This window comes from Panthera leo, chromosome A2 (assembly GCF_018350215.1).
Source record: "Panthera leo isolate Ple1 chromosome A2, P.leo_Ple1_pat1.1, whole genome shotgun sequence".
NCBI classification, from domain to species: domain Eukaryota; kingdom Metazoa; phylum Chordata; class Mammalia; order Carnivora; family Felidae; genus Panthera; species Panthera leo.
Genome location: NC_056680.1, coordinates 31042609 through 31286401, shown reverse-complemented (window position 1 = coordinate 31286401; position 243793 = coordinate 31042609). Strand labels below are relative to the sequence as shown.

Here is a 243793-nt window from a genome sequence, read left to right as displayed (position 1 = left end):
GGAAAGCTCTTACTAAGACCTGACTGTGAGAACAGAGACCATAAAGGAAAAGATTGATAAATTTAACTATATAAACATGGTAAACTTTTATGTTGAGAAGATTCCAGAAAAATGTAAAACAATAGGGAAATTTGGAACACTTGACAGTTAAGATCCTTAAGATATGAAGAGTGCTTACAAATTAATAAGAAAATTCCATAGAAGAATTGACAAAGCAAAAGAGGCATTTCATAAGAGGAAATACATAGGAAATACATATAGTAGTAGAAATGTGAAAAGAATTCAACCTTATGATAATAAAATAAATGTAAATGGAAAGCAACATTGCTATTGTTGCCAAAGCTTAAAATGGTTGACAAAAGTGTACTGATAAAGAGGGAGATGGGTCCTCTGTTTAATACTGGTGGGACCGTAAATTGCTCTGTCATTTTTCTGAAAACTAATTTATATAATTCTTACACAGTATGTCGAAATATAAAATGCTTAGACTCTCTTATTCAGAAATTACACTTTTAGGGATTTGGATTAAGGAATAATTGTATAAATATGTAAATTTATACACATACATGATCAGTAGTATGGTATTTATAAGACTGAGGAAATAAAAATTATCCAAATTGATAGCAATTAAGGATTGATGGAATAAAAGTTGGTACATGAAAACAATGAAATCTAAAACAAAAAATTTTTTTAAATGGGTACCTGGATGACTCAGTCACTTGATTGTCTGACTCTTGATTTTGGCTCAGGTCATGATCCCACTGTCATGGGATCAACCCCTGAATTGGGAGCAGACTGAGTGTGGAGCCTGCTTGGGATTCCCTCTCCCTCTCTCTCTCTTTCTCCTTCTCTCTCTCTCTCTCTCTCTCTGTTCATAGCACCTGGTACTTTGCAACCATGCAATAATATTTGTTGAATGAGTGAATGAATGAAAGATGGTTTAGAAAGTTCTTCACTGAAAGCTTAACATGATGGAGTGCTAGTAATTTTTTTCTGTGTTCTTTATATTTTCTCTGTCATCTGAGGGGTCCTCAAAATGCTTATTTTTACCAAAACAAGTAAATAATTTAAAAATGTGTGGTATGATGCCTACTGCTGTCCCAAATTTTCACTGCCTGTATAAACTGGCTCAACTCCTCTGGAAAACCATGTGACATTACATTTTTAAAACTCATAGAACGTTCTTTCCCTTTGTCTGTTAATCCTGCATGGGAATGCATGCTAAGGGAAATAACCGCAAAATATCAAATGATGTACGCACCCAAGGATGTTCATCCCAGTTGTTTTTTTCATTTTTTTTTAATATTTATTTTTGAGAGAGAGAGAGGGAGACACAGAATCCAAAGCAGGCTCCCGGCTCTGAGCTGTCAGCACAGAGCCTGATGTCGGGCTCGAACTCATGGACCGTGAGATCATTACCTGAGCCAAAAGCTTAACCCACGGAGCCACCCAGGTGCCTCATCTCAGTTTTTATAGTAGGAAAACAATAACCATGGCCGACCTAAAGGTACCTCTCACGGAGGGAAGAGTAAAAGTAAATTATGGCAAATTCACCAGATGGAATTTCATGTAACTAGTACCGAGTCTGAAGACCCTATAGCAACATGAACAAAAAGGCTGAAAATGCGGGCGTGCAATGGTTTAAATGATGCATAAACAAAATGTTAATGTTGTTGTATTAAGGCTGGAATTCGGGGTGCCATTTCCTTAGACTAGAGGAAAGAACGTGGGTTTTGCAGCTGTGGACAGAGGTTTTTCCCCTGGCATTGCTGAATAGCTGATACACGGCCTTGCTCGGGCAGAGTACGGATGCCACAAATTTTGGTGCCTGTTTTTATTGTTGCTGTTATTGACGATGATGATGGTGGTGGTGGTGGTGATATTTTCAAAAACTTTGCCAGCTCCTGTCACTTAGGAACGGAATGAAAAGTACACTAGCTAAAAAGCGAGGGAGGGAGACTTTTGGAAAATCGAACTTGGGAGTTGGGCCTCTAGCATACAGGGACTCTAGGGGGCCTAGAGCGAGGGAAAGCCGTTTGGGACCACACGGGGGCGCCGGCGCTCATGCCGGGCGAGGTGTTCCGTAGCGCGTCCAGCAGAGGACGCCGCTGGCGGAGGCTGACCCGGGACCGGAAGCCGGGCCGGAGGCTGCCGGGCGCGCTCGCCGACTCCTCCCGCTTCCGCTGCCGTAGCCGCCGCGGATCAGCGTCGAGTTGCCGTTCGCCCTCAGCCGCTACCGCTGCCGCCGCCGCCGCCGCCGCCGAGATGCCGCTGGAGAACCTCGAGGAGGAGGGTCTGCCCAAGAACCCCGACCTGCGCATCGCGCAGCTGCGTTTCCTGCTCAGCCTGCCCGAGCACCGCGGAGACGCGGCCGTGCGCGACGAGCTGATGGCGGCCGTCCGGGATAATAGTGAGGCCCGCGCGAGCGCCGAGTCAGCGGCCTAGGCCCGGGCTGGCCCCGCGTCCCGGAGCCCGCGGGCATTTTCCCCGCAGGGGCTCGGGGCGCCCCGTGACGGGCCCCCGGAGACCAGGCTCGCCTTCTCGGGCTCTCAGGACCTTTCCTCCCTTAGGGGTGCCCTCGGGGCCCTGGCGCCGTGCCGTCAGAGGGGTCTGCGTGTGTGGCGGCCCTTCCCCTCTGAAGGCGGCTTGGGCGGGAGTGCCGAGGTGCCGAGCTGCGTGCCCGGCACAGAAGAAAGGCTCGGGACCTGCCGTCCTCAGCGGCTAGGCCTGGGCGGGGGCGGTCCTGTAAGAGGGGCCAGCTGTCCGCACGGAGGGCAAGTCTGGGGTCGCGGAGTCGTGCGTCGCAGGCACTGGCCCTGGGCTCTGTATCCTTGAACAGGCCTGGCGGCGCGTGTGCACAAACTGGCTTCTTTCCGCTGCTTGAAGGCTTTTTTGGAACAGAAGCCGGCCGGAGGCAAACAGGATTGCCCTGTCCCCAGCCAGGACTGGCTTCGATGCCAACCTCCCAGCAGCAGGCGTTTACGTTTCGCCAGGCCCTTCGCCGGGCTCTGTCCCGTTCCTTCCCGGTGACGGGGAGGACAGCGGCTCGTGCGAGACGAAGAGGGGGGTGGGCACGGACCTGAGGGTACCAGGGGCGCCCGCTCGTAAGTCACGGCCCTCTCTTTGGCTCGCAGACATGGCTCCTTATTACGAAGCCCTGTGCAAATCTCTCGACTGGCAGATGGATACAGACCTGCTCAGTAAGATGAAGAAGGCGAATGAGGAAGAGTTGAAACGTTTGGACGAGGAGCTGGAAGATGCAGAGAAGAATCTGGGAGAGAGCGAAATCCGGGATGCCATGATGGCGAAGGCCGAGTACCTGTGCCGGATAGGTGACAAGGTGAGCCGAGGTGGTCCCCCCGCCCCCCCCCCCCCCCCACCTTGTATAGCCGCAGATAAGCACTTTTCTAGGTTAATAACGTCTCACGTAAAAAATTAACATCCTTCTTAAAAGACAAGGGTAATGTGCTTACCTGGCCTCGTGAATGAGCACAAAAGTGAGTAAAGAGAAAGTTCTGTTGCTCTACTCTGTCAGGAGTGCCATTAAACACGGAAGTGCAGGTGCAGACGTTGTTGTGTACGGCTTCGACAACCACGGGATCATTCCCAGTAGTGCACCTTTCTTTCTCACCTTGCTTGGAAAGCATCGGCTCTTTTGGTGGAGTTAAAAAATTACTCTTTATGGAAGTAAGAGTCGCCTTCTAAGACACCGAACGTGACAGTTAATGCTGAAGTTCTATTTGATTTTTCTTTGTTCCCTGCCTCCTGAAAGGTAACCTTTTTACTTCTTTTATTACAGGCATGTAAATGTACCTGTAGAAACTAGGTAGGATAGTGTTTCAAAAAAAAAAAAAAACTTTTTAGGGGCTTCTGGCTGGCTCCGTGGAGCATGTTGACCCTTGGTCTCAGGGTGGTGAGTTTGAGCCCCCGTAGAGACTACTTAAAAAAATTGTTGTAAATAAGTGGGACGTTAGGGCACCCATGTTGTTTGTTTACTTTTTCATTCAGCATTACGTCATGATCTTTCCATGTTAACGTACATAACTCTCGCTCATTCTGGGTAATTCCTAGCTAGTAGTCCACTGTAGGGCTGTTTCCTTGGCCCTTCAGCCAATAGTGGACGTGTATGTTCTTTTCAGCTGTTTGTGCTGGTTGCTTCAGTGGGCTTCCTTGTGTATGTATGCTCATGTTCTCTCGAGAGTATTCTGGGAAATGACTTTGCTGGGACAGGGAAGGATTTTTGTAACTTCATATATATGGCCGGTTCTTCCACATATCAGGCAACCTGGTTTCTTTCCCGTCAGTGCACGAGAGGAAATACCTACAGGTGTTAGATCTTTTGAATTTTTAATTTAGCAGCTGTGTTAATAGTGGGTAAGAGGATGGGCTTTGAATGTCATTAATTTTAAGTTGTGCCTCCTGAAGTATTTAGATGACAGATGTCGTGGCATCAGTATAAAAAAGTGTAATAGTGTGGATTCTTGGATCAGATGGGCCGGGTTAGAGTTCTGGTTTCAGTAATTATGATTTACTGGACCCTCCATTTCCTCATCTGTAAAATGGGGATAATGACAGTTCGTACTTAGGGTTAAAGATGGGGGCAGAGAGCTTAGCTTCGTACCCGGCAAAGAGTGCTTAAATGTTAATGACAAGAGTTATTGTTATTTTAGGCTTAAAACAAGTTTTTTCTTCTTGTACATGTAATATGTGGTCACTAAAAATTTGGAAAAATCAGAAGAGTGTAAAAATAGCTGATAGTTTGTGTGGTTTTCCCAGTTGTGTAATGTGCTTTGGTTTTAAAGAGCGTACGTTATTACGCGTGAGTGAGCAACTTAAAGCTGTTGATTCTGGATTTGAGTTTCAACAAGGACACGGTTGAGTCAACATCAGGGGTTATCCCTTGGTGATGTGCTCCTATCATTTTCCATGCTTATTAAGTAACTTTTCATTTTTTCCCTCCCATTTACTCTGATTTTTAAAAAATGTGTTTTTGCTTATTTTGGGGGGGGGGGGAGCGTGAGCAGGGGAGGGGCAAAGAGAGAGGGAGAGAGAATCCTAAGCAGGCTCTGCACTGCCAGCATAGAGCCCGACTCGGGCCTTGAACTCAGGAACCTTGAGGTCATGACCTGAGCCGAAATCATGAGTCGGTCACTTAACTGAGCCACCTAGGCGCCCCTACTCTCATTTTTAATATGTTATTTACTCTTACTTAATGGATTTTTATTATTCACTGTGTTACCATTGACTACAGTCCTTATTCTTCATGGTGCTCATTTTGTTACAGACGGGTTAGTGGAAACTCCTTCAAGAAGGTTTTTTTTGTTTGACATCTCATTGGTCATCCTTATTTTCTCATATGAGAGGATGTTACAGGCTCACCTGTTATTTTTACTCTCCAAACCTGGAATCATCTGTTTCTCAGGGTGGGAAGGGAGTTGTACTTAGAAACCAAGATCTGATGGTTTCTATGGCTGTGCCCATTGTCTTGCTAGCCCCTATTATTAATTTAAGAGGTGTAATTTATAATCACATAAAACAAGGCCAGACACATACTAAGAAGTACCAAGTATAGGGGTGTCTGGGTGGCTCAATGGGTTAAGCCCCTGTCTTCGGTTGAGGTCATGATCTCAGGGTTCATGAGTTTGAGCCCCACATCGGACTCTGCTGTCAGCGCAGAGCCTCATTGGGATCCCTCCCCGTCTTGTGCACATGCTCATGCTCTCTCTCTCTCAAAAATAAACACTAGAAAAAAAAGAAGTACCAAGTATAGACAAATGATTGTATTTACGTTGGTATTTTTAAAGCAGTAGAAACATCTTAGGGGCACCTGTATGGATCAGTCAGTTAAGTCTCTGGCCCTAGATTTCAGTTCAGGTCGTGATCGCACGGTGAGTGAATTTGAGCCTTGCGTTGGGTTTCCAGCTGGCAGTGGAGCCTGCTTGGGATATTCATTCATTCATTCTCTGTCTTTCCCTCTCTCCCCCCCCCCCTTCCCCTCTCTCCCCCTCTCCCCCTCTCCCCCTCTCCCCCTCTCCCCCTCTCCCCCTCTCCCCCTCTCCCCCCTTCTCCCTCCACTCCCCCATCCTTCCCCAGCTCATGCTTTCTCTCAAAGTACATAAACTTAAAAAAAAAAATCTCATCCCACAGTGCTTTAACATAAAATTAAATAAACATTCCTTTGTACTTTCATAGACAATGATTTAGGGAAAGTTTCTATTAACCTTTTAAGTAGTGTGATCATTTACAATAAAGTATAGTATAATTAAGAGGAAAAGTACTGAAAATGTGGAGCAAAGAATATTGAAATAATTGTGAATAAATTGTGAATATTTTTCTTACATTATTTTTTAGAATGTTGAATATATGTTTAGGCATATTTGATGTATTTTTTGTACAAGTGGAGAGAAAAGTACAATGAACCTTCATGTAGTTATCACCCACTTTCGACAATTATCAGTTTATGCCTAAGTTATTTTATCCCTGCTCCTACCTGTTCCTTCTACCCATTGTTAAGAAAATTCCAGACAGCTGATAGTTTTTGAAACTTTCAACTTTTCTCACCTGTTGCCTTGCTTTTCTTGACAGGAGGGTGCTCTGACAGCCTTTCGCAAGACATATGACAAAACCGTGGCCTTGGGTCACCGACTGGATATTGTGTTTTATCTTCTTAGGATTGGCTTATTTTATATGGATAATGATCTCATCACACGAAACACAGAGAAGGCCAAAAGGTACTCTTTAATGCTGGGGATATATTCTCTCTCAATTATGCTATAAATAAGAAACCGATGTGAGAAATTTGCCTCTTTTATTTACAACTAATAAATTGGTCAAATAATTCAAGTACTTATTTAGTAAAATATCTTCTTTAAATATTTTTTGATTCAAGTTGTTGTTTTCTCTTTGAAAATAACACAAAATTGATAAAAAGTGGCCTTGTCTATTTCCAGATTGTGACCTTACTATTTTTTATTTATAGCTTAATAGAGGAAGGAGGAGATTGGGACAGGAGAAACCGCCTAAAAGTATATCAAGGTCTTTACTGTGTGGCTATTCGTGATTTCAAACAGGCAGCTGAACTCTTCCTTGACACAGTTTCAACATTTACATCCTATGAACTTATGGATTATAAAACCTTTGTGACTTACACTGTCTATGTCAGCATGATTGCCTTAGAAAGACCTGATCTCCGGGAAAAGGTAACGACTACATCTTTAATACTCCTATTTAAAAACTACTCACTGCTTTTCTAACTTAAGTACTCACGAAAGCACACATTTGTGTTTGTTTCTTTTTAATTTGTAGGTGATTAAAGGAGCAGAGATCCTGGAGGTGTTGCACAGCCTTCCGGCAGTTCGGCAGTATCTGTTTTCCCTCTATGAATGTCGTTACTCGGTTTTCTTCCAGTCGTTAGGTAAGGATAGAGTTCAGTTGCTCGTGTTGGTTGTCTGTCTTCGTCTTAATCCTGATTCGGTGTGCAGATAACTAAGGTGACTTTTTATATATGTGAAAAACACTGCGCAGGTAGCTGCTGGTCTTTGATCGGTGCGGCTAATGTTTTGCCCCTTTTGTTTAGGGAGTGGGGTGAGCAGGCTGTGACCTGTTTTTGTATAGCCCAGTAGGCAAGATTGATGTTCACACCGTTAAAGGTTTGTTTGAAAAAAGCTTTTTTTTTAAGTTCATTTATCTTGAGAGAGTGCCCATGTGCAAGCAGGAGGGGGAGAGAGAATACCAAGCAGCCTTGGTATCAGCTCAGCACAGAGCCTGATGCGGGTCTCCATCTCTGTGAGATCATGACCCGAGCCAAAGTTGAATCATGTGCTTAACCAACTGAGCAACCCAGATACCCGTTTAAAATTTTTTTTAAAGAACTAAAAAAATAACAAAATGTTGTTTTTTTTTTAAAGAACTGAGAAGAATATGTGACAGAGGGCTTTGTGCCTGTCAGTGGCTTCAAAATGTTTACCGTCTGGCCCTCTGATGAGGAAGTTTGGTAGACTCCCTGATTGAGAGTCTTACGGGGGTAGAAGTCAGAAGTGAGCACATAGTCAGTTACAAGTATTGAGTTTTATGGGGAAAGATGTGAGGGAATCCTTCATTTCCTGTTGGGTTAATGTTAATTGAGCCTTGAATTCAACTGTGAGTCATTCTTTATGCAGTATGTAAATCTTTGGCTGATTTGCAAATCATTTTCAAGGGCTGTGAGTTGAGAAAATAATTTCGTGAAAGTACTTGTGGTATCCCTCCAAAAGTAGTTAAATGATCCTACCCAAATCTGCTGGATTTTCCTGTCGTCCCCATTCCTTTGTGGTCATTTGGTTTTCTGTTGTTGAGCACAAATACTAAGATGATAAAAAAATTGCCTTGCATCAAGTCAACCCAAAGGTCCTTCCTAAATGATCTTCCTGAAACTTGAAGAACTTGGCATTGATACATTTTCTTGCTTATGCAGCAAATTCCAGAAAGTATTTGCTTCAATAGATAGCTTTCACGAGAATTGTTAAGGGTGGGGATGGGACTCTAATGCTTGTTCGATTTTTGAAGTGGGTTTTGGCCTGATGTTTGTGGAGTGCTTTCTCTATGCACTAAAAGTTAGGCTGCTTTTTGAGAATTGATGTCACTTACCTAATGTGACGTGGGAACAGGGCCGTTACCATGATGCGTTTCCTGCTTGGCTTCATCTTCTCATGCATACTCAGATGTGTTTGCACACAGGATTGTATTGCAGAATTATCGTTCTTCCTTTTTTATGCTTGTGGGTCTCCTGGTCATTACTGCGCTCAAATGTGGGGCCTTTCCCCTCTTCAGAATGAATCCCTCCCCTGCATTCCTGAGGAGCTCTTATTTCATGCCCCTTCCTCTTTTTTTACTGAGAAATAAATTACATACCATAAAGTTCACCTGTTTCAAGTGTAAAATTTGGTGGCCTTATTGGACAAAGTTGTGCAGTTGTCATGAATTCCTAAATATCTTCACCCTGAAAGGAAATCTGGAAGCATTGAGCTGTCACTTCCCATTCTTCCCCCAGCTACCACTAATCTTTCTATCTCCATGGATTTGCATATTTTTACTCTGACATTTCCTATAAATGGCGTCACATACATGTGGCACTTTGTGCCTGGTTTCTGTTGCCCATTTCATCGGTCATCTTGTTGTGACATCTACCAGTGCTGCATTTAGTTTTATGGCTGAATGATCCTCCATTGTATGGATATACTACACTTTTAAAACCCCTTCATCAGTTGATGAACATTGGGTTGTCTCTCCTTTTTGGCTGTGATGGGCATTTGTGTGTGTTTCGTGCAGACCTTTGTTTTCATTTCTCTCGTGTGTATATGTACTTAGTAGTGAAACTCCTGGATCATGTGGTAATTCTTTGATTAATATTTCAGGAACTGCTAAGCTGTTTTCCAAAGCAGCTGTATCATTTCAAGTCTCCACCAGCCGCGTGTGCAAGTTTGTTTCCTCACGTCCAGTACTTGTTACTGTCTTTGTGATTATAGACATCTTAGTGGGTGTGAAGTGCTATCTGGTGGTTTTGACATTTCTCTGACTCTGATCTGTCTGATGTTGAACCTCTTGTGTGCTTATTGGTCATACGACCCATTTTTACAAGAGCACATGACTTTGTGGTTCTTTCTTAGTTTGTCTCTTCCAACTAGAATTGTTGGGAGTTTTTTTTTTTTTTTAATCTTTGTAATGAACTTGACTACCAGTACATTGCCTGTATATTAGTAAGTGCTCTGTACAAATGTCTGTTGCGTTAATTAAATCAATAACTTAAGAGAAAAGTGAGGAAAAAATACTATCGTATATGAAATTGATGGCTTTGGAAACTGGTTAAGGTATTAACCTCCTCCTACGCTCCCCATCCCTAATCAGTCTTTTATTTAAACATTGTGGATAACAGTTTTTATCTGTACCAGATTAATATGTTGCCCAGATACTTTAGATGCAGAAGACAGAATGGTTAAATTTTTTTGATGACAAAGTCATTATTTGTATCATTTCTTCTCTAGTATAGTGAGACATGTAGGGTTTATTGGGTTTTATGAGCCTTTTTTGCTTCTCCAGATGGTTATAGAGTGTGCTTTAAAATATTTCATTTGAAAAAGGAAACTGCATCTTTTTCTAGGTAATATGTGATTGTTTTTAAAATTAAAAATAGAGAAAATCCTATTCCCACATCCATAACTGTGTTCACTCATCAAATTCTTCCAGAGAGAACCATTTTATAGATCTTTCCAAATCTTTTATTCATTCAACATACTTGAAGAAATGGAAAACAACATAACAAAAAACCCAAGGTTGTACGTACGCATGGAGAAATTTCAAAGAATGTTATTTAAAGAAGAAAATGGGTCTCCCTAACTGATGCTTGCCAGGGTCCTTTCTCTAGAGGTGTTTACTGCTCTCAAGTTTCAAATGTGTCCTTCAGGGACATTTGTGTCCACAGATACAAGCATGTAACACCATCGTTAAACATATGTGGGTGTATTTTACATGCTGTTTCCTAAGTCGCTTTTTTTTCTCTTCTCAGTATACGTGAATATCTTTTCATGTCTCTATAAAAATAGTTGGTCATTGAGTTAGTATTTGTAAGCAGCTGTCACGTATCAGACACTGCATATGTGGTGGCAAATCAAACACGCGGAGCTGCTTGGACGTTCTGGTTACCCTCTTTTTTTTTTTTTTTAATTTTTTTTTTTTTTTTAAGGTTTTATTTATTTTTGAGACAGAGAGAGACAGAGCATGAACGGGGGAGGGGCAGAGAGAGAGGGAGACACAGAATCGGAAGCAAGCTTCAGGCTCTGAGCTGTCAGCACAGAGCCCGACGCGGGGCTCGAACTCGCGGACCGCAAGATCGTGACCTGAGCTGAAGTCGGACGCTTAACCGACTGAGCCACCCAGGCGCCCCTCTGGTTACCCTCTTAAAAGACCTTCTGTTTCAGCGTGTTGGATGTGCCATAATCCATCCTCTACTGATGAAAAATTACGCTGTTTACAGTTTTCTCCTATTGTGAACAACTTTGTTTTGAACATTCTCTTATAATTCATTTTTTCTATTTCCACTTATTTCCTTAGGAAGAAACCCAAGAAAGTGAATTTTACAAAGTATAAACACAATACATCTTGATCACTGTTGCCCTCCAGAAATACTCTGCCAATTTACATTTACACTTTTTTATTGAAGTATAACTGAAATGCAATGTCGGTTTCAGGTGGACAACATGGTGATTTGATGTTTATATACATTGTGAAATGATCACCATATAAATCTTGTTACCATCTGTCACCATACAAAGTTAATACATTATTGACTATATTCTGTGTCCCCATGGATTTATTTTATGTATAAACCATTTCTACTCTCAAATCATTTTAAGAGAGCCTGGCCCCTTGCCCCCGTACTGCTAACCAGTCTGAGAGGAGGAAAATAATTATGTTGATATTTTATTCATTTCTTGTTTCCAGGGATGGTTTATATTTAACTCTTCAGTGTTCTTTTAAATGGCACATAAATGACAGAAGATGTTTTATGTTAGGCTTATGGATATGACCCATCCTGACCAACAGTTAGATTCCCTGTCTCCTCCCTGGGTTTTCTTGCTGTATTTTCCAGTTTTATGGAGATAGGACATATTGTGTAAGTTTAAGCTATACAACATAATGACTTGATATTTATGCATTTATTTTATTCATGTGAATAAGCATTATCTTGTTATAGGGCCATTGGTTTCCATGTTGCTAAACCACGCATTGCTTCACTCAGCCTTCTCTCCTTTGATGTTGACCAAAGGACATGATGTTCTCCTTTGCATCATGCCCGCATCTTTGTTCTCTTGAACGATAACACACCTTTGTTTTCCCCAGACCTACCACCTTATCCTTTGTCAGACCTCTTAGTGACTGCCTCAGACTTGGTCATTGCTCTTGTCCCCGTCTTCATTCTGTCAAGTACATCTGGATGGCAGTGATTTCCAAATTCATGTCTCCAGCCTCAAACTTTCCAGTGAGCGCCAGACCCATGCCTGAATGTCTCCTTAATATCTTCACTTGGATGTCTAAAAGGGGAATCCACATGAACACTGTGAATCTCCCTTTCCCTGCCTCCAAAAAACCTCCCAAACCAAGAAACAAAACAAAACAGTTCTCCTTCTCCAGGGATTTGCATCTTGTTAAAGCCAGAAACATAAGTATATTTTTTATTTTTTTGGTCTTGGTTACCTTCCTTCTCCCCATATCTGTCTCTGTGTTGCTGTGTTTTGAATCTGTCCTCCTTTCTATTCTGGGCCGAGCTGGGCTCTTCCTGCCTTGGGACTTCTGCATTATTTGCATTGCTCTGTGCCTCCTGCTGTTTGGCCACTTCCTCAGAGGGGTTCCCTGTCCACCCCAAACCACAGGAAGGCCTCCTAGTCACTGTTACGTCGCTCTTCTGTTTTCTACACAGAATTTATTACTAAGAATGTCTTGTATATTCATTTATCTCTTTTCTTTGAAAACTTAGTTTCTGTGGTAGCAGGGTCTTGGCTTTTTGGTTTACTGCCGTGTCCTTACTCTTCAGAGCAGTGATGCATAGTAGTTATGTAGTAAAATAATTTGTGTGGATTGTTCGTTAATATCCCATATATATATTTTAACCACTTTTAGTGACTTCTAAGAGCTCCTTAGAACCAAAGCTATTAATTCTTATGTTATAAACATGGTCTCTGATTTCTCTCTTACAATTTGTCATCTTATTTGTTGCAGCTGTTGTGGAACAGGAAATGAAAAAGGACTGGCTTTTTGCTCCTCATTATCGATACTATGTAAGAGAAATGAGAATTCATGCATACAGCCAGCTGCTGGAATCCTATAGGTCATTAACTCTTGGCTATATGGCAGAAGCCTTTGGTGTTGGTGTGGAATTCATTGATCAGTAAGTTTAACAATTATGTTAATGTAGATCCCTTGAAGTTATGTGTCAACTTGTACATTTTCTCAATGGAAGTTGCTTCCCTCAATTGTAAAAAAAAAAAGTGAGTTTTTCTCTAAATATTATCAAAACAGTCATCTGTCATTTCTGCCTTCATGACATGCCCCTTTTAGTAACAGATGGGGATATCAAGTTGTGGAGAGGTTAAGTGATTTTGCGAAAAGGTTGTTAGGACCAGTTACTACTACGATAGTATCGTGTTCCTTCTCTGTGGACTACATTGCTGCTATAGTAATGACTCTGATGCCTTTCTTAGACCTCACATTAAGATCCTACTGTCTCTGGTAATGCCTCAGGTTTTTTGGCTACTGCTGCTATTCCGGTCACATTAGTTGTTAAAAATGGGACTTTTAGCCCTTGAATCAGTGATTCATCAAATACTTGCTAAGCCTTTATGCTGTGGTTGGCGCTGTTCCAGGTCCTTGTCGTTATGGGCTTTAATACTCTTTATATGGGGAGAGTTAGCTGGTAGGCAAATCAATACATAAGGTAAATTGAGATAGAAATGAATCTGTGGAGACAATGGAACAGAAAGATGTGTTTGGCTGCAGTGTATTGGTAGTGTTGGGGGGGGGGGTGGGGAGCTGTGGGAGAGTCAGGCAGATACGTGTTTGTTTGTGCAGGGCCTGGTAGGCCATGGTATGGAGCTTTGGTTTTAATCTAGGCCCTGTGGAAAGCCCCTGGAGGATGTTACGCATGAAGAGTGATACGTTTTCATGCTGTGTCTTAGACTGCAAGGGGACAGGGAGACTAGTTGAGCTGGCCGTTCAGTACAGTAGCTCATGGAGGAAATAGGTGGTGCCCTGGACAAGGGTGTGGGAGGAGTACACATTCAGAATATGTGCTGTCCTTAGAGTATCTGGATCAGTGCTTCCCAAATACAGGTCTTATAAACGTTGGTGATAGTTTTCAGTGGCCCACAATGAACAAGATGGTAAAGTTAAATCATGCTATATTTCATTTAAAAAAAGAACATTCTCATTTTAGGGGTTGGATTTTTCTGGTTTATTATGAAAAATTTCAAATCTGTAGGAAATGCTAAGGGGTTACGGTGTTGATTGTATCGTTAACATTTTGTTGTATCTGGTTTACTCTGTATCTGTATATCCTAGGTTTCAAACATTTCAAAGTAAAGTTTAGCCACCCGTACATTCCATCCCTACTTGCTTCAGCATGCATATTTGCTTATAGGCTTGTTTGGAGGTAATGTTTACATCTGGGTGAGAGACACAGATCTTCAGTAGGACCTGAGCTCCTCTATTGAGCTGTCACTATCAGAAATCCCCTTATACTCTTCCTTTGAAAGAAAAAAGGCAGTGATTGTTTTGTTTGCATTTTAAAAATTATTGTTACCAAAATAGAAGGCTGGTATGCCTAGGTTGGTTTTCTGAATTGAACTAGTCTGTGAAATTCCAATCTGGTAACTACTGCCCAGCAGAGTTGGTTCCTGGAATGGGGGGTGTCCGTTAAGAATGTGATTGTTCAGGACTCACTGGAAGGGGTGGCTTACTGTGGTGAGTAGTGCATGCAAAACCAGGGCTGGCCTGGCTGCTTCTAGCTTTCTCACTGAATAGCTATGTGGCCTTGGTCTGATTCCGTCCCTTCCTCAGTTTCTTAACTGTGCCACGGAGGTGATCCAGCCTTCGCTACTTGGGGGCTATTTGAGGCTCAAAATGACATTGTGGATAAGGTGCAGAACAGCAGGAATGTGCCATTAGACATACTGCAGTGTTCAACTTCCTATGATGACCTGAGTTCTGGATGGTGTATTTCAGATGGTATGTGACTTTTTTTCCTTCATGGTTGCAGGCCGGCTCTAAAGGCAAAAGTTGTATGTACACACAGAGCTCTAGTTGTTACCTAGAAATAAATTTCTGACACCCAATTCACATCTGGGTTTTTCCTGGATCCCTTTTTTTTTTTTAATGTTTATTTTTAAGAGAGAGGGAGAGACCGAGTACAAGCGGGGGAGGGGCAGAGAGAGCGGGAGACACAGAATCTGAAGCAGGCTTCAGGCTCTGAGGTGTCAGCACAGAGCTGGAGGTGGGGCTTGAACCCACAAGCCGCGAGATGACGACCTGAGCCGAAGTCGGAGGTTTGACGGACTGAGCCACCCAGGCACCCCTTCCTGGATCCTTTTTATTCCTCCCTTTAAGAAGGGTCTGAATTAGTAATTTTGAACATAATTCTCCATCACTCTTCCACTTCCTTAGATATTGTTGGAGAATGGGAAGGAGCCATTACTTGAGTAAACACTACTCTCTTGACAGGTTTAAGGTTACCCGTGATCTGCATTACACCATTTTGTGTTGGTAGGTCTTCTGCTTGAAACCTGGGATGCAAATCTGGTTTTTAGGTTATTTGTTCAGTAAGTACTCCGTTCATCCTTGCTGCATACTTTCTGTGTGTGTGGCACCATGCTGCAGGCTTGGGAAAATACTCCCTGCTGGCAGGACGAGCAAACGTGGGATGTGTTCGGTTGGCACAGAGGAGAGGACAGGTGGTTTGGATCTAAAGCAGGGAAATGGGACCTGCATGCAAACCTGGGGACTTACCAGTTAAGTTTTGTTGTAAACAGCAGGGAAGCTGCGCCCAGATTATTCTTGGGGTGTAGAGTTCAGAATGAGCATACCTGGGAGTCAGTATGTGTAATTCAAGTGCCTGAGAAACGGACACAGATGGCTCCTTGTGCACCTTTAGACTTGAGGTCATTGCATTTTTAAGATTTCCCTAAGAAGGTAAGGAATAGGGGGCTTTCTCGGTGGAAGCAGCAGCACAAAAAATGTAGGAGGGTGTGGTGTGTTAGGAGGGTGTGTCTGTTCAGAAACAGACAAGCAGGGTTCTGAATGCCAGACTGAGGAGTCTGCCCCACCAGTCCAGGCACAGGTAAGTGAGGCTCTGAAATCTGGGGGTGCTGGGAGTGACAAGCACCTTGGGCATCCACGGTCAGGCTCTGGGGTTGAGCAGTCTGTCCTAACCTCAGCAGAGGGCATTCTGGAGTTTGTGTCTAGAGCTTGTGTGTAAGTCAGAGCTGCTTTCAGAGGTTCCCGGATCTGGGTGCAACCATTAAGGCTGCCGGTGGTTACATTTGGTGTAATTTTCTGTGTGAACCTCAGTGCCAGAGTAGTAGTTGTAAATGGGTTAGCAGCTGCCTCTGGAAATGGAACTATTTCAGTCTTTGCAAAACGAACACAAGTGAGTTTAGACAACCCAAAAAAGTTGAAAAAGACCAGTGGTTGGATCAGATAGATTTTTGAGGGAGAGTAAGTGTGCCACCTGTGTATCTGTCTGTACCTATCTCCCAATAGCATAGCTTTTTCAGCTTTCAAGCTCTTTGAAGCTCATAACCAGATTTTCCGAAATTATACATTTCCTTATTAAAAATGCTAATTCTTTCTCACTCTTAATACCAAGATTCAATAATAACGTTTAGTTCCTTTGCATCTTATTATATCACTCGCTCTTCTGTAAGTGGGAGACATTACTTTCTTCTCCCCAGTATGATGGCATTACAGCTTTGATTTGCATTTTTAATGAGTAAAATGGATCTTCCTTGTGTATATAACTTTGCCCACATTTTCATGAGCCATTTGATCTGTGGGTTGTTTTTTTGGTTTTTCTTTTTTGTAATTTACACTGCCAACATCTTCTGTCCATGTTGTCATTTAGTTTGTGACTTGGTTTTGGTGATGGTATCCTATGTAGAAATTCTCTTTACATAACCAGGTTTATCAGGGGGTTTTTAAATAGAGTTTCTGGGATTTGTCACAATTAGTTGCCTTAATACCATTCTCAGCACTTTTGTCAGAGATTTGTTAAGATTCAGTCTCTTTTTTGTTGGTGTTCATATGCTAGGATCAGGATGTTTTAGCGTCTGGGAAAGTAATATGTCATATACTTTGTATTTAAATTGAGCTGTTCTATTACAAGTAGATTATTTTAAAGAAGTCATCTTTCCATTTATTCTCTTGGGTAGCATTGCAAAGTCTTCAGCTTTTGTACATCTGTAAGCATTTACTTTTCCCTCTGTGTTGGTAGACGATCTCTGGTAATGCTAGTCCCGTCTGACCATGTTCTAGATAGCTTCAGTTTGAGGTTTGGGGTCATGACTGTATAGGTATTCCGAAAGACCTTTTTCACAACAGACTAATATCATCTGTTCATTCCTGATCCTAATTTAGCCTGGCATCTTCTTAGGTCTTAAAAATAATTTGCCAGCTTTTTTTTTTCCACCTCCATGCTCAGAAGGGATTTTGAAAATCCAGAGCATGATCTGCTCTTGTTGTATCACGTGCCCCTGCCCCACTTGTTTCTGTCCCTCCAGGCTTTTCTTTGGAGCTTTAAAGATGTGCTTACAAATAATTTCATTCACTAAATAGGAAATTTCGTACTCAGCAGAGGAGCCTGCAGTATGCCAAGATCTTCTCAGCTACTGCGTATTCAATAGCTCAGCCTGGAAGCAAACTAAATGTCCCCTTGAGAGAGAGTGGAAACATGTATTTAGGGCAGTTTATGTTTTTTAAGAATTCTGTATAAGGCTAACACTAATGCCTTTCCCCCCCCCCGCCCCCCCTCTTGATTACAGGGAACTCTCCAGATTTATTGCTGCAGGGAGACTACACTGCAAAATAGATAAAGTAAATGAAATAGTGGAAACCAACAGGTACTGTTAAGTTTGTGTATCACTGTGTATCAGAATAAGGGGCATTCTTTTAAAAGCAGGCCGACTACTGTTGTGGAGTAATGTGACTGGTAAATAATGCCATCTTTTTCTTGAATTTATTTATAGACCTGATAGCAAGAACTGGCAGTACCAAGAAACTATCAAGAAAGGAGATCTGCTACTAAACAGAGTTCAGAAACTTTCCAGAGTAATTAATATGTAAAACCATGTAAACCAAGGATTTCCTTTAGAGATAACTATTTGGAATTTTTATAGCTTACTTTACTATGTGCCCAGTTCAACTGTATAAAATAAACACTGCATTGTTGTTTCTTTCGATTTACTTTTTTCTTATTAATACCTACTTTTAAAGAATGGAGGCTGGTGATATTAAAATAATGCCACTTTGATAATCAGAGACGATAGAGCTGGAGTTCAAATCTGAGCTTTATACAAAAGTCTCCTGAATTTTAGAAGAAGAGTACATACTTGGGACGCCTGGGTGGCTCGGTTGGTTAACCAACCGACTCTTGGTTTCGGCTCAGGTCATGATCTTGCGGTTTTGTCAAGTCGAGCCCCAGCATTGGGCTCTGCACGGGCTGCTTGGGAGTCATCTCTATCAAAATAAGAATACATTCCATATGGTCCATAAGTAAACACCGCGTGTCCCATGTAGTACACCAAAGACAGCAGATAAATGCATCTCAAGCTTTCCCTCACAGAAGACATGGTAGTCTCCTCCAAAGGAGTAACTGCCTAACCCTCGAGTCCAGAATATACCACTCTCATCGAACACTGATCAAAAAAACCCAACAACCTATGTCGATATTGGCAATGGGATCTGTTTTTCCCCCAACAAACCACCACAGTAAGGAAAACAAAGATGTTCTATTTTTTTTTCTTAATTAGACTATAAACCCTGTGAGTCAGATGGGGAGAAGTGCTAGGAAAAACGAAATCTAAAACCCGATGAAAACGAAATCTAAAACCAGATAAACGAGACCGTGAATTAGGGCGTGAAGAGCTCTCCTAGGGGGTGTCACAGAAGGCCTCTAAGGTGACATTTAAAGAAAGAGGAAGAACCTGCAAATATCTAGGAGAAAGATGGAAAGTCACTGGAGGTTTTAAGCAGCGAATGACCCCATTTGACTTAACCTTCTAAGTGTCACGGTCCATAGCGGGAGCCGAATTTGCTGAAAGATGAGAAATGTGGGGAGAGAGTGAGTCTGGGTTGATCTGAAGCTTTTTTAAATTCTGAGTTTGACAACAGCCGTTTGAGTTGAAGTAGCATTTTACTGTAAACGGGGAGAGAAGTATGCTTTTTTAGTTTGCACGGTGGTGTTTTGTGATCAGAATGATTCAGTGACAGAGGAGAAAACATCTCAATTGATGGTAACTGACACAAATCAACATTCATGATAAACGTGCAAGGAAACTACAGATAATAAAGGGGGCCGGTGACGTGACCAGAGCTGTGCTCCGACAGAAGTCTACTTCCTGCAGGCGCTGTATGGTGGGTGGCAGGCTAGTAAATTGCTGGACACGCCTCACGCATTTGAGAATATCCACTTAACGGATTCCCAAAAACGCTTACTTACAAAACCTTAATGATCACTATAATTTCTTGAAGAAAACGTGAATAGAAGTACTGTACTCTTAACCCAGGATCCTGAAAATCCAGGCAATTTGTGAAATCCAACATCTTGTAGCCCACTGAGAACTTACTGTGTTCCTTGTGTCCATTTAAAGAGAATTCTGTTCATAGCAAACTGACTCACTGCAGTGCACGCTAAAGGAAAAAAAAAAAAAGGATTGAAATGTCAGTTTCTTAAAATAGCCCTTTTCCTCCGCTCCCACCTCTAAGATCGCCATGCCTGACGTGATCACAGAGTGGTTCTGGCTTTTCATTCAAGGCTTAGACTTACCCCTGGTCTAGAGAGGGAGTTCCCAAAACACTTTTCTTTTTCCCCACTTGGTTTCAATGTACTTGATTTTATTTTTTATTTTTTCACTATTTTAGCCCAACTGCATAAAATGAGGTGAGGATGACTTACAAGCTAAGCTAAAAGAAACATGCCATCTAGTTCAGGATAGGGAGAGTCACAACTCTAGTAGCTGATAACTGTCTAGTAGAATACCTTACCTTACAGATGAAGGAAACAATACAGTTTTGAGGTGAAGAGTCCATTTTTTCCTTTTTCTAAAAGGTAATATATGCTCACTGCAAAAAAAATTCAAGATACCAAGGTGGGGCGGGGGGGCACCTTCCTGGGTGGCTTGGTTGTGTCTGCCGACTCTTGATTTCAGCTCAGGTCATGATCTTGCAGTTGGTGGGTTCCAACCCCGACCTGGGCTCTGAGCTGATAGCACGAAGTCTGCTTGGAATCCTCTCTCCCTCTCTGTTTCTCCCCCACTCATGCACACGTGCTCTCTCTCAAAATAAACTTGAAAAAAAAAAAAGGAGATACTAAAGCAGATTGCCTTGTCATTCCACACCCTAGAGAGGCAGCTCCGGTCACCATTTTGATGCTCTCCATTTCTAATCCCCTGTATGTGTAGTTTTTAATAGAAAATTGGACCCTTTGTTACATAATGTTCACAAGTTATTCTATGTAATTACAAATCCCAGTGGAATAAATACTATTATACCTCAAAGTAATCTGGAGGTGAAAATAAAGTTGGCATCCAACCCGTCTCTTTCTAAGAGGCCATAGGCTGTGGGAGAAACAGGACTGACACTAAAGCTAGAAAACGCCAATTCTGGTCCCAGCTGCCCTCACACTGGCCACCTGATGTTGGGAGAAATAACCTCCTTCATCTCTCCTAGCCTATTCCCCCTCATTTGTAAAGTGCAGGAGAAATCAGGCTTATGTGGCTCATCTACGTGAAAACACCACTACAGCACTAAACACAACAGCAACTTACTAAAATGCATTTCTCAGTAATCTGAGTGTTTAGTAGAAAGTTATCATGTAAGATGAATAAATTGAGGTACCTCAGCCAACTTTTGTAGGATAGACAGTTGGCGAGATTTTTGTATTTGATCTCACCAAACATGTTTTTTTAACATTTATTCACTTTTGAGAAAGACAGTGTGAGCGGGGGAGGGGCAGAGAGAAAGGAGGAGACATAGAATCCAAAGCAGGCTCCAGGCTCTGAGCTGTCAGCACAGAGCCCAAAGTGGGGCTCGAACTCTTGAACCGTGAGATCATGACCCGAGCTGAAGTCAGACGCTTAACAGAGACTGAGCCACCCAGGCGCCCCGAAACTTATGTTTTTAACACACTTCCGTCTGTTACCAAATAGGACTGTGGATTGCTAGTGTCTGCTTTATTGACAGAGTATTTTAAATCTGATAAAAAGCTTGCCGAGGAAATTTTAGGTCCAAGTTCATGTTTCCCACAGGTGGGGATCAAAAAGTTCAAAAACACCAAAGCCAATCAGGATGGCAAAAGATGCCTCCTGATGATACAAACTTGCATACTGGTCACCTACAAACTGCGATGCTACCGCTGTCCCCCCCCCACCCCCAAGTTTTCAAGAAAAAATAATAATTTATGGTCACCATCTAAAAATTGAAAACATAATTCAGAAATCACCTATCTAGCTTCTCTGGAAGAATGGACACATTAGGCTAACTCCAGTCTCATATTGCCAGTCAAGCTAAATGGTTAGCACATACTCTCCATCATGGCCTGGTTCACTTGGCCTTCCCTGTTGCCTTCTGCTTGCCGGCCCTGGTGGCATGTGAATTTGTTTTTCCTGCATTACCCTCCCCCCCACCATACTGTACACACTTTATGATTGAACGCATTTAGTCTTTAATAACCTGACCAAGCATTAACGGATCAGGTTACTGATCATTAGCAAACCAACTGTATAATTTTCAATTAATCCTTGGTGCTGTTTTTAACCGAGCTCTCAAAAATTTTTTTTTAATGTTTGAGAGAGAGAGAGACAGAGCGCGAGTGGGGGAGGGACAGAGATAGAGAGGGAGACACAGAATCCGAAGCACGCTCCAGGCTCGGAGTTGCCAGCACCGAGCCCAATGTGGGGCTCGAACTCACGAACCATGAGATCATGACCTGAGCCGAAGTCGGATGCTTAACCGACTGAGCCACAACTGAGCGACCCAGGTGACACCAACCTATCTTTTAAAGAGGATTAATGGCTGATGCTTGAAATATTAGCTTCCTCCATGATGGGGGTCGGGGGGAGAGGGGGATAAGGTAATCTCTCACATTCCTCATGCTGTACAAACTATAAGTTGTAGGAGACCCACCACCTCCACAATGGCCATGGGGGAATGAAGTTAAATCCCTATTTGGAAAACATGAAAAGCTTAGATAACCACTAGCCTGGGTTCCAAAGGCACAGACAGAACACGGGTTTGCATTACTGTGTTTCTGAAGACCTACAAAGGATACCAAGAATTGTAGAAGTTTGGTCCAGCTCACTGTAACCTGGAAGTACACGGTCAAGGGGGAGGATTACCTCCTGTCACTCAGAAAGCTCTGCCATAAACCTCCCAGTACACACTGCATGTGAAAAGTCAAGGGCGGGCAATGGGCCACTCCGTGATCAGTCTCGGTCCAGCAGTTCTAAATCCTGAGACCGCCTCAGGGAAGTGACCACGTCGTCAGGACTGCCACTACGTGGCATCCTGGCAACTTTGCCAACCCCCTTAAGAGTTCACCAGAGGCCCGCTTTTCCAGGGTCTCTGCAATTAGTGTAACATCGAGGCTGATAAAACTCTGCGTTTGGTTTCTGAGGACTCTGCTTCTCTTGAAGTCCTCTGTTAAGGGCTGTTCCCTCATATATACCGCAGAACTTGGGGCCAACACGCAGCCCACTGTTTGCTAGACTGTTGCTCTCTCCTGGCCCTAGGATTTCCACCCTCATTCAAAATGGCTTCTCTTTGAAGCTGTTCACCACCTACAATGCCACCGACTCACTTGTGCTCACTGCCTTTAGACCTCCAAGCTCTCCAGCCTATTTACGCCAGACCGAGCAGCTGGCTCTGTCTTCCTCTCAACCCTGACGACTTTGAAACTGGCAACCTATGCAGTGAGAGCCTCGCCTCACGGTTCCTCCAGGGCTCTCTCCCCTGCCACTTCTGTCCTCTGCCATAGTCTCTCTCTCCCAGGACGCAGGAATCACAAGCACCTCTGAACAGCTCTGTTGTTAAAACCGAAACCTGCTATTCGACTCTGACCCTACCATCTGACCCGTCTGTTCCCTGACCTGTCCTTAAGGTGCTGTGCCACCCTCCTAACTCTTTAATCCGGATCCGCTTTGGTTAGCCCCTCTTCCGTTAACGGCCACACTAAATTAAACGTGGACTTGGCTTTGTGACTTTGAACAAATCACTTAACTTGTCTCATCACAGACAAGTTACTTGGAAGGGGGATCAGGAGACTTTACCGGGAGGGTGATTACAAATACGGTTCCGGTTCTATCCCTTGAATACCCAATCAAGCCCATCATCATGGACTGAGCCAGACCCTCACTCACAGGCCTTAAATTCCTTGCTCCCTGCTTGAGCGCCCTGCTCAAGTTCTACCTTTTCCACTCAACCAGTACCTGTTGTTCCAATTATCCTGGAGAAAGAGGGAGGAGGAAATGCAAACCTTACCTGAGTGGGTTGACTACGGGGTTGTTAATGACAAAGGGGTTAATGACGATGGGGTGTCAACTGTCTGTCTAAACTTCTAACGAAACCATTTCCACCTCATCCCCTGCCTTCCCTGAGCTGCTTACTTCACTCTTTACCGATCTGTCTTCACCAAAATACACTCTTTCTCCCAAGTTTCATCGTGGGCTTTCTTCTATCCCTGGGCTGTGGAGGACGGCCTTCAGGTTTGTGAAGTTCTGGAAGTGGAACATAAAATGCGATGCGTCTGTGCCTCTGGCAGAGAGAATCCATAACTCCTTTCATGCGATTCTTGTAATCTGTGAAAGAAAGAAAAAGATTAAGAACCCACAATCTGATAGGCCTGAATTCACAGCCTGGCGACGTCACCAGGAGTTGTGGAACCGTAGGCAAGACACTTAACTTCGTAGATGTTTCACATCCATATGAACAGGATCAAAATTCCTACTCTAGAGAGGCTTTGTGAGTGATACTGTTTGCAACATGCTTTGATGGGCATTTCAGGCATTCAACTAGGTGGGCATTATTTTTTTTAATTTTTTTTTTTTTAACGTTTATTTATTTTTGAGACAGAGAGAGACAGAGCATGAACGGGGAGGGTCAGAGAGAGAGGGAGACACAGAATCTGAAAGAGGCTCCAGGCTCTGAGCTGTCAGCACAGAGCCCAACGCGGGGCTTGAACTCACGGACCGCGAGATCATGACCTGAGCCAAAGTCGGACGCTTAACCGACTGAGCCACCCAGGTGCCCCTAGATGGGCATTATTTTAATATAATAATGAGCCAAATCTAATAGCTGCCTATTTTTCTTAGGTAAACTCATATACTCCCGTGACCTCATTTACCATCTGAGAAAAAAATCACAGCCTTCTAAGGTGAAAGACAAGTTTAAAGAACTCCCATTAGCAACGGAAGCAAGAGTTTCTTTCTTGAAGGAAAGGACTGACAGAGTAGCCAGTGGGGTAAGGTGGGGAAGACTGTAGGTTTGGCTGAAAGGAGAATTCTTTGATTAGGATGAGGAGGGGGGCCCAAAGAAGACATCCAGATGGCCAAGAGGCACATGAAAAGAGACTCAAAGTTGCTCCTCATCAGGGAAATACAAGTCAAAACCACACTCAGATATCACCTCACGCCAGTCAGAGTGGCCAAAATGAACAAATCAGGAGATGATAGACGCTGGCGAGGATGTGGAGAAACGGGAACCCTCTTGCACTGTTGGTGGGAATGCAAACTGGTGCAGCCGCTCTGGAAAACGGGGTGGAGGTTCCTCAAAACATTAAAAATAGATCTACCCTATGACCCAGCAATAGCACTGCTAGGAATTTATCCAAGGGACACAGGAGTGCTGACGCACAGGGGCACATGTACCCCAATGTTTATAACAGCACTTTCAACAACAGTCAAATTATGTAAAGAGCCTAAATGTCCATCAATGGATGAATGGATAAAGGAATTGTGGTTTATATACCCAATGGAATACTACTTGGCAATGAGAAGGAATGAAATATGGCCTTTTGTAGCAACGTGGATGGAACTGGAGAGTATTATGCCAAGTGAAATAAGTCATACAGAGAAAGACAGATGCCGTATGTTTTCACTCACATGTGAATCCTGAGAAACTTAACAGAAGGCCATGGGGGAGGGGAAGGGGGAAAACAAAATAACAGAGAGGGAGGGAGCCAAACCATAAGAGACTCTTAAACACTGAGAACAATCTGAGGGTTGATGGGGGTCAGGGAGAGGGAAAAGTGGGTGACGGGCATTGAGGAGGGCACCTGTTGGGATGAGCACTGGGTGTTGTATGGAAACCAATTTGCCAATAAATTTTATATATATATATATATATATATATATATATATATATATATATATATATATATATATAGGCAGAGGCAGAGAGGAGGAGACAAGGCAGAGACGTGTAAAGGAGGTGGTGTGTAAGGCAAAAGAGAGGGAAGTGCAAGAAAAAGGGATTTTCAGCAAAGATCGAAATGGCTTTGACTTTTGGCACTTGCACCACACCGGCTCTGGGCCCTGACAATCTCGGGGCGCTGACAGCTACATTTGGTTAAACGGTATGTCCCTGAGAATGAAGGCCCCATGACATTTAAGGTCCTTGACAATGTGGTACCGACTTCTGCAACCCTTCAGCCCCTCCTTTCCAGAAGCTTCACCTAGAATGGATCTCTCTTCCACATTTCTTCCCACCTATGCTTGCCCAGTTTGCTCCCTCTGCCGAGAATGACCTTACCCTGCCTTCCTGCCAACCCCCCTTCCTTGCATTGGGAGCATCACCTGCTATTCACGGCCAGGTTACCTGCAAGGGAAGGGAAGTAAAAAAGCGTTAAGAAATTGAGTGAACCAGGACACCTGGCTGGCTCAGTTGGTTAAGTGTCCGACTCTTGATTTCAGCTCGGGTCATAATCTTGTGGTTCACCAATTCGAGCCCTGCGTCGGGTTCTGCACTGACCTCGCAGAGCCTCCTTGAGATCCTCCTCCCACTCCCCGAAGTGAATAAACTTAAAAAAAAAAAAAAAAAAATTGAGTGAACCTCCTCCCAGAAAGTTGAAGAAGGACGCCCAAGGCAAAAGGAGCTTCTTAGGGATGATTTAGGAGTTGGTTGATCTAAGGAGGGAATGGGAAGTCCATGGTGTGGTGGGGGTTGAAACTACCCTCACTCCATTTAGTATCTGGACATTTTCTTCAACACACAAATCAGTTGCTTCCTTTGTTACCTTAAGCAACAAAAATAATTTTTAATTTTTTAGAATGATTTGTAAATTGTCAAACTTGTCCAATTTCTAGAGACAAAAAGTTTATGTTGTGCGCTGAATAATACCAAAATGTACCTGCACTGCCGGTGAAGGAAGAAGTACGTAAAAGCAAGGAAGAGATCGGACTAGCCATGGATACAAAACTTACCTCAGGATACAAACGGAAAACCGGCCACACGCCATCACATTTACACAAAAGCAAGCACAAAGAGAACGAGTTTCCCAATCTATCGACTTTCCTTTGTTGACAAACCTGCAGGGCAAGAATGCAGTAGTGTTCACAGTTTACCCAGTCATCAATTGCTCCGAAGCAAAGCTTTGTGCCCAAGAATGAAACATCCTCAGCCCTCACAAGTACTCAGCTTATACAGAAGGGAAGGTAAACATAGGTGCTTCACAAGGGGGTCTGATGCCAAAAATGAATGCAAGTCAGACGGGATTGAAAGGGGTTTAGGATCACGAGGCAGAAACATGTAAAATATTTCATGCAGCCAGCCTTATTTATTGAGAAGTCCTAATTTTATTGCCCATTTAGTAACATGTTTGTTCCACAAACTAATTTCTCATAAAGCAAAGCACAACCTTTTCTTATAAATAGTATAAATTATTTTATTTACAGAAACTTGTTACAAAACAAATAGACTATATATTTCTTCTCTTTTAAATATCCAAAGTAATTTTCTATCCCTTGACATTTGTTCATGTTTCTATACAGCAGCCAACACGAAGTCCAGCTGAGATGCTCTTGATTATGTGTACAAATTATCACACTATTCACACATTTCAACACAGGAGATTGCTTTTATAACCAAGCTCAAAAAAAACAGCAAAATGCTTTTCAAGGCCCTACATTCACACTGACAGTATGTAGTGCTCATTTAAATGATCTGAAAATGTAAAATGTTTTGCACAAAATGTAAAAATGATTATTTTCTGTTAAACAATGAAACTTTTCACAATCATTTCCAAAGCCCCCCACCCTCCCACCCCCCCTTCCCCACCCCGGACATAATGAGACAGTAAGAAATTCCTTGGCAACAGAACTCTCGCAGGAAGACAGCTGCCTTTATAAGTTACATTTTTCAAATTATACATTTTGCAATGTTTTCAGAGGTACTTTGTATTATATTTTTGGAATAGAAAATATTTTAAATATTCTATTTTAAACTCTGTATTTCATGAGTGAATAACAAAACAGATATATCATCTAAGTTGCTGGCTGACAAAACAGATTTGTAACCCTTGCTGCCACCGGGCAATACGTCACCAGTTGAATTACTGTGAACCAAAAGGCCTTAATTTTAAAATACCTTATAAAATTACCAGCATCGGTGGTTTTCAACCCCTCCCCTAAAATTTTAGAAACAATATTTAGGTGGAAAAAGCAAACTCCAAAGGTTTCAACTGAACATTCAAGTCTTTTTAAAGAATCTGTCGAAGCTTAAAACTAGGTTCAGGCACTTTTTCCGTTAGTTTGAAACCACATCACAGACTAACACACATGTGCTCAGAGCGTACACATACACACACACAGGCACGCACGCACGCACACGCACACACACACACAAAACACTAACGAAAGAAAAGCAGTGTGTCACTTAGTTACATGTAGTCTATCGGGAAATCAGGCAACTAGAGAGAAGCAATGCCCACTTCGTCTGTACGAATCCACTCCCGAGACATGAAAAGGGACAACAAGACTTTCACAGAACAGAGGCATCCCTTAAACTGTAAAGGAGGCAGGTTCTAGAACTATTGGCTTGGCAGTGAACCACTTCAAATTATAAAAAGGTATTTACTTTTATTAATTAATAAATAAATACTAGATGATCTCAATTGTACCAAAACAGGATATCAGAAAAAAAGACCTGTGCAAAAATACATATTTAAATATGTACAATTCATTTTTAACAAAATATGTCTTCTGAAATAGGGATACTTCCATATTTATAATAGAACAAGAAATTCCAAAATAAAGATACAAAAGTAGGTTTTGTAGAATTCTTTGTTCATCATTGCAGCACATTTTTTTTTTTTTTTGTAGGTTAAGAAAACTGCAGGAGTTGTCATGAAATTCTATTGGAAAGAATATAAAAATTATCTTGGTTTTAAATTGATACCAAAGTCTGTCTAGAAACAACCCAACCACTGCAAATTTGGTTTTTCCAAGTTAATTTAATTCAAAAAAATACTTGTACTCCCGTGTTTTAAATGGTCTTAATTGTTCATTATAATAAAAAGTAGTTGTAGGAGAAAATAAAATATTTGAACAGTCTAAAATTTAATAGCACTGTTTAGAATAGGTCTGTTTGTGGCAGGCAGAATCCAAAATGGCTAATTTCCTAATCCCGATCATCTGTGTACTACCGGGAGACATAATGAAATTCAATTAAAACCTCAGTCTAAGAAATCAAATGATCAACACTCGCTTATCTAAATATCTACATAATTCTGAATCAACTTGCTATCATGGGTCCTATTCACATCTTTCGGAACAACATGATCTGTCTATAAATTCCATTGCTAAAAGCAACTTTATTTATATCCATCAAGTCCCCTTGGCTCTGAAAATAAATTCTACCCATACCCCATTGCACTTGTTACCCAGGAATCAACTAAAGACGTTTTGATTCCCCCTTACCTCCGTTCTCTCCCTCCACTGGGACGGAACAACCAGACTGATTTCTCCTAACTGCACCAAACTGGCCCATCCACGCACTCTCCTTAATAAGCTCTCCTATAGTATCATTTTTAAAAAATATTTACTGATTGCATAATAAGTGAACAAGATACTCCTCTCCCTTTCCTTTAAAAAAAAAAATCAATAGTTTACATCAATTTATAGCTAAAGTATCTGCATAAAGTTTTTGTTGTCTTACATAATAAGAGTAATTCTGTAGCAATTCACATTATTAGGCTGGTAACCAAGTATTTATTCATTCTACGTGTTGTTGACTTGAAATTCCCTGAAACTGAAGTTTGTAACCCAAAAACTGTAGGGAAAAAAAGGATGCATTGATTTGCTCTGTCCAGGCTCTGCCCAGAACAATGATCAGAGCCTTGGGAAATTTACCCTGTGGTGTTCGGCAACTTTGTGTGTTCTTCTAAGTACAAGTGCCTGGGTTATTTATTGTTTCAGGAGCTGTGAGAGTGGAATCACCAGTTAAAATGCCCCAGCTCATCCCCCAAATTCAATGATACCTTCTTAAGCAATGACGTTTTAACATATTAAGCTCTGTCTTTTGGGATGGGGTATTCAAAAAAAATAAACGAATAACCACGAAGGTCTCCAAATCTCTCTCAGGAAGATGGCTGGCATTAATCCCCAGAAAGGAGGGTCTGTCGGGGAGACACTATTATATGCGTCACAGCATCTGTGCATGGGCACACGTACACCTCTGCCTACTCCCCTCCCTGGGTGCCTGCTCCCCACCCACTGGCATCCAAATGAACACGTGGACAGGAAGGGGAGTGCAGATACACACACAATATGGGGAGCACTCGACACAGAAATTTACAGAGTCCCAGGACAGTATCCACAGAGACTGAGGGTAATGCACAGAGTGCCCTGGAAACATTAAGTATATTAATGACTTAGTGAATGACAGTTTCTGCTGCATCCTAATAATTTCACTTTACAAAGGCAATTTTTTAAAAATGGGAGACTGAGCAGGACAGCCAGCCCAATCTACCATACTGTTTAACATGAAAACTTGAAGGATAAAAAATTCCATCTCTTTGGAAATCTTGGAAAAACATTCCCCCCATAGTGATTTCATCCACCCCCCCCCTTCCCCAACCAAAATTTGGCTTTCCATTATCAAAACTAGTTTGCATTTGCATTTTCTTAAAAAAAAATCACATAGAATTGCTTTTGTACCATGAAAAGTAAGCCTCTAAAATGTCATATACTCGCTTTCTGGGCATCAATGGCTTTAAACCAGTTTGTAAGTTAGAAACTCTTGACAGCTTCTATCCCAAATCACCTGCAAAAGGCTGGGGGAAAACACAGGCTATTTTGTCCCGGTGCCTCACGCTAACGTCCGTATTCCAATCCTGGAGCGTTGCTGTAAGAACCTAACGACCGAGCCCTTCTGTGAAGGGCTGCGCAGGGGGCAGCTCTGCCCTCCTCCGGAAGGCATCTCCAGCTGGGGTACCTAACTGCTGGAGAGGGACCCACAGAAGACAGTGTAAGAAAAACACCTGGGACGGGGAGAGGAGGAAAGGAGAAAGTCTACAGTAATGCTTTTGCCAAGACATGCTCTCCCCCAGCCAATCTACTCAAAGAGCGGCTCCATGATGTGCTGCAAGTTAAAAAACAAAGCAAAAACTTCTCACAGATTGGTAGCAAGCAGTCCAGACCACTTTAACACTGATAAAAGCAATTTCGGTGGCTGAACTTGATCCAGTGTCCTTTACGAGTACTCACTGCTACTGACATAGCTTCAGGGAAATCCTCGTTACAACAACAGCCCGGCAGATTTCTACCCTCGAGGCCCACAGGAGGTTGGGAAAACAGACTCAAAGGCATCGTGGAGTCCATAGTGCTGAGTGGAGGTGTAACTTGTCGTCAAAAGTGTCCAGATTATTCCTCCCCGTGCCATGTTCAGCTGTCAGGGACGTGCCTTTGGCTTTCAAAGAAGAGGGGGTGGGGAAACAATGAAAAGGTAAGTAAGCAGCTGTACGCGGCACTGCCCCGATGCTCAACACGAATATTCCAAAGGCCACGCGCCACTAAAATCTCCAGATGTCAGGGGCAGTCAGCTATAGAACTGGGCCTGAGCTTTCAAAAGCCTTCATCACCCTTGGGCACAATCATTCTAGAAGACTAAGTTTTAGAAAATCGTCTAGAAGAGATGCAGGCCAGGTTTCTAGCTGAGAGAAAAGGCTCTCATGTTTGCCTTTTGGTTTTATCTACTGATTTCATTTCCTTGAAGGTATTCCAGGTTGTCGGCTGAGAACTGAACAAGGTCACGTGGGCTAGCACACACAGGTGTGCAAACTCATACCCAACGCAGTGCCCTTGCCCGGGGAGCGGGAACTCAGATCCCCACTCTCCCACCGTAAGCCCTTGGCTGCAGAAACCGTGAGCACACTAAGGGCTCAGGGGAAGCTGCCAGGCCCCACCTGCCAGGCTTCCCAGTATGTCCCCCGGCATTCCCTGGCATAGAGGGCTTCAACCAGCTCAGTTACCCATTTTAAAATCAGCTCCACAATAAACAGATTTGAGGTTCCTACTTTTCTGAGAGGAGTATTCTTTAAAGCATTTTGGAGTCATGGGTACCTTTAAGATTCTGATGGAAGCTATAGGATCCCTTCTGCAGATAAATGAGCACAGACATAAAAATCATGCAACACGTTTCTGGGGTTTTACCGATCCTCCGATCTCTAGTCATGGGCCACCCGAAGCTTTGTGCAGCGTAATAAAAAAGTTTTCCACTACACAGAGGAAATCTTTCTCAAATACAAACTTAAGTTGAAACAAATTTTGATACCCCAAACTCAGCCTGTCCTAGTGGGACAGAGCCCTCACAGATGGTGGACATCAGAGGCGGCAAACCGCTAAGAGCCGTACTTGGGCAGATGTGTGGGCTATACCAGGTTAAAAAACAAAAGAAAAGTATTGCATAACTTGTAAAAGTGGTCAAACTTCTCATGCAAGTCCAAATCTGCAGTTTCTTTGAAATCAGTAACCAGTTTCTGGGAGCTTCTGCTCTGTGTGGATGGGAGTCCTACTTCCTCATTTTCCACAGGCACTGCTGTGCCCACCAGTCTCTTCCCCTCCTGTCACCTGTGGGGTACTGAGGCCACAGCGATGTCTATGTGAAGACAGACGCACTCAGTAACGTAATGTACTGGGCATCACAGCAAAACGGGACATCCCTCCTCCAGGTTCACACAGAATCAGGAAACTACACTCGGAAGGGGGTTTTTAAAAGATGGCTATACTACTTCCTGCAGTGTTCGCGCTGAATTTTTATGCTCACAAACTATGATGAGTAACTACAAACCAAGAAGTAAAAGCCCATTTTCACATGTCCAGGGACCCCTTGCTCAAAGAGCCAAGCAACATACCAACAACCCCTATAGACTTGAGGCTCATAGAGAAAAATTTAAGCAGTTGCTATTTAAATTCACCGATAATTATGTTCCCTGTACCTTTGGTGCTGGGTATTAATTCACGCAGATATTGGAGGGAAATCTATCACAGAAAGAAGCTTCCCAGTATATTCTGGAGAAGTCCTAACCTGCCATTTGAGTTAAGTTCTGAAGATGAAAAACGAAACAAATCAAAGCAGCCCCCACACTGCAAATCAGGGCTCCGGGGTGATGTTGCTGAAATTCCTGCTCGACAGCAAGGAGAGGAGATCTGCTGATGAGTGAAGAAATGAGAGGAGAGATTGGGACTCAGAGCCAAGGACGCTGGAGGAAGGGGCTCCAGGGGGAAGAGGGTCAGGGGAAACCAGCAACAGGTAGGAGAGTGGGAACAAAGAACACACGAGAGAAAGTCACAGTTCCATATGAACCTGACACCCAGGGAGCCACTGCTGTACAAATGGGCCACGTTCATGTCTCTTTTTAAGCTCTTATATTTGAGATTTTAGTCTTTGTCTCTACCCACACTTACTGTTTTCCTGCCTCCCTGGAAAACCGTGAGGGAACATAAGGACAGAGTCAACCAGAGAATGAGAAATTCTTTGATGGGAAAATTATTAAAAGGTCTTTAAAATTTAAACCATCCCTTTCTAGACCAGTGTGACTGCAGGCCAGCTTTCTCCAGAGGAACAAACTAGAGACGCACTCTCCAGGAAGACACGGCCTGCCTTCCTCCCCAGGCAGTGGCACGGGACGTGCCCCCCAGGGCTGCGCTCACCGGCCGCGGAGGGGACGCTGCCGTCCTGCAGGCTGGGCAGCTTCTGCAGCCCTATCTGCTAAAACACACTTCGTGGTTTCCTTACCCAGGAGCATCTTCCAAGTCATGAGAAATTCTGGTAGATACACTGTTTTACCTTCACATGGCCGTGAACACTTCCTTTTTGAAAGGAGACCACAAAGCTGGACACGTGTTTACAGGCAAACTAACCAACCCTGCCACGCACGTCCGAGCTGGTGCAAGAGTTCAAGGGAGAGGAAACGGGGGCGTCCCCACGGGGCTCACAGTCCATGTCCTACCTGATGAAGGAGGGAACTGTTCGTCAGTCCTTGTGCCCCTGGGCTGGCGCCCGCGTGTTTCATGTGCACGTTGTTCATGGCTGGCAATTTGGCAACCTTAGTGGGTTTGCTGCTGCCGTTGTTGACGCTGCTTGAGCTGGGCGAGCACTTTCTTTTCTTTCCTATGAGTCTGTCTAGAGGAGTGTGAGAGTGTGAGTAACTGCCGTGGGAGTTGACGGGCAACTCGCTGGACTGGTGAATGAACGGGCCAAGAGAAAGCGTGGAGTCACTGCTGTTCACCATCACACTCATCCTCTTGATGGACTCAGCGGGGCTCCCACCGGGGGGGCCCCTCCCTGACTGGTCGTGCCGGACACTCACCGAGTTCGCTTTAGTAACCACACAGTTGAGGCCGATGCCGTGGGAAGATGTGACCGTTGAGGGGTAGGGAGGCCCAGAGTGTGCCATACAGTTTTTCCTAAAAGACTCCATGGAATGAGAAGAAGAGGAGGAGGAGGAAGAGGAGGAGGAAGAGGAGGAGGAGGAGTGGACTGACAGTGGGGAGCTATTTTTGCGCTTCTTTCCTGAGCCGCCGCTGGTACTGCTACTGGCATTGTGACAGTTAGTGCTGTTACCAGAAGGCTCCTTGGGCCTCAAAGACTTGCTGGATTTCAACTTCTGAGGTTTTCTGGACATAGGGGAGGAGGGGACTGAGGAAAGGCCGGAGGGTGTGGAGGGGGAGGAGGACGAAGAGGACACTTGTCTGGATTGCATACTGCACACAGGATCCATTGCCCCGGAAGCGGCGGGCTGTGCGTTCAGTGTGGTTCCATGAGCTGGTGCCGCTCTGCTGTTTGGGGAGATGCAGGTGGACGAGAGCAGGACTGGGGACGTAGACACAGTGGCCGCTGCCAGATAGCTGACCCCACACTGCGATGTGGGCACAGAGTTTGTCCGGTGAGGAACACGTGTGGAGACGGGTGTTGTGGTGCTGGGCACTGGTGGGATTTTCCTGCAAAAAGAGGGGGCAGTGAGTAATCATCAGCAGAGCCCTTCACGGAAACGCGCAGAGGGGTGACCCTTCACCTCTGGCACTGAGCAGCACACACCCGTCAGAGGATCAACCTGAAACGCATAGCCGATCCTGCCGCTTCTCTGCTTCAAATTTTGCAAGGCCTTGCCGGGGCTCTCAGAACAATGGCGTGGAAAGCCCTGTGTGCCTCACCTACCACCGGTCCCCAGCCTCACACTGCCTCCTAGATTCCACCCAGCGACCCTTCTTACATCGCAACAACAGGCCTGGACGTGAGGCCCTGTCCATCTTCCGCCTACAATACTCTGACCCCAACTTCTGCTCAGCTCGTACTTTCGGCCCACCATCACTTTCTTAGGAAATCTGTCCTGACCACCCGGACTCGCTTGGTTTTCCAGAGACTCACTCTGCCAGTTCCCAGACTTGGGGGAACTCAAGGCAGCTTCCACACGTAACTGTGGATCACTAACTTCTCTAGAGAGCAGGGCACACCTTATTTAAAACTGTGCCCACAGCGCCTGCAGTACAGAAGGTGCACTAATGTTGAGAGAATTCACGAACAAAGAGGAGAAAGGAAGGGCAGAACAATTTCATAGCAACTGCTAGGTCCTAACTTCAGGCCTGAAGCACATCTCAGGGTTTCCAGCCACAATGATGGCACAGTGTATTTTGTTACTAATGTCCGGGCAAGGGACCAACCTGGGGATTAGAGAGTCATTCAGATGGCAAACCAGGGAGGCCTCTTTCCATTTTTGCTACGATTCTAACATGTGACAGCACCAAAATTTCAAAAACCCCTATGGCAGAACCAACAGCGAGGTAGCAACACAGACAATGGCCTGAATGGAAGGCAAGTGCCAAGACCGGCCTGGTCCTGACTTCACAGGGCAAGCAACGGCTGAACCAGTCGCTGCACCAGCTAGGGTTCCGGCTTCTCATCTTCCAAGTGAGACTTGTCCTAAACTGCTGCCAAAGTGCTTTCCAGATGCTTTTTAAGGCCTGTAACTATTAATAAAAAGAACTATTTACTGTATTTGTCCCAGCTATAACCCCCCCAATCAGGAGTGTAGCTCTGGCCCTAGAGATCCGTCCATCCAGACCGACCACACCCAAGTCCCTGTGGGGTGGGGTCCAGATGAAAGAAGTTTCTCAGTCTCTCTGGGAGATTCCAACAAGAAGCAAAGACCGAGAAGCTGGGCTCTATCCCCATACTACTCACAGAGGACAACCACGGACAGTACCTGAAAGGCTTATGAGAAACGATGAGTCCCTGCGCCCCACCCAGACCTACTTCATCAGAATCTGGATCTCAACAAGATCCCCAGGCAATCCGTGGGCACTGGCACCTCTGAGAAGCCCTGCTCTAAATGGAGGCGTGTAGCACTGCTCGGGCTCACTGGGAGCACTGACTTCGCACGGCCACCAGGTGGCTTAGGGAAACGAAGCCTAAATATCAGGCAGCTAGAACTAAATCCTGGGAAAAGGAAAAGCTTCCATACAGGGAGATATGTGGATCTCTCTGCACAACATATTGGTCCCTGGTAAAAAAGCTCTCTTAGGTCATTCATTACCTTTTGCGTAAGGATGAGACAAATAAAGAATATGTAGTTGTACTGATCTACGTCCATACAAATCAACTCTGCAAAGATATACAAGCAATTAATAAAAATGCTTCTGTCTGGGGGTAGTGGTGGCGGGGAGGGTGGGCAACAGGAATGTGGGGGCCAGGGGGACTAAAACCTTGAACTGTATACCTCTTCATATTCATTTTTTCTTTTTTTTTTTACCCAAGTGAATTTATTACCAATCTGACAAATTCTGTAACCTCGACATTGCCCCCTATTCCACGCCCCACCAAAGAAAAAACCTTTTGCTGATGATCCCATCCCTTCCTTAAGGAATGTGGAATCATGGTCCCCAGTCAAGGAATCATGGTCCCCAGTCAAAAGTGGACAAGCACTTGACAGAAATCACAGAGTTTGGAACTGGCCTTTGCGGTCCTGGGCATGCTCCAGAGGAAGTGCTAGTCCAATTTGACCACTGTCCAGATTCCTATATTGAAGATGACTTATTTCACTGTCATACTCAAATCCCACTTCCACATATCCTTAGCTGCAATAGGTAACTGAGCAGTAAGGAACTAAGGAGGGTGGCACCCAAACCAGGGGTCCTCCTGGAAGAGAGGACTTTTGGCTGAGCCAGCAGGATGGAACTTGGACCACTTTGGGAGTTCTGTCGAGTGCATCAAAGATGCCACCTGAGGACTGTTCTCCTGCAGTTGAGAAGTGCTCAGCTCCTCCCACCAAATCTCAGGGGCTGCCCGAGAAGCTTGCCTGCAGTGGCCAGCCTCACTCGCGGCACCTCACTCCAAGCTACTGTCTGCCCCAGGCCTGTGTGCCAGCTCATCACTGAGCAAAACATCTGTCTCTGCTGTACTGGCCTTTTTTTAAAACCCAAGTTCATGTTAGCGGAAAGGCACGATTTCCTCTTTGCTAGGAACAAGTGATTGATAAGGTCGTCGGCCTCTGACAGAACAAAGAGAGAGACGGTGGAGGCAACCTCATGATCTTGTGTCTTCCCAGGTTCACTGCAGAAAGAGGACAACCCCCCCCCCCCACAAGCCACTAGGAACTGAATCCATATGCACCCCAACTGCTGGCCATGAACCACTTCTCAGGATAATGGGAAAAAGTCATTCTGAGGACACTTCTAAACTCTTAGGAATGCACTAAATCCACATTTCAGGGTGCTCAATGAGCTCCCCAAGTCCTGGTGGGCAATCTCAAGAAATACGAAGCTGAGATTTCACGTATTTGGGGGTTTTCAGATGTTGACAGACTCCTAGAATCCCAACAAACCAGTGCCCCGTTTTTCCTGAGCAAGGGCAATGTTCCTTCATAAAGAAGAAAGAGGAGCCTCTTATCTAGTAAAACCCAGGAAGAAATGTGAAATTGAAAAGTAGAGCACCACTGCTCTGTGTCTGATTTTCTAAGTGAATAAACTCAAGTCCTGTTCATGATCACGGAGGCGGTTCTTCAGATTGCGGACTATCCAAGGCCTCTGACCAGCTTCCTTTGACTTTATCAGGAAACCAAGGCAGCAAGGCAAGTGGATGTACTGGCAGAGTCTGTTCAGGGAGGCTCTAGTAAATGATGCCCAAATGGAGAATATGGAATGACATGTGAATTAGTGGACAGCCCCTTGGTTTAACAAAACTCAGTATTTCCAAAAGTAGGTTCCACCAAACGTTAAGTTCCCAAAGATACTCCCCTAAAAGATGTTCCCAGGTCAAAAGAGCTTGGGAGATGTTCCACATTATAAATAATATCTCCTGCTTTGAGAGGTATAATGAACAGTGTGCCCCCTAAAGACTCTGAGAAGTCCCGCAGTAATGAAAACTATGTCACTTGAGAAAAAGCTGACCCTTCTGGCCATGGAACTCTTCTTCCACTTAAAATCCCATGTAGGAAATACCAGCCCACATACAGACACACAAGATGACCATCTTACACTGTAAATCAGAACACATGGCTCCACTTCCTGAGGCCCTCAGCAGCTCCCCACTGTACTCAGAATCAATTTCAGGGTCATCTGGCCCCTGCCAGCTTCTTAGGTCTCATCTTGCACCATGATCGCTTTCTTGCTTTTTTCAGACAAGTATGATCTTTTCTGACTCAAGACCTTTGCACACATGGTTCTTTCTGCCTGCCCCACCATCCCCTGGCTGCCTTTTCTCACCCTTCTCTCCATCTCTGCTCTAGGATCACTTCTTCACCGAGGTTTGCCCTGAATCTCTCCAGCTTGTTGTTTTTCCATCTTAGCTCTTTGTTTGCAACCAAACTGCCTCTGGGTCTAAACCCTGGCCCTACCACCAACTTGCTGTGTGACTTCTCAGTTTCAGTATCTGTAAAGTAGGGATAATCGAGGTCACCAGAGGCAGCGCCTTGTGAAAATTAGATGCAAGTTGCCTGGCACACAGTAAGGTCTCAGTAAGTCTCAGTGATTGTTAGAGCTTCCATGATCTCCCTTATGACGAGCTATAACCCCTACTGATTCGCTGTTTGGTGGTTTTTGTGCCCCCCTCCCCCGAATGCAAACCCCACACAGGTGGAAACTCCCTCACTGCCTGGAACCCCAGCATCCAGAGCAATACATATTTGCTGAAAAGACTGAATGAATAAATGATGAGGGGCCTTCTCAGGGATAGTCAAAGGCCACGTTTTCATTTCAGATAAGCTTATCTTCATTAGACCAGTCCCTTAAGACATAAAGAGGATGCGGCCCCAGGTGAGGTCAGCCCCCTTTTCCCACCCCAGAGGCGCTGGGACAGGCACTCACTTCCACAGCTGCGCGTTCAGATGCTTCTCCACCATGAGGTTGAGGGCGCAGCGAAGCCGGTTCCACCTGGAGTCAAACACGTAATAGCCTCTTCCAATCTGCCGGCTCCCGAATGTGCAAAACTGCAAGAGAGGACACACCATGCGTGCTTGCTAATCCCGGCAGCGGCACGGCCTGTCTGTGATCTCTCTCCTTCAGGAGAGAAGACAACCACAGAAGAACTTGCACTCTGTGTATCACAGGCTGCGAAGCACAAAAGTGACGATGCCCAGCCCTGAGTTCCACGGAAGACAAAGGCAAAAGCCAGAGGTGTCCCAGGACTGAGTGCGTGCCGCCTCTGGGACACCCTGTTCTGAGCTGCTCTCACACCCTGACCACGTCTCACACACACACGCACTCACACCAAGATCCCTGGCAACCACCCCCCCCCCCCCCGCCCTCAGTGCCCTGTCTCCGCTGTGTGGGGAGGGTCAAGTCGGGGGTGCATGTGGAACTTACAGATGCTGGCTGAGGATGATGACCTGAATAATGACAGTCCAGTTTTTCAACAGACTCTTCTTTGTCATCGCCTTCTCCCTCCTCACTGGATAACCGAGAAGCTGGCTCAGTGGCAGACAGGGGAGGGTGCGGAGATTCATGGACTGGAGGAGGGTCAATGGGGGCACTCCCGCCTTGCTGTGCAGGGCAGCCTGGAGGCCTTGGTGAGTAGAAAGTGCAGCACCGATCAGATCACACGTCCGGCAACCAGCCACCTCAACCCAGATATAACAACGTGCCCAAGACCGCCTAGGGAGGCCTGGGGTCCCCCACTAGCACTGGGGCAACAGATGTTGATCAGGTGGCGTGGGAGCGAAGAATCCACTCTCCCAAACCGCATGGTGTCACATGAAGTTGTATGCCAGATCTACCCAAAGGAACTTATAAAGGGTTCTCCCTTCTACAGCCACCTGGGTGGCTCAGGGCCTCTTGTATTCTCCCCAAAGAAGGGGAAATAGAATTTAAGAGAATTCTTTCTTTGATTCCTCCTCAAATTTCACCTGGATGACGGTTACGGAGGCAATAAACTCAATAGCTGGCAATGTGCTCCGCACCCGAGAGGGACAGGAGGCGCTCAGAGGAGGACACAGCATCACTGCTTTACGTGGACCATCTACGGCCTACCGCCAAGAGCGGCACGGAGTGCTTCCTACAGGGATACATGCCCGATGATTCTAGAATTAGGCTGACTTTTGCATCGACGGAAAAATTTCAATGAGAAGATGGACGAAGGAAGGCTGTGCCAAGGAACTGACAGCCCGGGCTCGGCCACATTCTCGGGAGCTACCTCCAAGGGTGCCCCCCCGGGCTGCTCACACCCAGGGCTCACATCGGGGCAGGCCCGCGAGCGGGGAGGTGAGGCACAGCAACCAAGAGTTGGCACGTTCCTAGGCCGAAGTTCTTGCTGCCGGTGGCCGACAGTGAAGGCCCTCATTCTTGACACTTTTCTCTTCCCTTTCTCTCTGGAAATTTGGTACAGGGTCCGTGACTTTAACTTCGTTAAATACACAAGCGCAAATGCACATGTACCACCTTCACTGTCCCTGAGGTATGGAGGGAAGTTCTCATAAGACATTCTGGTCCACTACTTATTAAATAGCTAAAATGCCTAATATGTGCTTAGGCCAAGGTCCCAAATGAATGAATGAAAACATAGGTTGATAAAGGGATGCTATAAAAACTCAGGCTGAATGCCTATCCCCAGCAAGGCCTCCCACTGCCGTATTTTTGCAACAAGTGAGACAAATGAATGGGAAACTACTGCCAAAGCCATGTGAAATATTCCAGTCACTAACCTGCGGTCAGCACCCGCTTTTGGGCCCTGCTCAGGGGGGTTAAGAATAGACACCTGACACTGAGCAGAGGTGGAGATCACTCTTGCTTCATCGTGCTGCTTGCATTTGGCCCAGAAGAGCCCTGGTTGGAAGTTACTGATGAACTCGACAATATTTTTTCCCTCAAAACCCAATTAGAAAAATCTCTCATCTTCTTAGAGTGAGCCTGATGTACACTCCTCGATCTCATAACTGCACTGGGGGTTCACAGTGTCTGCCAGTCTGTTCTTTAAAGGAAGGACAGAGCTGGAGGGTTTGACTTACCTTGGAAGACTGGGGGTGTGAGGTTTAGGTTTACTAGCTACGAAAGGCTTTGATTCAGAAGGAATCACTCCGTGAGAGTTTTGGTGTGGCTCCTGTGGAGGTCTAGGAGGGGCGGGATGCGGGTCCCTGAGAGGCTGCGTTGGTTGCTGACAGTCCGGATGGCGAATCGATTCCTTTTCCCTGGTTTTGTTTTTGTGCTCGGCTAATAACACATCAAATCGTTTTCTTCTACCCTGGACAGCCCTCCGCTGAGTTAAGGAATGTGTCTACAGACCAAAAAAATAGAAAAACTGAGGAATCTCAGTAATAATTTTTCTCTATCATATATCCAAAAACACCATTACCAATTAAAAAAAAAAAAAAACAAAACAACAAGAAATCTGGACCATCAGCATAAAGGCTGTTCACTATCTGATAAGCTAAAAATCATAGGACGGTGACCTTTTTTCTTTAGCTAGAGTAGAAGCACATATCTGGTGAGGCTATTTCCACAGAAGAAAAAAGGAATGTTAGTTGTGCCACCGGGTATATAAGTGAATGGCAAACAGTGGAAACGAACAGGTGACATTGCCATTGTAACAGTTTACTTATTGGGGCTCTTACCAGCTCAAACAGAAAAATCCTTTTCTGGGCCATTTACATTTTAAGTATTAAAAGGGAAGAAACGGTTATGCCCTAAAATGTACTGGCTCAGTCAGTAGAGCATGTGACTCTTGCTCGTGGAGTTGTGAGTTCAAGCCCCACGTTGCCCATAGAGCTTCCTTTAAAAAAAAAAAAAAAAAAAAGTGTCCTTTTCCAGTAACAGCTAGAAAGTAAAAATTAGACAAGTGTTTCTCTCTATTCCAGGGAAAATGCCATGTCAAGAGAAAATGGCTCAAAGCATCTTGCAAGCAGGGAAGTATCCTGCTTTGGTTGAGGAAGCCTGGGGAGACACAGAGACTACAAAGCCACGAGGAGAAAGGCTGTGAACACGAAGGGGCAATGAAGCAGAGTGAATCCCTATAAACAGACACTCACTATGGAAATCAAGAAGATGGAGAGACAGCACTTCTACAGCTAAGACATCCATTTCAGAGTTGGGAGATGGGCACATCGAGGAAAAGAAAAATCATGCCAACAGGGTAACTAACATAACCCCCTGCTTGAGGCACATAAACCAAATGCATTTGATAATTCCTGTTTTTGTTTGTTTGCCTTTTCAGGCTCCCTTGGGACTAACACTATTCCTAGAAGAAGATAAAATCAAGTTAACCTGACTATTCCTTACTGCTGGGGTCTTAAGTCTGTCAAAAATGTAAGTAGACAGTGACCCCAAATCACATACCGTAAATACAAGTTAATTCATCTATAGATTTCCTTCACTCTTTTATGTTACAAAAGTAACACAAATTGTACTCTGTGTGTGTTTATGGTCCTACACATTATACAAATGTATTGCTGCTCTATAAGCTTTTATGTTTGATATAATTTAGGGGTTGGAGGGGAATTAGGCTTTAACTGTCCTTCTGCAATTCAGTAACAACCTACCTCCTGACTGGACACACTGAACATGAGGTCTGCTCAAAATTTAACCTGCCAGAGATAGTTACATCAGTGACTTTAGTTTCTTTTTAAACTTTCACTTTATTTCCTTTAATAGGAAATATATCCATAAGAAAGTAACCTAAATGAAGATAAGGAACTTTGTTTTGTTCAGTGCTGTACTAGCTACCTACTAGTGCTCTGGGCACTCAGCAAATGCTTCAGACAAAAAGTATATAAAAATAATGGCCCTCTAATATGTGTTGAATGAATGAATGAACATATAACATCACTGGTCCACCTGCCTATCTCTCTGGACAGATGTCGAAGCATCTGACTCTGAACGTCCCTTAGTACTTAACATAGCAAAGTCAAGCCAAGAAAGGAGGCAGAGATGACCAATATTTTCCCAGCTTGGTTTGAAGACTAAATTGGAAGGATTTCCGCTGAGCCCCTCACTCCTGTCAGAACTCTTCAGGGCTACCCAAGTACCACGCAGCCACGACTGGGTACGTAACGGGGTCCTCTATTCCTCGTGGCTCACTGCCGCCCACTCCTTTCATACAAAGTGCCTCTTCCTCTTGCTCTTCAACCTCCTGGCTGGCCTTTCAGGTCCTAACGTGTCTGTTCTGCCCCATCACAGAATATTTACACATGCTGCTTAATGGGCTTCTAACACCCCTCTTCACCCAGATAAATCATGTTCGTTTCAGCCCAGCTCTGCTACGGCAAAGGACACTTCCCTGGCTCAGTCCCCCTACTGATGGCTGTCATAACACAGGCCTCCTTCCTTTCTATTACTCAGCAGTGGTCACTTCACACATACATGAGTGATCATGAAGTTAACCTCCATCTCGTTCACTGGACTGTAAGCCCCTCAAGGCTAGGGACGGTGTCTGGATTCTGTCAAAGCGTGTGTCCACTGAGACCCAGAATGAGGCCTGTGCTCGAGATATATGCAGAACTTTCTACAATGACTGAATGGGCAAGAATACCAGAGCCAGAATCTATTTGTATGGAAGACAGAGAGGACAGGACACAGGACATCAGACAGACAAGGAAGCGAGGAGATGACAGCGAGGGTGGCAGGCAGACAAGAGGGAACGAGTGACAGGGGCAGGCAGCACCAAGTCCCCTGACACTGAAGAGGAAGGACTACATTGTCGGTCTGAGGCAGGAGAGACCTGGGCAGCATGGTGGGAGACACTCAGCAGAGGCACTCAGGCATGGGCAGCCCTCCACAGCTTAACAGGTTCAGGCCAAAACAGAGGCAGGGAAAGGAAGAAGCAGGGACAAACAGAACACAGGAGGAAAGGAAGGGCAACCTGTGCAAGGCCAGGCTTGCCAGTTCTATGCCGAACTCACGACACACCAGGGCTGCAGATACATGCTCACACAGAGACGACACCCGAAACAGAATACAAGGAGAGCACGCACGACTTGGAAAGGGAGATAGGAGAACACCGCAGGATCCACATGAAGCCTGTTTACCCGTCAATAAAGGTTCGGGAGGAAGGCTGGTCAGTCTTGCACATTATGTATTGATAAAGCTTTTGGCTCACCAGCATGCCCCACCAGAGCTGACTGAAGGAAGGCATCTTGGATAAACTAAGCATCCTTCATTGACCTCAGGCACCCTAATATCGGGAAACCCATGTACTGAGAGCCAGGCAGGCGGGAAGACGGCCGAGAGCAGTCGGCAAGCTGTGATCGTAGCGTGGCACAGGGCTGAGGCCTGCCCTCACAAACTCCCTCAGGGGCAGCTACACTGGGGCATCTAGTTCCACAGAGCTCGAGCGGTTACCTTCAAACAAGAGACCACTACAGGTGCTCAATAAATATAAAAGCAATCTGTCCTGAGATAGGAGTTTTTAGCCTAGAGATTCAAGGGTGGGAGGTTTGGGGTAAGGATATCTGTGAACCCTGAGACGGAATGCCAATTTCAGAACATCTGTGTGTATGTATTTTCTCCTTGGGGAAGGTGGTCTGTAATTTTTTTTTAATTAGATATTTAAAGGAGCTCTTAGCCAGCGCCTTTCCTCTAAAGATTCAGAACCACTGTTGTAAGATAAAATCTACATGCTAAAATTAAATTTGACATTTAAACTAAAATAAGAACCACTTAGGGGCACCTGGATGGCTCGGTTGGTTGGGCCTCCAACTTTGGCTCAGGTCATGATCTCGCAGTTCATGAGTTCAAGCCCCGCGTCAGGCTCTGTGCTGACAGCTCAGAGCCTGGAGCCTGTTTCGGATTCTGTGTCTCCCTCCCTCTTTCTCTCTGCCCCTCCCCTGCTCATGCACACTGGCCCGCTCTCTCTCAAAAATAAATATTAAAAAAAAATTTTTTTTTAAATAAGAACTACCTAGAAACAACATTTCTGGAGCACTCAGTCTGTTAAGTGTCTGACTGGCTCATGTCACCATCTCGCAGGTCATGAGTTCAAGCCCCGCATCAGACTATCTGCTATCTGCACAGAGCCCACTTTGGATCCTCTGTCCCCCTCCCACTCTGCCCCTGCCGTGTCTCGCTCTCTCTAAACAAACACTAAAAAAAAACAAGAAACAACACTTCCACTTTCTGAAGATTTTAACATTCCTCCGTTAGGGGGTGGAATGGGGCCTGAAGTCCTTCATCCAAACATAATCTTCGGTAAAATTTAAAATAATACACCAAAAATTTTATTAATTTTTAGAAAACACAATTTTTTACAGTTTTCACCCCCTCCATCAAACAAGGGTTTTCAAGTTATTTTAAAGCACTGATTCTCAATAGTTTTTGGACTCTTCTGAAGGATAGCTGGGGATACTCTCCAGAGAAACGTATGTAAGCATATGTGCTCATTTATGTAGGGGTTCCACTGACGCCAGCCCATTTCAACTCTTATTTTGCAGCAAATATACCACCTTATTAGCATACTGGCATTTTAAAGGAAAACTCAGGACAGAAAGGAGGATGGTAACATTTTCGTAGTTTATACGTAAGTTAGACTGTATGTTACATAGTATTTTTCTGGAACTGGAAAAATAAGTATCTCAAAATCAGATTATTTTAAAGTGGCTCTTTAAAATTTAAGAGCCACCGATTGCACAAGCATTTTTATTTTAATGTTTGTTTTTGAGAGAGAGAGACAGAGCGTGAGCAAGGGAGATACAGAGAGAGGGAAACACAGAATCCGAAGCAGATTCCAGGCCCCAAGCCGTCAGCGCAAAGCTCGACGCTGGGCTCGAACTCAAGAACTATGAGATCATGACCTGAGCTGAAGTCGGACACTTAACTGACTGAGCCACCCACGTGCCCCTACATGAGCATTTTAAGAGTATTCACACATATACCAAGGAAACTTCTGGACTTATTTTCAATCCACACAATTTAAACCACAGTAAAGGGTAGGCTCTCATTTTAAATCTCTCTGAAGAAATACTTTCAGTCTTCAAAAATAACAGACTGATTAGGAAACAACACTATTCCCCTGGAGAGGACACTGGAAGCAAAACGTCTCTTACAGTGGCAGTTTGTAACAAAAGGCTCCACGTTTCCTGAACGCGAGGCGTACTTCGTCCCTTCATCTACAATACCCACAACGCTCCACGGATCAGATCCCCTCTTGGGGCAATGCCATCGATCCCAGCTCCTTGCACTCACTCACCAGTGCGCCCAGCCCTGTTGAGGAGCCCACCTACCTTGCATGTCAAAGACCGGGTGCAGGGCTTCTTGGTGTCGAGATCAATGACCCCACAGTGTATGTCAGGATCAAACTCTCTTTCTGCCAAAAGCACACAGACATTACAATGGGCTCATCGATGGGCTCATCCTTCATTAGTTTTGACAACAGTAGAACGATTCTCAAAACAGGCACATTCTAACTTGAATAAAATCTACGACATCATCAATAAATATAAAATAGACAACGTGCGAGTGCTGCCAAGCCGCAGCAAGAGACGCCACAAAGAGCGCGGGGGACTACTGCCATCGCTTGACAGGAAAGGAAGTGTGCGTGTCAGCGTTCCTGCCGCGCTCCATTCAGAAAGACACCGCTCGAAAGCTATTTTTACATCACCCACAGACAAGTGTACTTTAAAAGCAAGAGTGAAGAGCAAAGGCAGAGCACCTAAGGAACTTCCACGTAAAGCTGAAGCTGACCAGTTTTGAAAAAGCGGACCTGCAGACAGCAGTCCATTTGCTTCCTCGTGAATAGCCAATTACATACAGAGAAACACGAAGAGAAAAAATGTGAAGTTACCTGATAATCTCTTATTTAAAAATTTCCTGTTACTGGAATTATCTTCAGACTTTTTTTCCAGAGTGGATGGTGCGGGAAGCCCTTTGCCATTCAGAATCTGTCCAGGTGAAGGCAAGGTTGGCTTTGGTATCGAGGGGCAGTTAAGGCCAGGCTTGACTGAGGAACTCACAGTAGCAGGACAGGTCGGCCCCACCGTAGATTTCAGTAGTGTGCCGTCCATCTTCGGATGAATCTTCTCCACTTTGACAGAGGGCGTCATGCTGTCACAGGGGGAAGCGGAACATCAGCACCCGAGTGCGCCAGCAGCCCCAGGTAAAGGGTGAGCTAGAGGGCTGAAGTCAGAGCCCGGATCTACCCACGCCCTGCACAGGGCTAGGCTCCCAAAGGCGACTTCTGAAAATGTGTCAGGACTACCCAGTAAACTCAGTACAATTCACGTTCATTCAATCTAGAAGCCCTTCTGGTGAGGCAAAAAAACTCCAGCGGACCATCGGATTGACGTGGTCTTTCATCATCCAGGACAATCTTACGCATGAGTCCACAGGGGAACTAAGCCTGATACCCAACTCAATTCCTGCAAGACGCAAAACGGCAAAGGGTCTAAAAGGACCAGAGACTATCTGTAAAACCTTTAGAGAATATCTTCAGAGAACTATCATTTTAAAGAAAGGATCCATCAAAACAAATCAAACTGAGTGAACAGGGGCAAGAATAACTGGAGTTAGATAGTATGTCCAAGAAATGTCACTAAAGACATACATGAATTCAAATGAGCCTAACCAGATCTCTGAGAAGAGGCTCTCTGCCCATCAGTGAGGGACACCCATGTTTAGTTATGTAATGTGTCACTGAAGTGATAATTCTCTAGTCTCTGAAAAAAGTTTCTATAATAAGAGTTCATAATATAAGTGTCTGGCACACAGCTGGTGAGCACTGAATACCTGTGCCACTAAGAAAGAATTAATTTTTCTGGGAATCTTACTGACACTAGCATTTGGATGGCAAATGTTGGTATGGAGCTACCAGTTGGCCTGGTCCCCCTCTTAAACCCAGCTCCAAATAAAGAAGATTCAGACTGATGAGGTTTTCTAAACTTTGTTCAGTAGAGTCCGTGCTCAAACAGCTGTTAAGCTGGCGAGTGACTTACACATAGCACTGGCATTTTCTTTGGCTTTCGGAAAGGTCCAGGAACAAAAGCCAAGCTTGCTGTACTTGTACTTCTGACAAATGAGCAGAGGCTGGGGGGGGGGGGGGGGGGGGCGGGGCTTAGCAACCAGGACAAACAGCACCAAACAGCTGTACCTGGAACAGCCCGACAGCAAGAGACGCACTGCAAGAAGCGATGGCCTCTCCCAGCTGGCAAGGTCCGTGAGCGGCAGCAGGTGCTAGATACTGCCCTGAGATTAGCCAGGTTAGCAGACCTTGGGACGGAGATGTGGGGCATACCCTCCAAAGGGAGGCAGGCCAGGGAAAAGCCACCCGCCACCAGGGCTGAGGGCTACCATGACGAGGCAAGATAGGTTTCTGTGGAGTACGTGGCTGAGCCCTCACGTGACCGCACGGCGCCTGGCAGCCTACAAATCCACTGTGCAAACGTGCCAAAGCCTTGCCTTGTGGTGTGAACTTCCTCTGGTCTTCCCTCATCACTATTGTGATGTGAACCCAAGACTGGCGGGGGGTGGGGTGAGGAGGGGATGGGAGGAAGGCATTGTTTCCCTGTCTGCTTTGCAGGCTCCAGAAAATCCCAGAACAGCATCTGGGATTCACCTCACTTTTTTATTCCTACCGTTATCAATGGTAGCAGCAGAAGCACCAGTGTCCATTCATTTACTGTCTCCTATGGGTCAGACACGACGCCAGGCGCTTGAGACTGCTGTATTAATTCTACTTCTCCCAATAACTGCACACTGGCTGTTACTCTCCAACTGTGAGAGCAACGGGGCCTTGTTCAAAGCCCTGCAGTTAGAAAGTGATAGAAAGGGCGTGTGAACCCAGGCCTGTCTGCCTGCAGAGTCTGGCTAAAGCTCCTCGACCGCATTACGTGTCCTTCATCCTTATCTGCAAAATGGGCATAACAACCAGACCTGTTTCATAAGGTTGTTGTGATAATGAAATGACAGCCCACAAAAAGAGCCAAGTTTCCACAGCTGGCGCACAAGAAAGAGTCAATCAGTAAGTACCGCTGACCTTATTACTGCTGTTGCTGTTTTGCGAAGTCTCCCAAAATACGACAGGGAAACAAAAGGAAACAACACACACTTGACTTTCCCCAAAGCAGGAGCTCTTTCACATGATTCACAACACTTTCAGGTGCTACTGGTGTGCCCAGTTCCACAACAGGCAGGGAAGCTCGAAGAACCCTCTGGGCCATACTCACATTCTACCATGGGGGGCTCTACTTTGCTGAATGGGATGCATTGGCCTGGTGTTCCCCCTGAGGTGCAATTTCTCTTTGGGTGATTTCAGCAACTTGGAACTTAATGAGGATGCGCCTAGAACACCTCCACTGGAAGAACGGTTGCTTCCACTTCCGCTGCCTCCTTTGCTTTTGGACAGAGAAGGGAAGAAGGGAAATACTGAAGTGGGAGGAGCGGCCCAAGAAGGCTTGCTGGACGAGCTGTGTCTTCTTTCTGAAAAGAAAAACAGGAAAAAAAAAAAAAAAAAAAAAAAGACACTGTTTCAGGCAAGTCTCCAATGGAATCCTGGAAGAGTCCCCTGAAATCAACACATTTAGGTTCAAATATGCGTCACTAAGTGAAAATATATTTCACTCAGCAGCTTTCAGAAACGGCTTATCTAGGCCTCACAGACTTATTTAGGATTCTAGGAACTGGTCCTTCTGCTTCGGAAACATCTCAGCATAAAGCGGTTTATCACACGCAGATAGCCATTAGGAAATTAAAGAGCCATTCTAAACCTGAGAATATTTGGTTTTGTATACTAGAAATGAACCTCACTCGCTCCAACAAGGAGTCAGAGAGGCAAATTATTCGTTCATCCACGCAGCTATACGAGCTGACACCACACCGATTCCTTTCTTCCTTTCTAGCACAGCATCTTTCCAATTTTTTGAATCGCAAATGTCAAAAAACGAGTTGTACCTTAATTTTTTTTCTGTCACTACCCACTAGCATGTGACGCCAAATAAGAATGTTTCTAGGGTTATTTTATCATCCTCTGAACCTGTGCTGAAATTTTCCAGTGAATCACTTTACTCCCTCTTTTGTAATAATCTCACTTGGGTACAGATGGCATAGCTTTGGTTCACACTGCTAAGATGCCAAAGGCAGAAGACAAAAATACCACGAGGAGCTACGCTGGTTTTTTAAACCCGGAAGTAATTCATAGTTAAGTACAGACTACACAGGTTTACCTGAAAATAAGTCTACCCACTGGAGAATCAGGTTTTCTGGTCATAAAGCAATCCATACTAAATAAATTGAGAGCTGCTGAGGAATGGTACTATCTGAAACAAGTCAATTATTTAGGAACTTTATCTACTTAAGAACCTTGTGATGACTGCCTTTGATTAAACCTGTGATTTAAAATGACACATGGCAAAATAAATAAATTAAATTAAAATAAAATGACACATGGCTTAGCTTTAAGTTTTAAAATGTACGTGATCCAACATTTACTTACCACTTCACAGAAGCTATATGAATATTTAAAAAATTAAGCAAACTGGAATCAGTGACTATCAGCACCGCACAAACGGTTTATTTCTAAAGTCTTTTTTTTTTTTTTTTTAACCAGTCCTGAGGCTCTCTGGGAAGCTGAGATGACTTATTCCCAGAAGGCCATTAGTTCAACAATGCTTTATGAGGTATTTAAGAACCTTCCACAACAGGACAAAATTATAATGCTAATCTACAGACAAAATTCCAATTGTCCAACCAGACCGTACAAAGGCCACAAGCAAGTTAGGATGGCTAAAATGATAGTGATTTTTTTTTAGGTTTATGTATTTATTTTGACAGAGGGAGTGCAAGCGGGGAAGAGCAGAGAGAGAAGATGAGAGACAGAATCCCAAGAAAGCTCTGGATTGTAAGCGAGGAGCCCAATGCAGGGCTCATACCCATGAACCATAAGATCATGACCTGAGCTGAAATCAAGAGTCAGACAGTCAACTAACTGAGCCACCCAGGCACCCCTAAATTGACAGTGATTTTAAGCACCTGTTGCTTTTGTGTTTTGGTTTTGTTTTGTTTTGTTTTGTTTTTTACTCTGATGAAAGCTGTGTGCATGGAAAGGAAAACTAAAATAACTTAAGTTTAGTAACTTTCCAAATTTGGCATCTGAGGTTTTGGGTTTTTTTCTTCTTTTCTAATTTAGTTTCTCTCCCCTCTGTGATCCCCAAACACTATCTGAATATCCTTCCAAAGCACCAGCACTTGTCAGGCAGGACCATAAAAATCTGTTTCCAGTTCTGCCGCCTTCCTTGGATGGTGAAACTTCCTGTCTGGGTCATCTCTGCCTCTGTGAGACCTGGATTGGAGCAGACCTTCGCTTAACATGTGCACCATCAGTGCAGCTTGTCTTGTGAGGAGGAGTGATTTCAAACAGCCGTGGACCAGTAGTTCTCAACCCTGGCTACCCAGTGGCATAACCTATGAGCTTAAAAAATACTGATGCCTGAGTCCCACCCAGAGAGATTCTGATTTAACTGGTTTGGGGTGTGGTCTGGGTATGCAGGCTCTTATAAGTGCCCCTGTGTGATTCCACTGTGCAGTCAAGGTTGAGAGCAGCCTTATACTAGGCTAATGCTCCAGAACCATTAGCCACGGCTGAGTAAGTTAACACTTGTAGGGCAATGAGAACACTGCCTGGCACATGGTGCTTTCTATCAGGGTCTATTAAATAAAGCTCACTGCTGCTACCTGTCCTCAACTACTGCTTTCCGGACTTCCATCAACTGCAAATTATTTCCATCATTCTTACCAAAGCCACATAAAATAGTATTTTTTACTTAATATCTTTATTTAAATTATCAGCTCTACTGTTCTCTCCTCCTCCTCAGTCATTAGCCAGTCTCTCTCTGGGGGTATCACTGGTATTTTGGACAGGACAATTCTTGTATAGGATTTCAGGATGATCAGAGGTCCTGTCCCCTGCCCCTTAATCAGCACAGTGGTGCCCCTCTGCCAGGGGCAGCCTGAACCTACCCTCCAATCCATTCTCATATCACCCAATGTGACGCAGGGTACTACCCTCAACTGGGAACTATCTCTCCAAACAACAGTGTCTATGAAACAGTAGGTCTGATGAGCTTGTTATGTACTTTTTCTATATACATTCAAATAAATATTAAAATACTCTTCCATGGTCACCCACAGAAGTCATCCTGTTTCTCATGGAGGACAAGTGTGTGCTGCAGGAGTAATAATACCATGTTTGTGGTATGAACAGGGAGAAATCTCCCAACTAAAACTTACTTTTATGAAGTACACCCCTTTTACTATTCTCTGGGGGATCAGAATTCTCAAGCAAGTGTCTTAGAGTAAATGTGATTTTAAAGTATTGGAAAAGTATTTTCTCTTGATATCAAGTGATATAAATAAGATTCTCAATCTAATGAAATACAGTTTTGCTCGTAAAGCTTATTTTCAGAAAGTAAATCTATTCTGAAGCCACTGATACACTAAGGCACAATTTGAACATAATGAAATACTGCATCTGCTTTCACAAGATTTCATCTGCAGAAAGTACTGTGCCAACGCAGAAAATGACACCTGGCTGCACCGAGTCACATGGGCATACACAAAACACAGCCCTCCCCCAAGCATCCACCATGCATCCCAGTTCACCCTGGATGTGAGGAGCCACGCCCACCCACAACTGGTGCTACAACTTTCCCTTGATCTCAGATAACCTCCGTCGACTACTTCAGAGTAACTCACAGGCTGCAGCTCTTCCAACACCTGCTTCCAGAAGCAAATATCGGTTCGTTTTCTAGTATTCACCTATTTTTAACCATTTAATCTATGGAAAACTGTGCTACTGTTTCTGTTAGGTTCCTATCTTTTTTGTGTGAGTCACTAATGAAGTTTTGAGTGCTGTGCCCGTAACCCCATTCCCCTAATGAGTCTCATGTGGATTCTATTACACAATGTTGCACAGTGCAGTAATTTCTTAGGAATGTGTGCTGTAGGACAGCAGAACTTTCTTCAAGTCTGTCCTTGTAATTCTATATTCCCATCATAGTCCATTCCCGCCATTTTCTTCAGCTGATGCTTCTTTTCTAGTCTATTAACACTCGTTTCGGGGATTTTGCACTAGAAAAATCAAGGATCAAAGCTTTCTAGCATTAAAAATCAGCTGGTGTATCGATAACATTTATATTTTCTACTTCAGTAATAAAAGACATTTAAAAACTAAGAATGGCAATCTATTACATGAATTTCTTTCATTCATTAAAACTTGAAACAGATTGCGTCTGTGTGTGTGTGTGTGTGTGTGTGTTGCACACGCACGTGTGTGCTCATGTATGTTAACGGATTCTGGCTGAAAAGTGCCAGCTCAAATCCTTGTCATGCTGCTGAATAAAGTTGTTCCTTCACATCATGGTCTGGTAACTTATTCTCTGGAAAGGGCGGCATCTGGCTTACTCTCTGAGAGAAAGCAAAGAGGAAAAAACATTTAATTACAGCTCAGTTGGAATCTCCCCATCCTTTCACTGTGGGCCTTTATTTTTCATAAGATTTTAAACTGGGCTTCCAGCTTAAAAAAAAAAAAAAAGTGTTTGTTCCTAGATCAAAAGAGAAATGGGCAAGTTATGGGTAGGGTTAGGGACCTTTTATTAAGTGGGCAAACTGGTGGCCAGGCGCTAAGCATAACTGCAGTGTGGCTTGGTGAGGAGTCCAAGTTGAGTTTTCAAAGCACTCCTCTCTACAGGGTCTGGCACCAGCTCAGAGAAGGCATACTCTGTTGTCCCTGGATGAGAGGGGCACTTTGAATGGCTCTAGCAAAGGGAGAGATAGTTAGGCAGCCCAAAAGACAGACAGTACAGACAGGGAAAGAGCACAGAGAGGCAGACATGGATGAGTGTGTGTGTTGTTGGGGGGGGGGGGGGGGGCGCTGGGGGTTTGGAGTAAACAGGGCAGACAGACGTGAAGAAAGAGGTAGAGGTGAAAGGTGGAAGAGAGGGAGAGAAAAAGAGATTGCGTGCAAGTGTATAAGAGATGGATGCGTCGGACTTTCTTCCCCCTTGTGGCTCGAACATGTGATGGCACTGAAGGGAGCGGCAGGGTATCGGGGAGGGTAAGGTAGAGGATAGCTGTCTTTATGTCTTCCAAAATGGAAAGCAACCAAGAATACTGAGCTTGCAATCTGGGATTCACGCTGAGGTTTAAAAATATACATATGTACGTGTTGATACCCAGGTACAAACCAAAAAGGAGTTCAAAGCAAATAATTAGATCTCCTTAAGTCATAAATAAATATTGCTTTGAAAATAACGAAAAATAATTCTGATGCACAAGTGTAAAAGTTAGGGCACAAACCTAAAAAGCTGTCAAAGCAAATTTTAACTTCAAACAATTCATTCTTGAAAAAAATCTATAAGGAAATACATCAAATTTTAAGCGGTTATCCCTGGGATTAGGGTGTGTGTGTGTGTGTGTGTGTATACATTTTTTTTTTTTTTTTGAGAGAGAAAGCGCAAGCAGGGGAGGGGCAGAGAGAGAGTCCCAAGCAGGCTCCACGAGGGGCTTAATCTCATGACCCTGAGATATGACCTGAGCCAAAATCAAGAGTTGGACACTTAACCGACTGAGCCACCAAGGTGCCCTGGGTCTATTTTTAAAAACTTCTGTATGTTGGGGCACCTGGGTGGCTCAGTCAGTTGAGTGTTCAACTTCAGCTCAGGTCATGATCTCATGGTTTGTGAGTTCGAGCCCCGCATCAGGCTCTGGGCTGATAGCTCGGAGCCTGGAGCCTGCTTTGGATTCTGTGTCTCCCTCTCTCTCTCTGCCCCTTCCCTGCTTGTGCTCTCTCTTTCTCTCAAAAGTAAATAAACATAAAAAAAATTTAAAAAAAACCTCTGTATGTTAATTTTTCTATAATGAATTATGATTTACTTGATTATACTTTAAAAGGGGGGAAATATTCATTTGGTGTTCTAGCCTCAATTTCACACATGCCAAAATAAAGGCGTATTATCATTTGTGAGCACAGAATCAATCTGTCCCATTCTCAATGGTTATCAGGTAAGAGCAGGCAAGAGCATCTCACAGCAATTAAGACCACTTCACAAACTTGTTTTTGCTCAGGGCTCTTTTCACTAATGTTTTATATTTCAAACAACTGACTGGTTAGAAGTCTCACCTTCAACAACATTAACAACAGCTGTCACTGTCTATTGGGCATAAACCATGTGTCAGGCACCACAATGTGTAACTTACAGACGTTATCTCATTCAGTTTTGGCCATCCTTCTACAAAGCAGATACTGTTATGATCCCCTCTTCCAGATGAGCAAGCTAAGGCTTTAAAGGACTCATGTTGGTTGCCCAACACCACCCAGTTAGTTAAAAGGCATAGCTGGGATGCAATCCCAGGCAGGCTGACTCTCGTACCCAGGCTGGGCCACACTATATTCCACCTGTCCTTGTGTGGTGTTATTAGCAAGCCATAATACATGGTCCAAAGGCAGGCAGAAGGGAAAGGGAAAGGGGAAGGGGGAAGGGGGGAGGGGGGAGGGGGGAGGGGGGAGGGGGGAGGGGGGAGGGGGGAGGGGGAAGGGGAAGGGGAAAGGGGAAAGGGGAAAGGGGAAAGGGGAAAGGGGAAAGGGGAAAGGGGAAAGGGGAAAGGGGAAAGGGGAAGGGGAAAGGGGAAAGGGGAAAGGGGAAGGGGAAAGGGGAAGGGGAAGGGGAAGGGGAAAGGGGAAGGGGAAGGGGAAGGGGAAGGGGAAGGGGAAGGGGAAAGGGGAAGGGGAAGGGGAAAGGGGAAGGGGAAGGGGAAAGGGGAAAGGGGAAGGGGAAGGGGAAAGGGGAAGGGGAAGGGGAAAGGGGAAGGGGAAGGGGAAGGGGAAGGGGAAGGGGAAGGGGAAGGGGAAGGGGAAGGGAAAGGGGAAGGGAAAGGGAAAGGTGAGGGTTGGGGCATATATCAGTAAGAGGCCCATCCATCTTCCCAAGGGCTCAGCAAAATAGGCTAACCGCCAGCACAAAAGACTGCAAAGGTTCAGCACACAAGGTTGAGACAGAATATTAGTAAATTCAGGATGGGGATCCAGAATCTGTTTAAGGGAAACCCAGGTTGTTGTTGAGATTTTATCTTTCCCTTTTGCAAGCTATCTATCCTAAAGATAAGCTATGCATGTCAGCCAGGATAGCTTTTTTCTTTTTTTCCTTTTTTTGCTCAGGAGGGTTTTTAAACCATCAAAGATGGTTTGCAGAGTGAATTCTGGTAGAAAAGTACCCGTCAGGGCTGTCTTTCTTGCTAAAAAGCATCATTTTACAAAGTTCCCAGATGGGTCTGTTTTACTAAGAACAGCGAATACCTATTCTATAGGATTAGGCTGGCCCCCTCTGGACCAACACAATGCATGTTTCTGGTCATTCTCTGGTCTCTGGCCAGTCATGGCTGCCTTTCCAGTAAGGGATCAGAGCTGTCAGGCACAGTGTTGATGTGAGCTAAGTAATTAACTAGCCTGAACAGAATCCAAATTAAATAAAAAAAAATACTTTTGCGGGGGGGGGGGGGGGGGCGCAACTCGGTTAAGGGTCCGACTCTTGACTTTGGCTCAAATCATGGTCTCACAGTTTGTGAGACCAAGCTCTGAGCCTGCTTGGAATTCTCTCTCTCTGCCCCTTCCCCACTTGCTCTTGCTCTCTCTCACAAAATAAATAAATACACATTAAAATATACATAAATTAAAAGTACTTTTTAAATAGATTACCTAAAAGAGCAAGAACTTTGGAATCAGAGACAGACGGGTTCAAAGCCGTGCTCTGCAACCTACTAGCTGGTAACACTGGGCAATAACCTGATTCCACCCACTTTGGCAGCCTCTTCATCTGTCGTCAAACCTACCCTGCAGGGCAGGGCTATTGGGGATTAGCTAAAGGAGAGTTTTAGAGCCCAAAGCTCAGGGCCGACTACAGACCAGGCACTGGGAACTCAGCAGGCACTAAGACACATGCCCCCTGTTAATTCAGCTAATGCCAATTACAGACTCCTGTGAGAAAGGCATGCTGATTATCAAAGCAGGCAGAAATCACTTACAAACAAACCTAACCCACTTTATCTTCTCCCGTGGAGTACAGGTGGAAGCTACATATTTAGTTTCTGTGTCAATCCAAGCTCTTCTCATAAAAGCTCAGAGGAATAACTTTTAGAATTCATTCACAAATGATTACATTCACACCAAACAAAAAAGGAATGCTCATTTGAGCTAAAGTTATTTTGAAAATAAAAATTTGGTTCATTTTCCTGATGGAAACGAGTCATATTCAGGAGGAAATGCAGGTGATGGAACGGAATGAAGGGAAGGTCTCAAATTCAGCTTATGGATCCAAAGGCGGATATTTTAGGCAGATTATTGAAGAAATGATTCCTAAAACTCACCAACTTATCTCTAAATGAAACTCACCCTTTTGGACAGATCTGGTCAGGTAAGGTTAAAAAGAGTGTGTACTCTGTATGCAATGGCCTTATGAAAAATATCAATCCACACTTTAAGGAATGTATGATTTCATGGGGTCTTTGACAGTCCCATCCCACTAATACTCTAGAATTGCTCCCTTTTAAAATAAGGGGTTTGTCTGTTTGTTTTAAATAATCAAGCTCACACATGGCTATAAAACGTTAAATGCACGCATATGGATTATTTGGCCAGGCATAGCAAGTAATCCCTGCATGTAACAAAAGGTTCAGTTTAGAAAGTTAGGGTCATTCATTTAAGCAGGCCCTTCACAGAATTTATTAAATTGCTTATTTTGATATCCAGATTGAAAAATAACTGAATGTTATACTGCCAGCTCCCAATTAACCCAAACTGTCATAAGTGCACTTTCGGGCTGCCAACACAACTCCTGAAGGGTCAGCTGGCATTAGCGGTCTTTCTTAAAGATGACCCCTATAAAAACATCTAAGGTCAGGAAACTATAAAGGAAGACTACATATATATTTTTCAACTCTCAGAGCGTCTTCCTTCCACATCTACTTTGCACATCAGTGTTTTCCCTAAGACTTTTGACCTTCAAAGCTGAATCCCATTCCAGATCTTTCGTCGTTTCTGCACCTTACCTAGACTATTATTTACTTAATATATTCTTCAAAATTCAGTGACTGACTAGGCATATCTAATTTAGCATTACCCTCAGCAATTTCTGTGAAGCCGTGACTTCGGTTTGACAAAGTACTTCTGTTTTTTTCCTAATAATTATTAAAAAACAAAACAAAACTGGCATACCATGTAAATTCACACCATGGACATGAAGCATTAATGATGTGCTCACTACTTCCACTGTCAGCTTTTCCCTGTAAACTTCCTTCTTCTTATGTAAAGGCACCCGCGTGTGTCTGACCAGCAAACGTGTTCCTACCCTACTCCCTGTCCTCACAGTTTCTCTTTAACCCAGATCTGCTTTTTCTTTGATCCAACTTCTTTAGGGTCCCTGGACACTTGATTAGACTACTCCAGAGAGAGCCTGGTGTAGTCTAATGCTAAAAAACACCCAACGGACGAAGACTGTCTCTGTAACATTCAAATATCACATTGGGGAATCCCAAACTGACCTCTGACAGGCAGTGCCTCAAAGGACAATTAGCCAAAATTGGAGCTGGGAGGCAGCCTCAGAAAAGCATGCTTAGGTGGGTTACAAACAGCAATGAAAAACAGTGAGGAAGAAAAACTCTTTACCACAAAGCACTCAGCATCATTTCCACTAGAGAGATTTAATTGAAAAGGATGATTTCAACACTGGCTGCCCTAACAAATTAGTCTCCAACTGCGACTTCTGCCAAATGCATTTCTCCTCCCCCTAATGCAGAGGTGCTTTTAAATTAAAACATAAGGGGAAAGTGCAGAAAAGAGAGTCATTTACAGCACTTGGGCTACTTGAAACAACTTTTCACCAAAGGTCTATAATCAAATTATCAAGCTCTTCAAGCCAGTGCTTTATGATGAAAATAAAAGCCCCACGAAAAGTATTCCGGGTCTCCTGGCACTTCCACGTCTCTGGGCAGGGTGCGCCCTGCAGCATCCCCATTCACACTAGCGGCATGAAAGAGAACAGATCACAAAGGGCAGATTACAAGGGAGAACGACTCGGACTCCAGTGGGGGAAGGGACAGGCGTGAATGGATTGTAAATAATGTTGCTAAGAAGGGAGCAGAAATATGGCAACTTCAAATAATCCTCTTGCCAGGAATTCTTCCCGTGGGGACTGTTCTTTCCGTACTTTGCTTTCAAGTGAGAAATATGAAAAACTTACTGAATATCTGGGGGTCCTCCTCCCCTGCCATCTTAACTTGTGGCTTTTGCAAACACTGCTAAAATGGCTTTTTAAAAATCCAAGTTTTTTTTATTAAAGTAGATGAAATGATAGAGAAAAAAGAAGAGGTGCTGAAGGGTAGGTACACCAGAGATCACCTTGGTCGTGAGTGTGAAGCATCATTTCTTCATAATCACCGTCATAAGAAAGCTTGTTTTAAGGAAGAGTGAATGGTCGGAATGATCAGTTCATTTCCTTAATGGGGCCCTTCCTATGCTCTCGCAACCCTGTTCAAGGTACAGACTCTGAACTGCGGGTTATCATCATGATCTCAAACAGGCACACAAAGATGTTTTCAGTGAAAGCACCTTTGGGGAAAAGGCAGCTTCTACCTTGAGCGAAACGCAGCCACCAAACTCTAATTTTCTGCCACCATTTCTGACTATGGGCTATCATGCAACGAATGGCATGCTGGCTGACACTTCTACTTTGCTAACAGCCCTAAGGACCTCTCTCTGCTGTGCTCAGGAAGCACAGTGTTACCCAAAGGATGCTGGCAGAGTATAGCAAGCAACCACCCTGCCTGAAACAAACATGATCTCACCGAGTGATGTGCACAACACTGTCGCCGAATTCATTCCCGTCTCCCTCCCACTCCATCAATGACTTGAAATGTTTGTGTTTCTCCGGTATCGGCATGTGAAAAGAAAAAAGAGCCAAAACCAAAAATCGACCAGTCTCTAGTTACTTCTGATTTAATCCTCCACTGGTTAGGGAATGAAGCATCCTACAGTTCAGTGATCTAACATTAGAAGTTTAATCTCCCAAAATTTGTTATAGAGCATGTGTGGTTCAGGCATCAATATACTCAGTCCTTCCACAAACTTCTCTCTAGTCACATGTTGGGCCTTGGTCACAGTTTTACCCAAATGAAAGACACAAAGCTATATCAAAATGCAAAAAGGAATTAAAAAAAAAAAAAAAAAAGGATGCCTTTACCACTGCAATCCAAATTTTACACACACACTCACACATACACACGTAGGAAAGACAGAATTAAAGGAAACCGGTAAAAGTCAAATTCGAGTTCTCTTTTTCATTGTTTTTGTTTGGTGTGTTTTTAAAAATGAAAACTGCTGTGCAGGAACCCCCACAGGGAACATGGTCTTCCCAGGCCAAAAAAGAGTAGCAAGTCCAAGGTGCAAAGGAACGACGGCATCACCTACTGCAAAGTGCTGCATCGAGTCGAAGTCACATTCTTATCGCTAGTCCCTGCTAATTCGGTATCCTTTTAATTTCACTTTATTTTGGATGGGGGAGGGAAGGAGACAGTGAACACAGGAACACCAAAAACCTCAAACTCAGAACGCAGTCCAAAATGCCTTCTTCATTAAGCACCCTGTTTAATAAGGAACGGATGATTCATTACCTAACAATGCCAATGTTTTCAATGAGTTTGTAGCATAGGTTTGTTCCCCCCCACCCCCACCTCTGCCCGCAATGCTCCCCAAAAAGAGAAACACAGTATCTGCCCCACCTATAGGTTGGGGCTGTCAACTAATGAACATCAAAAGCAATATTCAAAAAAAAAAAACAAAAAAAACAAAAAAAACCCAATATTCAAAAACGAAACTACAAAGAGCAAAACTAAAACTGCCTGACAAAAGAGAGTTTAAAAAAGATAAATTCTAGGGAATTAACAGCAATTTGGTTAAAGGTTTAAGATCTGTTTACAGTCCTTCAAACTGGTAAATTTTAACCTCAATTAAAACTATCCGGTCAAGCTCATTACTGCAGAAGCCATGAAATGTGAATCCAGTGAAAAGTAAAGAACTCAACTGTCACCTCACTCCCTGCTTACCGACAGAAGCACGAGACAGGGCAACTTGGAGAAGAGCCTCCCAACAGAGCTCAAAACAATCAGCTTGGCTGTACCGGCTACCTTGATAACACAACTGAAAAAAGTCGTCCTTTCTGGCAGTCAGTCTGTAATTAAATTTTTATACACTCAATTTAAGTAACTGAATGACTTTCCAGGGCTACTGTTTGTATCTTGAAGTTGTTCTTCCTCTTGACACAGTGTTCTGCTGGAACCTTTGCTATGGATTTGAAGTATCTGACCAAACAGCTTTCAAACACATTCGACAGGAAACACTATGAACTGCTTGTCATAAAACCTCACTTACCACAAGTGAGATAAAAAACAAACAGTTAAAGCGTGTTACAACGTTCCTCCATTTTTAGAGAGCGGCGTAACTAATGCTTTCCCTGTTTTGAGATACGGGAACCGTGCGGTGCAAACCTCAGCATTTTGTTGGAGTTAATAACAAACTAGACTCCTGTCTGCGTTTGAACTTTGTCCAGATCACTCAAATGACATTTCAGAATGGCTCCTGTGGACGGCTTGCAGCAGCTAATCCCCCTTGTTGTGATTACCCGCTCGGACCCACCAGCTCTGCAGAGCTCACTCCCTCTGCCACTCCAGCAACAGACAGCCTAGGGCCTGCTGGCAGGGGAGGCCAAACGCCAGAAGGAAAGAGGCCTGCGCGAACTCCTCCCGCTCTGCTTGCTTCCATGTAATGTTAGCAAAGACCTAACCCACCTCCCGCAAGCTCATCCCCAACCGGGCCCCGGGCCAAGCCCAGCCTCTGAAAACTGCCTCGGAAAACTTACCCAGTGGAGCTTTCAGCCCTCGTGCGGAGGAAGGGCTGTTCTGGAAAGGCTTCTTGTCACCTTCCATTCACATAATCTGGTTGTGCTTCATTGCACACTTGCTACTGCAAGCTTGCATCATGACTTGGGTCTGCCCACCAACTCCAAATATGCTCCATGTTTGGTCTTATGTAACATTTGCTACTACTGTAAAAAGCACTTGAATTACAAAGGTCCTGGCAGATCAACAGAAAACAAGGGGTGGAGTCTAATTTCAACTAATATGGTCATACAAGGCGTCCTGGCTGGTGTAAATTAATCCTTCTATTTGAAAGGCAACTTGCCCAAACGGGGGAAGATGGAATTTATAAATTTAACCTCCTAAAATGCGAATTTACTCACACCCTGATTTTTCTGAATACCTTTAAAATGGACACTGCTGCTTCCAGGTATATTGGAAAATTTATATGATTCATTATACAGCCTACATTTTAAGCCTCGATAAACTGGAAAGTTTTAAAGTCAATGCATTTCTACAAAGAGTCGCAGTCTTTTTCGACATTTTATTTCCCCGTGATCTATACTTAAAAATAACTAAAATTTGTCACTCTGAAGTCTACTTTCCTTTCTTAAATCTAGTAACAAAAATCTTAACTAATTTTCTATGCATATTTGTAAAATACATCTTATTTCAGAACAATTTACACCTGACTGTCTGAAGCCTGGTGCTCAATCATTAGATGACTGACTAAAGCTAGGACCTTTTATACTTTTAATCCAAAAACTTGTCTCCCTAATGACTCTTTATAAAAAACAGTGTCTTCCTGGTCTGTTTCTCTATGTCAACCCTATTATACTCCCCATAAAACTATTCTCCTACTCTCAATCCCCAAATCTTACTGTCAAATAGACATGGAAAAAATGGCCAACTGATCTGAGTTTTATGATGATAAAGGCTGCACACATAAATAGACTCAGATGTCTGATAGTTCAGAATGAACACTTTTAAATGTCAAAAGGAGGGGGGAAATTCCTCTACAGAATCCCATCACCCCATAGAGAATATTTGGCAAGAAGTCATGAATTACATGTGTGGAAAAGATTTGGCCTGGAAGGGGTGGGAAAGAGTTGTGAGGCGTAGGAAATGGTTTCTATTAGAGCAGACACAAATTCTAAATTTATTCTAAAACAAAAGAGTAATAGCCACACTGCTTTATTTTCATGGCAAGCAATCAGATCCTGACCATGGCAACAATATTAAGATCCAGAGGGTTTTCTCAAACCTACTCCCCTCCCCCCTCCAGGCTTCTTATAATCACATTCACACAATGCAAAGCTATAGTGGTCTTTAAAAGACTCCAGGAGGACACCAGGTAAGGGGCATCAGCAGATCAAGCACAGGATGAAAACATCTTTCAAAATTACTTAGCAAAAATAAGTTTAGATTAATTCACTGAAGGTCTTAAGCTAGAAGAAAAAACTCCATTGCTATCCTACTTGATTGCAACAGGTCTGCACCCACCCACCCTTCCCAAGGGGCAGCTGAGGAATCTCCTTGATGTCATTGGTCACAGGACAAAACAGATAAGGGGCCTTTTCTCAGACGAAGCCGCCGTTCCACATCACTGCACCTGTCAGGCCAGACCCCAGAGTCCTAGCTCTTCTCCCAGCACAAATACGTGCCTTTCTAATGTTCGCTTTTGTGGGGAAAAAATATCATTACACAACCCAGCCAATCCACGAGTTCTGATAATCAAATCTTTCTATAATCCTGGTGAAAACTAGGGTGAATTGCAACAAACCTTGTTCTTTTTTTTTTTTTTTTTTTAAGTTTATTTTATTTATTTTGTGAGAGAGCAAGCACAGGGAGGGGCAGAGAGGCGGGGAGAGAGAGAGAATCCCAAGCAGGGTCCGCACTGTCAGCGTGGAGCCAGATACAGGGCTCAAACTCACAAATCGTGAGATCATGACCTGAGCCACCCCGGTGTCCCTCAGCAAACATCCTTAATGGCTACAAATACATATCTATATTTTAATTTTACATATGGTTCACCATTAAACAATGTCGGGGTTAGGGGCACTGACTGCTGCCCCCCCCCACCAGGTGAAAAAATCTGTTAAATTTTTGACTCCCCAAAATCTTAAGTACTAAAATTCTACAGTTGGTGAGAAGCCTTACCACTGACATAAAACTACTTAATATTTTCAATGTTATATGTATTAAATACTGTATTCTTAAAATGAGCTAGAGAAGACATTATTTAGAAAGCCATAAGGAAAAGAAAAGTACATTTACGGTACTGTACTACATTTATTGAAAAAAAATCTGCGGATAAATGGGTAAAATCTGCACAGCTCAAATCCATGTTGTTCAACAGTCAATTGCATAAACAAGAGAGAAACAATTTAAACTTAAATTTTTAAGACCTATATCCAAAAAGGGATGACTGATAGTGTAAGCCAGGAAAATATAACTTTGTACAATAAGAATATATAAAAATACACAAAAGCTTGTCTTTTTCAAACACACACATTCTTCTCTCTGAATGCCCTGAGTAAAATGGTTAAGCAAATGCTTAATTAAATACTACTTTGTTCTGCTTGAACAGCATTAGTACTATTTTCATTTTTTCTTTTTCTTTTTTTTAAGTAGGCTTCACACCCAGCGTGGAGGCCAAAGTGGGATTTGAACTCACGACCCTGAGATCAAGAGTTAGATGCTTAATCGACTGAGTCACCCAGGAGCTCTGCATGATTACTATTTTCTACAAACCATCTCCCAATATCCTATCCAAATGAAGCTTATTTGGTATTAAGTTTCCCAATGATGGCTCATGTTTAAATGTCTAGGTATGGGGACATGGTCACATTTCTTTCTTCTTATGAAAAAAAAAAAAAAAAATGAAAGACTATAGACTAAAAAAAGCCTGAGACTAAAATACCATTTTAGTAGAATAATATCCATGCCTTACAGACTAAAAATTATAGGTATCGGAGGTGTTGCGGATGGCGTGCAGGCATCACATTTATTCTGGTGCACAAAGGGAGTCCTGAACTGACAAAACTCTTCCGTGAATTAGTCTGCGCACAGCAAACACACACACCAGCAGTAGCCAGGGAGGGCAGCGCCTCAAAGGCTTGGGTTCAGGGGGCAGCTAGCCCGCAGTCTCATCACTTCCAGTTGTGCGGCCTTGGCCAAGATACTTGTGTCCCTCAGGGTCGGTGTCCTCTCTGGGGACGTGCTAAGACTGCCTCCTCCTATTGGGCCGTGGTGAGGGGTCAGAGGTGACGTACATGATACAGGGACTGGCACATCTTCAGTGCTCAATAAATGTTAGCTTTTATGATTGGAATCAAGGAGAAACTGGATGGTGGGCATCATGTGAAGGAACGGGAGAAAGAGATTGCTGCTACAGAAATTAGTGATGTCCCCAGCAAATCTTGGGATTTCCTAAATCAAATCCCTGAGAGGCCGGCAGGTGTCATGTGGTGTTCAGCACAGCAACCAACAAGTTGTTGGCAGTTGGTAAAGGCTGTGCTCCTGTCACTGGTGGTAGCCAGTTCTCCAGTTTACAGGAGCCACAAGGCTCCACTGACTTCACTTCAGTGTCTCAGCAGGCCGGGCAAGTTATAATTGGCCTTAATTGGCACTTACAGGAGCTTTAACATTCCTTACCTGCTGCCAAGGAACACTTGAAAGGGGGAGAAAGTATTTTCAAACTTGGAAATACCAAGCGATTCATTCAGCTGTGGGCTTGGAAGCCTGCTATCCAGAATCAGATTAGCTTCACCAAGAAATGTTGCTATGTTATTATCCAGTGCTCATTAGGTACTCATGCCGGATTAGGAGAGGTGGGAGATGAAGTTTAAATGGGGATAATTCACCTTGGGGGTTAATACCATGCAGCAGCCTTCCTCTGGCTGCCATCATCTGATCTTTCGGTGGACGGCTCTTCAGGGCTCCGCCACACTTCATGCGTGTATCCCTTTTCAACTGTTCAAATTGTTCAAAGGCAGGGAAATAAAGTAAGTATAACCTCATGGCCTGATTTACATAGGCTTTGTGTTAACCACAGTCTGACCTCAGTCCAGTCATTATCTGATACACAAAGTGAACACTGTTAGAAGGTGACCAATCATGCCAAATGCAAGGAGGATAATGATATCAGAAATAAAACAAACAGATTCTTAAAATCATCAGTCCTGCAATTAAATTCACCCCAAAATGTTATCTTCTAGGAGCCTATACATTTTGCAGAAAGGGATCTCAGCCTAGCTGACCTAGATTTCTCCCAAAGGTAAATTCCAAGCAGGATGAATAGAAATTTCCCACAGATGCCAGGAAAATTGCCTGTGATTGCTTAAATCAATATATTTTTTTAAAATCATCACTTGTTTTGAAAGATCTCTTGAAATCCTATCGTTACATATTACTCAAACTCAGAACATCCATGCTAACACTGATAGTAAAAAAGTTTGCACTTGTTTCAGAAACTTAGTTCAGAGTTAGATCACAATCAATTACATTTGTTTGTGTGTCTGAAACACTTTAAGACACTTTAGAAAAAGAAACTGAATTTTAGAAACTGAATACTCCTGGTGGTGATATTCTCAAGCACACCTAATAGATATAAAGGATGATAGCCTTTGGGGAAAACAATCTAGTAGCAGCTATTAACAATGCATAGAAGTACGCTTTCTGACCCAGGAATCCCTTCCTGAGACTAATCCCACAGAAACAAAACCACAAATAGGTAAGGACATATGTAGGAGGATGGTTACTGCTCTTTTGTTCATGGAGGCAAAAAGGAGGAAATACGTGTATGTCCACAGAGGACTTCAATGAGGAAGCTACTGTACAGCCACAACTTAGAATAGTGAGCAACCATTAAAATGGGGCGAATAGTGTTATCCTGGCCTGTGAATAAATTCCCACGTGGTATTGCTGAGTAGAAAAGAAGCAGAAGTGTGCATCATAGAATCCATTTTCTGTAAAACTATGACCACAAGTCCTTACGAAGAAAGGATTAGATGGGCCTGAATAAATTTATTAGCATGAGAAAAATATAGAAGCATGTATATACTAAGTTATGTACTAATAATGTACCAAGTTACATAGATGGTTTAACAGTAGACAGAAGACTATTACAGCTGGAAAAGGTGGGTAGGCAGAAAGCCAATGAAACAAGAAAAAAGTAGGCTGAACTGAAAATAGCATATTTGAGATTAATACATTTGTCTATGTAAAAATACATAATGTTTATATATTTAATATATTCATGCATTATTCAAAAACTCCATAAGGAACAAATTTTTGTTCTTAAAAAATGCACTGTGAGAGGAAGAAAAATTTAGACAATGTGAAATTCTGCGATTACATCAAACAAGCATATTCTGATTAGGGCTCCCATTTCATTTGTTTGGCTAAACAGACTGAGATTCAAGTAGCACAACTAAGCACAGTAAGGATCACATAGAAAAAAGGCCAGTTAGTCACTCTGGTGAAACAATATTTTAACTTTCTTTTTCTTTTTTTTAATTTATTTTGAGAGAGACAGAGACAGCATGAGTGGGGGAGGGGCAGCAAGAGAGGGAGAGAGAGAATCCCAAGCAGGCTCTGCACTGCTACAGAGCCCGACGAGGGGCCAGAACCCACAAAGCCTTGAGATGATGACCTGAGCCAAAACCAAGAGCCGGATGCTTAACCGGCTGAGCCACCCTGGTGCCCCATCAATATTTTAACTTTCTAAAGCTCACTACAAATCTCCAGTATTACCAATTCTAACAATCTTTTAAAAACATCAAGCATAAGAAGCAATAAACAAATTTCATTCCAGAGTTTATTTTTGACTCTAGGAGATTCCAAATCAAGAGCTCTATCATGTGTGATTAGGGGCTTATTGACTGTATTTTAACTTTTAAAACTGAGATAGTTACCTTCCCTGATCTTTCCCTTTTTTTTTTTTTTTAACATTTTTATTTATTTTTTTAGAGACAGAGACAGAGCACGAGTGGGGGAGAGGCAGAGGAAGAGGGAGAGGAAGACACAGAATCTGAAGCAGGCTCCAGGCTCCGAGCTGTCAGCACAGAGCCCGAGGCAGAGCTCGAACCCACAAACCATGAGATCAGGACCTGAGCCCAAGTCGGAGGCTTAACCGACTGAGCCACCCAGGCGCCCCTTTCTCTTTATTTTTAAACTTCAAAACACACAAGAGGAAAAGGTATAAAATTTCTTTGAAGTTCAGAGAACTGCTGCCTTAATAGCAAAATGCAGAAGTAAACCCAAAGACTGGGATTTCTATATATACAATGTGAAATGAGGACGGAAAGAACTAAATTTAGCCACTGCTCCCTTGCCTCAAACCAGTTTGTTTTATGGGCTTGGACTAGCCCGTGCCTGGGAGGAAGTGTCCCAGCCAGGGACACCCAGCCAGGTGTTACAGCATCACGAAGTGATAAAAACTCCCTCTTCTGGTCACATGTAAGACCACAGTTAAACAGGGTGGAAAAAGCAGGTGTGTGTGTATCTTAACTACTAACCATACAAATTAAGTCTCGTGAAATGACTCAGGATAAACATCTTTTAGCAAATATAACTAAAATGTGGCTTTATATCCTGAAATATCAGCTTTAAAATCTGAAGCACAGCCAACCTAATGATTTCTATGTATAGTAGACAAGTCAAGAATAGCACGGGTAAATAGCCAATTTTTATTGATTGATTGATTGATGCTGCTAGAAACTCACATTTTCACTGTCTTATTCTGGTGACACAAATCAGATCTGTTGAAGTAGTTCATGAAATCACCATAATACTAACCTGGAGGGCAGCTCTGACCAGCCTCTGTGTGGAGAATCAATACAGTGAAATAACTGTCAGGCATTCCCAAAGAATGTTCTTGAAAGCACTGCCCGTCCTAATGCAACACTGAAAAACCACATGTCTATCAATAGAGAACTGGTGGCATTAGTTTAAATACACTAGCGAATGGAATAATAGGCAGTCTTTAAAAAGAAAGAAATAATGTAATATGAATTAACATGAAAAAATAAGATTATTAGGTTAAAAAAGTAAATCTGTAACAAATCTAATGTGGCTGTGTCTGAGGGAAAACAAGAAACATGCAGCCACATAAGTCTAGGAACTAGAAACCTTCCCAGGGTGTATGCCAGACTGCAGCCCTGAAAATATGGAGGAGCTTTATTCATTCTGATTTCATGTTTATCCTCCTCTTTCATACTTATTTTTTTTTTTTTACAAGGTATGTTACTACCCTAGTAATGAAAACAAACCCAAATGCATGTGTTTTTGTTTGTTAATCAGTATGTTTTTGTTACCCAAATGAGAACTTGAGAACTCCCCTCCCAGGAAAGTGTACACATCCCCTTCTGTTTCCTGGCCCCTATGCCTAGGTAACTGTTCTATCAAAACAACAACAACAAAGGAAAATAAATGACCCCAAAGCTTGGTATCTTTGCAATAATTATCTTCAACCCCTACAATATTTAGAAAATGCCTAAAGACTTGAATATGATACATCAAGGTTCTTCATTCAGGTCAGCACACCTCATTAAAAAAGAAAGAAAAAGAAAGCCCACGTACAAACTGAAAGAACAAGCCCCTGCTCCGTAAACTAGGTAAATTCATCCAGCCGCCTGAGCCAAAATTGCCATGAGTCATCCGTCGTCCTGCTTCCCCCATGTTGCTAATCCCCAGACCATGGGCAGGCCCCGCTGGCTTTCTACTTCCACACAGACTGCAATTCCAGCGACAGCTTGAAGCCTTTGCCACAGTCTTAATCTGAGCTTTTCCTCCCGACCCAGCTCTCAACTGGACTAGGGCAGAACAGCCCAGCCTACCAACTGGGCTCCCTTCTTCCACTCCTGCCCGTGTCCCACAGAGCAACCATAAATGAGATCAAGTCACTTTCCTGCTCAAAACCCTCCAGCAACTTCGAATCGCCTGCATTGTCCAGTCCTGAGCCTCTGAGCCCAGGACGACCTGGCCCCAGTCCCCCCTTTATGGAACCTCAACCCAGACCCCTCATTTCCTGACACACTGCTTCTCCACCTCCTCACTGGTCTTCCTGTCATGCCCATCTCAGCATATCTACACTTGCTGTTTTCTCTGTGGTCAACAATGGTCCTCCACATCTTCAAATGGCTGGCTCTTCTTCTCAGTGAGCTTCAATATCAACAACTCGAGCAGCTTTCTTTGACTAGCCTTATCTAAAGGGTCTTGCCCAGGGGTCATCATTCTCTGTCACATTATTCCCAGCATTTATCACCACATGAAGTAATCTTAGGTTACTTGATTTTGTCTCCACCCTCCCTAACCAGAATATAAGCTGCATGAGAGACACTGTTTTCTTCGTTCAGGGGGAGCAACGCCTACAACAGACATTAGGTAGTCTATAAGTATTTGTTAAATGCATGAATAATATCACAGCCAACTTATTTATTTTTTTAAAGTAACTGGAAAGGCACATTAATAAAGACAGAGATTTCATTAAGAGGAAAAATCAATACATTTTTGTAAGTATAAGTTTAAATGCTGCTCCTACAAATGGCATAAATACTACTCTTAAAGATACTACTTATTACATAACTGAGGGAAAAAGATAAAATTTATTACCTAGGGACAAACTGGTCCTTTATTTGATGCTACTGAAGTTATATGAAAAGATTAATTAGCACTATTTGGCTTGTGGCAAAGAAAAACTGAATTCACTGCATTTATTTTTTATCACATTATTTTCCGTGACATGAAGTTTAGGTCAAATGGTCAACTTCGAATTTCCACGGAGAGTTAAATTAACGTCCACCTTGACATCATTCACATTGTGACGTGCCTGCTCTGGTTAGCTCCCTTCCCTGACTCAGCTCTGACTGCAGGACAAAGGCCTGGCATATGTCTCCCAAGCAAAAGAGTCAAGTATTTTTGGCTCGGCAACAACTTTCAATCTTTATACTGACTACAGAAATAAATATGCCAACCAACTCTCTTTAAAGAAACTACAGAATGTTAGGGGCTGGAACAAAAAGAGGAGGCGCTTGGCTCTGGATAGGTACTACGGATTTAGGATTAAAAAAGTAGAACAGGCCAAAGAGAAATCCAACAACTATGCTAAATCAATTATCTACCTACTACCATTATGTCTTCAAATTACTGAATGCTCTGAGGTAATGAGTTTATGATGCTGACCCAGCTACTCTACGCCACCTTTAAAGTTCTACCTGAGCTAGGACATCTGTCACTAATGATAGCTTTGTGACATGTGGAATTCATTACACCTTCCCTAGATTTTCTTTTAACTCTATACATCCTTATTACAAGCAAGAGAAATAGATAGGAGTAGCCAGAAAACCTGGCCTGGTACATTTTATCCATGTGAAAGAAATTTAATTTAGGAGTTTTACTTGTAAACTGGGAATAGAACTATGCACTTGATGGGCCTCAAAGAACAGGAAATGAGACAATACATGTAAAAATGCTTACTGAATCATCAAAGTGCTATTAAAAATCATCATTAATCTGTGGACTTTTAGGTGAATGGCAATCCTAAAAAGATTCACTATCACTAAAAGTTTCAAAGTAGAAACAGGCCCAGATTATAAAAATGCAGTGACCAAATTTAGCTGGCACACTGGAGTGAACAGGGAAACATTTTTTCTTCATACAAAAACAAAGTTACTCAACAGCCAAATAAAACAACTCACTGAAAATACCCGAAACTGTTACTTTCCATCAGATGGCAAAAGGGGAGGGGTGTTCTTTATGAAACAGCAAAACCTCTGCTTTGTGATGTAGATCCATTGAATTACACGACAGCAATCACTGGTCACAACTATTTTAAGTGGTGTCAACAACGGGAATCAGCATTTATGCCAGAACCAGCCCATCAGATCTCATAGACTAAGACTCATTTTGCTCTTATACTAACATTCTTTGAAATCAATTAGCTCAAAAATGCAGGAGTCATTTCAACTTACTGATCTTCTGATGAAAATGACATTTTTGAAAAATATAATTTATGCTGGCATCTAAAAGAATCCAAACCACCTCAGTGCACTTCAAGGAACATTAAATCCAAGCAATGTGTGGGGCTGTTAATTTTGCAGGATCGTAATATCTGCAAGTAGAGAGGGCTGCAAGATCACCGCAGTGTTTCTGCTAGCTCTGCTTACACCAAGTTCTGAAAAACCCAGACGGATGATATGCCACCCACTCTCCCTGCCCCCACGCCCATCTATGAACAGAGGTCTGGGACGGACAGATGTTTCACACTGAGGACCAGACTCACGTTCCACTCACAGTGACTGGCAGGGGTTCAGTACGTTATCAACACATAAAAGACCAAGGGTATTTGTCCTCTGTGATCCTTCTGCAGATCAAAATGTGACTGGAGAATTCTGCTTCCTAGGCATGATAAATCCTACCGCTAGGGTTGGTTGGCCTCAGTGGACAGCTCCTTAAGCACCAGAGGAAATCAAATCCAATAGCTTGAGCTGGTGTTTCCTAAAACATGGAGCAGGTATCACTCCCCAACATTCACAACCTTAAAGCTCAAGTGACAACTTACTCCTTTCTCCATATCTCTTTCAGTTCTTCTGATAACATCACAACTACTGTGTGGATAACACTTGCCTAAACCGTGCTAGTCTTAGTCTCCCCTTCCACAAAGGGAGCAGGCCTCAGAGCCGGCATCGGCAAGAACAGTAACAAAGAATTTAATCATCTCTTCCCTGTATTTATTTTTACGCCTTGCGTGTATGGCAAACAACACTAGTCTTCCTGTTGATGATTGTGGTAAGGTTTTGTTTGCAACGGACTGACTTTAAATAGAAATGGTTTGATTTAAAGAAAAATACTAAATGGAATTATGTAAGCGAATCATAAACTTTGAACCCGGTTGATTAAAATCAAAGGAAGGTGGCAGAGGCACATGTGACTATGAGGCCTTGCTCAGGGACTGAGCTGAGCCAAAAGGTGAACAAACGGGTCAACGTAACTAACCTGGGGCAAAATACTTCAACAGCTGACAATGCAAGCAGGGTTTCAACTTATTACAGATTCTAACTGTGGCATCTGCCCAAGCCGAATGAACAGCACTCGTTTACTTCACCTAGGTAAGATCAGCTCATGTCTGCTTTACAAAAGACAGGTTGGGAGGAACCGAGGTATTCATTGGAAGCAAACTCCAAGAGGAGCAGCAGAGAAGCCCAAGCACACAGCGTGTCACAATCACATGGGACGTTCTTCCAACACAGAACCCCAAAGGCACCCCAAAAGTCATCAGCTGATCCTATCTGTTCAGACCCATAGCCAATGGATGTAAACAGGACTACACATTTTATGCTATTCAGTAGCCAGCTTAGGACCAACACACTGATTATGGAGACTCCCGACTTGGTAAACAAGCTCAAAAGAAGGGTGCTTCTGGCCACAGGGAACATCACCATCTCAGCCCTCCTTCTTAGTTAAAGTTTTGGAGGCAATTAACAGGACGTTTCCAGCATGTAATACAAAGTTAAAAACCAGTTTTAAAAAACCAGGGGCCTCCTTTCTTGCCATCCTTGCTAGACTCAACAAACTTTGGAGTTCCCGTCTGTGTCAGTCACTGTGCCAGGCACCAGGAATACACAGCCACAACTCCTGACAGTGGGGAGGGATCTGCCGTTATCCCAATGCACCCCAGCCAGCCTGTGGGTCAGACTCAGGTCTCAGGAGTGGTTTAGAATGCGGATTCCTAAGTCCTATCCCTGAGATTCCCATCTAGCTGGGCAGAATGGTTCTCAGGAAGCTGCCCTTTTAGAAAGCTCCCCTTTGATTTGGATGCACAGCAGGTTTGGGATCCAAGGATTCAAATTATACTTTTAAATCTGAAATTAACAGTAAGGAACATCTTGCTCTCAAAAATAATGAGTAACTTAAGAAAAATATGAAGTATCTTGGACTACTTCAAAACATTAAAACATCAAGAAAGTATATGGTATTACTACGCAGCTTCCAAGAAAGAAAGCAATGTATACTACGAAAGCAAACAGACCTGCAAGAAACTGGAAATGCCAAAATGACACTACCATCATTCACCATCACTGTTCACATGGAAATCCTGGTTAACCGTTAGCTCCAAAAAAGGCAGTTCGGCTAGCAAGAAAGTAAACTGTCTCTTACTACTATGGATAAATAAGCTTCTCACCAGTTCCCAAGAACATTACCACCAACAGGAACTGATTTACAAGCCTTGTTGCTATTGTAGCTTTCTTCTCTCCCCTGGCAGCCATGCTCTTAAAGGAAATGCCTGTTTGATTTTGCAGCAACTGCTCACTTGTTCATACAAGTCACAGATGACTACTACTAACACCTTAATTCACAGAAGACTGCCCACACATTTTCATCAACTTCACTAAAAGATAAGAAAACAGAATCCCTCCATTGGCAGCTATGGATTCTTCCAAATACCTAATAAACAGACTACAATGCCACAGGGAAGGATCTTGAATTTGAAAACTATTTTTGGTGTTAACACATAAGAATGGGCCTTTTAGAATTCTAACAAAAGACCACACGGGTTCCAAAAAACCCTTTTTCCTGTTACAACCCTTGTGCCCAAAGATAGAAGAAGACACTGGCCGCAGTGAAAATGCTTCTTGGTACTAGGGCACTGCCCACCTCTCCTTCTCTCCAGGTGAGTGGGGGTGTCAGTCCCAAACTACTCCAGGGTCATCACATGGTGCCTCCCTCAACTTCATGCAGTTGCTCCCAACCCTACACACCCACGCAGGGCCAAACCTCCCGTTTATTCTCCATTAGCCTTCTCCCTGGTGCTGTCTCAGAACTCCTTCAACATTTCCCAGCTGAATCCCTCTCTCAGAACACTTGGGTCCCATCTTTTTGCCAGGGACTCTTCTCTCTTACAGTTTTAATATTTCCCTTGCCACTAGACGGACCAAGGTCCACCACCCAGTGGCTTTATCAGTCCCACCCCTTGCCTGTCCACATAAGACTTTTGAGTCTATGAACCTTGCATTCGTATTTTCTCATTTACATGTTTGAAATGACCACCCTTCCTTTCTCCTTCAACAAGTATCTTATCAAAAGATACTTGGTATACTAGACGCTGTTACAGAAAAAGGGTAGAAATATGATTTTATGACACTCCTTCATGCCCTGTCCCCAAAACATTGACATTTAAAAAAAATTTTTTTTAACATTTTATTTATTGTCGAGACAGAGAGAGACAGAGCGTGAGCAGGGGACGGGCAGGGCAGAGAGCGAGACACAGAATCCAAAGGAGGCTCCAGGCTCTGAGCTGTCAGCACGGAGCCCAATGCAGGGCTTGAACTCACAAACCGTGAGATCACGACCTGAGCCGAAGTCAGATGCTTAACTGACTGAGCCACCCAGGCGCCCCAATATATTGACGTTCATTTTTTTTTTAATTTTTTTTTTTAACGTTTATTTATTCTTGAGACAGAGACAGAGCATGAACAGGGGAGGGTCAGAGAGAAGGAGACACAGAATCTGAAACAGGCCCCAGGCTCCAAGCTGTCAGCCCAGAGACCGACGCGGGGCTCGAACTCACGGACTGCAAGATCATGATCTGAGTCGAAGTAGGCCGCCCAACTGACTGAGCTACCCAGGCGCCCCTCAATATATTGACATTCTTAAAGAGAGAGTGAGATCAAGGATATCATCTCCAGGCAGGGCGCCTGGGTGGCTCAGTCGGTTAAGTGTCCGACTTCAGCTCAGGTCACAATCTCACAAGTCGTGGGTTCGAGCCCCACATGGGGCTCTGTGCCGACAGCTCGGAGCCTGGAGCCTGCTTTGGGTTCTGTCTCTCCCTCTTTCTGCCCCTCCCCCACACGCGTGCTCACTCGCTCTCTCTCTCTCTCAAAAACAAACATTAAAAAAAGAAAAAGAGGGGCGCCTGGGTGGCTCAGTCGGTTAAGCGTCCGACTTTAGCTCAGGTCATGATCTCGCGGTCCGTGAGTTCGAGCCCCGCGTCGGGCTCTGTGCTGACCACCCAGGGCCTGGAGCCTGTTTCGGATTCTGTGTCTCCTCTCTCTCTGATCCTCCCCCATTCATGCTCTGTCTCTCTCTGTCTCAAAAATAAATAAACGTTAAAAAAAAATTTTTTTTTAAAGAAAAAAGAAAAAAAAAAGAAAAAGAAAAAGAAAAAGAAAAAGAAAATCATCTCCATAAGATGTGCTGGAACAACTGTGTGCAGTGCCTCTGGAAGAGGGGACCAAGAGGGACCCTTTCTAGCTAAGGAAGTCCTGGCAGAGGTAACACCTTTATTTTATTTATTTTTTTTTTTAAATTTTTAAATTTTTTTTTCAACATTTATTTATTTTTGGGACAGAGAGAGACAGAGCATGAACGGGGGAGGGGCAGAGAGAGAGGGAGACACAGAATCGGAAACAGGCTCCAGGCTCTGAGCCATCAGCCCAGAGCCTGACGCGGGGCTCGAACTCACGGACCGCGAGATCGTGACCTGGCTGAAGTCGGACGCCCAACCGACTGCGCCACCCAGGCGCCCCAGAGGTAACACCTTTAAGTGGGCCTTGAGCCAAGCCAGCTGTTTTCATACTCCCATTTCCTCTCTCACTCCCTTTCAATCCACTCTGCCCACCAATCCTCCCTGGAGGATCATGAAGTCACATCACTCTGGTGCTAGAAAAACCTGCAGCAGGTCTGCACTGAGGCCAGGGGTGTCTAATGGGCGGGCACTGGGGCTCTCTGAGCGCGTCCCAGCCTGTCTCTGCACACTGCTCACCCACAAGTGGCTCCATCAGCCCCGGCTGATGGAGACTCCTTGCAGTACATCCCAGACAGCGGGCAATCTCCTGGCTCTGCGCCTGCTCACATCACGGCTACTGCCAACCTGGGGCCACCAAGTATGGCCGTTTAGCGTATAGACTGTGAAGTTGTATGTGGCAGCCCTATCTATCCCCATCGAAACACTTCCCATTTTAGGGGATTATAGGTGATTTTTTAAAAACGATTTTCTGCATCTTCCACAACGGACATGTATCACACACCTAAAAACTGAGGAAAAACATTTGTGCACATGTGACAACAGATCCACTCTACTCTTCAGAATACCCTAACCAGAAGGCAATTTTCTCTAAGAAGCTTTCTCATTGAGAAGCAATCTGTGTTCCTCCTTATTCTTAAGACCCTGCACCGTTTTTTTGACTTCAGACACAAACATTTCTAAATCCACAGCTGTACTTTTATCTCTCTCTCGTACCTATTATGTGTCAGGCGCTGTATGAGGGGCTTTACCTATGTTGTTTCATTTAATCAATCCCGAGAACCTATGAGGTTGCTATTACCATTCCGACACAACAAAGGAAGCTGAGGTTGGAAAATCTGCACAAGGCAAAACAACCAACTTAGGCTTCTTCCAAGTGTACATTTTAATTTTTTTTTAACGTTTATTCAGTTTTTGAGAGAAAGAGCCCGAGCAGGGGGAGGGGCAGAGAGAGAGGGAGACACAGAATCCGAAGCAGGCTCCAGGCTTCAAGCTGTCAGCACAGAGCCCAACGCGGGGCTCGAACTCACAAACCGTGAGGTCGTGACCTGAGCCAAAGTTGGACGCTCAACCGAGCCACCCAGGCACCCCCCAAGTTTAAATTTAAATCCAGTCTAGTTTGGCTTCAAAATCCTTAACTCCAAAATACGTGGCAATTGACTAACTGCCTTTTCTAATACTAACCTCCACAAGTCTTCATCAGGAAGATAATATCTTATTCATCTTTGTACTCACTCTAGTGCTCACCCCGGGGCTTCTACTCAGAATCAGAAATTCAAAAAAACCTTTGTGTGACTGCATAAAAAATTTATTCCTTGGGGGGAAAAATGGTGGGATGTGGATATGATGGTGTGACTCTTATAACAACGACTGTCCCAACAGCAAGCCATGTAGGTGCTAGCTTTAAAATGCCTTTCAATGCTATGCTGTCTTCCCCAGCTCTATTTCCACACCTTAGTCTTAGTCTATTATCATGTCTTACCTTTGAACTATTTTCCCTGCTTCTCCCCTTCTACAATTTATTCACACCAAATTAACCCGTGTGGTGGGCCTGTGTTACTTCCTTATACAGGAAAGCCCTAGAGTGCCCCCCAAGGGTCTTCGGACTCTGGCCTCCAAGGCTGTGCACGATCAGGGTCCCTGCCCACAAGGGCACACTTCTCTAGTGTGTACTTACCTTCACTGACCTCCCTCCACCTACAGTGAGCTTCTTTCAGTCTGTACTTCAGCTCGTCCCTCTGTATAAGAATGCTTTAATTCCCAAATGCCACGCTGGTGGCTCTGTCCCATCACTTAAAGCTCAAGTCACCAGGGTCACCTCCCCAGAAGCTTTACTTAAACACTATCTACAGGGGATCTCATTATTATTGTGTCTCAAGCTCATATCTGTAGTAATAAGGACAATGAGGAAACAACTTAAAGTTATTTAAAAAGTATGTCTAGCTAATTTTGCTGGTCTCATAAGCTAAATTATAAACTCCATGGACGTAAGAATCATATTATACATCAAAGTGCCTGAAACAAGGTGGTCATTCAAATACTTCTGAGCTGTTATTGAATCCAACTGGGTAAAAAACTACATCTTCTCATTAAATTTTTTTCTACTGTAAGCACTTTAGGTGGCATTATGACAAAGCAAAACCATCTTATCTGGATTGTTCCATGATTAAACACCCAGACAGCAGGCATGGAGTCTTGAAGCCCAGGGATGGCTCAGGGGTTCATGAAATCCCTAAAGTCGCAATGCTTCATTTCATTCTAAGTACGTGTGCATTTTAATGGATAAGATGTGATAGCTTCCTCACATTCACAGATTAGAACACGAGGTCAAGCTGTATTTAAAATTATTGAACTTGGAAGTTTCAAAATCACATTTCATTTTAAAAAGGCATGTATCTATACTATGTATATATATATCAAATTTTACCAGCCACTGAATTCACAACCATGAGGTGAGGTCTAGAAGGAAATAAACCTTTCACTATACGGACTCAATATTTCAAAAGAGTTTTCATAAAATACATTATTCCTTGTCCAATTTCAATAAAATTCAGAAAATACCCAACATCTGAGAGACATTAACCCATTCGATGAATTAGAAAGCCTACTTCTTGACAGAGGGAGGGATATTATACTCTATCCATGCTGTCACTGGCCTTCAGCTTAATCCTGCTTTACCTTTTACCCTCTCATAATGATTTTTAAATGGTTAAGCACTTACCATAATGTGATTGAAATGCCTGCGGTTTGACAACCTGATTACAGTCGTTACACACCACCAAGTAGAAATCATCGTGGGCTGGACAGAGACCAAATATTGGCATGTCTGCAACAAAGAAGAGAGCATCACTCACTCATCTGGTTCTGATTAATAGGAATCCATTTGGGGCGGCAATACATTCTAAAGGAGCTGCCTTAAGATGAAGTGTAGCAGTACAAGCGTTACTGCAGTAACATTTAAAAATACCTGATGTGGCACCGTGACTAGTAAGAGAGAAATCAAATCAGACTTACAGAAACACTGTCCAGAGAGCTCAAATAAAAGGCACCAAAAATCATCAGTCTGAGGCGAAAGAGACAAATCTACTAAAATGCAAACAATTAATACATTCATAAAATAAAGCAACTTTACGTGAACTCGACCAAGGATTATGGGGAAGAATCTGCAACCACATAAAATGCTTAACGATTCACAAAGCTCTATCATCTAATCGTTTTATTTGTTTAACTATGCATTCTATTCCAGCCATCTGGCCTCTGAGTTCCATGGAACAGTTAAGAAAGGAAGCAGAGGCTTCGCTGAAGAGTAAAACTGCTGGTTTGGTCAGAGTATAATACAAAGAAAATTATTTTTATACTCTTTTTTCAGGTCACAAGAACCTCTAGTCCTTTCGCTTACATACTGATGCTCCTGGACACATGGAACTTGTGTACAAACACAGCATTTCATATATTAATCTCAGTTCATTTACTAGAATAAGGCAAGATACAAGTTGGATTTTTTTTTTTTACAGTTAAGAACTTAATTAAAACACAAACGTGAAACTAAATTATCTGCATAAACACAAAAACTGAAAGTGACTTGATATCTGATAATTTATATATATATGTGTGTGTGTGTGTATGTACATACACATATATACACATATATACACCTATATATACATACACATACCTATATGTACATATACACACATATACATATATACACATATATATGTATATACTTATTTTTTAGTTATTTTTGAGAGAGAGCGAGCAAGCGAGCACGCAAGTAGGGGAAGGGCAGAGAGAGAATCCCAAGCAGGTTCCACACTATCAGTACAGAGCCCGATGTAGGGCTCAAACTCACGAACCATGAGATCATGGCCTGAGCAGAAGTCAGATGCTTAACTGACTGAGCCACCCAGGTGCCCCAGACATCTGGTAATACATGGCTAACTAAAGTGTCATAACCATGAATCGTTACTTATTAACAACAATCTAGGTAGGGAATAGCGCTAACATTTCAGATCGAGAATCTAATCTCTTAAGTATTTCAAAATTGGCAATTTTAGGGGTGCCTGGCTGGCTCAGTCAGTAGAACGTGGGCCTCTTGATCTCAGAGTTGTGAGTTTGAGCCCCATGTTGGCCAAAGAGATTACTTAAAAGAAGACAACTGGTGATTTTAAACAGGTTTTTTACACTATTTAGAATATTTGCAATGAATGGATTAACTAGCACATTTCAAAATTAGGCAAATAGTTTAGGAGACCAAATACCAAGTTTAAAGGGGGGAAAAAGATCCATTATCTAATTAGCATCTGTTTTCCTTCCTGTAAGATTGAACTTCACACTTTCTCCAGCTTGGGTGATCTTGGTAGCTTTACAGGAAAATGCCCTGAGGAGATGTAAAGTGATCACAGTCTCACAAGTATCAAATTACTGACCTAATATCTACGTAAGGATATAGCTCAGATTTTCTTAGACAGTTTCTATTACACTAAACTGCACAGACAGCTATAAATCTGAAATATACCAGGGACCAACAAGATTCTGGGATGCGGTGGCAGCACTGAGCAGTTTCTAGGTGCTATTATCTCATTCTTTTCTCACAACTGCCTAGGTAGATACCATTACAACCCCACTCTAAAAAACGAGGAAACTGATTCACAGGGAGATGAAGTACTTTGTCTACGTCAATAGCTGGGATTCCATTCTGACTCATAACAATGGCTTGGATTTAGTCCCTTGAAGATCAGAGGAACGTGATTTCTAGAAATTCCTTCCAGTTTCCACCTCCAATAAGTTGGAATGTCAGAGCTGAACACCTTTGATAGACTGATAATGTAAGAAGCTTCTAGTAGACTACTGACTTCTGTGACTAAGCTTAATAATTTAATGAAAAATAAAAACCAAACAATGTGCTATTTTCCTTGAAAGCATGCCCACATTGAGTTAAAAATAGTACATGTGGGAGAAAAGGAAAGGTTATATCCATGCAATGATCAACATATAATAAGCCATTTTCCATGGCTACAATTTCTTGACATGACATTTCATTTAAAAATAAAATTATGTATTTTAAGTACTTTCCTTAAGTTCCATGTACCCCTGTGCTACATGCCTCCAATACAGGACAAATTAAAGAAAATCTGAATTACAGAACTAATATGGCATTCGTAATTTATAGTGTGAAATGTCTATAAATATCAAATCAACAGTTTCATTAATGAAATTCGCTCATTTAGTTTTATTAATTAAAACAGTAGTTAAAACAGCATTAAGTTAAATGGTCTCAGTTTAGAGTTAGGCCTCTGCGTGCTGGTTTGTGTGGCTTCCCACAGCACTCAATGTCAAGCAATGCTGTTTCAAATATATCACTTTGCCAGACACCAGATACTTCTGGGGACTAGCCCCCCTACCCCTTTATAAATAAAGCCATTTTTACAAATTAAAACCTGTGCCAATCTTTTCAAGTAGTAACAATTCGACTGGCCACAATAGTGTTTATATAGGAAACTGTTTTTACTCTGATTCCTTTGATCCTTTTGTGAGACTTGGAAACACTAGTAAAATTAAGAAGGTAGGGGTCATTTCTGTAAGGGACCAGGAATCTGTACTTGTGTAAAAACTTTAATTTCCTCAATAACTTAAGATCATTTGCAATCGATGATGACAGTAATCATGATCAACAGTTGGCCTTTACTGAGAGACTGCTATTTGACAAGCCCTGGCACATGTAAGCACTTATTACATGGTTTATCCTACAATACAATCCTCACTTTACTGAAGGCGATATCAACTTGTCTATTGTCACCCAGCAAAAAAGCGCAAGCAGGACTCAAACTCAAGTGTACTCTCTCTGTGAGCTCAGAATATCTCACCAGCTACCTCATCACACTCCCTAAAATTTGCACTCGTGTGTGCACGTGTGCCATGAGCGCATGCACACACATGCACACATAATCCCCATGGAAAGAAACATGGTATACTTAAGTCCAGTTCATGCTACCCTAAGAAATCAAATTCCTGTTACGAAAATCTAAAGCAACTTTAATTTTAGCTTTCTAAATTCTTTACTTTCAGATATCCATATTTGGAAAGTAAGCCAGAAGACACAAAAAAATTTAAATAAAATGTCTCCAGGAGTAAAAAAAAAAAAAAAAAAAAAAAGAGTTCTATATCCCTTTTCTGCACTGGAACATTCCAGAGGCCTTAGCAACAGGAACAGAATGTGGAATGTTGTGGCAACAGAGAAAATGAAATAATTTTTGTGAGAGACAGTATGTATGTTTCTGAATTTTTTTAAAGCATAAATTTATAATGAGCCCATCTACAAATTAACATATAAAACTTGCCCAAATGCAGAAAGGTAAAAGATTGATTTATATCAAAATATGAAAAAGAATTGATAAGCTACTATCAACTACTTAGCTACTATTGAGTTGTTTTGTTTTTTTTTTTTAAGTTTATCTTTATATTAAGAGAGAGAGAGAGAGAGAGAGAGAGAGAAAGAGAGAGAGAGAACAGGGGAGGAGGAGAGAGGAACACAAGAGAGAACCCCAAGCAGGCTCTTCAGTGTCAACGCGGAGCCCGACACAGGACTCGAACCCAGGGACTGTGAAATCATGATCTGAGCCAAAATCAAGAGCTGAATGTTCAACTAACTACGCCACCCGGGTGCCCCACCACTGAGTTTTTTTTAAAGTTTGTAAAATACACTGCAAACATACAACTTATACCATTATATACTTCAAAATAACGTAGTTTTAAAATCATACCTGGCTCCATGCACTCTGACTAGTTTGAAAGAATAGATTTTTTGTGTGTAGGCCCTAAATCTTTCTCAGGATTCAGATCACTCCAATCTCCCAATTAGCACGTAGACCAATACCCACATCTAGGCCATTATGTACTTTGGAGACCCCAGGCCAGCATACTAGGAAGGACTGGGTTTAAGTACATGGACACATGGGCACGTGTGCAGATCTCCACAGGCAAATGTAGAATGAAGGCTCTCTGCCTGAAACCAGACCCTAAACAGGAGGGAATGTGTTCAGTTACTTTCCTGCTACTCTCCCCATTTTGAGGACTGAGTCCGACAGCAAAACTCGTGTACTGTGACAAAGTGTTTCACCTTCACAGTACCCTGGGTGTCTCCCTTCTCCCATGCTCCCCAACTTCTACATACCAATGACTTCCACATTTCCATCTCTAACCCAGATGGCTCCTGAGCTCTGTCTAGACTCATATATCCAACTGCTACTAGACGCCACCATCTGGATGGCTTATACACATCTCAAATGGAATAAGCATGGTCAAGAGAACTCCACTTTCCACCCTGCCCTTTACCCACCCCCAAAACCTTCCCTCTCTTCGGTAAATGACACCATTTATCTCCCTGAGTGCTCCAACTGAAAACCCAGATGTCATCTCTGACTCCTCCTTTCCTCATCACATCCAGGCCACCAGCCTGTCTGGTTGGCTCTACTCTAAAACCTCCATCCACTTCCCTCCATTATCTAAGACCACTGCTACAGAGCCTACCACCAGCACCTTTCTGACAGACTGTGGAAAAAGTCTTATCTACTAGGTGGTCTACAGTTACTTCCACACGGCTGCCAAAGCGGTTCTGTGAAGTCCTCCAACAGATCACATCACTACCATTAACATGTCTCCAGGGGCCTCCCACTCCTTTAGGAATAAAATCTCAGCCCTTACCACAGCCTCCAGGGCCCTGCCGGATGTTCCTCCACCTCCCTCTCACTTTCTGTTCCCTTATTCCTCCTTGCTCCTCTCTCCTTAACTCACTCTGCTTCGAGCACACGGTCTTCCTTTTTCTCCTTAGACCCAGAAAGCTATTCTCAGCTAGGTTTTGCCCTTCGTCTTCATAAGATGCCTAGTACATTCATTCACACACTAGCAGGTCTGGCTCAAAGCTCTTCTCTTCAAAGGGCTTCCCCTTCCCCAATTAGTTACGCTCTATCACAGGTATTGTATGTAAGCAGAGTGGCAAACACAGAAGACCACTCCCTATCATTCTGGGCAAGTTCTATAACTTCTTTGAACTTCAGTTCCTTCTTGTGTCATACATATGGTAATGATAAACAGTACCTAATTCACTGGTCACTAGGCACTTCACAGGGTTGGAAGATTAAGAGAACATAGGGAAAACCCTAGAATGCCACAGAAAGTGCTCACACAACAACCTCCGCCCAAGCCTGTGAGACAGCGGTCATGCACCCACACTATTGCTCAGGAAACTAAGACACACAGACATTAAGATCTTACAAGCTAGTAAGTGGCAGAGTTGACATTTGTTTTGGTTTTTGTTTGTGTGTTTGTTTAAGAAGGCTTCACACCCAATGCAGAGTCCAACCTGGGGCTTGAACTCACAACCCTGAGATGGAGACCTGAGCTGAGATCAAGAATGGTTTGTTTAACCAACTGAGCCACCCAGGTGCCCCAAACCAGCTCTGCAGGGCTCACAAGCCCAGGAAACTCCCAACATTCTTCTAGAAACACTGCCTAAATCTGCCTCCCCCATGCCACCCCACTGCCCCTGCCCCTGGTAGTGGCCTCCACACACCAGGACAGACTTCCTACCAAACCCAGCGTTTCTTCCCTTTTCAGGCTCCTCCAACCTACTGCCAAAGTCACAGGCCTATAAAGAAATAACACCACTCCTCTCCTTGAAGACCTCTGCTGGCTCCAAAGCGGGGCTCAGATCCCTGACCCACCTCTTTGCAAGCAAGGCCCCTATCACTCTGGTTTTCCCATCTCTCTGGTGTGAGTCAACCTGCTCCAGTCTCAAGACTGCTTGGCCTTCTCAGAGCCTGCCTTATACTCCCACAATCCTATCTTTTGGCCAGAACAGTTCCGGTAGCGTGGAAAACTTTCCCCTCTTCTTCCTGGAACTCCCGCCTTTTCATAAGAACCCGTTCCACCGCTCTCTCTGCTGTGCTCTTCCTCATACCACTCATTTTCCCATCGCAGTCCTTCACTCAATGATTGATGAATGGTCATTTATAGGCAGGCACCTCTGTAGCCCTGCCTGACAGCTGACTCCTTGCCTTCCCTAGCACAGATCCTGAGAAGCAAGCTCTCGCTGTGTGTTTGTGAAGTCATGACTGGCACTTGGAACTCTTCCGCAGCTTCCAGTTGCTCTTAGAATAAAAACTGGCCCATGCGGCCTTGAACAGCCTTGACCTGCGTCTCTCCCTACTGGCTGTTTGCATCTGGCCCTTCTGGCCTTTCTTTTGTTCCTGGAGCACATCATGCTCTCTCCTGTCACAGCACCCAGGCACTTGCTATTCTGTCTGCCTGCAATCACCACCTTCTCCACACCTTTACCTGCCTTGTTGTTTTAGGACATTCAGTCTTGGCCTCAAGGTCACTTTCTTGGAGACTTGGTTAGACAGGCCCTGTTTGTTACATGTTCCCAGAGCACTGACTTAGTTACTAGCCTTGCCACAATGTACCATGCCCAATTTATAACAATCCATCTAGTTGTGTGAACCTCAATTTCCTCCCACTAGAAAAAGTTCTGTATTTATCCAGCTTCCTGCTCTAGTGACAGTGCCTGACAATGTCTAACTTGACCGACAGGAAGCAGCAAATAAATATGTGTTATATATCACTTGATGAATAATAAGTAAAGTATTAAAGTCCCTGTGGTACCATCATAAGTCAAGGTTATAATTGTGTCTTGTGTCATTTAATGACATAGAGTCATCCACTAGAATTGGGTGATACATTTAGTGATACAAACATTGAAGGGTGAGAACGGTTCCCTTGAACACATGATCAATCCCATTCCTGGAGGCCGCTTCTGGCAAAAAACTCATGTTTCAGGGCCTGATTCTCATCAGCAAATTCTCTTTCGCTAGTGGTGCAGTACAGTAACAAAGAGCAGTTGTGGAGTCAGAGTACCTGGGTTCAAGTCCCTATTCTTCCTCTTACTAGCTAGGTGATCACGGTTACATTATTTGATGTCTTTGAACTTCAGTTTCCTCCTCTGTGAAATATATTTCAGTGTTATTTTGAGGATTAAATGAACTAATCCATGGGGAGCACTCAGTGCTGAGCATGCAGTAAATACTCAATACCTGTGAGCAAAAGAAACAAAAACACAAAATATATACACACCAGAAATGTCTGCAAGGGCCCAGCTCTCACTAATTAAACTCAAAGAAGACTGCCATACACACAAGAGTGACTATTTTACAATGTGAGCTAAACTCTCAAGCGGTCTCGTGCTCCTACTGCTGGTCACACACTCCTTCCTGTAAACAATGAAAGGGAGGGAGGGTGCAGCAGAGGAGGCTTGCTGGCACCCCTCTCACTGTAGAGGGTCAGAGCCCAGGCTTCGGAGTTTAGGCTTTACCCTGCAACACAGGGAGAATCCAGTAAGCGAGGAAGCCACATGATACAAAAGGTCACTCTGGCAGGAGTATGGATCAACTTAGGTAATGGGGGGCAGGGAGCAGCACAGATTTGAGGACAGTGGTCCCTAAGGGCTGATGAAAAAGTCACAGTGAGACACGAAGTGCCTTTGCGATGAAAATGGGGGAAACCCGACTGAAGACAAGCTCTGGAGGAACTTGACAGGTCAAGACCCAGGAGACTGTAGGTGGAGGGTGAGGCCAAGGGAGGAAGCCAAAGATGGAAAAACTTTTGTAAAGGCAAGAGAGCCTAGTGGTTAAAAGCACAACCTCTGAAACTAGATTGGCTGCATTCAGATCCCATTTTTGCCACCTACTAGCCTTTATTCAGTATCCTCATCTATAAATGGGTAAAGTGACTGTACCTATCTCATAAGTTGTTGAAGGAACTAATGAATATAAAATGCTTAGAACAGTGCAAAGTCCTTTAAAATGTGAGCCTTTTTTTTTTTTTTTTTAAATCATCTTCCCTATCATGGTTCTCTGGTCTTTGATCTAAACAGTAGCTATGTTCCCTTCTACCCATGCCAAGCCCAAATTCCCCCCCCCCCCCCAACCCCAAGAGTAACCAGTGATGTTTTTAAGTCAAACATCACCTAGTCTAACTTAACCTCTTAGTGGTTCTCCAATGTAGTCAGAATGAAAAACAATGTTTAGAAGGCCCTGCCTGACCTCTGCAACCTGAAGACATGGCACTCACCCCCTAATTTCCATTCCAGAATTCTAGTCTCCTTGAAAATTACCAACATGCCAATCACTTTCCCACCTCAGGACCCTTGCTAATTCTGGTTCCTCTGTATGGAATCCTCTGCCTGTCTGGCTCCAGGTCTCAGCTTATATTCCAAGAAAAGGACCTTTCCTGACCACCCCATTTAAAGATAGAGAAGATAAAAGATAAAGATAGAGATAGCAGACCCCCATCTCTTCAGCTAATTCCCTTTCTTCACTCATTAGTTATTTGTGTTTTGGCTCTGTCCCTAAGATGTAAGCTCCATGAGGGTGGGTGCACAATGCCCAACACACAGTAGGTTCTCAAAAAAAGAATCTGAGGAAGGCCTGCCTCTGCATCAGACTTCCTGAGTTCAAATCCCAATGCCATCATCACTCACCAGGAGTATGACCTTGGGCAAGTTCCCTTCGGTATTCTCATCCATAAAACGAGATGATGCTAGCAGTTACCTTAATGGGTACTTACGAGGACAAAGTAATTTACTATACGTAAAGATCTTAGAACTGTGTCTGACATGTAAAAGGTCTGCCGTACCTATTATGATTATAATTATTTCTACTTTTACTGTCAATGAGTTACACTGACAATCCCCCAATTTCTGCCATCTATAGACAGCACCTCTTACAACAGTATGTATTAAGTACTTACTGTGTGTGAAGTATCCTGGCAAATACTCTCTATACACCATTCATTCATTCATGTATTGGATCCTTACTATACCTAGCCACTATTCTGAGCACTGGGTATCTATCAGTGAACGAAAATCACAACAAGAAACTCTAAGAGGTATTAACACATAAAACAAAAATAGTAAAACTTTACAATTACTAAATAAATCCTAAGTTTCAGGTAGAGTGCCTAAAGCATTAAGTCATCTGATCTTCATAATACTACCTGCACATTTCAAGGTCACCATCCCCACACTTCACAGAAAATGCAAGAGATGCACCAAGGAGGTTACGTGCTTTAAGTGACAGAGCCAGTAGGTGGAGGACCTGGGATCTGAAGGTTGAAGGTAGGCTTTCAAAAGTACATGTTCTCCACTTCAGTGCACAAGCCTCTCCACTGCTCTGTGCCTTCCCTGCCTCTCTCAGGACATCTCTGCTCTTCTGCCTTGTTTAATCAAAGTCAACCAAAGCATCCTATCAGACAGCAGATTGTTTAGGCTACTTCTGGATGGTCTGCTCTCATTGTTCCTCTAAGCTGTGCTTAGATACTAGGACTCTCAGCCCCATTAGTGTCTGAAACACTTCTAAGTAACCTGATAGACTTGGAAGGCTGGTCTCTGCACATACTAAGCTTTTACTGCAGTCAGTCCCAAATTTATTTCAAATTTATTTCAAACTCTCAATTCTGGATAGTCAAAAGTAATTATCAGTAACATAAAAGCTTTTAATTGCTATTAAATGAAGTTTAATGTCGCGACTGGGAAAGGATAAAATAGAATTTTATTTCTACCTTGCACAGTTTTCCCAAATTCATATCCTCTGCTCCAATAATTAAAGGAAATCAGACTTTCCTTTGACCATAAGATGTTAAACAATAGAACCAACCAGGGACAAAACTGGCCAATCAACAGTGTTCTAAAATATACATGGTTTAAGGCCCTGTCTAAACTAATATAGTCAATAAAGACTGGATTAAAAAAAAGAAAAGAAAAAGAAAAATGAGATGTTTTAGGTCAAAAAGCAATTAACCAAACAGCAGGAGACCAAAGAATGAGATCAAAGAAAATAGTTCTAATATTTATGAATCAGTAACTGTGAGTAGCCAGTCTTACAGTCATCCTCCCTAGATAAAAGTCACAAGTGCTAATGTTGTCACTGCTTGTACTGAAACTGAGATACGGGGCCTGGGACAGAAGAGAGAAGGCAAGTACCAAAGTGCTACGGAATTTGCATTAGGGAAGGCACGTCTGGCTACAAAGGTGACCAACATGGCAGTACACATGGCAGGCTGTCACATGTGTACCTTAAGCTACGCCAAACACTGTCAGTAAATTCTGACCTTTCAAATCAGAAACCAAGCCTAAAATGCCACGTGTCCTAAATCTGGAAGTGCTGCCACAATCACTTTGCAACACTACCATTCAGCTAAGCTTGCAGCCAATGGGTAAGCTGAGAGCTAAAAAAGAGTGTTACCACTCTGCTGGTACCGTAAGCAGAGCGTATATAAGGACTCGATAAAGAGTGCTCTTAATTTTATCTTTATTATTGTTATGGTTACATAACATAACACTATAACTACAGTTACAATTTCACGACCCAATTAAGAATATCATTTCTTCTTTTGCTCAAAAGGCAGTCAATATGCAACCCCACATCTCCCAGTATCCTTTATGCAGAAAATCCATGGCTCTCATATAACTAAGTACAGCATTAACTATAAAATGGCATTGACTACTAAGCCATTTTTGCTGTTAAATGGTTAGCTTTATATAGATCATACCTTGGTCCATAAAACAAACCTCATCAATTTTTTTTTTTAACATTAATTTTTGAGAGAGAGAGGGAGAGAAGGAAGGAGGGAGGGAAGGACAGGAGGAGAGGCAGAGAAAGAGGGAGACACAGAATCCAAAGCAGGCTCCAGGCACCAAGCTGTCAGCACAGAGCCTGATGCGGGGCTTGAACCCACGAACCGTGAGATCATGACCTGAGCTGAAGTCAGACGCCTAACCGAATGAACCACTCAGGTGCCCCACAAACCTCATCAAGTTTAAAAGAAATGAAATCATACCAAGTATGTTCTCTGTCCACAGTGGAATCAAATTAAAAATCAGACAAACATAACAAGAAACTTCTAAACACTCGGAAACTAAACAGACATTTCAAATAACTCATAATCACACAATGTAATCACATTAAGAGATTAAGGAAGAAAAATCATACTATTATAAATGATGCAGAAAAAGTATTTAGGATAAAGAACCACCTCCACATAACCAGGAATAAAGAGGACTTCCTTAACTTGATAAAGAGCATTTACCAAAAAACCTGCAACTAATATCATACTTAATGAACAAAGACTATATGGCTCAGAAACAAAGCAAGGATATCCACTTCTATTCGGCATAATAGTGGAAGCTCTAGCCAGAGAAATAAGGCAAGAAAAGGAATTAAAAGGCATACAGATTGGAAAAGAAGAAATAAAAATACTATCTCTATTTGCAAATGATCTGATGGTCTATGCGGAAAATCAAAAGCAATCTAAAGAAAACCTCCCAGAATCAACCAGGTTAGCAAGAAGGATAACAGGATACAAAATTGCCTTGGTCTGTCTGGGCTGCTATAACAAAATACCATAGACTAGGTGAATTATAAAGAACAAATATTTCTCACAGTTCCAGAGACTGCAAAGTCCAAGATTAAGGTGCCAGCTGGGGCACCTGGCTGGCACAGCCAGTTAAGCGTTCAACTCTTGATGTCGGGCTCAGGTCATGATCTGATCTCACTGTTCAGTTGCTAAGTTCGAGCCCTGCATCAGGCTCTGGGCTGATGGTGCAGAGCCTGCTTGGGATTGTCTCTCCTTCTCTCTGCCCCTCCCCTTCTTGTGTTCTGTCTCAAAACAAAAACAACATTATTTTTATAATTCAGCTTATTCTGTGTCTGGTGAGAGCCTGCTTCCTGGATCACCGACTCCTTTTCCCTGTGTACTCCACATGAAGAAAGTGAGAAAGCTCTCTGGAGCCTCTCTTATGAGGACACTAATCCCATGAGGTCTCCAACCTCACGCCCTAATCACTTCCTAAAGGCCTCACTCCAAAAATCATTTATACTGGGGATGTTTCAACATATGAATTTGGGGGGGAATCACAAACATTCAGCCTATGCACAAAATCAACACACAAAAATCAGCCTTTCTACATACTACTCATAAACACGTGAAAGCTGAAATTCAATGGCTAGCCTTCAGCTAGCATGTTATGCATGCTACTTGCTTTACGGTATAGCTGAGTATTGTTCAGCAGCCATGTGGCTGTGAAGAATGTAGCAAACCAGAGATCTGTATCTTTCATTAAGTACCTTAAGGGAATGTTATAAAATGTAATTAGCTCATATTCATAAAGTCTTTAAATATCTTACCAAAAACATGCCCCAGAAGGTTGACTTTTAATAGATAATGAAAACATAGTAAGTGTCCTGAGTTTGGCTGAGATTCATCACATCAGAGACAAAAACGATCTGTAGATGTTCTTTTCTTTTTAATTAAAAAATTTTTTTAATGTTTATTTTTGAGAGAGAGAGAGAGAGAGAGAGAACAGACAGACACAGAATCCAAAGCAGGTGCCAGACTCAGAGCTGCCAGCACAGAGCCCAACGCAGGGCTCGAACTCATGAACTGTGCACGAGATCATGACCTGAGTCGAAGTCAGACACTTAACCAACTGACCCACCCAGGCGCCCCTGTAGATCTTCTATCTTAATGATCACAATGAAAAAAAAAGCACACACAACTCTATGTTCATCCTCAAAGCTCTGCTGCTTGAAGTATAGCCCATGGACCATACCCTACATATCACCAAGAACCTGCTTAGAACTACAGAATTTCAGACCTTGACTCAGACCAAGTAAACTAAAATTTGGATTTTAACAAAATTCCCAGATGGTTTACATCATTGTTTGAGAAGCGCTGAAAATAGATCATACAATTTGTACTGAAAGTTGAATAATGTTACCAATATTAGAGAAATTAATTCATATCATAATCCAGACTTTTTTCAGTCTGACCATCTAGCAAACCCATCTTGAGCATATTTGCTCAAATGTATATTGCCCCAGTGTATACTTAGTACGCTGTACTTTGTAGAATATCTTATGTATAATGTGTATCGAATATATTAGTCTGTAGTTTTCAGTCTTGGGTTTTGTTGATCAGAGTACTGGTCTCATAGAAAGAGTTGAGAAGCGTTCCCTCCTTCTCTACCTTTTAGACAAGTTTGTGTAGCATGGGTTATAATCCTTTATACAGTTAGTAAAATTCACCAGTGAAGCCATCTGGGTCTGGGCTTTTCTTTGTGAGAAGTTTTAAAGTTACGTATTCGGATCTAGGTCTATTTGGATCTTCTAATTCTTCTTGAGTGAATTTTGGTGGTTTGGTAGTATCTTTCTAGGAATTTGTCCATTTCATGTAAGTTATCTAATGTGTTGGAATACAGTTGCTCACAGGACTCCTATACAATCCCTTTCTATTCCATAAGGCCAGTATTGATGCCATCTAATTCCTGATTTTAATAGTATGAGTAATGGGAAATCTAGCTAAAGGTTTGCCAGTTTTATCAAAATCAAAGCCCTCAGATCTTGTCAAAGTACCAGCTTTTGGCGTCACTGATTTTATCTATGTTTTTTTCTGTTCTCTAGGTCATCTATTTACACTCTAATCTTTGTTATTTTCTTCCTTCTGCTTGCTTCATGCTGTTTACTCCTTTCACTAGTTTCTTAAGGTGGAAGGTTAGATGACTGATTTGAGATCATTCTTCCTTTTTAATAGAGCTGTTTACAGCTTTAAATTTTCCCTTTAGTACTGCTTTAGCTGCAGTGTAACAGTTTCAGTATGTTGTATTTCATTTTCATTAACTTTGAAGTATTTTTAATTTCTCCTGTGATTTCTTCTGTGACCCACTGCTTATTTAGGAGTATATTATTTAATTGTCAATTTCCCAAATTTCCTTCTGTTGTTAATTTCTAATCTTACTCCACTGTGTTTAAAAATCATACTTGGTACTTGTATGATTTCAGTCCTTTTACATTTACCAAGGCTTATGTTGTTACGACCTAACATATGATCCTGGAGAATATCCCATGTACATTTGAGAAGAGTATATATTCTGTTGTTGGTTAGTCTAGTTGGTTTATGTTTTTTAAGTCTTCCTTGTTGATTTCCTGCCTACCTATTGCATCTATTCTTTCAAGTGAGTTATTAAAATCTCCAACTATTATTTTTTAATTGTCCATTTCTCCTTTTGGTGTTAGTTGTTTGTTTTTTGCTTTTTGTATTTTGAGGCTCTGTTGCTAGGTGCATGTGCCTTTGTAATTGTTACTTCTTCCTGATGGATTGACTTATTCATGATTATAATATGTCTTCCTTTATCTCTAATGACATTTTTTTCAAATCTATTTTGTCTGATATTTGTATAGCCAATCTAAGTCTCTCTCCCTCCCTCCCTTTCCTTCTTCCTTTCTCTTTTTCTCTTAATAATCTCTACACCCAATGTGGGACTCAAACAACCCCAAGATCAAGAACCACATAAGCTTCTGAGCCAGCCAGGTGTCTCTGGTCTAGTTTTCTTTTGACTACTATTTGAATTTTTATTAACTTTCAACACATTTCTGACTTTGAACTTGAAGTAGGTCTCCTGTTGACAGCATAGTGTTAGGTGATTTTTAAAACTTCATTCTGCCCATTTCCTCCTGTTGAGTAGTACTTACTCTTACATTTAATGTAATTACTGGTAAGATTTAGGTCTGTGATTTTGTTACTTGTTTTCTATACATATTGTGTCTTTTTTTGTTGTTGTTCCTCTATTACTACCTCCTTTGTTGTTAAATTGATATAGTCTAATAGGCCTTTTTAATTCTTTTCTTAAGTTAATTTATTTTGAGAGCGAGTAAAAGCGAGGGAGGAGCCAAGAGAGAGGGAGGGAGAGAATCCCAAACAGGCTCTCCATGCTGTCAGTGCACAGCCTGACTCCGGGTTCTATCTCATGAACGGTGAGATCATGACCCAGGCCAAAATCAAGAGTTGAACACTTAACCTATCAGCCACCCAGGTGCCCCATTCCTTTTTTATCTCCACCCCCCCCCCCAAGTTATTTTCTTAGTAGTTATCCTGGGGATTATAATTAACAACTTCAAACAATCCAGTCTGAATAAAACCAACTTAATTTTAATATATAAAAAAAGCTTCGTTTTGACATGGCTCTAATCTGTGTTTTCCCCTTGCATGTGGGCCATACTTTGCCGTTTCTTTGTTGTCCTTTTAATTTTTTGGTGAAGGTTGGACAATTTAAATAATGTAATGTGGCAACTCTGGAAATCACACCCACCTGTCCTTGTTTGTTAAGTGACTTACCCACTCTAATTGTTTTAAAGCCTATATTCTCTGTTATGTGTGGTTAGGTCAGAAGTTTCTGTGTGGTTAGCTAATTATTAGGCAGGGATTTCCTAAAATATCTTGAACCAGTGTGTCTCCCAACCCTTGCTGAGCGGCTCTACGTGTGTGTTGGAGCATGCCGTCTGTGTGCTAGCAAGCAGTTTACAACTCTGCTTTAGCCTTCACTTCCATTTGCTTACAGCCTCAAGGTCAGCCAAAGGTAAGCAATGAGGGCTTTCTCAGGTCCCCCAATTGATGTCTTTTCCCCACTGTTTGCCTTTTAGTTTGATGGTCAGACTGTAACCACCTCAGACCATTGTAATGTTCAATAATTGCCACAGTTTTGTTGTTGTTGTTGTTTTTAATAAACACCGGAGGGACAGGACACATAGTGAACTCTGAGTCAGCTCAAGTAAAGCCAAGTTCTGAGAATGGAACTTTTTAGGGAGCTACCAGGCAGTTCAGAGAGTGACAAATGCTTGGAAATAGGACTTTGGGGGAGCTCCAAACCCCTTCTGTCCCTTCTGGTGGCTTCTAGGCTTCTGGTTCTCACAGGTACCATAGTTGTTGGTTTTCAAAGTTACTATAGAGCTGGTGGGGGGGTTTGCAATAGGGTGAGTTAAAAACCTCCCAGAGTTTGCTGTAGTTACAGAAATTCAGCCTTCTTTCTTGTATCAGTTTTCAACAGATCCTACCAGTCTTCATTTTCAGAATGCCGAAAAAGTTAATTTTGACAATTCAGAACAGTGGTCTCACTGCTTTTAGGGAGGAGATTTTCAGAGGTCCTTACTCTGCCGTTTGGAAGTGCTTACTTCAAGTATCTTAATGGAAGATAGCATCATCAGACTGCTTATTACTATTTTCAACATTGCTCAGACTGCATTGCAGACAAGGGAGGTTCATGGTTCCAAAGCCTAAGTGAGAAAACCAGACAAGAGCTGTTTGTAACAGAACAGGTGGGAGACAGGGAGTAGTATGGACATGGGGATGGCAGTGTGATGGCACAGGTATGATTCTGAGACACTGAGAAGGCACTATCGGCACAACTTGGTAATGGCCTGGATACAAGAGTGATGCAGAGAATGACGCCAAGTCTCCGGTCCTGCAGAACAGGATGGATGGGTGGTACCAGTCTCTGAAAAGGAATTCTGGAAGAATGCCAGGTCTGAGAACGAGGAGCATACGCTTGGGACGTTTGAAACCTCGGTGCCTCTGAGACTTCCAAGAAGATACCAACGAAGCCTTCATCCTGAAGACTCCCGACCTTTAGAGAAATGCTTTACAAATCAAGTCCTAAAACAGTGTTCCCCCCATATGGGAAAAACAAAAACAACAGGCAAGGAATAAATACTAAGTTTCAATAATTCAAAGTCACCCAGGAATTTAAAATATGGTTCCAAGAATGATGAGACCCAGGCACAAAGGCCTGAAACTACTTGCTACTTACACTCAAACGATTTAAAGCTTTCCCCAAAGGCAGTTTTATTTAACGAGAAATTACAATAAAAAATAAAGATAGATCTTCACTGTGTCTAAAAAGATGCGGTTGCACTCATACACGTCAATTTAATGTTCTCATCGATGCCTGTGAAAATAGCTTAAATCAATCAGATTCGTTCATGCCTCCACTCATTCCATAAATACTAGATGCTTCCTGGTTGAGAGCAGTTGGTCTGACCTAGGAGGCAGCTGGGTCAGAGTAGATCACTGAAGTGCAAATTGTTCTTTTGGTCCTAACGCCAACTTTTCTCAACATCACATGTTTTTAGTTCTATATAATCATTTCTGGTAGTCTTCCCTTTGTGCAGGAAACTCACTTGTCTAACTGCTGTCTTGGGTGGATATGGGGGAGGGGAGAGACTTGTAAGAACACTAAGGGGAGAAAGAAAGGGGAGTGTTGACTTCTGGTTAATTAGTTCTACTCCTAATCTCTCTTAATGTTACGAAGGCTTCTTCTGTTTAAACAGATTAGGTGTAGTTTATTACTACTGGGAAATATTTAAGTATTCCAAGTTTGTTTTGCCTGTTTGCTCATTTCTGTTTCAAAAACTCTGAGTTAATGGGCAATACTTTCACGAGAAAACTTCACGCATTCTCTTATCTCAGTTTTACTTCTTCAGAGTGTGTAGTTTCACTCCTTGTCCTTCCGGGGCAAGCTGGAACGAGGTACTCAAAGCTCAGTTAGCACAACTGCACGCACACACCTAAACAAGGTACTCAAAGCTCAGTTAGCACAACTGCACGCACACACCTGAACAAGGTACTCAAAGCTCAGTTAGCACAACGGTACGCAAACAGATGTGACTAGCAGATAACACCCTGCATAGTCACAATTCACAGCAATGCCTCAAGTAAAACACTCATTTCTCCTCAGCTGTTTGTCTGAGTGTTCATCAAGTAAAATGTCAGACCAATGTTTAAAATACAATGGAATAACACTAGTCACTGTGTCAACCATTTATTAGGCATTCACTGGGCCAGACAGGTGCTAAGTACTTTACAAGCTTTATGTTGTTTAATCCTCAAAACAACCCTGTGGTATAGGTACTATTATTAGCCCAAGTTTACAAATGAGGAAACAGACATGGAATGATTAAGTAACTCACCCAAGACTGCACAGCTGGCAAGAGGTGGGGCTGGGGTTAAAGGTGAAATCTAGTTGACTCCAGATCTAGTCCCTAACCAGCATGTAAGAACATGTCACCGTTCACAGAGCTCCTCCACTCCCTCCTTCAACAAGTATTTACTAAGGGTCCTACTAGGTCACCTCAGGGGAAGGGTAAACAAGAAATACAAAGATTCAACCCTTACAGAATGGACATAGCTTCTGACATTATGAAATCTGTTTACTTTAAGGCAGTTGTGTGGGTAAAACTATTCACATACATTACTTTACACGTAGTAGGTAAAATTCACCATTGGCCTAATAAATCCCAATTACCTTAAAAATTACATGGGAAATGATTTCAGTGGATGGGGATGGGATCTAAATATGTTCCATTGAAGAACAAAGCATTCAGCTATACTCTTACAAGACTAACATGACAATCCACGCTTTCTCCCCTCATTCAACACATCACGAAGCACTTAAGACAACAGGGAAGAACTTTATGTACTAATAAATGGAAACTAACAAAGTAAGCCTCTTCACTCCAGTAAGCCTTTGGTCTATTTTATTTTAGTTAACATATTTCTGTCCTCCCTCGTTTCAAAAACACAGCCGACATGCTGCCTTATTTACGTCTGTGCTTATCGGTAATGACATGGCCATATCTCTGCAAACAGTTGGTTAATTAATTTGTACCCCTATCTTCTGGCAGCCTGCCTATGCAACCGAACAGCAAAAATAATTACACCATGCTAAAGTGGGAACATTTTCACTCTTCTTTTTGAGATTTCTTATCGTGGGGCTTGTTGCCTTTCTTTAAATGGATTTGAGTTGTAGAAGGCTTGCAAATCAGATTAAAGTCATTAGAAGACTATAATGTTTCCATTCTTCACTATAACATGAATATGCAATCAGGAAGAAAAGGGACTGACTGAAAACTGACCAACAAGTCAAAGGCACAAAACATGGGCTGAGTAGAATTATGAAGAAAAATCAAGCTCTATTCCAGGCAAGACCTTCATCTCTTTCATGGTATTATAATCTCAGATTAATCGATCAACACATATTTACCTAGAACCTACCATAGGCAATCTCCTATTTTCTTACACAAAACCGTTTGCATCAAGAGGTATCAAACAAGAGGTTACTGGGATTCTGTACTCAACACACAAATCACAGAATTTCTTCTAATTAGAGATCACTTTTGAAACAGTCTCCAGGGATATAGGTCTAGTAGTTCAAGGTAAATACAACAGTCCCCTGAACCCAGCTCAAGTCCACCAAACATATAAATGATGTTATATAGCTTTCTGCATGCCTAATGATTTTCATCCGTCTTGATTTTTAACACTGGAGTTCCATTTTAAGAGAGGAATTGGTTGGTTAGTTTCTTACGTCAGTTGAAATCATCCTTGAAAATTTCTCAAATGCTGTGTGGAGGCCAACCAGTAAGTCCCACATAGCCAGTTGTGTCACTGATGTTAGAACAGATGGCTGTTCCTACCAAATGAAATGGTTGGCTTATATTTAGGGGCCTCACTGTACAAAAAAAATCCATGTAATTCAACTCCAGAAGCACAGGACAATGAGATGCTTGCACTTTGAGATGCTTGTGAGAACAGAGTCCAAATAAAGGAAAAGCAATCAATATTTCATAAGATTTGTGTGCTTACTATGCTCAAAACACTTTTCCAAGATGCTGAAAATACACCTGTGAGCAAAATCCTGCCCTCGTGGAACTTACATCTTAGTTGATTCACACCTCCCTTTCAAGCTCATTTCAGAGCAATATGCACTGATTGACTACTGAAATTAGCCACACTGGTTTTTCTCTTTTGTACCCTCATATGGTATAATCTAAGTTACAAGCACATACGACGCAACCCTCCTGTAAAAGTTTGAGACCTCGGTTTCTTACCAGCAGTGTCAGAAAACTAGTTTGTACTGTATACTCTTTTCCGTGAGCAAAATGCAGTAGAACGGTCAAATAACCACTCATACATACTGCTGAAAGAGCAAAATAAGGACTATGGAAGAAAACACTGTTGGTACCGACGTAATGTGAGAGGCTGCACTGTTTTTTGTCCTGAGCTGTGTGAAGGTCCAAAACCATACGAAAAGCAGAGTAAGGGCATCATCACAGAACAGTGAAAAGTGCAGGCTGTTCAAATGTTCGAGACTGTATGTTTGTAGCATTGTGCTGAGTACGAGGGAAAAAACAGCATGGTAAAACAGCCTTTGCCCATAAAGAGCTTCCAATCCAGTTGCAAAGCCAAGACATCCCCAGAAATACCACATCCCTTCATTTCAAAGCTGCTACCAAGAGTGTGTCAATATCCACCTCTGAGGAAGAATGAATAATACACCTTTCAACTTTATAATCAACTCTGATTTCAGAAATATTAAAAACAAAAAGAGGCATCTTGGAATCAAGGATATGCAATTAGAGTTACTCTGGTACCTCTCGGGTGCAGCTGTGCTACATCAGTGAAACTCAGGAGAAGGAAGGGGGTGCTCCTCTTGGTAGTCACCCAAAAGAATTTAGTTAATGCAATGCCACAAGAGTCTCAGCAAGGAATCTCCCCCACAATACAAGTTCTTTTATTTATTTTTGAGGGAGGGAGGGAGGGAGGGCGCGCGAGAGCACAAGTGGGAGGGAGCAGAGAGAGCAGGAGACAGAGAAAACCCAAGCAGGCTCCACAATGTCAGCACAGAGCCTGATGCAGGGCTCGAATTGATGAACCATGAGATCATCACCTGGGCCAAAATCAAGAGTCAGATGCTGAACCGACTGAGCCACCCAGGCGCCCCCATACAATGTCTAAGCAAAGAGCTAGCAGTCTTTTATAGCATAACACCATCAACATTCATCCATCCATCCATCCAAACATTTATCAAGTACCTCATAGGCATCAAACACTGAAGGACATTCCTTTATGCCAGGAACTGAGTGAGGGGCTTCTTATGATTAAAACAGCAGTTCTCAACTAGGGGCAATTTTGCCCCTAGAGGGATGGTGCCAATGTCTGGAGACATTTTTGGTTGTCACATCTGGAGCAGGTGGTGCTACCAGCACCTAGTGTAGAGACCAGAGATGCTGCCAAATATCCTACAATGCACAGGACGTTCTCCCACAACAAAGAATTATCTGGCCCCAAATTTCATTAACAGTGAGGTTGAGAAACCCTCCATTAATTAAAGCACCCTCAAAACCCCTATGGGGGAAACTCTACTCTAACCGATGCCCACTTGGGAGGAAACTGAGGCTAAGAGGTATTAAATAACCAGGTCAGCGGGGAAGTGATGGAGCAGGGATTGTAACCCAGGAAATGCGAAGCGCTGTGCAACAAGCATTAACACCCTGCAAAACTCTTGGTGTGATTACAGGAACCCAGAGAGGAAGTATTTAAAAACAACTGAGTCACCAGGATATAACACTCCTCATTTCACCCTCTCTTCCCTCAGTTACCATCCAAAAGTATTCCCTTTCTGCTTCTCACAAAGGCCGTCTCTTTCCCAGCACTCCTCCATCCCATCTTGATCTCTGGAAAGAAGTGTGTAGAAGGATGACTGTCTCATTTCTGATCTCTCCATTCATCGTTCCAAGAGTGGTTCCCATCAACATCAACAAAAACATCCCCTGCCCCCAAGGACTCAGAGAAACAGGCAATTCAATTCTTTCTGTGAATTTTCTTCCCAGAAGTGGCAGAATTTCGCACACGGTGTGCCCGAGAGGCCAGACGCAATCATAACCTCCGAGTAGGCAGGGTGGAAGAGGCAGTGGGAGGTGGGAGAGGCTGCCAGCTGGCAGGCAGATAGGAGAGGACAGGACACACGGGGGTGGTTTTCAGACTTCCCCAGCTCCTAGAGGAATTAGTCTTTGGCTTCTCAGTACAAATGCAGTGTTGGCCATTAGCTGCAAAGGGAGTTAGGGCAACTGATGATTCTGAAAGTTAGGATGAACATCCATAGCTTTTCAAGTGCAAAATCTGTGAATCAATCACCCAACTTCCAATTACCTTAAAAAAAAAAGGGGGGGTTCCATCTTAAATATGATACAAACTAACAACAACAACAAAAATCAACTAGCCATTTGGTCCAATAGGTATCTGTGAGGTATCAATTTCATTATTCCTTCAGCAGGAACAAATACCGCCCCCCCCCCCCCCCGAAAGATTATCTAACAAACTACTCTGCAAAGGTTTTTTTCAGGACCCAAGGAAGAATACCATTTTATCAGGAGGGAAAACAAGGGAGATTACCGCAGTCACAGGGAAATTCTATTTCCTCTTTTTTTTTTAAAAAAGAAAAGTAGCTGAGAGGACAGTCACTTAACAGTCTGTTCCTTATTCAACCCCAAATCCTGTTATGAGATGTACAGTTCAGTCATCGTAGACTATCTTCAGGAAGGTAGAAAACAGCTTTTGCCTTTGAGACTGTGGAGGCTGAGGCTTACAGAGTAGGTGAAGAAAGTCAACAGTAAGTTGGCAAAAATGGTACCCCAGATTTTGTGTGGATTAAAGAGGGAACACTCCAGTAGTCTGCGATTCTCAGATGAAGCAAATCATTGTAACCAGGAAGCATAAAATTAATTCTTCTGTTAACAACAACACTTTGAAGGTCAGACTACACCTTCAAATCACAGGGCTCTAAGGTTCTACAGGATAGAAGACTGCAATTTCAACAGCCCAGTACTTGGGGAGTAGGAGATCAGGGGAAAAAAAGCTGACCCTGCCAGTTCCTTACGGAGAGGCAGACTCCAAGAGAAAGGAACTGCACTCCCAGGCATCAACATACTTTTCTGTCATCTCAATGGACCTCTGACACCAGAAAAGTCTTTCTGGAGGGCGCTTTGGCATTATCTACTTAAATATACCTTCCATTTGTCTGCTCATTTACAAAACCAGCAAATAAAAATTTCACTGGTGCTAAGAAGCTTGTAAAAGCACTTGAACTGTACCACTGTCGATAAAAGCAGCAAAACTACCAAGAGCCTAAATGCCCATCCACTGAGGTCGAGTTTTAAACAACCACAGTGTATTCATATTACAAACCACTACGCAGTTTAAAAAAAGAAAGAAAAACAAAAGCAAAGCTCTATGCAATGACATGGGAAGCTCTCCTTATGGCTGAACACAAAAAGGATGCTGCAGACATAAAGCTGGACCAGAGGCCCAAGAAAGGCTGCCTGGAAGAACTAAGGTCAAAGCGGGGACCTAAGAAATGAAGGTTAATTTTTTGTGGCAGGGGAGGGGATTAGACGAAAGAAGGGAGCAGGGCAGGGAAGGGTGTCTGGGGTAAGGGGGTAGTGACCCTGCACATAGGGACAGATAGACATACATAACCCAGAGGGAAAGGCTAAGGGGCTGAGAGGCTATGGTGGCCTCAGGCAAACAGAACTTTGTCCATCAGCCACATTAGGTAGTTTTAGTTTTACCCAAAGGGCAATGGGAATCCGTGAAGTCAGTTAAGCAATAATAAACAATATTCGATGTGAGTTTCACAAAAATTACCCTGGCGGCCACCTCATGTCCTAAAGCCTGTCCCTTGTTTGCCCTGAATTTATAAACAGGTTCATTTCAAAATGTCAGGTGGGACTGAGCTTTTTATCTATCTGCCTGTCTATCTGCAATGATGCAGATCCCCAAGACACCACTATGACAAAAAATGGGTATCTTCTCAAGCTGGCCAACTTAGGATTCTTACAACCTTTAATGTAGCCAGAATACCACTAGGCTTCTAATGAAAATTACAGAAAATAATACTGCTGTGAGAACATTAAGTAAGCAAACCACAAGATTTAGAAAGTGAATAGGAGATTTTTAAAATTATCTAGAATATGGACCCCAAAACCTACTTTAACTACAAACAAAGTAACAGTGGAGACTTGCTGTAAGCTTACAAAGTGGAGACTTGCTGTAAGCTTGCAAAAAAGTCTTTGGGTATTTTTATTGGTGGTGCCAAACCCTACTGGGTTTTAAAAGGCTTTTGAGTATCTGTTCAAGAGCATATTCTCTCTTTTTAGATAACTGTACTTAGGCAAACACAGCCAGTATTTCGTATATATCTACAAAGGGGTTCGAGGACCTCCCCCTGCTCAAATAAATCCAGTTTAAGAACCACTTGTTTCAAAACCCTTGTGTGTGTTAGTTCTTCATGGTCTACTTCCACCTATACTTAAAGGACTCCCTGTCCTGACACAGGTGTGTCACAGTCCCAATTTGCATTGGTCACCCACATCAGAATACCAGCTAGGAAACACTGAATGGGAGCAGGATTTCATGTGAGCTCTTCCTAAGTAAGAGTAGAGGGGTTGGGGGCAATTTACGGTGTGGGTGTACAATGGACACCACCTAATCCAGAAAAAATACAGCCAAGAACAAAGAAAACCAAAGAACAGCCACAACAGATGGCAATGATGCACCTTTCTTCCTAAAAGAAGGCAAAGGCTGTAAGGAAAGGGGAACACTGATCTGACCCTCGGTGGCCTCACAGGCCAGGGATTTGGCTTGTTTTCTGCAGGAAGAGCAAGTCCATGAACACCGTCTCTGGTCTTAGGGGCTCTTCCTTCCTGACACCATAGTCAAGGCTAGGCACCCTATATGCACAGACTCCACACGTGGGTATCTACAGCTAGTGCTTGCAAACCCTTGATCAGAACTCAGTTACGATTCCGAGTAATTAAACTTCATGTATCCCCTCCACTTTCTGGGGGGCGAGTGGGGAGGGAGTGCTCACAAGTAAATACGAGGATAAGCAGTAGAAACAAGAAGTTGGAACTTCCAGTATACACTCCATTGACTCCAGCTTTAAGGGCTGACCTCTTCTCGACCCCTGTTTCATTTTAATCCCTTAGTGGTTCTTTGAAAGAGACTGCTCCACTCTCCCATGCCCCATATGGTCCTCTTGCAGCCATATTTAACAAAATCAGTGCACACACTCTTGGTATGTCTCCACAGAAGGAGCTACCTGCTCAGTGCCTTCAACGCTGGTACAAAAACCCTTAAGCAATAGGAGTCTGTTAGAAGCCACCTCAAGTTTTAAACTGTGAGATTTGCAAAAGGTCAGGGTGGCCGTTCTTCTACTCTGGCTCCTCTCGTCATTTGACAGGACCCAGATATAGACATAATTATGGCCAAGGCCTTCCAGGGAACTGCAGAGGGGCTGCACACAAAGGGATCTTATTACGAGATAGTTTCATCAGGCAAATAAGAACTTGAGGGAAGATGCCAAACCAACCGCTTGCAAGACATATTCCCTACTCGCTCCCTAATTACCTTTTCATAAAACTGACAGCACTGAAAATTTCCTGGGGATTTGGGAATAAAAATAAAAACTTGTTATCTTGTAAAATGGAAGAAAAGCTGTCTCTTAACAGGGCCTGCTAAATTCTACCAAAGCCAAACATGAAAGTCTGACCTCTCAAAGTAATCAGCACTGTTTGAAAACCATTAAAATATACATTAAGATCTATTTTTCCTGTAGAAAGAAAAGAGAGAGATAGAGAGAGAAAGAAAGGAGAGAATGAAAGAAAGAACAAAAAGAAAGAAAAATTATGTCCAGTTTAGTCATAACTATTTCAAAACCGTAGATTCCTATCAAAGGCAACTGAACAGGTAATTCCCAGTTCTCAATCATCTCTGCACTGACAACGGGCAGTGCGAACCCACTGTGTGCAGAGCAGAGACAGAAAGCTGGGGGTGGCTCTGCGGCCAGCAAGAGGAGGCCGGCCTGGTCTTCAAGAAAACTCCCACATGCCTGTGCCAGTCGTGCTGCACGTAGACAAGACCACAGTAATGCGACATGACCAAAGCAGAGAGAAATATTTGATGGAAAGTTTTGTTGTTATTGTAACCTATTTCTCTTTTGGAAGCACTACCAACAAGACCAGCAGAGATGGGAAAACAAGAAAGAGATCGATCGATCAATTCAGCTACTTAATACCAACCAGAAAATGGTTTGGCAAGTAAGGTAGTAAAATTTAGTGAGTCTAATTTTTGAAAGAAAGACTCCTGGAGAATCTCTGGATTATAAGTATCTTTGTGCATTATTTTTTTGTTTGTTTTTTATTTTATTTTATTTTTTAAATTTACATCCAAGTTAGTTAGCATATTTATGCATTATTATAAAAGACTGTATTAGCTGTGTTTATTTATCTGCCCAGATAAAGACACTGTTTTGGGGCGCCTGGGTGGCTCAGTCAGTTAAGCATCTGACTTCAGCTCAGGTCAGGATCTCATATTTCATGGGTTCTGGCCCCACATTGGGCTCTCAGCTCATGATCTCACAGTTCATGGCTTTGAGCCCCACATCAGCACAAAGCCCACTTCGAATCCTCTGTCTCTCTCTCTGCCCCTCCCCCATTCACGCTCATACATGTGCACACATGCTCTCTCTCAAAAATAAACATTAAAAAAAACAGATACTGTCCTAAAAGGTTAGTATGCATAGTATGCATGCCACTTCCCTGTTCTATCAAGAAATGTCTAAATTATTTTTTCCTGTCTCAACTAACAAACTATTAGGATTTATTTTCAGAGAGTTAACCATTTGTCCACTGTGCACTTTAGAAATTATGTTTACTATGAATTTTAAGTGAATCCCTGCATGGCCTAACACACACACACACGCACACACACACACACACACACGCACACACACACACACACTCTCTAACCCACCAGTCCCAACATTTTAAGTCCAAAGTTCTCAGACAGTACACCCACTCTCCCACCAGAACTTCACTGCTGCTGCTAGTCCCTAAAACACTGAGTTCCTTGATTTTAAACAGCTCTCTGGTGGGTGCATGGACACTCTGTTTGCCAATAAGTTAAAGCCAATTCCTAGTGCCTCCTCATAAAGGAGTGTTCAACACGCAGAAATTAGCCACTGCTAAAAACAGATCAGGGAAACATCTGGCTTTGGAGTCAGCCAGACCAGAAATCCCAGCATTGCCACTTAGAAGCTATGTAATTTGGGGCAAGTCAATTTTCCTGAGCTGAGCCTCAGTTTTTTCATCCTTAAAATGGGGATGATGGAAATAGCTGCTTTGCAGTACTTTGTAAGGACTAACTGAGGCAATCCGTGTGTGGTGCCTGGCTCACAGAAGTGGTCAAACAATGACAGCCATTAATACTGCTAATAGTCACTACAAGGTATTGGCTAAGATGCTTAATTTTTCAAGTTGTAAATAAAATTCCTCTTTTTAAATTAAAAAAAATTGTTTCATGTTTATTTTTTTAATTTTTTAAAATGTTTCTATTTATTTTTGAGACAGAGAGAGACAGAGCATGAGCAGGGGAGGTGCAGAGAGAGAGGGAGACACGGAAACTGAAGCAGACTTCAGGCTCTGAGCTATTAGCACAGAGCCCAATGCGGGGCTTAAACTCACAAACCGCGAGATCATGACCTGAGCTGAAGTTGGATGCTTAACCAACCGAGCCACCCAGGCACCCCTGGGAATCTGCATGTAAAAAAAAAAATTGTTTATTTTTTGAGAGAGAGAGTGTAAGCACAAGTGGGGCAGAGAGAGAGGAAGACACAGAATCTGAAGCAGGCTCCAGGCTCTCAGCTGCCCACACAGAGCCCTACGTGGGGTCAAACTTGTCAACCACGACATCATGACCTGATGCTCAAGCCACCCAGGTGCCCCTCATGTTTATCTATTTTTGAGAAAAGAGATAGACCATGAGTGGAGGAGGGGGGCAGAAAGGGGAAACACAGAATCCAAAAGAGGCTCCAGGCTCTGAGCTGTCAGCACAGAGCCCAACACAGAGCTTGAACTCACAAACCTCAAGATCATGATCTCAGCTGAAGTCAGGCACTTAACCGATTGTGCCACCCAAGTGCCCCTAATTTTTTTTTTCTCCAATATACAGATTTTAAAGTTTATTTTGAAAGAGAGAGTGTGAGCAAGGGAGGGGCAGAGAGAGAGGTAGAGAGAGAATCCCAAGCAGGCTCTCTGCACTGTCAGCCCAAAGCCTGACGCTGGGCTCAAACTCATGAACCATGAGATCATAACCTGACCCGAAATCAAGAGTTGGGCACTTAACCGACTGAGCCACCCAGGTGCCCCACCCCCCTAAAATTCTTCTTAAAGGCATTTTCCCAGTGTTAAGTAAAGCATATAGCTATCAGGATTTCATAATTCTTAAATGTCATTTATTGAAATCCTGTATTTAAGAAGCTGTTCTTATTTCAGAATTACTAGTGAGGAAAAAAAGATCTTTGTGAAATTTCTACAGACCCTTACATGACACTTGATGAATACTAGTGCTTACCAACTTGAGTAATCTAGCTGGATGGTTTGGTTTTTAAAGTTTAAAAAAAATTAGTTGTTTTATTTGTTACCCTCGCATAACTATCTCCTTAATGAGAAAACTATGATTCATGGAGAGATTGTAAACTCACACAACAGATTATTTTCAGTAACAGCCAACAGCTTTTAGGAAAACATCTACCCAACACACAAGATCTTTTAAAGACACAGTCACTGCAGCTGCCAGTTAACAATGGAAAGCTCCTCAGACATGAGGCTGAGATAAGGAGAGAAAGTGTAGTACCTAAAATCTGCTGTAAACTCCGAGCCTGTCCCTAGTACAGTGGTTCATCAGAGGAGACAGAAAAAGGCCTAGAAATAGGAATAAAGGGAAGGAAGAAAATAAATTTCCTATGTAGAGGTCGAAAAAAGCACAAAGTTTATCTTGGGAAAGAAACCCCTGATGATGTAATAGAGGGATTCAGGCACACTGTCATTTATTCCTACAAAACCAGTTATTCCAAAACCAAAACCATTTCTCTTTTCACAGCACACTGTTACTCGACCAAAAAGAGGGTGCTAGAACACTGGAAGCAGAGAGGAACAAGGGTCTACCAAGCTTTATCACCAATAAGGAAATGAAATGTTATTGCAGTGAACACTACCACGCCTCCCCAACAAGAGGCCAAAGATTATTATTACCAGGTGGTCTATACTGTTTTCCCCTCCAGGCAGACAGCAATTTTGCAAATTTAGCCAACTTGTGTAAAAATGTGTCATGTTAATTCCTTGTACCCAGTATTCAGATCCCAATCTAACAGTAATGTCATGTTTTAGTAAGAGTGATAGCTTGCTCTCCGTCATCACAAGATACTAATGGACAGTTTTTGATAAGGGCTCTAAAGGGATAGCGACATGAAGGACTCAATTTGAGGAGGGTGACCCCTAAGCTAAGGAAGGTGTGGGGCCAGAAGGAGAAGCAGTAGTAGCCCAGGCAGTGGCAACGGAACAGGCAAGGGTTCAGAGGTGGGAAACAGCCCAGAGCATGTGAAGAATTGGAAGGAGGCCAGCAGGCCTGAGGCACTATAGGCAAAGGGGAAAATGGAAGATGGGGAGGGTGAACAGCCTGGCAGAAGCCAGACCAAGCAGGGCCTGTAGGCCATAGTAAAAGGATTTGAATTTTCACTGGGCTACAAAGCCCTGTGGCGTCTGCCTCTCCAGCTTACCCCCAAGCCCTCAGCAAGTGACTTCTACACTCCTACTCATCTTCCCAGACACCTTGGTCCCCTGCCTTTCTGTCAACACCCTATGATCCTCTCCCATCAGGGCCTTTGGATTTGCTGTTCTTTCGGCCTAAAGCTCATCCATGACATCCAGATGGCTCGTGCCTTCATATCCTCTAAGCCTTGGTTCAGAAAATTCCTCACCCTATTTTAAACTGCACGCTTCCATGCTTTATCTTTCTCCAGAACACTCATCACCACCTAACATAGATGTTCCAATTTGTTGTTGTTACCGGTCTCCTTCACTAGATAGAAGCTCTATAAGGGCAGTTCTGGAACATTTCCTGTTTTTTTCTGAAAATGAGAACAGTATCTAGCACAAAATAGGTGTTCAGTAAATACAGGCTGACTGAATTAACGAACGAACACCAACAAAAAGACACATGAGAGGGTTTTACCAGACAGAAACAATCCACTTTAGACTGTAAAATTGTATTTTAAAACCCCACTTCCTCAGTTTTTCGTTACCTTTAAATAAACACTTGAGGATTTCACATGAAGAAGGCAGGCTCCATGCCCCACTGGCCTCCAACCTCCACTTCTGCCCCTGCCAGTTCAATCTGCACATAGCTACCATGCTGGTCTCCCGACGCCCACCCCCTGGGGTGACCTGTCTCCTGCCGCACCTCTGTCTCCTACCCTCCAGTGCTCCAGCCAAGCTCAGGGCTCCGACGCAGAGATGTCCCCACCTCAGAAGTTGCTTCCACACCAGACTGGCTAACTCCTCCTTCAAGGATTAACAACAGCGCCAACTTCCCCATTCATCTCCTCCAGGAAGCCTTCCTTAACTAACCCCTGCTTTCCCACCAACTCACCCTGTCCTCCCTGCCAAGTTATGGTGATTCCTGATTTTCTGGGCTTACCTTCTCACCACCCAAGGCCTCGCAGGGTTGCTAGGAAGTTTGGATTCCTTCTAAGTGCACTGGGAAGCCTCCAAGGGATATGTAACTGCCAGTTTACTTGGCTATCCACCCTCCTCCACCCAGCTGCATTCTCTGGAAAACTGGCAGACAAAATTCTTCCTATCCACTCTCAACTAACTGATGACCTCCTAACTTCTCTCTTACTTCACAGGAAAGAACTAATTACCTTATGCTTCCCCAATTCCATGTTTCTACCTGCAATGCATCTACAGGCTCTTCCTCTCAGAATACCAGAATAAAGTCCCATTCTATCCAAAGCTGACCAGTCTACTTGGGCACTGATCCCATCCCCTTTTCTCATCTCAGAGCATAATCCTTGTAGTTTTATCTATTTTCTCACATGCAATCAATTATCCCCCACTCCTGGATATTTCCAGTGGCAAATATGACCTAGTATTATCCAAAACAAAACAAAACGGAATAAAATAAACCTTCCCTATTCCCCTTTATCCATACTCTTGTCCTGCTACTGCCACATTTCCCCATTTTCTTTCAGAGCAAAACCCTTTGGAGACCTGCCCACATCTGTCGTCTCCATTTCCTCAGTGCTGGTCCTCACAGTACCCCCAGTCCCTCCCTCAGCCCCCTCCACTGAGGCATTTCATCCACTGATGAAGGTCGTTAATCACCTCCACACTTCCAGAGCCAAAGATCAGTTCCCTGGCCTGGCTTTACTTCACACAGCATCTGACACAGGCAATCACGCCTCACTTCAAGTGTTTCTCCTTTTGAATTCTATACCAACCACACTCAGCTGGATTCCCTTCCCATCTCCTAGCGATTCCTCCCCCCTCCCACAGCTTCCTCCTCAACCCCACCCCCTCAAGGAGGACCGCTGGCCCGCTTCTACTCTCTGTCCACACTCGCACCTTGGAGGAACTCACCCTGTCCCGTAGTTTTCCAGGTTCTGTACGCAGGTGACATGGATGCGCACAACGCCGCCAGCCCAGGCTGCCCCACCAGGCGTGGCTGTATACTCCACAGCTGCAGGCCAACGCTAAGTACCTCACACACACTGTGGCCGAAACCCGAGCCCCTTGACCAAGTCTCCACTGTCTCCGCCACTCCTCACCACTCGGCTGCTCAATCCTTACCTTTCTCCCCCACCCACATCCAAGTCTTCACGAAATCACGTCAAATCCACCTCCAAACCATACCCTCCACAGGATACCCTGCCACTGCCATCACCACCTCTCACCTAATTGCCTGGTCTCCACACCCTTCCCTCGAAACACTTAGCATACAAGAGCTGGTGGTTTTCACACTTCACAGATCAGGCCATTCCCCTGCAGTAGGCTCCCTTTACGCGTAGGATAAACCCAAATCCTAACCTTGGCCTTTGTGGTCTGACCTTCATAAGCTTCATTTTTCCTCCACTCCTCTCCGTTCCTATCACAGAGGCTGTGTAATTGTTTTTTCCATCCGCATGGAATATTCCTTCCCCCATCCCAGATGACCCAGTGACAGCTTCTTTCACACCATTTAGATCTCAGCTCCAATGCTAAATTCCCAGAAAAGCCTTCCTTGATCATGTTAGCTAGAGCTACCACCCCCCCTCCCAACATCATTAGCTTACTTTACAGCACTCTATGTCCTTGAAAAATGTTTGTGTATTTACTGTGTCTCCCTTTGGCAGAGGGCAGGGGCTCCTTCTGACTTGTGTCACTCTATCCCCAGCATCCATCAGAGAACCTGGCACTTAGTGGGTAAGTCTGCAAATATCTGCTGACCAACTGCCTTACTGAGGGTTAGGGTTGTGCCTTCCTACCTTGTTTGCAGTTGTACCCTCAGACTCCAGACCAGCAAAAGGCACAGATAAAGGGTCTACCAAATGTCTGTGGGAGAAAAGCTAAATGAACAAAGGCAAAACAGCCAGAGGATTCTCAAAGCAGGAATCATGCTGGACAAAATACTCTGGGGCCTGCCGAGAGACAAGGCCTGGACCTCGTCAGGAAATAAAATCACCAGGCTAGCAAGTTCAAATCCTGCCTGTCGTTAAGTGCCCAAAGCAGTAACATGGGTGTCCTTGATCAAGTATAAACGTCCCTAAATACAAACCCTGTAATTAAAGATTTAAAATTGGCTAGAATGGGGTTACAAAGAATGATGGTTTTCATGTTCCATATTTCATTAGTAAAATCTTTACAATGAGTATGTATTAACTTCTATCATAATGATGATTTTTTTCCCATTAAAACCTATCTGTCCATATAGTTTCCAAGGAGAACAAGGTAACTTAAATGAAGAACTGCTTCCAGTTAGAATGGAAATTTACAAGAATTGACCAGGCAATTTTCTAAATTCCCTCACCAGGCAGAAAACCCCTTGTGACTACCATCCCCTGTCCTCAGCACCTCCCCTCCAACACACACCATCATACAAATAGGAGCCTCGGTTATCCCATCCCTTTCACAATTTAGTGAAGACAACTTACTCTACTGGCTACAATTTACCTTTCTTGCTCAGAAAAAGAAGTTTGTGGAACATTCTAAGAAGCTATCTAAAAGACAAACTTCAGGCTTCCAGAAGAGGAGCTGTACCACTCTGTACAAGCAGGAGAGAGTAAATAACCACACGGGGCTTCTCTCTGCAAGTCAAAAGGAGAGGTCTAAAGGAGGAAACAAGAAATGTCAATTCCCACTTCTCATTTTCACTGGAGTCTTAAGACAACTCGAAACTTGGGTTCATTTCCTACACTCTGCCCTCCCGAGCACACTGAGGTTTCCTCTGACCACCAACATACTGCCTGCTCAAGGAAACCGGCCATCTCCCTCCTGCTGCTTGCTCCCCTATACGTCCTGCAGGAGCACCTGATCAGAAGCACGCTCAGGACACCCCGTTTTCATTACTGATAAAATGAACAGAATCAGCAATTAACATATGTTGAACAGTTACTCTGCAAGCCACTGCACAAAGTGCTGAAACAGCACTACAACATTTAATCCTTCCAACCGCTATGGGGCACTACCACTATTCCCACTTTACAGTCAGTCAACTGAGGCTTAGCAAAGCTATTTAATTTTCCTCAAGTTAACTCACCAGCCACAGCTGAGATTTGAGCCTAAGTCTGTTTAACTCCAGAATCAGTAGTTCCCACCACTGCCTTGCAAGTTGTCTTTTTTAAACCTACCGCATGGAACCCCTTTCCTGCCTAACTCCTAAGAATAGCACACAGAAGCAAGGTTGCATGATAGACATTTTAGGAAGCTGATTTAAAGCAGTGCTTCTCAAATGGCAAAATACATAATGATCTCCAATAAGTCCACAAAGAAATGAGAAAAATAAGGATAACGCATTGTGTCTTTTTAAAACTTTCTTCCAATTTAAAAAACTGTCCTTTATTCCAAAACAGTGGCCCTCATACTTTTATAATGGTAGTAACTATATGTGTGTCTAATTATCTATATTTCAAAATGCTAGCAACCCTATCATTGATCCCCAATTTATTTAGGAAACTTTCTGGTATAAAATAGAAAAGCCTGGAACCACTGGTTAAAAACATTCGTTTTGGGGGGTTGTCTCCCCCCCCCCCCCCCCCCCCCCCCCGCCTGCATTACTGGAGTTCAAGATTGTGGAAAACATCAGTGTAACCTGGGAGGGAAATATTTTTTGTTTTAAGATTGTGGATGTAATTGATAATAACCTATGACTTTTGCCTGCCATAAGCTTACACGGAACAGAAAAGCATTTCATGTTAGCAGGGTCTTTATTACAAAAAGGAACAAGAACACTTAATCTAGTTTTATGTTGAGTGCCTGAAATGTAAAAATCATTCTTTTCCTTCTTTTGCTCATTTATAATAATCCCTGCTGTACAAGATGAATATAAATGTAATCCTCTGCCTTTCTCTCAAAAGTACAGTAACTCCAACTGTTAAGTCTACTAACAGGCTTCTTTTTCTCCTTAGAACTTCAATCAAAAAATACTTTAATAATCAGAGGGGCACATTTATTAAAAATACTGCCATAAACTTTGAATATCAATGTGATTAAAAGCAATCTTGCACTGAAATGCTATTTAAATAGTGAAATTTCACTTCTTTTTTAAAAGATTTTTTTCCTAATGGCACAAATCCCAGATGATTGTGTTTCCTATCTGCTACAACCTTAGCTTTCATTTCATCTTTTTTTAAAGTCAATTACTTCTAATGCAAACCGCACACATGTCCCCTCCCCCTCCAAGAAAAGATCTGTATAAAGGAACTGCTAAACACAACATATAGACTGTTCTAAGGCACAGCAAGGAAAAGGCTCTGGTATCTTTAGAATAAATGTGGGGGCAGGGGTAGTAAAGTTCAGTTTTTCTAGCTGAGGAAAAGAAAACAAAGGTCATAGCAACCTGCTCAAGCTCATGAAAAGCAGGCGAGCGTTCTGGAATGGGCTCAGCACGGCAGTGGGTCAAGCATGTGGACTGTGGAGTCAGGCAGATCTGGGTTAGTGTCTCTTACATGCTTCATGATCTTACTGAGGTACCTCATTTCTCTGAGCCTCAGTTTCCTCATCTGTAAAAGGGGGAAATGGGAATGCTGAGATCACAGGAGTGCTGACAAGATGACATAAGGTAAAGCATATGTTGGCACAGAATAAACGTTCTCACCAAGCTTAAGCTGTCCACATATACACAGGTATGCTGTGAGATGTGGCATTGAGAAAGCAGGATATCCTTATAAGAAATGAGGCCATAGAACATGTAGGTCACACTCAGTAACGATGCACAAATTTCTCCCAAAGTTAGAGTTCACAAGAAACAAAACTGTAACTTGAGTAAAGCTTGGGAACCCCACGCCATCACAGGTAATGCACATGGTCTCCATTAACAACAAAGCCTAGAGGGTGGAGAAATTCAGCATGGATTGTGCCAGGTGTTAACTCTTCAGCAAGTACAAAATCTTAAAAGTGTGAGATACAAGGATGCTCTATACCCTCTTCATCAATCAAAATGCAGATCTGGTTCCTGGTGAAGCAGCCTCCTAATTCCCAAAATGACCTCCAATGGGGCTCCAAACTAGTTTCTCCAAACTACAAGGGCAGAAACTCTGAAGAATTTGAGTCAGGTACCCTTTTTAAAATCCCATGAAAGTTTGCTTCTTTCTCCAGTGGGGCTTAACAGAAGCTGATCACCATCCTCACAGTTTAAGGCTCTTAAAAGCTGAGACAATGACAGCTCTGTTGATGCTCTGTATTTGAACTGCCCTCAAACAGACATATACCCTAGAGAAGTGGCAGTGAATGACAAAAGAGGACGAGGACGGGATCCTTCTTACACAAAACCTCACATACATTCTTTCATCTTCCTTCTAACCCAACATACTTCTTCAATACTGGATAAATTTTTGGTTTAAGAATAATAACTTTTACTATTTTAAAGATTCTCCCCTTCAAAACAAGTTTGAGGAGTACCAAAATCACATTCTGCAGAATGAGTTTTCCTTCATTAACCAAGGAACCCATTAGAACAAGAACTGGCAAACTTTGTCTGTCAAGAGCCAAACAGTAAATTGTGGGCTTGGCAGACTGTATGGCTTCGGTTGCACCTACTCAACTCTGCTGTTCCTTGTATGGAGAAAGCCGCCACAGACCATCAGTAAAGTAAATGAATGGCTGTGGCTATGTTCCAATGAAACTTTACTATGGACTCTAATATCTGAATCTCATATTTTTTCACATATCATCAAACAATCATTTTCTTCTGAGTTTTTACTTCAATGATTCAACAATGTAGAAACCATTCTTAGCTAGGCTGCAGGCAGGATTTGGTCCACGGGCTGTCATCTACATTAAAAGAGCTAAGGAACCAGAACTAAGAGGAAGGAATCCCTGCTCTGTGGGAGTGTCTCACTAGGTCTCCAGGGGCTCTTTCACTCTGGAGTTCGTGCAGACTTTAGAGAGTTTCATACATCAACTGTCAGACAACTGCCCATTGTCAGTGCAGCCCTAGCTCTCATCCGTGAGGCATCAAGTGCGGGTGACCTGCAATCGAATCACCTGAGTGCTCCTTAAATGTATGAACCTGATTCAGATACAGTGAACTTGGATCTCATGGATTCCTAAGGCTCAGTTTCGATCTCCACTTGAAATGTAGGCAGAATGCAAACACTGCCACCTGCAGAACACTCATACACCTATGAAAGATATCAGAAAGGGCAGCCGGGCTTGCCTCAAAAGAAGGTACAGCACACATAAAGACTCCATTCGGCAGGAGACAAGGTGAAGTCCATGTAAGCAGAAAAGAAGAAAACCTAAAGAAATGATACGCTGTCTGGGACATGCTTCGAAATAATTCAGTGTGGGGAGTGGGGTAGGGATGAAACGAGATTGGGCCATGACTCATTAGGTGTTTAAGCTGTATGAAGGATACAAGGAGGCTCATTAAAATTTTTTCTGTATCTTTTGTAGATTTCAAATTGTTCATAAGAAAAAGCTGGGGGGGAAAAACGTGAAAGAAACCCAACAGAAAAACAGAAATGTTCTTCACTTCAGGAAGAGGGTTTTATGCTTATAATGCAGTTACTTTAACAGTATTTCACACAAATACCTATTTGTTTTCAGTTAACTAACTATGACCATTTTCTTCTCTAGGCAAGAAAAATTTAGTATTGATACGGTGACTCAGTTACTGTTGACTGAGGCTGCCCATGCCGAGTCAGTCTTTTATTTTCTTTTAATCTTGCTGCTTATAGATGCCAACCAACCTCTTTTTCATCTTGCCCTAGGCTCAATTATGTCATTGTTATTATGACAGGGAAATCACCTGTCATCAAGTGTGGCTAACACTCTGGGTCGCCATTCCACTCCCTTGCCTAAATATCACAGATAAGAGAGGTGGTGTCCTGTCTGCACTTTCTGGAAAGTGTAAATGGAGTGCTAAACTCAGGACAAATCAACAGGAAGTGCTGAAAGACAGCCTCTGGCCTTCCGAGGGCCATAAAGCATACCTCCCACAGAATAGGTACCTTTGGGGGAGGAGGGCATGGAGACAATGGAAAATTGGATGATTCGACCTCTTCATCCTTGAGAGACTCAGCTCAATCTTTCTAAGTAGCCCAATTAATACATTTTTGGCAGCAAATATTTACTGAGCACAAATGGTGAAGATGACTATACCTCCATCAACAATGCTCCTGTCCTCTGGGAGTTGACATTCTAATGAAAGAGCCACCACATAATATATACTTTCAAATGGTGACAGAATAAGTTGCTTTTTTTTTTTTTTTAATCTGCCAAGAAATCAAGGCATTTGTTTTTCTTTTTTTAAGGCTCCCTATATATGTTCAGTCACTAATATGGAAATTTTAATCAGTTACTCATATCAATCAATTTCATCTAAAAATAATTTTGTTAGATATAGAATTTCACAAGTTACCTTTGGAAAATAGGGTAATTTATCTTCTAAGTTTAATCATTTGAAAACAGCCAAAATGTATTATCCATCTGTTTCCACTCAGATCACCTGTGTTATCAACTACAATTACAAATTACAAGAAACCAAAGGCAATAAGAATGTGAGGGTGCAAATGGAAACAGGATGACCTCTAAAAGATAACTGAAATTTTATCCTAACATTTGCCTACCTGTGCTAATTAGGAAAAAAAGGGATGATACATTAGCTAAACCACAACTAACCTCACTTCCATCTAAATCAATAGTTCTAACCTCTCCCATAGCCTTAACCCTTGGGCAGTCTTACCATGAGAGAACTGGCCAAACTAAGCTACAGGAGAAAAAAAAGACAAAAATCATGGCTTACCAGTTTTGAATTTTGGGGGTCAAGATAAATGAAGGATCTCTGAGAATTCAAGAGAAGCTGTAGACATTACTAGGAAGTAGACATACAGGGGTGCCTGGATGGCTCAGTCGGTTAGGCTTGGAACTTCGGCTCAGGCCACGATCTCATGGCTCATGAGTTCAAGCCCTGCATCGGGCTCTGTGCTGACAGCTCAGAGCATGGATCCTGTTTCTGATTCTGTGTGTGTGTGTGTGTGTGTGTGTGTGTGTGTGTGTGTCTCTCTGTCTGCCCCTCCCTGGCTCTATCTCTCTCTCAAAAATAATCATTTAAAAAAAAAAAAACCTTAAAAAAACAGATGTACACAGTTTAGCCTACAATTTCAAGGAAACTATGACTGCACTACAGCCCATTCAAGTCCCAGATATTAACCCCCTGACCCAAATAAATACTAAATTCAGAAATAAAGTCTAAGATTATCAGCAGTTTAAAGGGTTGAAGAAATTAATATGCACGGAGTCATTTTCGGTATGTTATCTAATTTAATTTCCACTCCTACAACCTTGGGAAGCAGGTATTATCACGTTTTACAAAGAGGGAAAGCCAGATTCTGAGAGGTAAAAAACAAGTACAAGGTTAAGCAACTTGCTCTCATACCCAGGCTTTTACCCCTAAGTCCACAATCATAAAGTAACTGGATGAGAACTCAACAAGTCTGGTTCATATTCCCAAACATCTTCCAAGATGGGCAGTTTCTGATTCTTAGTGCTTCAATCATGTGGTCGATTTATCTACATTTAACCTCCTTGCCAAGAGGAATTAGTACAGATTTAGTTCCACAACACCTTTTCTTGGTAGGAAATAATCGTCACTAAAGACAAAAGATAACTAATAATTTTTGCTGATTTTAAAACGTATTTTCATTTCTTAAGCAGCCCAACATGAGCTGTTTGTTAGACAAACAAAGCCTACTGCATGAGTGCTGAATATCCTCATGCTTGAATTTTTCAACTGTTTCAGAAAATCCATAAAATCACAAATGAATCAAGAAGTGACTGAATTAAAAACTTCAGTCTCTAAGCCAAACAGCCAGGCAGAATTTCAGCCATCCTGGCCCCTTCAGCATCCTCTGAATGGTGAGAGCAACTTTTAAAAAACAGCACCTCTAATAATCATTAGTAATTTGGTAGGTCAGAAACACACACAACCAAATCTCTGAGCCCTTTTTGCCTCAAGAAGGTAGTTAAGAGGTCTTAGATCCTCATGGTAAATAAAACCTGTTGATGAATAGGTCCCAGCAGAAAATAATAAATATGGCAATAACTGCATTCTAGCCACTAAATGTGGTTGGGTCTCAGTCTAGACCAAGTTGCCCAGTAAAACACTAATACCCTTACTCATCCTCTATTGGGGAATTACCAATAATTACTAGCATGCTGTTTTCACACAGATTTAGAAACCCCTTATGGGAAATGTATCCATATCCAAAGAATAAAAACTAAGAACAGGAGTGGGTCAGGTCCTCTAATGCTCTACTCCAACTACTTCATATGAGAGTTGCCACCTAGTGATTTTAATTTTTTAAGCCCAGGCGGACTGCCAACTCAACACTAAAACCGGACTAACAACTGATTTTTCCTATTGCAACATCGCCAGCAAGTCCTGTGCTTTCCCTCTCTTTCCTTTGCTCTCAAACAGCGATTCTCATTTTCAAAATCAACTAATTTGCTCTATAATCTGTTCCAATTGGAAGCTCTCACAGAGCTGCCACTGGTATTACTCTTCTTCTCAGCGCCAAGAGGCCAACAAGAGGCCAGTTCAAAAAACCAAAACAGCAAACGTGAAAAAAAGAGAGGCTCTAAAAACAAGAAGTAAATATGGAGACAGAGTAACAATGGGCCAACTCTGGACTTTAAAACATTCAGCTCGCCAAGGTTCTACCTATTCTTGGGCCATGGACAATAACTATGCCAAAGTAAACGGCTATATATAAGCAATGAAATTGCATTAGGGAATATAAACTCAGGATTTTGGACACCAAACCTCATGTAAGGCCTTGTCCTTACCACCACTGAAAGAGCAACTTAAACTAACCTAAAGTTCACTGGCCTCCAGAAGTCCTTTCTGACTGCAGTGTGTCCAAGCCTGGCACAGGCATTAGATAGCAAAGTTGACTATTCAAAGAAAAATAAAATCTAGGAGGATTTTAGGAGGAAAAAAGAAAAGAAAAAAAAAAAAAGTCTGACAGTTTCTAGATACCTGACCTTTCATTTCATTTGGAGACACACCTTTAGCTACAAATATTTCCCTAAATATCCTTCTCTAAGGATCAGTTTTATTAAAAACTGACCAATAATTAGACACTGGTTTCACTAACTATGGACGCTAAAGGCTTGTTTCACGATACCGAATTCTGGCCTTTTTCGCACCCTGATCTTGGCAACTCACACACACAGTCTGGCCAATTGCTCCTCAGCTGTGGTGATCCTTCTGTAGCATCCTAAACTTTGCAGTTTGAATCTCACAGAAATAAGGATGCACAGATAAACTGTTATCTTTTCTAAAGTTTGAAATCAATTTTGATTGCCAGCAGAAAATTCCTGGTGGCAAGATTTCCTTCCCAGAGCCGCCTAAAGCATTCGTGGAAATGCTTTCCAAGCTAGTAATTCCCGTCTCCACTTATGTTTTTCAGTAAGAGAGACCAGAAGGGATTTGGGTTCAACTCACTGCTAGTCCCCAAAGCTTATCACTGAGCAACGCAGCTCAGACTGCACCACACCAGGCCTCCACCAATGGGTTCTAGGACGCTCCCCATTACAGGAAGACCCGGAAACCAGATTTTCCAATCGTTCTGCTCTCCCCCTTCTTCCTCCTCAAGCAGCAGCATCCTCGCGCGTGGGTAAGGAGTGAGTAAGGTAGGGTCAAGTTCCCCACCCTAACGAAGCGGGCAAGCAAACTTCCTCGGGGCTTGCACAAACTCCAACGGGGGGCTGGACTCACCTTCGCGACAGAGCCCCATGACTTCGCGGTTTTTCCCAAACTCCTTGAAACTTTCGTCCAATTCCGTCCCTAGGAGATACACACACACAGGAGGAGGGGAGAGGCAGATCAGTGGCCGGGAGTGTGACGCACGCTCACGCACGCAAGGAGTAGTTGCGGGCACCTCTGCGTACCCCAACAGAGCGATAGCATCTCTGACCCCCGAGGGGGCGGGTCACAGGGTGGGGGCGGGGAGGCGAGGAGGGTCAGAGGATGGGGGACGGAGGGACCTGGGGAAAAGGAGGGCGTGAACACTCACCGTCCTTCCCAGGAAGTTTGGAAGCCTCGACCCACAGATTCCACGACTGTCCCAGCATCGCTTCTGGACTGGGCAGGGGCCTGCGCTCCCCGACGGTCGCCATTGCGGCGGCGGCCGATGTGGAGGCGGCGCCCGGGCCGCCGTCCTCCGGCCGGAGGCGCCGCGGCGGCGGCGGCGGCGGCGGCGGCTGCTGCCGCTGGGGCTGCGGAGGCTGCTGCTGCTGCTGCGGCTGCTGCTGCTGCTGCCGGGCGGCCGCCGCCGCTGCTCCGCCCGCTGCCGCCGCCACTCGGCGCGGCTCCCCCCTGACGTCATCCACGGCCCGCTCCGACATTCTTTCCGCTCCTACAATGTAACAAAAAAGGGGGAAAAGAGTCGCGCGGGGGCCGCTTTTAAGGAGGCGCCGGGGAGTTCCGGCGGCGTGCGCGGCCCGCAGGCCGGGTGGGGCTCGCTGACAGCGCCCCCCGGCCGCCCAGCCCTCCCAACCCGCCTCCTCCCGTGCCACCCCCCGCCCCGGGCGCAAAGTCCGCGGCCCGGGCTCGCTTTCGCTTTCGACTCCCGCGGCCCCTCGGGGGAGGGGACGAGCCGCCGGCGGCCCGCCACCGCGGCGCAGGGTCCCCTGGTTGCCTCTGCCGCCGAGACCCGCACGGAGGCCGGCGCCCGGAGCCGCCCCCGCCCCAGCCACGGCTGCCCACGGCGGGGAGGCCCGAAGACGCACCCCCGGCCCTCCAGCTGCCCACCCTGAGGCCGTTCGCATCCCCGGGCCGGGCCCGGCGGCCCCGCTCCTTCCTTCCGTCCGCGCGTCCGTCCGAGCCGCGGCGCCCGGCCGGCTCCCTTAAGCAGAGGCGCCTCCCGCCGCCTCCTCCCCCACGCCGGTCCCTCCCTCTCAGCTCGCTCCGGCGAAGTTTGCACGTCAAGCCCCCGGAGTGGAGCCAGGGCGAAGTCGGAAACGCAGCCACCTATGGAGGAACAGGCTGGCCGGCCCCGGGGCACCATCGAATGTGGTCGCCGTCGGGCCCTCCCGCCCGAGGTTTCGGACCAGGGGCCCAGAGGCTGGTGCAGGGAGCACTTCGCTTTCCGCTCGCGGGCGGCCACGCAGCTGTCAAAAGCATGAATGGCAAGCCGCCGCCTAATGTGTAGGAAACCACCAGCCGGCAAGGAAATGCGGCCCAGGTGCCGTCCCAGGTGTCAGCCCGAAGCCCCGGTGTTCGCCGGATGCCCACCACTAGAGGTCACAGCGTGCGCCCTGCGAACTTGAACTTCTCGTCTAGCAAAGAGAGATCATGAAACCAGTTTAAGATGGAGAGACAGGCGGCGGTGATTCTGTATACAGGTTTTGGAGACACTACCCGAAATTTCTCTATTTCCCCTTTCATTGCTCCTAGAAGTGATTCGTTCGCCCCGAAAATTTTTTTTAAAAAATCTTGCCATTTTAAAATCGGGTTCATTTTCAGATGGAGTTGTTAGTCCCTCCCTCTTTATGGTTGTCTTTGCTTCGGCAGGGGCGGGACCCAGGGCTTAGGAGAATATACAGCACCCCTCCTCAACAGACACACACAAACACGCGCGCGCCCTGCAAAGCTTTTGCTTAAGTGATAGGTAAAGATAGCAAAATAAAAGACTACTTAATAACTAAAGCGTGTGAAGTACTTGAAACAGTAGCAGACCACACCAACCACTCTCAGTAAGTGCTCTGTTATTTCAAACTGACGTGAGAATCTGAAGCCTGTGACAGAAACAAGGATTTTGATCATCATGTTTCACGTGGCAATAATAGCACTCTTGTGGCACGTCTGTCATAGTTGTTTGCTTACAGGTGCTTTCTCTAGGTGGGGAGAAAGAAGGTTTCATGTTTTTTATCTGGAACATCTGGCATGATAGAGGTGGCCAACTTCTCTGCTAAAGAAACAAAGTCCAACAAAAATGTTTAAATAAGAGTAAAAATTAATAAGGAAATATTATTGCAATCTAAACTTAACGCAGGGCTCTTATAAGAAAGGGTTTAAGTTGAAAATTTACAAGCGTTAAAAATACACACACACACACACACACGATTTTTTTATTTTAAAAAGATTTAGAAATAACTCTGTAAAATTTTCCTGGATTGCATGCTAACATAAGTTTCAAAAAGTGAAATGATGCATGCTTTCTGTCTTTATCTAAGAAGTAGTAGAAACAAAACAACCCCAAAAATGGTGGAAATTATTGGAAGGATTAAAAAAACAAATCATTTCTAAGGCTTTAACTTCCTTTTCTCACTGATACTCAGTGAGAAAAATGTGGGGGCAAAGCATATAATTCGTTTGGTACTAATAGGGTTCCTAACTCTTAATATAGGCCCTCAGGAACACTTGAGTGGCTCAGTCAGTTAAGCATCAGACTCTTGATTTCTGCTCGTGTCATGATCTCAGGCTTCCTGAGATCAAGCCCCACGTGGGGCTCTGTGATGACAGTGTGGAGCCTGCTTGGTATTCTCTCTCTTCCCTCTTCCTCTGCCCCTCCCCACCCTCAAAATAAATAAATAAACACTAAAAAAAATAGGCCCTCAATATTGGAAGCCCCAGCATACTTTGAATTTTTAATTCATCCCAAATTACTGAAAAATCTGTAAAATTATATTAAAATATCCACCTTCTCAGTTTTCCTAGATTAAAGTACACAGTTTATTAATAACTTTGAATTTTATAGTTCTACCTTTAAGATAAATGAAAATTTAGGGGCACCTGTTGGCTCAGTAGTCAAGCATCCAACTTCAGCTCAGGTCATGATCTCATTGTTCGTGGGTTCCAGCCCCATGTCAGGCTCTGACAGCTTGGAGCCCGGAGCCTGCCTCAGAGTCTATGTTTATCTCTTTCTCTTCCCCTCCCCTCCTTGCACGCTCTTTCTCAAAAATAAATAAACATTAAAAAAATTTTTGAGACAAATGAAAATTTGTGAATTTGAATGTCATTTGGAGCTGCCATTTTTTAAAAAAGCTTAGAACAACCCAGCTATATAGATAGCAAAGGGAGCTTGCCAGTTGAATACAGCCCTTCTCATCTCTGAGTACAGTGTGAGAATGAAAATAAGGGGAAAGCACAGACCCACTTCCTCAAGACACTGCTTGATTTCCCTCTTTTTACATGTGAAAATCCTTCAAGATTCACTAATATAACCTCTGGCCAATGGGCTCAATGTGGCACTTTATAATACTTCACTTCTGTCCTTACTGTTGCTCAACACATCTTTCTCTTTTCTTTACAGTTTTTGAGTCGTTTAATAAAGAAAATACAACAGAATATAAAGTGAAATGTAATAAGTATCCTCTCAGCATTATGAACTTTATTAAGAGAAGTTGTTACTAATAGTAACTCTCAGTTGTTGAGCTCCTACTAGGTGCCAAGATTGCCAGAGGTACTGTTCACGTTATCTCAACTAACATGCAAAACTGTGTAAGGGGGAAGGTGTATTACTTCCAACTTACAAATAAGGACCATCGGGCGCCTGGATGGCTCAGTCGGTTGAGCATCCAACTTCAGCTCAGGTCATGATCTCACGGCTCATGAATTCGGGCCCCACATCGGGTTCAGTGCTGAAAGCTCAGAGCCTGGAGCCTGCTTCAGATTCTGTGTGTGTGTGTGTGTGTCTCTCTCTGCCCCTCCCCCGCTCATGCTCTGTCTCTGTCTCTCTCTAAAATAAACATTAAAAAAATTTTAAAAACAAAAACAAAACAAAAAAACAAATAACGACCATTAAGGAGGGCTCTGGACCTAGGTGCTAGGAATTCTTTCTGGGTCCATGTACTTGCTCTTCCACTTAAAAGTTGTGTAACCAGAGCAAATTACCTAACCTGTCTGCACCTCAGTGTCCTAATAGGTAAAATGGAGATAAAGCTAGGTTTCTTCTGAGGAATATGTGAAAAGATCCACGGAAAGTTGGTACAAAGCTTAACACAAAGTGAACAGTATACATAAGCGTCTTATATCAAACTAAGCAATCCAGATCAATTCTTATCTGTGAAATGTATTTAACTTTGAAGCTGAAGGATAACAGGCAACTCCATGACATCTCCCCACCAATCTTCTTCTGCTGAAGCCAATGCATTTACCACACTCTCTTCACCCATAAGAAAGTCCTAAACCCTTCCAGATTAGGCAGTTTCTGATATCCATAGTTGGTTTGGGTTTCCCACAGTTCAAATGAGTCACCAACAAAAGTCAAAACTGTTAGCTGAGAAAGTCCAGTGTTCTGATACACAAATTGGGGCAATGTTTCCAAAGTATTCCTTATACAAAGGGCACAGTCTGTAAACAAGAGTACAGCAGAAACTCAAATACTTATTTTACCTACCAGGCCATAATAAAAAACCCTAAGGACTTCTTACCTAAATACCTGTCCTCTATACCCCCCAAAATATAAAAAAAAAATTGCTAATACAATTTATATTCATTTAATGTAATTATTTTAATATAGTAGTGTGCCTTGTATGCTATCAGTGTTCCTGCCAGCATACTGATTATGTCTCACAGCTATGAGGATCTTCAATATCTATCTGCATAGATAAATGCTATGTTTTATAAGGTTTGACTAATGAGGACTCAATTGATCAAACATTTCCTTATTGCCTAACACATTGTACCTGGTAGGCACAAGGTAAACACAACATAGCGATTTTGCTGACGACATGAGAAGAATAAGAAGTACTGGAAATAATTTAATTCATCAAAATGCTCTTATGCAAAAGGCTGTCACCACCAATTAGACTGTATGTGGCTTAAGAACTAGGCCGTCAGAGGCGAAATGCTGCCAAATTCTGAACATTTCATCTCTTCCAGGGATGCATTTAAAATATGGCCTGACTTCACCATCCAAATTTAGGGACGTTCCCAGTAGGTGCCAAGGGTAACAAGGTCTCTCTTTACAAAAAGTATTCTTCGCACAGCAGATCCACTTGTAAAATGCTTTGTTCAAAGGCCAAAGGCATCACTAAGTGGCAAAAATAAAAGTTGATCTTTTCCACTCTTTAAATCTGGTTTAATGTAAAATGGCTGAAACTGTCCAAAACCTCTAAGATGCAAGAGCCCACACAACCTCCTTTTTATTTGGAAAAAAACCCCACTGGTCCCACTACAACATTTTAATAAACTTGAAAACCAGGAACCACGGTATATTTATCTGTGCAAATTACAGGGTTGGTAACAGAGATTCTCCATTATCAACCCCAAAGGACTGCAGTCATTTGAGAAACAAGAAACTCAGATCCCCTGAATTAGGAATATTTTGGTTTTGGTTTATTTCTCTTAAAATTGGCTGAGCCTTAATTCATATCCTCTCTCCCTCCTCTGACCACACCTCTCTCTCTCCCTCTTTCTTCTCCAGAGCCAGGGCTCTCTTCTGCATGTGAGGTTGGCAGGCAAGAACCCTTTAACTGTGCTCCCTCTAGTGAAATCCTTAAAGCCTGTCATGAATACCTCTATTCCAGCAGGGGGAGAACAGTGGAAGGAGGAAATTGAATTCAGCTCAGTGGCTGGCATTCCTGACAATCAAGTGCAAAATCAGAAATAATAAGGATGGTTGCAAAGGTGGAAATTTAAAGATGAGGGCAATTATCTTTTTAAAGACTTAACCCGTACACGTATTCATTCTACAAGCTGTGTCATTTGCCAAGACGCGCAAAATTTTGAATACTGAGTTTGTTTTCTTAATCACATGTGTGTAGCTACGGATGAATTCTCCCAAAGAAACATTCACCACTAATACCAGACTGTTTGAAGGAAGAGAAAGATTTAAAAATACAAAGTAATAAGTTTTAACTGTAAATTGAATACAGATCAAGTGTTTCTAGGGATTTAATACTGGCCTGCAAATTTAAACTACTAACAAACTTGATTTAAAATCTTCACTTAAAGCCTTTAAGTAGCTTTAAAAACAAAAAAAGAAAAAAGAAAAAAGAAAAACAAGAATACAGGGGGAAAAAGTTATGGGAAAAAAATGGAAAAAGTCAGACCAGCGTTTAGCTATAAAGAGAGGCTGACTATATAAAGTTCTGGTGCACTGCCTCAGATGCAATAAAATGCAAAGATTAAACACACTGTTAAAAATAATTTCCTATGTCTTCTTTGTACTGTTGCAGTGTTCAGTGTTTCACTGAAGTGACTGTAAGTGTTACCACCTTATAGGGCCCCCAGTTAAGAACAGGAGTTCTAGAGCTGACCTGCCCAGGCTGAATCCCCGTTCTACCACATACTAGCTATGTAACTCTGGGGAGTTACATATTTAACCTCTCTGTACCAGTTTCATCATCTATAAAATTAGTCAAACAGGAGTTATCTGCTTCATGAGGAGTATTAGGAGAGCTCATAGTACAAAAGCACTGTTAGCCATTTTTATGCTGTCACATGGAAAGCCCCAATTTTAACCTACCCATGCTATACTATCACACCAGTCTTGCAGAATGAAGAATGGCTTTAGTTTTATGTCCGTTCTTGCTCTAACAGTTTTAGGGGCTCCCCCCTGACCACTGAATTCAGTAAAAACTTCTCTCCTAGCACTCAGGGTCCTCTAGAGTTGGTCCCACGCCACCACGCCCACAGAGTTCCCTCCAGCAGGTACTCTACAATTCAGCCAAAATGACCAACTGATAGCTTCAAACACGCTCCCCACTCCAGACCGCAGCCCCCAAGCTCTGTTCATAAAGGTCACTCTATTTATAATACTTTCCCTCCCTTGGCTTAAATCCTACTGTTTAGCCAAGTCCTTCCTCAAATCCCTTTTCTTTAACAAAAGCTTTCCTGATCCCTCACACTAAGCCCATGAGAACTCATCCCCACCTCTAAATCACAGGACTTCATGGACTGGGGTTAAGAGTATGGGTTCTGAAAGCAAGGTAGCAATGAGATATATGCTTACTTTTCCCAGGGATCGACTGTCTGCATTCCCAACCTAAGCGTGTCATTGGGAACTTGGAATCTACCTACCATAAGATGTGTGGTGGCCAGGTCCCAAAGCTCGTCAGCAAAATGCCTTAAGGCTACACTCCAGGACTAACAGTGCAGGTGTGTTAGTACAAGAGGGAAGGAACAACACAACTTTCTTCCCCCTTCCCCCAGCAAAGTTCCAGTTCTGAGCAAAGTCCTAGACCTCACCAACATGACCCCCTTGCTTTTCCCCATTGTTGTGTACACCCTGATCCTATAGCCATCGGGGTTTGTACTGCTTCTTTCCCAAAGGACAGACTATTCCACAGAAGCTTTAATCCCCCATCCACCTCCAAAATAAAATGTTCCTCTCCTTGGTAGAGATAAATGGCATGCAGACTTAACTATCTTCCACTAAACATGTGAGTGAATGAATGAATGTAGTTTTCTGTCTTCAAATCCTACCCCAAACACATATTTTCTCATATAAAAGGGGAGACCTTAACCCAAATGACCCTCTAGATGTGACAGTCCCTAAACCTTTCTTCCTAGAAACACACAATTACTACATCCCATGGACATTCTGATTTTAAATGCTACAATCTAGGACAGAAGGCAAAGTTTCTGACATTTTAACCTACTTAACCTAGTTTAGCCTCTATTTTGATCAATGTAAAACCTGCAGGACCCAGAGACTTTGATCACAGCCTCCTCCCCACCACACTGGTCCAAGTGAAGGAACTTCAGGAGCAGGAAAAAATCGAACTGAAACAAAATTGCTACTGGTGAGAAATCTACCCTCCCTACTCTCCAGAGCTCTCTGCCTCTCTCCACTTCAGAAAACAGGTATTTGCACAAAGCATTAGCATTTTTCCAAATGGTTTCTGGGGGGAGTGGCAGCAGAGAGCAGCAATCCTAAATCAGTGGTTAATAAACTAGAGTCTAGAATCTGACTTACCAAGTATTTCTTAAAAACAGAGCCAAAGAGATAAGCTGGACTTCACCAAAACCATTAAACCTTTGTGCTTCAAAGGACACTCTCAAAAAGTAAAAAGACTCCACAGGGAGAAAAAATTTGCAAATCACATATTTGATAACGAACTTGTATTTAGAATGTATAAAGAAATCTTACAACTCAAAAAAAAAAAAAAAAAAAAAAGGAGGCAAATAATCCAATTTTCAAAATTGGCAAAGGATCTCAACAGACATTTGTCCAAAGAAGACAACACAAATAACCAAGAAGCAAATGAAAAGATATTCAGCATCATTTGTCATTAGAGAAATACTAGAAAATCCACAGTAAGATACCAATTCCCAACCAAAAGAATGTCCATTATCAAAGCAAAACAGAAAAAAACAATCTTGGCAAAGATGTGAGAGAAAAATGGAATTCTTGTACATTGCTGGTGGGAATGCAAAATGGTACAACCCCTGTGGATAACAATTTGGCAGTCCCTCAAAAGGTTAAACACAGATTTACAATAAGATCCTCTAATTCCATTTCTAGATGTATATATTCAAAAGAATTGAAAGCAGGGACTCAAACAGATATTTGTACACCAATGTTCATAATGGCATTACTTACAATAAATAGCCAAAAGGTGGGAGCAACCCAAAGGCCCATCAACTGATCAATGTATACACACAATGGAGTATTATTCAGCAATTAAAAGGAGTAAAGTTCTGGTACATGCTACAACACAGAGGATCCTCAAACACAAGCCACGTAAAAGAAGCCAGACACAAAAGGCCACGTACTGTATGATTTCATGTATGTAAAATATCCAGAATAGGAAAATGTACAGAGACAGAGAATAGACGGGTGGCTTTCAGGGCCTGAGGGGAGGGGAAAATGAGGAGTTACTGTTTAATGGAAACAGGACCGTCCTTTGGGAGTGATGAGAATGTTTAGACCTACAAAGAGGTGATGGTGGGAGACGACCATCAGTGGGAGGTAAAACTTGTCCCGGAGCCCATTTCTGCCACTGCCTAACTCTGGGCCTGAACAGGACACATTTTGCCTCTCCCTTAGTTAGCTTCTCTGTAAAAGGAGGACCACAAGGGTATGTACCCCTCATCTATACAGTATCCCAACAGTATTCTAACTTACAAGGTTGTTACCAGGAGTCAATTATGTAATATGTTCAGAACAGCACTTGTCACATAGTCAGTACTCATTAAGTGTTAGCTATTCTTATATTTTATGATACCTCATCCTCTTTGTAATAGAGGTCTTTGCTTTTCTTCTTTTTTAAAATAAATTCATTTATTTATTTTGAAAAAGAGTGATAGAGAGTGCATGCACATGAGCAAGCAGGGGAAGGGCAGAGAAACAGGGAGAGAAAGAATCCCAAAGAGGCTCTATGCTGTCAGCGCAGAGCCTGATACGGGGGCTCGATCTCACAAACCTGTAAGATCATGACCTGAGCCAAAATCAGGATGCTTAAGTGACTGAGCCACCCAGGTGCCCCACTTTTGCTTCTCACATTTTTTTTTTTTTTTTTTTTTACAAATGGAAGTACAGCATATAATGTAGCAGCCCAAAAGAAACAAGCGGAAAGGCAGCCAAAGTATAATTTTTTTTAAAGCAACATGCAAAATACTACAGACTATGTGCCTATTTTTGTGAAACCGTAATAATCATAATGACAAATCTATGCATAGAAAACAGTTGAGGTAACTCTGGACTTAGGGAGAACAGGAAGTGAAAGAATATAATTAAAGAGACTTCTTATTAACATACAATTTGTATAATGTTTCCATTTTTCCAGCTTTACTGGAATATAATTGACATTTAACATTATGTAAGTTTAAGATATGCAAGTATTTTGGGGCATCTGGGTGAGTCGGTTAAGTGTCTGACTTTGGCTCAGGTCATGATCTCTCAGTTATGGGCTCGATCCCCTCATCAGGCTCTGTGCTGACAGCTCAGAGCCTGGAGCCTGCTTCAGATTCTATGTCTACCTCTCTCTCTGCTCCTCCCCTGCTCCTCCCCTGCTCCTCCCCTGCTCCTCCCCTGCTCTGCCCCTCTGTCAAAAATAAACAAACATCAAAAAAAAAAAAAAAACAAACAAGTCTACCCTGATCACCTTTATTTAACACTGCAGCGCCAGCCCTCATCAGCACACCTGATTCTCATTATCCTAAGCTGCTTTTCCCAACCAACTATCACCATCTAGTACAATATATTCACTTACTATATTTTATCTATTATCTATTTATTTCCATTAAAAAAGAAGTGCTACAGTGGCAGAGATTTTTGTCCCTCTGATCCCCAATGCCCAGAGAGTACAGCATGACACAAGAAGGTACTCAAGAAACATTTGTTGAATAGGTACTGGGCCTATAATCAGCTGACACTAAAAAGGGGCTGCCCTTTTACATTGGCCATGAATTTGACAGTTTCTCACGGTTCTCCTGGCGCATTTCATGCTTCTACCTGTCTGGACGTGACTTTGTCACACTTCTTCCGGCAGACTTGAGTTTGTTATACTTCTTCCTTCCCTGCCCTTTGTCATTGACTTCCTGGTATCATATTAGTCTTTTCATCTGAACACTATTCAAAAAAGAGGAAGTCATACTTGTAGTCTGTGAAAACCACCTCCTATTCTCTTTTCCTCCTCAAGAACAATCCCTCTGCTCAGAGTGGACGCTCAATGAAAATCACAGGCTGAACAGCTCCTTTGGCATTTTGGTCAAATGTGTTTTCTCTCTACCTCCCCCGGAACCCCCACATCCCACCACTGCCAGGTGCTCACTACCATCTAGGAAAACCCTGCTCCTCTCTTCTCTGGCACTTTTCAGACATTCCTCAATGAACGCCATCCTTTGTGATGAGTCTGCCTTTTCAGCTTCAGGTCAGAAAATTTTAAAGGCCCATTTTGAAGGCAGAGACTTCAGAAAAGCCCAGTCACTTATTCTAAACACATAGCTACATCCTAGGGCGCCTGCGTGGCTCAGATGGCTAAGCATCCGACTCTTGACTTTGGCTTGGGCCATGATCTCACGGTTCCTGGGATCGAGCCCCACATCAGGCTCTGCACCTAATGTGAGGCCTGCTTGGGATTGTTCCTTCCCTCTCTGTCTCTCTCAAAATAAACATAAAAAAAAAAAAAAAGCTACATCCTTCCTGAAATTCCTGTTTCTGTTTGTTTTGTTCAAAATGTTATCTTTGAAGGTGAATGTTCGTGTTGTTTACAGTGTTTGCTTCCATCTTTGCTATAGTTGCCTAAACTTCACTGAAGCTTTGCATTTGTCTGTTGCCTAAATATACAAGCTGATCAATTTCAGAAGCTGAAACTCTGGTCTTCCCTGTTGGGATCGTGTTCAATTTTATCCCTAAATGACTCATCTTAAACTGCATCTTAAGCCCCCTCAGTCCTTTCAGGAGTAGATAGGAAGATGGATTTTCTTGTTTTGTTTTAATAAAAATTCCTCCCTAGGAAGCCTGGGTGGCTTAGTGAGTGAAATGTTTGACTCTACTTTGGCCCAGCTCATGATCTGTGGGTTTGTGAGTTCAAGCCCCATGTCAGCCTCTGAGCTGACCACGTGGATCCTGCCTGGGATTCTCTCTCCCTCTCTCTCTGCCTCTCCCTCACTCATGCATGTGCTGTCTCTCTCTCTCGCTCTCTCTCTCAAAATAAACAAATAAACTTAAAAAAAAATTTCCTCCAGGAACTTTTCTTCTTTTTCACATTATGTGAAACTTACCACCTTCTTCCCCAAATAGTAAATGCACAATGGCAAATACATAGTGAGAAACTCAATTAATAGTGGCTGCTATTTTTGTACTGACCTGGGCAAAGGCACTGGGCCCAGAAAGTGTGCCTGAAGAACTCCTGCCTATTTTACACTTTGCTTAGGATCTTCCCTGCTCTGAGCAGCTGGCTCTATATTGCTTGTGGAGAAAAGAAAAGAGAAGCTAGGTAAAGTGGAACTGGACAGAAACATAAGAGCATGTCTTTGGACAAATTCCTAGCAAAAAGTAGACATGTATGGGGGACAGGGAATGCTCCTATCTCCAAAGTTCTCCTATAAGTTGCAGATGGTTATTTAGCACTTTTTCTTTTGACAAACACATACCTAATAATATTGTACTCTTAAATTCACAGTCAAGTCATATTAGTAAGATCATATTCAGGGTTATACTGGAGATCTTACACAGGTACCCTGAACTTTAAAAACTATCATCCTTTGGTAAAATTCAAACTCTATTATAATCAGAAGCACTGCATTCATTCACCTGAGCTATGTTGAGACAGCTAATTACCTTTTCCTTGGCAGGCAGGCCAAAATTTCTGATTGATTTACCAGTGGATCTTCATCTGCTATGATTGTGGAAGTTCTTTCTTCTTAATTCTGTTCAGATCTACAAAAAGAGAAAGGGGGAAAAGGATGAAACAAAGAATAAAGCTAATCAGAAATCTACAATCTCATTAGTTGCCAGATGTTCCAAAATTATTATATGTGCTTTGAAATGTCAAAGTGTTAAAATTCAAGCACTTTACCAATTTTACAACAAATGCAATTCAGGTTGTTGTTTTGTTTTTGTTTTGTTTTTTGTTTTTTGTTTTTTTTTTTACAGTGAATTTAATTGGCTATATTTACAACAAACTAAGAATAAATGACTATTCAATGTGTACACAGAGTTAGTCTCCTGAGGCTTAAAATCATTGTGTGTAATTTGCCACTAATGACTTTTCACTTAATTTTTGAAATGGTTATTCAGAAAGCCTACCCTTATGAAACCTGTCAGTATCAGAAATTTAAAACACACACACACACACACACACACACACACACACCCCGAATGAGATTATTATTTAGAGAGCTCACTCCATCCTTTATCACTCAGCAATTTATATAAACAATTCATAATAGTACAAACAGAAAACAAAAACTCAATTAAGCCATCTTTCTAAAAAGCACAAAGGAATTATGCACTCCATCATCTACATATTTTCATACATATGTGTATATATAAATTTCAAGTAGAATGTGGCTACTATTAAAATTAATTTGTAGAGTAGCACTGAGTTAAGGAGTCGAGGGATTGAAGGTTAATAATCTAGAATTACAAAATTAGGCTGGTTTTCAAGTTTGACATGCAGCAGAAGAGAAACAACAGCAAATACAGGTAATGACACAGCTTTGGAACAGATGCTGTCAAGGTATAAAGCACAAGGCAGGCTACTTTCAGATGAAAAATTCACTATTAACACACATCTCTTCCTAAAATTCTCACAAGCTACATACCAAAGTTGGATGGCAAGAAGGTTGCTTTGCTTAATTTTTATTTATTTTCATATAATCTAGGAGAGTAAGCTAAAAATTTCTATGGTCTGAGACACTAATAAAGCATCTTTGAAAAGTCAGCGGCTGAAATTCTATGCCATGTTTTGAACATTTATTCATAATTATCTTTATTGGCTTTTAAGTTATTCCTGGATCATATCCTTTCCCTCTTCCTTTTAAAAACAGTTTGTTTCATTCACCCACAAAATGTTACCCAGTAATGTAATCATTCAGTAACCATTCCTACAATCTTTATAAGCCAGATGTTCCCTTCCCTGGATTCCTAATTCCTTCTTAGTCTCCTATCTTTTAAATTTTTTCTCTGATTTCCATTTTAGTGTTCTTTTTCTGCCTTATTTCCAATAAAAGCCAACATTCATTTCTTTACATCCTAAACACTTTACAGCTATGCAAAATCACCCAAAGGAAGCTACAAATTACCAGGATAGAGACAGCCAATAAAGATGTTTTGTCAGAAGTAACCACTCAGCCTGGTGACTGATTGCTTCAGAGCTGACCAGGTGGAGGTTGAACAGCACTGGCCTCAGGTTAAACTCTGTGCTTGACAGGATGTTGTTAGGTCAACTATTTTCCCATTTTCCCTCAGGAAATCTAGCCAGATCGCCAGCCAAAGTACCCAAGCAAGTCACCAGATTTGGGGGACTCCACGAAATCGCCCCCAAGATAGTTTCTACCTTTAAAAGAATTCACCACTTATTGGCCTGCATACCTTAAAAATGCTTTAAGGGAGACTCTAAGAGATAAAAAGGTAGTGGCAGCGACTAAAAATAAGCTTTTAAAAATAGTAACTTCTCTCGGGATAGGGGGAAGAAAACTATCCTTTGTTTGTATATGTCCTCCTTTTTTATCTTCACAAGACCACTGTGCTCAAAAGAGCTGTTGTTATGATCTCCATTTTACTAGTAAGGAAACAGACGGAGAGAGGTCATAATTTGCTCAAGATTACCCAGCAAATAAATGGTTTGGACTTGGAACTAGAATGGAGGCCTTTGGTATTCTTTTAGTTCCCCTGCCAGTACACCAATCTGCCTAAACAGCAACTTAATTTTGTTTTGCAAAGACAAAGAGAAATTGTTTAAAAGGTAGACTGGAAAGCATTTGCTAAGAATAGAAACATAGAACTTGACAGCTTTCATTCATTCACCACCTGCTATGTAACATTCAATAAATAGAATTTTTAACAAGGCTTTTTCTTTTTATTTTTTTAAAGTTTATTTATTTTGAGGGGGGAGGGGCAGAGAGAGAAGGAGAGAGAGAATCCCAAGCAGACTCTGCACTGTCAGTGCAAAGCTTGATGTGGGGCTCAGACACATGAACCATTAGATCATGACCCGAGCTGAAGTCGAGCGCTTAACAGACAGAGCTACCCAGGTGCTCCAGATTTTTCTTTTAAATGACAGCCAGTTAAAGATGGGAGAAAAGGAAATAAAAAAGACATAACTTGAATTCCTCTAAAGTCCTGAGAAGCATAAATTTATTTACTCTTTTTTGGGGGAGGGGGAGGGCAGGTACAAGACTATAGCAGATGCCTTTCTTCTAGAGGAGCTGCCTAGCCTATGGTGACCCTTTTTTCTAAGTACTTCTCAAGCCCATGCCAGTCATATTTGTATTATGCTACTCCAAACTCCTCTGTTTTGGCCAAAGTTGGACACAAGACCCAAACTGAGACATTCTATTTGTCCTCCTTGGAACTAGAGTTTAGAATGAGGAGGGTCTACTCTGGTCTAGGCTGCAAGCCACTCCCATGTACTCTCAGTCTATAGGAAAAAGCCTGTCAGCAAAGAGAAGAATGGAAGTGCTGCTCAGAGCAAATCTGACCCAGGAGCCCACGAAGTTCCAGAGCAAAGAAAGGGAAAAAGCTGGTCTGCGGGGAGGTGGGTGGAAGGGGTTCTAGGACTTTCCTGTCCCAGGTATGGTCCACCAGAGGCCCAAAGCATTTCCTTCCCTAAGTGTTTAAGAATCCCCTGGACCTACAGAGTAAATGGCTCCCCTGGTCTGAGCCTGAAAGTTTAAGTGATTCTTGATTAAGTGCAACAAAAATAATCTTGTTCAAGACAGTAGAAAGTTTTGGTGTTGTTTTTTTTGTTTGTTTGTTTTTAATTTTTTTATTATTGGGGCCCTGGGTGGCTCAGATGGTTAAGCATCTGACTTTGGCTCATGTCATGATCTCACAGTTCGTGAGTTTAAGCCCCACGTTGGGCTCTGTGCTGACAGCTCAGAGCCTGGAGCCTGCTTCAGATTCTGTGTCTCCTTCTCCTTCTCTGCCCCTCCCTCTCTCTCTCTCTCAAAAATAAAGATCAAAAAATTTTTTTTATTATTTACAATAAATTTTATTTTCATTGATATTCCATTTGACATAATTTCAAATAGGGTCTGTGTTCTAATATGAGCCAAAGAACAGAAACTCTAAAGCTCAGAAGAGATTTTTTTCACACTGTTCTGATTGGGCATGGGGTTTTGGGGTCCCCAAAGTTGATACCTAACATTTTACCCCTTGAGGCTTTACCTACAGTCACAGAGAGAAGAGAGAACATCAACACACAAGAATCAAACTGTAATAAGGAGCTCTTGGGTTACAAACCACTGTCTCTTTAAGGCTATAATGATAGTGAATGTTTTCTTCTGGAAAGTTCAATGTTATTTTTTTTTTTTTTAAGTAAAATGTCAGAATATGTGAAAATGCTGCATTTGTTTCTCTTAATACACTAAAAAATAATGGAAGTTTTTAAAATCTTCATGAGTCCATGCTCGGACATGACCACTACTGATGGGGTCTACTCAACACACAAGTTTGGCGACCATCAGGAAACTGGCACCCGAGATTAGGCCCGCAGGCAGAAATTTCCCAGAGTGGTAGAATCTCATCCATCCCCATAATGCCAGCTAAGGTTCCAGATGTAGCTAGGAAAACCCAATGTTCCTTGGATCCTGAGACAGCTGAGAAGCACCCAGGCCTATTACACTTCCAAAAACAAGCCCAGCAGCCCGTGACTGGACGTTACCTGCTTTTTGCAAAGCCAATGATCCCGCCAGAAGCAACCAGTGCAGCATAGCCAAAGCCAATCCAGTGTAAAGGCACTAGTGGGCCAGAGTCCTTCTGCGTTCTCTTTCCCTCCGACCAGACAGAAGAGTATACCAGGCCTGCACTTCCTTCCCCTAAGACTGCACCCATGGCGCACAAGCCATGAGGTGTGGAGTCCAGGCCCGCAGGAAACCAAAAGTTTTGTTTTTTAAAGGGCAGATACCACCAGCATTTGTTATACAAGAAGATTCTGCGGAATGTCCAAGGGTTTAGAAAAATCCTCTCATTACCTTTATTTTTTTTAAGTTTATTTAGAGAGAGAGAGAGAGAGAGAGAGAGCGAGCGAGCACATGCACATGAACAGGGGAGGGGCAGAGCAAGTGGGGGAGAGAGAGTATCCCAAGCAGGCACCATGCTGTCAGTGCAGAGCCTGATACGGGGCTTGGAACTCCTGAACCACGAGATCATGGCCTGAGCCAAAACCAAGAGTGGGACACTTAACTCACTGAGCCACCCAAGTGCGCCTCATTACCTTTAAACAGAGACCAGCCCACACTGTTACATGAACAATATCAACCTTTACAGGGAAAATGACTTATTTTCCAGAACATTTTTATGTACTTTTAAGACTCTGAGAGCCTCACTGTAATTTAAGGCATAATCTAGATCACTTATTATACTGCCAAGTCTGTCAAAATTAAACAAAAATGCACTAACCATGATAGAGGAAAGAAAAACACACTAAACTCAGTTGGCCCCGTACTGAAGCAGAACAGCATAAACTTCTTTTTATGTCTTAAACCTTCTTAAATGTAGGAGCTTGAATAGCTACTTGAAGGTGCCTCTTCAAGGGCATGAAAGGGAAGTGAAGAGGGTAGAGAGGGCCCTACAAGGGCGGCAACGCAAGTTCTGACTCGATTCTCTAAGTTAGAGCTAAGGGGAGGCCAGCTCCGGTCTCTCCATTCTGCCCACAGAAAGAATGACAACGAACAGAGGTTTGCTCCATTTATTTACTCAATAAAAACGTACTGAGCATGTGCTCCAGGCCAGGTACCGTGCCTGGCACTGGAGTTGACCATGTGTTCAGCTGAAAGGCCTAACACCTGGGCTACATATTTTTCTTTCCGCTCTTTGACCCTCGCTGCAGAGTCCACAGGCCTAAAACAGTTCACCTTATTGTCTGTTTCTTTGGCGATCTTAGGGGGAAAGAGGAATTTGCTGCTAATACTTAAAAGGTGGGAAGGTTTACATAAAATTCCGTATTCCCTTTTGCTTTTGGAAAGTTAATAAATGTGGCCCCTGGGGCCAGCTCTCCTGCGTGGGGATAACTGGCTGATGCTGTCACAGGCTGCCCCTTGTCACTGGGCACGTTCTTTTCAAAGTTCCCTCCTAGCTGTGTCACTTGTTCCCCTTATACACCTGTCTCTTTTGTGTGACCCTGAGCTCATGTTGTTATCCTAAGGCTCTTCTAAGATCTCCCATATGAAACACCACAGACTAAACATTTTAAAAACAGATGACATGTCACCTGTAATTCTCCAGAAATATGGATTAATGTGGTTTACTCATTCTCTTCCTTGCTTTCACCCTGACAGGCTTTCTCCCTGGCAAAACAAATTTAAGAATGAAACTCTATACTCCCCACAGCCTGACTTTCAATGGTGCTACTGGGTATCCACCCCTTCAAAGGTCAGCTGGAGTTTTCCACCTACTGAGCTTCAGGGTCTGCCCCAAGTCACTCCATTCAACACCAAATGAGAATAGGAAAACATAACTGCTAAAAAGGGAGCTGAGAGAGCGCCTGAGTGGCTCAGTCAATTGAGTGTCAGACTTCCTCTCTGGTCATGATCTCATGATTCGTGAGTTCGAGCCCCGCACTGGGCTCACGGGCTGTCAGCCTATCAGCACAGAGCTTGTTTCAGGTCCTCTGTCCCCCTCTCTCTGTCCCTGCCCTACTTCCACTCTCCAAAAAATAAATATTAAAAAATAAAAAGGAAGCTGAAATCACTTACTAGTAAGGACTCCCAACACCTCTGGCATCGGTTTCACGGGTATATTTTAGTCTCTGCAGTCAGCCACTAGGGCTTTCTCGATTCTCTGTGAATCTGCACATGGAATCTCAGCACTTCTAAAACAGCCTCCATTTTCTGACAATGCCTGGCACTAGAAGGTTTCCATCCACATTCAGCCCCTCCCTTCTCACGAAAGGTTTCCATATAACTATCCCTCACTTCCCTTGCCATTTCAGGTCGCGTGGCTCTCCCATCTCAAGCCCCAATTTCCCCAGGCTTCGCTGAGGTTAACTGGGCTTACTCTCTTTTTAGCTGAGGGGTAAGCCATTTTCCATCAACTGGAACTATGGTACACTATTTCACCATGAGCCTAAAGGAGAAACAAAAATATAATAAAATTGTCAATAATTCTCCACTTTGCGCAAAATACTTGCTCAAGTCAGTAGATCTGTACGTCAATTACAAAAGCACATGACAATAACAGTTGTAGCTGACAATTACTAAACACTTGCTATGTGCCCATTTTCAACACACAGTAAATCCTTTAAATGCATTCTCTCACGTAATCCTCCCCGTTCTATGATGTAGGAACTTTCACTGCACTCCTTTAGTAGAGAAAAAATGGAGACTTGTGAGATGAGGCCCTAAAGGGGTAACAGTGAGGCAGCTGCATACTAAAGTGGAGCTTAAAACCATTCCTTCTACTGCCACCCAGCGCAGCAATTCCTACCTCTGTTCCTGCCACCGGAAACTTCTCCTTCCCACCTTCCAAGCAACTCATATCAAGCCTTCAAAACAAACCCCAATAAACCTCTTCAGGTCATCACACCTAAGTCCCTCAATGGGCTTCTTAGAGGCAGGGTCTGCAACATTTCACCCTTGTATCCCCAGGGCCTGATATTTTAAGTGTTAATAAATGCCTGCTGAACAGAATTGAATTCAGTGGAACCACAGGCTCTGACAGCTACCCAACCACTCAAGATAATGTGGGCCTGGGGTGGGATGCTCCTGCCTTGCTAAGAACTTGCAATTATGCCTGAGCAATATGTAGCTGTTCTGGCATCCACCCTCACTCTTCCAGGCCAAATCCACCTATAGAGGAAAGAAGGGAAGGAGGGATGAGAAGTCAAGGCCACAACTCCTACTGTCCTCTTGATAGAGGAATAAAAATTCTGTGGTGTTGACAGGGAGGAGGGGAGCCTCAGAGGGACAGAAAGGGTTTCTCCCCCAATATTCTGCCAGGGGGACATTAACCTCCTATCACTGGAGTAGGGTTATCAAATTCTAAAATCCACATAAATATACTTAGTCAAATCATTCTTTGCTACTCTAGCACTGTCCTTTAGGAACGATGTCAAATAAATGAACAGCTAGCCAGTATTTAACACTGGAGGCATACTTATTAACACTACCAATAATAGTAACAACTTTTACTGAGTGTTTATTCTGGGCCAGCCCCTGTGCTAAATACTTTACATGTACTACCCTTTGTAATCTTCACCACAGCACTATGAAGAACATTTATAAATGAGGAAATGAAAGTCTAAAATAGTTAAATGGCTTGCCTGAGGTCACTACCAACTGGCTCACAGTCAAAGCAGTGGCTAGTGTGATAAATATGTAATTTTTATTAATAATGCTTGCAGGGTTTTTTAATTCCCCTACCCTTCCTCTTTATTTTAACTTTATTTATTTATTTTGAGAGGGAGAGAGTACATGTGTGTGCACATGAGCAGAGTAGGGGCAGAGAGAGAGGAGGGAAAGGGAGAGAGAGGGAGAGAGGGAGAGAGGGAGAGAGGGAGAGAGGGAGAGAGGGAGAGAGGGAGAGAGGGAGAGAGGGAGAGAGGGAGAGAGGGAGAGAGGGAGAGAGAGAGAGAAAATCCCAAATCCCAAGCAGGTTTCTTGGTATCAGAGCAGAGACCAACTCAGGGGCATGACCTCACGACCCATGAAATCATGACCTGAGCCAAAATCAAGGGTTCATGCTTACTTAACTGACTGAGCCACCCAGGCGCCCTCTACCCTTCCTTTTTAAATTTGTTTTTTTTTTTTTTTTAATGTTTATTTATTTTTGAGACAGAGAGAGACACAGCATGAGCAGGGAAGGGGCAGAGAGAGAGGGAGACACAGAATGTGAAGCAGGCTCCAGGCTCTGAGCTGTCAGCACAGAGCCCGACGTGGGGCTTGAACTCACGAACTGTGAGATCATGACCTGAGCCGAAGTCGGATGCTTAACTGACTGAGCCACCCAGGCATCCCATACCCTTCCTTTTTAAATACCACCTCAAATAAAGGCCGGCTGGGCAATCTACTACAACTTTTACTTTCTTCTTTCTACCTACTTTAAGTCCCTCCTCTTCTATTAAGCCCTTCTAAGTATTATTTGTGATAAGGATGGCCAATGCTAATCTATATCCACATTCTCATCTTGCTGAACACACAATTAGGCTAAATTTCCCAATATTCATTGCAGTAAGGTGTAGCTATGTGAGTCCTAAAACATGAAGACAAACATTGGGTTCCACTTCTAGAATTGACCCACATAAACTTTGTTTTGGGGCACCTGGGTGGCTAAGTCGATTAACTGTCCAACTTTGGCTCAGGCCATGATATCATGGTTTGGGAGTTTGAGCCCTGCATCAGACTCCGTGAAAACAGTTCAGAGTCTGGAGCCTGCTTCAGATTCTGTATCTCCCTCTCTCTCTGACCCTCCCCTGCTCTTGCTCTGTCTCATTCTCTCTCTCAAAAAATAAATGAACATTAAAAAAGTTTTTAAATATGTAAACAAATAAACAAACCCCTGTTTTGATGCTATCTCTCATACCCTCCACTGCTGGTACAATGGAGAGAGCTCCCAGCACCTAGAGGTGGGCAGAACCACAAAACTTAACCCCTTAGTGACTGGATAAATCAAGAGCCTCCTTGCCAAACCCACACTGAGCAGTGACTTGAATGAGAAATAAACATGTATTTTATTAACCTACTGAGGCATTGGGTAGCAAAATATTTTTTTTTTTAATTTTTGTTATTAACAGTTCAGATATAATTTATTGAAGGTGTACTAACAGGCAATATAGATACTAAGTCTTCTACGTACATATTCATTTCTCACTATGAGTAAGTATCAACTGCATTTTACAGGGGACACAACCAAGGGTCAGAGATCAATAATCTTTCCCTTCTCCAAACTACAGCATTTATAATCTGAAGGATCTATTTGGTAATTAATTATGGATTACCTTATTATATATGTTGCATTGATAGGTTAAGCAGTTTTCACTCCTGGAGTTTAACTGGTTTTCCTCATCTGGATAGAGAGCTCCTAATAGGAAGTGTAGGTCTTACATCTCTAGATTTCATACATTGCTTCATGAATATAAAAATCAACTTATGTATATGTATAAGGTTACCAACTTATACATATAAATTATATAAAATACATCAAATTACACATATAACATATATGACATAAATGACATATATGTGTGACATATTTTATATATATATATATATATATATATGTATATGTTTGTTTATTTATTTATGACATACACATTCTGTTTGGGCAGCAGGCCTCTTAACTAAATCTGACCAAGAAAATTCGCTCATTCGCAATGAAGAGTTACTTAATACATTTTGTACAGTGCCTGGTATACATTTGATGTTTGATAAATGATTGCTTCCCCTCTCCTCTATCCCAACAGCTACTTCAAGTACAATCCTATGTTGCGAGAAGAAAACAAAGATGATCAGAAGATAATGTTAAAATGGTAAGTAGAGGTTGACTTTAATTACAAAGAGTATTTTCCTATCAGGGAGGAAGACCGCCTAAAATGTTAGGAGCTAGAGCCAAATGAAGATCAATTGCCAGTTACAAGAGTATCTCATTTATGAAAATCTGTTCTAGGTGCCTGGGTGGCTCAATCAGTTAAGCATCAGACTCTTGATTTCGGCTCAGGTCATGATCTCACAGTTTGGGAATTCGAGCCTGCATCGGGCTCCATTATGACAGTACACAGCCTGCTTGAGATTCTCTCTCCCTCTCTGTCTGCCCTGCCCCGGTGCACACGAGTTCGTTCTATCAAAATAAATAACTTAAAAAAAAAAATCTGCTCGGGCACAACCTTCAGGCACACAAATTCTGGGCAAGCCAAGGAGCAGTGCTCACAACCCCATTTCATTGCTTAGTGAGCTGCAGAATGGTGCCTGGGGACTCACCTTCTATTTGTTCAGTTACACAGGTCTGGCCACATGGGATTCCCTAGAGACATGATATCATTATTTGCAGCAAAACACTAATGTGCCCTCCTACAGCTCCTACCGAATTTTTCATATTTTGTTAGAAAACAATATACAGTCATCTGAGGAAGATTTGTTCCTTCTGAAGCTGTTTGTTCCCATCCCTCATCTACCCACAGGACTCCATTTCCTACATAAGATATTATTAACATGATGCAGACACTAGCCTTCATATGGTGACATTGCACACTAACCACATATAGAAGGTCCCTGACTTAACAATGTTTTGATTTAACGATTTTTCAACTTTACCGTGGTGCAAAAGTAATACAAATTCAGTAAAAAGCATACTTAGAATTTTGGAGTTGGATCTCTTCCCAGGCTGGCTATCTGTAGTGTGGCACTCTCTCGTGATGTCAGGCAGCAGCGGGGCCACAGCTCCTAGTCAGCCACGCGACCATGAGGGTCAACCACCTGCCCACCCATACACTTAAAACCATCGCATACCCATAGAGTCATTCTGGTTTTCACTATCAGCATGGTAATCAATGAATTACATGAGATATTCATCATATTCTTATAAAACAGGCTACGTGTTAGAGGACTTTGTGCAACTGTAGGCTCTCATAAGCACGTTTAAGGTAGGCCAGGCTAAGCTATGATGTTAGGGAGGTTAGGTAGGTTTTTAAGTAATCTCTACGCCCAACTTGGGGCTCAAACTTACAACCTGGAGATCAAGAATCACACGCTCTACTGAATGAGACAGCCAGGTGTCCCCAGGTTAGGTGTTTTAAATGTATTTTTGACTTACAATATTGTCAACTTATGATGGGTTTATTGGGATATAACTCCGTTAATTAGTTGAGGAAGATCTGTATAGCAATTCTCTGATCTTTACATTCGCTGATTAATGTAAATATTTAAACCTTTCACTTAAATATCATGTTCCAAAACATCTCTCTTTGAAAAGTTCTTTTGAGAAGAAATGAACACAAATGTGGGTCAGTTACTTCATTTGGTATAACTAAAGTATACATTTGGTTTCCTTACTCCTGCTCGGTAAATAGCTGTAGTATTCAATTTTTGATGGGATGGATTTTCCCTGGGTAGTTTTCCCTTTAACTTTGTAGTATCATCTTTAACAGTACGCAATAAGGTTAATGCTATAATCAGCTATTACGTCGGCACATACAACTTTAGCTGTTGTTCAAATATAGCAACAGAGTATAGAACACCCAAGCTAGAAAAGTACAGGTCTGAAAATTAAACTCTGGGCAACAACTTCTTTTGAAAATAAATATGTTTTTTAAAAGTTTATCATTAATGCTGTTTTTAAAATAAAATTCTTTTTTTAAATGCTGAATGAAAAAAGCCAATCTCAAAAAATCACATTTATGTAACATTCCCAAAATGACAAAATTATAGAGTTGGAGAACAGATTAGCGGTTGCCAGGAGTTAGGCATTGTGAGGCTAACGGAAATGACTATAACCATAAAAGGGTAGCATGACAGGGATTTCTGTGGTGATGGAATAGTTCTGTATCTTGATTACTGTAATGGTCATACAAATCTACACATGATATAAAATGACACAGAACTACACACATACTTTATACCAACATCATTTTTCTGGTTTTGATATTGTTAGGTAACATGTAATTGATGGGAAAAACTGGGTGAAGAGTAACCAGGACCTCTCTGAACTGTCTTCCCAACCTGTGAATCTTTAATTATTTCAAAATAAAAAAATCAAAAAAAAACAAACACCAAAACTAAACTAAGTATGTTAGATTATAAACATATTTCACAGAATCATTTATGAAACCTGTAAAATTAAATACAACTCAAGCCTATGCAATTATTTTTTTATCATCTGATTTTCCATTTTGTATACAAACTACCCATGATCTTGATAAAAGCAAGGAAAGAGTAGAAATGGAATAGGTTTTATAATGGGTCTTGCTGTCAGGATGCTTGCTGTTCATGAGAACATGAGTAACATAGACCACTTAGGCAGCAACTATCTGCATGTCTTACAAAGGGCAGGTAATATATGATGTGCAAAAAATAAAAACATGCACTTAAAGGCTTATCTTAAAATCCGTAAGACTTTGCCACTAAAAACAAAATAGAAAGCCAAAAAAAAAAAAAAAAGAAAGAAAAGAAAAAGGTAGAAAGCCATGGAACAGCACACCTGAAGCCTTAAAAATAAAAAACAAATGTTATGATTTCTGTATGCTAATGAAGATCCCACTGTGCATATGATTATGTGTAATTTGCAAAATACATTATTAGACTTATATGATTACCAAACAAGAGATTTTTTTCCTTTTTTTTTTAGGTATACATGGCAATAGTTTCTACAATTCAAACATCTCTCTGGCTAAATTAATATAAATTGCTGCCACATACCAGTAATAAATAAGAGACAAAAAGAATTCCAGAAGGTGGGATGCAAATTAAACACAGCCAGTATAAGTTCTTCTCACTTGAGCTTTAGACAGAAATCTTTTTATCACTGATTAAATGTAACATTCTGGGACAACATCAAAAACATGACTCCCCGATTCCATGTATCTCACACCTAAGCTGGCTCAACACTGGCTCATCATAACTCGGAATCTAAAGAGAGGTTGGCAGCACTTCATAAATACCTTCCTGTTCGCTCCTTTCTAGTGATGCAATCTGACCTACATTTCCAGTGCCCATTGAAACTTCATAGGAGGGGGAAGAGGAGAGTTTTTCATTTCTCCTACCCTCTGATTAACTAGGACAGCAAATGCCACTCAAGGGACTGCTACTGGGCAGAAGCAAAGGGGGGAAAAAGTCATGCCAGTAGGAAATTCCACAAGAGAACATTTAAAAATCCTGCATTCTCTGATTCTGCAAACAAACTGTCATGGCTTTACAAGATGACAGCAAAGAAGAGTTGCCCCACTTTACACCATAATCAGCCTAGAACACCAAGGGCTTTTATTTACTTCAGGCTCCCAGTGTGATGAAAATTAAACTTGAACTACAGACTCTGGTCCGTGCAACTGTCTTTTTGTAAAAATAAGCTTTTAATTTTACAATGATGTTAAGTTTACAAATAGGGTGTAAAGACCATACAGAGTTCCTATATGCCCCACATCCTGTTTCCCCTATTGTTAACCTCTCCCATTAGTATGCTACATTTGCCACAACTAATGAACCGATACTGACATATCATTCTTAGCGGAGGTCCACATTTTATTCCAATTCCCTTAGTTTTTGCCTAATATCCATTTTCTGCTCCAGAATCCCATCCAGAATATCACATTACATTTACTTGTCATATCTCTTTACTCCTCTTCGAAACCGGCAGTTTCTCAGACTCCTTTTCTGATGATCTTGACAGCAGTTTTGAGGAGTACTAGTTAGAAATTTTATAGACAGTCTCGACTGTCCAATGGCTTTCTCATGGATTATAGTGGGATTATCAGACTTGGGGAGGAAGACCACAGTAAAGTGCCATTTTAATTGCATCATATCAAGTGTACATTTATCATTGTTCATGTTACCTTGATCATCTGGCTGAGGTAGTGTTTGTCACGTTTCTCCACTGTAAAGGTTTATTTCCTCCCTTTCCCTATTATATGCTTCAGAAGGATGTCACTAAGTACAGCCCACATTTAGGGGATGGACAGTTATATTTCACCTCCTTTTGGGAGATTATTGCTAGAAATCATTGGAAATTCTTCTACATGGAAGATTATCTATTCTTTCCTATCTGCATACTTGGCCAATCATTTATTTACATCAGTATGGACACACAGATATTCCTTTTATATTAATATTTTATTTTTACTTGTTTATATGTTTATTAGCACCATTACATTAGATATGTATATTGTATATTTCATTTATATTTATTTTACATCTTGGGTTATAATTTAAAGTTATATTATTTAGTTGTTTAAATTGTCCTAGCTTCGACCCACTGGGAGCTCTTTTAGGCTCCTGTGTCCCTTTGACACACCCCATCAGGTACGTTGTGTGGTGTTTTTGTTTTTAATTGGTGTGTTTTGTTTTAGCACTTTCTTGCTTTCTGGCATCAGAAGATGCTCCAGGCTCATCTTGTTTATTCCCTGCCCCAGCCGTGGAATTAAGTCATGTCTGGTTCCTTTTATTGCAGAATGGATTTAGAAACCAAGGTCTGGGCAACTGGGTCTTATCATAGTCTTTTAATGTTTGACACTTTAAAATTTCTACGTAAACTACTTCTATAGTAAATCAACAATTATCTTTTAAGTATCTTCCTTTTGTGGTATAATATGATAAATCATGACGATGCTCAGTAATCAAACTACCATCTGACTAGCCACCTTTCAGGTTTGATATGGACAACAAATGCCTTATGATAATCAAATTCCTCCAAAAAAATTTTTTTTTCTGTTGTTAAGGGGGAAGAGAGAGGAAATCTAGATTTATTTTTTTTATTTTTTATTTTTTAATTTTTTTTTTCAACGTTTTTTATTTATTTTTGGGACAGAGAGAGACAGAGCATGAACAGGGGAGGGGCAGAGAGAGAGGGAGACACAGAATCGGAAACAGGCTCCAGGCTCCGAGCCATCAGCCCAGAGCCTGACGCGGGGCTCGAACTCACAGACCGCGAGATCGTGACCTGGCTGAAGTCGGACGCTTAACCGACTGCGCCACCCAGGCGCCCCGAGGAAATCTAGATTTAAATGCAGCATGCTTGCTGTTCTAATCAAGAAGGTCTCCTCCTTTCTCCCCTCATTAACATTAAACAGTATATCAACTCTTAATTACCTGAGCTAAAGGAAAATACAAATATCAGTTGGGTCTGGCTTTGAAATATATTAGTGAGGAGTTATGGCAAGCAGCTCCACCTTCCTATTTATGGTTTGTTTATTTTAATGTTACACAGTTTTTCTTCTTTGAAACTAAACTGATGAGCCCAACACAAGGACAGAACCAGGAGCTTCTGCAGCAGTGGGGGCACCTAGTGGGAAGCAAACAGATTTCTGTAGATAACTGTTGATAACTCTACAGACTGGAGTTAATCCCCTGCAACACACACAGGAAAATTCAACCTCAGACTCCGTTTGTCTGTGTAAACAGGCAATGCTAATAAAATCTTTGGTGACCTCGGATTTGTTTTTTGTTTTTTTAGAAGAAAATAGGCTGGAGCCAGCCCCTAATACTGCTTTTCTCTGTCATCTTTTTCTCACTCATCTAACATTTATACTCAATAAACATTTCTTGAGCCTCTACTATGTACTAGGCAGCACATTATGCCTGGTGCTTCCAATTAATCCAATAGATTAGACAAACAATCAAGAGCCCTGTTCCCATTTTTACCTCCCAGCAGAGCTGCTGAAATTGTTGGGAGATAAGTCAGGACTTTACAACGCTAAAGGTACAAAATGGTTTGAAGAAGCACATGGTTTAATGTCTACTTATAATGTTGATATCAACACCTTAGAAAGATCATAACTTCCTTATTCGTAAAACAGATCTAAGCAAACCTACTTCACAGGGATATTGAATGGAAAGCACAGGCCTGGCATACGCAATGGGTTCTGTAAGTATTAGTTCATGTTCACATTTTGCATTTCATCATAAACATACCCAGGAAACACTAGGACTGCCCCAGTAAGGTGACTGGTTCACTGTCTTTTTTTTTTTTTTTTTTTTTTTGGCAATTTTATTATCTTTGTAAACACTAAAATCACGATCTTTTAAAAATAAAAAATGTCTTGGGGTGCCTGGGTGGCTCAGTCGGTTAAGCGGCCAACTTCGGCTCAGGTCATGATCTCACGGTCCGTGAGTTCAAGCCCCGCGTCGGGCTCTGTGCTGACAGCTCAGAGCCTGGAGCCTGTTTCAGATTCTGTGTCTCCCTCTCTCTGACCCTCCCCCATTCACGCTCTGTCTCTCTCTGTCTCAAAAATAAATAAACGTTAAAAAAAAAAAATTTTTTTAAATAAAAATAAAAAATGTCTGTTCCTATGTCCAAGTCAACCTGTGTTTGATAAATAATGCACATTCATCGAGGAGGCATGGGCCAGAACGGACAGGAAACATGTATTAACAACAGCAGCTAACATTGCCTGAAAGCTTATTTTTGTGCCTGGCACTGTGTGGATGTTACACCAAAAGCCCATGAGGCAGACATTTTAATGAGCCCTAATTTCTGAATGAGAAACTGAGGCTATAGAGGTAAAGTAACCTGCGTGAGGTTGCCAGGCACTCTACCCTCACAGAAAAACAGCAACAAACAACAGAATTCTACCAAACAACTGAACATAAACATCCGTTCCTTACCTCACGCTGCTAATTCCTTTTCAAACACTAGTGCTGGGTGCTACAGTGGAATGAAACCTTCAGCTAAAATGCTTCCTTTGCTACAGAGATGCAAACCGGGAGAAGGGCTATAGACACTTTGGCCCCCAAAGGGGACTGCAAAGTGGGACTTCCCACTTCCAAAAGATTTTCAATACATAAAACTCATCAAGGTCTCCCTACAGCGTTTTACAGAGAGTAGCAACTCCCTGGCCTAGCCTGCAAGACTCTTCCCCCTGTGACCCCAGTTCTTGCCTTGGGACATTTGTACTACATTCTACTTCTGGATGGAGCTAACTTTTTTTTTTAATGTTTATTTATTTTGAGAGAGAGAGAGAGAGAGAGCGCACTCCAGAGTGAGTGAAAGAATCCCAAGCAGGCACAGAGCCGGATAGGGGGTTTAATTCCACAAACCCTGAGATCATGACCTGAGCCAAAATCAACAGTCAGATGCTCAACTGGTGAGCTACCCAGGTGCCCCTGGACCCAGCTAACTTCTTCAGGACTCAGTTTAGAAGTCATGTACCCCTTCATATAAATGGAGTTAATCCCATACTCTGATTCCGTAAAACTGGTTTCAGTCCACTTCTTCATGAATGTCAATATCCTCAGAATGAGCATCCATACTACCCTGTATCAAAGACCTCCCTACAGGTGTTACCCCTAGGACAATCACATAAAGGTGTGGAGAAGAGCAATCAGTTTTTGTAATTAAACAGATCAGGATTTAAATCCTGTTTTCTATTTACAGTGACCTTAAGCAAGTCATTTCACCTCTATGATAAAGTTTAATTGAGATAACACAAGCACAGTGCATAGCACATACTAAGTGCCATACTACAGATAAGAAATGGAAGTCTCAATTAGCAAGATACCACAAGTCACAGAGCTGATGAGTGGCAGCGGTCAAGGCTTAAAGACAGTTCTTTTTCCTTCTTTCTACAATTCTTTATTGAGCACCATTATTAAACACCATGCTTGGACTGAAGCCATTGCTGTGAAAGAGACATGTAACCTGCTCTCAACGTACTTACATTCTGGTAATGAAGACAGCCATCATTTACACTGATAAATTTGAAAGTGCTTGAGGAAGAAGAGCAAAGTGCCTGATTATATATGGGTTTTAGAACAAGTAATAAGATCCCTGAATTTTGTCTGGAAGGTCAGGTAAGACTTTGGTAAAGAGGCAGCATTTCAACTAGGACAAGGAGGCAGAAGAGACGTTCTTAGATGAGGGTGGAGCAGGCAACCTTGAAGCCAAGGGAATCTCAAGAGAAAAGACTGTCATAGTATGGTGTGTCTGAAGAACTAAAAGGCCAGAGCACCTGAGGCTAGAGATACAGGAGGAGCCAGATCAGAGGACTACAGAGGGACATGGTAAGGGTTTTCAACACCATCCATCCTTGAAGCAATGGGAAACCACCAAAAGATTGGCTGCCTGTGATGAAACAGTATTAAAAGACTCACTCTGATCCCAGCTCCTTGAGCTCAGGGCCTTTTGGTATCTTTTTGTCATCTCTATTTCTAAAACATAGGAAGGTGTAAACTTTTGGTAAGTTATTGTGAGCCATAGGAAAGATTCTCTGGTAAAGACCAGACTAAACCACTTCTCCCTCATTAATCCCACAGCTGATGCTTCTATTAAAGGATCTCTCACTGATTACTACAGTTGGGTGTGGACCTCTTTTCACTGGTCTTAAATTCTGGAAAGCAAAGTAGGTATCTTATTTATCTTTTCATCTCTCAAAGCCACGTGCTCAATAAAGTCAAGGATCGAAACAGACCCTCTTTTAATAGCTTAAAATCCTTATTATATTTCTAAATCAGCTGAGTAAGAATTTTGTTGCCAATTCATCTATGGTAAATAGATCTGAAGGGATAAAATGCAAGGATAAAAAAAAGTTCCACTTTTACAGCTTAACTTGTTTTTATAAAGATTTTATTTTTAAGGGTGCCTAGGTGGCTCAATCATTTAAGCAACCCACTCTTGGTTTCAACTCAGGTCATGATCTCATGGTTCATGGGTCTGAGTCCCACATCAGGCTGCGTGCGGGTAGCACAGGGCCTGCTTGGGATTTTCTCTCTCTCCCTCCCTCTCTCTCTGCCCCTCCCCTGCTTGTGCATGTTCTCTCCCTCTCTCTCAAAATAAACTCAAAAAAGAATTAAAGAAATATTTTATTTTATTTATTTTTTAAACATTTATTTATTTTTGAGACAGAGAGAGACAGAGCATGAACAGGGGAGGGTCAGAGAGAGGGAGACACAGAATCTGAAACAGGCTCCAGGCTCTGAGCTGTCAGCACAGAGCCCAACGCGGGGCTCGAACTCACAGCCCTCACGGACCGCGAGATCATGACCTGAGCTGAAGTCGGCCGCTTAACCAACTGAGCCACCCAGGCGCCCCGAAATATTTTATTTTTAAGTGAACTCTACACCCATGGGGTCTTGAACCCACAACCCCAAGATCAAGAGTTGCGTGCTCTGAGTGAGCCAGCTAGGCACCCCCGCAGCTTAACTTTAACAATAAAAACCCATTTCACCAATGTGTGACCAAAAGTATACTTTTCATATTTTAGGATAAATCACTTGTACAGTTCACATGCATTATTTTTTTTAATCTTAGTTTAATTTTAACCAAAACCAAAATGCCCCAGGAGAAGGTCTTTCAGTGATTTTCCAATTCTTATGAGAATTGTTCAGATTAGAATATTTAATTACTCTGATAAGAGTAGGGTAACTGTTTGGACTCTATTAAAAGATAGAACTTAGTCATAATCAATAGTTCATATGCTTCATGGTTTATTTGGGGATTTCAGGAGGTGAGAATGGTGAGCCAGCAGGATGAAATCATGAGTATGAATATGCCTAGGGTGTGCTAGTAACTCTCTATTGGCCACCACTCTGGCCCAGCTCAATGCACCAAAGACTTGACGTCTATGGGTAGCATCACTGGGTTAATACAGGTAGGCCTTGGGCGCCCGGGTGGCTCAGTCGGTTGAGCGTCCGACTTTGGCTCAGGTCGTGATCTCACAGTTTGTGAGTTCGAGCCCCGCATCAGGCTCTGTGCTGACCGCTTGCTCAGAGACTGGAAACTGCTTCAGATTCTGTGTCTCCTTCTCCCTCTGCCCCTCCCCCGCTCACGCTTTGTCTCACTCTGTTTCTCAAAAATAAATCAATGTAAAAAAAACTTTAAAAAAAATACAGGCAGGCCTCCAGGTGAGTTTGGCCAATAGAAGGCACTGAAAGAAGATCAAAGAGGGAGGAAAGAAAGTGGAGGGGAGCATTGCTTTCTTATTCCCTCTCCGCTCTGGGCTACAGATTCAGGCAGTGGCTGAAACCCTCCAGGCTATAGCTCCTGCCAGACAGCGTCCCCCCCCCCCCCCCCCCCCCCCTGCGGCTCCAGGTCTCTCGCCGGACTTCAGTAAAGCTACCTCTTCTCTTTGCTCCTTTGGATCTAATAGTGATAATGGTTTTCTGTTGCTATTAGTTCCTGGGTGACAGGAACCGCATGTTACCCTTAACATTCCTCTGAAAATAATCCTTTCATTAGTCTTCAGAACCATCTGAATGGGCTCAGTTTCCTGCCAGACCTAAGAATTCAAACTATAGACTTGCAAAACCAGCAATCTCCCTCCTTAGCATATAGCAGTTATCATCACAATGGTTATTCATCTCCCAAAGCAACACCTTCAGACCTAGCCTTGCTTGTAAGCTCTTACAATGCTCCAGCAGAAATGACACCTTTTAGGGGCGCCTGGGTGGCTCAGTCAGTTGCGCATCTGACTTCGGCTCAGGTCCTGATCTCATAGCTCGTGAGTTCGAGCCCCACGTCGGTCTCTAAGCTGACAGCTCAGAGCCTGGAGCCTGCTTTGGATGCTGTGCCCTCTGCCCCTCCCCCCACTTTCTCTCTTTGTCTCAAAAATAAACAAACATTAAAAAAAAAGAAATGACACCTTTTAAACTGGCCAGTACTGGAGGGTGCTCTTGAAAGACAGCTGGCAGAATGGAGAGCCCAACGCAATTCTCTAGGCAGGAGTCTGTTACGTGTCAAGAAGAAAACGTTTGACGAAGAGATGCTACTTCCTCCTACTTCTCCCTGGGTTTCCTCTCACTAAGGGCGTGGAGTCAAAGTCAGCATTGTATTTTCACACAGAACACCAAGAAGTTGTATCACTGCCTGGGGAAGTCATCCTGCGTGGTACCTCACTTTGCTGGTTTCTCAGACCTGAGGATCTGCTTACCACTAGGCCAAGGCACACAGAAAGAGAGCCAACCATCTTGTATTACTAGCCACTTGCCCATGAGCTTTCCTTCTTTCGCTCTTTCATCCCAGGATAAATCTTTCTTCTACACTAAGGCAAAAGATGAGCAAGTTGAGAAAATTCTAATTGTTCAGCCTTGCCTGTCTCTTTAACAGATCTGACCAGATTAGCACTTTTCTTTTCCACAGGAGAGGACTGGCATATGCTTATACCATAATCTGCTCTGAGCTCCTTCGGATTCTTCTTTTATCAAGGCAACCGGATTTGAGGTTAGATGTTAATTGAAATCACCTGGGAATATCTAAACAAAGTTTTTTGTTTTTTTTTTTTTAAGTTTATTTATTTTGAGAGAGAGAGAGAAAAGTGCAAGCAGGGTAGGGGCAGAGAGAGAGGGAGAATCCCAAACAGGCTCCGCGCTGCCAGCACAGAGCCTGATGTGGGGCTCCAACTCACAAACCGTTGAGATCATGACCTGAGCTGAACTCAAGAGTAGGACGCTTAACCGGCTGAGCCACACAGATGCCCCTCACCTGGTAGTATCTAAACACTCCACCTTGTTTTCACTTAGTACAAGTAACCTGAAGATGACTATATTTCTGAATATTGGGACATTTTTTTGAACAAGAGTTGATTTAAAGAATTCTTCTAGGGGGCTGATAAGAATTGATGTGGCTTCTTTAACAAGCTACCCCACCAAGAACTCCAAATGTCTCCCGCTGCAACCAGTAGACATTCAGAGTTAACATAGAAGAGTTGCTAAGATAAAGACACAGGCAGACAGACAGTAGTCTGCAGAAAAGATGCTCTGCCTCACTTCAGCCAAGCCTAGTCAAGCCTAGTCAAGCGGCAAGATAGCTCTCTTCTCCCACCTTGGGGTGCAGGGGAAAAGCCTCTCTCTCCTGCCTTGGGCAACACCTAAGAGGCAGTGAGATTAACAAAACTTGATTCCCACTACATATCCATTCCTATCACTCATTAATTACCCTTACTTATAAACATTCATTCCAAAGGATATTTAATTGGGAAACTCTATAACCAGCTGGGTGGATCTACATCAAATATTAATAGTGGTATCTTTGGGTAGTGGAACTATGAGTAACTGTTATTTCCTTCTGTGTCTGTGAAGTTTTCTAATTTTTCTACAAATACCTATTTTTTCTTAGTTGTTCTAAGAGGGGGTTAACTCAAACACTTGATTTTTGCAATCAGGAAAAAGTTATTAACCAAAAACCCTGCAAACATTCAAATATTTCAGTTTTCCACGAGAACCAGATTTATATAATTTTTTTACGGAATTCTTAAAACTCAAAATCAAAATCATATTTTTTAGCTTGTGTGTATTTTAAGATTTTCAATACTATACTTTATAACTTTTGTTTTAAAATAAGAAACCAGGGGGGCTTCGGTGGCTTAGTCAGTTGACTGTCCCACTCTTGATTTCAGCTCGGTCATGATCCCAGGGTCGTGGGATTGAGCCCCACATTGTGCTCTGCCCTGGAGTGTGGTGCCTGCTTGGGATTCTCTCCCTCTCCCTCTCCTCCTCTCCCCCTCTCCCCCTCTCGCGCTCCCTCTCCCTCAATAAAATAAAACCATTCAAAATGTGAAAAACAAATGCTAAACTGGATTTAGCATGTAATTTTTATCCAGGACATATCACAACCTTAACTGAGATCATGTAGGCTCTTTTCATACTCTAAAGTACTAACACAGATTAAAAAAAAAAAGGGGGGGGGGGACTGTTTCTCTCTGTAAATACACCACTCAGATAATATCACATGTAGTTATATGGTTAAGAGACTACAGATACAAAGAGTAGCGTTTCTTCCACTACAAATGCTAGCCAATAAAAATTTTCCAGTCTACAGCTGATTAATACTTGATACCTGGTCTATGGAAAGGAAAGCTAATCATTGCTGGCTGTTAGCTAAATCAACAGACACACTAAGAAACCTGTGTCCTATCACATCATGACTGCTGTTTACTATGCAAACGGATTTTTCAGTTTAGCTCCATCATTGTTCTAAACAGAAAACTGCAATACTATCTTTTCTAGGAGCTACTGTTCTCATAATCTATAATAACTAAACACATATTACTCACTGTCTTGTAGTGATGAAATATATTCACACGGAATCTCAAAAACCATAAACATTTTTACTAGCTTCAGGAAGCTAGTAAATTTGAACAAGTGATTCCTTTTAAACTGTCCTAATGTAATGGCAAATGGTCTCTTTTCTAACTTCGATTTCCAAATGATTTATAGTTATAAGTACCAGAACAATAATAATCAACAGGATGGGTAGTGGAGGGAGTAGCAAATGGAGTCTTAAATATCTCCTTTCAAAGCAGCTAAGAAGAGCTATGTTCCAAAACACTAAAAATGTCTTTGTGTTCAGAATGTTAAAACTTAAACACAGCAGTGAACAAAATATAAAGAGATGAAAAGTATGCATTTTTCAATGAAGAACTTTGTAGGCACTCTTTTCAGGATTAAGTTCAAGGATTCTAAAGGTTCAAAATACCTGCAAAAATGAGGCAAACTAGAAATGCACGAGAAAAAAAGGCAGTCTCTGACTAGTGTTAACATGTTTAGAAGCTGTAGAAATCAGCACCTGAAACAAATCAGGAGAAGAGCATTTAAAAACTAGTGTTAAGTGTCAGGACAAGGTTCTAGAAGCTATGGAGAAAGTCTTAAGATGTGTCTATTTACAAAAAGTTCTGGCCAAATAAGAACCACCACATTACCACTATGACCGTGTTAATGGTGAAAACTACAGTGACACCTTACCAGCAAGGGGAAAGGGCCTAACATACAACCCTATTGTTAACAGAACACTGTCTAGAGACCCTAATTAAACAAAAGTGGCAAGTACTCCTCTCAAAATCACTCGTAGTGGTGGGCCTGAACAGCAGAAAACAGAGCAGACCGTTTAAAAGAAGAGTCCAGGGGCTGGGAAGACAAGTGACTACACCACAAGGTGGTAATTACACCGTGGTAAAATAAAAAAGGCCAGACTGAAGGGCTCCAAGAGGTACTTCAAAACCAGCTAATCTAATCGTGGCAAGAAGAGGTGGGACAAATCAGCTTCTCAACGGACTGTGGGGAAATAAAACACACTGGTCCTCCATGTCAAGAATAAACGAAAGGGAACTACCTGCATCACACACCAATGTCCCCACAGTAATAAAGGCCAAACATATATTCACCTAGCTCCAATTTATCCCCAAAACTTGAGAAACCACAAGAGAGGCTTCTTGAACAGTCCTCAGCAAAGGCATGAGTAGTCACACCTCGGTTTTCCTGCCAACAGTCCTTTGTTGCAGGGGAAATGGCTCAACTTTCCTAAAACCATATGCTTAGATGAAAAATAGGGAAAATACGTTTTTCTGACTTCAAATGGTTATTAAACAAAATAGGAATATATATGTATATATATTTGATACATGTATATTTGATACATATGAGTGTATATATATATATATGTGTGTGTGTGTGTGTGTGTGTAAAAACGCTCTGAATAAAAAATCACACTGCATTTGCACATTTTACTGCTAGAAACATAGTTTAACTTCTACGCTAAAGGCTATACAGATGTAGGTTGTTCCTTCAGCCCATAAGACCTAAATGTTTATTTGTAAGACCTAAAATGTTTATTTGTGGGGCACCTGGCTGGCTGAGTCGGTTGAGCATCTGACTTCCGCTCAGGTCATGATCTTGTGATTCGTGAGTACAATCCCCAACTCAGGCTAGCTGCTGTCAATGCAGAGCCTGCTTCAGATCCTCTGTCCCTCTCTATCTGCCCCTCCCCCGCTTGTGCTCTCTCAAAAATAAATAAAACATTAAAAAAAATAGTTTAAATAACAAAAAAATAAAACACTTATTTTTAAGTAGCAAGGTTACAATGACAGCCAGTAGACACCTGGAGAAGACAGAAAAAGAAAAGCAGGGCAGTATGGGGAACATTTAGCACAGGAGCCAATAATGACATTTATCTGTATCCTAAGGGGATCACTATGCACTAGGTAAAAATGTTCCTAACAAGAACCCTGTAACCAATAAATGGTCAAATTACAGTTCATATGATTTTCTTTTAAAAATCAGGGAAATGATAGAAAAGATGACTATGCAAAAAATGGATAAATTTGTTATTGCTCTTAGAATGATAAGCACTTATTACTAGCAGAAATGGAAATCGATGGTGAAGAGTCACAAAAGTACTTCTCAAACTGGGGTTTAAGAACCTTTAGAGGCAGGTGGGGTTGGGAGGGAAAGGGGTGAACCAGAGGTCATGAAGGGGTTGCAAATAGATGTGTTTAATAATGCACAAAGCAGCTCGTACAAATGTTCAGACAGTAGACATCTGTGGGTTCTATCAACTTTGCATTCACTCCCCTGCTGGGGAACACCGCCACGCCCCCCAAAAGCACCACCACCAGCAGGTAGTTTCTTGGTGAAGCAGGAACCAAGGCACCTTCCAGGATCCAGTCTGATCTCTCCGTAGAGAATGTAGTTAAAAAGAGTTAGACACGTTAATAAGTCCAGCACCCTGAGAAGACTGTCCACTGAGGCCTGCTGGTTCTCTATGGTCAATTAGAAGAGCTACACCACATCCTTCGAATAGCCTCCTTTTTTGCTTCTAGTAGCCCGATTTTGTTTCTACTACTTACGATGGAAGACCTTTAACCGATCAGCCATGATTTTCTGTCTAGGAGAGTCTATTTTCTCAAAGATTTGGGGGGTAAAATGTAATTTGACAAGTAATTTTAAACTGTTAGTTTTATGACAAAAACAAAGGGATGTTACCATGGAGTAGGCTACAGACTTCATGTAAAATTTTGAGATATTGGATTTTGCTTTTGAGATTTTTAAAGATATGCTTCTTCCCCCCCTCCTCCCTCTCCCTCTCTCCCAGGAAAGTTTCTTTAGCAATGGATTTAAGAAGCACTGATCCAGGGAAAACCTTCCTTAACTTTTAGGATCTGCCTCTAACTTCTTAAAGATCTAGGACAAGTTACTTAACCTCCCTAAGGCTCACTTATCACAACTTTAAAATGGAAGTAGTAATAGTACCTATCTCATAGAGGCGTTAGTTATCCTAAGAGATAACACAGGGAAGCACTTAACACTGTGCTTCACAGCAGAGTTTGTCAGTCATGGCAAACAAGGACTAATGTACAAAAGCCAAGTGCATACTGTTTGCAAAGATGGCCACAACAATACCCCCACCCCACTCCTGCAGTCAGCATGACCTGTCATATGTACTCTGCAGCATCTCCCATCAAAAGGTGGTGCCTACTTTCAACTCTTGGATCCGGACTGGGCTTGTGGCTTTCCTTGATCAACAGAATGTGGCAGAGTGACCCTGTGGGACTTCTAAGCCTAGGCCTCAAGTAGCGTTGCAGCTCTCACCTTCTTGAAACGTAACATCTGCACATGACGGTATTTACCTGGTCTTAGCTGCTAGGTCACGTGGTGGTCAGATGAGCTGTCCCAGCTAGATGCCTAGACCTAGAGATTCCCTAGACTAGCTCTGACTGGAGGCTTCAGAGGGCAGCAGCCACATTAGTGACCTCAGGCCCAAGAAGAGCAGCAGCAGAACTGCCCTACCCTAATTCTGTGTAAATAGTCATTATTTTAAGCCACAAAGTTTTGGAGTGGATTCTTCTTAGTCTATAATACATAACTGATATGTACACTTAGTGAATTACCATAGTATTTCTAGATTTTTTTATTCTACTCATTTCCTAAAATTCCCTACAAACAAACCCAAAGCCCCTATCTTTGCAAATAAGTATGTCACAGCCTGCTGTGGTTGTACTTCTCATTCTTCATCACCAGGTCAATGTTTCTAATTTCATAGAAACATTGAAATATATCTCAGAACTTGGGGGTTTAGGGTGGAAAGTAAAACATACCCCCAAACCAAAATAACTTAAGTGAAAATAAAGTGAAAATTTTCTAAAATTATCACAGGTACACCACAAAGATGCAGGTGCAAACACAGTTGAGCTAAAAATGAAGTAACTGGCTGAAAGAAAAAAAAAATGAAACAAAATTGCTCTGATTCATTCAATAATAGAAATCAAAACAGACTCTCCCTTCTAACAGTTTTTGTGCCTGGCATTTTCTTCAATATGCTTTATTATTACTATTTTAATGTTTATTTTTGAGAGGGGGAGCATGAGTGGGGGAGGGGGAGAGAGAGAGAGGGAGGCAGAGAATCAGAAGCAGGTTCGCGCTGTCAGTGCAAAGCCTAATGCGGGGCTCCAACTCAGGATCCATGACATCATGACCTGAGCCAAAGCTGACGCTCAACTGACTAAGCCACCCAGGTGCTCCTCCTTCCATATACTTTAAAGATGACCAAAACCTTCTTTTATTTATTTTTTTAAACGTTTATTTATTTTTGGGACAGAGAGAGACATAGTATGAATAGGGGAGGGTCAGAGAGAGAGGGAGACACAGAAATCGAAGCAGGCTCCAGGCTCTGAGCTGTCAGCACAGAGCCCGACGTGGGGCTTGAACTCATGGACTGTGAGATCATGACCTGAGCCAAACTCAGACGCTTGACCGACTGAGCCACACAGGCGCCCCCCAAAACCTTCTTTTAAAGGTTTGTCACTATGCATTGTCAACAGGAAGGAAATGCTTACTTTAGGTCACTATCCATTCACCAAATATTTATGGAGTACCACGTCTAAGCTAGTGAGCTGTTAGCCCCTGAACAACTTGATAGTGGACAGAGACAGCACGGGTAAAGGGAGCATGACATGACTAGGCTGAACCTCGATCACACTCCTGTCTTGGTCAAGGTACCCGCTCTGGTTAGAGGGTTTAGGCTGGTGAATGTGGCAAACAAGGCTCTGCCCTCATGCAAGCATGCCTCTAGAAGGAAAGAAATATTAGCAGCTGACATTATCATCACCGATACTATCACTATCATTACCACTGTTACCATGTACCTTTACCCGTCCCACCACTTCTTCCTCCTTAATGACTGCTAAGTATCTGGCACTCTACTAACCACTTGCTGCCTTCAATCTTCACAACAACTTACCAAGGTATTGCCTGCATTTCCATTCATTCATCCGTTCATTTGTTCATTCATTCAGTAAGCTCTACATCCAACGGGCTTGAACTCGTGACCCTGAGATCAAGAGTTGCATGTGTGCTCTACCGAGGGAGCCAGCCAGGCGCCCCTGTATTGCCAACATCTTACATATGAGGAGACTGAGGCCCTAAATGGAGAAAAGTAACACAGATAGTAAGTAGTGAAGCTCAGGTTTTAAATGCTACACTATACTGCCTCCGTACACACAAATTACTTATGATATTACAGGAATTTCAACAGGGGGAGAATCTTTCACAAGAAATGAGGCACAATGTACTATCATGCAAATGCGTTCAGTATGTTTCTTCTGAAAACTGTTATTTAATTCTGTATGGATTTTTTTCTGTCCTATTAGAAAGGTCTGGAAAATATTCTTATTAGCAAAATAGAAAGTATTTTTTTAAAAAAAACCAGAAAACATTTTTAAGATATATGAGAAAGCATATTTCACATCTAATACAACACAATGAAGGGAAGTAGTCAAGACAGTTCAATTAGCCACAAATAGATATTTTCATTGCTATATTTATTCTTCAGTATCTTTATTATTTTTCCTGATTATAAAAGCAAATGCTACATGAGAAAAATGTATTTTTTTAAAACACCCACAATCTTATTACCTAGAGATAACAAATTCCCATTATTTGGGATATATCCTTTCAGATACTTCCTTTCAAGTTTCTATACATGGGGTTTTGTCCACCTTAAGAAATCATACGTTAATAACAAAAAAATTCACGCGTTACACATATTCTCATACTACCCTCTTCTTCCTAAACATCATTCTATGTCAATGAATATCGGCCTGCATCATCTTTTTTCTTTTAAGATTTTATTTTTAAGTAATCTCTACCCCAACATGGGGGCTCAAACTCACGCCGAGATCAAGAGTTGCACACTCTACTGAGTAAAACAGCCAGACACCCCTTGCATCATCCCTTTTAATTTTTTTTTTTAACGTTTATTTATTTTTGAGACAGAGACAGAGACAGAGCATGAATGGGGGAGGGACAGAGAGAGAGAAAGACACAGAATTGGAAGCAGGCTCCAGGCTCTGAGCCATCAGCCCAGAGCCCGACGCGGGGCTCGAACTCACAGACCGCGAGATCGTGACCTAGCTGAAGTCAGACGCTTAACCGACTGAGCCACCCAGGTGCCCCGCATCATCCCTTTTAAAGACTGCACAATATTTCACTGCATGGTTAGGTCCTGATAGACTTAATCAGTCCTTTCACAAGCATTTGGATTACTTTCTAAGTTTTGCTATTATTACTATTTTTTTAATTTTCTAATGTTTATTTTTTTTTTAATTTTTTTTTTTTTTAACGTTTATTCATTTTTGAGACAGAGAGAGACAGAGCATGAATGGGGGAAGGCCAGAGAGAAAGGGAGACACAGAATCTGAAACAGGCTCCAGGCTCTGAGCTGTCAGCACAGATCCTGACGCGGGGCTCGAACTCACAGACCGTGAGATCATGACCTGAGCCGAAGTCGGACGCTTAACCGACTGAGCCACCCAGGCGCCCCTCTAATGTTTATTTTTTGAGAGAGAGAAAGAGAGAAAGAGCATGAGCAGGGAGGGGCAGGGAGAGAGGGAGACACAAAATCTGAAGCAGGTTGAGCCGTCAGCAGAGAGCCCAACGCGGGGCTCCAACCCAGGAACTGAAAGATCATGACCTGAGCGGAAGTCCGACGCTTAACCTAGTGAGCCACCCAGGCGCCCCCTACGTTTTGCTATTATTAAAAAATGGGGCAATGAGCAGTCTAGCACACACACCTATGTACATTTGACCGTTTCTTTAAGATAAATTTCTAGATGTGGACTTGCCATTTTATGACTTTGAATGCATATTGCCTAAATTGTCATCCAAAAAATATGTACCAAATTTGCCTTTAAAAAAAAAAAAAAAAAAAAGGAGGGGCGCCTGGGTGGCTCAGTTGGTTAAGCTTCTGACTTCGGCTCAGGTCATGATCTCATGGTTCGTGGGTTCGAGCCCCGCATCAGGCTCTGTGCTGGCAGCTCAGAGCCTGGAGACTGCTTCGGATTCTGTGTCTCCCTCTCTCCTCCCCTCCCCTGCTCATGCTCTGTCTCTCTCTCAAAAATAAATAAACATTAAAAAAAAAATTTATAAAAAAAAAGGAAACCCTTGGGCACCTGGGTGGTTCCGTCGGTTGAGCATCTGACTTCGGCTCAGGTCATGATCTCATGGTTCATGAGTTCAGGCCCCTAGTCGGGCTCTGTGCTGACAGCTCAGAGCCTGGAGCCTGCTTCAGCTTCTGTCTCCCTTTCTCTGCCCCCCACCCCCACTTACACTCTGACTCTCTCTCAAAAATAAACATTTTTTTGAAAACTAAAAAAAGAAGCCCTTAAATTCTAAGAGTAATATATTTTACTACTATCGAGATTAAATGGCAAAATATTTTAAAAACTGCATCTTATCTTTAAATATCTAAAATATTGGTGCATAACTGATATTACATTAAATTTATATTTGGAGGGGGGAATTCTAAATTGCCCAGTAACCTCTAGTGGTTTTATTTTTAGCATAATGTTGTTGTTTTGAAAAGTTAAACTCCAGAAAAAAAACATAGTTGGGGCAAAACAAGCAAATTAGTGGAGAATATTAAAAGGCAGAAAGGGAGGCAAAATATAAATGAATTAGTTACAGCAATTACCAGGTCACCAAATCTGCATCCCATACAATGACCAAGAGAGAAGGGTCAAGAGAGAGAAACAGGGAAACTAAAAGCAGCAGCCCTCAGCGTTGCAGCGATGGCCGGATGAAATTACACACAGACATATACATCTACATGGTCTGTACACATCAATCCTGGAGCTAGTCTCCAGAGGTTAGAGCACAAGAGGAATCTTTGTGTGCTTTAGTTAACCAAACATCATGCAGAAAGGAGGTGGGGGAGTCCACATACAGATTTCCTTAAGGTAAGAGCATCTAGTCAGCAGATTGATGGCCTAGTATATTGGTTACATCCGTCAGGACAATGGGACAACAGGAACTTGAAGCATAAGAAAGCTCCAAAGGCACTGATTCCTCTCAAAACCATCACACAGGACAGGGGTCAAACATCAAGCCCTATGGAAAGCTTGGCAAGGTAAGAACATTTTTAGCAATAAACAAAATTTACTGGTGATATAGTAATATACTGCTAAGAAGGGATAGGGCGCCTGGGTGGCTCAGTCGGTTAAGCGTCTGACTTCAGCTCAAGTCATGAGCTCACACTCCGTGAGTTTGAGCCCCGCGTCAGGCTCTGTGCGGACAGCTCGGAGCCTGGAGCCTGCTTCAGATTCTGTGTCTCCCTCTCTCTCTGCCCATCCCCTGCTCATGCTCTGTCTCTCTCTGTCTCAAAAGTAAATAAAAACATTAAAATTTTTTTTTTTAAAAAAAAGGGAAAGCCACACCCTATAACTGAGAACAACTAACCGGACGGAGTTTCATCCTGATAGAGGAAGACAGGGCCCTTAGGTAATGCTGCCATACCAAAAGCATAGAATACTTAAGGCAAATGACACTGTGTGCAGGCAGGGGTGTGGGGGCAGGGGGTAGCTTGATGATGCCACAAACCTATAGGACTTAGGAGTCTAACATTCTTCTAGGCAAGGGGTCAGCGAACCATGGGCTATAGGTCAAATCTACCCGCTGTCTGTACACACCATGAGCCCAGAATGGCTTTTACGTTTTTAAATGATTAAAAAAATAAAAACATATTTCATGGCACATAAAAATTATATGAAATTCAAATGTCAGTGTCCATAAAGTTTTGGTGGAACACAGCCACGGCCATTTGCTTATGTCTCTGGCTGCTTTCTAGATACACTGATAGAGTTGAGCAGGTATGACAGAGAGGATGGGGGTAGGAGAGGTGGCTGACAAACTGGAAAATGGCCTTTACAGAAAGTTTGCTGACCTCTGTTCTAGGCCATAAAACCATGTAGTTTTTTAATGGATCACAGCTCCAAACCTGTGCATGCTTGTTGGCTTGGCCCCTAAAATACCCAGGATTTAGACATAACCTGCCAGCCTAACAGAGAATGCAACCCCACTGTTAAGAACAGCAGACAGGTCCTGTAGATGCTGGGGCACCTACAGAAAGATTTCTGGCCGTGGTAACCAGAAAGATTTGAAAGGCTTTAATGAGTTGGAATTAGGATGGTCCCTTAAAGGTTTACATGGGAATATTTTGAAAAACCATATTAGCTTTTCCTTTGAAAGACAAGAATGAAATCAGCCTCAAGATGCCTAGTACCTTTAAGATTTATACTAGGGGCCTAGGGCTGAGCAAAGCCTTTTGCTTTTATTATCTCATTTAATGGTCACCTCCTCCTGACTCAAAGAGGCTGGATGGCTCAAGCTGAACACAGCCAGAAAGCTTAGGAAATGGGAGTCAAACCCCATCACAGCTTGTGTCCATACCACTACCCTCACTTGACAGCAGGAGGCATGAAGGCTCACCACGAATAAATGAAAGGAAAAGACCACAGAAACAGTGGAAGCAAGTATGCTCTTATAGCCATGAGCATTATAAGTATTTTAATCACATCTGTCTTCTAACTAGTAACACCTTCTCTTCTTTCAGTGTTTAGAGATAGGAAAACATAATTCAGTTCTTCCAGACTCCTTTCCCTGGTGAGAAACATCAATGCAGGTACCCAGTTGTGGAGCCATTTTAAAGACGTCAGAATCAGGCAGCCAAAGTTACAGGTGTAATTTCCACTCAGGAAGTCCCTCGAACACCTGTGAGGGTCACCTGTGAGGGTCCGTGTCAGGAGCAGAGGAGCAAACATTTTCAGAGGCAATGGACTAGAAAGTACATGTGCAGTTTCTTAGTTTAGATTTTTCATTCAAATTACAAATGAAGAGAAAAAGTTAAGCGGAATCTTACACAAGGAGACGGCTATGATATTGGTGGGCTGGCACTGTTTCTTTCTGCCCAGCACCCGTGTCCTCAATTTCACCAATCACCATCATCTTCCCTCAACCTTCCCCCGGACCTCTACAAGATAAGGACCACTTAACCCAAACTCGTTTTTGAAAACCTAATTTTTAAAAGATGTTTCAATTTGTTAATATTTTCATCACACTTTGAGAAATAATATAGATCATTACCACATACCATGTTTAGACGCATTCATTCATTCATTCATTCATTCATTCATTCAGGTGTTTATTAGTGTTACCTGCGCCTAGCTTCCAAGTCCTTCATACGGGCCAAGTGAGGGATTCAGAGTTTTTTACACAGGAAACTTCATGCCAGCCTCCCCATACCTCTACCGCATAGGCTTTACCCAGATGAGGAGCTGGACGGTCAGGTAGGTTTCTTAGCCACACTGAATGAAAGAACCCAGATCTGAACTTATATCTGCCTGACTGAGAAACTGTTTTTCCCATCACGCTCTGCTCAGAATGCTTACCTCCCAGTCACGTTTCAGATTTGCTGGACAGCAATAAGAAAGTGGAGCTGGGCGAACCATTTGCTTCAAAGGCTGGTTGTCAAGATCAAATCTCCGCTTATTGACCATCAGTCTATCTGGTCTAAACTTTTAAATATAATTTTAAAACAGGGGCACTTAGGTGGCTCAGTCAGTGAAGTATCCTACTCTCGAATTCGGCTCAGGTCATGGTCTCACAGCTCATGGGTTCGAACCCCTCGTCAAGCTCTGTCCTGACAATGCAGAGCCTGCATGGGATTCCTCTCTCTTGTCCCTCCCCTGCTTACACGTGCACATGCTCTCTCTCCCCCATTCTCTCTCTCTCAAAAATAAATAAATAAACTTAAAAAAATAAAAAGAGCCACAATGCACCCAGGAAGAGCATGTCAAGCCCTTTATGTGTGTGAATGGTTTATCAACTAACAGGCAATGCTTTCCTGTGGCAACAAAGTGGGAAGTGTTTTTGTACCTCTAAGACCACTTGACTAGACCCAAAACAACTTTAAACATCAAGTACTGTGCACAAAAACCTACATTTTCTTTTTTCCTTTCAAGGATTATTCTCCCATTTTATTGAATAAAAACATACAGCTCTAACATTTTGGGGCCCTGGACCTCTTTTATAACACAACCACAGACCTTCTCCCTAGAAAGGCACACATACACAAAAAGTTTTGGTCACAACTATAGGAAATTCAGGAATCTCTTGAAGTCAATTCATGGATCCCTAGAGGTCCAAAGACCTCATGACAACCCGTATTCTAAAAGCATACTGCAGGAGCACCTGGGTGGCTCAGTTGGGTAAGCGTCTGACTACAGCTCAGGTCATGATCTCACGGTTCGTGGGTTTGAGCCCTGTGTCGGGCTCTGTGCTGACAGCTCGGAGCCTGGAGCCTGCTTCGGATTCTGTGTCCCCCACTCTCTCTGCCCCTCCCCTGCTCACGCTGTCTGTCTGTCTGTCTCTTTCTCTCTCAAAAATAAATAAACTTAAAAAAATAAAAATAATAAAAAATAAAAGCATACTGCAGAAATGCCTACATCATTTCATAGGACCAGGGTAAAGACCTTATAGCCAGCTCTCTCATCATCCTTTATAATTTCAGAAGGCTAATAACAAATGAACACTCAAACAAACTTCCACAAGTAGACTCCCATATTCTCCAAGAAACCAGCAATCTAAGGACTTCAATAAAATCACCAAATCTAAAGTCATATAAATTCAAAGTCCAAATCAGTTTTGTTAGAGCTTAGAATCTGTTACTTCTTTCTGCCCACAAAGATTTCCTTATAAAAGAAACATCAGTATGGCCTAAAGCTTAGTCCTTCCTACTTTAACACTCGTGAGCATATTAAGATATAATTATATGAAAAAAGACTACTTCTAAATTACTAAAACATGTCCTTTTACTACACATATGAATAAAGTCAATTAAGAAAATTCTCAAATGTTCATTTGCAAGATAAATTATGTGGTTGGCAAGCAGACTTTAAACATTTCACAAAGGCTCAAATTTTGACGTGTTGCCAACCAGGTGGGTCAAGAGCTTTCAGAAATGTTTAGTTGTAGGTATACCTCAAACTTTAAAGTCTTTCAAATGTCTCTTGGTCTTACTGCTTTATAAAATTTCTAGCACTGTCCAACATATTTTTAGTTACAAAATGAACTTATAAAAGTGGCCAGAACTCCACCCATGAATACCAGATAAAAGGTCTCATAAAAATTTAAGTTACAAGGGGCAGTGATACTCTCCTATCAACAGCACCAAAGATTATTTTAAATCACTTAAGATACTGTTTCAAAATCATTATTTGATAAGATGAAGTAACAAGCTGCTTACACAGAACATCATTTCACCCCCGACAATGATCTTTTAAACAGTAATGACCCTCACCAAAATGCAGTTGGGATGTATAATCAAGCGACACTTTCAATGTACAGTTTGTAGTCCTAAGATTTAAAGTAAGTCTTGCTTTGGTTAGAATATGTTCTCTCCTTCTAAAACCAAGAAAATGAACATAGCCTGAGGCCCGTGCACACTCAGCGGTTAAGTCAGTATTATTTTAAGGCCAGGGGAGGCTTTTCACCCTAGCGGAGGTCAAGTTATACCTCACAATCTTCAAAGTAATCTTTTTTTTCCTTTGTGCCAAAAGTCGAAGGTGCTAATTCTTGAGAGCAAGGTTTTAGAGCATTATTAGAGTTTCGACTTCCTATATGTGAATAAAATTTTACATATACGGATCTCCAGCTAGGGATTAAACACACTTCACTGCCATACATTTGCATTTACAGCTCTCCCTCTTCGGAAGAACGGAGACAAAACAGGGAGAATGAACCCAAGTTTCGCAAAGAACCAAAAACAACCAAATCCAACCCACATAACTGCCTCAGCCCGGATGTGAAAGAGGCAGGGTACTTGGGGGGGGGGGGGGTGTGGTGGCAGGAAAACTGGAAAATAACTTCACGCTCAAGAAGATACCAAACCTGGGTTAAAACTCACACACGCTCCTTCTGCCAAAGTGAATCTCCCCCGCTGGAGATCAAATCAGCAGTACTGGTTCTGGTTTTCCTCCAGCCTCTCCCCACCTAAATGTTGCCATTTACGATAAACTCATCGAAGTTGAATCAAAGTGACTTTTGGGAAGAGATGCCAATATGATCTACAGAGTGCTCCGGAAATGTGTAACTCTACACACGAGGCAACGTTACTCCTTGGGCACCAACACCCACCCCCCCCCCCCCCGCAACTTCACTTTCAACTTCCCCTTAAGATGCGGACAATCACAGAGACTTTTTTTTTTTTTTTTTTTTTTGAAAATCGGAGAGAGCATTAAATAAAGCACCGCATCCAGGTCACCGATGGGCTCCCGGCGCCCGGGGAGGTCCGCGAGCACCGCGCTCCCCGGCCGCTCCGCCAACTCCTCCCGGAGGTCTCCAAGTTTCTCTTTCCCCACCTCTGCGAGCACCCGCCTGAGCCCGGGAGGGAAGGGGGCGGCCCCAGGCGCCGGAACCGAGCGACCTGGAACCCTGGGCCTTTGCGGCTCGCCGGCCGCGCCCGGCGCAAGTGCCCGCGTTCGAGACCCCGGGAGCGTGTGGGCGCCAACTTCGCGGGGACCATCGCGCCGTACCCCCGCGGCGCCCCTAGTCCTGCGCCTCCCGGGCCAGTCGGGTCCGGGCGTCCCCGCCACCCTCCCCGCCCCACGGCGGAGCGAGCCCACCCCCAGCTGCGGCAGCCGGGATGCGGCGGCGGGGAAGGGGGGGGGGCGGCGGTCCCCTTCCCCGGGAAGGCGCGGGGACCCGGAGCCGGGTGGCCCGCAGCCCCCGAAGCCCCCGGCGGGCGGCCGAGCGAGCTCACCTGGCGGCTGGCGGCGGCCTCCGGGGCGGCCTCTGGGCGTGGGCCGGGCGGGGGCGGCAGGGGGGGGGGGCGGCGGGGGCCGGGGCTGTAGCCGGGGCCGCCGCCGCCCGCCGGCCTCGCCCCCCACACGCGCCGGCCGCGGCCGCCCCCGGGCAGTGCGGGGGGCGCGGGGAGCGCGGGTCCCGCGGCGGCGGCGGCGGCGGCGCGGCGCGGCGCGGCTCAGGCGTCGGAGCGGGCGGCCGCGGGCGCCGCCGCCTCCTCCTCCATGGCTGTTTACCCGGCTGCATTGTGGGAGTTTGACCTCCGCCGCCGCCAACCGCCGCCTCAGCTTGCGCCGCCGCCGCCGCCGCGCACGCCATGGGAGCCGTGACTGACGGTGAGGCCCGCTCGCCGCCACCCCGGCCCTCTGCGCCGAGCCCCTCGGCCTCCCCGGCCTTCCCCGAGCCCCCCGGCCTCTTCCGGGAGCCCCTCGGCCTCCGCGATCAGACCCCCTCGGAGAGCCGGCCTTTCCCGGCCGCTTCCCCACCCACCCCCCCAAGTCCTTCGGGCCTCTCCCCGGGCCCCTGCTGCCCCTGGGACTCCCGGCCGGAGTCCGCCCCGGGCCTGGGGGACGGTGTGCTGGGAGGATGGTCGCGGGGCTGGGAGCACACGTGGGGGGGGGGGGGCGGCGGCCGGGAACGGTGGCAGGGTGCGTGGGCGGGTGGTACCAGGAAGGGGTACAGGCGGTCGGCGGATGTGGTGAGGGAGCGCTTGGTGCGAATATGGGGTCCGAGCAGTGGCGAAGGGGAGGGAATGGTGGAGACCCTGCCGTCCGGGGTCCGGAGGGCCTCGGAGGGGCTGGAGAGTGAGGACACGCGGTTTCGGGCCAAGCTCGGACAAAGAGACACGTTCCAGGGCGGTTCTAGGGGTGTCAGCGTACAGAGGGTGACACCTGCAGGGGTCTTCTGGACAGGTGGCGGGGGGGGGGGGGGGGGGCGGGGGCAGAGAGTGGGGCGGATGGCAGCGATGCCCGAGAACTAGCCCTGGATTGCAACTAGGGACAATTATCTAAAAAGGATAGATGTCGACAGAGTATGCGGAGGACAATCTAAGAGTGGGCTTGGGGGATTTAGGAGGAGCCAGTGCGGGGATAGGGTAGATCAAGACAATAAAAGATGTGTTTGTGTGTGTTTATGTGTTGGGTACGGTGGTCTGTGGGCAGGAATGGGGGGAGGGTCGGCAGGCAGAGGCTGGGTTTGTGCAAAGTTGTGAGGACAGTTTAGGGAAAGTGGGCTCTGGTGAGGAGAGACCCAGAGGGTGGTCTGTGGACTGAACAGAAATAAAACAAGAGGGCCACCTTGGGGAAGGTGGACAGGCCTGATGGGCCGCTGGAGGGAGAACCTAAGGACGAAGGAAGTCCTTTACCATGTGGGAAGGGAATGTCTAGGGCTGCTGGATGTATCTGCAGAGACGGTGACCAGTAAGGGTAGATGCCTGTGGACAGGCCACTCGTGAAAAGTTGGGGGTCCACAGGATCCCCACATGAAAGGGCCAGCAATGGGAAGAAGAGTAATAAGCGGGCATTTGCAGTAAGTAGTGAAGTGGGAGGCTTACTTACAGGTCCAGGAGCTTCATGGGAAATTTTATCTTTGCTTCATTCCAGTTTTATTTACCCCATCTGGGCTAGGCCTTGGAATTACAGTCCAGAACCAACAGGCAAGACTGCTTCCCCCTCTCAGGTTGCACTCTGGTGGAAAGACCCTTGGATAATTAGTTTTAAGGGTGGCACATGTTTCCACAGGGGAAGTACAAGGTTGGGAACTATAGCAGCATGTAGCAGAGATGGCTTATCCATTCTCGAAGATTAGCCTCCGTGAGACAGTTATTTTTAATCCCATTTTTAAAATATTTATTTTTTTTAATTTTTTTTAAATTTTTTTTTTCAACGTTTTTTATTTATTTTTGGGACAGAGAGAGACAGAGCATGAACGGGGGAGGGGCAGAGAGAGAGGGAGACACAGAATCGGAAACAGGCTCCAGGCTCCGAGCCATCAGCCCAGAGCCTGACGCAGGGCTCGAACTCACGGACTGCGAGATCGTGACCTGGCTGAAGTCAGACGCTTAACCGACTGTGCCACCCAGGCGCCCCAAAAATATTTATTTATTTTTGAGAGAGTGCAAGCTGGGGAGGGGTAGAGAGAGGGGGGACAGAGGATCCTAATCAGGCTCTGTGCCAACGGGCTGACAAGCAGTGCACCCGATGTGGGGCTTGAACTCGAGAAGCCACCTTAGTCACATTTTTGAAAAATAAATAGTTGTGGTTGGACTTGTGTTCCAGGTGGGAACCACCTATGCAAAAGCCCCAAAGTGTTGGAAGAACTCAAAGATGACCAATGCTGGCTAGAATTTACAAAGTTGCGGTGCCCCTGGGTGGCTCAGTCTGTTGAGCTTCCAACCTCGGCTCAGGTCATGATCTCACAGATTGTGAGTTTGAGCCCCGAGTTGGGCTCTGTGCGGACAGCTCAGCGCCTGGAGCCTGCTTCAGATTCTGTGTCTCCCTCTCTCTCTCTGCCCCTTGCCTGCTCACGCCCTCTCTATTTCTCAAAAATGAATACTAAAAATTAAAAAAAAAAAGTCATAGCCAGAGATTTCTAAGGGCAATGGGAAACAATTTAACATTGGTGTGGTATGATCAGATTTGCATTAAAAAAAAAAAAAAGCCACCACCCCTCTCTACTATGTGAAGAATGATGAGGGGAAGCGAGGAGTTAGGTTCTAACATTTGTATAGTATTCATCACGCGTCAAGGAGTGTTCTAATCATTAACTCCACTTTACAGATGAAACTGGGACACAAGGAGGTTAAGTAACTTGCCCAAGTTTGCACAGTTAGTAAGTTATAGAGCCTGAGCTCAGAGCCAGGCAGTCTGACTGCAGAGTTTTTGTCCCTCACTACTGTGCATCCAGTCTCTCAGCTACTGCTACACTAGTCCTAGTAAGAGATAACAGGAGCTCAGACAATACAGAGAAGTAGAATAAGATAGAATGCCAGGACTGATTGAGTGGATGTAAGGGGAAGAACTGAGTATTAATCCAGGCTGCTGATTTGAGTGAGTATGTGCTAAATGTACTACTTCTCTATTTATTGAGGTAGGGTCAACATGGAAGATGGGAAGGGAAGGTGAGTTCTAGAAACAGTAGTAACTTCAGTCAAATGCCCCACCCCCCACATATCCTTAGAGGCCACAGGAATCCCTACTTCGTCACTTAAAAGCTGTCTGACCTTGTGTAGGCCACCTCTTTGGGCCTCAGTTTTATTCTTTATAAATGGGGATAATAATAAAATCTACCTCATAAGGGTTGTTTAGAGGTTTAAATGCAATAAGAGATGTAAAGTGCTTTGCACTGAGTCCAACATACAGAAATGTTCAGCAAGTACTATTAAATGTAAGAATTGGTTTTCTCGTGTCTTCTCCATTTTCCTTTGATGAGGGCTGTGTCTTCTTTATCTCTGTATTTGCACAGATTGCCCTTTCCAGCCTGGTAACTGTCATTTATTCTTCAAGACCCACCTCAAATATTCACCTCTTCTCTTTTTAGAACCAGTTGATCTTTCACCTGTTAACCATATTATTTTATGCCTGTTGCTGTTGTAGCCCTCAGTACTTAATTTACTTAAATGATACATTGTAGAAAATATTTAAGGCAGTTCATAATATGAAAACATGAAAAATGGATGAGAAAATGGCAAAACAGAGCACTGAAAGTAAGGAAGACTAGAGGAATTAGAAGTGTATGATCTTCAAAATGCAAGAGGTAAAATCTGGTACATTAATTAAGACAGCTGGAAATGACTCTCTACTAGTTCATAGCAAGAGGCAGAACCTGGTCCACTGTGTGATCACTGTGAGATCACTGTGTGATCTCGTGTACATGAGAGAAGGCAACATTAGATACACAGGATAAGCAGTTCTTTGTGATTTAAACACTAGAGAAAAAGTTCATCTGTAGAGTCTCCATAAAGACAAGGCAGTATCCTATCTGTAACCTTTTATCGGCACTGATGATCATAGGGCTGTTACTTAGCACATCCCTGACTAGGTCAAAGAAGGCTAACTCACAATTTAGAAAGGCATCCAAAAGCCAATAGGCCGTGTGGTTTAGGTGAATACTTCTACTGGTCTGCCTTAATTCAGACCAAGGTGTTTTTTTGCTTTTGTTTTTTTGGAGGGTTTTTTGTGTTTTTTTGTGTGTGTTGTTTTTTTTGCTAATTTGTTTTAAGAATACTTAGATCATAGAAGAAAGGATGAAATATAACTTTTTCAGGCAATATGGACACTGAACTATAGATACTGTAAACATGGTTTTCCTCAAATGGGCTTTTGGCAAAAATCAAGCAGAAGTGAGGAGTGGGTATGATAGGTCAACATACCTTCTAGTCCCAATTCGGGGTGCTGTCTATAGCAGTAAACTACCAAGGAAGACCTGGCTTCTGCTTGAGGCACAGAAGCAATAGCATAAAAATCGAATAAGTAAGATCATTTCTGAGAAAGAACATAACGAAGTTCTGAAATAACTTCTGAAAAAGAACCGGATGGAATATGAAAGAATAATGGGGGAGGGCTGCCAACAGTCAGGTATGATCTCTCTGAAAAGTAACCTTTAGAGTAAGGCCTGAAGGGGTCAACCCTGTGAAGAGCCCAGGAAAGTATACAAGACAGGCTACAACTAGCGCAAAGGCCTGAGGCGAAAATAAGCTCTGTGCCCTTTAGAGAAGATAAGGAATAAGGTTAAGGAGTAAGATAAGGGCTAGTATCCAGGTGGGCCAGGAGGGATATGCTAGAAAAGGAGGTCAGAGAAGTAAACAGGAGCTCGCCAAGAGCCTTGGAGATTGGATTGTCTTCTGTTGATACTTAGATATGATTGGATGATTTTAAGCAGAAAAATTAGTGATCCCATACTTCTTTTTTGTTGTTGTTGTTACGTTTATTTATTCTGAGAGAGAGGGAGAGAGAATCCCAATTAGGCTCTGCGCTGTCAGCACAGAGCCTAATGCAGGGCTCAATCTCAGGAACCATGAGATCATTGACCTGAGCCGAAATCAAGAGTCGATACCCAACTGACTAAGCCACCCAGGCACCCCTCCCACACTTCTTTTGGATCATTCGGGGCTCCTGTGTATAGAATGAATTCTAGGATGGTAAGAATCAAAGCAGGGAGGCCAACAAGAAGTATTCCAAGAGTCGAGGTGATTTTGGATTAGGATGATGGCAGTAAAGAAGATGGAGGAGTGATCTGGATAGCTCAGTCATCCTGAAAAATTATGTCTCTGGAGCCTAAAGGACAGCTAATGCCCTCTTACAGATTTGCGGTGCCTGGCAAGGTGCCGTGCCCTCATGTAATCCTCACATACGGATTTGCCTATCCAGTTGGACTGGGAACTCTTGGAGAAGAAGCTCTTTAGTCCCTGTCCCCTGTACAAGGACACTGGTTACTTTGAGAAAGTGCCCTCCTCAGAGGGAAGTGGAGAGACCGTGTATTTGTTATCTATGGACACTGAACTATAGATATCATCACCAACACTACCATTTTATTGATGGAAAAATAGAGGTCCCGGGAAGTTAGTGACTTACTGTCACATAGCTAGTTCTTGGCAAAGCCATATTCTTTCCTCCCCCTGTTGCTACCCAGTATTTTGGCGAACTGCAAAAATAGTTTAAATGGTGTCACTGTTAATTTAAACTATATTCACAGTTTATATTTTGTGTGTGTGAATTTAAAGGGTGTTAAACAGTGTTAGTACCCTGATAGAATCATTTCAAAAGCACTTCTTACAGTACAGAGAACATTAGGTATATATATCTATGTGCCAAAGCACAAATGGGAGATGGGAAAGGGGTGGCAGGGAGCCGGGCTATGGCTCTATGTTCCATAAAATAGAGCTTTTTTGTTTTGATGGTAGTGTTTTTAATTGAGATGAATTGACTACATAATATTAGTTTCAGATGTACAACATCGTTTGGTATTTGAATGCACTACAAAGTGATTGCCTTGATAAACCTAGTTACCATTCATCACCATACAATTGACCCCCTTCCCTCATTTCACCTATCCTGCAATAACCCATTCCCTCTGATAACCACTAATCTCTTCTCTGTATGGGTTTGTTTGTTTTTTATTGTTTTTTCAGTTGTGTTTTAGGTGCCACATGTAAGTGAAATCGTATAGTATTTGTCTTTCTCTGTCTGACTTGTTTCATTTAGCATAATGCCCTCAGGGTCTATCCATGTTTTTGTAAGTGACAAGATTTCCTTTTTTATGGCTGAGTGGTATTCTACTGTATATATGTCTTTGTTTTTTTAATTAGAAAGTATAATGCTTGAATACATGCTTTTTACAACTTGAAATAATGGTTTTAAAAAAATTTTTTTAACGTTTATTTATTTATTTATTTTTTTTTTTTTTTTTAATTTTTTTTAACATTTATTTATTTTTGAGATGGAGAGAGACAGAACATGAACGGGGGAGGGTCAGAGAGAGGGAGACACAGAATCGGAATCAGGCTTCAGGCTCTGAGCTGTCAGCACAGAGCCCGACGCGGGGCTTGAACTCACAGACCATGAGATCATGACCTGAGCCGAAGTCGGACGCTCAACCGACTGAGCCACCCAGGCGCCCCTACGTTTATTTATTTTTGAGACAGAGAAAGACAGAGCATGAATGGGGGAGGGTCAGAGAGAGAGGGAGACACAGAATCTGAAACAGGCTCCAGGCTCTGAGCTATCAGCACAGAGCCCGACGTGGGCTCGAACTCACGGACCGCGAGATCGTGACCTGAGCTGAAGTTGGACGCTTAACCGACTGAGCCACCCAGGCGCCCCGAAATAATGGTTTTTAACATGCCTGTGAACAATATGCAGAACAGTGTGCAGCTGTACTGTCACTTTCTAATAATGTGATTGTGTATATTTTCCTGTGACTGCAGAGGCAACACTACTCCTGGGTAAAAAGAAGATAGTAATACACACTTTATAGGGTGTCTTCAAGAGTGAGGCGTGATAATACACGTAAAGCACTTCGAAATTGAAGGACAAATTTATGGTCCAAACTAGGATACTTTTCAGAGTGAAAGGAACAAACAAGAATGTATGGTCATCAAATAGGATCTTATAAATGCTGTACAAGTGCCCGCTGCTATTATTCCTATTTCAATTGCAGATCAATGACTCCATTCGTGGTCACTGTTTGTTGACTGTTTGTTGGCGAGTTTGGCCACTTTGTTCCTTCAGCTGTGATCCCAGCACAGGGCTTAACAGTGCAACTATAAAATAATGTTTCTTTAGTTAAGATAACATGGTTTCTCAAAGCAAGATTGGAGTTTCAATCTTGACTTTATTAGCACCTTTCTCTAAACGTCTCAGTAAATCTAGAGATAAACAAAGGACCTCAACACTATTATTTTTGCTTTATTAAAATTTTTTTAAATTTAATTTTGGTTTAAGTAATTTACTTTGGCATCAGCAATGTATTTAGACTAGCTCTAAGTATCTCACAAGAGATCAATATTTACATGGAAAAAGCAAACCGTCATATTTACTGTTCTTTCCACTGCCTTTTTGTGACTTCTTGATATTGTTGGCCTTCAAAATTGTTTTAGTGATTTTAAGCTTCTTGAAAGGAGGGGCTACGTGTTATTTTACCATAAGTAATCTAAAACAATGAGACACACATAATTCAGCCTAATAACCCATAAGCAGGGGTGATCCAGTGATAAATCTAACAGCAGTCTGCGTGCACACTGGTTTTGCACGGCCCTAGTTTCTTTTGTTATTCGTCAAAAGTTTCCTTTTTTCCTTTGGTTTCCTTTTGTTATTGGTCAAAAGTTTCCTTTTTTCTTGTTAACACATGATAGATTTATTAAAGGACATAGAATAGAATTTTTAATGCAGAAGAAATGAAGAAAAATACCTCAAAATGACCAATAAACTCACTCTCCAGATAACCACTGTTGGTATTTTTAAAAAGAAAAGTAGTGCATGTCTGACAATTCGAGAAAAAAGCATCAAGTGACAAGTGAAAACCCTCCCCCTACTTCACCTTCCGTGGCTAATCCCTCTTCCCAGAGGTAATTATTAGAAACTGTTTTTGTGTGTGTGCGTGCACCTTTTCAGAATGATTTTTAAGTGCCTGTAAAGGGTAAAAAGCACTTTCTCTAGTGCCAAACTTCTGAGTTTGGGTCTCAGCTCTACTCCTTATTTCCGGTGACATTTAATCTGAGCAACTTTCAGTTCCTTCACGGTTAAAATAGGGGTAGTAATATCTACTTTATAGGGCTATCGCGCAGATTCAACGTGTTTATATGTGAAAAACACATAGCATATTGCAAACATTATATATATGTTAGTCGTAGGCCACTATGTATGTATACTTTAAAATTTTATGCAAACATTTACAAACTCTCCTGTGTTACACTTTTTTTTTTTCCAAGTAGGCTCTATGCCCAGTGTGGAGCTGAACACAGGGCTTGAACTCATGACCCTGAGAACAAGAGTTGGATGCTTAACCAACTGAGCCACCAGGCACACCTGTGCTATATACTTCTATAATTGTTACATCTTAGAACTCTTTCTACTACATCTTGGAGCTCTTTCTACCTCATTATTTTGTATCAATTGTGTAGTATTCTGCTATATTTTTAAAATTAATTCTCTGCCAAGCACTTAATTATTTCCAGTTGTTTTCTCTTACAAGTAGTGTCTAATAGAGATACTTGTATAGATGTCTTCACACACCTGTGGGAATAATTTCTAGAAGTCAGGTCAAAGAATATACGTATTTTAATTTTGATACATATTGCTACATTGCTGTAGTAGCCCACTGTTTCAAGTTCATTTTGTCTCAAAGTGTTAAATAAAATTTATCCCTCTGGTTTTCAGTTTGGATCCACCAGTTTCTTGGTTTGGAACACCAAGAAAAATTCAGTGGTGCATTTCTGTGCTAACAGAATTCTTTGCCATTAGAAAGGAAATGCTAATCTTCATTGGGAGGTCACAGAATTGCTATTTCCTAAAAGCAGGTGAGGTTGCTTTTAAGCAATCTTATAGGTTGCTATAAGGTCTAGCAGTTTAGGGAGGCACACTTGAGAGTAGCTTAGCCCTAGGAGGAAGTTACATTCACCGTGAGGCCCTTGACACTGGTTGTGAAGCCTTGACCTGTCCCTAAAGAAGTGTTTTGAAAGTTGGCCCACGATTACCTTCAATTTTCCTATTATCTTCCATTGTTTTCCTTTTCCTATTTTGAATATTTGCCCCAAGGTGTTATGAAACCTTGTTTTGTAATCAGGGTTTTAATAACAATGATGAATTTTGAAAAGAATGTTAGTCTGGGTCTATGAGAGATTGTCCTTTCCGGGATAAAATGAGAGCACAGCTAAAATGGCCGTGTCAACTGACCCGAGGCTTGGAGGAGGGGAGTTGGTCTCGTGACTGTAAAGCAGTCATTTCTTCCTGCCTCTCTGTTTATAGAAAATGGGGTATTAAAAATCTAACCCCTTGCAAGGGCTTTTTGAGGATTATTTGGTGTTTTAAGTGATTACATATTTCTTCTAGGTAGTAAATAGGTCAGTATATAAGACAGAAAGGGGTCCAAAATGCATCCCAATTTTGCGAGTAAATATTTGCTTGTCAGCATACATGTGTCATAACTGATTTTAAAGTGATTTTGAATGGCAGACTGTGGGTATAATTGTGGCACAACATATAACTGAATCCAGTAGGAAATCTTCCTATAATCCTAAAGTCAGGCAGAAAACCACCATCTCAGGACAAATGTTAGGTATTTGGGGTTAGAAGCTCTTTCCAGATGGCACTGGTCCTCATAGTCAGTAAAGAAAGCAATCATGACAACTAAGGAATAATATTGATAGCATCGTTAAAATAGTTTTCTAAGCCATGCCTACTGTTTTTATAGGGTGGGCCAAGGCCTGTCCAAATTATTAATATTAGCATTTAAGTTACTTAATAGTTTCGAGCATGATGATAATTTTTGAAGTCAATGTATGTAGTAAACAAAGCATATTTTAGGTGTGTTCAGTCTAGCGCTAATTGATGAGGCATCATTAAAAATAACAATGCTCATGCCATTTGTGTTGGGAACCATCAGCAGCCCATCTTTATATTTAAAAAGAAAAAGCTGTTTTCAAACTGACACCGTACCCTTTTATTTTATTGCTGTTGGAGCTGTGCTCTATATTATTTACGTTATTTCAGGAATTTTTATCCCCAGAGAATTTTCTAGGCAACAACTGTCTATGCAGTTTACGCTAGAAATACTGTGACCTTGCAATATGAAGCTTGAGATAGAAGCAAATTTGGGAGAAATCCTAACCGGTTAAAACTCTGTATGCGTAAGTGCCTAATATATACCTGTGTAGTTGTATAGATGTATCTACAGATATACCTTCCACGATGTTTACTCACTTTTCAAGATTTTTAGGATGGTACAAGTTGTGGATTAAATTTAACATAATCAGGGACACCTGGCTGGGTCAGTCAGTAGAGCAAGTGACTCTTGATCTCAGGGCTGAGTTTGAGCCCCACATTGCCTATAGAGATTGCTTAAAAATAAAATGTTTAAAAAAATGTAACATATGGGATGCCTGGGTGGTTCAGTCGTTTAAGCTTCCAGCTCTTGATTTTGGTTCAGGTCATGATCCCAGGGTCGTGGGAACAAGCTCTGTGTCAGGCTCTATGCTGAGCATGAAGCCTGCTTAAGATTCTCTCTCTCTCTCTCTCTCTCTCTCTCTCTCTCTGCCCCTTTCCCATGCTCGCAATCTCTCTCTCTCTCTCTTTCTCTCTCTCGTTCTCTTTGTCTCCCTCTGCCCCTCTCCTCCACTCAATCTCTCTCTCTCTAAAGTAAAAAAAAATGAAAAATAAGTGAGCATTAAAAAAAAGTAAACATATAAGTAACTTTCTTTTTCTCTTTTTCTTGCTTTCCCACCATGAAAAGGCATGTGCTTCTTTGTGTAATTTCATTTCTGTGAAGTTTCACAGCAGCATTCCTTCACAGTGGAGATGCTATTCCCATTTTACAGAAGAAGTTTTATTCCCATTTTATCGATGAAGTTGAAATTTGGTGCCACGCACACAAAGCAAACACTGTATGTTTGGTCCCAGTTTTTGACTTTGGCCCAGGGGTTTGGCTTTGAAGGAAGAGACTGAATTGGGAGAAGGGCCCGGAACTGCCTTGACAGGGAGTCCCCAGTGGTACCAGAATTGGTCTGACCATACTCCTACTCAGGCCACCTTGGCATTTTGAGAGAGACAGACAGACAGAGGTTCCCAAGCAGGCTCCACACTGACAGCAGAGAGCCCCATACAGGGCTTGAACTCACCAACTATGAGGTCATAATCTGAGCTGAAGTCAGCTGCTTAACCAACTGAGCCACCCAGGAGCCCCAGGACCTGTGATTCTAATCTCTAATTTTCATGCCATTTTACCTCCAACTGCCTGTGCCTTGGTAGCCTCCTAATAGCTTCCCTGCCTTTGGGCTTTTCCCAGATGCAGTCCATTTTGTACATTGTCCTCAGCTTAATCTTCCTAGAAAGTCCTGCTCCTGAATCTTTAGCAGTTCCCAGGTGCCCACCAGCAAGGTCCAAGTCTGCTGGTTTGGCATTCACTGGTGGAGACGCCCACATTCTGACATCTAACTGCCTTTCTGTCCTTGGGTCCCAAGATTTGTGCAGCCTCCCTGATGTTCTCACGTGTACACATTTTACATCCAGTCTCTGATTCCCCACCTCTGCTGGAGCTCACAGGTTTCTCCCTGCCTGTGGTGGGGGCAGGGAAAGGACTTTAGCTTGCTTTCTTTTTTCTTTTTTTTTCTTTTTTTTTTCCTTTTTAAAAATTCGTTTATTTGTTTATTTAAAGATTTTATTTTTTTAAGTAATACCTACACCCAACATGGGGCTTGAACTCACGACCCAGAGACTGAGCCAGCCAGGCGCCCCCTTTGTTTTTGTTTGTTTTCCAACAGCTTTATTGAGGTATAATTTTGTACAAAGAACTGCATATTTTATGTGTACAATTCACTGCATCTGGACATATGCAAACAGCTGTGATACCATCACCATAATCATAGCTTTCTTTTTCAAACAGCAGCTAACAGATTTTGAGGGCTCATATGGCTCAAAAGTCAAATAATATAGAAAGATATTTCCCCATCTTCCAGCCTGTTCTCTATCCCACGTACCCTGCCCCTCTCCCTTGGTAACCCCTTCTATTAGTTTCTTTTTTTTTTTTTTAACGTTTATTTATTTTTGAGACAGAGAGAGACAGAGTATGAACAGGGGAGGGGCAGAAAGAGAGGGAGACACAGAATCTGAAACAGGCTCCAGGCTCTGAGCTGTCAGCACAGAGCCCGACGTGGGGCTCGAACTCACGGACCGTGAGATCATGACCTGAGCCGAAGTCGGATGCTTAACCGACCGAGCCACCCAGGCGCCCCCCTTCTATTAGTTTCTTATATATCATTCTAGGGTATCTGTATGGATACGTTTCCCCCCATTTATATGTGAAAGGAAACATGCCATACATACTGCCTCACTTTGCTCTTTATCAAGTTATCTTAACTGAGCTCTGTGTATTAGTACATAGACATTTCCTCATTCTTTGTTTTTCTTTGGCTTCATAGTATTCCATCATATCCTTATTCCAAAGTTTATCTAGTCCCCTGTTGATGGGCATATGTCATACTGCATATGTGCAAGTTTATCTAGGATCCTTGGGCCAAAGGCATATGTCATTTGAAGTTTAGGTAGATATTGTTAAAATACCTCTTAGCTTTCTTGGTTGGTAATTTTTAAGTATGAAGAGAGCAGCCCAAATTCCACTTCCCCTAACTCCCCCCAAGCCAAAGGGAGCTGTCCTCCTAATCTCCTCTATTATGGGTCTTCGGCACTTATTTAACATTCCCAGCCTCGTCTGTATTTGTGTTCATATGCATGTTATGTCTCCACCTAGAGCAAAAGAGCTCAGTTCTTTATCTCACATCCTTAGAATTCCTGGTACCGTGTGAACACATCTGCTCATTGATCGAGAATTCTTGTCTTTTGTACAAGAAGAGAAATCTCGGCTTTGGACCTGAAAATAAAGATGGTTGCCTGCTGATCCTTGTTAGTATCTTATTGAAACAAAGCTCTTCAGAGGGCAGGTGGTCTGGGGCAGGCACCACAAAGCCAATGTAAAAAATATTTATTGAGCATCAGAAGTGTAAAGACACAGTGTGAGAGGTTGAGGAGGAAGCCATGAATAAGACAGGAACCTCATGAACCTTTGCCCCAAGTTTATTTGGCCTGTACAGTGTTCAAAACATTTTTCAGAAATTTTTATAATTGTAAAATTTTATAATTTTATAATTATAATATATTATTATATTATGTATATAATATATATATTGCATATATAAAGGTACCCAGATCTTAAATATGCAGCTGGAATGATCACAAAACGTGCTTGAAACATTTGTAGTTAGTCACCAAACTTTAAAAAGCTCTTGAAAAGCCATCTGTGGTAATAGTTTCCCCGCTTTGGGTGGGTACTCATTCCCCAATTTTCCTATATCCTATTCCCTGAATGCATTTATATTTGAAATCCCTGGGCCTCAATAAAGTAGGATGCCCCAGTATCTGGGAGGAAGATGGGGTTTGTTGGGGGGGTTGGAAGAGCACAGATAAGAAAACAAGAAATTGATGGGGCATCTGGGTATCTCAGCCAGTTAGGTGTCTGCCTCTTGACTTCTGCTCAGGTCATGATCTCACAGTTCGTGGGGTCGAGCCTCACGTAAGGCTCCTGGATGACGTCACGGAGCCTGCTTGGGATTCTCTCTCTTCCCTCTCTCTCTGCCCCTCCCCAACTGGTATGTGCTTGCTGTCTCTCTTTCTGTCTCTCTGTCTCTCTCTCTCTCTCTCAAAATAAATAAACTTAAGGAAAGAAAAGAAAAGAAAGGAAACAAATTGACCAAAAGAAAGGAAAGGAATGGAACAGCATCAAACATCAGAATATGCACCCTCTGGAGCAGGTGCTCCCGTGTCCAGTGCCCAGTGTAGAAATTACTTTAACTTTTAACAAAGTTAGAGGATGTTTGCAATAAAAAATAAAATCAACTCATTTTCTGCATTTTAATCTCTTCAAGGACTGTTTTGTCTGAGGCTCCTCAAATAACATTGTTGGTGGTCAAAAACTGAAAGCATTAGTTTGTATTTTAAAGTGTAACGTTAAAATACCTGATGAATCGATAACTTGAGCTGCCTGTCAAAGCCATGACTCCGAGAACAAAACCCAATTCTAAAAGTGTTTATCTGATGTTGTCACAGAATAGATTTAAAAACTGCAGCCACCTGCCTTCTAAAGTTTATCTCCGTTGCACCTGCGCTCACAAATACTTCTGCCCACACACAGGAACTATTGTTCAAAGATTTTGCTGTTGATTCATCATGCAGGCTCTCCAGGAATTATTCACACTTTAAAATTTATTTAAAAAAAATAATGCATGCACATGATGAAAAACAAACACAATTCTGCAAAATAATACAGAAAATTCAATTTTTTTTCTCATCTTTGTAGTCCGTTTCACCAGAAGAAAGCACTATTACCACTTTCCTGTGTTCCTTCCAAAGATATTCTTTGAATGCACAAACACATACATGTGCGATGTGCACACATATGCACATATACAAAGCCTCCCCCTTTTCCACACAGATAACAGCTAACTGTATGCTTCTCTTCACCTGTTTTGTTTTCATTTCACTTCATGTATCAAAGGAGATTTTTGGGCATCAGTATGTACATCCACGTTATTCTTTTGGCTGCATAATACATTGTATGAACGTTTCATAATTTAACCAGTCTCTTACTGGTAAATGTTTAGCTTTGCAATCTTTCTACTATGAGCAACGCTAAGAACATCCCTTTACATTTATCTCTGTGCGTGGGTGCACAGTTATCTATGGGATGTTATCTATGGGATGAATTCCTAGAATTGGAGTTACGGGGTCAAAAAGGTAGGTGCATCTTAGTTTTGTTTTATTTTTTTAACATTTATTTATTTATTTTAAGAGAGATAAGTGGGGAGAGAAAGAGATCAAGTGGGGGAGGGGCAGGCAGAGAGAGAGAGAGAGAGAGAGAGAGAGAGAGGGGGAGAATCCCAAGCAGGCTCTACCCTGTAAGCTCAGAGCCTGATGTGGGGCTCAATCTCATGTACCGTGATATCATGACCTGAGCTGAAATCGAGTCAGGCGCTTAACCAACTGAGCCACCCAGGTGCCCGGGATGTATGTTTTAAACACCGTTTGTTGTCGCCCATTTGCCCCACAAAGAGGGTGCCACTGTACCTTCCATCAGTGTATGTAAGTGCACTTTCTCAGGATCCTTGCCAACCCTTTTTATCGGGTATTTTGATCTTCGCAAATCTGGTAGATGAAAATTTATGTTTCATTGGGTTTCAACCTGCCTTTCTCTTGTCACGATCCAGGATTACTTTGTCCAGCAAGAACACTAGCTCCGGGCTGCCGGACAGGCCAACAAGAGCCCCACTTAGAGCTCCTCGTCATTACCTGCCCTGCTCTTCTGTTTTATCTTTTTTCTTCTCCTTGGAGCAAAAGTGAGACAGCCTAGCTTTAAAAAAAAAAAAAAATCTTCATGGGGAAAGAAACATTGCAGACATAATGACTAAATGACACTTATTTTTTTTTGATAAACCCATTCTCTTTTCTCTGACCCACCTCTCTTTGCCCAGTCTGCCACTACCTCTTTCAAACCTTTTCTTTCTGTACCTTCTGCCTCTACCTCACACTAGTCAGAGATAGGAACACCTCAGCCCTCTGTGTGGACAGGTTTTTCCCAAAAAAAGCTCTCCAAGAACTCTGGGCTTATTTCTTTGATGGTCCCCGGAAACGATTTCTGCTTAGCAACCCAACAAGAGCAGATCCATTAGCGCAGGCTGTAACCTGGCCCCTTAGTACACTGCCTGGCACACAATAGACAATAACTGTCTTGACAGAGACATAAAAATAACACACGTAAATTGCAGTAAAACCTACATAACAAAAGTTGCCGTCTTAACCACCTTTAAGTACACAGTTTAGAGGCGTGAAGTACACTCACATCTCAGTGGTTTTCTTTTGGATGAATGCATAAATAGTGGTATCAGTTACTTGTTTCTGAAAGTCAACAAGAGTCAGACCATCATTTTAATTCATGTTCTTCTTTCCTCCAGACGAAGTCATACGGAAGCGCCTCCTAATTGATGGAGACGGCGCTGGAGATGATCGGAGAATCAATCTGCTAGTGAAGAGTTTCATTAAATGGTGCAACTCTGGGTCCCAGGAAGAGGGGTATTTATTTCATCTCACTTTTGTTTCTACACCAGTGGGCTGATAAGAGTTTAAACCCTGTATACAGCCTATCAATATTTCAGATTTTCACTCACCTTCAGTGTCCAGTGGAGGCAATTTTGGGTTAATCAGCTATAGATTTTTCTGGTCTTTCTTTCTATTCAGAGGCCTGCTTTATGTTTATTAAAATGTGCAGAAGGTATGGTGGTAAGAAAGGAGAATTAAATTTTGGCTCACTAATTTGGTCAATTTTAGCAGGTAAGTTAGACAAAATATCTAAATGAAATTGTCTTTGTTTTATTTTTTTTTAAAGTAAGCTGTAGGCCCAACATGGGGCTTGAACACATGACCCCAAGATCACGAGTCACCTGTGCTACCAACTGAGCCATCCAGGCACCTCAATTTTCTCTTTTTTTAATAAGCTAATAGATAGTTGTTGCAAGGGTTTATACATATTTAATAATTTTTCTTGCATTAGAAAAATTTCCCTCATTTGAATTAACTTTTCACATAGATCTTTGTAAAGAGTGAAAAAAATTGTGAAAATAAAATTGGGAGCATAAAAAAACATCTTACTGAAAACATTTTAAAATGTATTTTAAACAAAATTCAAACAAGTAGTTGTTTGAATTTAGTTTATAGTGATAAGAACAGTGGTCTCATCTTTGCACATGTAACTAAAGCAGTTTATAAATTCAAGTACATCACATCTGGAGAAAGAAAACATAAGGGAAAGATATTTTAAATTATTTTATAATTTTTTTAATTTTTTAAAAATTATTTTAAATAAAGCAAAGGATTCTCTTAGAACTTGATAGGATTTAATTACCAAATCTTGGCCTGTACTATAATGGCTCAACTTTGGTATTTCACAAAAACCTTTATTCTGTTTTTTTCTTTTTCGCTAGATACAGCCAGTACCAACGTATGCTGAGCACGCTGTCCCAATGTGAATTTTCAATGGGGAAAACTTTGCTGGTATATGATATGAATCTCAGAGAAATGGAAAATTATGAAAAAATTTACAAAGAAATAGGTAAAGAAACTTAAAGCAATTAATGTTTCCATGTAATTTTAATTTTTATGACCCAAAGGAGACAATATCTGCTAACATTTTTCTTTGGTTTGTGGTAAAATAATAACAATGTTAATAGAATATAGTAAATGTTAGCTACAAAAATGTATTCTGATATGATACAATACTTAGGGTTACAGCTGTTTTTTAAACCACGAGCATCTATTTTATTAACAATGGAACTTAATTTAAAAACACATTTTAGGGGCGCCTGGGTGGCTCAGTCGGTTGGGTGTCCGACTTCAGCTCAGGTCACGATCTCGCAGTCCGTGAGTTCGAGCCCTGCGTCGGGCTCTGGGCTGACGGCTCAGAGCCTGGAGCCTGCTTCCGATTCTGTGTCTCCCTCTCTCTCTGCCCCTCCCCAGTTCATGCTCTGTCTCTCTCTGTCCCAAGAATAAATAAAACAAACAAAAAAAAAAATTTAAAAAAAAACACATTTTAAAATTAAAAATGGATGGAGATTATACATGTTGTTACAACTGTCTTTAAAAAAAACCTTTTCATATAGAATGTAGCATTGCAGGAGCACATGAAAAAATTGCTGAGTGCAAAAAGCAAATTCTTCAAGCAAAGCGAATACGAAAAAATCGCCAAGGTAAGGGTTTTGTGGAATTTAGTGAGCAAATGCTTTATTACTGAGTACTATTTTCATGCAGTTTTTAATGTTGTGTGGTACAATCTTCAGTAAGAATCAACCTGAATTATTAAAAAGAATTAGGAGCTAAACTTAATTCTTTAAAGCTATGTTATTCCTTAAAATAGTGGAGAAGGAAGGCTGTGCTGGAAAAAAAATATTTTTTTGTTTTTTTTTTTTTGTTTGTTTGTTTGCTGGATGGTATTGATTATCCAAATATTTCTTAAGTATTCATTTTTTCTTTTTACTCTTCAGACCCCTTTGCCTAAATGTTACAGTTAATCAGCAAAGGCAATTCAGACAAATACACTAGACCTCAGGTTTTGTTTGTTATTTGTTTCACGGAACTCCTTGCGAGATAAAAGAAAAGAATTTAAGCTCAGTGAGTTTTTATTAAGTACAAAGCAAGCAAACATTTGCAAGCTGCCTAAATATCTAATAAGAGGAAGAGTAAAGTTTAGTTTTGCCCTGATTTCTTTTGTTTTTTAATCAGGGTTTGTCCTCATTGCAGTCCATAAAAACTAGTCCAAAATAATTTTTAATGGCTGGGGTATTGCTTCTCCTATAATGTAAACGGAAAGAAAGAAAGATAAAAAATATAATGCATAATCACAATTGTAACCTATATACAAAAAACTAGAAGGAAATAGAAAATGTAAACGGTTATTATTTTGGGGCTGTGGGGTTTTATGACTTAGGGTTTTTTGTTTTTGTTTTTGTTTTTTTTCACTGATGACGTATTACTTTGTAATCTAAAAAAATTTTATTAGAAGTCACACTTTTGGGGCATCTGGGTGGCTCAGTCAGTTAAGTATCCAGCTTTGCCTCAGGTCATGATCTCACAGTTTGTGAGTTGGAACCCTGTGTCGTGCTCTGTGCTGACAGCTCAGAACCTGGAGCCTGCTTCGGATTTTCTGTCTCCGTCTCTCTCTGCCCCTCCCCTGCTTGTACTCTATTTCTGTCTCTGTCTCTGTCTCTGTCTCTCTGTCTCAAAAATAAATATTAAAAATTTTTTTCTTTTTAAATAAAGAAATAAAAGTCACACTTTTATTGGGGCATCTGGATGGCACAGTCAGTTAAGCATGTGACTTTGGCTCAGGTCATGATCTCACAGCTTGTGAGTTCAAGTCCCATGTTGGGCTCTTTGCTGACAGCTCAGAGCCTGGAGCCTGCTTCTGATTCTGTGTCTCCCTCTCTCTCTGCCCCTCCCCGACTCTCTCTCTCTTTCAAAAATAAACATTAAAAAAACTTTTTAAGTCACACTTTTATTGAATTAATATGCTGATTTTCAAAACAATGAATTTTACATTTTAATGAACCAATTAAGATGCTTAATTCCTTATTTTAAAAAAATTGTTTTTTGAATTCATTCTAAAATGCATATGGTCAAGTTCAGTGGCCAATTTACAGCAATGTATTTAATAATTAATACTGATTCTAAAATAATTTTAAAATGTTTTACAGTGCTTTTTCTGGATTAGCTGAGGCTTTTAAATGAATGCTGCCATTCATCATTTCATAAGAAAGGCCAACAGGAAATAACAAGGAAACCTGAAAGTCTCAGTGGAACAGAAACAAGGAATTTTATCAGTTCTGAATTTTAAATCATTTCTAAGTTTGTGAAATCTTTACCTTTAGAATGAGAATAGGATGTGTAATTTGCCCTTGTTAAGATCCAAAATTAATGATAGGATATATTTACCTAGCTGATCTTTTCTCTGCTGGGCAAATAGGTAGTAAGATCCTCATCAGAATCAGTCTGCTTAATGATCAATAGTGGCTTAAGTTCACTTATACTCTGCTGGCTTCTTATATCCTACCTAGGGATAGGTAAATGGAAAAACAGATTGGGAGCAAAAGTCCTTGTTTAAAATTGTTTTGAAATAGGGGTACCTGAGTGGCTCAGTTGATTAAACGTCCAACTCCAACTCAGGTCATGATCTCACAGTTCGTGTGTTTGAGTCCTGCATAGGGCTCTATGCTGATAATGCTGATAGCTCAGAGCCTGGAGCCTGCTTTGAATTCTGTGTTTCCCTCTCTCTCTGCCCCTCCCCTGCTCTCTTGCTCTCTCTCTCTCTCTCTCTCTCTGTCTCTCGAAAACAAATAAACATTAAAAAAGAATAAAAAAGTTTTGAAATAATGGATTATAGTTATAGGCCAACCAAGTGACATTGGCAATACTCTTTCCATCCTTAAGTTTTTTTTATTTCTTTATGCACTCAGAAAGTGATTAGGAGAGATCTGTCATGTTATACATTTTGTTTTCATATCCAGGTTCAAAAAAACCTTAATTTGATAAACATTTTTATATCTTTCAGAATATGATGCTTTGGCAAAAGTGATCCAGCATCATCCAGACAGACATGAGACACTAAAGTAAGTTTAGAGTTTACTTTGAAAGGAGCTAATCTTTATACATAAATGTTCACATACTAGCCTATGTTTTCCATTTTTATGGGAGTACAAAGTATGTTTCAGAAGGAGGGGTCACATCTTCCCAAAAACATATTCTAATGCTGCTTGATTAAATTTTTTCCTTCCTCCAATCTAACTGCCTCTAGGTCTAAAATAAATGCATATAGGGGCACCTGGGTGGCTCATTTGGTTCAGCATCCAACTCTTGGTTTCGGCTCAGGTCATGATCTTGTGGTTTGTGAGTTCGAGCCCCACATCTGGCTCTGCACTGATAGTGTGGAGTCTGCTTGGGATTCTCTGTCCCTCTCACTCTCAAAAATAAATAAACTTAAAAAAATAAATTCATATAATATACATCACACTAAAATGGATAAATAAAATATGGTGTACTCATATAGTAGAATACTAAATGAGGAGTGTAAAACAAATTAGATATATACTTTTTTTTAGATATACACTTTAAAAATTTTTTTTAAATGCTTTTATTTATTTTTGAGACAGAGAGAGACAGAGCATGAGCAGGGGACGGGCAGAGAGAGAGGGAGACACAGAATCCAAAGCAGGCTCCAGGCTCTGAGCTGTCAGCACAGAGCCTGACTTGGGGCTCGAACTCACAGACTGTGGGATCATGACCTGAGCTGAAATCGGACGTTTAACTGACTGAGCCACCCAGGCGCCTCTTCTACACTTTTTAAGCTCAGATTTCAAAACACAATCAGTGAAAAGAAAAACAGAAGACATACAATGAATTTTAAATTATTCCTGATCTTCTGTAATACTTGCAGAATAGTAACCATTTATAAAGTTAACCTCCCCCTATTATCTACTAACACTGTATATAATTTAGAGGGACAAATAAAGATATGGATTGGAATGATACAGTGATTGCCTGACTGGGGAGTAGAGGAAGATAAAAGGCCTGAGACAGAGGACAGGCAATAAGGTTCTAGTATCTCAAGTTAATCTGCAGTGTTTTAGTTCTTTTACCAAGAAAAAGAGAAGAAGAAAGACTTATTTTGTCAAATAAGAATGACAAAACCTTAAAAGTTGTCAAATCTTGGGGGTATGATATCCTATTATCTGTGTCTTCTTAGATTTTAAAAATTACCTAGAAATTTGATTTTAATGAAATTAGTGCACATTTAGAAGTTAAGAAATCATCCCTCGCTTCAAAGTTTCATAATGGAGTCTAAGAACTTCTTATCCTTTAAAAAATTTTTTTAAATACTCTTTAGTAATTAAAAATTTAGGCATTAATTGTGAATTCTGTCTCCCCAATTAGCAAAATGTAACACTGTTTTATTATTTTCAGGGAACTAGAGTCTCTGGGAAAAGAACTGGAGCATCTTTCACATATTAAAGAAAGTGTGGAAGATAAGGTATTTGCACACGTATTTTAGCCTCTGTGATATGTGTATGTTCATAGATCGGTGTGCATTAACTCTTTTCTCATGAACACAGCTGGAACTGAGACGGAAACAGTTTCACGTTCTACTTAGTACCATCCACGAACTTCAGCAAACGCTGGAAAGTAAGTAGAAGTCACGGAATGAATGTTTATTTATTTTTTTTGTGTGTTTATTTTTGAGATAGAGAGACAGAGCATGAACGGGGGAGGGGCAGAGAGAGAGGGAGACACAGAACCGGAAGCAGGCTCCAGGCTCTGAGCTGTCAGCACAGAGCCCGACGTGGGGCTCGAACTCACAGACCTCAGTGAGATCGTGACCTGAGCTGAAGTCGGACGCTTAACCGACTGAGCCACCCAGGCGCCCCAACGGAATGAATGTTTATAAGGACTTTTAAGTGATCCAGGGGTGTGCCCTCTAAAATATACGTCTTCTTGACAGAGCATACCTGCAGTTTCAGAGTAGGAGTATAGCTGGATGATGCCAGAAGGCATTCATGTAGTTCAACTTTCCGTATATATGCAGAAAAGCCTGAAGATGTAACAATATATGATTTAAATACATAACCAGTGTTTCATATAAAGAGAAATTCAAAGGTGATAGATTTGGAATTCTTCTTGGTTTATTATAGTTTACTGCTATAAAGTAATGCTGTGAAGTAATTCAGGACCCAGGCAGGCAATGGTGAGGAGGTGAAGTAATTAGCACATAAGCACATTTGCATAGTCAGTGAATAGAACGTACTTTCAGGAACTGGAGACTTGCTCTTTGTATTGATTATAGCAAATTGGAAATTTCTATGCTGTCTGATTTCCTGATCATTTTCAAGAAAAGCCTAGGGGCACCTGGGTGGCTCAGTTGGTTGAGCATCCCACTCTTGATTTTGGATTGAGCCCTGCATCAGGCTCTGCACTGATAGAGTGGGAGGGAACCTGCTTGGGATTCTTTCTCCCTCTCTCTTTCTGCCCTTCCCTCTGCTCACACACTTCCTCTCTCTCTCTCAAAATAAATAAATAAATTAAAAAAAAAAAAAGAAAAGCCTAAAACCTAGATTTTTAAAAAAATGTATTCTCTCACATACATTTTAAACTTTTTTTTTTACATTTTTTAAACATTAATTCATTGTTGAGACACAGAGCGTGAGCATGGGAGGGGCAGAGAGAAGGGGAGACACAGAATCCGAAGCAGGCTCCAGGCTCCAAGCTGTCAACACAGAGCCTGACGCGAGGCTCAAACCCAAGAGCAGTTCAATCATGACCTGAGCAAAGACAGATGCTTAACTGACTGAGCCACCCAGGTGCCCCTCTCTCACATACATTTTAAAAAATGTATTCTAGTGGAGCCTGGGTGGCTCAGTCAGTTAAGCGTCCGACTTCGGCTCAGGTTATGATCTCACAGTTCGTGGGTTCGAGCCCCGCGTCGGGCTCTGTGCTGACAGCTCGGAGCCTGGAGCCTGCTTCAGATTCTGTGTCTCCCTCTCTCTCCCCCTCCCTAGCGCATGCTCTCTCTTTCTCTCTCTCAAAAATGAATAAGCATTAAAAAAAATTTTTTTAATGTACTCTGTCACATAAATTTTACATTTTGATTACGCTCATAAACACCAACAGCCAAAACAGCATTTTTAAAACCAAACACTGTGTGGGTCAATTGCAGTCATAGACTGCCATTTTGCCATCTTTTTAGATATATCAGCTAATAAAGGATAAAAATGTTGTCATGTATTCGCTAAATATATAACTTAGGGAAATTTGACTGCAGTTTTATGGTTCTTTCTCAACTACAGATGATGAAAAGCTCTCCGAAGTAGAAGAAGCTCAAGAAACCAGCATGGAAACAGACTCCAAGCCATAGACAGGCTAATGGTTCACCATTCCCAAGAATATGGAAGTAACAACATGCTCACTGTGTTTGGAACTTGTTGTACTCTTGAGATTTAAAGTTGTGACAGTGAACTACTTTGCTTTTAAATGTTAATGCCCAGTTCATTCCGATTTCTTTACACAAAGGAAAAAGACTTTAGTATCGATTTGTTTGTATTGAAATGCCTTTTTTATTCTTGAAAGGTAGGAAACAACATCCCAAAATGTTTCATAGAATGTTTTCAAGCCAGATATGTTTTGCGCTCAGTAGTGTTGTAGGTAGTTTTTAACTGGTAACACTGATTGGCTTATAAACTAAGTTGAAGGTTGTGAGAAAGCGGCATTTCCAGGATGTGGGTGAGAAAATGAGTCAATCTGGAAATTGTTACCACTTTTGAAAATGGAGTTCATGAATAGGCTTCAAGAGGGCTGCAAATTTGTGAAATTATGTTCAAAATAGGGGTAGCGTATGCTCATTTGGGGAGAAGTTGCATGATACTAACAATCGGTGGTGTAAGAGGTAATTATAAGATGAAAGTAAATCAACATGCATTGCTTTCTAGATCTCTCTCCTCAACACTTGAGCAATGTGGTTATAAAATGTTTTGTTAATATGTTTTCTCCTACTGTTTCATTATGTAGGGGTCATTTTCAGCAGAAAAAAAAAATTGATAAAGAAAAAGTTGTCTCAGAAAAACAGTCTGTTAAGATGGTCTTGCGTAAAGGATTTCATCATCTTAAAAATTAAGCTAAGGCTGAATCATTTGTAATTTTCGTAAGTATGGAATTTAATGCTCAGTACTTGTTAGGTTCCATCCTTACCATTTATTTTAGTTCGGAAACATGACAGTTCGCATGAATCATACTTTAAACAATGTTAAATTTTTGTAATCTTAAGAATTCTTATCTTTAAATATGAAAGGTTAAAATTAGCTCAGTAGTAGTCGTATTAAAAGTGTCATAATACCTTTAACTGGCTTCCTCTAATTTCATCTTGCAAATCATGGGAGAAATTTCTTTGTGGACCTCCTATGCCCTGATCAATGTTTCTGTTTTCCAATATTAGGAAGAATTATGAAGCAAAAACTTGCTTACGTTGACTCAGAATTAAAAATCAGTTTTTCAAAAAAGAATTTTTTTGAAGGACTGTTGGGCAGAATATTCTAAGAAATGTTCTTCTCCCCAGTTGATTAATTCACTAGAGAGATTTATTCAGGATTATGTACCAAAAGATAAGAATTCCCATAAAGATAAGTTCTGTGCAATCAGGGACAGAATCAGAAGCAGCAGCGGGTACATGGGAAACATACATTTTTCAGTTTATACTTCCTCATGGTTCTCTTGGATATCCTCTGGAACTGCTTCGAAGACTGAAGAATTTCATCCCCTAGAAACTCACACTGTTGAAGCTCCGCATGTCTTTGGGCCAATAACTTCATGGATTTATCTGTCACTGTTTCTATGAGGTCATCCACCTATGACAGATACAAAGAAATGTAGCCGCGTGTTGGAAAACCTTGTAGAAACCAAAGGGGCGGTTGTTTTTCCTGAGAGACAAGTTCAGGACTTGGTGGACGTTTTGTAAATCCCAAAGTATTATTCTAATTCAAGTCATGGCAAACAGAGCTTGAAAACATGCATTTACCACCCAGCGGTAAAGACGATCTCATTTCTTCTCAAAAGAAGGCTGTGTGCATGCCTTCATTCTAATTGAATTCACTCAATATTTATTAGGCACACAGCATCATCCGAGCTGCCCTTAGCAATCCTTCAGCCACCCTCAGAATGCCCCCCACTAACATTATTTCTTCATGCTAATCATTAACTCCATCCCACAGCCATGCTGTCTAGTAGGGCTGTGTGTTCAGTTCAACTGGGCCCTCTGTGATGCTTCTGAAAAACACAAAGCAAAAGCCTTTGTCCACTACCTGCATTTGAAGCTTTCCCACTGTCAAATCTGATTTTCGGAGGATGTTTTCCACGCTATGTTTCTTTTTTTTGAGTGCTGGAAAGTGGGATCTCTTTTTTGATGAGTACGGAACCTATCATAAAAATGCAAAAAAACCACTTCAGCTTAAGAAGTACCAACATTATTTCTGTGACAGTGCTTAACTAAGAATTCTCACCCTTGGGACATTCTCTTATAAACTGAACATTTGCCACATAACAACATTGGGTTGGAGACAGTATTCATATTATTCTCCACGCCCCATGTATCTCCTTTGTGCCCAGAGCTCTCTTTGAAGAGATCTATAGGGTGCAGAGAAATGAGATTGTCTGGTTCTGAAAGAATATACAGTGTCGGGAAAAGCAGGTCATTCGTAAGGGGAAGAAGAAATCATTGCCTCTGCAGCTGCTGAGCACAGTGAGAGTGGGGGGTGCTGAGGACCAGTGCCCCAGAAAGCTCATTAGCACTGGATCCAGTTGTTAATTTGGTCTCTTTTCTGCAGGTTTCCTTATTTTTGTGGCAGACATGTCTCCAAACATAAAAAGAAAGCTCTGGGTTCTTTTCACCCCATGCCTGATATTTTCCTATCGTCCCTGGCTTGCTGGTTCTAAGTACCTGCCCTAATAGTGTTGCTATTGGAAATCATTCCTAGGTCATGGCTCCTGGCTAAAAGGCTCCTTTTGGTCTTACTGGGTTCACTCTTCCTTCCCCTTGTGCTTAGTAACTAGTATTTGGAATTATTGTTAGACCTACACACAGTGGGAGGAGGAATCACATCTGGGACCTACCCTGTGTCTGAGTTTACAGACGAGTCTGCTGACCCACCACTCTGCCCAGCCAACTTGCCCAGGCTCGCATGTCACTTGCCGGGCTCTCCCCAGTCCACCTATATAGTAGGACTCCTCTTTTCTCTCTCCCATAAAACCCAGTACTTTTTCCTACTGAACACTCAGCACACGTGGTAATTGCTAAGTTATATCTGTGTTTGTTGAATACCACTATTCTAATGTCAAATGCCTAGATGGTCCAGGCAGGTTGTGTAAAACAGAACCAGTTGCAGCTGGTGGTAAACTGGAGAGAATGCGCCTCCTGCCAAGGGGCCAGCCTCTACACATCTCCTGCTGTCAATCATGAGAAATTGTGGGCCTAATGCTCCCAAATCCCATTTTTCAAAAGAAGGCTTAAAATCCTGATTTTTTTTGGAAATAGTCTCATTTTTCAGTGTGACCAATTAATTCACATACATTGTTGAGATCATTCTGAGAACTAAACAGAACTCTTCACAGCCAGTTGACAACCTTCAATTTAATGTCTTTTGCTGACCAGCCATTCTTGCTATAACCAAATATATCCATTTTTTTCTTTCATGGTCAGTGATACTTGTTCCTAAGAAGTCTTTCTCTATACTGAAATAATTTTTATTGTCCTCCAGAGGTTTTAAGGTTTTACCTTTTCCACACAGATCTAGAACCCAACAGGAATTAATTTTGTATATGGTGTAAGATAGGGATCAATTTTCTTTCTTCCCCTATGAACATCTACTTGTCCCATTGCCATGCATTCAAAAACTTATCCTTACCTCAGTGCTCTGCAGAGCCATGGTTTAATGTCTATCCCCTCTACTAAACTATAAGGTTCACAAAACAGGACTACGTCTTTTAGTCCCCAAACCTAGAAATTGCCCAGTACATAATAGGAATAAAATGAATGCGAACCTAACGCACAAAAGGCAAAACTCAAAACTAATATTGGTGCATTCTGACAATGATACTCTAGAACAGCACTGTTCAATAGAACTTTCTGCAAAAATGGAAATTTTTTTTCTTTATGTGATGCCTAATACAACAGCCATGAACCACATGTCATTAGCAATCAACTTGAAATGTAGCTAGTGCAACTGAGGAAGTGAACTTTTATTTAATTTTAACTAAACAGACACATATACCTAGTGGCTATCATTTGAGACAGTACAATTAGTATTCAGCATAGTAATTAAGATTAAGGACTCAAGAGCCAGACCTTCCTGGGTTTGAAACCTGTCTCTACCACTTATCTAAGCAAATTATTTAACCTCCCAGGGCAATCCTTAAAATAAGGATAGTATTGCCATCTACCTTTTTTTTTTTTTTTTTTTTAATGTTTATTTATTTATTTATTTATTTATTTAAAAAAAAATTTTTTTTAACGTTTATTTATCCTTGAGACAGAGAGAGACAGAGCATGAACGGGGGGTGGGGCAGAGAGAGAGGGAGACACAGAATCGGAAACAGGCTCCAGGCTCTGAGCCATCAGTCCAGAGCCCGACGCGGGGCTCGAACTCACGGACCGTGAGATCGTGACCTGAGCCGAAGTCGGAGACTCAACTGACTGAGCCACCCAGGCGCCCCTAATGTTTATTTATTTTTGAGAGAGAGGGACAGAGCATGAGCAGGGGAGGGGCAGAGAGACAGGGATACACAGAATCTGAAACAGGCTCCAGGCTCTGAGCTGTCATAGGGCTTGAACTCACAAATTGTGAGATCATGACCTGAGCCAAAATCTGATGCTTCACCGACTGAGCCACCCAGGCGCCCCTGTATTGCTATCTACCTTATAGGATTGTTGTAATTATTATCTGAATTAATATTTATAAAACACTTAGAACTGGAGCAGAGTTAGCTTTAAGTAAATATTTGCTGTATTTATGTATTTTTTAATAATTTTTTTAATGTTTATTCATTTTTGAGAGACAGACCATGAGCTGAGGAGGGGCAGAGAGAGAGAGGGAGACACAGAATCTAAAGCAGGCTCAGGCTCTGAGCTGTCAGCACAGAGCCCGACATGGGACTCAAACTCCTGAACCACGAGATCATGACCTAAGCCGAAGTTGAACACTTAACTGACTAAGCCACCCAGGTGCCCCATTATTTGTTATATTTAAAATAATTAGGGCACCTGGGTGGCTAAGTTGATTAAGCATCTGACTCGGTTTCGGCTCAGGTCATGATCTCACGGTTTGTGAGTTTGAGCCCCACGTTGGGCTCTGTGCTGACAATGTGGAGCCTGCTTGGGATTCTCTCTCATTCCCTCTCTTCCTATCCCTCCTGCACTCTCTCTCTCTCTCTCTCTCAAAATACAATCTCCTTCTCAAAATAAATAAATAAACTGAAAAAATAATAGTTTAGGCGATTTAAAAAAAATAGCCTGGGCAATTTAGGCTGAAGTTTATATATGCACAGATAAGCATAGGCTTTGGTTTGGAAACTCTTGGACTGTCTACTGCCACACTGTCTATACATGTGACTATCTTTAAATTTCACTTACAGTGAAATACAATTAAAAATTCAACTTTTTAATTGCCTTGGCCACATTTCAGGCTCAAAAGTCACATGTGGCTATTGGCTACAATATTGGACAGTGCACACTTGTATCCTCACACAGTTTTTTTTTTTTTTTTTAACGTTTATTTATTATTGAGAGACAGAGAGACACAGAGTATGAGCAGGGGACGGGTAGAGAGAGGGGGAGACACAAAATCTGAAGCAGGCTCCAGGCTGTGAGCTGCCAGCACAGAGCCTGATGCGGGACTCGAACTCACAAACCGTGAGATCGTGACCTGAGCTGAAGTCGGACGCTTAACCAATGAGCCACCCAGGTGCCCCGTCCTCACACAAAGTTCTACTGGGCAGTGGTGAATTCCTCTCCACATACCATGTATGATTGACCTGATGCTAATAATATACTAACTTGATATTTGAATGGTTGACAAATCAGTGGAAAGCTCAGAACTCTACTATTGCCCAGATTATAGTAGAAGCTGGACCATTTGAGTCAGAAGTAGATGAATCAGACCCAGAAAGCCTGCTTCCTGTGCCCTAAATTCTTGGAGAGGAGGACACAGGCAGCAGATTTAAAGGCTTTATTATGAAAACTTAATTATTATTATGAACACTGACTTATATGAAAGTCTGTAGAGGTGAGTGTATTTTAGCATTGTACCTTCTGCAGTCCTGAAGGAAGGGATGTCACAGACAACCGCTTGGTGGTTCTCCTGGCCCGGAGTAGAGTATTTCCTCGGGTTATCTCCTCTGTCTCAGCTTCTACAACATCAAGTTGTATAGTCGCTTAGAAAGAAGGAGGGGGAAAAGAACTTGTAAGGATCACAATGGTCAACTTTCTTATTAGAAAGCGCTGTGGGGGTGCCTGGGTGGTTCTGTTAATTAAGCAGCAGACTCTTGATTTCGGCTCAGGTCATGATCTCACGGTTCGTGAGTTCTAGCCCCACATCAGTCTCTGTGCTGACAGTGCAGAGCCTGCATGGGATTCTCTCTCTCCCTCGCTCTGCCCCTCCCCCACTCACACTCATGTTCTCTCTCTGCCTCTCAAAATAAACAAACTTAAAAAAAGAAAAAAAAGAAAGTATTCTGAAAAGACAGCATTCCATGCTCCCTCGGTAGCTTTTTTCCTTAGGGTTAAAGACAAAAAATAGGTTTGCTTTTTCTTTTCTGTTCTTTTTTAACTTAAAAAAAAAAAAGTTTATGCATTTTTGAGTGGAGTTGGGGGTGGGAGACAGAGCGTGAGCAGGGGAGGACAGAGAAAGAGGGAGCCACAGAATCCAAAGCAGGCTCCAGACTCTGAGCTCTTAGCACAGAGCCAAAATGTGGGGCTCAAACCCACAAACCCTGAGATCACAGCCCGAGTGGAAGTTGGACACTTAACTGATTGAGCCACCCAGGCGCCCCTGGGTTTTCTTTTTCTAATCTTACACTTTCTCCTGTACACATCTGCCTTTTCTCGTGGTCATGACCTCAGTGGTCACCAACGCGTTCTGACAAGGTGGTTACGTCTCTGTGTTTGAGACGTCGTTTTTGCCCTAGATTACTTTTTCCTCTAATTGTTGTGGAATTAGAAAAAGTACCCCTCTAATGTATGAGACCATCCCTTGAGTACTTGTCATTAATTGAAACAATGTTTAAAGCTATTCACTCCCCAGCCATGTGGCTCAAGGCTCAGTCATCAAATACCATACTCATTTTCCAGGAGCCATGTGAAACCCAGCCTCCTTAATATTTTTCTTTATGTCAGTTCAATTCTTAACACAATACATGCTTTTACAAAGGAATCCTTAAAACACTAGCATAAATAAAACAGCATCATAAATAGGCATTAAAATTTATATGGTAAAAACAAACCATGTTATTGCCTGCAGAAGGCACTAAGGTTAGGTTATTCTCCTTTTTATTAAAAAAAAGAAGGCGGGGCATGAGGCTTTTATTTCATGTAGTCAAAGGGATTGACCAGGGCATTGGGGAAAAGGTGTTTGCAATTCGCTCTGTGTTTCAGTGCCTTCACCCCATGCTCACACCTACAATCTTGCTTAAGGTCCATTGATAAGAACTTCTCGAGGAGTGGTGGCTCCTAAGTGAATGGGGCTCTGCCCTCCGAGCAGGTGCTCAACCCAGGGACTCCTCCCTCTCCCTGCCCTCCACTCTCCAGCTCTTCCCCAAATCTCACAACTTCAACCTATGAACGCTTCTCCCGTTACCTCCGCATCCCCACTGTTGGCAACGAACCAAGCTACTATCGTTCCTTGCTGGAATGAATGTTCAGAGCCTCTCTATCATTCTTCCTGGATCTGCTGACCTCCCATCCCCTCCCTACTCTGCAGCCTGCGCTGTCTTTAAAAAATACAAATCAGATTATATAAATCCCCAGCTTGAAAGTATTTGGTGGTTTCTTATCAAAAAGTTAAAAATTCTTAGGAGAAAGTTAAAAATTGTTAATGTGGCTTACAACGTCCTGACCACCTTATTCACAGGCTCTTCCTTGACTGAATTACTTTCTTTTCTTTATTACGCTCAGTGCTCTTTTTAGATGGGGATATGAATATGCTCTCCCCTCTTCCTGGAAAACTCTTCCCACTCTTCTCATCTGACTCTAGTTGTCCTTCAAATCTCAACTGAGCTGTCCCTTCCTCAGGGAGGCCTTCCTAGGGCTCCTCCCCCAAAGTTAGAGCACCCATGATGGGTTTCTGTAGGTGCCCTGTGCTGCTACTTGGCATCAGATGTAATTATCTGCCTAGTGTTGGAACGTCCCTCTATTCTATAACTTCATGAGATCCGGGACCATGTCTGTTCCACCCGCTACTCTATCCTTAATAGCGTGGCGGACATAAAATAAGTATTTAGTGAATATTTGTTAAAAATGTTGTGAAGGTCAACAGGGAAAAGCCACTGTCTTTGGGCCACAGGTGAGACAGTGTCGTAATGTTAGAGCTATGGCCTGAAAGTCATGTTTTTGGAAGAAATCTTGGTATAGATATTGGTTATTCCAACTAAGACGAAAATAAGCCAATGCACACAGATGGGAAGGAAGAATTGGATCCTCTGTGTCCTGTTAGACTCTTCAACTTCAGCCCCATCAGTATAGAAACATGTTGTCTTTGCTATTTTCAATGAAAATAGGTAAGTTCATCCATACCAGGTAATTGCTAGAGGCTTGGATGCTAGCGTTACTGACTGCTTTTTCCAGAAGGGAGAGTTTAAAAGGGCCATCAGTCACCTGGAAGCCATCATTTTTGGGGGTGTTTGTTTATTTTCTGGAAAAAGTAGTACTCACCAGGTATGCAGCCTTATCACTGTGAAAAATGTGGGATTGTGTGTGGATTCCCTATCTTAGGGCCACACACGTTTCCTGGTGCTCTGCTATAAAGGACATGAAGAAGCTGCACAAGATATTTAGGGCAGTGGAGCTGCCCTGTCTGGCACCGTAATGGTGGATATAGGACATCACATGATGGCGTTGTCATATTAAGCCAAGACGTTAATAACAGAGGAAACTGTGTGGGTGGGGTAAGGAGTGAGGGTATATGGGAAGTAAATCTCTGTATCTTCCATTTTTCTAGTAAACCTACAACTGCTCTAAAAAAATAGTCTATTAACTTAGAAAAGCCACAGAGAAGAATGCAAATATTAGTGGTAATGTTCGTTATAACTGATAGGACCCCTCCCCCCCACCAAACAGCATCACTGCATTGCATAAAAGACTTCAAGTTAACAATCCAAATGTTGATTCTTCCACGAGGAACGTGGGAATTAGATACATAAAATAAAATGTTACTTAGGATTTACCAATCATAAATTATATTCATAGAAATCTCCCATACCCTCCACTGTAGGAAATAGCTATTTCAAAGGCTGCATTACTGCTCTTTCCAGAAACAAAAGAAAAATTCTACTTTAGTTTGATTTTCTCATATACATGTATGTATACATATAGATGTATATATGTGTCTACACACATACAGGCATGTGGGTGCACATTTAAATAAAACAGGGGCTTTAGAAAAAAAGACCACCAGTTGGACTGGGAAGGACCTCAAAGGCAATCTAATGCAGAGCTTTTCAAAATGTATGCACAAGTACATCATCTGGGGCTAGGTATAGAATGCAGATTCTGACTCAGGAGACCCAGGCGGGGCCTGAGATTCTGCATTTCAGACAAGCTCCCAGGAGATGCCACACTTTGGGTAGCAAGCAAAGCCGTCCTAATTTCACAATTCCCCTTGGCCTTGACACTTAACCACGAGTTGCCTTTGATTACCATTCTGTGACAGCTTTCTCATTCTTGGTTTCATGAATAACCTGGCGGACGGAAGGTCCTTGACAATTCTAGGAAGAAGGCTCTGAGGGTTTGAAAGAAAAGTTTCCTTAGGGTTAGCGGAGGCCCCTCTGCTGCCATTTGCTGACTTGCTTCTACTTTTATAGGACAGCATCCTTCCCAAAACAGTCTTCATTTTCTTCATCCAGTTTTTTTTTGTATTTTTGTGGCTTTCATGAAATTCCATGTCGCTATCCCCGGACGTTTCGTCTTTGGGCACCAATATGTTTTGTTTTACTAGGTTGGTAGACACAGCTCTATGCCATCTAAAAATTAAAAAAGAATTTGTTTTAAGGAAATTAAAAAGTTAGAAACAAATGACTGAAATCATCAAAATCTAAACTTGAATTGTGACCTAATCACACAATTCCAAAAAGTAAAACTGAAGATCAAGAATCAAATCCCAGAAAAACCAAGCCAAAGCAACTCCTTGGTGTTTTGTTACCCAACTGTAGTCAAGTGCCTTCTGGCCACTCTCTCGTTTTATCCTCTTAGCTCCCTAAGAGGTAGGTCATATTGTTATTTCTGTTTCACTAATGAGTAAACTGAAACAAAGAGAGGTTAAGTTAATTTGGCCAAGCATAGAATGCTGATTTTAATCCGGGTCTGTGAGTGTTAGAACACATATTGGCAAATAGGCAACCTTGTCTCAATGATGGCTTTTGCTGGATTTGGTGGTTCCCAGTCTACAGTGATGAGAGAGGAGAGTCGGCTAGAGTAGTCATTAAGGGACGCAGTCCCCAAAGCCCCATAAATGCTGCATGTACACAGAGCACTCATTTGGATAGAATAACTCTAAACTCTTGTTTCTAAAATTGCAAATAGTCACACACCATCTTCATCATTTTGGCATATCTCAGTAATACAAATAGATAACGTTCCTTAGCAGCTTTCTATGCACGGAACACTCTTTCAAGTTCTTCCCTGTATTTTATGTAATTTACCCTTTTCCTACTGTCATCTCCTTTTTATAAATGACAGATTAAAGCTTCGAAAGGTTAAATAAGCCCAGGATCTGATCCCAATGTCTGCGTTACTCACTATTCTAGAGTAAATATCATCTATTTCATGATAACCATTCTTTAGCTAATATACTTCCTCAAGTAGCTGTTATCTTTAGTGTCATCCAAAACAATAATATCCATAAAATCCCAGGGATTTAAAAAAGTTAAACCTTGGGCACCTGGATGGCTCGGTTGGTTAAAAAAAATAAACCTTTTATTTTGAGATAATTGTCATTTCACAGGCAGTGTTAAAATTTTTTTTTTTTAACGTTTATTTCTTTTTGAGACAGAGAGAGACAGAGCATGAACAGGGGAGGGTCAGAGAGAGGGAGACACAGAATCTGAAACAGGCTCCAGGCTCTGAGCTGTCAGCACAGAGCCCGACGTGGGGCTCGAACCCACGGACTGCGAGATCATGACCTGAGCTGAAGTCGGCCGCTCAACCCACTGAGCCACCCAGGCGCCCCTCACAGGCAGTCTTAAGAAGTGATACGGGGAGATTTGCCCAGTTTCCTCCAATGGTAACCTCTTGTAAAAGTGTAACTGTCACAACATCGATACCGTCAAGATATAGAACATTTCCGTCACCACCAGGATCCTTCATGTGTTATGGCCACTCCCACTTCCCCACTCACCCCCACTCTCCTTAAGCTGTCCTCCATTTGTATAATTTTTGTCCTTTCAAAAATGTTATATAAATGGAATCATACAGCCTATGATCTTTTGGGATTTACTTTTTTTCACTCAGCATAAATCTCCTGGAAATTCATCCAGGTTGGTGGATATATCAATTATTTGTTCCTTTTTGTTTCTGAGTAATATTCCATGATATGGATTACCACTGTCTAATCATTCGCTCATTGAAAAACATTTGGATTGTTTCCAGTGTGGGGCTAATATGACTACACACATAAGCATTTGTATGAATATAAACTTTCATTTCTCTGGATGAAATCCCAGATTTTATATTATGTTATGTTATGTTTGCAATATATGGGACATGTATTTCTAATACGGATTAAAATAAACTCATAACTAATAAAAGATGTCCTTCATCATATGCTACCTAAAATATCTAGAGTACCACCATACAGCATCCTCCAAGAAAATACCGCTCTAACCTAAACCTAAATCATTCACCTTCTCTGTAATTACACATGGGAAGTGGTTCAGAAGAGTCCATGCACCGGAGTTAAATGGTCTTGTTCAATCCTGCACCACGCTTCCTAGTTATGTGATCTTGGGCATGTTATCTAACCTCTATAAGCTTAGGTTTTTCTCATTTGAAAATGGGCATACTGTTTTCAGAAATGTGGGAATAAAAAGAAAAATTCATGTACTTGGCACCTAATAAATGATAGCTTTTACTAATATGTGATTCAGATGAGTGAGGAAAAAATGTAAAAGGCAAGGAGGGACCTCAAGCTAGAAGTCAAATGAAGGGAGGCCATGTTGGGTAGCCAACCTCCCTTTTAGGACTGGAACAGGAGTTCTTCCAGTTACACATGCACTCAAACGCTAGGGGGTGCTATTCACATTCAGTCATCGAGGTGTACAGTTACTATAACTTTCTAGCAGATGGCAGTAAAGTGTTTGAAAGATGGAATGCCATTTTCTAATTTGCCCAAAGACCATTTATGGGCTAAGAATAATCTTCCATAGAGCCCTGTGAGAATCATTTAACAAAGCCATCAATTTCTACTACCATAAATACACAAACGCGTGCACACACACACGCACACTCCCAAAATAATGGAAATACAACTTCAGGAGGCTCAAGAACCCCAAAGGCCATCCATGTCATCTCTCAGATTAAAAGCCCAGCTCTAAGGAGTCCAAATCTCTAGAATGTATCTCCCACACCATGCCCTGCACCCTCATTCCCTATTTATTGATTTATTTTAAAATTTACTTGAGAGAGACACAGTGTGAGCAGGGAAGGGGCAGAGAGAGAGGGACACAAAGAATTCCGTGCTGTCAGCACTGAGCCCAAGGCAGGGCTGGAAATCACACACCATGAGATCATGACCTGAACCAAAATCGAGAGTAGAACACTTAACCAACTGATCCACACAGGCTCCCCCCAGTCTATTTATAACATAACTAACAAAGGTGAGTTTATTCCAGGGCCTTGGAATAGAACTGTTGTTAATTTCTGTCTTGAAAAGAACCCTTCCCGTCTTAAATTTTCAAGTATCTTGATTGGTAATGAACTTATTTTGTTGTACTGCTTCCCCTTTTAACCTCATTTTCTTATTGAAAGTGGTAATCTCTGCAATATTTCATTTTGTCCAAGGAAGTTCAGAAGGTTGGTGTTTGATGATTCAGGCCTCATAAAAACACCTCATTTCTACATGTCTGAGCTATTGCTCATGAACATGGTAAGAAAGAAGCCAAAAGAAATTGGAAAATAAATCATCTCATTGATTTTCCAAATTAAAATGTATTATGTTTGGAGTATTTCATGCCTGTGTCTATGGTTTTTCCATTGGCAGGAAATACCAGATATAAGACAGTTTTAACATTAGATTAAAGAACGTGCACGGCGTGAAGTACAATTAGTACGTATTTCAGTACCTATTGCTGGGCAAGGGAACAGAAAGCATTCATCATGGCCTCTTCCCAAAGAATGTAGTACTGAATTCTCAAAATCATAGTATTTACAGAGGACATGTGATGTCTAAAATTTTGAGACTGAAATAACAACTTAGTGCTTATTTTAGCGTCCTATGTCGCATTAAAACCCAAATTCAGGTGGAAAGGAAAGGTTTTCCTCATCACGATTACACTTTCCTATTAAATGAGGCTTCCTTTGTGGCACTAGGCTTCCTGACCAATGTATAAATGCAGCGCCTCCCCCAACCTCCGATCCATTCAGAGACTTCATTTCTAAAGGCAAAGCTGAAACAGAGATGCCACCCTTTCTCACCATCCCAGTGAACATCGTTTAATGCAAAATCCAAAGAATCTCCCTTAACAGAAAAGGAGATGACTCCTGTTTACCTACCTTTCCATCCCCTTCCTTTTGAAGGGGCCATTTTTCTTTCTGGGTTGCTGGAGTCTTCGGTACTGGCCAGCTCTTCCACAGGCACCTTTAAAAGACTCTGGAAGATACAGTTGAGGGGCGTCCATTGCTGTCAACTCCACCTGCCGTAGCTGTTGTGGATTTCTTCAGGTCTTCAGCTCACAACAGCAAAGCAAAATAGCCAGTGCCAGAGGCGCTTTTAACTTCTGGGCTGTTGGGGGCGGGGGCGGGAAGTATGTAGGAAAGTTTTGGAATCTTGTTCTTATTCCCTTCTAGGTGTGAGAGACATCATTGGTGGGACTGGCCCTGTTACCACTTCTCAGAGGTTGGGAATGATGCATTTGACAGAGCGGTGGGAAATTCCGGTTGGCTTTGTGGAATACTGATGCTTGGGCAAGGCAAATGCAGAAAAGGTGGCCTGATTGCCTAACCACTGCCATTTGGGTTGGTAATAAAATAATCACGCACCAATGGGTTATGGCATTCAGATGTGCATGTTTGAGTCCCAAAAAAAAAGACCCTGTAGGAATATCAATGATCCCAGCTTTCGTCAGGTTTCTCAACTAGAGCTGATGAATACTCTCTCGGCCCTGGGAGACACACGGTAAAAAGGCCAGTTGTTATCTGGCCATCTCATAGTACACCCCAAGGTTATTTTATTATATCGTAGAATTTTGTAGCCATCTCTCAAAGCACAGGGCTGAAAAGGTTGAGTGCCTGGTCCATCCCTTTCCTTTCTAAGATTTCCCCCTTTATTTCCCGGGGAAGAGCAAATTCTGCCTGCAAATTTTTCTTACCACAAGGTGGCAGCAGACACTAGGATTTATTCCCATCGCACTCCCTAGCGTTTTTGAGTTTTTCAGTAGGAAATAACTATGCTAAGAAAGAAAATTCTAGAAAACTATGAGAGAGAGAGAGAGAGAGAGAGAGAGAGAGCGAGAGAGAGAGTGTTACATGGATTACCCTGTTTTTTGCATTTGTACTCATCAGTAATCTGAAGCATACTTCTCGAACTTTCATGTGCGCATGAGTTACCTGGGGATTTTATTAAAATACACATTTTGATTCAGGAGGTCTGGGTGAAATCCATGAATTTGCATTTCGAATAAACTGTCAGGTGATACTGATGATGCTGGTCCACAAACCACACCTGGAGTAGTGAGGGTCTTGTATGTTCCAGGGCTGTGAGAAAGAGCTTAAAGAGGGTCAGGAACGAAGGGTATTACATTGAGGGATTAAGAGGTTTCTTGGTCCAGTGCCACTGTCAGTTCACCTACCCTATCTGCTTGTTTTCGCATCTGTAAACCAGGGCTATAAATAGCACCCAAGCCCTCGGAGAGTGGGTGCAGGTGGTCCTTTGGGAAACAATGAAATGCAGCGCACCCGATGTGCTTTAGCCAAAATGGCTTGTGGTTCTCCCTGGTCTGTTTTTCCTCAGTTGTTGGAATTCCCAGAGTGCGATAAATGATGAGTGCTTGAATGAAGGAATAAACGAACGAGCATTCTCTTTAACCACGAGCCAATCATTTCCAATCGATCACTGGAATAGTGGTCTTAATTCTGTTGGGTTTTGTCAAATATCTAGATGAATGAGATCAATTCTACGTTAGGAAGAGAGCTGGTTTTTATTTGCGTGTGTGTCTTGTGTTCGCACATGTTGGTGAGTGCACAAGTCTGTGTGTGTGTGTGTGTGTGTGTGTGTGACAGGCAGCACCGTTTGCTGCTTTGGCTTTTGTGACAAATTGCACGGATTCTCCGGGGTGTCCTGGAACAGGTGGAGAAGCTAGAGGTAGAACAGAGAAGAGTGAAGAGAACAGCTTGGGCACAGACACCAATTTGAGCCAATTCTGTTTTTAAACTCTAGCTCTGCCGTTAACAGGATATGGGTCCTTGGGCAGTGATAAAACCTCCCTGGACCCCCATTTTCTCATCCGTAAAACAGGAATAGTAACCGCTACCTTCCAGGAATGCTTTATTCAATCAGCTGTCAATTACTCGAATGCCTAGTGCATGCTGGGGCGATTCTAGACGCCTGAGATACTGGGATGACAACACACAGAATCTCTGAACTAACATAACTTAAAATGATGTGGGTGAGGCTGGCAACAAATGAGGAACCAAAGAAATTAACATCAGCTAGTTAGAAGCAATGCTACGAAGAAAACAGAGAAGGGCGGTAAGATAGTGAGGCTCAACCTCACATGAGGAGCCGGGGAAGGCAGTTCTGCCTGCTGAATCGTGGAGCCTTAGAACTGAACATGGGAAAAGGTACAGTCATGTGAAGATCTGACTGTCCCAGGTACATGAATCAGCAGGCGCCAAAGCCCCGGGGGAAGAAGTCTGATGTCTTTGAAAATGTACAAGGTAGAGTGGCTGCAGCAAAGATAGGCAGGGCCAAACCTGCTGGTTCCTACAGAACAAAGTAAACATTGTGGTCTTGATCTTCACAACAATGGAGAGGTTGTTAAGTGTTTTCAAAAAATCATTTAAACAAACATTTAATTGTGGGAAAATATGCATGATATAAAATCCACCATCCTAAGCGGATTTCAGTGTACATTTCAGTGGCACGACGTATGTTCACGTTATTGCGCAACCATGGGCACCTGTCTCCTGAACTGTTTTCATCTCGCGACACTGAAGTGCTGAACCTTTTAAACAGTAACTCCCCATTCCTCCTTCCCCACCTCTCCCTGACCTGCCCCCAGCCTCTGGAAACCGTCATTCTGTTTTCATGTCTCTATGACTTTGATAAAGTTTTTTCTTTTTTTTTTTTTGAGAGAGAGAGAGAGTGCAAGTGAGCAAGGGGCAGAGAGAGATGGGGTGGGAGAATCCCATGAGGTGGGGAGGGAGAGAGAGAAAGAGAGAAAGGAAAGGAGAGAAAGAGAGAAGCAGCACTCACCTGGGGCTCCTCTTTTAACCAACGCGGGCTAGAGCTCACCTGACACCGAGCTCACTCACAGCGCTTGCTCAAGCTCACCTGATGTGGACTCGAACTCACGAACTCCGAGATCATGACCCGAGCCGAAGCCAAATGCTTAACGACTGAGCCCCGCAGGCGCCCCGATAAGGGTTTTTAAGGAGCTAGTCAATGCACATTTATTCTGTGCAATTCACGATTCTCTGCCCAGGAATTACATCCCGGTGGAGGAGACAGACACCAAACACGTTAGCACATAGATCAAGCATTGCAGGCTCTGAAAAAGAATGCTGTGAAAAATCCAGGAAAAGATGGTAGAAAGCGAGCGGAAGTGGGTGTTTCTGCCACAGCGATCAAGAAGACGTCTTACGGAAGTGACTTGGAGGTGAGACATTTCACATGGAGAAGGAGGCAGTGTAGGGCAAAATCTGAGAGGAAAAGTATTCCACAGATGGAAAACTCCAGAGCAAAGGTTCTCCGATGGGTGGGGGCCAGGCCATGTTTGAGGGCAGAAAGGAGACCAATGTGGTGGCAACAGAGGTGACAAGGGAAGGGCAACATTATACTGGAGTTTTAAAGAGATTGCTGTGTGCAGCTTGGGAAATGCGTTGAAGGGGACAAAGGATGGTTGACGAAAGGTCATTAGGCAGGCAGTTGGGCCAGGCTGGAGATGATGGTGGCTAGGAGCAGACTGAGATAAGAGTGTGTAGATTCAGGAAATAACTAAGGCTGAAATGAACGGAGTCTGGGGAGGGGTGAGGAGACAGCGAGACACCTGCAGGCATCCTGTTGCCGCAGTTCAAGTGTGAGACTGCAGTGGTTTAATGACGTAGAGATTACTGGAGACAGAAAGAGACCCTGGTAAATCGTCTTTTCTTTTCAACCATCCTGCACAGGGTGTGGCTTGGAGTCACATCCATATGGTCGTTCCCTGGACGCTTATAAATGTTCCTCTGAAAAACCAAAAAGACAGAGCAGGGCAAAATCTGGTCAAAACACCATCTTTATTGTTCTCAATGTTATCCTTCTCTCGAACGCGGCTGAGATTGCATAATCCTATTTAGGTAACCATAACAACAGCTGACTCCTGGTGAGATAGCAGAGATTGCCACCAAGTCAGAGATTGCCAACATGAATGAATGCCTGCAGGCGCCAGGCAGGTAGATGTGAGAAGCTGTGGGAAACAGTAGGAAGGGGTGGGGGGTGTGGCAAACTGTAGAGTGCTAGGCTGGTCAAACGTTACTCAACTTCCAATTTCTAAGAATCCTCATGCATTTAAAAAGATGATCTGCAGGGGCGCCTGGGCGGCTCAGTCAGATGAGCATCCGACTTCAGCTCAGGTCATGATCTCGTGGTTTGTGGGTTCGAGCCCCGCGTCGGGCTCTGTGCTGACCGCTAGCTCGGAGCATGGAGCCTGTCTTTGGATTCTGTGTCTCCCTGTCTCTCTCTCTCTCTCCCAAAACTAAATAAAACATTAAAAAAACTTAATAAAAAAATAAAAATATGACCTGCAGGTCATATTTAGCCTGTGGGTCGCCTATTTACTGCTCCCAGAGATTTTTTTTTACATCACCTTTCCATTCAGTCAGCTGGGTCTTCCCCATCAGTGACCCTAAAGCTGATTTCCACCCCAAATTGTAACTTAAATGCAGAGAGAGACAGAGGGAGACAAAAAATCTGAAGCAGGCTCCAGGCTCCAAGCCATCAGCCCAGAGCCCTATGAGTGGGAGATCATGACCTGAACCGAAGTCAGATCGTTAACCGACTGAGCCACCCAGGGGCCCCCAAGAAATCAAACTTAAGCATTTAAAAATCAGTTACCCACATTTTGAATGCATAATACCAAGACATTGGCTTAAGTGACGTTTTTTCCCTCACTATTGCATGAATGGATGTTGATGAGTTTAACCATTTGTTTTTAGAATCAGTCACTTTGAGAATTGGGTGAAAGTCGAACTGTCGTCATTGCCCAAAAAATGCCATGTGAAATGTGCTTGATATTCTAAGAATAAATGATGCGTATCTTAAAACTGAAAAAAAACCTCTCTGATGTCATTTCCAATTTCTTAGGCATGATTAAATTTGATATGTCCAATGAAAACAAATAATAATATTTGCAAAAACAGCAACAAACTTCTATAGCTGTGCTGCCCAACATGGTACCCACCATGCACTTATGGTTATTACCCACTTGTATATGGCTAGTCTGAATGGAGATGTGCTATTAGTCTAAAACACATAGGATTTTGAAGATTTCATATGTGTAAGATAATATAAAATATCTTATTAACATTTTAAAATATTGATTACATGTGGGAATAATACTTTGAATGCATTGAGTTCAGTAAAATATTACATGGAAATTAATTTCACCTTTTTATTTTTTTACTTAAAAAAAATGTATTTAAGTAATCTCTACACCCAACATGGGGCTTAAACTCACACCCTGAGATCAAAAGTCACAAGCTCCTCTGACTGAGCCAGCCAAGTGTCCCATTTCACCTTCTTTTCAAATTTTTTTTCTTTACATTTATTTATTTTTTGAGAGACAGAGCACAAGTGGGGGAGGGGCAGAGAGAGAAAGAGACACAGAATCCGAATAGGCTCCAGGCTCCGAGCTGTCAGCACAGAGCCTGACACCAGGCTCGAACTCACAAACCATGAGATTATGTATGACCTGAGCAAAAGTCGGACGCTTAACCGACTGAGCCATGCAGGCACCCCTCACCTTCTTTTTAAAAAAGAAGGGTGCTTGTCTGGCTCAGTCAGTGGAGTGTGTGACTCTTGATCTCAGGGTTGTGAGTTTGAGCCCCATGTTGGGTGTAGAGATTACTTAAAAATAAAAAAGTCTTTAAGAAAAATGCAGTTACTAGAAAATGTAAAATTACATATGGACAGAGCTATTCTGTAGTTCCAGAAATTCTGTTAATAGCATTTTTCTTAAGGTGTGGAATGCCTGAATCCATTGCTGCTGTTTTGTATATACATCGGTCTTTTAGAGATTAAAATAACCGGTGAATTGGTCACATCCACTCAAGCAGGTGGGACATATAGTAAAATAGGATATAATGAAGTTTAATAAAGATGTCATTTCAGTTTAATTTGTTCTATTTTGACTTATTGGCGTTTGGGTGAAGATTTTTATCTTAAACCTAGGATCACAAGCTAGAGATTGTCAGTTGCATTTGGTCTATAAGACGTTTTGAGTATCACATTGCACGTAAAAGTCTCCATTTTAGGATCCTCACAAAAAATGAAAACATCTGACAACTCAGTCCACATTCCCACACGGGCTAAGTGGTGGCTTTTCCCGTTTAGGTGGGGACAAGTTTGCCTTTCCACCAAAAAGTCTCCACTAATCCTGGATGTCCTCTACCCAGTGGTTGGCCATTCTTTCACAAACTCCATTAAAGAAGTTCAACCAGTTTTTATCAAGGTGTGCAAGTGGCTCAGTCAGTTAAGCATCCAACTCTTGATCTCAGTTCAGCTCTTGATCTCAGGGTCAGGAGTTCAAGTCCCAAGTAGGGCTTTAAAAAAATAAAGGAAGGAAGAAGTTCAACCAGTTTTCAAATATCCTCTTGTCCTTGGGTAAAAAGATGTAGCCCCTCAGTCTCCATCACTTGACGAAATCATGTGCCAGCATTTCAACATGGCTTTAAGTCTTTTTTTCACAATCTCTCCTTATGATTCACCATGGGACGTCCATCGTTTTTATCCTTTCTATTTTGACATATGGATTTAATTGCAGGAAGTGGAGAGTTTATTATGGACCTATTCTGATAGGAAATACATAATAAAATGCCAACTCTTCTTGTTTAAATAACAACATGGTGGGTGGGTTACTATGCTCTGAACATTGTTGTCTTCTCTTCTAGAGATTATTATATGGTCAAGGTATTGAGCTGTCTTTCAGAATATACCTTTAGCGAAAAACTAAATAGTCTTAAGTTTCTCAGTGTATAAAAATATATTAAAGAAAGTTTAAGAGACATTCATGCTTTAATGTGGTAGCAGTGAGGCACTATCAAAAGCCAAGAAGTCCTTGTTGACATGATTCAAGCTGTAGAGCTCAATAGAAACTCTGAACTAATGAAATGACATGTTCTTGTTTGCAAGTTTTCAAGTGCATACGGTGTCACAAAATAATAAAGTCTTGATTAGGTCGATAGGACCTAATTAGGTCAATAAAGTCTTGATTAGGTCAATAGGACTTAATCAACCTCCTTCAACTAGCCAGCAAGAATCGTTTCATTCATTCATTTATTCACTTATTCATTCCACAAATATTTATTACATGCCCACTGTGGTCAGACACCGTTCTTGTTACTGGGGATACAGTGGGGAGCAAACAGATAAAAATCCCCAATTTCATGAGGCGTGTATTTGAGGTAGGAGGGAGGACGCAGAAAATAAATAAATAACATGTGACATTTCAAGGGCTCAGAAATGCCTGCAGGGGTGGCGTATGTTGCTCTTTTTTGTAAGCGTGGCCTGAGAAGACCTCTCTCATATAGGGACCTCATAACAGAATGGTAAGAAAATGAGCAAAATACAGTTTGGACAGAATATAGTAAGGACAAAGGCCCTGAGGCAGGACCTGCTTGCTATGTTTAAAGATCAAAACGACTTCCATGGCTGACAGAGGGAGCGAGCACAAGAGTGGTAGAATATGAGCCAGTTAGATAATAGGGGACCTAACCTATCATGTGGGGCCTGAAGGCCAGAGTATGGATGTGGCTTTCACTCTGTGTGATATGAAGAGCTATTCACAGATTTTGAGAAAAGCAGTGACGTCGCTTGATTTGTTTGAGCACACTGTCACCTCCAGGATGGGCAGCTCAGTTGTGTCCAACATGCTAATTAAGATGCTCTTACATAATTGATTACCTCTAACAAATTACCCCAAACAAAGTGCCTTAAGGCAGCAGAAATGTATACCTTACAGTTCTGCAGTTACGAGTCTGACATGGGTGTCACTGGACTAATAATCAAAGCACTGGTATGGCCTCCTTTTCTTCTGAGTCTCTAGGGTAAATCCATTTCCTTGCCTTCTCCAGCATCTAGAGGTCACCCATGTTCTTTGGCTTGTGACTCCCTTCCTCCATCTAAAAACCAAAAATCAGCAAAGTTGTATCTTTCTGACCATTCTTCTCCTTCTGACTCTCTCTTCTTCCACCTCCCTCTTCCACATTTAAGGACCCTCGTGATTACATTGGGCTCATCCAGACAACCCAGGATAATCTCCCATCTCAAGACCCTCAAACACATTTGCAAAGCAAGTCCCAGGTACCGTGCAAGGTAACATCTTCAGAGACTCTGGAGATTAGGAAGTGGACATCCTTGGGGCAGGGCTGTTATTCTCTTTAGCATCATACTTTGCTAAATAACCACACCCCCCGACCTCCAACACACATGCACAGAACACCTAACAAGATGCAGGTTTCAGCTATAGAGAACAAAATTCTCAATAAGAGTTGGAAATGCTGTTCCGGAGGGAAATCAGTGAGCAGAAATAGAAATTTTCTATTTACAAATGTCATGGTTCAGAAATTATCAGTTCACTGCTTAAACAGAAGGGCTATGGTATGACCGAAAGCACTTATTTGGAAGCAGATGGGGATTTGTGGGTATAGGAAAGAGGGTGGTGAAAATATCTATGACCAGAGAGACTCTTGCAACCATCTTTAGAGACAGGTTCATGAAATAACTTGAGAGTTGAAAAGTGGCAGCAGCAGCATCGTTAATTCTCCTTAATACATCACACCTCCCATTAGATAGGCAGTGCCTGGTTTGAGGGAGAGGAAGCACTTAGAGAGCCCTATTCATCACGGTATGAGAGCTTATGTATCTTCTCTTACTGTGAGTGGGCGTTACAATATTTGTTATGTTTTGTCGTACATTGCAAAAAATGATCATATAACAATATCTGGCCTACCTCCTAAGCACTCAATAATTGTTTGACCAGTTAAACCAGAACAGAGTTTTAATTTGGGAAGAGAGAAACAACAGGGCCTGAATTGGGGGCACTATCTTAATCTTTGATTTTCCAAAGATGTTTTGGGAGTCCAGCCTTACTCCACCTTAGCTGAAACATCACTTTTACCAGCAGGAAAAGGCCCAGCTGAAATTAAGGGAAGCAGGGAACAAATAAAAGGGAGGGAAAGACAGAAAAACAGAGTCAAAGTAGGCCAGCTCAGTGGAGCATATAATGACTTTTTTCTCTGAATGCATTGTGAATTTGAGCATTGAGTAATCTCTTGGTTCTGCAGAGTTAGACACAAGTTGTATAGAACACCATCATTCAGAGAACAATTTTTTACCCAGAATTTTATGTATCGTGTCTAGTAAAACTTACAATGAATTGATGTAAAAAGAAATCTTACATTTCTTATGATAGTGAATGGCAAATCTTTATTAAAATGATGGCCAACATTCCAAATCACTTATCTCTTAACTACAGTGTTCTGCTCCCCACCTGATCCCCCAGGGAGGCCTACTTATCAAGCCATAGTTGACTTCCAGCTTCCCAGATAAGTTGCTTGACCAAGTGGTCATGTGGTCAGTAAAATGCAGTCCTGGTATCTAAGCCAAAGTCCTCTTGATTGGTAAGTCCATTCCTGGGGATGGCTGGCTGCCTCAGTTGGTAAAGCACGGGACTCTTGATCTCAGGGTCACCAGCTCAAGCCTCATGTTGGGTGTGGAGACTGCTTAAAAAAAACCAAAAACGGTCCATTCCTGATGTGTCTCTCTCATTTCTTTCCAGAGCTATTGCTATCAGTTTGGTGAGGGCTTTCTCAAAATTTGAAATTCTCAGAGCTTTTGCTTTTTCCCCAATTTTTACCCCAATTTTTTCTCCATTATTTAAAAATAGGCAATAAGAATTTAAAAAAAAATCAAGTTTGGAGTTCAAATTCTACTACCATTTATTAACTCTGTAATTTAAGGCCATTTGGGCTTTCTGTGCCTTTGTTTTGTTTTGGGCATCGCGGAGACGATAATAATTGTACCCCTTGCCCTAGAGTTGTGAGGATTAAATTTAAAAATTCATGTGAAAGAATGTTCTATAAATAGTTGTTAGTATTATCTATTATTCATTCAACAAATATGTATTAAGTGCTTATTTAGTGTCCAGGATAAACACATTTCTTGCAATTTGAGTTTATGGTTTCTTGGGGAGTCACACAAGTGAAAGGCAGTAACGATAAAATGGGTCACATGTCACGATGGGGTGGCATGCAAACACCGAGAAAGACTATCTAATCCAACATGGGCAGATCAGAGCACACTTTTGAAGGGAATGATATTTTTTTATTTTATTTATTTTAAGATTTTATTTTTTTTATTTTTAAGTTTGTTTATTTATTTATTTTGAGAGAGAGAGATGGAGAGTGAGCAGGGGAGGGGTAGAGAGAGAGGGAGACAGAATCTCAAGCAGGCTCTGCACCATCAACACAGAGCCCATTGTGGGGCTTGAACCCATGAACCATGAGATCATGACCTGAAATCAAGAGTCGAGCACTTAACCAACTGAAACACCTGGGGGCCCCTTAAAGATTTTATTTTTAAGTAATCTCTACACTCAACGTGGGACTTAAACCCACAACCCCAAGATCAAGAGTTGCATGCTCTTCTGACTGGACCAGCCAGGCTCCCCTGAAGGGAGTGATATTTTAAAGGCAATTGAAGGATGGGTAGAATTTTGGAAAGCAAAAAGAATTTTAGAAACCATATGCATAATTTTCCAGAGGTGGCGTAGAGAAAAGGAAAGAAGGTCAGGATTATTGGAACAGAGAGAGTAAAAAGAGGGGAGAAGGGAGAGATGAAGCCAGAGAAGTGAGCAGGGATCCAAGGACAACCAGAAGACCTTTCCAAAGTTTAGTGTTAACCAAAGATGGCTGCCTGACTTCCCAGATGCTCTTCTCTCACTGTGAATGGCCACAGCAATATTCTTTGCATTTTGTTGTACTTTGCAAAAAACCCAAAACGATTCTATCATGTCAGTGGAGTTTGGATTCTTCTGGAACCAGAACCCAAAGAGATGGATTCAAGTCCAAGTAACTTGGGCCGGTGATCCTGAGAAACACCGGTAGGCAGATAAGAAAATGAGAGAAGTAACAGGCAGGTGGTAAAGAGTGTGTTACCAAGCACATTAGCACCTAGGGCGACCACAGCTCAGTCCTGCTGGGGGATGCAGCAATCCCATGCAGGAGCACATCTCCAGTTCCTGAGTTACCCACTATGAATTAGAGGAGGCCGCTGTGTTCAACCACCAGGCCCCTGCTGGTCGTTGGTGGAGGGCTACCTCCAGGGGCACGAACCGTCTGGCACCCTGGCTTGCACTGGGCAGGCCAAACTGCCACCCAGGCTGAGCTGTGTCAATGCTGTCAGTGGCCTCCTGCATGTAGTAGAGGGGAGTATGGACAGAATGGGGGCGGAATACTGAGCATCTGTTCTACATTTCTAAGCATGATAAAAAGAAAAGTAAGGGCCCCACCCTTGTTACCTCATTTAACTTTAATTGCCTCCTAAAGATCCCATCTCTAGATATTGTCACATTGGAGGTTAGTTTCCACACATAAATTTTGGGAGGGCACAATTCAGTCCATAACATTTTGCTTCAATTCAAGGGCCCTAATATAAACGTTAATCTTGTTCAGATGCACCCTCACAGACACATCCAGAATAATGTTGGGCAAATGTATGGGCCTCGTCGTGGAGCCTAAAATTAATCACCATAGTCTCTGACCCAGGCATCTTGTGTCTTCTGTCAGCATCCATGGAACTGTGGCAGGTTAACTTGTTAGCTTGTAAGTAGAGTAAGTTATGAGATCCTTCACAGTTCCTGATGATCCTACCAAGCCAACTTGACTGATTTGAAGACTTATAATAAAAAAGGAGCTGTTAGTACTTTGTGCTTTTCCTTCGTGCTTGCACAATGTGAAAGAGGTTGGGAAACATTGCAAAGATCCTTATAAAAAGTAAAATTTTGTGTCTCCTCCAAGAGGTTTTCGCTTTCCTAAATTCTGCCGTTGAAAATGCCAGCCCTCTTCGGGAAAATGCCTCTGAACATATGTGGGTTGCCAAAATCACTGTGTCTGTCTCACCTCATGCTTCTCTGAGTGGAGATCCTGTCATCTTTAACGCAAGGCCTGTAATACAACCATTGTGCTGCCTCCTTCATCTGCACACCACTGGGAAGGAAGTAGGTAGGCAAGTTTTATCACCTGGTTCCACAATGGTCCCAAGATTGGAAACTAACCCTTCTGATCTTCTAGTGTGTGTTAGTAATTTAGCACCCACTCACTGGGATGCCATTATGCATCAGACACTCTAAAAACCCTTGGGGACATCAAGATCCACTTATTTACAGGTATCTTTTGGGGACCTACTCAGACACAGGGCAAGGAACTGGGACTCTCATGGGGGAACATGGTCCTTGCCCTCATGGTGTTTCCTGGTTCACAGGGAGTTATATTAATCAGTGAATACACCCAAATGTACAGTTGTGAATGTAATAGAAACCGTCAAAGAGAGGTCCATGGGTCTGTGCGAGCACCTGAGGAAGACATTTGACTTAGCAAGTCTTCCCTGAGGAAGACCCATATGAGAAGCAAACTTCAAAATGAGTAGGGATTAAGTAGATGAAGAGAAAGAGACAACTCCAGGTAGAGGGAATGGCATGTGCAAAGGCCCTGTGATAGGAAGGAGTAGAGTGAGGCAAAGGGACTAAGAAAAGGCCAAAGTGGTGGGAACTAAAGGGAGGTGTAGTGAGAGATTAGACTGTGACAGAGGTGGAGGGCAGAACCTAAAGGGCCTATGAGCCATGTTAGGAAGTTTTATTTCCTTCCTCATATAATAAAGCTACTTTCTCCCTCTGGGACAATGGTCAGGTAGACTTACTGCTCATTTTAGAAGCTTTGGCTTTCCCAATGTTGGGGTTTCTCAAATATGACGCCACCCTGCTACATGCACAACATTCACCTGGGCCCCTCTGCCTTACCCTCATGGGACATGACAGCAAAGGGGAACCCATGTGAGCATGAAACCCATGCTGCCTGCTATGCTCTGAGTGATAAAACCCTTCAGAGCAATCTGTCATTCCCACCAAAGGGCCTTACATAGGTGAATCTGAATTGGCTCCTGGCGTTAGGAGAGTCCAAAACTGATAGGATGAACATATATTTAAATGATCAGTCGTGATGAATCATGACAGGCCGCAGGAAATAGGGGTCAAGAGCATGAACTCTGGAGCCAACTCCCTGGGTTCAGATCCTGGTTTTGTATGTATTATTTTGGGGAGATGACTTCACCCCTCTGTTCTAATTCTTGTCACCTATAAAAAGGGAATAAAAACAAAAGCTGTCTCTTACGCAATATTAAGTACATACAGTACTTGGAAGAGAGCCTGGTATTCAGTCAGTACTATGTCAGTGTTATTATACTATATTTTGTTATTATAACAGTGATCCGGACAGGACAGAGGTTGGCCCAAAGGGCAGTTGTAACCCAAACTCCAAACTCCTCCCAGAGGAGAAAGCTTGGGAGAGACTCTGCCAAGGAGCTAACATTCCTTCAAGAGGACTCAAGGGCAAGGGCATTACATCAAAGGAAACACGATCAACAAAAGCCTGGAAGTTTGAAAATTGACATGTCATAAAAACCAGTTACCTGTGTGGCTGGGAGAGTGTGAGGGAGGAAGCAGCCAGAGGTGAGTGGAAGAAAGGGGTCTGTGCATCTCAAACTCTACCTTCCAGGGAGAAGTTTCCTTGATACGTTTTCTCTTTGGCTTTAATTGTCTGATCGACTTTGACTCCCATAATTTAAGATTCAGTTAAATGTTTGCCCCAATTTGTATATGGAGATATAATGCACCCTCCCCTTAATTTTTTAAACCCATCATTTGGAATATAGTTGTTTACCTACTTTTAAAATATCCGAATAGAAAAATAGATAAAACCCTATCGATAAGCCTTCTAGATAAAACTTACAGATGAGACTAGCTGAACAGGTGATTAAAAAGTTAGAACAGAGAGGTTAAGTCATTTGCCCAAAGTAAAACATACAAAAACAGGATCCAGAGTTTCGCCAAAGTTAGCGGACAGGTTGCTGGCCCCAGTGCTATCATTAACTAGTTGTAGCTCCTTTTGCAAGGTTTGGATCTGCAGTTTTTACATCTGCAAAATGGGATCAAAATGTCTTATTCCTTCATAATTTCATGAGATTCTTAGGGGTATCAAATGATATAAAATACTTTGTAAAGCACATTAAAATGCTTTGAAAACACAGTAGGAAGTTACTGTGGCTGAGAGCAGTGGGCAAGTAGGAATGGCAAGAAAAGTGCTCATACACGGAGGCCTTAGAAAGCCTTATGGGAATTAGCTACAGTTTTGGATGTATTCTGAGGAAGGTAAGACATTATTTACCTCTCGCTGCAACAATGCTGTATAACAAACCACCTCAAAACTCAGTGGCATAGGGGTGCCTGGGTGGCTCAGTCAGTGAAGCGCCCAACTCTTGATTTTGGCTGAGATCATGATCTCACAGTTCATGGGTTCGAGCCCCGCATCAGGCTCTGCACTGGCGGTGTGGAGCCTGCTTGGGATTCTCTCTCTCTCCCTCTATCTTTGTTCCTCCCCTTCTCTCTCTCTCTCTCTCTCTCTCAAAATACATAAAGAAACTTAAAAAAGTTAAAAAAAAATTATCTGTGGGTTGGTCAGCAGTTAGCTGATCTAACCTGGTTCTGCTCCAGGCTTTGGGTGGGGTTCAGGTCTGTTTCTCCTACCTCTCATCCTTCTATATCACTGAGGCCACGCACAAGTCAACAGGCACATTTCAAGAACTCTGCTCACATCTCATTGGTAAAAGCAAGTCATGTGATGTGTCCATGTTACGGTGTGGAGATATAGACACTGCTTTTTTTTAATGGTTATTTTTGAAAGAGAGAGACAGAGAGAGAGAGGGAGAGAGGGAGAGAGAGAGACAGGGGATGAATAGAAGAGGGGAAGAGAGAGAGGCAGGCACAGAATCTGAAGCAGGCTCCAGGCTCTGAACTGTCAGCACAGAGCTGATGAGGGGCTCGAACTTATGAGCTGTGAGATCGTGACCTGAGCTGAAGTCAGATGCTTAACCAACTGAGCTACCCGGGTGCCTCTAGACACTGCTTTTAAGAAAAAGACAGACATTAATAAAATAATAAGACAATTTTGACGTATTAGCTGTGTGACCTTGAGTAAGTTACTTAATCATTCTAAACCTCAGTAAAAATGAAATAATAATAAACTCATCAATGATAGTAAGTGCCTAGTAATTGATAAGCACTCAGAAATATTCAACATTGTTATTGTTTAAATTTACAAACCTCTTCGCTTTATACCTGACACATGATAGATACTTGATGAAAGGTGTCTATTTAATGATTATTATTATCATGGTTACGATTATTTTGATTAATGGGAATCACCCTATAAAAACATCTGTGCCAAGCAAGCACCATACCTTCAGTTTTATCTCAAATCCTGGACTGAATGAGGGCTTTTGGGTCTATCATGGTGACACTCTTTCAAGCATATCTGTTATACATTTTCTGGCAGTTACTGAGATTTATATTCTAGAAGACACTACCCCCGGCACAGACATTTATAGAGCAGCAGCCAAGGACCAGGAGGATGCTGTTTTGAAGGTAATTTATGGGTTGGAGCAGAGGGTATCCGTTCCTGGTGGTTTTATGTGTAACTGCATTCACATACAAAGCCACGCAGACAATCAGGTCAATTATCCCCACAATTCAGGTTCCACGCACACCTTTTACTTCAACTATCAGGACATTTCAGGTAAAAATGATTGAGGGCCCTGTGGTCTGGGTAAACTGCTTCCCTTCTAGCACATTCCACCCTGTGAAGGCAGGCCCAGCCTAATTCTTAGGTAACTTTTGACAAAAGATGCTATGCCATTTCATCTCATTCTTGGCTCTCGGCTACACATACTGTCAAGAAACAATACAGCTTTCTCTCAGAATTAGTTTGTGTTTCAAAACTCTGGGTCTCATCATCAGGGCTCATAATGCCCCATGAGCTGCTTTTCAGAATAGGTGTCTTCCCATTACAGACACCATGGTGGTGAGCAGGTAGAAAACTATGGCCTTGGTTTCAGAAGGCTTGGATTTAAGTCCTAACATTATGGCTGCAAGTCATTTAACTTTTTCTGCTTTTCTGTTTTAACTGTACAATTAGGAAAAGAGTAGGTGCTTCGTCTCCTCTCATATTGCTTTCTCTCACGTTATAATGAACGTGAAAGAAGTTTTTAAACTGTAAAATATCTTGCAAATGACAGGATTTATAGTAATGTCTTAATTTTTGGTACCATATGGAGTCATTATGGCCTTGTTAGGCCATAACACTTTTAGCTAATGGCTTTATAGACAAGAATATTATGTCTTTCATTTTTAATATTGTATTACCTTCCCACATTGGTGAAAAATTAGATAACTATACATGTTGGTGATGTATTTGCAACGTTTACAATTTACTGGTATTGCTACTAAATCCTTGTTCAAGGCAACTTGACTTCTACAGATTTTCTTCCAACAGTTGATGGCCACTAATATCTGAGGCGTCGTCCACAGGGTTTCCAAAAGCATTGAATGCACTCAAGTAATTACACAAGGGAAGACTGCTGTTGTCAAGCTCCCCCCCACACATTTGTCTCATCCTCCTCCCAAAAGCACAATACCGCATCCAGGATGGGACTGGAAAGGTCACAGCTTCCTTTACAATATGCAATTAAGCCACCTAATCATGCGTATTGCTGCAAATCAACCTGTTCAAGATTATAGTATTGAATCCAGCCCTGAGCAACTCCAACCATATGGGAATCAGATATCATATCTCAATTGTTTCCTTGGCGTTCTCGATGGCAGCTCACCCACCATGTTGACATTTTAGGGTAGAAAACACATCACAGTCCGATAGGATTTAGTTGTGACTGTACCATGCAATCACGATGACTTACTAGCCAATTAACACAAGTAATTCGTTTCAAATGAAGGACTCCTAAATGCTTGCTCTTACAGATGAAATGCTTCTGGCCCTGGCCCTATACTTTTCGTGGAAGGGAATTGGTTCCTGGGCCATATTTGGAAAGCTCATGAAATGTTCTTTGTGAATTTTTCCAAACATGGAATGACATTTCAGTGTTGACATAGGCTGTGGGAACTTACATTTAGATACACTCCTACATACATCCTTCTGACACAGTAGATCAGACCAGCTGTGTTATTCAAGTACTCACGACTGGGCAATAACTTTCGTTTGCTTGTGCCTTCCTATTGGTTCTTCCTGTTTTTCTTTTTTTTTTTTTAATTTTATTGTTAACAGGTTGGTGTTCTTCCTGGTTCGCATTTTTATTTTTATTTTTTAATGTTTTTATTTATTTTTGAGAGAGAAGGAGAGAAAGAACAAGCAGGGGAGGGGCAGAGAGAGAGAGGGAGACACAGAATCCGAAGCAGGCTCCAGGCTTCGAGCTGTCAGCACAGAGCCCGACGCGGGGCTCAAACTCACTGACGGAGAGATCATGACCTGGGCCGAAGTCGGACGCCCAACCGACTGAGCCACCCAGGCGCCCCTGGTTCTTCCTGTTTTTCAAAGAAAAACTGGTTCTCCTCTGGGGAAGAGCTCACCGCTGTTTCAAAGCCTGCTGTGTGATGATCAGTGACATTAATGACTGTTCAGTGTTTATCGTGTGACACGCACACACTTTATATCATTGAATCCCCACGTTAATCCCTGAACTGGATGCTGTTGTCTACTACGATATCAACTCATGGATGAACACACTAGATTATTATGTCTTTAATTCATAGGTGAGGAACAGCAGGCTAATAGGATTAAGCAATTTGCCTGAGAGTATGTTATGGAGTTGAGGTTCAAACCCGTGACCATTTTACTCTAAAGCCTGTGTGTTTCCTATCATACCAACAAAGCCATACCAGAGAGTAGTCCTCAAAATACACTTTCCATCAGAAGCTCCATGAGAAAAAAAAAGGAGTTTGTGATCAAATGATTTTGGGAAACAGTGTCTACCTGTCTCCTCTGAATTCACAATACACAGCATACTAAATGTCCTGAAGAATTCTCTAATGGGGACATGTTTGTTTAATCAGATTTGTTGTAACTTTTTGTCCATAACGCTTTTTAAATAAAATGTAACACCTGCTAACATTTCATGTAATGCCTAATTAGCATTCCACAGAGTGGAAAGATTATACTAGATCCCACTGTAAGACTGATGTAATGTGGCAAATCTGGAGTCGCTCTCATGAGGAAAGATGAAATTGCAGGGGAAGACCTAGCTCATAGTAATTAATGTGACAAGAGTGGATTTACTTTATTTAATTTATTTTTTTAAGTGTTTATTTATTTTGCAAGAGAGAGGGAGAGCAAGTGTGTGTGTGCACAAGCAGGGGAGGGGCAGAGAGACAGAGAGAGGGAGGGAGGGAGAAAACCCCAAGTAGGCTCGTGCTGTTAACATGGAGCCCGATGTAGGGCTTGATCCCATGAACTGTGAGATCAGGACCTGGGCTGAAATCAAGAGCCAGAAAGTATCTATCTACACATAATACACACACACCCAAGACAAACCCTATTAAAGGCTCAAAAAACCAAAGACAGAGACATGATTTTAAGAGAAGTCACAAGAAGGAAAACACCTTGCCTTATAAAGGAAGAAGGATAAGAAATATAACATACTTCTTGTTAGAAACCATGCAAGCTAGAAGAGAGTGGCATAAAATGTTTAAATGTTGAAGGTAAGGGGCGCCTGGGTGGCTCAGTCGGTTAAATGTCTGATTCTCGGTTTTGGCTCAGGTCATGATCTCATGGTTGGTGATCACATGGGGCTCTGTACTGACAGTATGGAGCCTACTTGCGATTCTCTTTCCCTCTCTCTGTCCCTCCTCTGCTCACTCACTCTCAAAAATAAATTTAAAAAAAATATTTTAATGTTTATTTTTAAGAGAGGGACAGAGTGTGAGAGGGGAGGGGCAGAGAGAGAGAGGGAGACACAGAATCTGAAGCAGGCTCCAGGCTCTGAGCTGTCACCACAGAGCCCGACGTGAGGCTTAAACTCACAAGCTGTGAAGTCATGACCTGAGCCAAAGTCGGACACTTAACCGACTGAGCTACCCAGGCGCTCCAATAAATAAATTAAAAAAATTTTTTTTTAATGTTGAAGGAAGAAAAGATCAACAAAGTAGTCTGTATACAGTGAAATTATCTCTCAAAATCAAGGGAGAAGTTAAGACTTTCTCAGACAAACAAAAGCTGAGGAAACTAATTTCTAGCATACCTGACCTGCAAGAAATATGAAAGGAAGTTGATTAGGAAGAAGGAAATAATACAGATCAGAAACTTGGATCCACATAAAGAAAGGAAGAGAACGGGAGGAGAAATAAATGAAGGTAAATACCTATACCGTTTATACAGTAATACAGCGTTATTTGAAGCTATACTTAGATTAGTTAAGGATGCATATTGGAAACACTGGGATAGTAACTAAAAACATTTTTAAGGAACTAAAGTTGATATGCTAAGAGAGGAGATAAGAGTAATCGATGAAGACAAACAAGAGGGAAAAACAAAGGACAAATGCAATGAATAGAAAAGAATTAGAACTACAGTAGATATTAATTCAAAGGACACAAGTGGTCTACATGCACCAATTCAACGCCAGAGATTGTCAGAGTGGGTAAAAAAACAAGGCCCAGCTATATGCTGTCTGTAAGAAATGTACTTTAAATATAAAAACTCAAATAGGTTAAAAGTAAAGGGATGGAGAAAGATATACCCTGGTAACACCAATCCAAGCAAACCTGGGGTAGCTACATTAATGTCAATCAGAGTGGAGAGGGGGTAGTCAGGGAACGTCTGGAAAGGGCAAGTCAGCAACGTCTGGGGTTCATTCTGGGATAATTAAAAAATGGCCGCACTTCCTTTCCCACACTGAAGTAATGAGATCCCTGGGTGACTTGAGGCTGACCCTACTCCTCCCCGTGGAGGTCTTCCACATGCTTCCCTGGGTCTCAGCTATACCCCACCTATCCATGTCATAACCCATCCACATTACAAACCTTGTCCGCTGCCATCCGTATAACCTTCATAAGCTTCCTTGCTCAGGGGTGAGGGGAGTGGGGGTGAGGGGGTTAGCATGTAGCTTTCTCTATTACTTATTACTTTGAAAGTCAGTTTTGGAAGTTTAAATGCATGTTCTTTCAACTCAAATCTGCTTTAAAAATGCTACTTCTTGAGGGAATAGAGATGCTTCTGACCATCATGAACAGAAACTGGGGGGAGAGAGCTTTCTGGCTCACCATGTATTCTTCTTTTCCTTTCTTAATGGTAAAATAAACTTATTCCCTAACAGTTATCTGTCAGAGAGGTGTGTTGTGCCTTACTTATTCTGTCTATGGAAACAGTTAAGTAGCACCTTGGGAAATTAAGCCCAGGCTTTGAGGACAAGTAACATGGCGGGACAGTGGGGAGGGACGAAAGTTGGGTGGAAGGTAAGAAAGATGCAATTGGGACGGGATTGGGTGATTTTCATGAAAAAGGGTTTAATATCGCCATTTCTTTTTTTTTTTTAAGTTTTAATTTTAATTCCAGTTAACATACAGTGTTATATTAGTGTCAGTTGTACAACATAGTGATTCAGTACTTCTATACAACACCCGTGCTCATCACAAGTGCCCTCCTCAATCCCCGTCACCTATTTCCTTTATCCTCTCACGCACCTCCCCTCTGGTAAGCATCGGTTTGTTCTCTATAATTAAGAGTCTATTTCTTGATTCTCTCTCTCTCTTATTTTTCCCTTTGTGTGTTTGTTTTGTTTCTTAAATTCCACACATGAGTAAAATCATATGGTATTTGTCCTTCTCTGACTTATTTTGCTCAGTATTATACTCTAGCTCCAATCATGTCATTGCAAATGGCAAGATTTCATTATTGTTTTTGCCTGAATAATATTCCATTGTACATATACCACATCTTCTTTATCCATTCATCTACTGATGGACACTTGGGCTGCTTCTGTAGCTCAGCTATTATAAATAATGCTGCTAAAAGCATAGAGGTGCATGTATCTCTTTGACTTAGTATTCACGTATTCTTTGGGTCAATACCCAGTAGTGCAATTGGTGGATTATAAGGTAGTTCTATTTTTAACTTTTTGAGGAAACTCCATACTTTTTTCACAGGGGCTGTACCAGTTTGCTTTCCCACCAATAGTGCACAAGTGTTCCTTTTTGTCCACATCATCACCAACATCTGTTGTTTTTTGTGTTGTTGATTTTAGCCATTCTGACAGGTATGAGGTGATATCTCATTATAGTTGAGACATGCTACTCTATTTTTATGCAGTAGAATCTCCTATAATGAAGGGGAAAGAATTATCTCTAAACATAAGTTATCTCAGTTTGTATAATATCTGCCTAATTTAATTAGTTCTATTATTTACGGCATTTACTCTAGAATTTCTCTTACATTTTAATGTGTTCTATGAAGAAAATGGGATTGAATGCTTCTTTTTAAAAAATAATTTATTGTCATGTCGGCTAAAATATACCGTATATAGTCTTGGCTTCAGGAGTAGATTCCTATGATTCATCACTTACATACAACCCCCAGTGCTCATACCAACAAGTGCCCTCCTCAGTGCCCATAACCCATTTTCCCTGCCCCCCATCAACCCTTGGTTTGTTCTCTGTGTTTAAGAGTCTCCTATGGTTTGCCTCCCTCTCTGTAACTTATTTTTCTTTTCCTTCCCCAATGGTGTTCTGTTAAGTTTCTCAAATTCCATATGTAAATGAAAACATATGATATCTGTCTTTTTCTGACTGGCTTATTTCACTTAGCATAATATCCTCCAGCTCCAACCACATTGTTGCAAACAGCAAGATTTCATTCTTTTTCATTGCCAAGTAGCATTCCATCATATATAGAAACCACATCTTCTTTATCCATTCATCACTTGATGGACAATAGCCATAATTTGGCCATTGTTGATAGTGCTGCTATAAACACTGGGGTACATGTGTGCCTATGAATCAGCACTCCTGTATCCTTTGGATAAATACCTAGTTTTTAGGTATTTGCTGGGTCATAGGGTAGTTCTATTTTTAATTTTTTGAGGAACCTCCACACTGTTTTCCAGAGTGGCTGCGCCAGTTGGCATTCCCACCAGCAGTGCAAAAGTGTTTCCCTTTCTCTGCATCCTCACCAACATCTGTTGTTTCCTGAGTTAATTTTCACCTCTCTGACCAATGTGGTTTTGATTTGTATTTCTCTGGTGGTAAGTGACGTTGAGTATCTTTTCTGGTATCTCCATTTCAAGATGTACTATTTTTTTAAGTTACCCCCCCAAATTAGTGACAAACCTCAGAATATATATATCTTACCTATATATTGTCATTCCGTTACTAAACTTTTATTTCCTTTTGAGAATTTTATCATAGGCAAGGAAGTAATCAGCCAAATCAATATTTTGTTAACTTACTGGGAAGATGTTTAAAAATTCTAATGAAACATAATTTCTAAAAATTTCATGCGAGCCCTTGGGGGAAAAAAGATACACCATTTAATGACAAATAGAAATCTATTTCTATGCTTTAATTACTTCCCCCTCTTTGATTAAAATAAGTGCAATGAATCAATGTCGGCCACAGATTATATATGGAAATAAACAATATTTTCCAGTCAGTCAAGTATATTGACTGAAGACTGACAATGATCAGATTTTTGTGGTGATGTGGTATTTGGAAATTCTAAGAGGCACAGTTAGTGATGGACTCATCAAAAGGATCAACAATTATACTGTAGTAGAGCTTATAATTATGGATCTGAGAATTTTAATTATACACTCCTATTTTTTAACTCAGCTGTAAAACAAACATTTAAAGGGGAGAAAAAAATGAGTCTATTGAGTTAGAAACCAGAATATGTAAATTTTGCTTATAATTGGAGGTGGCAATTCTGGTATTAAAGGGTTGCTTTTAAGCGTAATCACTTTCGGGGAAAGGCTCGCATTTGTCTTTTGAATAGCATCTGCATTTTCAATTTTTTAAGGTTTCGTGTGTGGGGAGAAAACCATCAAAAAGGTAAAATGTATTCAACTGTTGAAAGCATCAGGTTGTGTCATTTCTGCACCTATTCTGCAGACAGAATTAGTAAGTAGGAGCCCATTTCTTCCTTTTGTGAGCCTCAATATCTCAGAATGTATATTAGGGCTCTTGTGGTGCAACCAGGAGAAATCTTGACCCTCATGAGGTTTGTGGCTACAATAACTCAGGACCTTCAATCTTCTCTGTCTTCCATTTGGTAACAAGTTTGTGGTAGGAATTCGAGTCCCTACAAGCTAATAGTTTCACACATCTGAAGCCAGATGACAGTCCTAAGTCAAATACTGCTCACTACAGTGAGACTGTTCATGTTGAATCAGCCTACCAAAACTTACCAAATCGTCCTCAACTTGACTCTGTTCTAGACAGAGCCTGTTTATAACTGGAAAATTTCAAGATCCTTTCTCCTTTTGTACATTTGGCCAATATTAAAACTGTTCACATTCCCCTGAAAACATTTATAGAAGTAAAAATGTTTCAAAATAATCAACTTTTAGTGTGGGTTATTGTTCGACAAAGAGATTATTTTTTTCTTGCCTTTCTAAATAGGGTTCACATTTCGTCATCCTTTAAAAAGTGCCTCTCTTGTGGAACTATCCGTTGCATAAAAGCAGGGATTGGATCTCCCTTGTTCACAACAGTGATCCAGTGTCTACGAAGCCCTTAATGAATGGAACTTAAAATCAATGAGAGATCATAAAATATTTTCCAATAAAATAGCTCGAAAATTTTTTATATTAAATAGAGCGTTCAAACATTTTGCAAACCTATTGATCGCAAAGCAGTTAGAGCCGTTTTTGAAAGCTCAATTTATCCATTGTATGAAGAGTTCTTGAGTGCTTATTCTGGGTATACTGTTCTAGGTGCTGAGAATACCACACTGAATAAACATGAATAAGGCAGATTTACTCATGGAGTTTACAGTCTAGTGAGGAAAGTTGACTACAACCCAAAGTACAAATAAACAAAATAACGTCAAATAGGATGTGGTGTGGGAAAAAAATAATAAAGTAGGGCAAAGGTGAAGAGAAAGGCAAGGAGAAGGGATGATGGTGTGCATTATTTTGTATATTGTAGCTAGGTAAGGCCTCCCTTAGCAGATGATATTTGCTCAGAGACCTGAATGGAGTCAGGGAGGGAACCATGCATATATCTTGGGGTAGACTATTTCAGACAGACAGCAGTAAGAGCAAAGGCAGAAACAGGCATATTTAAGGAACTAAAAAAATCCTGATTTGACTGCAAAGCAGAGTCAGGAGAGTTAGAAAGATGATGTTGGAAAGTAGCCAGCAACCAGATTACTTAGGTCCTTTTAAACTTGGTAAGGTCTGGGGGCGCCTGGGTGGCTTAACCCATTGCGCATCAGACTTTGGCTCAGGTCACGATCTCATAGTTCGTGAGTTTAAGTCTTGTATTGGGCTCTCTGCTGTCACCACAGAGTCCTTCAGAGTCCTTTTTAGATCCTCTGTCCCTCTCTCTCTCTGCCCCCCCCCCCCGGTCCTCTCTCTTTCTCAAAAATAACCATTAAAAAATATTTTTAACTTGGTAAGTTCTGAAGATCCTATTTTGATTAATGTGGAATTTCCTTAAAAGTTTTGGGGTAGAGGAATAAATGATGTTATTTACATTTTAAAAGATTTTGCTGCCTTTTGTGTGAAATAATCGACTGTATAGAGGCAAGAGTGGAAGCAGGGAGACCATTTAGAGATGATTACAATAGTTCAGGTGAGAGACGATGATGGCCTGGTCTAGAATTCAGGTGATGAGAGATTGAATTTTACAGGTTTTTTTCTCTGACATTTTATTATGAAAAATTTCAGACATACAGAAGAATTGAAAAGCTGGAAAATTGAAAGAGTGAACTAGGTTCTATAGTTACTATCTTACCGTATCTGCATATCATATAGTCATCCATCTTTGTATGTATCCATCAATGACTCCTCTTTCCTTTACACATTTCAAAGTAAGTTATAGACATAATACCCTTCACTGCTGAACACTTTGGCAATTTGCATATAGTTTAAAAGTGATGTTGTCAGACTTGTAGACCAATTGGATGTAGGGTGTAAAGGTATAAAAGGAATTGAGATGGCTTCTAGGTTTTTGATGGGAGCAAAACCCTGTTGATGAGGAATGGGATTGAGCAGGAAACTAAGTGCTTTGCTTTGCACCTGTTGAGACTGAGAAGCCAGTTAGACATCCAGGAAGGGTAGGCAGCTAGATTAAAATATTTGGGGCTCAGCAAAGACAGGGGAGCTAGAGAATCAATTTGGAGTCAGTAGCTTGAACAACACAGCACGGATACCTGCACAGTCAAAATGCCAAGTATAACTGACTCCCTAAAAACTTAACTACCAATAGCCCTCTGTTGTCAGGAACACTCATATAATATACACTCATATGATATAGAAGACTTACTCATATAATATACACAGTGGATTAACACACATTTTTTTGTGTTATGTGTATTATACACTGTACTCTTACAATAAAGAGTAAGAGTACTTTTCTCACTAGAGAAAGAGTAAGAGTACTCTTTTCTCACTAGAGAAAAGAAAATTTTTTTTAATGTTTATTTATTTTGAGAGAGAGAGAGTGCATGCATGTGCAAGGGGGGCGGGACAGAGAGAGGAGGGAGAATCGCAAGCAGGCTCCCGCTGTTAGTATGGAGCCCAACACAGGGCTCAATCTCATGAACCGTGAGATCATTCCCTGAGCTGAAATCAACAGTCAGATGCTTAACCGGGCACCCCAGAAAAGAAAATGCTAAGAAAATCATAAGGAAGAGAAAATACATTTGCAATACTGTGCTGTATTTCTTGAAACAAATCTGCGTATAAGCAGAGCCACACAGTTCAAGCCCATGTTGATTAAGGGTGAACTATATTTCAGCTCAGGACTAAATGAGATTACCTAGGGAGAAAGCGTGGATATATGAGAGAAGAGAAAAAGTTTAAGGTCTGAGCCTGGGGGCGTCCCAACATTTGGAAGTTAGAAAGAGAAAGAGGATTGAGAAAATGAGACAGAGTGAGGCCAGTAAGGTAAAAAGAAAATCAGGAGAGTGGAGGGTCTCCAGGAGTGTATTTCAGGAAGGAGGGATTGAGAGAATACTGCCAAACGGTTGAAATGGTAAAGACTAAGATTATTGATCACGGAAGCTGGCACCATGTCAACTGCTGAAACTCCGAAGGCTAAGCGCCTGGCACATAGCAGATGTTCAATGAGTGAATGAATGGAGATCTTTGGTGATCTTGATAAGTGGAGCGGTTGAGTGCAGTCGTGAGAACGAAAGTCTGATTGGAGAAGCTTCAGGGGAATCAGAGGTGAGGAAAGAGGGTACAGTGAGCAAAGACAATACCCAAAGAGATTTCCTAAGAAGCAGAGCAGAGAAACCAGACAGTATCTTGAGGAGGTTGTAAAACCAAGGGAAATTTCTATTTTTGAATAATGAGAAGTATTGTAACGTGTCTTATGCTGATGGTAATGATCCAGTAGAGAGGAGAAATTAACAGTGAAGGAGGAAGTGGCAAAGATTGTGGAGTGATGGCCTGTGCAGGCAATGAGTGACAGCATCCAGGGCATGGGTGACACAGTCTGTTCTACGGAAACAGGGAGGAATACAGACTATAAGGAGACATATGCAAATAAGTTAATAGATATAGTGGTCGCATGTTCATTCTCTTGCCTATCCAACAATAATTTGTTGAGCATTTACTTGTGCCAGCCAAGCAGTGTTTTAGGAAGTGGGACTTCAGCAGTGAAGAAACAGACAAGAGCCCCTGCCTTCATGGGGCTTAAACTCTAGTGGCAGGAAGATAGACTATATATTTGGGTATATCAGGTGCTGCGAAGGTTATGGAGCGAAATAAAGCCGGGAAGGGAATAAGGAGCCCTCTAAGAGAGTCATTTTAATTTTAAAAATGGTAATTGATGATTTAAAATAGACTGGCCAGGGGACATTTTGATTACTTCTACTTGTCTCAGTGAAATAGAAAACCAGACAAGCATCAGAGACTGGGGACAGGGAAGAAGCCATTGGGAGTGTTGGAAATTTGAGGCAAGAGATGCATTTCCTCCCTCCAAGAGAGAAGAGTGAATGGTCCAGAGAAATGTGAAAGATGAACGGAACGTTCAGAGAAGGGGTAAAGGATATAGAGGAGTTTCTTGATGACAGACTGAATTCTTTTTTTTTTTTTTCTGTTTTTACTTTTATTTGCATGTATTTCATGCAGAATTTACTCCCGGGAGCTCTTCCTGCCACATTGACAGACTGAATTCTTGAGAGGACATTGGGAGCGTTTGGGTATCAGGTGGGATGAACAATTGTCCTGGTGGTGAACACTGAGGTCTCAGGGTGACTGAGGTATATAAGCTACGATGGGAGGTGTCCTCATGGTCTCATAAAAGGGGCAGGGTGTGGATAATCTGCACTGGTCCTAACCACTGCCTGAGATGGTCTCTGTAGCCATTTGTATCACTGATGCAATCACTGTTTCTGAGGGGACACTATGGGTGGCCATCCTATTGGGAGCAGGAAGAGCTCTCTGTGGTTCTCTTAAAACCCATTGTGATCAGTGTCACAGGGTTGGAGTAGGGCAAGCGTCCCAGGAACCACTGCACAGGAATCCATAATTTAAGTCTATTTACAGAAGGAAAATGAAGGTTCATGTTCAAAGTCAATAGCTATATTAAAGGCACAACAAAACAAGACAAAGCAAACAAAAATATTCTGCTGTTCACATGAGAAAAGTTAATCAGAGATTAACAGCATTTGGTGCCTGGCTAGCTCAGTTGGTAGAGCCTGTGACTCTTGTTCTCGGGGTTGTGAGTTCGAGCCCCACATTGGACATAGAGATTACTTAAAAAATGGGGTAAGGTCTTGAACAGACATTTCTCCAAAGAAGACATACAAATGGCCAAAAGGTATATGAAAAAATGCTCAATGTCACTAAGTGTCAGGGAGATGCAAACCAAAGCCACAACAAATATCACCTCTCACTTGTCAGGATGACCACTATCAAAATGAAAGAAAACAGAACAAAAGACAGCAAATGCTGGCAAGGCTGTGGAGAAATTGGAAATCTTGCACGCTGTTAATGGGAATACACAACGGTGCAGCCACTGTGGAGAACAGTCCGCGGTTTCCCCAAAAAGTTAAAAATAGAACAGCACTATGACTCAGCACTCTCACTTCTGGGTATTTACGTGAAAGATTCATTTCTGAGTTGCCCCCCGTGGCCTGGTCTTCCACCCTAACTTTGCCTTAAAATTTCACCCCTTTGTAACACCAGAAGAAAGGGAGGAAAGGTTTGAATCATTCAATATGACATTCTTAGAACAGTCTAGTGTGTCGTGAAATATCTAGTGTAGGCATCTACTGGGCAAACGAATTTGAGAATTGAGGCAATTATCTGGGTTATTCAAGCTAAAGAACAATTTTGCTTCAAGTAGTATATGATTTGGGAAAAAGTGATCTTAAGAAAAGCTTTCATTACCTAGAAAATAAGCTTTAATGCTTCACACGAAAGGCAGATGTTTGGAGAAGACCACAGTCACATTTTTTCATAAATATTTGGAGTATTTACTGCATAACTGTACAACTCGTACCATCCTCCACAAGATGGCATGCAAGTTTATAACATACTTTAGCCAGTAGTCATGCTGTTGCAGTCTTGTAACAAAGAGCAACACGGAATAGTTATACAATAAATGATTTCGCCTTACAAATGGCAAATGTATACATTCTAATAACGTTTCCTATAGGTAAATGTTATTGGCTTATAAAGACACTTACAAAGACACGCATATTCACGGGTCATTATTTGAAGGCTATGAGCATAGAGATCAATAATTTCAGTCTATTTACAAGACAAATGAAGATTTGGCAATGACCAGCCTGTTCCAAGTCCACACTGTATTGAAGATCCAAAACGACGAGGCAAAACAAACAAAAATGTTCTGCTATTCATGTTGAAAAGACATTTTTATGACACTAAGACGGGAATTGGGAAGAAAATATTTGTTTTTTTGGAGGATTTACATCATTATTTTTAAGTATTCCTGAAAATGTTTCTTGGAACAGCTGGGAACTAGCCTGGCCATGCATCCTGAATACGACTGTGGTTCTTCAACTTTGCTGCAATAATAGAATCACATGGTTTTTTTTTTTTTAAGTTTTTTAATGTTTTTATTTATGATTTTGAGAGAGGGAGAGAGAGAGAGCAAGCAGGGGAGGGGCAGAGAGAGAGGGGGAGACACAGAATCCGAAGCAGGCTCCAGGTTCCAAGCCGTCAGCACAGAGCCCGCTGCGGGGCGTGAACCCACAAACCGTGAGATCATGAGCCGAGCAGAAGTCGGACGCCTAACCGACTGAGCCCCCCAGGTGCCCCTCACATGGTTTGTTTTTAACAGAACACAGCTGCCAGGGCCCCTCCTCAGAGAAATTAAACCAGAATTTCTGAAGGTGGAGCCCAGGCACCAGTATTTTTGAAAAGCTCCGCAGACATTCTAGTGGTACCTTAGACGCCCAAATTCATGAACAATACTGTGATTTCCTGCTCGTCAGCTAGTGGCAGGTGTCACTAATAGAATGTAGTACTTTCCCTCCCGGAGCGTACAGTCTTTCCCAATGTCATGCTCCACGTAGCCCTTCCCAATCTACTGAGAGTTGAAATGAAGCCGATTTGCTATCAGAATTATCAAAGAATTTGGGACAGGATTAAATGCTACTCCCACATAAGGTAGCTGGTTTCTTCATGTGCTAGCTAACACTGCTTTCTAGCATGATTCAGCCAAGAAACTGTTTCAGCTGCTGTAATGAAGGAAGTTTTAGAGACTGGAGTGTATGATATCTGTGCTCTCTTCCCAGATACCTCTGGACCGTTTCTGTGTTCTGTTCTCTCTCATGCCGACCTCCATGTGCTTTTGGTTCCTTCAGCAAGAGGAGGACTGTCCTCGGACTTTTCTTTCACTTCAAAGGGGAGGAAGTACCTGGAAATTTGTGTCTCCTGGGGTGGCCCTTTACCACTGAATGAAGGGTGAGGAGTAGGGAAGCCCCGCCTCCTTTTCCTTGGGTGGGGACAACTGAGAGGCATAAGGTCCACAGTGAGCTCCCTCAAGGAGTCAGGCTGAAATTGCTTCTAAGGAACTCAGAGGTAGCACTTTTGCTTGGCTTTCTCCTCTTCTCTGTCCAAATTCCCCCACCTCCACCCTAGTTTTCCTGGAGCATTTAATTAATAAGTCACTTGCACATAAATTTTCATCTCAGTATTTGTTTCTCGGGGGTCCCCAAGACAATGCCAAAACCTAAGGCCACTGGGCTGAGCATCAGTGTAAACCAGGCTTTAAATCATGCAGCGTTAACCCGTCTGGAGAGAACCTTCAAGAGTATGAACGATGCTGTTTTGCCCCCATCCATGAAGAATGTGGGACCTGAATAGACCATTGGATTGACATGTAAGAAGGGGTAGAATGTGCTCTCTCAATAGACCTCAGACTTGGTGGCACTGTGAAATTATCTAAAGAGTTAAAAAAAAATACAGATGCTCAGGTTAGACCCCCAGGGACTTTGATTTCATTAGTCTGGGATGTGGTCTGGATAGTGGAACATTTAAAACTCCCAAGGGAATCTATTGTACAGCCGAGACTGAGAATCACTTTATTTTTATTTAAAAAATTTTTTATGTTTATTTATTTTTGAGAGAGAGAGAGAGAGAGAAACAGAGGGGAAGGGGCAGAGAGAGAGGGAGACACAGAATCCACAGTAGGTTCCAGGCTCTGAGCTGTCAGCACAGAGCCCGATGTGGGGCTTGAACCCATGAACCATGAGATCATGACCTGAGCCAAAGTTGGACGCTGAACCAACTAAGTCACCCAGGCGCCCTGAGAGTCATTTTAAAAGAACCAACTTTCAGAGACACCTAGGTGGCTCAGTCGGTTATGCATCCAACTCTTGATTTCGTGACATCAAGCCCCAAATCGGCTCTTTTGTGTTGACAGTATGGAGCCTGTTTGGGATCCTCTCTCTCCCTCTCTCTCTCTGCCTTTCCCACGCTTGTGCTCTGTCTCCAAACAAACAAACATTAAAAAAATAAAAGAACCAAATTTAGAATGCATAAACATCACTGTGGTTAGCCTGTTAAACATTCATGTTCCCAGGCCTCTGTGCCCCACTATTCTGAATGAAGTAGGTTTGCATATCAAATAAGTATTTTTTGAAATTTTCATAAAAGTAGCAATTACAGTATAATGCATTCCCATTGAATTATCAGCTTCAACAATTAACTCATAGATGAAAGTTTTAAATATGCATTTGGTCCACGAGCCACAGGCTGAAAAACACTGCAAAAATGGTTTGTAAAGATTGCTTTTCAGAGGCCGTAATGGTGGCCAGGTGAACATTAAACACCTGGGTAAGTCCAACAACTGGCTTGGTTCAGGATGGCAAATCCATTTCAACTTGCACATCCTGTGTGATTGATGGGCAGATGCTCTAAGGAGTGCTGAGAAGAATTTTGAGGCTGAGGGTAGATTCAGCTAGCCAAGTTGTTATAGTGAACGCTGGCACAGGGGTCCCTAAATTCAGCTAGTCATCGGGACAATGTATTTATCACAGGTGGTTATTAAGGCTTTGTTCTAGGAAGAATAAGGACTCTAATAGTCCAGTTGAGGTGTGCAGGTAGCAAGCATTCTTATTGCTTGTAAAGCGAATGTAAGAGAGAGCTCTAATACTCTGGGGGAAACCAAAAGTGATCTCATGTGAAACTTCAAGGACAAACATCAGTCCCATGGTGCTTCTGCTGAAGACAATGCTCACGGCAAGGTGCTATTACTTTCTGCATCATTCTAGGATGAAAAGAAAGATTACACTAACATAATGAATGATTAGTATAGAATCACCATCTGTGCTTAGTTTGAAAATATTTTCTGGAAAATGTATCTCTCCTATAAAGGGTTTTGTAGGCAATCAGTGATAAGCTGATATTTTTGCTTTAAGAAAAAACCTCAGAGAATTATCTTGTTATACAGAAAAAATTTAGCTCAGATCATATTTCTGTACTAATTTCCTTCAAGAAAAGTATTACCTTGGTCCGACTATGAAAGCAGACACAATATATGAGCACATGAGCTCAGATCCTCATGTTGGGAAGTCTAGGTTAAGATATTTAGGTTTTAGGGGTGCCTTGGTGGCTCAGTTGGCTGAGTGTCTGACTCTTGGTTTCAGCTCAGGTCATGATCTCACATTTCGTGGGATCAAGCCCCTGAGTCAGGCTCTGCCCTGGCAGTGCGAATCCTACTTGGGATTCTCTCTGCCCCTCCCCTGCTCACTCTTTCTCTCTCTCAAAATAAATAAATAAACCTAAAAATACATAGTTAGGTGTTACCATTTTCTGGCTTTTGACCTTGGGCAAGTCTTAAGCTCTCTGTGCCTCAGTTTCTTTGTGTATAATGGGGCTAATAATAGCATTTACCTCAAAGCTATTATGAAGTTTAAATGAGGTAATATATTAAAGGACCTAGAATAGTGCTTGGCAGGTAGGACTTAATAAATACTAGATCATGCCATCAGTATTATTCTGTGGTAACATTTTTTCTCTTATTTTTCCCCCCACGTTTCTGAGTTCTCTTTCTTATTTTCTTTTTTCATTCATCCTCCTCTGTTGGATCTTCAAATGCTGAAAGTTTCTTAGGGCTCCACCTTCCCTTCCCTCCCCTTCCCTTCCTTTCCTTGCCCTGCCCTTCCCTGCCCTGCCCTTCTTTTCCTCTGTAAAGTGTAACACCAGATTGTTCTGTCACTATGTCCTCACCTTAGATTCTTTAACACCCACTGAAAACATTTAAAAACAAGTTTCAATATGATTTGTTAAAAATAGAAATATAGGGGTGCCTGGGTGACTCAGTTGGTTAAGTGTCTGACTCTTGATTTTAGCTTAGGTCATGATCTCACGGTTTATGTGTTTGAGCCCCACATCGAGCTCTGCGCTGACAGTGTGGAGCCTGCTTGGGATTCTCTCTCTCTGCCCCTCCCAGCTCATGTGAGCACTCTCTCTCTCTCTCTCTCTCTCTCTCTCTCCCTCAGAATAAATAAACGTTAAAAAAATTGAAATGTATACTGCCTTTCTCCCAGGAGACAGTCTCCCACGAGAAAGACAGTATAACATTACACCTCTAGAGTCAGAAAGACCTGGGTTTGAGTTTCAGTTTCTTCACCCACTATTCTTAGACCATTTTCTTAATGTTTGTAAGGCTCAGCCTCCCCCACTGTAAGATGGGGCTGAGGAGAGGACCCATCTCAGCGTTATTTCAAGGATTCAGTGAAATAATTCATGAAAAGTGCTGAGCACAGAATCTGGGCCACGGTGACTGGTAGCCATCACAGTTGTTGTTTTTATTCCCCCTGATGCTAACAACACAGAAGACTGTAGTTGTGGTTCCCCGTGGCTGTCTTGAAGCACTGAGGTCCTACCTCTTCTCATTGGGTTTGGCCTGCAATTCGGGCTCTGACATTTCTCATTCCCAAGCTTCTCTGAGAGCAAATAGTCATGAACAAGGCTTTCAGAGAAGGGAATAAACTGGATTTTGAAGATAAGTCCATCCAGAAGGACAAAAGACTCCCCTTGCTCTACATTCTGTCTCCACTGTAAGCTTTCATCATGGCTCTGAGCTTGAGAGTGGGGCCGCCATTGCTATTCTTATGGATGGATGCTATTCTTATTTCTTTACTAACCGATGGTGTTATTATAGATCAAAATTAATCTAAGTTGTCTGGCCCCACAAAGAGTTAATTTCTTGTCCTTTGGACTGCCTTCCTGTTCAGGGGATCGTTCATTTGGGTGGCTTTCCCAGTGATGGCCCGGGCTGCCTAGCAACCGCCAGCTCCAGCCTTCCCCAGACAACTGCAGGGGTTGTTCGTATCAGTGCTTTCAGGTTTTATTATTATTTTTTTTTAAGACGATCTCATTTTATGAAAAATTAAACCTCATAAAAACACAGCTTCTCAATATATGCTGATCCCAAACAATTGTTGGCAACTGGGTAATACCGAAATTGAATTGGGAACTGCCAATTCCTGAGTGGCTACAAACATAAATGCGGGTGTCTTTAAAAAAAGATGATATATATTTGTATCTAATGGGACCTAGTGCTTGCAAGCACTCTCGGGTAGGGTAGCCACCAACCATTCTCCGACCTCCCGCCATGAAACGGGCATCATTATTCCTGTGTTTGCCTTAAAAGTAAATATGTGATGGATATTTCTGCAGTTCCCGAATGCTAATATTCTACAACACTGTTGAATAGAAAAAGCAGAAATCAATTCCATCATAGTTATATGTGTAGCAATGGATGGTATGAATTTAAATTAATCAGAACACGATGATTCATCAGAAAATTGATAGATTAAAAGGTCACTAATTTTTCCACATGATTTTTAGGCTGCTTTGCAATCCTTCTGGGTTTAATCTTCTCGATTAAATTATCTCTGGGTCTACACAATTATTAAGTCAATAGGCTCAGTATAATTAACTCCTGGTACTAATCCCCTCATGGATTTTTGCCCCAGCTTTTTCTAATCATTTGATTTGCACCTAGTCTAGAAACCTTGACCTCACCTGCCCTCATTGGCAAAAAAGATTGTCTTCGGGAGGCAATGCAGAGAGGCACTATGTAAAAGCTCAGGTCTCAGACTGGGAGCAGACTGCTTAAATTTTTTAAGCCTCAGTATTCCTATCTGTGAAACAGGAATAATGTCAAACCTATGACAGAGTTATGAAAATTAAAAGACAATGTATTTGAAGCATTTAACAGAATAACTAAGATAGTATGAATCAAAGTCAATGAGATGAGAAGAAAAAAACATCTTGATAAAGTATTGCTTATACTTATGCACATAAAATAAGATGAACAGATGCCCCAGTATTTCAATTTTTCTCTTTTATAGCTCCCTGTCACCCTCCCAAGCCCCCCAAACAAGCATATCTTCAGCTCCAGCAAATAAACAAACAAAATAATCTCTGAGTTCTCATTAAATAGCATGTTTCTCTCATTATAATTCCTTTTTATCTACTTGTAGCTTTGGCTAAAGTAAGCGAGAAATATTCAGGTAACATACTGAATGTAAGAGATTATGAAGATCCATTTTTAATATTTAAAGGCAGGTTGTCTGGCCTGAAGTCAGTTGAACGGAGTATAATTTCATCATCATTATTATTGGTAAACATTTCATGAGCACCTATCACATGAGAAAGGGGAGAGACCAGGTGGCTCAGAACACAAGAGATTTCAGGCCTGCTTCATGAGGGTATGCACAATGTCTCTAGGGAACTAGTTGGTTCTCTGCAATCTTTTGCTTTTTCTTTACTGTCCTATAAACAGTACTTCCTTTCCCCGGAGGGCTCGGGCTTCATAATCAACAGCATCGGAACAATTTCTACAGTAGCAGTTTTTTATTTTGAGAGTGAAACTAGAAGGTAAATACTGCTACTGGCTTTTCTTTCACTGAAAATATCTTTTTTTGGTTCATAGTTCCCTCTTCAAGAATATTCCCCCCATCTGGCCTTAATGTTCAATGAAGATGCTTTTGGCATTGCCTTCAACATGAACTCATCACTTAAACTATAATTGCACAATTGCTTGTTTGGGTATTCGATGTGGCTATTTGGACCCCTCTCTCCATCATCCCCTTTCCACTGAGCCAAGCACCAAAATGATTTCCGCGGTGGTGTTTGCCACCTGCTGTAAAGTGGGCGTTTTTTAAATCTGGGTAGCTGGGACACAGAAGTCATCCACAGTGTAATCCAGCAACTTTGAAAAGCTAATGGATTGACATTTTCTCTTCTTTCTCCCACATCTGCCAAATGGGTAGCCATTGGGAGCATACTTATTATTTCTATTTTTATAATGGTTTTTATGACCCTCCCCCCTTTCCATCACAGGTCTGCTTCAAGGCACTTCACAGGAAGAGGAAATTTCCTAAGTGTTAGCATCTTTAGTAAAAACAGATTCAGGATTCAAAAATGGAATATGCTTTCTCTTGCCCACATCATAAAGTCAGCGGGAGAAGAGCACTCCTAAATTTGTATTATCTTTATGTATTTTAGGGTAGAAAAATTAAAAAGTCTTTATCTCTTTTCCCTTGCTCTGAAACTCCTCTGCCTCATCTGATTTCATAAATACTGCTGGGCATAACAGACAATGTCGATCACAATTTCCTTTTATTTTGGCCTGGTATACCTCATGGAAAAGTGATTATGCCCATTCTAAGATGTGCACAACCTTAGGATTTGTTAACAAATAGGAGTAAAGATCATTAATGGAGTTTAAGAAATTAACTTTTCCCCTGACAAGTAAAAACTAAAGCTTTCTCTTTGCTCGTATGTTTGGAATCAGAGGAAGCTCTGTTTGCAGAAGTAGAATAAATAATTATTTGCCTAATGTTCTTTTCTTTAAATTTTTTTAACATTTATTCCTTTTTGAAGACAGAGAGAGACAGAGCGCGTGTGGGGGAGGGGCAGAGAGAGAGGGAGACACCAAATCCAAATCAGGCTCCACGCTCTGAGCTGCCAGCACAGGGTCTGATGCAGGGCTCGAACTCACAGACCACGAGATTATGATCTGAGCTGAAGTTGGATGCTTGACTGACTCAGCCACTCATGCACCCCACATGTGGCTAAAGTTCTATGGAGAGCACACCATTGCTTAATTTTCGTCTTAACTCCAGAGTTTCTAGGGTCACTAGTGAGAAGAAAGAGAATTTTGGAATGCCTCATTGATTTTTATCAACTCCCTCCCTTCAAAGGAGATCCAGGGGCCATGGAATTGCTTGTCCAAATCCTGATGAAAGAGATTTCAGCAAGGCTCATTTCTTCCTTACTATCTTCTGTCAACTCTCCAGCCCTCAGCTA

The 243793-nt window shown here is 42.3% G+C and overlaps 4 protein-coding genes and 1 long non-coding RNA gene across 14 annotated transcripts; 2 read left to right on the top strand and 3 right to left on the bottom strand.

Annotated features, from left to right (window-relative positions):
* The first annotated feature begins 2189 nt into the window (after nt 1–2189).
* PSMD6 (proteasome 26S subunit, non-ATPase 6) lies at nt 2190–17978 on the top strand. Its single transcript, XM_042929902.1, has 8 exons — nt 2190–2410; nt 3135–3340; nt 6586–6731; nt 6980–7199; nt 7306–7414; nt 12751–12919; nt 17562–17639; nt 17766–17978. Exons 1-8 carry the CDS (start codon nt 2266–2268, stop codon nt 17860–17862), a joined length of 1170 nt encoding a protein of 389 aa, XP_042785836.1. The 5' UTR covers nt 2190–2265; the 3' UTR covers nt 17863–17978.
* Nucleotides 17979–18216: 238 nt separating this feature from the next.
* Nucleotides 18217–27032, bottom strand: LOC122214527. Of its 2 annotated transcripts, none has more exons than XR_006199930.1 (3): nt 26214–27032; nt 23400–23591; nt 18217–19860 (listed from the first exon to the last, which is right to left on the bottom strand). It is a non-coding gene; the product is annotated as an uncharacterized LOC122214527 (long non-coding RNA). The 2 variants fall into 2 exon arrangements; XR_006199929.1 differs by lacking the exon at nt 26214–27032 and adding an exon at nt 25543–25718.
* Nucleotides 27033–28381: 1349 nt separating this feature from the next.
* Nucleotides 28382–169482, bottom strand: ATXN7 (ataxin 7). 7 transcript variants are annotated; one of them, XM_042929896.1, is made up of 14 exons: nt 169436–169482; nt 132617–132715; nt 132143–132244; nt 120455–120796; nt 120157–120225; nt 78839–78943; nt 48863–49115; nt 46486–46745; nt 45926–46008; nt 40724–40989; nt 39087–39285; nt 38589–38710; nt 33239–34229; nt 28382–30696 (listed from the first exon to the last, which is right to left on the bottom strand). In XM_042929896.1, the coding sequence occupies exons 4-14, from the start codon at nt 120783–120785 to the stop codon at nt 30679–30681; spliced, it is 2697 nt and encodes an 898-aa protein (XP_042785830.1). In that variant the 5' UTR covers nt 120786–120796; nt 132143–132244; nt 132617–132715; nt 169436–169482; the 3' UTR covers nt 28382–30678. The 7 variants fall into 7 exon arrangements, with proteins under 7 accessions (XP_042785830.1, XP_042785829.1, XP_042785835.1 ...); XM_042929895.1 differs by lacking the exon at nt 132143–132244; XM_042929901.1 differs by lacking the exons at nt 132143–132244; nt 132617–132715; nt 169436–169482 and adding exons at nt 32372–32438; nt 121192–121572.
* Nucleotides 169483–169667: 185 nt separating this feature from the next.
* On the top strand, nt 169668–193360 carry THOC7 (THO complex 7). Of its 3 annotated transcripts, none has more exons than XM_042929892.1 (8): nt 169668–169811; nt 185687–185804; nt 186713–186840; nt 187388–187474; nt 189832–189889; nt 191241–191307; nt 191390–191459; nt 193118–193360. In XM_042929892.1, the coding sequence occupies exons 1-8, from the start codon at nt 169793–169795 to the stop codon at nt 193183–193185; spliced, it is 615 nt and encodes a 204-aa protein (XP_042785826.1). In that variant the 5' UTR covers nt 169668–169792; the 3' UTR covers nt 193186–193360. The 3 variants fall into 3 exon arrangements, with proteins under 3 accessions (XP_042785826.1, XP_042785827.1, XP_042785825.1); XM_042929893.1 differs by lacking the exon at nt 169668–169811 and adding an exon at nt 172072–172523; XM_042929891.1 differs by lacking the exon at nt 169668–169811 and adding an exon at nt 178358–178489.
* An 878-nt stretch (nt 193361–194238) lies between these two features.
* CA2H3orf49 (chromosome A2 C3orf49 homolog) lies at nt 194239–206915 on the bottom strand. The gene is made up of 5 exons (XM_042929889.1): nt 206791–206915; nt 202723–203045; nt 199120–199244; nt 195122–195235; nt 194239–194668 (listed from the first exon to the last, which is right to left on the bottom strand). Exons 1-5 carry the CDS (start codon nt 206913–206915, stop codon nt 194471–194473), a joined length of 885 nt encoding a protein of 294 aa, XP_042785823.1. The 3' UTR covers nt 194239–194470.
* Nucleotides 206916–243793: the final 36878 nt, after the last annotated feature.

Excerpts from the sequence above, each read along its gene's own strand:
- PSMD6 (XM_042929902.1), top strand. The coding sequence starts at position 2,266 with ATGCCGCTGGAGAACCTCGAGGAGGAGGGTCTGCCCAAGAACCCCGAC. Across the intron at positions 2,411-3,134 it reads GGCGGCCGTCCGGGATAATA|ACATGGCTCCTTATTACGAA; the intron begins GTGAGGCCCGCG and ends TTTGGCTCGCAG. Across the intron at positions 3,341-6,585 it reads TGTGCCGGATAGGTGACAAG|GAGGGTGCTCTGACAGCCTT; the intron begins GTGAGCCGAGGT and ends TTTTCTTGACAG.
- THOC7 (XM_042929891.1), top strand. The coding sequence starts at position 178,441 with ATGCTAATCTTCATTGGGAGGTCACAGAATTGCTATTTCCTAAAAGCA. Across the intron at positions 189,890-191,240 it reads GACAGACATGAGACACTAAA|GGAACTAGAGTCTCTGGGAA; the intron begins GTAAGTTTAGAG and ends TATTATTTTCAG. Across the intron at positions 191,460-193,117 it reads ACTTCAGCAAACGCTGGAAA|ATGATGAAAAGCTCTCCGAA; the intron begins GTAAGTAGAAGT and ends TCTCAACTACAG.
- CA2H3orf49 (XM_042929889.1), bottom strand. The coding sequence starts at position 206,915 with ATGGACGCCCCTCAACTGTATCTTCCAGAGTCTTTTAAAGGTGCCTGT. Across the intron at positions 199,245-202,722 it reads GAGAAAGCTGTCACAGAATG|CGACTATACAACTTGATGTT; the intron begins GTAATCAAAGGC and ends CTTCTTTCTAAG. Across the intron at positions 195,236-199,119 it reads TTCCTTCAGGACTGCAGAAG|GTTCCGTACTCATCAAAAAA; the intron begins GTACAATGCTAA and ends TTTTTATGATAG.
- ATXN7 (XM_042929901.1), bottom strand. The coding sequence starts at position 121,447 with ATGGTGCCCCGGGGCCGGCCAGCCTGTTCCTCCATAGGTGGCTGCGTT. Across the intron at positions 78,944-120,156 it reads CATGGGGCTCTGTCGCGAAG|ACATGCCAATATTTGGTCTC; the intron begins GTGAGTCCAGCC and ends TCTTTGTTGCAG. Across the intron at positions 30,697-32,371 it reads CCGGAGCCCTGATTTGCAGT|CCAAAGGCACGTCCCTGACA; the intron begins GTGGGGGCTGCT and ends CTTCTTTGAAAG.